At 39.7% G+C, this 288,358-nt stretch overlaps 1 protein-coding gene and 1 long non-coding RNA gene across 2 annotated transcripts; one reads left to right on the top strand and one right to left on the bottom strand.

Annotated features, from left to right (window-relative positions):
• The first annotated feature begins 57,863 nt into the window (after window positions 1–57,863).
• IQCJ (IQ motif containing J) lies at window positions 57,864–221,259 on the top strand. Its single transcript, XM_032483079.1, has 6 exons — window positions 57,864–58,124; window positions 203,491–203,555; window positions 208,479–208,559; window positions 219,604–219,739; window positions 220,092–220,149; window positions 221,192–221,259. Exons 1-6 carry the CDS (start codon window positions 58,116–58,118, stop codon window positions 221,257–221,259), a joined length of 417 nt encoding a protein of 138 aa, XP_032338970.1. The 5' UTR covers window positions 57,864–58,115.
• Window positions 221,260–249,735: 28,476 nt separating this feature from the next.
• On the bottom strand, window positions 249,736–254,764 carry LOC116665596. Its single transcript, XR_004322247.1, has 3 exons — window positions 254,681–254,764; window positions 251,501–251,503; window positions 249,736–249,746 (listed from the first exon to the last, which is right to left on the bottom strand). It is a non-coding gene; the product is annotated as an uncharacterized LOC116665596 (long non-coding RNA).
• Window positions 254,765–288,358: the final 33,594 nt, after the last annotated feature.

Below are 288,358 nucleotides of genomic sequence, written 5' to 3'. Positions count from 1 at the left end.
TTGTGCTGAGCAAATAGGTTCCTGATTCTGGCCCTAGACAGTTCGTGCTTTGGCAGGTGCGTGCCATGAGGACTGTGTCTGGGATCAGGCATCCAGCCTGGAGCCCATCTGATTGGCAAGGGGGAGGTGAATGGTGAGAGGAGCAGGAACAAGTTTTCTCTCTGAAGGACTGAGTGAGTCGACCTATGTGGTAGACAGACTTCTGTTGATGCCATTAGAACATGCCTAGCATTTTCTGGACACTTAGTAGGTGCTAAAGTAACAGTTTGAAGTCCTCAGATGGTACAGCTGAGCAGGACACACCCGTGTAATATGTTCCTCTAGTGATTAATTCAGAGAAAAGGCTGCAAACTTGTTTCTTTTCTCTGTTTACACATTGTGCAATCTGCTTCAGATAGAAAATGATGGCGTTTAAATTCCCATACTGTCTGTCTTTTGTGTTAACTGTCACTTTAGTAGAGCTCTGCTGAAACAGGAAGGATGGTGAGGGTGTCCACTGCCTTGAACCTGGTGGAGAGAATTGAGGGAGGAGGGTTCCCAATATTGACTTCAGCGTGGATTTGTGAAAGTGGCTTGACTTCTCTGTCCTCACTTTTTACCTCTGAGATATGAGATGCTTCCCTGTGGGAGAACACTTCTAATGCTCACCTCACCCATATTTAGTTCTTTTCACCTTTTGAGTGTGAGAGGTTTGCACTTCCCAACCCATTTTGCAGTTTGGTGGGACCATGAGGCCAGTACTGGCCAGTGAGTCGTGGGCAGAAGTCATGTGTGTCATTTCCCAACAAGAGAATTTCAGTGCCAGTGGGAGACCTCCAGCTTTCTCTCATCCATGCTGCTGCAACCAGGAGTGTTCCAGACGGTGGCACCTCCATCAGCCTGGGTACCAGTGAGAAGACAGGGAACAGAGCTCCCTCCTCACCTTCTCCTGTACCACCATCAGTGCCTGCTGGACATACAATGTGAACAAAGAAGAAAGTTTTGTTTCGTCTCTGGGATGTGAAGGCCAGTTGTCACCACAGCATAACTTAATTTATTCTCACTAATCCATGCCCATTGCTTAATTCTTAAACATGAGAATTATTTTATTAGTTTGTATTCTTTTTTTAGTACACAGGCACCTAGTTCTTAGACTTTAGAGAACATCAGAATCATATCCTGCTGGTTCAATTTGTAGACTTCTGGGCCTTATTTCCAGAGATCAGACCTCAGTATCTGGTGAGAGTTCCTAGGAATCTGCTTTTTTTTTTTTTTTAAATAGGATTTTTGTGTGATTCTGATTCAGGAGGCAAGACCACACTTCATGAAGTGCTGTAAATCTGTATTATGCTATAAAGACCCTGTCTATTATTTCTCAAGTTCTCCTAGAGAGACATGTTCAGATATTAGTAAAAGGTTAAAAGCATTTAGGGCAGGAATAAGTATAATGAATATAAAGTTCACCAGCTCTGTTTCAAGGCTGTACGAAGCAGAGATAAAGTGAAGACACAGAAGTGGTGATTAATAGACCTGGCCACTTTCTAAATGAGAATTCTAAAGATTGTAAGTCATTTGGAAATTGAAGTTATGACCTGGAAAACGAGTCACAATTAAGAAATATCAAGTCAGAAATGGATTTGAAGAAGTAAAAGTAGAAAACAGTGGGACAGCTCCCCCACAGTTGATTTGAGAGGGAGCTGGAGAGCAGGAGCTGGGGGCCTTAGAAGACTCCGTGGGAAAGAGCAGGGGGAGGAGGAAGCTGTGTCTGACCCCGCCGTGGGCTCTGGGCCTCACTCAGCATCTTGATGCGGTACTGCCGGTTCCCAAGATGATGGTTTCCTAAGGATCCAGAGACGTGTTTTTTGACTCTTAGGAGGTGGGTTTTATTGAGTTCACAGAAGGAATTTGCTCGTCTAAATTTTGAAATTAAACCCTTTTTGTTAAAATGATGATTTTATTCAACCTCCATCCACCCCAGCCACCTATCATGTCTCAGAGTTGCGTGAGCCTTCTTCGTCATCTCATACATACATGAGTATCATCTCATACTGGAGAGATGACAGACCTGTGAAGTTCACAGCATTGCACCAGTTCCATAATTCTGCTTTTGGCAGCATAAAATCATTTAGGGGCCCTCCCTCTTGCTGTTTATCATGGGCGGTGGGGTGACTACTCACAACTACTCAAAGCAGCAGTGGAGACAGAGCAGGCAGGGTAGGGTGTCCCCAGGCCATGTAGTCCACTTGAACCTGTGGGGTCTACTTGCTTTACAATTATGTGTCTAGAAAAGAACCAACTGCCCATAGCAGGACCATCCATAAGAAATGAGAGGGGCTTTTCAGGAAGTGGGTAGAGGGAAGCCAGGGCAGTACCCATCTAGGACATTAAATCAAGGAGAGAGCCTGGCAAAAATAAAGGTGGTTCTGCTGGGTGATATTCGCAGTGTCTGGAAATCATGGTCGTACACACTGAGCAGCTCATCTTCCCCATCCCTGCTGTCTTCAGGAAAAATCACATGGACTCCACTTGTCCCCACTGTGACTGACAGGCTGCTCACTCTGTCCTTGAGTAATTTCTTTTCCCCTGCAAAGTTGCCTTTCCTGTTCCTTATAAACAAATTTTATTTGTATAATCATCTGAGAAGAGGGAGTCGAAGCAGTGGGTGGCAGAATTTGCTTGAGTTCCACTCTGAGTGTTAGCCTGGGTCCTTCATTCTGCACCCCCACCTCTACCCTGGAGGCATTCAGAGTCTGCCATGCCAAAATACACCACTCCAGCATAGGATTATTTTGAACTGAAGGCAATTAAGAAAAGGCAGTCACAGGTCAAGATCTCTGCCTTCTCCTATCTGCCTGAGAGCAGAACATAAATTCCCCTTGTGAAGGTCTACCCCCCACCCTCATTTCTAATGCCAGGAAGGGGATAAAAACCTTAACACTGGAGATGGATGACATCAAAAGGGTCTGAACAAACAAACTTTATTAAATAGCCCTTATCTTCCATCAGTTTCCACATATATTTCCCTATCGTATTCCCCCATATAATTTGCCACCCATGGAGGCTCAAAGTCCTCTTCTTGTCACTTCTCTGAAAAATTACTGTCCTTTGCTAAGAAGCTATATAAGCCCAAGTTCTTATTTTGTTTATTTGTGTTTTCTCTTTTTTCTTCTTGGTGAGCCTGACCAGGGGTTTGTCTATTTTGTTTACTCTTTCAAAAAACCAGTTCTTGGTTTGATTGATTTTTTTCTATATTTTTTTTAATCTCTATTTTATTTCCTCCCTGATCTTTATCATTTTCTTCCTTCTTCTGACTTTAGGTTTTGTTTGGTCTTATTTTTCTAATTCTTTTAGGTGATAGGTTGTTTACTTGAGATTATTCTTGTTTTTTGAGGAAGGCCTGTGTCGCTATGAACTTCCCTCTTAGGACTGCTTTTGCTGCATCCCATAGATTTTGTATGGTTGTGTTTTCATTGTCATTTGTCTCAAAGTATTTTTTAACTTCTTCCACCCCTTTGAGTTACTCATCACTAAGTGCTCCCACATGTATGCCTGTTAGTAAACTTCTCTCCATTTTTCTCTTGTTAATCTCTCTTTTGTCAGTCTAACATAAAGGGCCCCAACCTGAGAATCTAAGATGGGTAGAGGAAATTTTTTTTTCCTCCATTATAACTCTATATCCTATTTTTCATGCCATAATTATGATGATTTTTAACTCCTGTAATTTAGAAGGAAAATTTTTGTTGAAAGGGAGAGAAAGCCAAATCAAACTAGTTTATTGAAGAAAAATGGTGAATGTGAGTGCACACAGATATTGTGTGTACATGCGTGTCTGTTGTCATATACCTGAATGGTCCAGGGGTATCTGCGGTCAAGATGTCTGGATCTACATACTCAAACGATGTTGCCAGGAATCTGGTTATGCTTTCCTCCGTGCTGCTGTCTTCTGTGTTGTTTTCATTCTCAATTAGATTCTCCTTCAGAGATGGCAAATATTCTCTTGACTTGCTTTCTTCTAGATTAGCAAAGTCAGTGGAAGGAGACTACATATTTCTCTAGAATTTCAGCAGAAGTTCTAGGGCTCATATCTGTTGGCTCTGACTGGCTTGTCCTGAGTCACATCCCATCCTTGAGCCAGTTACTGTGAATATTTAGGGAGACCATGCTAATTGGCCAGGGCTTGGCTACCTTCCCACCCCTGGATATGGCAGGTAGGGTAAATCTCACCTGAACCATATGAAAGAGATGAGGGAGGGAAGTGGTTCCCCCAAAGGAAAAGCAGAATATTCTCACTAGAGAGGGCAGAATGGCTGCTGGAAGCCAAAACTCAAAACTGTCCACAGCAGAAGGTATATTGATGTCCCCTGGCTAACAGTGGAATTTGAAATTTTCAGGTTCTGATAAACAGCCAAGAGAGTGAGAATTGGATTTACTTCTTTCTCATTCACTCTATCAATGAGTCAGTGTATGAAATGATAAAGTCCAGTTTTCAGGAGTAACATTCTTTGTTTGACCTGTTTTAGGAACCATGAGGGAATTTGCATAATAGGATTAATGTTGCTTCTTATTAGTGCCACATAGTCTAAAGCTCTTCAGGATTTCTATTATAGACTTCCATTTCACTCTAAGTGATATCTAAACTTGTCTTTTTTGTCAATGAGAAGTATATTGCCACATGCACAGTTCAACATGTATTTCATTATTTTATATTTGGTGCAAGACTATTGCTTTTTGTAATGAAAGTCACTAGTTGTTGTTCTTAGAGATGTGAAACAAACCTTGATATCGAGGAAACGTCACTGGAAATAAAAAACTCCACACAGTTTTTCTGTGACAGAATTTTCCATTATTGACAGAAATAAAATCCTAAGCATTTAAACATGTAAGCAATTGGAGAAACTGATTAATAAACATTTTTAGGATAAAACATTCAAAAGTGTGCTTATTGTAAACTTATAAATAATTCTACACTCTCAAGGGGGAGAGATGGGGGAGGAGGGAGGGGAGGAGAGAGAGACGAGGATACTAGTTTGGTTAAATCTACACTGCTGTGTTTTCTTCATTACAGATTCTAACTGTCTGGTATTTCTGATACCAGTTTTATGATCTGACTTGACTCCTTTGTGACTCCCTTTTCTAGCTTCATGATACTGAACTGCTCCTGAGTTTTCCTGACTCTGACATGACACCTTGGGCGTACATCCCAAAGTGGGTATTTCAACACAGGATTTAGCCATACTGAAATAAGGATCATGTTTGGTCCATTCAGAGAAGAGGAAAAAAATTCCTTCTCTAGTTGTTTAACTAAATTGAGCTTTTACTCTAAGAGAATGGTAGGCCTGGTATTTCTGTTAGGACATAATCTTATGTGACTAATAGACCAGTGAAAATATTATGGTTTAAGAATTCATCTGATATCAGCATACCATCACAAATCATAGGACCATCCTTCAGTTGGTTAGTCTAGTCAAAACCTCAATTGGATTGAGTGTTTGAATGAATTGGCCCATGTGGTGTTTGCTCTTGTCCTTTTCCCTCCAAGGTTTTATGCTTAAAGTTAGTGGAATTTCCCCAGGAGAAACATTTGATATCTTGATGTCAATGACCTGGTTACTGCAAGATCTGTAAAAGCAGAGCACCACCAAAGAATTCATTTTAAAGCACAACCATCAATGGGTCTCTAATTCCTTATGTGGAAAAGTGATTCGTAATGTAGGGGAACATTTAAAGAACTGTCTAATGTAATGGACTTTAATTGTTATCTGTTGCTTATTTTACCCTCATTTCCCCAAATTTGCTTTGAAAAGAAACCTTTTAAAAGTCATTTTAAAGTTTTTAAAGTTATAAAAGTGGTAAATGTGGAGGACTATGAAGCTGTCAAAAGCAACAGACAAGATTTACACACATTATAGATAGATCTTACTATAGTTCTGAATGAAAAAAAAGTAAAAATGAAATGAAAGAAATATCACAATACCACTTAATTAATTATGTGATTAACAAATACATATCAAATCAGTCATACATATTTTACTACACAGTATCATGGTTTCCTATCAGAAAAGATTTGGAGTAACCAAAAAACATCAGATGAGGGAGGCCTTCTAGGAACAAATGATGTGTGTGTGTGTGTGTGTGTGTGTATATATATATGCTCCTGAGGACTAATTAAAAAAAGTAAGTTTAATAAATACTGTTAAAAGACAAAAACATTCTCATTAATCCACTGTCCTATCAAATAATCATCACTGGCATTTTAAACTATTCATTTACAACCTTTCCTTCTTTTTTTAAAGAGAAAGATCTTGAGCATTTTCCATTTGGTTTTCTGAAGGGCAAAAAGGCATTGACTTATTCATAGCAACTTGAAATTTGTGAGCCTGCAAAGCCAACACAAGCTTCTTTATTCTATTACCTGTTTTCACCCCTTCTTAATTTACCATTCCCCCTACTTCTGTCTACCTGTAGAACATCTGAGCTGAAGTGTACAAGGGCAGTTGGAAATGTGGTCCAGATCTCTTGAGAATGGCCTGAGTTGTGATAATGATGTGGGTGGTGTCAGTTTTTGAAAGCCATTCATTTAGCACATAGTTATTAAGCAGTGAATTTATTAATTGATATAATTAATTAATTCCACAGTTATTTATTGAGAAACAACTATGTGTTAAGCACTGAACTGTAAAGGAGACTAGGGGAGGATTAATATTCCTGTAATTGGTTGTTTTTTTTATATTTACTATGTACTTGCCATGTGCATAGTCCCCTAACTTGCAGGGTTTTTTGTTTTGTTTTGTTTTGTTTTGTTTGCAATTTTTAGAGGTAAAGTATTTGGGAATAAAATGAATATGAAGCAAGTCTTCTTGCCAGGAGAGGAGGCTTTTCTGCTGGAGGAATTTCCTTCTGAGCTCTAAAACACCTCAGCCTGTAGATGGGCTGTAAGAATTCCCTGAAAAAACCTATGTAGAATTTTACCTTTGCTGAAACTATGAAGAAAGGGCTAGGCAAGAAAAAATTAACCTGTATACAAGACTTTGAGAGAATGTTTAAATCTACTTAAGGACATATTAAAGCATCTTTGCCCTTCTTTTTTCTTTTTTACTGTGCTAAAATATTGATAACATAAAAATTAAAATTTTAACCATTGTTAAGCTACAGCTTCAAGGCATTAAGTACATTCACACTGTTGTGCAACCATCACAACCATTTGTCTCCAGAACTTTTTCTTCTTCCCAAACAAACTCCATATTTACTAAACAAAAGCTCCCCATTCCTCCCTCCCCTCAGCCTCTGGCAGCCGTCTTTCTACTTTCTGCCTCCATGAATTTGACTATCCTAGTGCTATAGGCCACAGATTTGTTCCCACCACCCAAATTCACATGTTGAAACCTAATCCCCATTGTGATGGTGTTTGGAGGTAGGGCCTTTGGGAGGTGATTAGATCATGAGAGTGGAGCCCTCGTGAAGGATTGGTGCCCTTATAAGAGACACAGAGAAGACTTGTGAGGACACAGTGAAAAGATGGTTGTTTGTGAACCAGGAAATAGGCTCTTACCAATGCCAAATCCGCCAGTGCCTTGGTCTTCCAGCCGCCACAGCTGTGAGAAATAAATGTGTTATTTATGAGCTACCATGTCTATGGTATTTTGTTATAGCAGCCCAAACTGACTGAGCTACCTCATTATCTTATATAAGTGAAATCACAGTATTTGTCTTTTTGTGAGTGGCTTATTTCTCTTAGTGTAATGTCCTCAATGTTCATTCATGTTGTAGCATGAGTCAGAATTTTCTTCCTTTTTAAGGCTGTATAATATTCTCTTGTGTGTATATACTATATTCTGTTTATTCATCTGCTGATCGACACTTGGTTGCTTTCACCTTTTGGCTACTGTGAATAATTTGGCTGCTGTGAACATGGGTGTACAAATACCTGTTTCAGTGCCTGCTTTCAGTTCTTTGGGGTGTATACCCAGAAGTGGAATTGCTGGATCATATGGTAATCTATGTTTAATTTTTTGAGGAACCACCATACTATTTTTCATAGTGGCTGCACCATTTTACGTTCCTACCAACAAGGCACAAGGGTTCTAATTTTCCACATTCTTGCCAGTACGTTTTTTTCTTAATGATATAACCATCTTAATGGGTTGAGGTGGTGCCTCATTGTGGTTTTAATCTGCACTGCCCTAATGATTAGTGATACGGAGCATCTTTTCATGTCCTTATTGGCCATTTGTATACTTTCTTTGGAGAATTCTTCAAGTCTTTTGTTGATTTTTATTTATTCAAATCTTTTGTTGATTTTTAAATCAGATTGTTTGGTTCTATTGTTGAGCTTATGGAACTTCCTTATTTATTCTAAATATTAATTCATCATCAGATATGTGATTTGAAAATATTTTCTCCCATTCTGTGGGTTGCCTTTTCATTTGGACATCTTTCAAGCATCTTTAATGCAGCTTAGGAATGTATACTTAAATGGAAGTACCTGATATTCATTGAGGCACAGAGGCAGTAGAAAAGGGGCTTTGCTCTGCATCTTCTCATAATCAAGTTGGCAGAGGAGACAAACACCTGATTAGAAAACAGTGTAGTAAGGAACGCCAAAGGCTAGAAGAGCCCAGAGAGAAAAAACTCTGCTGCATTAAGTGTGAAGTGTTTATATCTGTTCATTAAAGCGGTTCCCTCAAAGACCTCCACTGGATTTCTCATCCACCCCAGGGTATTATATATGTACCCATATACGGATGTCTCCCAAGTCCCTAATAGGAGGATGAGAACCTAATTTCTACTTCTAGACTGAACATCTCTTCCTGAATGTCTTGCAAGTTTGTCATCATCTTGTTCTAGACAGTTCATATATTTAGAAAGAAAATGTATGAATTTTATTTTATCAAAAAGTATAATGATTTACCATTTCATCAAATTTTGAGTTTATGTCCTTTAAAAAAAAATCACTGCACTTTCACTTTCAAGGTCATTTTTGTGCCTATAGGATGGTTAGATAATACCGAATAAATAAAAAGAAGTAATTTTCAGGTCACTTTGTCATTGCCATATTTATGAAGTTTGAAAGAATGTAAAACATTATTCATAGATTATATTTAGAATTTCAGCAAGCAGGTTAGTATAAATTTCCTATGAATTCGAGTGATTGCTTTTAATATTCTAGAAAAATTTTGATAGAGTAAGTATTTTACTATTTTAAAAGCTGACAAGAGCTGTTAATCATAAAGAAAACAATATATGTAGCTCTGTGATTCTAAAGTTAGACTTAAATTTTTAATCTTCCCTTAATTTATTTTAGTCATTGAATATTCATTTTGCTCATCTATTTAATAATTGATTTTGGATAGTGTCATTCTTCCAAGGAGACCAAAACAGAGCAGATAAGTCAGACTTTTCCAGTGCATAAATACTCTCCTATGAATATATTAGATGTTCAGAATCTATACAAATGCTTTCTATAAGGCTGCTTATTATTCATAGATAATGATAAAAATGATGATGACTAACAGTTATGTGGTTTTTAAAGTTTACAAAGCACTTTTGCATATATTATATCATTTTTATCCTCATAGAAGCTTTGTGAAATAGGCATTGCTTTTATCATTTCTACTTTATAAGTGAGGGGATCTAGACAGGGAGAGTTTAAGTGACTTGCCCAAGGTCACTGAGTGAGAGCTTGGATCCAGCCATAGCCTGATGAACCACAAATTGTGTATCCTTTCCATCAATTGCCACATCTCCTCTCATATCTCTTGGTACATGAGTTGGCTTTTCTTTAAAGTTTTCAGGAGCCACTACTGACCTGTAAAAATCACTTGTGATAGTTTTCAAAGGTGTCTCACATGAAGAAGTTGACCCATGTCATTCATAGGAGAAATTTGGTTATTATTGTAAAGGGAATGAATTCTCAATCCACCAACTGAATTATTTAATTCTAGTTTATGGTCCCATGTTGACTAGTTTCCTGATAGGAAAAGCTCAATTAATCAGGATACATTTATTCTTTGTTTTCTCAGTCAATTGAAGATTTTCTTTCATCACCATACTTCCCATGAAGGTTGATTATAAATTTTCAGAGATTTTGCAGGGTCGGGGCATCTGGGGAAGGTTGGGGAAGCATTAGATCTATGGGTTTCCTTTGGTGTCTGCTGAACAGGACATTATCCCATCTGGTCCCGAAGCATCATCTCTTCCTGTCAGCATCTGCTGAGATGTCTGAGCTCCCAGCTGCCTCTGGTAATCAGCCTCCTCTGGCATCTGCTGTGGTGTCCTTCTTGTCCTTACAACAAGGCCACTCAGGTCTGCCTGCCTTCAGTGCCATGTCCTCCTGGCTCTTGGCTACCAGGGGCAAAGGTCTTCTGCTCCTTAGGTCTTGCTCAGAAGCTGTGAACCGTGGTGGGCTCTCTGTAGACGTTATTATACAACTGTTCACCAGCCCTGCAAGGCAGGGGAGCTTTTCTACAAGGCTGGCCCCTCGCTGAGCTGCACTTAGAAAGGGGGTCGTGTTACCATTATTTCCTCCTTTCTCTCCACTATGCCTGAGTGTGGGTAGTGTGCAGGGTCCTTCCCAGGAACACTTATTACTGGCCATCTATCTTGCTTCCCCAAGACTCTCTATTCCATCTCCAGTCCAAGGATTTCTTTTTTTCATATATATGATTCTCTTGAATGTTTAATTCAGTTGTCACTTAAGTATTAATTATTTATTACTTATTTACTAAATTACTTAGTGGACAATTTCCTTTTATCTCCATGTCCTCTTCCTTTCTTCTCCTTTCTTCTAGACAACCATCTCAATTTGCTTAATGTGTAAATCTTTGTCTGTCTTCTTAAAAATGCATATTGTTTTGTGTGCATGCACTTATTTTACATGAATTCACATTATTCATGTAATAATAATGAATAATATTATAGCTAATATTATTATAATATTCTTCTTCTTTATCTGTTTTGTGTCCTTATAGCAGGTTGGTGCTACTGGGGGATTGGCACAAGTAGCAGATTGTTTCAGTTTCTGTGTGAACATCCAAAATGTTTTTGCTTACTTGGATGATTTACTCATTTTTAACCAGAGATGGAGGACTTCATATTGGCTGGTCAGTGGCAGAAAAACTCAGCTCTTAGGTGGGTGTCATGTTGACTGTGGGAAAAGCCACGTGGGCTGCCTCAAATCCCATTTCTGGATGTGTGAGGGGAGCCAGGACTGTGTGACCTAGCTTAGGTTGAGATGAGATGCCATCAGTGCAGGATCTGCAGAACCCCTTGCTGCAGGGCCCCTGTAAGTCATTTGCTTGTCAGAGCCACTGCTGCTGTTAGGTAAGGAAGCCCACTTGTCCTGGAGTGACTCAGTCCTGGCTTAAGCAAAAGAAAAATATTCACCAGCCAGAAATCTAAAAAGACACTGTGGATCAAAATTCTTCACCACACTCAAGCTACTTACATACTAAGCCCTGAACTTGAAATCCATGCACTTCTGGCTTGAGTGCATTCTCTTTCTGCTGCTGTGAATGACACTCCAAGGCCAAATGTGAGTGTGCGCTTATTTAAGCACTGTGATGATTAACCGTTTTAGCCTCATTTTCTGGCTGCCAATATACCGTGGGGGTCAACATATGGCTCTTCTGTCTCTGTTAAATTAACCTTCAGCACAAGGATGGCCAGACCAGAGAGCCAGAGAGGACAAATTCCTGTAAAACCGAACATGTACATACAACATCATAAGACTGAAGGTGTGGGGACGGGGAAGGTGATGCTAAGGAGAAGTGGTGAAGAGAGGCAGGTATTGCTTCATCTGAAGTCAGTCTAGCTTCAGTGCTCGAGTGTTGGAATTTCTTTTTTCTTTATTTCTTCTCCTTGCTTCCTGAGTACTCTCATATCACCTGACCCTCTGCATTCCCCACCCCCAATTCTATGTGCAAAAGACTCATACTTATTTCTTCTCTCCTAGGTGATTTTACATTGTTATCTTAGGAAATGGGAATGCAGGGGCTTTAGTCTATGGTGATTTGATTTGCATAAAACTCAATCACTTAGACATTTCTAAGCAATTATGCTCTGGTTAAAAAAAAAAAGTATAGTCTTTATTTGGGAGTGCAATGTGGTTCCTGTAATAAGTTTCTGAATTTCTTGAGAAATTCAATTGTGAGGCCATCTGGTTCAGAGGTTTATGGCCTTGTCTTGAGATAATTGTGTTATCTATACATCAGCAGTGATGACCTCCTTAGCTAACTGAGTCATCCCATAATATCTGAAAATATTTTGATTCAATCTTTATTTTTGATCAAAGGACTAGAGCAATGCCACCCTATCAAAGGAGGTTCACAAAAAAGATCGAATATAGTATTTTTCTGGTTTAATTTCTTAAGCAGAGCTAAGGTGAATTTCTTTTGCATTTGTTGTTCCTTCCCTTCCCCAACTGTAATCCTGCAGAAAATTTTACTAGGATGTAGCATAAATGCAAACTGGTAAGTAGTGAGAATAGATAAAATGATCATTTAAAAAATTACAGATGAGCTTCGTAATGGGGAAAAGGCTAGAAGAATGTAAGGGCAGTTTCAGTTATGCATTCAATGAATTATGACTAAAAGACAGAGAGACAACTGTATATACGTATGTATGCTGAGGAGACAGAATGGCTCAGGGTGGACAGGCCTAGATAAAGGAGAAGTATAGTGGGGAGGTGAATAAGGAAAAAGACATTTAGGAAGTGAGAGTGAAAACCAGGAGAGGTTAATATGAGACACCTGAGCCTAAAACATAAGGGAAAAACACCCTACAATAATTAAAATATAATTAACATTTTAAATCAGTGTTTGTAATTGAAAGCACTGATTTAACACAAAGGAAAGAAAAAGGAACAAGCTTGGGAAGGAAATCAACTGGAAGAGAAGCCAGCACAGTGATAGTCTAGTTATTCGTTTATTTTCTATTGGAAACACTGCTGTGGGCCTGGCTGGTATGAAAACCAGTGACCTAGAGTCTAAAGCCATTGTATCCCATTAGCCATTTTTTCAGTCATCTTGAAGAAAGAAAATTTGAAGGGCAGATGAACACCATCCAGAATAGCCTGGAATTATGAGCTGCCTGGGAAACTGCATGAGAAACCTGACCTACTGAAATGAAAAAGCACGTACCTTATGTTTTTCTCCAAGAATCTCATATTTGGTGTGAGAAATATGACTGGTGTCCGGATAAATTGTTTTGGTAATGTTTCTGAGTTCTGTTCTCCTACACAATTTCAAAGAGTTTTACTTCTCACTCCTCCTCTGCTACCCTTTCCACTTTGAGTTTAAGTTTTGCAAGCATTATCCATAAATATAAAGTTTTTAGCAATTCCTTTTCTAGGATATCATCATAGGGACAGATTTACACACTGCAGGCAAACATGTATGTCCATCCTTGCAGCATTACCTGTAATAGCAAAAGAAAAAAACAAGTAAATGCCCATTGTCCGAGTAGCATCCATATGTAAAAGAAGTAACATTTAGACAACTATTACTGTGGTTTTCCCTTTTTTCTTGCTGAATCCATGAGAGTCTCCAGTTTCTGAGAAGCCTGTCAGCCTGGGAAGGGAGCATAATCAATTTCTGACATGCAAAGTCGGATCATGGAGGAAGGTGACAGCCTGGAAATCCAGGCTGTTGTGTGAAGGGAGGATTTTGCAAATATCACAATTTCCCTCCTTTAACATAGGAAGGAACAGAGATGATATTCTTGACCATGACAGCAAAGCCATAGGGCTTTCTTTTATATATTTAGTGGTAGAAGAAGTCTCTCAAGCAGGGAGAGTAAGAGAAAAGACTGACCCTTTTGTACCCTGGGAGATTTGGGGAAGAAGAAAGAATGGAAGTCAGTGGAATAAAATATATGTGTCCTAGTGTTCCCCCTTCCTGCTTTTTGCAAGTGGAGAGTGGGAAATTCCTTAAGGGAGGATGCTCTGCTTCACCTCCCAGGATAGGATCTAGAGATAGAGAGCTCCTGTGGGACCATGTCCTCATGCACCCGGGGGGAAAGGCCACATTATTTTGATCGCACAGCTTCAAATTCTACATGGTTCCAGGAAACAGGGCAACAAGAACTCGATTAGTAAAAGCTGAGTGTGATGGTATTACTCTTATTTAAAAGCATTGTGCCTTGTGGCCAGTGAAGCTGAGCTTGGGCAGCTGATCACTGAAATGAAATTCCAGAAAGAAACAGCAAACCATCCAATATCGTCAAGGCTCTTTGTCAATAATTAAAGGATTATCAGAGGTGTATCAGGTTCCTCCCATTGTCATCTAGGGAGGAGGTAAGCGATATGCAGTAGTGATACCAACACATCCAGACTCTTAATCTTTCCGCTTAGCCCCCATGTGCCCTTAGCCAGGACTTCTCCCTCCCAACAGTCTGTGCTGACATTGCTTCCCTCCCTGTCAAGGGAATGAAGATAAGTCACCACTTAGAACATTCCAGCTATTTAGAGCACCACCATTCTAAGTAACTAAAAAGTTTACACTTAGAAATAAATGGTGGTTTATCTTCATTTTTTTCTGCCGTGGGATGGCCCTGGCACACAGGCTTGACAGCAGCTGCTCTCCAAATGCCTGTACCCAAGAGTCTCTGAGAACTGGGCTCAGTGCCCAAAAAAGTACAAGCACAAAAAAAGAAAATACACACTGAAGAACATTGGGCAGAAAACAATCCTGGCTTGGAATTAATGAGCCCCAGCAAATCCCTTTTCTAACAGGAGACTTGCATGTCTTTGTGTCTAGAGATTGGTTTTTGTTTTTAAATAAAATTCGGATTTATTTTAAAGAGGGCTTAGAGATATGCATGGTATATCTGAGTTTGCTGGCAAATTCCAACCCCTAATTTCTTCTTTTTCTTATTTTTAATCAAATTCTGGAAATAGAGGAAAAGCACATACCTCCCCTCCCACTCTTAATTAATATATAAGTTTTGAGGTAAATACTTCAGTGAAAAGTAGACTGAGATTCTATTTGTGGATTTCCAATTATCCAGTTCTATGAGCTTCAGCAAACGACTTCACCTCTGTGAGCTTCAGTTGCCTCATGTGAGAAATGGGCTCTGATGGATTTTGATAAACTTGCTCCGAAGTGCCTTTCAACCCCAAGAACCTCTGGATCCATGCACATGCCCCATGTCCCCTTTCTGTGACCTTCCCCAGCCTCTGAGATGTCTTCTTTCCTGTCCAGACATTCAGTCACCTTGGGCTAGAGCCTGTCCTTCCCAACTCCATAGTTTTCTGTTCCCCATTCTCCCTTCCCCTGATCCCCATTGACTGAGGAAGCCAGAAAGCACGTGAGAGTGGCTGATCCTAGTAGCTTGGCATTCATCTGTGTCAATTCAGGTAAATGCAGTTTCCTTCCAGGACCTTTTTGCAGTGGTCGCCAACCAACCCTTTGTCTCTGTAGCTGTCTACTTGATTAATGCCTACCGCCCTCATAGATGGTAAGCCTCATGTGGGCAGACAGCATGTGTCTTTGGCTTGCCCTAAATCCCGAATGCCCAGTGCTGTGTCCAGGACACAGAGATGGCCCAGTACATATTTGTTTGAATGAATGAATGAGTCCTTTCCAGGCCGTACATCTGAAGTCGCATTTAGCAGGCAGCTTCACATAGACCTTGCTGGAATCCTTATTGGTGTATGTGGGTCCATCCTGACTGCAATCTAAAATAGCCACCAGCTTCTCTCCCTCCCCTCTACTCCACCCACCCGCCCTTGGACTTTCTCCATTCTTACATCCTGCCTTATTTTATTTCCCAGCACTTAACACTACCTGAGTTGATTTATTCCCAGCTTTACCATCTGTCTCTTCTGTCAGAGTGGGAACTTCACAAGGGCAGAGACCTTCACCTTATTTAAGGCTGTATCCCCAGCACCTAGGACAGCAGCAACAATAGTAGGCTCTTGATGTTGGCTGAATGAACAAAAAATAACTTACTGTTTGTAGCTTATTCAAATGACATGGACTCTCTCTGGCTTGATATCAATTAAAAACCTCTCCCTTGCACGGTCCTAGGCAGTAGTACCAGGTACAGCTCTTCTCCCTGCTCCTAGGAGCACATCGACTTGTCATATTCTTGTGATTTTCCCCTACAGGGCCCAGAGCAGAAGCCATGTTCTTGAATGGTGGTCCATTCAGAATAGACTGTCTTCTCCTTTACTTGCTTTACTCCTTTTGCTATTATTTTCTGTTATTTTTAATTTTCTAGAACTCTGATAAGGAAGAGAACAAGAGACTTGAACAGAGTGTACTAACTCTTCAATCCAATAGTGTTTCCTTCGCTGGGCAGGCAAGCATGCGTGGTACCCAGGCCTCTCTGGTGAATGAGAAACATCTGCTCTAGCTAAGTCTGGTGTCTTGCAAAACTCTCAAGGCTCCTAGCTGCTTCAAGCACAGTACCCAGGGTACCTTCCCTACCTGCTGTTGCAAGCACAGTACCCAGGGTACCTTCCCTACCTGCTGTTGCTGCTGCCTATTTGGTAGTTGTTTTTCTCATTCTTTTGTGCCTTGGGGTGTGTGTTTTTTGTTGTTGTCTACAGAACCTCTGAGCTTTCTTATTGTAAAAGCCAAAGGGAGGAACTGGATTAACAGCTGTTTTTGTTTTGCTGTATAGAGGAGAAATTAATGTCTTCCTTGTTCAATAAAGAACACTTTCATACTATTAAATAACTTTTGTGCTAAATTATGTTTTAAAATGAATTGTGTGTGTGTGTGTGTGTGTGTGTGTGTGTGTGTGTGTGTATAGGGGGATGGGAATTTGGGGTGGGATGGAGGCAGTGGAACATTTGAAATCATTTCTAAGGAAAAGACTTCCTGGCTTCTAAAGAAATTATAAACACAGTTCTTCATGCTTCTAATAAACTCCCTTGTTTGTGTAGCAGGCACAAATGAACTTGAATTTAGTTCAAAGTGGCTGGGTGATTGACACATCCTGCTCCCTAAAAGCATGATAGAAAGTTCTAAACTGGGAAAACAAGAGAGAATAGACTAGGGAAAAGAAAATGCTTATGTTGTAAAACATTTATCTACGATGAGTTTGATAAAATTAGAAGTCACTCACTAACAGCTTTTCATATTATGTCAGCCTTTAGTACTGGCTTTTTAGAGTTGAAACCAGCTTTAGTTTAGAAAAACATTCCACTTATAAAGTACAGTTAATTTTCATGAATGCTTGACTTTCTTGAAATGGTTGTTCTTAACAAAGTGAATATTGAAAACCATTTCTCACTAATATGATATGGATTTGATGAAAAAGGCATTATTTCTGTGTACAGTACAGTAATACCTTAAAAATATTATTGCTTAACCTATTTCTTCACTTGCTTCGTTTTCAGATCATACCATATAAATTACTCCTGCCAAGGATGTGCTGTTTTATATGACTCTATTGTTAGCCTTCTCCTTCAGATTTCTTCTATAGCTAATTTAGCAAAACTGCATTTAAATCAGTCCCCGATGAGAGGACCTGGAGTTCACATCCTTGCTTTTAATAGACACATTAGTCTTCCTACATGGTAAAATTTCATAAATGGCTTTTCTTGGGAAATGCTATTATATATCACTCAGTGCATTTCTGGTCTTACCTTAGGGAATTTACAGGGGTTATCATTGCTTTGGTTTCATCTAAAACACAAGAAGTTTTGAATTGGATCTTGTATTTGTGTTCAGGACTGAGAAGACTCTTCATATACATTTTAACAAAGCCCTGTAAAGGTTATGTTGGCTAAGCTAATTTGAATAACCAAATATTACTTTAATACTTAGTTATTTGCAGGTTGCTTCCCCCCACCCCCATAAGGAGCGGAAGGGAGGAAATCTCAGAGGCACGGACGAGATGGGATTACTGGCAGGGTTATTTACATGCTGACATTGGGGCATGCAGGCTGTGAGAGGCCGTGAGTGGGGTCTTTTCCTGCCAGGTGAGAAGCTATGGTTGATTTTATAATGTCATATAATTCACATTCATAGTAAAAAAACAGATAATACAAATTAACAAAAATAAGAAAAAAGATTATTCATAATTCTACCATCCAGAGATAACTGCTGTTGAAATGTTGTGCATAATCTTTTATATTTTAAAAAAATTTTTGTTTGTCTCTTTTATTAAACACAAAAATGGGACCCTCTGACTAGGGTGTTCAGTTAAAAATGTATATCCATTATCTGTTGCTTAATAAATAACCCTGGTCTTATGCTGCATAATACAAATAATGTTTACAAAGAGAAGAAGGATGTCGTCACCATCCCAGGTCACCAGCCCCCCAGGTGGCTGGTCTGAAATGAATTGAAAGAGCAAGGTGGGAGCCCCAGAGAGCCTTCAGCAGAGAGAGCAACGTCACGCAAAAGACTGCCTTTGGTTTCAGCAAAAACGAAAACCCTGATTATGCACATTCAGGAGTCACAAAGCAGGACGAGGACATTTACATGAAGACTCATACACAAAATGTTTTGGTTGGAGGGAAGTGGGGGAGGGGGAGTGGGTGTTACAGGACCTATAATTCCCACTCATTTAATTGCCACTTATCAAAACCTGGACAAGGTCTGAAATTTGATCCTACTTGCAAGCTAATAAGTTAGCCTGCTACAGTTTTTATGGATGCTGCTAGAAGACACAGGATGCCTGGGCCAGAGACAAAGGACTTTATTACTCATGGCACAGCGAGAAGCATGAGCTTCATGACACGCTTGGTTTCCCATGTCCCTCAAATCTCATGAAGTGTCACATGGAGGCTCAGGTAGATGTCACCCATAAGGCCTAGGCGCCTCTTTTGCTTTCACACAATGGGTGTCTTGTAAAACTCAGGCCTCATTCCCCTTCTCTGTAAATCTTCACACACATGTTCCCTCCTAATAGAATGTTCCTTATTCTGGTAGAATTTTCTGGCCGTAGTAGAATTTCCTTAAAACTATATTGTTAAAATGTGGTTGCTGCTTTCAAAATAGCCATCAGTTTTGAAGGGCAGTTTACCTAAACACCAGTAAATGCAAACAAAACTGTTCAGGTTCTTTCCCTGTTAAAAAAAGAATGTGCTGGATATTGGAGTCCGGGCCTCCTGCAGAGTTGAGGGGCCTATTTCAGGCCTTGGTTGGGGAGAATCAGTGATTAGGTTACTGTTTAACCAGATACGAGATCAGCAAGTCTCAGAGGAGACCTGGGTATTTTACATTTTAGGCTAACTGCTCCTTTTATGACTTCAGAAGGCATCTGATTTGGAGAATAAACACCTTTGTAATTAGCCTACAGACATGAAAGGTATTTGCTATTTGTACCTTTGCTATCAGGATTTGGCTCTGCCAGCCACAGTTAAGTGTTAACCCTGAAGGTAAAGCCTGTATCTATTCTAATTAGGCTTAATTTCCACCCTGGGCTTTCAATTAATGTAATTAATAAAGCGTATTGTGACTTGGTCTGAGGATATGAATTGCGATGTTTCTTATTTCACAATGTGAATTTGGTTGCTATGCAGGTTTGGGTGGGGCTTGAGAGGTGTGACTTCAGGCTTGACTGGATTCCACTTGCCTGGCTGGTGAGGGATGTTTAAAAATGGCAGTAAGCTGTCCTAACCTTTTCCAACCTTGTTGATTATTCCCATTGGAAGGATTTGCTCAGCCAGGCTGTTGCCTAGCGGGTCATTTTCTTCCTGCCTTTGCTCATGCCTTCTCCTTCTCCATGGAGGTAATTCCTAAGAAAGCCCAGTAAAGTCTTGATCCTTCATCAACCTCTCTCTGTTTTCATGCCATTTCTCAGTATGGCCCCCTCCTCTCAGATTCACAACTAGGGAGTCTGAAGTTTGAAGATAGGGACCTCACCTTGTACCTTGCCCAGCATACTGCCTTATGAATAGGAAGATCTCTACGGCTATCTGGCTACTTGACCAAATTAAATCATGAAATGAAATAATAGTATGTGGGAGCTTGAGGGATTTAGGGGCTAATCTAGGGAAAACATAGGACCACAAGAGGCAATACACAGCACACTTTATTGGGTGGCGGTTGAAAAGGGTTGCATGAGAGGGGAAGTCCTCACAGCACAAGACCATCCAGAGGTTTACAGTGAGGAAGCCACCATCCAGAAGCAAAGGAGGGCAAGTGAATTCCAGGGAAGGAGAAAATGAGAGAGGGGTCTTGTGTGTCTGCACACTGTCCCTCAGTGGTCCAGTGGGAATCTCTGGGTCAGAGAGCTCTGAAGAGCAGCAGTGACTTGGGGTTTCATACTTACAAATTCCTATCTTATCATTGCATAACAGCTGTTGGTGAGTTTTGATGGAGCATGCAAAGCAGACAGGCTCTGATGGCTAAAAATTAGCTAGTTTGGGTTATTTTTTATTGAGCTATAGTTAAATACAATGTTATATTGATTTCAGGTGTACAACATCAATATTTTTATGCATTATTAAATGATCACCACAGAAAGACCAGTTAACCATCCATCACCCAAGTTGTTACAATATTATTAACTATAGTCCCTATGTGTACATTACATCCCCATAACTTACTTATTTTATATCTGGAAGTTTGTACCTCTTAATCCCCTTCACCTATTTTGTCCATTCTGCACTCCCCTTCCCTCTGGCAACCACTAGCTTGTTTTCTGTCTGCATGAGTCTGTTTTTGTTTTTTGTTTTGCTTTTTAGATTCTACATAAAAATGAAATCATAGAGTATTCATTTTCCTTAGTATGACTTATTTCACTTAGCACAATACCCTTTAGGTCTATCCATGTTGCTGCAAATGGCAAGATTGCATTCTTTTTTATGGTTGAGCAATATTCCATTGTGTGTGTGTGTGCACATGTGCGCATGTGTGTGCGTATAACATCTTCTGTATCCATTCATCTATTGATGGACATTTAGGTTGTTTCCATATCTCGACTCTTGTAAATATGCTGCAGTGAACATGGGGTACATATATCTTTTTGAATTAGTGTTTTTGTTTTCTTCAGACAAATACCCAAAGGTGAAATTTCTGCATTTTATGCTAGTTCTATTTTTAGTTTTTTCAGTAACCTCCGTACCGTTTTCCATAGTGTCTGCACCAATTTACATTCTTGCTAACAGTGCATGAGAGTTCCCTTTCCTCTACATCCTCACCAACACTTGTTGTTTCTTGTCTTTTTGATGATAGGCATTCTAACAGTTGTGAGGTGATAGCTCATTGTGGTTTTGATTAGCATTTCCCTGATGATAAATGATGTTGATAATCTTTCATGTGCCTGTTGGACATTTGTATGTCTTCTTTGGAAAAATGCCTATTCAGTTTCTCTGTCCATTTTTAAAATTGGGTTGTTTGTTTTTTTAATATTGAGTTCTTTATGTGTTTTGGATATCAACCCCTTATCACATTTATTATTTGCAAATATCTTACCTCATTCAGTAGGCTGCCTTTTCATTTTGTTGGTTTATTTTGATATGCAAAAGCTTTTTGTTTGATGTATCCCCATTTGTTTATTTTTGCTTTTTTGCTTGCCTGAGGAGACATATCCAAAAAATATTGCGATGGCTTATGTCAGAGTGTACTGCCTATGTTTTCTTCTACAAGTTTTGTGGTTCCAGGTCTTACATTTATGTTTTTAATCCATTTTGAGTTTATTTTTGTATGTGGTATAAGAAAGTGGTCAAGTTTCATTCTTCTGCATGTAGCTGTTCAGTTTTCCAAACATCATTTATTGAAGAGACTGTCTTTTCCCTATTATATAGTATTGACTCCTTTGTTTAAGTTAATATATCATATAAGCATGGATTTATTTCTGGGCTCTCTATTCTGTTCCGTTGATCTACATATCTACTTTCTCTGCCAGTACTATATTGTTTTGATTACTATAAAATTGTAGTATAGTTTCAAGTCTGGAAATATACCTCCAGCTTTATTCTTCTTTCTCAAGGCTGCTTTGACTGTTTAGGGCCTTTTGCCCAAGAAGCCATACAAATTTAGGGTAATTTGTTCTCCTTCTGTGAAAAATGCCATGGATATTGAATCTGTAGGTTGCTTTGGGTAATATCAATATATTAACAATGTTGTTTCTTTCAGTTCATGAACATGGTATAATCTTCCATTCATTTGGGTCATCTTCAGTTTCTTTCCTCAATGTCTTACTGTTTTCAGAGTACAGGTCTTTCACTTCCTTGGTTAAATTTATTCCTAGGTATTTTTATTCTTTTTGATGCAATTTTAAAAGGGATTGTTTTCTTCATTTCTCTTTCTGATAGTTGTAATTAGTGTATAGAGATTCAACATATTTCTGTATATTTTATAGACTGCAACTGTACTGAATTCATTATTTGCTCCAATAGGTTTTCGGTGGAGTCTGTGGGGTTTTCTCTATATAGTATCATGTCATCTGCAAATAACAATTTTACTTCAGTTTGGGTGACTCTTATCTCTTTTTCTTGCCTAATTGTTGTGGCTAGGACTTCCATACTATGTTGAATAAAAATGTGGAGAGTGGGCATCCTTGTCTTATTCCTGATCTTAGAGGAAAAACTTTCAGCTTTTTACTCTTGAATATGATGTTAACTGTGGGTTTGTCATATATGGCCTTTATTACGATGAGGCGTGTTCCCTCTATGTCCACTTTGTTGGGAGTTTTTATGATGACTGGATATTGAATTTTATCAGATGCTTTGTATGCATCTATTAAGATGACCATATGATTTTTATTCTTTGTTTTGTTAATATGAGGCATCGTATTTATTGATTTGCACATATTAAGCCATCCTTGCATCCCTGAAATGAATCACACTTGATCATGGTGTATGATCCTTTTAATGTATTGTTGAATTTGATTTGCTAATATTTTGCTGAGGATTTTTGCATCTATGCTCATCAGGGATATTGGCCTGTAGTTCTTTATTTTTTGTGGTGTCTTTGTATGGTTTTTGTATTAGAGTAATTCTGGCCTCCTGAAATGAGTTTGAAAGTGTTTCTTCCTCTTCAAATTTTTACGAGTAATTTGAGAAGGATAGGTATTAACTCTCCCTTAAATGCTTACTAGAATTCACCTGTAAAGCCACTTCGACCTGGACTTTTGTTTTTTGATGTTTTTTTGATTAATGATTCAATTTCATTACTAGTGATCATTTAGGATTTCTATTTCTTCATGATTTTGCTTTGGAAAATTGTACGTTTCTAGAAGTGTATCCATTTTTCTAGGTTATCTAATTTGTTGTCATATAATTGTTCATAGTATTCTTTTATGATGCTTTGCATTTCTGGGGTATAATTTGTCATTTCTCCTGTTTCATTTCTGATTTTAATTTTTGGGCTTTTTTTCCCTTGATGAGTCTGGGTAAAGGATTGTTGATTTTGTTTATCTTCTCAAAGACTCAACTTTCAGTTTCTACTACAATCAAGATAGCTATCATTTGCATCACTCCCCAAGATTAATTTCCTCTTTGATTTCTTCATTGACCCATTAATTGTTTAGTTCATGTTGTTTAGTCTCCATGTGTTTGTGTGTTTTTTTTTTTTTCAGTTTTCCTTTTGTAATTGATTTCTCATTTTATATGGTTGTGGTTGGAAACGATGCTTAATATTATTTCAGTCTGCTTAAACTTACTGAGGCTTGTTTTGTGGTCTAACGTGAGTAACCCTTGTGGAGAATGTTCTGTGTGCACTTGAAAAGAATGTGTATTCTGCTGCTTTTGAGTGGAACAGTCTATGTATATCTGTTAAGCTCATCTGGTCTAATATGTTACTTAAGGGCAGTTTTTTCTTACTGATTTTCTGTCTGAATGATACATCCATTGATCAAAGTGAAGTACTGAAGTCCCCTACTATTATTATATTGCTGTCTCTTTCTCTATTTATTTCTGTTAGCATTTGCTTTATGTATTTAGGTGCTCCTATAAATGTTCACTAATGTTGTAATCCTCTTGTTGGATTCCCCCTTTATCATTATATAATGTCCTTCTTTGTCTTTTGTTACAATCTTGTTTTAAAGTCTATTTTGTTGATATTAGTATTTCTACCCCAACTTTTCTTTCCATTTGGATTATCTTTTCCCACCCCTTTACTTTTAGACTACATTGTCTTTAAATCTGAGGTGAGTTTTTTGTTGGCAGCATATAAATGGGTCTCTATTCCTATTCAGCTACCCTATGTCTTTTGATTGTAGCATTTAGTCTATTTACATTTAAAGTAATTAATGATAGGTTTATCCTTGCTGTCATTTTGTTAATTGTTTTCTGGTTGTTTTTGTAGTTCTTCTCTGTTTCTGTCTTCTTTTAGTTTCTTCCATTGTGGTTCGATGGATTACTTTAGCGCTATGTATATTTCTTTATTTTTTTACGTATCCACTTTAGGTTTTTGGTTACCATGAAGTTCATCTATATATTGACCTCTATACATAGCTATCTGTTTTAAACTGATGATCACTTAAATTCCATAGGTCAAATTGAGGGGGCTGGTCGGGGTGGGTGGGAGTAGAGTAGGAATGGAGGGATTAGGGAGATTAAAAGCTATTATTTTTTTTTCCTTTTCTGAACAGAGGGCCAATTGTGATAGGTTATAGAAAAAAACAAAATTCCTAGGCTCCTCTTTTGTTACATAACAAATAAATTCTCATAGATTTCTACATGGAAGCAGGGTAAGATCACCAAGGATAATAGTAGGATTAAGAGTGAAAGAGAGCATAGTAGGCTAGACCCCCAAAGAGCACCGACAACTAAGATAAGTAGAGCAGAAGAAGCCATAAAAGGAAACCAGGGAGATGGGAGTACTGGGAGGGGTCGACAAAGGGTCAAGGGCTGCTGAGCAGTCAAGCATTATGAGCTTAGAAATGTCTTCATTCCACTAGTTACCTGGAGGTCATTGGTGATTTTACTGAGTACTGTTCAGAGGAACAATGGGCATCAAACTGATTTGAATCTGTTGAAGATAAAAGCAAGTAAATAAATGGAGACAACCGGTTTGGTCATTTACACTCATTTCTTCTATTTTAAGACCCGTTGTTTCCCCTTCCTCCCTAATATTGAGATATTTTGGGAGATGTCTCACAATGGCTCTCAAGGATGTCTGCCAGAAGCCAGGTGGAGGAATGGGCTGGGACAGACTTGTCAAGGCCTCGGACATGTGTGGACAGGGCTTGGGCAGTACCTGTTCACCCAGTTATCACCTCAGCTGAGCTCTGGGATCTGATAGTACCACACTCTCTTGAATTTTAACTTAAATTCCTATCTTATTTGTGGATTAAAATGTCTTTCTGAAAGATGATACCATGAAATAGCATTGAATTCAAGCATTGTTAGACACCACAAGTTGCTTATGGATACATAGCCAGTGACACTGAAGGCTGTGGAAATGGCCACATCCCCAGTTCTAGGCCACAGATTTTTAAAGCTAGGAGAGTTGGAGGGATGGTTTGTGCTCCTGAACACCTATCTGTTAAACACATCTGGCTACTATCAAAGGAAGCTGTTTAGCACCACATTAAGTATACTTTTTATAATGAAATGGAAGTAGCATGCCTTATTCACATGATGACCCTTATTTTGATCCGAAGTTTTTGCATCTAGAAATCCTAAATTACTTTTAGCCATTTTATAACCATTGTGTTTAACCTCAGAAGGACATGCTAATTTTTGTAAGCTATGCCCAAGATTTGATTTCTTTATCACATCTAAAGTTTCTCATATAATTTTTTCATACAGTAGTCTTTTCCATACAGTGATGAACTTTATTGGCTTATATTTGTTACAGAGTTTTTTTTAAAATTTACTTTTTAAGTACAACTTACATATAGGCAAAGGACACAAATCTTATATTTATAGCTGACAATTTATATATATATGCATATACCTAGGTAGGCCACAACCAAATCAAGATATGGAATATTTCCATCACCCCAGCAGGCCCCCTCCCCAAAGTAACTGCTGTTCTGGTTTTTACCACCACAGATTAATTGTGGAAGAAAAGATAGGAACAAAGAATGAGGGCAACCAACAGAAAAAAGTAACAAATATAGTAGATATTAATCCAGCTACTCAACAATCACTTTGAACATCAGTGGTCTAAATTCAATTAAAAGAGACTGTCAGAGTGGACAAAAAACAAGACCCAACTATATGTTGTCTACAGAACCCCACTTTAAATATAAGATGCACATAGGTTAAAAGTAAATGGGCAGAGAAAAACATACCATGCAAACACTAATCAAAAGAAAGCAAGAGTAGCTATATTAATTTCAGACAGACTTCAGAGCAAGGAAAGTTATCTGGGATAAAGAAGGGTATTACATAATGATAAAGGTGTCCATTCTCCAAGAAGACATAACAATCCTTAATGTGTGTGCACCTAACAATGTCAAACTACAAGAAGCAAAAGCTGATAGAACTGCATGGAAAAAAATACCAAAAAATATTAGGTTTCCATGTTCTTCTTCTTTGACTATCTTCATAGTTTTACTTCTTCAACTTGTTCATTCTGTAGCTCCTAGTTCCTATCTCTCCTTTCCCTGCCCCTATCACCTCTAGATGGGAGGCAAAGGCAGAAGGGGGTGATATTCAGAGAGGTTAGAGTGGTTCTTTCAGCAATGTCATTTGCCTGCCATTCATTCCTTGATGCCTGAAATCAGTGCGGTGAAGTTTCCTTCTTTCGATTGAATGAGCTGTCTCTGGAGGGTAGCAGTGCCATTTTATAAGTGTAAGTCATCCTCTTCAGATTCTCTCTTAAAAAGCAGCCAGGCAACAGGCCTTGATAGGGAAGAGGTGAGGGAAAGTTGGGTGCTTGGCAAGGGTGGGCTGGAAGGAAACTGCTTCAGGAAGGAGAGAAGCCAAGAGTGGAGCTGAACAGTAGCTGCCATGGGTGCCCTTCTCCCAGTCAGGCCTCCTTGGCTCTCATCTCTGGTGGTGCTGCCACAGGCCATCCTCCTCATGATCTTGCCTCTCTGTCTTTCATTAGGCTCCAACCCTCCTCTATTCTTTGATTTTAGTATAGCCCTGCAATCTCTCCAGTACCTTGGGCCCCTGTGTTCAGCTGCTCAGGGTTGTAATGGCTCAACATGACTGGCCATGACCATGAAGACTATGGCTGGTGACTTGTGATCTTTTTATCCACAGCATCTGTTAGAATCATGAGGGTGGGAGATGGTGGCAATGTTTCTGCCACAGTGTGAAGTAATTTGAAAGGACTTTTTTGCTCTTCAGATAAAGGGATTTCCTGTATTTAGAAAGGACAGTACTCTTTCTGACCAAAGTTTTGCCTTTCTGGCTTGCATCACTGGACATTTTGAGGACAGTTCAAGCTGTGATTATGGCTGTGTGGCTGGGTGGAGAGTTCAGGAAAATTCAGAATACATCCTTGCTTACTAATATCCTTCTACCCATTTCTTTTCACATTTTTATTTTGGTAAAACTTTGTTAAAATTAAAACCAAAGGTAATCTGAAGGAAAAAAAGATATACCTCAAAGAGAATAGAACTCTTCATGTGAGAGGGAAGGAAAAGGACTCTTCAGAGTCCCCAGCAACCCCTTTGCTTTGATTGTGTGAACATGAGCACCTCAGGTCTTTCTCCTGATGGTCAAGTCCAATGTATATATTTGTTCTAAAAACTCCTGAGCGTTGCATATGACAATATGAATAGTAGTCATGGTGGTCTTATTCTAGGAAGGCAGAATAGTTAGAGGGTTAAAGGATGAGCGATGGAGTCAGTGTCCCTGGGCTCAAGTGGGTTAGTAGGGAGGGACTCCTCAGAAAGCTAACATCTGAATAATGGAAAGGTGGCAAGCCATGCAGATATGGGAGGAGAGCACCCTAAGTGGAAGGACACAGCAAGTGCAAAGGTTGTGAATAAGTGCATCATACTTGAGAAAGAATGGAGCTGAATTCCAGTCAATGGAGAGAGAAGAGGTGGAGAGCAGGTGGAGACAGCTTGTATCTGACCTTGTAGGCTAGAATAGAGAATTAGATCTTACTCTAAATGCAATGAAAAGTCCCTGGAGCATTTTAAGAAGGGAACAGACATATTTTGATTTGGGTTTTTTAAAGATCACTGCTGTATGGCAAATGGGTTGGGGAAGAATAAAAGTGGAAGCAAGGAGACCAGTTAAAAGCCCATTGTAATAATCTAAGACAGGAGAAGATGGTGCCTTGGACCAGAGTGGTTGTGGTGGAGATGGAGTGAAGTGGGGTAAGTTTGGATATATTTTAGATGTGCAGTCCATAGGGTTGTTCATGGATTGAATGTGGGAGAAGATGGAAAGGGAGGAGTCAATGATAACACTAACAGTTTTGAATTCAGCAACCTCTGGATGGGTGCTAGTTAAGACGGAGAAGTCAGACTTGTTGAGGGGAGAGAGTACTGTAGGTACACTGTATAGAGATCAAGAGTTCTATTTCAGCCATAAATGTGAGATGTCTACTAGACATTAAACATCTATATGGAAATATCACGTAGGCAGTTGGATATGGGATTGGACTTCAGTGAAGATGTAGGGACTGATGCTAGACATTGGGAGTCCATTGGTATGTAGATGGCATTTAAAGCCTCAGGAATGTATGTCATCTTGTAGGGAGTAGATGTAGAGGGAGAAGGAAAGAGGGCTGAGATCTGAGCTCCAGCATTGAGAGGTTAAGCAGAAGAGAAGAAAGCTGAGAGGACTCAGCCAGAGAGATGAATAAAGTACTTAACTGGAACTTGGCAGGTAGTAATGGCAGGTACAATTAAAACCTCTACTACTGCCACTGTTTTTCAAAAAAGCTAAAATATATAAAATCTCTTAATTTTACGTTTCCTTGTAGACATTATTTTTTTGTTATGCAGTGCCAGCATTTTGTGCATATTCTTTAGTTTTCTTATTTGCCCTCACAGTTGAAAACACAGACAGCTGGCTTGAGTCCAGTGAGCCATCAATTGAGCCTGAAGATTCGCTGTTTTCAGTACACCTAGTGATTTCCAAGTTTGTACCAATTGTATTAACTTTATGAGGATTGTACTTCCTATCACTAGTATCAGCACCTTCATTGTTACATTTTCCACTCGTTTATAAACCAATAATGACAAAATGCAATAAAAGATTCATGTAATTGCCCAAATTGCTTTACAAAGATGGTGACTGCCAAAATGGAACTGGCTGCGAGCAGGCAGTGCCATAGTGTGATAGATTTAAATGTTTATTATTCAGCTGAGGTATGAAAATATGCATATGAAGGCAGTTTTGCAAGCGCCTATGTATTATCTACAACTGCATTTTTTCTTCCAGAAGTCGAACACATGAAAGACAAGACCCATTTGTATTTGTCTACCACCAGGTACACCAACTTTTGTTCATATATCTCTCTAGTCGCTTTCTCCACAGAAGCCAAGGATCAAGAAATATGATCCCCATTTGTAACACTGATGCTTGACTCAGTGCTCAAAATATCATTTAGTTGAGTAGTCCTCTTGTTTAATAAGGAGTTAGAGACTGGCTAGCGAAAAACATCACAGATGGTAAGCAACAGACTTGAAGGGAGCCATGCCAGCCACTAATTACTAAGACATATTTGGAGAGCATTGGTACTTGTCTTAACCCCCAAGCAAGAAATTCCAGTTGCTCCAGGCTGCCTTCCATTTCCACAGCTTTGAGGCTTGGTTAGCATTTGGCAAGTGCTTTAGCATTTGGCTTGGATTGCCATATACCAGGCCCATTTTAATTCTGAAGAAAGAATCCGTATTCCACAAAAGATTAAAAAATTTTAATTTTTCTAAGAACTCAATTCTCTCATCCTTGACTTACCTGCCACCCTGCTTATGTGTGTGTGTGTGTGTGTGTGTGTGTGTGTGTGTGTGTGTATGTGTGTGTATGTGTATCCCCAAGCATTGGCTGCTTACTGATGCACTGTTTTCAATTGATGCAGCTTTTTAAAGGAATCTTTACATTAGTCAAAGAAATTCCCAAATTTACATTAGTGACCCATTTGTGAAGGTTGATCATTGGTAAAAATTGATTCCATTTTACAAATTCAGATGAATATTGTAGTACTAACAGATAGATGGGGCGAAGAGATGACATTTAATGCTTCAAGCACTCTTTTAAAAAACTTTAAAAATCTGTATCACATATGTTTAGTATAATGCACAATAGTAAAGTGAACATTGATGAAGATATTCCCTGTTTAAGAACTTTACCATTGCTACTGAAGTTTCTTAATGCTTCCATGTATTTCCCTCTTTCCTCCTATTTTTGTTAGCTATATCATTTTTACGTTTTACAGTATTATACGTCAAAGCATATAATACTCTCCATAATATTTATTTTGCCGTATCCTTATCTTTGAACCTTAGTTCTACAGTTAAATAGATTCAATGCTCAGTCCACTGTTTATGTTGAAGCTTTCCCAATAATTTCTTATTTGTCCGAAGCTCATTTTCCAGTAGAATATTCGGGAAAGGTTCATGGAATCAATATCTCTGAATTCCTGAATATTCGTAATTGATTGTTTGAAGCATTTATTCTAGAAAGACGGATATAAAATCCTTGGTTTATATTTCCTTCTTGGAATATCTTTAAAAATATTGTTTCATTGTTTTCCCCATAAAATGTTGCTGTTGAGAGGTCTGATGTCAGTTTTGTTTTCTGCCCTTCATATGTGACCTGCCTGGTCTTTCTGTTTGGATGCCCAAATAATTTTTTCCTTTTTTTTTTTTTTAAAGTCTAGTAGTTTTACTAGAATATATAGTAACTATTGAGGGATAATTTTCTTGGGTACATGGTGTGCCCTTTTTGTATAAATATTTAAGTCTTTTTAAATTTCAGGCATACTTTACTGAATTATTATTTAGACAAATTTTTTCAGTTTCATTTGCTTTAGTTTTCTTTTGGGGGCCTCAAATTATATGCATGTTTGAACTATTTTATTTGCCTATGTTTTCTTTCTCTTGGATCCTTTTTACTGCTTTCTCTATTTCTGTTTGATTTTCTTTATATTTTTCTTTTTGGTGTTTATTTAGCACCCTGAGTTTTGATGACTTCTATTTCTCTCATGTTCCTTTTGATTAATTTTTTCCAATTCTGTCTGAATACTGATAATTTTTCACATTTTATTCTCTTCTTGTCCAGCCATTTTATTTATGACTACATTTTTTTCTGAAGTGTGCTATTTTTAAAAAACTGTTTTCTTGACTTCTTTTAGCTCACTTTGAAATATTGGATTATAGTTTTCATCTGGTTTGAGTCTGCATTCTTCTGTTTTGTTCTCATTGTCGGGATATTTTACAGTTCATTTTAATCTGTTTTTCTAGCAGTAATTTAGTATGGAAATAGAGGGTCTATTTGTTTCATATTAAAGTGAGATGAGTTTTCTTGGGCTATGAGGAGAGGGTTTCTGATGGGCAGGGATATTGTCCAGAGTACATCTCACAGCTTTATAGCTTAAAGGCTTGCTTTTCTTTGTTACCATAAGATACTTAATATTTGGCTTTTCTCTACTGCTATTTCTCCTCTTTCAGAATATGGTTTGAGATTTTTCTGCCTCTGGCCCTGTTTTTCCTAGAGTTTTAAAGACCTTGGTTTTAAAAGAAGTGCTCTTACCTTTAGATGTAGTATTTTTGCTGTTCAGTACTTCCTGGATTCTGCCTTCTCTAGACTCTTCTTCACTATATATAGTATTTGCAGCTTCTTTCTCCATGACCTTCGGCATCCTGCCTTGTTCACCTTGTTTCTTTACTTCCAGCAGTTTTTTTTTTTTTTTTTTTTGGGTGAGGTCTGTTTTTCTAAAAGAAATTTGCTACATAATACCTTTTGTCTTAAAGTCTTTCTCTCTCTCTCTCTTTTTTTAAACTAATAGTACTGTCTCTACTCCAGCTTCCTCTTAGTTAGTGCTTGTGTGATATATCTTCTTCTGTACTTTTATTTCAACTTTTCTGTAGTCCTCTCTAGGTACATATCTTGTAAACAAGATATGATTTGATTTTTCTTTTTCAGTCAGACCACTTCTGCTTCTAACTATCAAGTTAATTTTATTTTCATTACTTTATTACTTAAACTATTTTAGCCCCTTCCTTAGAGTTGATATGTGGATAGTTTCCACATTGTTGATGCTGTATTTCCCCACCTGCCTCTTCTTAGGCTTTAGTTATTTTCCTTTTACAACTTTTCCCCCTTCACAGGTTCAAACTTTTATACTGTAGTCTATTCTTTTAGTGTTTTTTCCTTGAAATCTTACCATGCATATTTAACAATGCTGCAAAGTCTAATTACTATGTCAAGCCCCCTTCCAAAGTGAAAAAACACACACACACGTGCCTAAGTGCCTAAGAATAGTCACAGTCTGGTCACTCTTTTCCTCACTGATTGACCTGCTAACGTTGCCCATTATATTTTTGCTGCTAAAACTGGACTTTATTTTCATTTGTTTTTCATTACTATCAAATCTGTTTGGAGACATTTACGGTTCTACTTTCTTCACTTACCATTTCTTCTTGCAACCTAGACCTTCCTTCTCAGATCATTTTTGTTCTGCAGCAGTAGATAACATACAATATTTTTGATCAGTTATAGAAATTCTCAAACATTATTTCTTTAGAAATTGTTTCTAATTCGATTTATCCTCTTTCTTTGGGACTTCAATTAAACATAGCTTATCTAATCGTGATCTGTCCATTATGTCAGCTTTATATTTTTGATCATATCCAAGCTGTATTCTGTAATGTCTGTGTCTCAGTTACAATTCTCACCTTTCAGCTGTATCTTATGTACTATACAACTTATCTATTAAGTTTTTAATTTTGAAAGTACTTATTACTCAAAGGTTTTTTTTCTGTTTGTTTTTCAAATTTTCTTGGTCATTTTAGGTCATCTCTTGTTCCTTGTTCATTTTTTAATTCTAAAATTTAAAGCATTTTATACTCAGATGTTTATATTTAACATCTGATAATTCTAACTTCAGAAGTTCTTAGAGGTCTGTTTTTACAATCTGATGACTCTTACTCATGAAGGCTTATTTCATTTTGTATTTGGTGGGTTTTGGTTGAACTTATCCATGTAAATTCTTAGGGCCTAAATGTTAGTTGTTTTTCTGCAGAGAAGATTTCAGTTTGCATCTGCTGAGAGCCAGAAGGTGTTGCCCATCTTGGAATGTTTCAACTTCTTTTAAGAGTCCTTGCTTAAAGTGTGAGTGTCAGGTGCAGCTCCTTAACCTTGCCAAGGGCAGCATTCCAGGTATCTTACCAGCATGGACTCCAGGAGAATCCTCTGATTCTGCTTCTTCATTTGTATTTGCCGACTGGTACCATGCAAGATTCAGCTCATCATTTTTCTTTTATTCCCTCTTGGTTCTTGAAGACTTCTCCTAAGCCTCAAAATGCCTTACAAAATATATTTGTTTAAGTTAATCTATGAGTTTGTTATATTTCTTAGAGTATCTAGTTCTGGTCCATCATACTACTGAAAGTGGATGTCAGTCACTTTCCTCCTAAGAAAATAATTTCTCCTGTGTATAGTACTTGGAAATACGTAAAACGCAGAGGGCAAAGATACGATCTTTTACATTGATAAACAAAGACCTTAATGTTAGGTTTTCGAGAAAACCCCACCAAAAAATGGTTCATAACATTCTTTTATTCTTCTCTTCTAGTATTCCTCCAGGAAGTTAATTTAAGTTATAGTTTTGGTGTAGCTTATTTATTAAGAATTTTTTTACTTCTGGATGTGGTTCTATAAAAATATCTGTTTTCTAAATTCTTTTTGAGAATGAATTTTTAAATTTGTTAAAGCAATAAAACATGACAGAAAATTTGGGAAAAAGTGTAACTCTGTCTCCTTAACCTTGAACTGAGATACTCATGGAGCACAGGTAGAGATGAGGTATGAGTCCTAATGCCGGGATTCCCCCAATCACAGATCAGTCTGCTGTGGGCAGACACGTGAGAGAATTGAGGAAGCCTGGCAGAAGAAACATCCAGAAGGAAGCAGAGAGAAAAAAAATATTTTCCTTGACCCATAGGGACTAAGAATGTCTGTTTAAGAATGTCCCCTCCTGAACCCTGTCCTCAACTTACCAGTCAGGATCTGAATTTTTGACAAAACTCTCTTTGTGATGAGTTGCTCACAATGAAGTTTTAGAACCACTGGCCTAAGGAATTTTTTAGCAAGGAGAAGAAACTTGATGTTGACATCAGACTTCTAAGTGCTTTTGGTTATTGTGATTATCTATGCTCAAGTTAATATGAGGTAGATGTTATGTAGTGTCTCTTCCAGTCTGTGGGTTCAGTCATCCTTAAAAACATTGTTTAATACATTATTGTTTTAAGTTCCATAGGCTCTTCATGTTACTGTCATTCGGATTGTGATATGCTATTCTAATGAGGGGAATAAATCCTAATTTTCTTAGCCACCTCTTCATTGTTGTATATTTAAGTCATTTCCAATTTGGGGCTATTATATATAGTACTGCAGTAAACCTTGGTATGCATAGACTTTTTTTTTCTTTGCACTTAGATACTTAGATTTGGAATTACTGGAAAGAAAGACATTAATGCACTTAAGACTCTTGATGAAGACTGCCAAATTGCTTTCCAAAAGGTTATACCAGTTCAAACTGCTACCAGCAATGTAAGAATATATTTCAGGACATCCCAGCCGGCATTGGGCATTTTCATTTATCTGTTAGGCAATTAGTGTTCTTATTGATTTTTAATTTTCAGCTGTTGGATTTTACAGAGTCTACTGAATGAGTCTTCAGAAAGGGCTGGGCGAGGTGAAGAGTGAAGAGATGTAGGGCAAAGTGTATCCCCATTGTTTGTACATTCATCACAGAATATAACCACCATCTATTTCCTCTTGGTCTACCACAGTGCTAGTCACTTCTCTTCTTTCAGCCTCTCTTTCTTCATTCATGAAATGAAGGAGTGGGGCCAACTGCCCCCAAGATCCCACCTAGGCTTCTGGGTTCTGATTAATCCCTTGTTGTAAACATCACATGTCAAATCTGTGCAGGTTTCTCTGGTTGTCTTGTCAATAGCAGTAGGGATTTGTCTGTCTACCATGCATATTTCTTTTCTTTGGTGGAATGTATTTTAGATTTTGTTCCTGCTTTGCTCCCCCTCCTCCTTTTGAAAATTCTGATTAAAAAAATAACGCAAATATGGTATATGAATATTTAAAATGTGATTTGCATTTAACAAATTACACATGATCACATAATTCCCAATGCGATTTTTGCATCAGTGAAGAAGTTAGAATATGTATTTTATATTAACTGCATAGCATTTAAATACTTTAATACAAACAAACTGCATTTAAATATTAATCTCTCCAAAAAAAACCTTGCCAGGCACATTAAATATTTAAAACTTTTCTGCAAAGTTCTTGAACCCCTTGAACATTTCTACTTTTCTTTGTTATTTTTAAGTCTGGAGAATCTTGGTATTTTCTATACACTTATTGTGAATTTTAAATCTCTACTTGTAAAGTTTTCCCTCCACAAGGACAAGGGTGAGTTAACAGGATAGAGTGTTAAACCCATCATGCTAAATGCAGCAGTGAGGAGAGCTGAGTATGTGGTAAGGAGAAGGAAACTGTTCAATATAAGATGTGATAGAAACATAGATTCTTAGTATTGGACTTGACGTTGGAATTCATCAAGTTGAATCATCTGTCTAATGCAGAATCCAAGTACCACATCTCCAAGTGGTCGGTTAATCACTTCTTGAATACCTTCAGTGTTTTAGTGCTCACTACCTCATAAGCTAGCCCTGTCTGTACTGTAATTGGACAGCATTCATTTTAAGAATTATAATCTTGTTTTCTTGAGTTCTTATTATTATCTTGAGTTCAATTCTACCTCTAAATGAGCCACTGATTTTAGTTTATTCTCCTGGAGCAATTATGTGGGATTAGGTGATCCCCAAAGTGATTTGGTATAAAATAATATTCTACAGGCATGTTTGCTTTTCTTAATAATGATTAAAGCTAAATTCCACAAAAAGGAATGATGTTCCTAATATGCACTGGTGGAACTGAACTCAAGAACAACTTAGATGATTTTTTGGATTTGACACCAACAGCAAAGACAGCAAAAGCAAAAATAAACAAGTGGGACTACATCAAACTACTATGTCAAACTAAAAGCTTCTGCACAGAAAAAAAAAAAAAAAAGCCATCAACATGAGAAGACAACCTACAGAATGGGAGAAAATATTTGCAAATCATATATCTGATAAGGGGTTAACACCCAAAGTATATAAAAACTCATACAACTCAATCGAAAGAAAAAAATATCCAACTTAAAAATGATCAGAAGAACAGAATAGACATTTTTTAAGAAGACATCCAACTGACCAACAGTAAAAGATGCTCAATATCACTAATCATCAGGGAAATGCAAATCAAAACCACAATGAGATAGATATTACCACATACCTATTTGACTATCATCAAATAGACAAGAGATAACAAGTGTTGGCGAGGATGTGGAGAACAAGGAACCCTTGTGTACTTTTGGTGGGAAATGGAAATTGGTGCAACCGCTATGGAAAATTGTATGGCTGTTTCTCAAAAAATTGGAAATAGAACTGCCATGTGATCCAACAGTCCCACTTCTGTGTGTATATCCAAAGGAAATGAAATCATTCTCTCAAAGAGAGAATTCCCACGTATTCCCACGTTCACTGCAGCATTATTTACAATAGCCAAGTTATGGAAATAACTTGTGTCCATCAGCAGATGAATGAAGAAAGAAAAGTATGATTTAAATATCTATATCTAAAATGTAATATTTTCAGCCATAAAAAGGAAAGAAATCCTGCCATTTGAAACAACATGGATGGATATTGAGGGCATTATGCTAAGTGAATAAGAGAGAAAGTTCCAAACTTTATGATGTTACTTACATGTGGAATCTAAAAAACCAAACTTAGACGAACAGAAGAGATTGGTGGTTGCCAGAGGCAGGGGAATGGGCAGTGGTGGAAATGGGTGAAGGTGATGAAAAGATACAAACTTCCAGTTATAAGATAAATAAGTTCTGAGGATGTAATCTACAGCATGGTGACTCTAGTTAACAGTAATGTACATTTGAAAATTGCTAAAAGAGTAGATCTTAAAAGTTCTTATCACAAGAAAAAATTATAGCTGTGTGAAGTGATAGATGTTAACTAAACTTTTTGTGGAAATTATTTTGCAATATCAACATATATCAAATTTTTTGTACACCTTAAACTAATACAATGTTAATGTATCAATTATAGCTCAATAAATTGGGAAAAAAGTGATCAGAAGTCAAAAAAGATACCTTTTAATCAGTGATCACACATACTAATAACCCCCAGTAGATTATTAGCTATCTTTGGGCACAGTACTCTCTCATAAATAATTTATTTGTTAAAAAGGAAAGTTAGGAATTACTACTAATAATAAAACAACAGTAACAGCACAACATCTAGCACGTAATATTTCCTTCTGTGCTGGGCACTCCTCTAAGTGCTTTATGTATATGGCCTCATTTAATCTCTGTAACATCTATGAGATATGTTTATTATGCCCATTTTACATATGAGGAAACTGAGGCACAAAGAAGTTAAATACTTTCCCCAAGGTATAGATGACAGTGCTTGGTTTTAAACCCAACACTTTCATCCAGAGTTTGTGTTCTTATCTATTATGCTGTACTGAGAGTGACCACATGATTTATTATTCAAACCAAGACACTGTTGAAAGTATTCATAACTACTCCCTGACAGCACCCTATACTGCCTCTCAAATGACAGGCTGACAAGAACATATTGAAAGGTCTCAATATCACCCTGAGGGGCAGATTCACGTTTTCTGGGGCCAGAATGCTATGCAATTTCAAGGGCTTTCTTTCAGAAAAAGAATATGAAGCTATGAATACATTAGATATTAAAATGAATTTTTTTTTGAATGAGAAAGAGATCAGATTAATGGAAATTTGGAGGATTCAGGTCCCTTTCTTCTGAGATCTATTTGGGAAGTGTACCAGAAACCCTTGATTGCAGCTTGGCTTCCCTCCCCACCTGGAACATTCTGTAACTTCCAGATTTCACAGGGGCGGTGCAAATCAGGGGCCTCAAAGCTTAAGCTTCATTAGGTTTATGGTAGTAGATCTGCCTCCGCTCACCATTTTCAGGTCACTTGGGAAATAAACTAAGCACCTAGAATGTTTGTGGTGCTTACTACTAGATAAGATAAATAGCATTTTAAAGTAACATGTCCAAAGATACCACAGATAGTTCAAAAGGGCCACTTTATGGTTCTCTGATCCCAGGAAGGCAACATTTAGATGCTCTGGAACTTACGAGAACAGTCTCCCCAGGCAGGTGGTTGGTTTTAGCTACTGGTTATCACCTTTTGTTGTAAGTTCAGCACTGGCCAGTGTGTTATTTTGACACGACCCTCCTTCTCCCTCTCCCTGTTGATCTTTTTGAGCCTCTCTTCCAGGTCAGAAATGACTTCATAAGCTCTAGTTCTCGGCCTTAGAATACTTGTTTCTGTAAAGAAAGCCTTGTGATTCTGCAAGGTGTGATTCATGGCGCTGTATGCATTAGCAACATTAGATGATCACTAATAAAGGCTATGAAAGGCAAATGCTCACTGCAGAATCATTTAATCATGGTTATGTATGGATTTGAATGCTCTCAAAGGTATGAATTAGATTCTTATTAATTTTCTCCTACTGTGTAATGCCATCGCCATTCCCTCCCTCTTCTCCTTTGCGCCAGTCCTCCACACCTGTCCTCTCCCACTGCCGCTTCAGACTCTAAGACAGCCAGCAGCAAGTGCAGGAGTTTGGGTTAGGAAACCATTTTCCATTTTTTTCTTTTCTTTTTTCTTTTTGTTCCTTTTATTGAAAGGGAAGGGATAATGGCTACCCTGTCTTGCGTGATTTTTTTTCTATGATCACCCACACTATTTCCCTACAAAAACAAGTATTAGAAATAGGAATTGAAAAAATTCCTCCTAAATGTCCTAATAAAGGACAGGAAGTCTGAAATCCGAAGCTAGCTACTGCCTGTCAGCCCACATTCATTATATTCTTGTTTGTCTTGTTTAGATTATACATCCCCTGGGCAAGAGGCTGGGTGATTTTATTACAGTACCCATCAGTCTGTCAACACCGTCTAAATTAAAGCAAACACTCTCCTCAAATGGCACTTTTTTGATCACATCTCCCTACCCCCAGACTGTTTAGGACTGAGAGGTTTGAGTTAGCTATGACACCGTTAAAATGGACTGAACCCAAAATTCATTTTCCCATCCTGACATGGGCTGCAGGAGACACACTGAAGCTGTAAAACACAGCTTGGAAATGACTAGGCTAATTTTAGAACCCGTTTACACAGCTGCTCCACTGAAAAGCTGACTTTCATTGTAATTCTTGCTCTGGGAGGACTTGCCTTTTATTTAATTAAAAATGATCGGCAAGGCAGGCTTTTGATATAGCAAGGTCCACAATAAAACTGCAAGGCGAGGGTAGTTGCAGTAGCTCTCTGACATTCTGCTTTATTAGATGTCAGTTTATAATTAAAAGTTTGAGTGGCAGAACTCTGAGTACCCAGCAAAATGGTTTTGAGGATCTTAATTATTTCCAGCCATCTTCCCTAGCAAATATATGAGACTGTGAAATTCGACATGGAGGGAGACATTTGGTATTGCCCAAACATTCCCTTTGAAAAACGCAGAAATAGGAAATGCTCTAGGGTTTAGAACCCGGGAGAGGGAAATTCATATTTTGAAATGCAATTGAAATCATCCCCTGCTAGGTGAAGGAGTTACATGTTTGAAGCAATAGATATTAGAAGCAAAACAAAGGGAATCAAATATCCTAGGGAAAGATATCTTGGTCATGAAGTTAATTAGAAAAATAAAAGTTCTTTTCCCTTCCAGTTATGCTTGTTATTACTTATATTCATTTTATGGGAATGCTTCTTAGAAATATCTAAATTTTATTTAAAATATTTTGAGATTTTTTTCCATTTGTGCAAACTAATAACAATTTACTGAACTTCAGGAATTATCAAATGCTTTTTTTTTTTTTGGACATCTAGGTACCCAGAGCTGAATTAATCACAATCATCAAATGTTTTTCTCATAAGGCCTATTTTTATGTCTGAAACTTCTCATTTCAAAAGTTAAGAAATAGGAAAAAGGAATTTCTGGGGAACCAACCGACTCAATTGTTAATCTTACTAGTAAATAACATAATATAACACTCACATGTACTCTATATCAATAGACTCAAAGCTTTTCACAATTTACTTAAGGTTGCTGCCTTCAATATTACCACATTTTAAAGATCAAGTCAAGTTTAAATAATAAGACTGTCAAAAAGGTTGCAGTTGAATCTACATCAAGGCTATTTTAATGGATCAAAGTTGGGTTCATGGACTTCATTACTCCTTGTTACCTAGTATTGTTCAATATAAAGACTGATTAACTGATAAGGCAGAAGTAATGTAAAGAAGATTACATGTTCCAAATGGCAGTAGGTCTGTTTGATGGTTTGGGGTCTTTGCATCCTTGTTTTCTCGAAGGAAATAGTAAGCAAAGAGAAAATAACCACTTTCTTTTGCTGTCAAATGAACAAGTGTCTGAAATTTCTGCAAACTCAATTGGAAAGCCAAGTTCAGAAAATATTAAGCCATGCTAGTTTCCAGCAATGTCAGACTGGCACATTTTTAGAACTGTCTGGTAATTCAAACGTGAGAGGTAAATTACAGATTTAAATGAAGTACATGTGGTGTTTGGAGATGACTTTTTTAGCATGCAAGCTCTCCACTAATTAGATCCCAAGAGATGAATGAGAGTTTTTGTTGTTCTTCTAGGTTCAGCTTTAAACACAGTGAACCAGCAAAGTTACCCACCCATGGGCATTCAGGCAAAGTATTGTTTAGAATACCCTCCTCTACCAAAAAGAGAGAGAGAGGGAGAGGGAGAAAGAGAGAGAGGGACTATGTCATACAGGAGATAAAATAACTGGTTTGCAAAAATACATTTTAAAAATATTGTGTTTATCACATCATCTTCTTAGAATCATAAAGTTAAAATAATATATTTTCTTTGAAAAAGAAGTTTGTTGTGACCTTTCAAAATACTTTGGCTCGAGAGTGTCCAAGTTGCACCGTGTTTTGGAAAATAAGCCCTTGAGAGTCTGAGGCAGCAGCATTATGAAGGCTGAAGAGACTATTAAATATGTTGTCGGAGAGCCCCACAGCTGACTGTTGGAGAACAATGTCCCTCATCAAGTCCTCATCCAAATTCTCTACTGTACTAGCCAGTTTGGTTAAGTCCCTCTCATCAGGTTAATTAGTAATGTTGGGAGAAATAAAGGGATATTGAAGAAATTATTTATCTCTGCAGTATGTCTATGAAAGACCAGATTGGGCTTTAAAATTCTTGGCACAAAGTGATAATACTCTTGTGCAGTCCCCTACCCTTATTTCTTTATCATTTTTTCCTTATCATTTTTTCCTTAATGCACAGTATGTGTTTTTAATTTGTTTCCTTTAATTCCATAAAAATAATACTCAAACCCTATTGGGATGAGATAAGCCTTTTTCCTTCCTCTTCCAATTTTAATGACTACATGTATTAGTGTATCCTCTAAAATTGGTTAGGCTCTATATTGATGAAAAGCATTGCAGTAGCCTTGATCTGTTAATGAATTCATTCAAGAAGAATTTGGTAAGGTCTGACTACATGCTATGGATTGTTCAGAGTTCTGGAAATAAGAGTGAATAAAGCATAGTTCCTGTCTTTTAAGGAAACAGGCAGGGCAATACCTGCAACTAGATAAAAACAGTGCATTGTAGTAGTGCTGCATTGATGGAAAATATAGGATGCGTTCTATGCTGAAGGGACGATGGTGGTCACTTACCTGTGTTAATGTTCATTTAATCCCCAGAGAAACCCAGTAGACAGGTACTATGATTAGCTACATTTTACAGCAGAGCAAACTGAAGCAAAAGAGGTTCACAATCAGCAAGTAGCTGACTCAGCCAACTTGGCACATGAATTACTTAATTTCTGCCCGGGAGGACAATGCCTCCACTTTGAGCCCCATAATTTACTGTGCACGTTCTTCCTACTTCCCACCCCAACACACACAACAAGCCATCCCCGGTGCGAGGCCCATGGGGTGTGCAGTTCCTGTACTTTCACAGCTTTTCTTGTCTGGCCTAGATTTTGACTAGCCCAACCCCTATTTCTTTTCTCCTGATTTGTACCACAAGAACTGGATTGGCACAGTATAAGTATGGACATCCATCTTCTCATACCTTCCCCACTGGACAAAGATAGACAGTGCCTGCCACAGGTCACAGGTCTGAGCTTTTGAGTAGTGTTGGAATGCATGGTTTTGGAGGAGCTTGAGATCTGAGACAGTGGCTGAAGAGATTTATCTTTCTAACATTCCCAAGGGTGTATAAACTATAAACTGGAAAACAGTATGTTTACGCTGACTTAGGTGTCGCTTTAAATCTAGGATTCTCTTTAGGTCCAGAAACATCCTTATGTAAGAGGAGAAAGGATCCATTCGTTTATTCAGTATACATTAATGTTGCTTTTCCTGGCTTTGGGCAATTTTCTAGAAATGAGGTATGTATATATTCAATAGTAGAACAGTCCCAAGAGTTATCTTAGCAACTGAATGGAATAGATAGTATTTCGGTAAGTGGCCTTGATAGTGGAGGCCCTATCTGATCATTGGCTCATAGAGTGTTAGGACGGAAGGGATTCTAGAAATGATTTAATTCACCCTTTTCAAACTTCATTTGGGTACCTCCTTTTCAAGATTTTAAAAAATATCTGTGTAATTAGCACTTACATATTATTTAATATTTTTCTTTAAATCAACTTCTTGTTTTTATTTAAATAAATTACATTATGCCATAAATGAAATCATTATGCCATAAATAGAAAATATATATATAATTGACTACAATAAGGCTAAAACAATATGTTAATTCTAGCTAACCAGTTTGTCTTTGGAAGGTTCTGAACTTAAGTTTTGCCCTCTCTTTGTTAAAAAAGGAGATTTGCTTGCATTAGGGAGGTGTCTCTAGCACCAAGCTGAGACTTTCTCCTTGACCCTCTTAGAAAACTTAAAAAGAGCATTGAAAAGGAAATAACTGTCTTACTTTGATATTCAATATTATTTAATACTTTTTACCAACTCATCTACTACTTTCACTAATATAGATCCCAAATTTTGGAACACATTATCTTTGTTTAATCTCCTTAGTTTTCAAAGTAGAAAACTTAGGTTCACAAACATCAGTTATTGGGCAGTTCAACCCTGAAACCTGGGTCTCCTAATTGCCATTCTTTTCCCAACACCCTCTCCCTGCACTTAAAACAACACAAAAGTGTGATGCTTTTTAGAGGTAACCTGTCACCTTAGGGCATGGCCCATCTGAACTCTCCTGTGACTAGTTACAGGATTATGCTTTTGGTAATGAGGCGACATTGCTTTCCTGCCTTCTTTGAGTAGATTTAGTATTCCCTTTATATATCTGCTTGCTTATTTGTATATATTTATTTGTACTGAAACACAGTTTATGTGGAATTTAAATTTTGGAGGTTCTCAAAATTAAGAGACTGAATTCAACTCAACGTCAGCAAATCAGCAGTAAACAGTGCGGGTCCCGGCGCCATCCCCCCACCCCCGCTACACTGCCTGTGATGAAGTGATGAACAGCTGGGGTTTTGCTATTACCCTGGGAGCAGTTTATTTCAACCTTGTCAGAGTCTACCTGCTTGCTATTCCTTTTCTCGTCAGAGAACTTGAAGCAAATATTGTATTATGCTCTTTAAAATTAAAGCTAAAGAAGGGCTTAGGACCACACCAAAGCATACACTAGGGGTGGGAGTGGAGGGGCTAAGGCATTATCATTGTCTCTGAGACACACTTGGTCACGTTTTTCTGAAGATATTTTACACTTTACACCTTGCTGTGAAGGAAAAAGAACTACATAGCTGCCCAAAGAAGGCAGATTTAAAATCACAAAATGCTTTTGAGTTTTAGGGTTTTTTTTTTTTTTTTTCCTGAAGATAAACATTATTCTGTTTGGGTCTTCTTGTTATCATTACTTTTATTGTTCTTGTTTTTGATTCACTTGTTTTATTGATGATGCAAACTTAATTTTATTTTTAAAATTTTTATTTGGTTTTGTTTTTTATTGAAGTATAGATGATTTACAATTTTGTTTGTTTTAGGTGTATAGCAAAGTGATTCAGTTATATATATATGTATATGTGTGTGTGTTTGTGTGTGTGTGTGTATACATATATTCTTTTTCAGGTTCTTTTCCACTGAATGTTATAATAAGATTTTGAGTGTAGTTCCCTATGCTGTACAGTAGGTCCTTTTATTTTATATGTAGTAGTTTGTGTCTGTTAATCCCAAACTCCTAATTTATTCCTCCCTTCCCACCTCTTTTCTTTCCCCTTTGATAACCATAAGTTTCTTTTCTATGTCTGTGGATCTATTCCTATTTTTTAAAAAGTTCATTTGTATCAAAAGTTTCCACATATAAGTACTATCATGTGATTGTCTTTCTGTCTGACATACTTCACTTAGTATGATAAACTTAGTTTCATCTAGATTGCTGTAAATGGCATTATTTCATTCTTTTTTATGGCTGAGTAATATTCCATTATCTATATATTCTTTCTTGATTCATCTGTCAACAGACATTTAGGTTGCTTTCATGTCTTGGCTATTGTAAATAGTGCTACTATGAACATTGGGGTGCATGTATCTTTTCAACTTACAGTTTTATCTGGATATATGCCCAGAAGTGGGATTGCTGGATCGTATACATCTAATTTTAGTTTAAGGATCCTCCATATTGTTCTCTATAGTGGCTGCACCAGTTTACATTCCTACCAACAGTGTAGGAGGGTTTCCTTTCCTCCACATCCTCTCCAGCATTTGTTATTTGTAGACTTTGACGATGGCCATTCTGACCTGTGTGAGGTGATGTCATTGTTTTATTTCCATTTCTCTAATAATTTAGTGATGTTGAGCATCTTTTTGTATGCTTGTTGGTCATCTGTAGGTCTTCTGCCCATTTTTTGATTGGGTTGTTTGGTTTTTTGATATTGAGCTGTGTATGCTTGCTGCATGTATACTTTGGAAATAAATCCCTTGTCAGTCACATTATTTACAAATATTTCCTCCCATTCCATAGGTTTTCCTTTCATTTTGTGGATAGTTTTCTTTGCTATACAAAAAAAGCTTTTAAGTTTCATTAGGTCCCATATTTTTATTGTTGTTTTTATTTCCATTACTCTAGCAGATGGATCGAAAAAATATTGCTGTAATTTATGTCAGAGTTTTATATATTTTCCTCTAGGAGGAAAGTTTGAGTAGCCAGTTTTACATTTAGGTCTTTAATCCATTTGAGTTTACTTTTGTAGAATATTCTAATTTCATTCTTTTACATGTATCTGTCCAGTTTTCTCAGCACCACTTACTGAAGAGACTGTCTTTTCTCCATTGTATATTCTTGCCTCCTTTGACCATAAATGTGTAGGTTTATTTCTGGGCTTTCTATTCTATTCCATTGATCTATGTGTCTGTTTTTGTGCCAGTAGGATTTTGATTACTGTAGCTTTGTCTGAAGTGAGGGAGCCTGATTCCTTCAGCTCCATTTTTCTTTCTCAGCAAACTTATTTTTAAAAGCCTACATTTTATTACTTTTTTAAAGTGCATTTGAGATTAATGTCAAATAAATAATAGTTGAAGACTTTTTGAATGTTTGGCCTTTGTATTATGTTGCTTCTATGAAAAATTATCACAAACTTAGTGTTAAAATAACACAAATTTATTGTGTTACATTTCTGTAGGTCAGAAGTCTGACATAGGTCTCACTGGCTAAAATCAAGATGTCAGCTGAACTGCACTGTTTTTGAAGCTATAGGAGAGAATCCATTCTTGCTTTTTACAGCTTCTAGACTTCGCCTGCATCCCTTGGCTCATGGCACCCATCCTCCATATTCAAAGCCAAAAATGGCTGGTTGAGTCTTTCTCACGTTGCATCACAATGTTATCACAATATTATTGACATAATTCTTCTTCCTCTTCCTCCCACTTTTAAGGACCCTTGTGATTATATTGGGTTCACCTGGATAATTCAGGCAACTCTCCCTACATTAAGGTTAAGGTCAATTGACAAGCAAAGTTAATTGCATCTGCACCCTTAATTCCCCTTTGCCATTTAATGTAATAGTGACAGTTTCAATGATGTGGACATCTTTAGGGGGACATTATTCTGCCTATTGTAGTCTTTTCTTCAAAGTTATATCTTTGTGCATTTAAAAACCAAAATACATCTTGAATAAAATATGAATTGATTGTAATGATTATCTATTAATTTATTTTAAAATCAAATATATCTCATTATATAAATTAACATTTTGTGGAGACAGTATATTTGCATTTCAGAGGTTTAAATTCATTATAAAATCTGGGGTTTTTTTCTTACAATTAAAATAGTATTATTAAGAGTCTTTTCTGACTTACCATTCAGTCTTTATCTTTTATATGTTTCTGGTATTTAGATGTGAAGTTTACAGAGATGTTAATCAGCTCTTTGGTAGGTGGATTTTATGAATTTTGATTTTGATATGCTTTTCAATTCACTGATTTTTCCTTGTCTTCCTCTAGTCCATTCTTTCCACATCATCCCTGTATTTCCTTCTACTCAGAGTTTTTCCTACAATTACTAATAAAAATCAACTTCAACACTTCCAGTAGAGGCTTCAGATCCTCACAGGGAGAAGACTATATTCTACCTTGGATTTACTTTTAATTTGTTCTGGCCTAATCTAGAAAGATTTCACAGATTCTGAATTCATTCATTACATCAACAGATATTACAGTTTGGCATCTACTGTGTACAAAAGTGCTTTCAAAGAAATCAGAACGTGTTATGTATGGTTTCTGTTCTCAGAGAGGCAAGATGAAGAAGTTAAACCAGCATAAGAATAATGTATTAATACAGATTGACCAGACAGGAAGTGTCATAAGCAGCACATCATCAGTGATTAATTGGCAAATCAGTGGAACAGGAAATAAGTATAATGAGCTCTGAGAAAGGATAACTCTCTTTGTGTTGTGTGTACCCCATGCCTGTATATTACCTATTACCACTTAATTAACTCCATCAGGCATGCCCCCCAAACCCACGGCAGTGCTCCACATCATCATTAACCTGTCCTTGTAAAAGGAAAAATCTTGGTGCCAGATGCAAGTAAAGATATAAAGTTTATGCTCGGATTTGGAGGAATTATAATTATTTTCAGAAACCTGGGGTTAATAGGGTCATTTGCAGAAGGTCAGCATAAAGTACTCATGGTGAGTGTTCAGTAAATATCTGTTAAAATGAAATGATATGACTCAACTGTTACTATTTTTTTCCAAGTTGATAGACATTTTCCTAAATTTTTGCTATATATTACCTTAATCTCTTTATGACTCTGATTTATTTATTTTTGGGGGATTTTTCAAGTTGTTATATACATTACTCAATTTAAAATCAGTGGTAGATTTAATTTATATAATGTCTTCTTGTTATTAATGTGCGTTAAGTAAAATTCAGACTGATATTTTAAGTAATATTTTCTGCCAAAGGACCATTTTCTTTCATCTCAAATTATGAAGTCTGATCAGATGGGTTCGTTAGACTTTAATTATATAATTTTAGCCTATCCTAAGAAATTTAAAACTATTGAAGACTATTTTTTAAAAAAACTGTCGACTTATAGCAAAATCTTGTGACTGAGTGGAGGGGAAGTGCGTTTATGATAAGGTTTTCTGTCAGTACAGTCTTCCTTCCTCATCACAATGTATCTCTGCCTGATCCTTCACTCCATTATAGGTATCTCCCTTTCTCTAGTAGTCTCCTTTCAGTAAGATTAAGCTACCCAACAATGGAACGTGTTTTGCCTGGAAGCAGATAACTAGAAGTTCTTTTATCTCCTGTCTCATATTGTTATTAGCACCAACTATCACTAACACAGAGACCACTTTTATAAAGAACATTTTTTTACACATGCATGTGTATTTTCATGCATGCATTTGCAAAGGAAGAAAGCAGAGTTAGGAAAAAGGTGACTTAGCTTGGTAGAGCCTGGCTAGCTGCTCACCAAATCCCTTTTCATTATCAGCCGCTTGTGTGTGATCCTGTGTAATTTCTCCCCACCAGACACTGGACGTTGACACCAGAAGTGAGCCTGCAACCTTTGTACTGAAGATGACAAAGACACAATATGGAAGAAGCCTGGGTCCCTGAGTCACTGCTTGGAGGTGAGTCCTCTGCTGCTCTGGAATACTAGGTATTATAATTTATGTAAACAAGACATATATATTTCTCTTGAGTTTGAGTATTTGGTCATTTTGTTACAACAGCTGAAATAACTTAATTGGTACACTTGGGTCTGCTAAAGGTATTTCTCTCAGCCTCAATTTCCTCTTCTTTAAAATGAAGGAATTTGCCACACTGGCCCCCTTGCTCTTCCCCAAAGACACTGAACACTTGGAACTTCTGTGCTTGTTGTTTCCTTTACTTGAAAACTCTTGTCTGAGAAGTTTACGTGGCTTGTACCCTCAAATCTCAGTTCAGCCTAAATGTGACCTTGTCACTTGCCACTCTGAGTATAATCACATTTCCCCATCTCCATTGCTCTTTTCCCCTCTTATCTTACTCTAGTTTCCCTTATAACACAAATACCAAACAATTGATCTACTTATTTATTTATTTGGCACTCAGTAAAACATTTGTTGAATAATTGTATGAATGAAGTGCTCTCCAAGGTGCCAGACAGCTATAAAAGACTATGTTCCCTACATTTGAGAATTTATAATCTAAGGGGAAAACTAAAACAAACTAAAAAAATAAATCTTAAAAACACAAGAGGCATATAAACTTTGTCAACATTATATTGCCAAAAATGTAAGGGAAGATAGGGATTCTAATGATTGTTGAGTACTTATTAAGTATTGCATACTAAAATTTTCAAGACTTTTTTTCATTTGATGACTCTGCAAAGTCAGTATTACTTCACCCATTCCATTTGATAGATGAGGAAACAGGTTAAGAGGGCTGGAATGGAAAGCTTCAGGAGAGTAGGATCAAATCCATCTTATTCACCATTGTATCTCTGGCGTTTAGTAAAGCTTCTGACAGATAGAAAGAAATAAAGTTTTTTTTTTTTTTAACAGAAAATGAGTTAAGTAACTGGTCCATGGTGAGATGATTGGGATTAAAACACATATTTACCTGAATACAAAGTTCATGCTTTTTTTCCACTATGTGAAGATGGCAGATATGTGGCACTCATATCCAGTGCCTGACTCTGGGCTGTTGCTTTTTCTGTTCCTTCTGATGAAAGGCTGTCCCCTTAGTAATCATATGTCTGAGATGTTTCTATTTGTCAGGCATCAGCCCAGCCATCACCTCTGTGGAGAGGCTTCCCCTGACCACTAGGTTGGAAGTAGCCCTCTTCAGTTACTGTCTGTGCATTACCTGTTTGTTGCATAGTACCTACCACCACATAAAATTATCTCACTTACTTGTTTGCTTTTTAATTGTCTCTCTATCCTAGTAGAATGTAGATTCCCTGAACATAGGGACTTTCTCTGTCTCTACTTCATCCCTAGTGCCTGACACATAGTTGACGCTCAATAAATATTTATTGAATAAATAATCAAATCAATGAATCAGTAATTTGATCAATGTTGCCATTCTGTCTTCCTGTGGTCATGGGCAGACGTTACTAATCAATCATGTCACTCTCCCCAACTAAATCCTAACTCTTAATCAGAAAATTTTACACTATAGCCCTCTAGGCACTTGGTACTCAAAGTATGACTCATTGACCGACAACATCAACATCACCTGAGAGCTTGTTAGAAATGCACATTCTCAGGACCCACTCAGACCTCCTGTATCAGAATCTGCATTTTAACAAGATCCCCCATTCTTGTACTCATCAAAGTGTGAGAAACATGACTCTAGGAATATAGATAATACCAATCAGTTAGGCTTGGCAGAAAAGAGAAACCCTCTTTACTGTCTCTGTGTGCTCTTCCATGATGCTTACCCAGAGATTGACCCCTGCTTTGGTATTATTATGTATTATCTGGAGTGATTAGGTCTGAGTGGACTTAATGTGAAAATGTTTCATAGAAAAGATGAGCTTCAAGTATTTAAAAAAATGTGTGTGTGGGGGATTTGGTTTGCTGCAAAGGGGAAGAGAAACATTCTGGGTCAAAGAAAATTGAACAAGTCCATTTGGGATCATCTACCCATGGGAATAGATGAACATCTATGTGTAGAGTTGGAAGGATTCTTGGTCCAGAGCAGTGCTTACCTCCGATGAATGGACATAGAGGAAGGAAAATTAAAGTACCAGTAGAGGGAATGGGTAAAAATAGCATAAAAGGGACACATGGGCAGAACAAGGCTAGAAAGGGCCCAAGCAAAGAGTGATATTAGTAATTAAAAGGAGGTGCATTGGGGGAGAGAGAGGGGGAACCTGCCAGGGAAATTGAATTTGGTAAGAAGAATGTTATGAATGCTCTTAGAGAAAATAATTATACTAGGTAGTGAGGACACAGGTTATCATGTGAGAAGTTAAAAAATTAAAGGCTTTAACCAAAAAGAGGCTGATGGAAAAATGAACCATGGATATAGATCATTTGTTCATCAAATTTACCATTAAAGGAATCACAGGGAGGAGACAGTTTAGCTGGAAGGGTGATGGGCTCAAGAATTACCTCCTGGATCTGGGCACTGGAGTCCCTGCCCTGAGCCCTGTGCCTTAGGGGGCTTGACTTGTGTCCTTCTCTGGTCATGGCCTTCCCTGCAGGTGAAGGAGTGAGGAACCAAGGGGACATGCCCTCCTGGAGTCCTTGGCCCCCTTTATAAAACATAGTCCCATAAACTAAACTTCAGAAGTCCCTACCTAAATGACCCCAAAGTCATTTCTAGGGCCCATGAAAACCTCTTCCTTTGGCCCAGTGTTTGGAAGGCAGGACTACATAACTAGAGTGCACATATCTCAACCCAAGAGGTGTGAAGTGGGGGTGTTTTTGGCCATGGGGTGGGGGTGGTCTGAACAGAACTTGCACTTGTCTTCTGGGCTGTCACACACACGCCTGCGAGGACCCACATACTGCTGGATGGAGGTGGGGATGTGAAGAGAAGGGGGCCAGGCCAAGGGGTGGGGGTGGCAGCTTCCGACTGCATTGTTGCCCTGGGGCTGCTATTGGTCTCAAGTGATGTCATTGTCACTCTGTTCTGTACTCCATGAATCCTTTTATCCCTTTAGGGGAAAAGATGTCTTCATAACTCATGAATTTAATTAATTTTGCTTGAATCTTCAATTAGGGATGTTGAATGATACACAGCTGAATGTCGTATATTTACTGATTCTTCAAGCATTCATTCAGGAGGCACTAATGTGGTATCTTCAATAAGTATTTGTACTCCCAGTGCAGATGTGGGACTCATCAGAGTGCTATAGGGGAAATACAGATTAGACTGAGCCCCTGTTTATAATGCACTTCCATTTTTGGAAAAGACCTTTTATCACGGGAGCCATTTCTAGTGTACTAAAATTAACCACCATGTGATTGTAGCATTTACAGTAACATCATGCTTGTGTCTAGCATCTGTGTTTGTCTCCTTGTTAATTCCTGAACCTTCCCATTTATTTTTCATGTTCACAAAGGTTAATTGACATCGACTACTGTTTATATGAGGAATTCCTCGATGAGTCTTAGTGGTGGTCACTTTGCAAGGTTTCAGTTCAGTTGAGCAGGCACTTTGATAGTCAGTCTACAAGGCTGTCTGGAAGCCTAGCACTTAACTGAAGTGCACTACCTCTGACTGGGGTGGATTGTTAGGCATGGGGAGCAGGGGGCTTGATTTTCTTGCCTCTCTGCTTTCATATAGTTTAATCCTCCATACACTGACTCCCTCTTCAGGTTCTTACAGGCACTGCTTCCCTTTGCCAAGATGTTCTGTGGACAGAACAGTAATGACTTACCAGTGATACTCTGATGCCTTGGGCTGAGGTAGGGCAGTAAGACCACATTATGTTTGTATACTGTTCTTTGATTGGTATACAAATTAGTAGACATGGTGGTGTTTTGCATAAATCAAAACTACCAAGTGGGCAGGGCTGACTTAATCCCCACTACACTGACGGGAGATCTAGGGTAAGGTCGCAGTGCTACGTGGCAGAGCAGCAACTGAGACCCTGGACCTTCTGATTCCTGGTCCAGTGCTTGTCCCCTGCACCAGGTGGCACTTGGACCCATTTCCTTTGGAGTGAGAATCAGCTGTGCTTGCTGTGGAAGACCCCCGTGCTCTGTACATTTTGAGAATCAGTGACTCTCACAGATGTCCCTTCTTGATTCCAAGTTGGTAACTGACTCCTAGCCACTCACTCCCTTTCCCTTCCCTGGGCTTGTGTGGGCGGTGCTTGCGCACGGTTCTCACTTTCTTCCACTGGCTAGGCTTTCAGGGCTTGAAAGGGTTGCCACTTGCTGTTTTCATGTAAAGAATCCAATGCATTTGTCTTATGGCAAAATATATAGTGATAAGTACACAATTGTATTCGTGTGTAGTATATTGTCTTGTGATTTTATACCTTTTATCACCAGCTGGAATCAATGCAAAAAGCGAGGGTGTGGGTAATTTAGCCTGAGTGTTGATGGTTTACTAGAGGCAGGGAAATCATGTCAATTTTTTCTTAGGTGAGTGAGTGTTTAGGGTTGAGATGTCCGTCTAGCATGGCACTGACTGTTACCTTCTTGTAAAATCACCTCCTTATCCTTTGTCATTTGGATCTAGAGAAATAATATCCATAAGGTCAGGAAAATGGGGTTAATACCACCACCCCAGCTTCCTGTTCCACACCCACGGTGCCAGCCGGCGTCTTGGCTGAGGCTTCCTGCAGACCCGTGGTGGTCTGCCCCTCTGCTGTCTGTGCAGAGCACCATCTGGGGTTGCTGGCCCCGTGGCAGCACCACATCTCTGGGGATGGGTAGGCATCAGAAGCTTCCCAGCCTCCGGCCCTTCTGCCTGAGGTGGCCTGCCAGCTCCTCACAGGTGTCCCGCTGATGCATCAGTGTCACAGGATCTAGGGACCCTATATGGGCCCAAAAAGGACACGAGTGCACCCCTGCCTGCACTGGAGGCTCTGCAGGTTCATGGAGGAAGTAGGGTGCCTTTGGAGTTCACTCTCTTTAGCCCCTGACTGGCTTGATGTGTGGGGATTATCAGAGATTTTCCAAGCAGCAAGCAAGAATTTACAAGACAAAACTCATAGATAGAATAATCTTGCTGAACTCACAGCTGTGATACTGGGACCTCATTCTATTTTAAATTCCTTTGCCACTGCGCATGGGTAGTGTGGAATTGCAGTATCCCAAGTGGTCTCTCCCTGGATTAGGTGTATGGTGGACATCTGCTGACCAGCACTTGCAGAAGTTGAATTCTTACCTGACACTGTTTGCAGGGAGTCTTGTAGCCAGAGCCTTTAAATCAAAGGGACTCATCAGGGAGAACAAAAGGTAATCTCCTGCCCTTGAGAGACAGGCCCTAATGTTGTTCCATTAACTGTCTTCCTTAAATATCTGAATGATTTAAGTAACTGGAGTGCATTTGCCTCCCTGAGTCTGTCCTGGTTAGGCAGGATGAGCATTACACACGCACACACATCCACACACATGCACACGTGCACACACATACACTCGGCAGTCTGGTTCCTCCAAGGGTACAGTACATGGCGCTATTTATCATTCATCGAAATATATGAGATCTCTGTTATGAAATGTTCTGTCTCCAAAAACAGATATTGCTTCTCTTTTAGAAAAATATCCTTGGCTGGATCCCTGGAACTTTAATTAAAATCCTGGTTGCTCTTTAAAAAAAACGTTATTGCATTTCAGACAGCTTGGATGTAAAACAGTGAGGCCAGGAACCAGAACATTTTGCTGGTGGGATGGAAGGGACCGTGAGGACATATCAGAGGGCTGCCTGGGCTAGCTGGTCTGATGGGTCTCAGAGGACAGCTCCTCGAGAGAAGCCACCTACTTGAGGACCAGGCCATCAGCCCCGAGTCCCCCATTTGAAGGTAATTATTGGAAGCGGTCACAAATTTTCTTCCATTCCTGCCCTTGACATTCTCTGGGCTGTTATAAACAAAACTAAAAGGGTTACCATTAGCTAATTAGTTAATTCATTCTTATATTGTTATGGACTGAATGTTTTGTGTCTCTTCAAAATTCATACATTGAAGTCCCAACCCTCAATGTGATGGTATTTGGAGGCAGGACCCTTGAGAGTGATTAAGTTTAGATGAGGTCATGAGGATGGACCCCTGTGATGGCATTAGTATCCTTGTAAGAAGAGGAAGAGACAGCAGGATACAGTGGGAAGGTGGCCATCTGCAAGCCTGGAAGAGAGCTCTCACCAGCAACCGAACCTGCAGGCCCCTTGATACCAGACTTCCCAGCCTCTAGAAGTGTGAGAAATAGCTGTTGTCTAAGCCACCCAGGTGTTCTGTGATGGCAGCCTGAGCAGACTAAGACATGTATTTTAGTTAGCACGTTCTTAATTTAAATATTTAACATATATTTTAGTGAGCACTTCTTTCCATCTCCCTCACTAGATTGTGAGCCACATGAGGGCAGGAGCCAGCTCTGTCTTATCCACTGCCGGTTACCTGGCACCTAGCTGGGAATGCAGGAGTGGTAGTTGGTCAAAAAACCACGTGGAATGGATGGATGCGGAGGCCCATGACTCAGATATAGTCCCTGTCCTGTCCTCACAGGGTAGTGGGACATTGAAGGCAAATGGACACTTTCGATTATTATAACCTGAGTTACTATTTCTTGAGTAGCGTATGATGCCCCAGGCACTTTCCATATTTCAGCTTTCAAAATAACTTGATAAGGTAGGTCTTTTTTCTTTTACAAAAGAGGAAGCAGTAGGAGGGAATGGAAATGGCTCCCCCAAGACCCACTTAGAGGGAATCCCATCTTCAAACTCAGGCCCGTTTCTCCAGCATCTCTGCAGGGCTCCCACCTGTGAACATTTGTGCTCTCCCTTCTCTTCGTGCCTCAAGGTCAAGCTTTTCTGATTTTCTTAACTGAGAACTAGAGGAGATAGAAAACATTGATTTTTTTGGTAGAATTGGTACATAAAGAGGTTTGTATTTTAGTTGGTCACATGAGCTTTGTCTTCAGAATACCTGCCACAATTGGTTTCTTCCTGAGTGAACGAAGGTGGCGCTGAGCTGAGGGCAGTAAGTGGGGAAGAGGCTGAGTGAGCCCCCACTTCCCCCGAGCTGTTCTGACTGCCACCGTGGGTGAGCTGGTGGGACATGGAATGAGCCTGTGCTGAAAGTCAAGGAGGGTGGAGAGGCAGGTGGACTGGCCATCTGAGGATGGTGTGACCACATTCTCCTCTCACACCTCTGAGGAGTGGCTCGGGAGACTCTTCCACCACCAGCTCCCTGAGGAGATGTTCCAGAAAGCCTGAAGCCCATCTTCTCAGGCCCTCAAGCTCCTTAGAAGGGGATCAGCTGTGGAGGGAGGGGGCTGGGCTGTGGCAGCCTGTCTTCTGGCTGTGGGACCACTCTGCTGGAAGGTTCCAGGATTTGAACTCACCAGGGGGTTCTCTGGCACTGGAGCTGAGGTGGTTTCCATGCTCTGAGTTCCTCAGTGGTCTCCTGTGGAGAAGTGGAGAAAAAAGAGACCTACCATGCTGAGTCCTTGGCTCCTCAGCTGAACCTTCCCCCTCATGAAATTTGATTTGCTGAGGAAGTACCTTTAAGCAATGAGGTAGTAGAATCTTTTGCATTCTGCTTTGGCTCCCATATCCATTCAGAACCTGCAGACCAGGCTCTGGGGCACACTGATGATGTAGGGGCCCTCCATGCTGGATGGGTAAGCAGAGACACAGAGTGCAGGTTAACTTGAATCTCCATGCAGCGGTGGTTGAGACACCCTCCTCTCAATTACTAGAAGGCTTACAATCACCTTGAATTGCTGTTACTCCTGTGGAGTGGAGGAGGGGACTTAATCAGAATCACCTGGGGAGATTTTCCCCAAACACATTTGCAAACTCTGCTTACCTCCCCCACCAAAAGGGAATCCAAAAGGAAGAGATAGCAGCAGGCATGGGTATTTGTACTTTTTTTAAAATTGAAGTATAGTCAGTTTACAATGTTCTGTCAATTTCTGGTGTACAGCATAGTGTTTCAGTCATACATGTACATACATATGTTTCTTTTCATATTTTTTCATTATAGGTTAGTATAAGATATTGACTATAGTTCGCTGTGCTATACAGAAAAAACTTGTTTTGTTTATCCATTTTATATATAGTAGCTAGTGTCTGCAAATCTGGAACTCCCAATTTATCCCTTCCCATCCCCTCTGCCCTCTGGGAACGATACTTCTGATGTGCCCATCTCTTCCTGAGACCGGTGGTCCTCCCTGACAATGGGAAGCTCCTGGAGGGAAGGCCTTGTCTTAAGTGTCTACAGGTTAGGAGGTGGAGTGTCTGATTCACTGGGTATTTGTTGAATAGATGGATGAAGCAGATGGTAGTGGAGAGATAAGAACGAATCTTCTGGACAGAAAGGCCTGGGCCTTGGAATGTCAGGAGGCCGGAGGCTTCACAGTCAATACGTGTTTATTGAGTATGTTTAAAGGTGAGCCTGGCCATCTTCAGCCATCTTGCCATCGACCCTCTATCAATAAATATAAATACTGTTTTGCCCTTGACCTCAAGAGTTAAAATAATAAATAGCTTAATTGGTCATCATTAATTCCACTTTGAATTTATTATGGGTAAACGTGGCCTTGAGAAGAATCGCTCCCACGCTCAGCCCATGCATTTTATGCCGAGCCTCCCAAAGGTGCGCGGGTAGTAAAACAAATAGAATCGGCCTCCCACCTCCACCCTCCCATCGATAGCGCATTTGCTTTTGAGTCCAGGCAAATGGCCATTTGCAAGGTTGGATGAGTAGTTAAGCCACGCAGGCACAATGTAATATGACAGTATTCTTCATGGTAATATTGTTCTTCTCCTCATTACATTTGAATATAGATTGCCAGGGCTCAATGCGTCCAAACTTGCTCTCTATTTGTGAGCTGAGGAGTTCATCAGACAAGGTGAAGCCCACATGTGCTTCCTGGAAATTATTAGCTCATTTGTAAGCCTAAACAAAATCACAGCTATTGTCTCTAAGAACTTAATTTGCCAAGGCTCTTTTCTTCCTATCCTTAATTATGTATATATTTATAGACTTGAGCCACCTGCCTGCTCAGTGCTCGTGGATAACCGTATCTCTTATGTGCCACTTAATGGCTCAGGGCGCTTCCTTTATACTCTGCTTCAAACTCTACATTTAAATATCTGTACTCAGCTCAGCTTGAGGGTTAAAACATTTTTTTCTCCACTTCCCTAGAAAGCTGCGAACAAGCCTTTTAGCATTTTATCTGGACCAAACAGTAGTGGTTTTACACAAGAAACGAGAACTCTGTAAGTAAATCTATGTATTTATATGACTAAAGTGCATTATAAAAAGAAGCAATAAATCCAGTCTTCTACATAAAAGGAATTAGATTTTCCAGTTTACCCCTGCACTGGGATTAATAAAATGTGCAACAAATAGCTGATGGAATGATCCATTTGAAGTTTGTAAAGGCATCTTGGGAAGCTGGCAGGAGTAGCCTTTTTATTTTTATTTTTTCAGAAAAAAAGGATGCCTGTTAATTTTTTTATTCAGTCTTGTTCCTGAATGACTGTTTTAAAATGAGCTAAGAGACTGTTACCTGCCCATTTCTGCATGACTGAGCAAATTCACCCGCAAATCCAAGTTTCTCTTCATTTCCATCACTATACATCTCCAAATTACAGAGAATTCATTCCTGAGCTGGAGAGGTGCCAGAAGTTTCTCATCTAGCTGTCTGTGGTCTGCCTTTTTCTTTCCCCTCTTTGAGGCTTTCTGATGCCTAGAGTGAGCTCAACTGAAAGGTTTCCAGCCTCACACTCGCCTTGCATTCCCCCACAGTCACACCGAGCTCTGGGATTCTGAGGAAGACCGTGTGCCAGCATCCTATTCACAATCTCCTTTTACCTGCAGGTGTTCCAGAAACTTCAAAATGCGTCTGGTAATGTATTTGCTCCTCTAAACATGCCACTTTGGCATGCATTATTTGCAGCTGCTTATTATTTTTTTAAAAAATATGTCTTCTGAGTAACATGCATGCTAAATTGTCAAAGGGGGCTTGTAGGACAGTGTAAGCTTAATTACTGGTCTAGGTGTGCGTTTGTGTGTCCTTGTTAACATAGGCTTGTTTGCATAAATATGTATTATTTATGTATACATTTGTCTGCACAGGAAGATTTCACTACAGGAATCTCATTGAAAGCACTACTTTTTATGTACATCCAGGTTTTCTAATCAGATCTGTAAACATCTCACACAGCAGCAAGTAGAAGAAAAATACATTTTTTATTCATGCAAACGGCGTGTTTTAGGCACCTCTTTGAAAAACCTTCCTTTCATTCTTAAAAAAGGTGTGTGTGTGTGTAGGGAGTGTTGATTTTTGAAAATTTGGAGAGGAGTTATCTTGCGGCTGCATGAGAATTTCTACCCCATGTTACCTGCCTTCTTGAAACTCAGTAATCACTGAGGGAAAGAGCTGTGGTTCTGCTTCAGAGTAACCCCACGGGGACGTTGAGCCGCAGTGTTCAGCAGGCATTTTAGATATTCTAAATACAAGTGCTTGAATAATAAGTAGATGGGGTAGATTTGCTATCGCCGAGTCCTGCTATGTTTCCTGGTTTGTAGAAATCATGTTCACACCGTACATTTAGGGTGTGCATGCGTTTATCAGACTCTAGTAAAGCAGCATGAGAGTGTGGGCTCATAAATCACATTATTTATTTGCCAGTGTTGGGTGCTAGATTCTAAAATTAAGAAATTATTTAGCAATTAATAATACATTCAGCATCCCTTGTCTCATTGGGTGAGATTTACATCCTGGGGACTTGCTCTCCTAGTTATAGAGACAAATGATTTAAGGTTCAGACTTAATTGCTATTTCAAATCCTTAAGCTAGAAAGATGCCTACAGTACTTTATTTAAAAGACTTATTTTGAAAAATGTGTGTATATATTTCTAACTGTGGCGGTTAGCTAATTATAACTCTAATGTGCTGTATATTTAAGATAAACAACTTCTCTTGAGTATTGCTCACTTGTGTAGTAAGAATTTGCTTTCTAGTCTTCATTTTATAATAATTTTACTTTGCATTCTTTCCTTGCTTTTTGAGAGATCAATTATTACCAACTGTTGTGAAGATAAGAAAATAATGAAGCAACTCAGAGTTCACAAAGAAAATTACATTGAATTAGCAGTTTCCTGAGAAATTAATGAAACAGATTTTTCTCAAGTGGGTTTTCTGAATGTGCAGTAGGTCTTGATATTTGAAAATGGAAACAGCTTAAATGTAAACTTGTTAAGTAGAACAGGTTAGGATAGTGTTAATGCCTCACTATTTAAAATGAGGTAGTAAGTAGGTTAATTATTTTATATTGCTATTAATTACTTTTGCTTCAAGATATTGATTATAAAACAAATTAATTTTGATTTTCTTTGAATTTAGATGATTATAAACTTTGATAAAATAGTTTACTGAATTATAAACAATAAAAATGTGTATTCTTGAAAATCAGTGTGAAACTGTTTTTACTTCTTAGTGTTTGAGATCTAACAGTTTATCACTTACAGAGCTATATACTTATAGAGGATTAGGTGTATTTCCAAAAAAATTACATTAACTTTTATGCTGATTTTTATCAGCCACGTTTAATTGATAATTACTCAAAGCAGTACAGTGAAAATGCATTTCAGTATGTATGAATGGTTCCCTGAAAGGGCATATTATATTGGGAGCCATTAAAAACCTGTGCTGGCTATTAATATTATACTCATGCATTGCTCTGTGTGTAACTGATTTTATTTTAGGTACTATTCATTTCCAATTTTTAAATACACCTAATATTGTGACCTATTTGAGTAGGACTCTTGCCTTTGTGAATAACTTGATGCAGGTTTCAAATTGAATATATATAGGATGACTGAAGATTTAGTAGTACTTTTTTGGTATATTACAGTATGCATTTATGCACACATACAAATATTAAGCTATGTAAAAACATCCAGTGCATTCAACCACACTACAAAACAGTTTCATCTTACTTTTGAAGTTGGTTATTTTGTTTGAAGTCAGTTTCATAGGTGTAAAAAAAAGGTTTTATTTTTCTGAGTTTCTATGGCACTGCGTGGTAACAGGAAAATGCTCAGTGCCATTTTGTAGGGAATATTGTATGTACCAAACAGTGAGAGGAAAGCATGCTGCGTTCGCCATCTGTCTCTAATTATGATTTCTTACTGGCTTTTAGATGTATTATAGATCAGGCCTTTATTTTATAGAATAGATTTATATTACCTGCAATACCTAAAATGATTGTAAAACACTGGCTCCATACAATAGTTACTCCATTGTATGACTCAGGTTGTCTTAAGAAACATTTCGTTTTTTAAGGCTCACATATAGGAAGAGGCTATAAAAATATAATTTATGGACTGACCATGCGTCCACAGCTGAAACATTCATCCTCTAAGTAAGCATTTACTGGGCATCACTTTGCCAAGCCACCTCCTAGCCTCGAGTAAATGGGTGAGTCGGGGAGGGGAGGTCTGTCTAAAGAAAGAGGAGATGCTGTTCCTGCTATTTTGTTATTAACAATTATTTATGAAAGCACAGATACCTTCAACATGGTTTGAGAATTACCTTTTGGGGAGGAAACTACCTTGTTTCAAAATGCTTTCATTCTGAGATTTTCCAGTAGAGATCACAGTTGGGGTGGGTAGGGCAGGCCATCAAGGAGAAGGTGAGTTCTCAACCAAGTTTTGAAGGAGGTTATTAGCAGCAACTGATAAAATGGAGAGAAATAGGCATTTTGGGTGGATGGAAAAGAAATATGGGAAGAAACAAATCATGGTAGGAGACAGAAAGGAGATGATATTATATGAGGAGAAAAGGAACCATGTTAGGAGAAATGGCAAAAGAAATAAAAAAAAATTACAGGGTTGGGTTTGAAACAGTTTTAATTAACCTTCATTAGCCTTATTATATCCTTACTGGAAAATTCTCTGAGTAAGTGAACATTTCTATTTCATTGTATCCATCAACCTCTGTAAAACAGCATTTCAAAGTTTATGCAATAATGTTAATTAATGTTTCTTGAGCATTTACTGTGGGCCAGGCACTATGCTAAATACTTCAAATGCATTATCTCATGTATTCCTCATTTATTCATTAAAATCTTCTTTCTGTTTGTGAAGAAATGGAAGGAGTGAGAAGTTTCATAACTTGTTGAAGGTTAGGGTCAGAAGTGGATGAGCTGGGATTTGAACCCAGACTCTGAAACCCAGCCTTCTAACCACTGCATGATGGGGCCACTTCAGCTTATCACTTCATCTCTAGCTCCAGGTCCAGACTGGTGTGACCAGTTGCTGACTAGATGTGTCATTTAGGTCCCCTGGGAACAGATGCTGAGGCAGAATTACTGAGTAGGTGTTTTACTGGAGGATGAAGACAAAAGGGGTAAGAAGCAGAGTTGTGCAGGGAAAGGCTTCAGAACGCAGTGCAGATCAGACACAGCGTCATCCATCTCAGTGGTGATCTCCAGAGGGAAGATTGCCTATGAGGGGAGCCCCACATTGGACAGAAATGGCCAGGCCGAGTACCCCTAACCTGCTTGGTCACTGACTGGTGGTTCCCAGGAAAGGACAAGAACTATCTTTTGACTCAAAAGTTGGGGCAGATCCTGAATGTTCTGTAACTGGAGAAGAACTTCTTGCAGCTGGACAGCAAGTTCTTTCTAAGAGGTGTACCTCCTTGGCTGCCAAGGTGATATCTCTTCAAAATATACCATGGGAACTCAGGGTAGGCAAGCTGGGTACCCAGGGTAAAGAATTTAAGGAAGTACTCACTCTCATGGTCATGCAAGGGCGAGATGGGCACCTGACAGGGAGTACCTCCTTAATTCTGCACCCTGTGTGCTTTGCCTATCTCACTCTAGTCCCCAGAACCTCAAACTCAGGGCATTTAGAATTTTGCTCATTATCTTCCCCTCCAGAACATGCCCTTCCTTCAGTCTTCTCTCCTGGGGAGATTTAGTAACTACTTAATGGGTCCTTCCATCTCTAGTGTCTTCTACCATCCAATTCAGTCTCTCCACTGCCATAGCATCATCTGAGTTAAAAGCTACTCTAATTTATAATTCCAATGTTGAATACTCTTCATTGGTTCCCTATAGCCTAGAGAATAAATTCCAAGCTTTTTTCTTTGGCATAGAAAGACCTTGTAGGATCCGATTGTGTGGACAGTCTGGACCCAGGGCTGGTGGAATTTCAATACTACAGCTGAGGATTAGTGGAAGTGTTTATATATATAGATATACAGAAAGGTTGTATTTAACTTTGGGGTTGAAGGGTGGATAGGAATTTGTGGAATTGAGAAGCTATTTCACATGGGAGAAGCAGAATGAAGTGATTTGAGGGTGATTAAGGGAATAGGCAATTTGACTGGAATCTTGAAAATATATAAGAGGTTAATGGGAAATATGCCTGGAAAAGTAAATCATAATTGATCAAAGAACTGTAGCTGTGGAGTTGATGGTTTCCCCTGAAGGTTTTTTGGAACAGAGAAGTGACATGATCAAAATGATCTTGTGTGCAGGTGACTGTGGTCATGGTGTAGGGGCTGCATTGGATGGACAGAGGTCAGGAGGCAGGCAGATCAATTAGAAGGGTATTTTGCTATTCCAGGCAAGAGGAAGTGAAATCTTGAACTAGGTGTGTAAAGAGTGAAAAAGATAGGGGAAAATATAAAGTAAGGGTGTACCAGGTTTCAAGATTGATTAAAGAAAGGGGTTGAGGGGAAAAGAGTAATCAAAGGGGACTTAAAAGTTTGAACTGGGTTCCAGGAGGCTGGTGTCTGGGAACCAGAAGTGGATAGGAGGAGGCTTTTGTTAAGGGAGGGCGACAAAGGTGTAAAAATCACCTGCAGGTGGACCATCTCATTTGCTTCCCCAAACGAATGACATACAAATCTTTCATTTTTATCTCATCTCAGACACGGCTTTTTCAACTCCTCAAGTTTTGCCTAAATTTTAATTCACTTTCATAGTCCCTTGAACAAAAGATTAAGGCATAGAAGACAAAATCTATGTTTATAGGCACCAACTCTTCCAGCAGAATTTAGAGTCCTTTCTCTAAATTCAACTGCAAAAATACCTTCTTTGGATCCACGCAATTTCTAGCAGCCAGGTTGAGTGAATTATTATTACTATCAGACTTCATTTTTTAAGATGTCTTGGGTTCATATACACCTGATCCCAGCCAGCGGGACCAGCCCATCTCATTGAAGGTCTTTGTTTATAGGGCAGATAGAAGTGCCAACGTTGTTATCAGGAGACACAGACATGCACTCATGGAGAAAAATCTGAAGCCGCTACCTCCCACTGCCTACCTAACAAAGGGGCAGAAGTAAATAATTTAACATAAACAGAAAAAAAGACAAAATTTCTTTGCAAGTAAAGATTCACATTAATATAGGATTGTGATGTATAATTGAAAACCCAATTTTCAGTGAAAGGGAAATAATGGCAAAGACTTAATGCTAAATAAGCTTTAGGTACAGAAATGATAGAAAAGTTTTTTAGGGATTTGCAGTGTAATATGAGAAGCTCAAAGCGAATATTTAATTGCCTTTAAAACTGAACAACATAATGGTAAAATTTGCATATTCTTCCAGGCTTACTTGTTTTATTGTATAGTGCAGGAAAACCCTTGCTGTAATATTACATTAGCATCCACAGTGTACAAAAAAGTAAACTTTTATGAATTGATCAAATTAACCTCTAAAGGCTACTAAGTGGCTGTACACAGACTGGTACCTAACAAGCTGAGATAGTCAAAAGATAAGTTCTGGTAACATGAGGCTTGTCTCTCCTTCTCTGTTCTTCTTCTTTGTTCCAGATGTAGATATAGGACAGTGTTTTCCTGACTGCATGAAACAAAGAAGCAATAAGACACTGTAGCATGAAAGGTGGGGGGGGGGTGTCTGTCTATGAGGCCTTGGGTGATTCTGTACTACACTTTCAATGTCTAGGACACCGATCTGTACTGGACAGTGTTTAATCTTTGTGACAGTCTAACGAGGTAAGTACTGTTGATTATTACTCATTTTACAGATGAGGAAACTATGGCTAGAGAGGTCCAGTAAGTTGTCCAAAGTCCCAGAGCAGCTAAGTAGCAAAGCAGATCTGATCCCAGGGCTGGAACTCTCATACACTGTGCTGGGCGTGGTGACTGTGAGTGGAGCACTGACTGGTGGGGCCTCCTACCCGGAAGCCTCTTCTCTAAGCTCTCCTCCATCTTGTTACTCTTCTTATCTCCCTTGAGTCCTTCTGTATACAGTAAGGAAATACAGTTGTCAACTCAGGAACTAGTGCCAAACTTTTTTTTTTTCTTTTGATGGACTGGTAGTGAGTTGCTCACTGAGATAAAAATAAATTGCTACCGTATTCTAGTGATGTATGTCCCTGCAGTGTGGGCATCCATCTGCTCATCCTCACCCAACTATGTCACTTTTCTTAAACAGGTTTTGTTTATATTTGGAATTGGGAGACCTAATTCTGCCCTCAGTTTTGGCCCACACTGGATAATTTGAACTCACACTTTATGAGAGAGAGCACATTGCGTATGATTAAAAGGACACGAACATTCTAGCCACACAGAACTCTAGTGAAGGAAGAACTAGCTGTGATGCAGCCCCCAGTAAGCTCTGTTCATTGACGGAGATGACTCCCACTTAGCCTCCTTATACATCTCTTCCTGAAGACCTGGTGTGGTAGAAGAAATACAAGCTTCAGAATCAGACGTGCCTGGGTACAAATCCTCCCTCTGTCACTCGGGCAAGCCGCTTTAATATCTTTGAGGACTAGGGATAATCCTTTATATTCCTGTGAGGATAAAGTGGTGCAGTTATTGTTTCTGGCAAAGAAAAGATGTTTAGTAAAACATGTTCAGCCATCAATAAAAGTAGGTACATAAGTGGTTAAAAGCACCTGACTCAACTCAAACTTCTAGGTGCAAATTTGAGCTCTGTCGCTTATCAGCTCAATGACATTGGGAAATGTACTTAACTTCTCTGTGCCTTAGTTTTCTTGTCTGTAAAATGGGAATGATAAAAGTGCCTTCCTCATAGAATTGGTAGCAAAATGCATGACTTAGTGTAAGTAAAACACTTAGAGCAGTGTCTGGCACACAGTAAGCCCTCCAAGAGCATTAAGCCCTCCCTTAAGCGTTTCAGTGCACTTCAACCTTGTTTCTTCTCAGAGAAACAAGCCTGGCAATTCACAGTACACTTAGAGGCAGGCATTTCCAGTTTCTTGGTATCTAAGACCTAAAGATATTTATTTTAATCTAGTGTCCACTGAATCATTGATACCATGCTCCTCAGTCTAATGATTTCTTGTGGAGTCTGTACCCATTGTTGGTGAAGATCGGGCTCTTGCATGTCAATTATAGGGGGAAGAGTAACTTGGTACAGCCACTTTTAGATGGCAGTTTGTAATGTCATCAGCATTTTAAGCGCACATCTCTTTTGACCTGTCAATTTTACTTCTAAGAATTTTCCTACAGATGTTCTCACATCATGAAGCAGAGACATGGTAGAGTCAGTCATTGGTTGCAGGAGTGTTCGTGAATATTAAAAACCTACAAACAACTAAATATATATCCAGAGAAAAGTGCTTAAATAATTTATGGTATATCCGTGCAGTGGAATACTGCAGAGGAGATTTTAAAGCTGTTAGAGCCATGCAAGCAGATATGAAAAACTGTACAAACATACTTTTAGAAGAAAATAAAAGCATCTTTCAGAGGAAACTCTGTAATATGAATGATACTGTTTGTGTTAAAAAATAGATTGATGTACATATACATCCATTTGCTTATTTAATCATTGAAAAAATTCAAGATATGTATGAGTAATTGTGAGTAGTGTTTACCAATGAGAAGTGGAAACATGCGTTGAGTAGGCATTTTTACCTTCCACTTTTTGTATACTATTTCAATTGTTTAACATGGGCATGTATTGCTTTTACAATTTAAAAAATAGTCAGGAAAAATCTCTTCTTTCTCCTACAGCCAGATATTAGTTTTTTAAAAGATTAGTCCTTCATGCAAGCATAATCCTAAGCCTTGGTATATTTTTGAATTATTGAGCCAAGTATCACCCTAAGTTAAAACAGAACGTGTATCAACTCACTGTCAAAGCTCCAATTTGCTTCCAGGGAGCAGAAACCAAAATTACTAAGGAGATTTCCTAACATCAAGTCACAGGAGAGCCTTAAGTCCTGTGGTAAAAATTCCTGTTATTTAAAAGTTCATGCACTTAGAGAGTAAACATTAAATCAAAGAGCATTAGATGGGAGAAGGGAACACGGAGTCAATAGCTTTTCCTCAGGACTTATTAAATTGAATGCTAAACATGGGGAAACATTACACAAGGGATTTTTTTACATTAAGGTTTTTCTGTATTTCTAAAGCCCCTTACTCAGTCTTTTGCAAAATGCTATATAAAAGTTACATTGCTTTTGGATTTTGAGGGCAGAAGTAATTTGCATGCAGGGGTTAATCAAGATTCTTTGCTCGTGCTTACACATACATTGTCTCCTTTGATGCTCACAAATGAGGTATTTAGGACAAGTATTATAAAGCTCATTTTCTACATAAGGACCTGAGGTTTGGAGAGGTTAAGTGTTAATCGTAAGCCAGTCAGTGTGGAGCTGAACATGCAGGGACCCTTGATTATGTCTTCATTGTCCTTGCTACCACCAGCCAAGGGCACAGCTGCGTAACAGAATCACTCCTATGGCTGTGAAGTTGGTTTGGTATTTTCATGGAGTCTGCTTTTCTGGTTTAGGTAGACCTAGGAATGGCCCATGGAACTTTCTCCCCATGGTGAATTACAAATATGCTCATTTAAAGGGTTTAGAGACATCTAATGAAATCCAGATGGATCCACACTTCCATTTTGACTCTACCCCTTACTAGCTACATACTAGCTGTTGTTCCCTCATCTGTAAAATAGGGATAATGGTAGCATTCATCTTCCAGTGCTGCTAATAAGAGTTTAAATAAAATTATGTATGAGAATGCTTGACAGAGTGCATGGGTCACACATGAAACATAGCAAAGGGTCAATACATATAACTACAATAATAATTATTAATAATATTATAAATAAGTCAGAGTCCAGTTCAGTGCAGCAGGCAGGGCTCTGACAGAGGCCAGAGCTTTTGTCCACTTGGAGGTGACTATAGGAGCTGCATCCCAGAGTTAGAAGGAACCAATCAGTTTTTCCTTCTAAAGGAAACTTCCTTGGAACCATGAAGAACTAACTATATTCAATACCTTGTAGTAACCTATAATGAAAAAGAATATGAATATGAATAAATGTATGTATATGTATGACTGAAACGTGCTGTACACCAGAAATTGACACAACATTGGAAACTAACTATACTACAGTTAAAAAAAAGAGCTAAACATGAGCAGAAAAGTTGCCTAGAACTTCACTGAGCCTCAGTGCTCAAGCAGGCGCTTGCTCTAAAGAGATCACCCCTAGACTGAAACAGAGCCCATTGATTTTCCAGTTTATGATCCGAGTGAGATGAGATAGGTAAAAAGACCCAAATCATCCAGCACTTTTACAAAGGGACACTCACAGCACTAAGAGAGCAACCCTAAGATCTTCTTGCCCTGGGAGTCTGTCTTTATTCTTTTAAATTTCAACTTCTTAAATCAGATTTTAGGAGAAATCCAAAAAGCCAGAGCTCAGAATGCATACAATGAATGGTGAAGGGATCTATTTGCTGTTTAGCTTAAAAGTATACTTTACTAATTCTTCGAGTTTTTACAACTTATATGTCTTTACTATGCAATAAATTTATGCTTACTACAGAAAATATACAGAATTAAAACAAAAGGAAAAAAGTCCTTGGAAAGAAGCATTATTCATATTTCTTTTGGTATATAGTTATTGAGACTTTCATAAACAAATATATTTATTTTTATAAGAACTGTAAAACACTACGCAAATAGTTTATGACCTTCCAGATCCCAGTACATTATGCATATCTTCCCATGTCAATAAGTGTTTTTTCTATACCTTCATTTTCAGTGGTTGCATAGTATTCCTTTGGATGGATTTTTTTCACAATTTAACTAACCTTCTAATGTTGAATGCTTAGGGATTTTTTTCCCTCCTGCAAGCAAAATTTTCTTGAAAAGTTCTTGTAGAAATCTTTAATTCTTTCTTTAAAATAAATTTCTAGAAGTAGAATTTTTATGTCTAAGCACATTTTTAAGGCTTTTGGTATCACATTGTCTTCCAGTTAAATTTTTACTTTTATCCTTACTATTAGTGCAAGAGTGCAGCTAGATCAATGACTATTTAAGTAAATATGACTTCTGTTCATATACTGTAAAAAGTGAATACCTTTACAGTAGCCTGTATTGCTATGTCAAGGATAAAGAGTACTTCTAGTTAATGCCAACTTCTAGTTGTGTTTTTATACTCCAAACACAATATATCCATTAGAGAGTGTGTTAATTGTATTTGGGAGATTGGTAATGATATCAGTAAAATGTGGTTCGCTTTTGAGAGAGTGTAACAGAAAATGCTGAAATAATTTGGCAAACTTACTACAAGCAGTCTTCCACTGGAGCCCATTAATTCCACCCACATGCCCTTTTCAAGGTATAAGAATAAAACAATCAAGGGCGTATAAACCCTTCCACTGTGGTTATCATCACATCAATCTTCTCTAGGGTTGAAAGTAACCCTCCCTGATCTTTTCTGTACCACACTAGGATTCGCAGTGGAAACGGTAAGCTTGGAACCTTTTCAGTAGAAATTACTCGTGATGACACCAGCCTTGCTCTCAGAGTAATTCCTGCTGGAAAGAAAGCGTCTGAATTAACGTTCTAATAAACTGAGTTAGTGTTTCAGCTTGGCAAAGGATTAATTAGGGGAAGAGAAACTAACATTTATTTGGCTTCTTTATTTGACAGGCCCTTTATTATTACATTATTGCAATTAATACTCCCTATAAATGTATGGGGTACGTATTACCGTGGGCATTTTACAATGAAGGAACTGAAATTCAGTCAAATAAAGTTTCTTGCCTAAGGCTGGTGAGCTGCTGAGAGGTGGGATTTTTAACCTGGGTTTCCTGCTTTGGAGCCTGTGCTGTTTATACTGTCCTTCTCACCAGTTACACAGCAGTCCCAACTGTTTCTCTTCTAGAATATTCGTTGTAAGCATGAATATACTTTTAGCCAACTAAACTACAGTTTCTCTCTTAAAAAATCAATGTGTTAGGCAGACTTAGAGACTCAATTCACTTATAAATGCTATGTCAGTTAAGGTGCTTTTGTAGACCAATAGCAGAAGATCTGCACTCTTGCCTAACAAGGTATCCTGTGACAGTGGGGTTCTGGTTGTGTTCAGAGGCTCAGTCATTTCATTCGGGCCCAGGTTCTCTCCATCTTGCTGTTCTGCCGTGTTCTGTGCTAGTTCATATTTGCCTTTTATGGTTGTGTGGTGACCTCAGAAGCTCAGAGCACATCTTCATAGAACGAGAACTAGAGACAGGACAATGGAATGGCTCCCTCTCCCACATCTCTTTTTTTTTTTTTTTTTAAGAGCAAGACAAACCACCCAGAAGATTGTCTCTTGTGCCTCATAGTCCAGAACTGTCTCGTAGGACCTTTACCAAACCAAACATTGACTTGGAACAGGCTTAGGGCAATCAAGATTCACCCCCAGACCTGGGGAGGGAGACCCTGAAACTGGAGCCAGGCTCGGTGGCAGGAAGAAGCAACTCAAAATGCTACCAACATTGCTTTTGAGAGATTTTGATATTTCTTTTCCTAAATAATTGAATTTATACTCTCAGTTCCTTTCAGTGGGAGAAGAGTATAGTATTGCTTCTCTGGAAAGTTTTATTTTTATATAACCATCATCTACAAATGAGCATGTCATTTTTTCAGTGTGGTCCACCAGATCTTTCCCATTTCCATCACTTTTCTCTAATAAAATTATTTTTTTAAAATCCTTTACCCAAGTGTTCAGCTATTCTAATTCTTCTGTACTAGTCCTTCTAGAGCCAACTTCCTCTAACAGAGAAGAGATAGTAAAATTTTAATGGACATTGAAGATGGCTCCGATAGTACCTCTGTACTAGAGCTGGCACAATATTTTGCTTAAAAAAATCAGTGTTCTCTTACTGGGGAGCATTAAACAGAAGAAGCCTACATTTTCTATCATGAGTGAATACTCAGATTATCTCATTTCAGCAAGTTTTAAAAGCAAGTTCTTTCAGTATCATGCTTGTATTAGCACAGTTTAAACAAAAACTGAAGTGGAGGTATGTCCATCAGTTGCCAGAATAATTAGCTCAATAAAATAATTTGTTGACTTACGAGGGAAAATCAGTTAAATAATTTTTAAGTTGAATTGGCTTATTAATTAAATTGAAACAATCAATTCAGTTTGACAATGTTTATCAAGAACCTACAATGAACTAATATAGAATAAGTAATATGTGCCATAGAAAGTCTTACAACCTGGAGGAGAAGAGGAGTACACAACCAATACAGAAAAAAGGGTCTCTAATAAATTACTACATGAGATGTAGCAAAAGCATATGATAACTGTACTTAACAACAATAATAACCAGTGCACTGAACACTTATCATGACCTGGGGTATAATTTTATTATACTTTACAGGTATTAGCTCATTTAATTCTCACAACAATCTTACAAGATAAATTTTTTTGACTAGCCCCATTTTACAAATGAAAAAAAAAACAGAGATAATAGGGAATGATAAAGAGAGTTTCATGGAGATGCAATTAATTTTGTCTAGGGAGGTGAGGAGCACATGTTTAAAGGGAAAAGATATGGAGAAATGGTGACCTTCCAAGTAGGGTTGAAGGAGGCCCAGATAAAAAGGCTTAGCAGTGGGAAAAAATGGTGTCTGCAAAAACATCTCTGAAAGATCTTTGCATGTCTGGTGTGGCTGAAGCATTGTGAGGTGGGAATAAGTGGAGGTGAAGACAAGGAAAACTGGCTGGGTTTTCTGGACCGTGTATGCAAAGATAATGAGCCAGGGCTCTGTCTGTGATTGGTCAACACCATGTAGAGTATTCAAGAAAAATAATGACATGATAAAATGTGGCTTGAAGATGATTCTGGGACAGAATGGAGAGAAACAGATTAAGGTAAGAGGCTGGAGAGAGCTAGAGTGTACAAGATTATTGCAGTGATCCAGGACTGAGATAGTAAGTCCTCGACTAGGGGAGTAGGGGAGGAGACCCACAGGGCTTGGTAACTTCTCAGTGAATAGTGATATCATTGATCAAGATGTGAGAGAAATTGGACAGTCTTAAGCAAAAACATGAACCCTGACCAAAATACATAACTTATACAAAATTTGCCTTATAATGGATCATTGACTTGAATATAAAATGTAAGACTTACCAAAATTACAGGAAAAAAACAGGAGAAAATCTTTGATACCTAGGGCTAGGTGTAGAGTTCTTACACTTGACACTAAAAGCATGATTCTTTAAAAAAAAATTAGATCTTATCAACATCAAAATTTTGTTTTATGGAAGACAAAACATCTTTTCATCAAGACTGAAAAGATCAGCTAAGGACTGGGAGAAAATATTTGCAAGCCACACATCTAAGAAAGAATTTATCTACAATACATAAAGAACTCTTAAAAATTCAAAATTCAACCATAAATAAACCAAACAGTCCAAGTGAAAAATGAGCAAAATACATAAATAGACATTTCATTGAAGGTGATATATAGTTGACAAATAAGCACATGAAAAGATATTTAACATTATTAGTAATGCAAATTAAAATGAGATATCATTACACACCTATCAGAATGGCTAAAATAAAAAGTAAAGTAGTGACAGTATCAAATGCTGATGAAGATGCCAAGAAACTGGATCACTAGTACAGTTCTGGTGAGAATGTAATATGGTACAGCTATCACGGAGTAAATATGGCAGTTCCTTACAAAACTAAACATGTGCTTACCATATAAAGCAACATTTGCATGGTTGGGCATTTCTCCCTGAAAATGAAAGCTATGCTCACACTAAAACCTTTACACAAATGTTCATAGCTTTATTCATAATAGTACAAAACTAGAAATAACCCAAATGTACTTCAGTGTGTGGCTGGTTTACAAACCTGTGGTATGTCACATCATAGAATATTCAGTCGTAAAAAGAGAACTATTGACGTACTTGATGATTTTGAGTCATCTCTGGGGAATTAAGCTGAGTGAAAAAGTCAATATCAAAAGGTTGCATACTGTATGATCTCACGTAGATAGCATTCTTGAAATGACCAAATTATAGAGATGGAGAACAGATTAGTGGTTGACAGGAGTTAGAGAGGGAAGAGGGAAGAAGGTGGTTGTAGCTATAAAAGGGTAGCATGAGGGATCCTTATGACAGACCTGTATGGTATTTTGATAGGGTGGCAGTTACTCAAACATATACCTGAGATAAAATTGCATAGAACTAAATACACACATATTTACACAGTACATTTGAATTTCATGAAATATAATTAAGGAAGATGGATTGCACCAATATCAACTTCCCTGCTGTGAGATTTAGTTATGCAAGATGTTATCATTGGGAGAAAGTAGGTAAAGGTATACAAGATCTCTCTGTATTATTTCTTAAAACTGCATGTAAATCTACAATTACCTAAAAAAATAGTTTTTTAAAAATGAGGAAACTAAGGCCTCCAAGAGTAAGTCATGTTGCCAGGGCCACACAGCTGGTAACCAGAGGAATGAGTCTGTGACTCCAGAGGTTACCCTGCCTCCAGCAGTTGAGAAGAGCCCAGGGTAAAAGCAATCCCACTCCTGGGCATACATCCAGAGGGAACCCTAATTCAAAAAGACACTTGCACCCCAGTGTTCAAAGCAGCACTATTTACAATAGCCAAGACATGGAAACAGCCTAAATGTCCTTCAACAGATGACTGGATAAAGAAGATGTGGTATATTTATACAATGAAATACTACGCAGCCACAAAAATGACAACATAATGCCATTTGCAGCAACATGGATGTCCCTGGAGAATGTCATTCTAAGTGAAGTAAACCAGAAAGAGAAAGAAAAATACCATATGAGTTCGCTCATATGTGGAATCTAAAAAAAAATAAAAAGACAAATGAACTTATATATATAAAACAGAAACAGCCTCACAGACATAGAATACAAACCTGTGGTTGCCAGGAGGGAGGGAGGTGGGAAGGGATAAACTGGAAGTTTGATATTTGAAGATACTGACTGGTGTATATAAAACAGATAAACAAGTTTATACTATATAACACAGGGAAATATATTCATTATCTTGTAGTAGCTCATGGTGAAAAAGAATATGAAAACGAATATATGTATATTTATGTATGACTGAAGTATTGTGCTATGCACTAGAAACTGATACAACATTGTAAACTGACTATAATTCAATTAAAAAAAATAGTGGAAAAAAAAGGCATAAGCAACATGATCATTGCAAGTCTTGCCAGGAAAATAAAAACTCACAAAAGTAACAGAAACAGTAACTCCATTTTTACCCAGTTTCTATACCTTGAGCTTTAATGGGGTTTTATTCTAGTCCTGTTCCTTAGCTTTCAGATGCATGCTTGCAATGTGTAATCAAGGGAAAATGGAGACACTCCACGTGCATGAGGTTGTTGGATGGATGGATTGGTTCTTATAAGTATGTGGTCTGCAGAGCTTATCAGTAGAGCTGGTACTGGGTCTATTTACAGAGTCAGTGTTTAAGGACCAAGGGAGGGAATTAAGACTAGTGATCAGGAGACTTGGCTAGCTCTGAAATGTGGGAAGCATGCAGTGGGTGTGTCATAATGGAAGATCTGGGAGTATGAGAATGGAGTGAAGTGAAGGTCAGCTGTCAGAAAGCCAAGGTGCAAGTGGGTGAAATGAGATTATTCTGGAGCTGAGTCCAGGGCTGAAGAGAGCTTGCAATGACCTTCCATTTCACAAGGTCTGGGACAGCCAGGGCCCCAACCCTCCAAGAGACAGAGCTGAGCCTGACATAGCCCATTTGTCTGATTTAGTCTCCAGCTTCCATCTGTTATTTTTACTAAATAGGCCGATTGGAAGGAATTGATCAAATTGATCAGTTGTCTGGGTTCATGTGGGCATAACATAAAAGCCTCTCTAGCTTTTAGGGGAAAAGAATAAATATGTTTTTTTGTCTTTCTTGAGTATTCTGATTTTCCTAGTTGATTTGTATCATAATTCCTACAAACATAGCTAAAAAATTAAATTCCTAAAGGATAGTGAAAAACATTAATGGAGGAACTTTAAAAATTATATTAATAATTAATATTGACACTTAGAAACCTTAATTTGAATTTTTGCTAGTACATTTCTGAGTACTTCAGCAATGTCCTCTTTATAGTTCATCAATTTATCAGTTTTGTTACTGTAACACTAATTAAAAGGAACACTCCTGGCATAAATGGATGATTGCAGATGTAGGGTAGGGAAAATACAAGGTAAATATATAGTGCCAGAAATCTAGGCAGTTCTTCTTGATCTCAAGTGACATTGCAGAGCTATAGCAATCAAAACAGTATGGTAATGGCATAAAGACAGATACATAGATCAGTGAAACAAAATAGAGAGCCCTAAAATAAACCCATGCGTATAAGTTCAATTAATTTTCAATACAAGTGCTAAGGAAACACAATGGGAAAAGAATAGCCTCTTCAATAATTGGTGTTGGGAAAACAGGATATCCACATGTTATAGAATGAAATTGGACCCCTATCTTACACCATACAGAAAATCAACTCAAAATGGATTAGTCTTGAATGTAGGACCTGAAACCAGAAACTCCTAGAAGAAAACATAATAAGTAAGTTCTTTGACATCAGTCTTGACACCAAATACAAAGGCAACAGCAAAAATAAACAAGTAAGACAACATCAAACTAAATAAATTCTGCACAGCAGGAAACAGTCAACAAAATGAAAAAAAACAAACCTGTAGACAGAGAAGATATTTGCAAACCATATCTCCAATAAGGGGTTTATAATCAAAATATATAAGGAACTCATACAACTCAATAGCAGAAAACCAAATAACCTGTTTTACAAATGGCAAAGGATCTAAATAGACATTTTTTCCAAAGAAGGCATGCAAATGGCCAATAAGTATATGGAAAGGTGCTGTACATCATTAATCACCAGGGAAATGAAAATCAAATCTGCAATGAGATATCACCTCACACCTCTCAAGATGGCTGTTATCAAAAAGGCAAGAGATAATAAATGTTGGCGAGGAGGCAGAGAACAGGGAACCCCTGTGGACTGTTGGTGGGAGTGTAAATTGGTATAGCCACTATGGAAAAGACTACAGAAGTTCTTCAAAAAATTAAAAATGCGACTACCGTATGATCCAGTAAATGCACTTCTGGGTATATATCCAAAGGAAATGAAATGAAGATCTTAAAGAGGTATCTGTATTCCCATGTTTACTGCAGCATTGTCCATAGATGAATGGATAAAGAAGATGGGAGAAGATATTTACATATATACAGACAGACAGACAGACACACACACACACACACAATGGAATATTACTCAACCATGAGGGAGCTGGAAAATCTGCCATTTTTGACAACATGGAAGGACTTTGAGGGCATTATGTGAAGTGAAATAAGTCAGAGAGAGACAAATACTCTATGGTATCACTTATGTGTGGAATCAAAAAAAAAAAAAAGTTGAACTCAGAAACTGATAGCAGAATAGTGGTTTCCAGGGTTTGGCAGGAGAGAGTAATGGGAATAAGTTGGTCCAAGGATACAAATTTGTCAATTATACCACAGCACACCTGGAAGAAAAAAAAGGCAGCTCTTAAAAACTCCAGAAGTCATTAAACACACACATGTACACATACCAACATCCACACACAAGACAGCTTGAAGGGGCACCCTTTGGCAAAATTTGGGACAATTTGAGCATCAAAAAAATAATAACACTAAAGGATTATAACTCATTAAATAAAAAATTTTAAAGCCCATGGATCCCCAGTGATACTAAAAGGAGGAAGGAGAGGTGAGGAAAACTATTCTTCACAGAAGAATGTCAACTAATTAATGCAGAAGAAATGATGGAGTTAAACAATCACTGTTTTGAAATTTCTAATAAATTAGACAAAGATCATCAATTGATGCTAAAATCATTTTGGAAGTAAAGGACATTCTTATAATCTTAAAGTATCACCCCTCAGATGACTCAGATTATTACAAAGGGGAAAATGTGTCTGTGTGGTGGAGTGGCCCAGAGGACACCACCTTACCCAGTGTATCACCCCTGGCGTCAGTCTGCTTCCTCATACGTACGAGGAATGCAACATCACCTACACAGTACTTTTTACAGAAATGTTAATTCAGAATGTAGTCCTAATGAAACAGACCTACAAATTCAGAATCCATTTTGTAAGACAGGTGTCTGCTATCTTTATAAGAGTCAGTGTCGTGAAAAACAGACAAACGAAAGGCAGTGGGACGGTTCTAGCTGGAAAAAACTGAAGAGAACCACAGCGTCCTCATGCCTGGTTGGCTGCTAGATGATCTTCCCTACCACCCACCTTGAGCAAAGACTGTGAAAGACAGATTAGAGACAACAGGACACATGTAAATGTGGACTGTATGAAAGACAGTACTGTTGAGTTAATGTGATTTGTTGCTGTAGTTGCTGTTGGGATACTTCACAGTCACCCGTCCGCACCCGCGGCTCCTGTCTCCTCAGATGCGGGGCCTTCAGTGCTCCATTTCATATAAGGGACTTGAGCATCAGCAGATTTTGGAATCCACTGGGGTCCTGGAACAAGGTCCCCCACAGATATGGAGGGATGACTGTACAGTGGTCATGTAAGGGATACCTTTATTCTTAGATACACAGTGAAGCATTTGGGGGTGAAGTGCCATGATATCTACAACTTGACTTGAAAATAACTACATTTTCTCAGACTTATGATCTGGTACAATCAGCTTAGATTTTTAGTTTAGTGGTTATTAATTTGGGGTTTCTCATTTTTCAAAGTTATAACAGTTTATTTAAAATCCTTCTGTGGTAGTTTGAACTTTGCCTCCCATTTCATAAGCATTTTGGTTTCTTTCACCTTTGTACCTTCTCAGCAATGATGAAGCAACTGCCTGGATTTGTATCAGTCTCCTTCAGAATCCTCTACCTGCATCTCAGTCAGCAGGTGTGGGTTAGCATATAAGCCTGCATGGTCCTTACTGTTATTTTTTGTTTTAGGTTCTTGTGACAATTTTGCAAGAGGCAAAAAATACCTCTGTGAGGTCTTAAGTTCATGGAATTACGTTTTGGGAGATAGGATTTGATCTTGGATGGGTCAAATCATGAATGATATTTTAAAGCCATCTTCCTTATTGTCAACAGTTGGTTGGCATACATTCCTCTTCATTAGAATTGTGCTGGTACTTGTCTAGTATGCACCTGTGCAGTGGGACCAGTTGTTACAATATTGAAATACTTCCACATCACTTGGTAATAACCACTGCTCCACAAGAACTGTCACCTCCACTCTCCCATCATCTTCTCCAGAACTGTCTCCACCACCCCCACCCCCAAAATCCAGCAACCAAAGAATTAATGCTTGGCACAGCAAGGAAACTGGCTGTTGCATATTTTGAATATCTTCTTTTCCCTAGTTATTATGATAGTTCCTAGTTTCATGCCAGTCAGTTACACAATTCTTCCTGTAAAATATTCTTATACCTTAGAACTTTGCAAACTGACTATCAAAACTATTTCAAAATTATGATATCAAGTGAAAACTCGGTCTTTGTAGTTTTCTAGTTAAAATAGTAAAAGTAAATGCGTATAGATAGTGTTTATATTCCTGAATGCTTGAGAGAAAACTTGACTCTTTTTGGAATATAGAGACCATCATTCAAGAGGGAAACTAAGATGGAATCAAACACAATGTGGCTGTGCATACCAGAGACACTCCATGCATGTTGGTAGATCATTCTGTAGGGAATGAGGCAATGAGGCTGTTCCGTGGGCATCAGCTACCATGCCACTGTGTTTCGTTATAATGGCAGCCTTCCCTAGTTACTGACTACTTTTTACTCCATCTTTGTCAACAGAGCTAGCGACCTCCCAGGAAATTGTCCATAGCTTTCCCCCATGATGACTTCTCCTGGACCATGGTCTCAAACCCATTTAATGTCTTCCAGACCTAGACTCTTCTTGTCTTCTAGTTCCACCAGGTATAGCCCCAAGTCTTTCTGGGATCAATACTTCCTTAATGTCAATACCCTTTGTCCCTAGCTCATGTTCAGTTAAACATTTTTTATTCTTAAGTGTAGGAGAGGCTAAACTCATTAAGTTATTTTATAGTCCAAGTGAAAATATTTCTATCCCAGTCTCCATGAGAATATCTTTCTCACTACAGTTTCATTTATGCACTATTCACACATAGCAGCTGCACGTTTTTAGCTTCTTAGATTGCCTTTTAGATTCTGGAACAAGTATCACAGCTGGCTTAAGATCTGCAGAATGGCTGTCTTTTTATGTTTTCCTGCTCTTTTGCTATGATGAGTATCATACTAGCCAGTCAAAAGCATGTTCACCTGAAACAGTTCTTTTTACAAACAAGAAATATGACTGAGTGCTGTACATCAGTTGCCAAGCTAATAAGATAATCCTCTTTTCATTTCAAAGTGTACACTCTAATCTTAAAACAGAAGTCTCCTTTTCTCTTCTCTTTGCTGCAGTCACTGGATAAAGATTCTGTTATCATAATCCTATTAAAATGTATTCACTTTTGCAGTACACCTTGATAATAGTATTTATCCTTCTAAGCACCTAGGGAGAAGAGTGATAAAAGACAAATCTATTCAAAATTTCAGGAAAAAATAGTTGCAAAGAAGAGCAGATATGTTAAAAGCTTAGAAATGAATAGCAGCTAACATCCATAGCAGGAAAGAACAATCATTAATTCATGAGTTACACTTCTGTTTTGCCTCTGATTGGGAAAGATGGTAATTTTCCAATTGAAATGCCCTGTACTGATCACATGTGTCCACACTGGCAAATGTTGGCCAGACTGAATTTCCTGAGCACTGAAGTAGTTACCACTGATCCTCACCTGTGGCATTTCTAATACGTTACCCTTTATTGGCACTAATGGTTCTGAAGTTTCTAACACCATCAAAAAATAAACAAATAATTAGCTTTGACAGGATTTGTGCAAACAGAGCCATAATTAATGAGTTGATTCTGCTGAGAACATTAGCTGTACTCAGTCTTGTAGTCTGTGTAGATACTGTGCTTTCTTCTCCTCATTGTATGGGAGCAGTTAAAAATCCTGGTGACTTCTGACATTTTTGCCTTTAATGAGGGGATCTCTCGCTCTCTCTCTCTTTTAGAAAGAACCAATAGCAGTAAAGTTTGGTCTCTATTCCTGGTGTGATCATCCTGTAAAAGCTACGTGAAAGGATCCAGCTTCATTTATGTAAAAGCTACATGAAATGATTTGCCATTTCCACAGGCTTTCCTCTAAAGTTTTTTGTTTCAAATCAAAGTACATTTCCAAGCATCTCGGTATGTTACCTCTAGCACTAGGCTTTTCATTTATTTTTCACACCAGAGGTGAGGCTGTCATGTATTTGTGGTATGTTTCAGGCATATCTGTAATTCAGATCACTGAGAAAATACCCACTTTTGTTCACAAAGATTCCACCTGAAGTGACATACAAGATAGTATAAACTTAATGTTTAATATTATTAAATGTCTTCTCAGTGTAAAATGTGTACATACTTACATATTTACAGAAGATCTATACAGTGTCCATTTTATATTTTAAAGCCCTGGAGAATTACTTCTTTTGTAGGTAAATTGACTTATGCTTTCCACTCTTAGGCACTGACATGTGATTTGATAGACACTTACAAAGCTTCCTGGAAATGTGTCATATTCCATCCTGGAGGTATTTTGTGAGTAAATTAAACACAAAATGGAGTTGTAATAGCTTATGGCTTGACTTAAGGGTGTTCTAGGATCTATATTCTCTTTGACTAAAGAGCAAATATGTTTTATAGGGCAATTTAGGGCAAAAAGTCCAAACCAAACTCACCATTCTGAAATCAAACACTTATAAAACAAGTTTTGTATTTTCCTTTCCTAAGTTTAAAATTCCTTAATGCTGGTATTTCTTGTAGAAGTCTGTGAGGGATCTCCTGAGAGCTGACGTTTAATCACTCACTTGTCTGCAGTGTTTTACATCTAAGTTGTTGGTTTGCTGGGATGGATGCAGTGCTTGTTTCTCTGTATACCAGACAAGGGCACTTTAAATTCCTAGTAACTGCTGAAACTTAAATATGGAATAGACATGATTTTTCTGAGAAGGACTAATGCTGCATAGTTCTAGTTTCCTATTTTTGAAAAGGAAACCCTGCAATGATTTAATTTAATGCATATTAAAATTGCACACACCTACGTGGATTTCTATTTTTTATTATTGGAGTATAGTTGATTTACAAGAATATATTAGTTTCATGTGTGTGACATAATGATTCAATATTTTTATAGATTATACTCTGTTGAAAGTTATTACAAAATAATGGCTCTATTTCCCTGTGCTGTACAATGTATCCTTGTAGCTTATTTATTTTATACATAGTAGTTAGTACCTCTTAATTCCCTGCCCTTTTCCTCTCCTCCCGCCTCCCCTGTCCCCAATGGTAACCACTAGTTTGTATCTGTGAGTCTGTTTATGTTTTGTTATGCTCATTTGTTTTACGTATGTATGTTTTCATTTTGAGGCCAGGTTAGTGAGGCTGAGAGAGGCTCCATGCCGTCTCCATGCTTCTTGGCCTACAGGCCTCAGCAGGGGACTGGTTGGTAGGGAGTTGACAGTTTAGAAATGAATAAAGCAAATGTAGCCTGTGACCTCAGAGGGAGAGCAAGGCACAGAGGACCACTTGCGCTTCCCGAGGTGTGCGGTAAGTGTTCTCTCCTTGGCCTCCTTGTGATCCAGTCTCTGACCTTCTCCCACTCCATGCCTCCTTTCATTCCTTCCCTTTGTCCCGAGATTCAGAATTCAGAATTGAGTAATTCCCATTGCTCATTTCATTGGACACTGTTATCAATATAGTCCATGCAAGTTCCCCTTCTTGTTCTGTGAAATTATTTTCTTCTTAATCCCTGATCACCGTACTCATTTTGCCTCCTCAGGACATCCACTCAAGTGTGCTTGTATCTCCTGTTTGGTCCCCATGCTTACCACCTTGATAACACCTACTAGTATACATTCTTATGTTTCTCCTTAAGTCTAATTTAATTCAAGAAGCCATTCCTGATCTCCCCTCCAGAATATGCCTAGACTCCTTTGGGAAGTACTCAGTACTTCCTTTATTGAAACCAAGAGGATACTTATATAATGCTCTACTAGCCAGTACAGTCTCAAGGGTCTGGATCATGTCTGCTTTGCTCACTGTGGAATAGTTAACTTCTTGGTAACCAGCCCAATGTCTAGAATGTGGTAGATGCTCTATTAAAATGTTGTACTTGATTGAATGAGCAAGAGCATCAGTGAAATCAAGACATGACCACTGAATCCAAGAAGCTCTTACTGCTCCCAATGACACAGTTAGTAGTAGCATCCCCATTTCATTGGAAGCTGAAGCTCAGAAAGATGGAAGAATTTATTAAAGTTACATGCAGATGAGTCATGGAGATGGGATTCGAACATACATCTTTGACTGTGTTTGGTGGTGTTTTAAGATTCAAAAGCCTGTTGGGACCAGTCAATGGATTTTTCTCATTGATGATTTTGCTATGATCAATAATCTCTTAACTTCTAATACGTAGCCCACATCTTCTGGAGCTGTAGGCTGAAGGGTAAGATAGTAGATTAATTCATCAGGACATCTCTGTGGAGCAGGAGCTGAGAACAGTACCACATTCTGGGCTCTGTCTTAGGAGCTGAGGACAGTAGTGGATGTAACGTGCAAACGTGCAAAATCTCTGTCACGATGGAGCTTACATTTCTCATGGGGGACACAGAGAACAAGTAAACATACCCTTTCAGGTGCTGTTAAAGGGCTTTAGGGTGATCTTGTGGCCATAGTGGATAATTTAGATTAGTTGGTCAGGACATTTGAGTAGGCGAGAATGAGAAAAAGCCAGTCACAGAAAAACCCAGAGCAAGAACATTCCAGGGGAAGGAGGAGGAAGTGTGAAGGCCGGGGCTGGGGAACCAGCCTGGTGGTTTGAGGAAGAAGCAGGAGGAGGCCCCCGACGCGGCAGCTTGGAGAACCGGTGCAGGAGGGGAGGAAGCGAGGTGGATGGTGTCCTAGTCCATTCGGGCTGCTGTAACAGAACACCACAGCCGGGGGGGCTTATGAACAGCAGAAATTTATTGCTCACAGTTTTGGAGGCTGGAAGGCCAAGACCAGGGTGCCCGCAGGGTCAGGCTCTGGCAAGGACCCTTTTCCGTGTTGTGGACTGCCAGCTTCTCCTTGTGCGCTTATAGGACCGAAGGGTGAGAGCTCTTTGGGCCTCTTTTACAAGACAGTAATCCCCTTCATGAGGACAAACCCTCATGACATAATTACCTCCCAAAGGCCTCACTTCCCTATATCATTACCTTGCAGGTTAGAATTTCAACGTATGAATTTTTAGGTGGACACAATTCAAATTATAGCAGATGGATAGGCAGGTGACACATCACATAGGGCCTTATAGGCCACAGTAAGGACATTGTGACTGTGTCAGGAAGTCACTGGAAGGTTTTAAGCCAGGGAGTTACTTGATCTCACTTTTGTTTTAAAAAGACTCTTTGGCTGATTATGGGGGCAAATAGAGAAGAAGGAGACAGATAAGTTAGGAGACCTTTGTTAGGCCCAAGATGGTATCCATGGGAATGGTAAGAAGCAATCAGATCTGAAATGTATTTCAAAGAAGAACAAATAAGATTTGCTAGTTCACTGAACGTGAGTCTGGAGGAAGAGGAGAGGTTGGGGTGGTTGGGGTGGGGGAGGTGAGAGAAAGGAAGGTTGACTTAGGGAATGATGGAGCCATTGACTGAGATGGGAGACCCTGACGAAGGGACAGATTTCAAGACAAAAGCCAGGAACTCTGTCTTGGGCATGCTTGGTTTGTGACATCTGCTGGAAATCCAGGGGCCTTGTCAAGTAGGGATGCAACCCAGGGCCCAGAGGAGAGGTTAGTCCTTGAGATATAAATGTGAGGGCTTTCTGTGTATAGATAGTCCTAAAACCTGACCCCAGGGAGTGAGGGGAGCTTGAGAGGGAGGAGGAGAAGAAGGTGGAGAATTTAGCTCCAGGTCACCCCTGCACTTGGAAGTCAGGATGAAGAGGAATGCCCAGCAAAAGAGACTGAGAGTGGCCAATGAGGTGGGAGGGGAATGAGAGTGAGAGAGAAAGTGAAGAAAGTGTTTGAAAAAGCTAGCAGTCATCTGTTCCCTATGCTGCCAAGAAGTTTCATAAAATGAGGACACTGGTCACTGGATTGGCAAAAACTGGGCTTATCAAAGACTTTCCTGAGATCCACTTCTCATAGTGTAGCTGAAAAGTGAATGTGCATGCTTTTTGTTCATTGTTTGTATTTTTATAAATCAAGTTCTGCTTTATAGGCATAAGAGAATCCTCTTACTTAGAATGACTTTCCAGAAGGGAGTCCTTTTGTGAGGTCAAATATTCTCTTTTATTGCAAATTATCACCCCCTAATTTTTCTAAGAGTTGCAATTCATACAGCAGGCATCTTTCTTTCTTTCTTTTCTTTCTCAAGTAAAACTCTCCTTTGCTTACCTGATGTACCTAACTGCTTGATATGCTTAAAGTCTAAATTTATTTTCTGAAACATTGCCATCTACCAGCTAAGGAACCTTCTGTCCAGTTTGTTTAAGCATGGTGCTCCTAAGTCTGATAGTAATATTAATTAGCTGAGAAGTAATATTAACAAGACTGGTAGCAATATTAATAATAATTTATTAAGCATTTACGATGTATCAGATGTTGTTCTAAGTGCTTTACATTTATTTACTTATTTCATCCTCATAGCAACCTATGAGCTAAGTACTGTTAATACTGCATTTTATGGATGAGGAAACTGAGACACAGAAAGAGGGTAAGCCAGTTGCCAAGGTCAGGCACCTAGTAAGTGGAGGGCTTAAGCACCCAAGGCCTCACCTTTCAAACCATCAAGATAGGTTGTCTTCATTCATTCACTCTTTCACTGGGTGCTGTTGAGGTATTGGGCACTGGTGACAGGGAAAGCAGGCTTCTGCCTCCCGAGAATTTGCTGTCATCCCCAACTCCTGCTTACCATGGCTTTCCAGAATAGATTTGTGAACTGGGAATGTGCATGTTACCTCTGTGGTTTTTCCAAAAAATTTTCTAGAAAACAACTTGATAGGCAAGGAAGGAATGTTAAAATTGGATTGATGGAGATGACATCCATCTCTAATTCAAGTTAGTGAAATGAGAACTTGTGTAATATCAGTGCCTGCCAGGAACCCTGAGCAGCTGCCATTGTGATTGCTGTTTTATTTAGAGCTTGTACATATTGACAAATTGAGATTAAATTTCCTAGCTCCCCTTTTCTGTCAGCAGTGAGGATACGGAAGATCTGGTTAAAATTAATTACTTGATTTGCATGGATTTTGTTAATCACTCATTCCCTACATACATGAATATTTTCTCATCCTGTAGAATAAAATAAAAAATTTTAGATGGCAGTAAGACTAGAAGAGACAAAAGCTTAAATTTATAATAGGGTTTGCTTACTTAAATGTAAAGGCAGTTTTTTTGCCTCTTCAGTGTTAATTTTGGGGGTTGAGAGGAGTGTCTTCTTCCCTACATAAAACAGGTGATGAGGAAAGAAAGCAAAAGAGAGGTTTTTTGGTTTGTTTGTCAGAATGCTTTGTATTCTATTTGGTTACTTACATCAAGTCTTTCAAAAAAAAAAAAAAAAGACTCAGACAATGATTTACATACATGTATTAGGCTATGAAACTCTGCTGCAGTAATTTATTGGTGAATTTCACGCCCCAAGATGGAACTCAGCAGTAAATCCCCGTCATCTTGGCCTACCCTCACATGCCTCACATGCCTGCCACTTAGTCACCGAAGCAACTATCTGAAGTTGCAAAAATATCAAATGATTATGCCATGAACCCCTTGTGTTTTATTGTTTTTTTTATTTTTGTCTTCAGATTTGTAAGAAAGCCCTATAATGAAAAATGCTATGGTTTGGCAGTCTCCACCAGGTGATAGGGGGGAGTTGGGCTGGTGTGGGAAAGGGTTTGGGATCAATCGTATTGGGTGCCTCTCAGGTCCAGGACTGTGATAGACTTTAAACACAGCATCTAATTTAATCCTCCTAGTAACTCTGTGAGGTGGGTATAATAGCTCTTAATTTACCAATGACAAGCACTGAGCTCAACCAGAAGTCTTTAGACATGGGCGTTTCTGCCTGTCTCTGGTCTTACGGCAGCCTTGAGCTGAGTGGAAGCCCAATGGAATGAATCCTGCACCTGGCACTTACTGAGTAGGTTGATGGAAACTCGTTTCCATGCCTGCTGTTTCTGTTATGATTTTTCCCTTTGGTAGGGTAGAAGGGATTAGCTCCCCCACAAAGCCCTTCTCCAACTGTGGTAATTTGAATACGCAAATCCACCCTTTCTGTAGGGCTCACTTGAGGAGAGCAGGACATTTATAAGGAAATGATCACACACTTACACAACTCAATAGAGTTAACTCTTGGTTTACTACGGAGCCTACATTAATGATACTCTCTCTCAACTAAGGAAACTGTACTTCAACTCTCAAAGAGCCAAACTTAAAAAACAGCAAATAAAATTTCTCAAAGGCCAAGAAAGCCCATAGTGCCATAGACAATTTTTAATTGTATTAACAACAACAAAAAAGATACCAGTTGTTCTTGTTACCCATTAAAAGCTCTGTTTCCAGCAAGAGATCATATTCTCTGTTACTCTACTGATTTCTAGAGACGGACTCAAGAGTCTGTGTTTACTATAGCTGGTGTGTGTGTGTGTGTGTGTGTGTGTGTGTGTGTGTGTTGATTTCTAAACATGGAAGTGGGACATGTGGACTAATAAAAGATTTTGTCTAATTCGTGAATTTATTTACATGTGAACATCTTATGAAGACATTCATCACATCCACTTGATTATTTAAAATCAAAAGTAAGCAAAGAAACAAAAATTCCACCTTTTCTGAGAAGAATGAAATCAGAGATTGGTATAACAAAGATCTCTAATACATATAAACATCAATAACATAGTTTGTGTAGGAAACATCAGTCCTATCCTTTGCAACAACATTTGAGAGGGTGTTACTGTATTTCATAGTCACCCATATACATGTTGATAGAAATGTAGGACTTTAGCAGTCAGATGTGTTTTTTCTCTCTGCCTTCTACTTCATGCTTTGGCACTATCAGACTATTGATAGCCTTCCCAACAGAAGATTGGAGGGATGAAAAATACAGGCTGTGATCTTGTTCCTGGCTTGACTTGAGCTTTGCCGCTTATTAGCTGTAGGATCTTGGGCAGGTGAATCTCCCTAAGGCTCAAATTTCTCATCAGTAAAATGCAGCTAAATCTGTTGTGAAGATTAAGTGAAAGAGAAGATCTGAAGTGTGTCTGGTATCATCCTTGTCATCACATTATACCATTTGCATTTGTTTCCTCTGCATCTTCTCCCACTTAATTTTTTTTAATTCTTATTTTTTATTAAAGTGTAGTTGATTTATAATGTTGGTTTCAGGTCTACAGCAAAGTGATTCAGTTGTGTACACACACACACACACACACACACACACAATTTTTTTCAGATTCTTTTCCATTACATCTCATTACAAGAAATCGAATATAATTCCCTGTGCTCTACAGTAGGTCAGTGTCATTTATCTGTTTTCTATATAGTAATGTGTATCTGTTGGTCTTTTTTGTAGTGAACTCCTTTTCATTTTTTGAAAGCCTGTCTGGAATATCACTTCCCCTAGAAAGCCTTTTCTCACCTCCAGCCCAGATACAATGATTTGTTCCTCTTCAGTGCTCCTTCCTCCTCTTGTGCTTGATCCTGCTGTAACATTAGATGCCCTACCTTGATGGTTCTGAGCCAATCTCCTCTCCTTGTCTAGACTGTGACTATTATGAGGAGTTGTCCTTCCTTATTTGCAGTTGTGTCCCCAGCACACTACCTGGCAGACAGTGGGTGCTCCGTGGATGATTACCCAATTGAATTTCTAAAAGATAAAGGTGGTGCTGCATCTGGTGTTAAGACACCCAGGACTGTGAATCTGAGAATTGAGGGTGTTTAACAATAAATATTCTTCTCTTTACCTGCTGCATCAAGCTGAGATCTGTTTACAGACTGAAAAAAACACATCCAGTCTGGAATTGTGGTTAAAGGAATTTTAGTGTGACATTAGTACACAATGGCACTGAAAAGTAAAGGACTTACATAAGAAAATGACTACATCCTTTATGACAATAGAAGAGGCTTACAGCAAACTTTGTGGATGTGGTTTTTCAAGTTATACTTTCAAATGTTTGCCCTGGGCCTCACTGCTCTTGCTGCAGACCTCCAGGCTGCTGACGCTCCTGTCCTGTGGCTTAGCCCTCACTGGGGGCTTATATGTTACTGCCACACAGCTTTGATTTACATTTATGATTTTCATATTCTACCAAGCTCTAGGACAAGCCTTTATGAATACTGGGAGTGTCCTCTAATCACTTACCAGCAGATGGATGGAGTACTTTTCATCGTAGGGGATGTTTAAGTATTAAAATGATGCTCTAACTTGGAATGACATAAAACTATCCAATAAAACTCTTTTGTCTTAATTGAATTATATAGAGTATATTTCTATTTGAGCCAGCTTTGTCTTCTGATTCTATGATTTTAAATGGAAAACAATGAAAAAATAACTAAAAGTGATAAATTGACCAGAATCCCTCAAACTGATCTGGGGCTGTGTTCTGGAGGTTACAATGCATGTTCTATGAGACTCTTTAAAATTATCACCTTTTTTTTTTTTCAACTATAGTCTGAAAATTGATCTAAGCATCTTCTGGGCCATCCTGTAACTGAACACTGGGCTTGTGTTCCTGCTTGTGTTGATGCCAGAATTATCCCAACTTCCTAGTCTGGGCTAAGGAGGAAGACCAGAAACTGGCCAAAAGGCAGCCCCCACACACAGTGGAATGGGTCTGCCCAGCCCAGAGAACCTGCCCATTAGCAGTCAGCACCACATGCACGTTCCCAGCGGTGACTCGGTTTTGGCAAAAGCACATAAATTTGTCACATTAAAGGAAGGCTATTAATTGGATTTTATTGGTCTTGTAGTTTTATTTGCATTTAATTTGAAAAATTTGCTCTGGTTTGATAGTTGCTTAAAAGAACAATAAAAGAGGTTTAGTTTTACATTTATACATATTTAAATAACACTATAATTTTTTAATGTAATGCAGTATTAGGTCTTGAGTTTTGCTTTTTTCTTCTAATTCTTTGAAAGCAAACCATATAATTAGTCCATTTGGAGAAATGCTAGAATGGCTCCTACTTATGATACTGATTGTATTTGGGGGGAGAGTGGGTGAGGGACCTCAGAGTCCCATGTTGTACAGCCTACTGCATACCTTAGTTGCTTACTGAACTCTTAATGACCCGACAAGAGCCCTGGGTTCTTGCTCTCATTCTGCCACCTGCTTGTTGGGCAAATGTGAGCCAGTTGCAGACTCAGTTTCCTTCCCTAACCAACTTGGTGCTTGCATTTAAGGATCTCTTTAGCGCCTTCCATCTCTAAAATTAGAGCCTACAAACCCTGCAGATTTCTGCCATTTGTTTACTCTTTGCATCACATCACCCAACCTGACCCATAAAATTGGATTTTTCTTCATCTTCTTAGACATCACTGACAACACTGCCATGCTGGAGTTCATTCAATCAATTTTCTTGAAACATGAACTCACCTTTCTTATTGGAAGTTGTAAAGTCTTTTTTTTCCCCTTGAAAGAAAAGAAATATAAAAGGAAAGCACTTAACCCAGACCTTTGGGCTTATAGAAATAATATATCCCCTTTGAAAGGACTTTAATATCTCTGACAGAGGCTGCCAGACAGAATGCTGAGGAATGGTAACTGCCCCCTCCCTCCTGCTGATCCTGGGGCCATCAGTTCTCTTAATTGGTGTGAAATCTCTCCAGCACTATGATCTACCTGGGACCTGATCCACAGCCTTGCACATACCTGTGCTGGGACCCTGAGGGAGCTGGAACAACTCAACTATGGGCAGCACAGTCAGGGTGCTTTGGAACAGACCTTGTGCTTAATGAATGGGGGAGCTTGTTTGAACAGTCTTAATATGGTCTCAATATTAGCTTCCTTAGTCTCCGGGGGTAGAACCTGCAGAGCTGGAGGGAAAATAAGAAAAAGAGGAACGCTTTCCTGATGGAGCAGAGTGGGACCACCTCCGAGGTGATCAGCTGGCCCCAACTAGAGGCCTAAGTCAACCCTCAGAAGTTCCTGAAGAAATGGCCCATTTAAGAAAATTCCTGTCTACTGTGTGATTAATTTAGGCTACTGTGTGGCAGATTGGAAAAGGGGAATGTAATCTTTTTTTAAACATTTTCTATTGAGTTATAATCATTTTACAATGTTGTGTCAAATTCCAGTGTAGAGCATGATTTTTCAGTTATACATGAACATACATATATTCATTGTCACATGTTTTTTTTGCTGTGAGCTACCACAAGATCTTGTATATATTTCCCTGTGCTATACAGTATAATCTTGTTTACCTATTCTGCATATGCCTGTCAGTATCTACAAATTTTGAAATCCCAGTCTGTCCCTTCCCACCCCCCGCCCCCTTCCTTTGGCAACCACAAGTTTGTATTCTATGTCTATGAGTCTGTTTGTTTTGTATTTATGTTCTTTTTTTTTTTTTTTTTTTAGATTCCACATATAAGCGATCTCATATGGTATTTTTCTTTCTCTTTCTGGCTTACTTCACTTAGAATGACATTCTCCTGGGACATCCATGTTGCTGCAAATGGCTTTATGTTGTCATTTTTGTGGCTGAATAGTATTCCATTGTATAAATATACCACATCTTCTTTATCCACTCATCTGTTGAAGGACATTTAGGCTGTTTCCATGTCTTTGCTATTGTAAATAGTGCTGCTGTGAACATTGAGGTGAAGGTGTCTTTTTGAAGTAGGGTTCCTTCTGGATATATGCCCAGGAGCAGGATTTCTGGGTCATATGGTAAGTCTATTCCTAGTCTTTTGAGGAATCTCCATACTGTTTTCCACCAGTGGCTACACCAAACTGCCATTCCCACCAGCAGTGTAGGAGGGTTCAAGGGGAATGCAATCTTAATAATAACTTTTTGGTTGATGGGCTGTAGGTGAACTCAGGTTTGATTTGAAGCAAAAAACCATGCCACAAAGAAAAATGTTTATTGTTGTCATTTGGTTTAAAGAGCCCTGTGGCTCCATCTTTATTATGAGATATAGCCTTTAGAACACAAATATTTAGCAGCGCTTCTGTAAATTAAAATCTAGTTCCTCCTTAGGCTTATGATTTGAAGTCCAGTTTCTGAGCGAAGTGAGATAATTAAAAGGAAAACAGAAGTGGAAGGATGACAGATGCGGCCCGTAGCCTTGGTGAATGGAAAAGCCCCAGCTATTTGTCTTCTGCTCAGCGTAGACTGCAGATTTATCATCAGGACAGCAAACATAGTCACGGGGAGGAGAAGAAAGAGAAGTCACATATAAACCTCGTGACAGCATCTGTCACAGAGAAAGCAAATGGATGTTCTTATAGGGACATTCCATTTAACGAGTTGCTTTTTATTGTCATCTGAGTTGCTTTATGTTCATTTAATAAAGCAACACTGAGCTCAAAGATAGCTCTGCCCTTAAAACACTGACAATACGAAGGGGTAGTCTTGGTACTGGATATGATGGCTGAGATAGTAATTACATTATCGGTACCTGTCAGAAGCTGGGGCCACTGAGTGGCGGGGCTGGGTGGGAAAAGCACTTAGGGATGGAAGGCTCGCAACTCTAATTAACTACTGTCGACTCAATGATGTCTGACGGTATAAACTGTACTGACTCGGTGGAGCCTGAAGTAGTGTATGAGACAAATGGTGCTGTAATGGGGGGAAAAGTTGAAAACATTTATTTTTATATATTGAAAAATTAAGAGGTAGCGATAGTTTAAGAATAGATGTAAATATTTGACAGCACAAGCTTGCTAGGAACAGTGGAAAGTCAGATGACACTTGTAGTTAATATTGCTTTCCACGCCATACTTGGCTGCCAGGAGTAATTTTGTTATTATTTTCTTCTCCTTGTCTCCACCCTGAAGAAAAAGAAGAAATTAGTCAGAGGTTTGTGTACTTCAGATTGACACTGGTTAATTTTCGGACCTCATTTTTAAGAGTCGAGGAGTGGCTGACACAGGCCCTGTGTTCCCTGAATGCATTGGGTTTCCGGGTGGTCTTGCCATAGAAACAGGGCGCTATATTTTCTGGGTTCTTTGGTGTGTCAATAATTCTTTTGTATTTCTCACTTATCAGTAACACAGGTTTAATTTCACGCAAGACTTCTTGTTTCTAAGTGGTTTTAAGTACTTTCTTTGGACTAAATTCTCGGCTCCTTTGCACTCTCAGCCTGATGAAAGAGGAGCCAGGTTACTGGGGAGGAAACCATGGCCTCTGCTTGGCCTTTCTGTGCACCTGTAAGCAGAAGCCCAGGACGTCGAAGCTGCTCCTGGTTTCTCAAACTGCCCAGGAAACGATACCGCTTTATCTTGGCTTTGCCATCTCCTCTCTTTTTCTGCCTCCTCCTGCTCTGTTCCTGGAGCTTAGATGAAGGTGAAGAAATTTGGCAGTAGCATCAAGCAAGGACAGGTGGTCAGGTCTCCCAGCCCCCTTCATCCTCAAGGAAGAGCATCAGTGTGTAAGTGGCCAGTTCAAACCAAGAAACAGGAGACTAGGATGTGTCAACTATAAAGGTCTTTAGAGTGTTGTCAACATTGCTTTGCTCCCTGGAGTCTGTAGAGCATAATTGTTTTTAAAAATTGAACAATATGATCCTCTTTCTACTCGAAATCTTACACAAAACATCAATACGAGCCTTCCCCACCTTCCCCTATGTAGCCTCGTTCCTTCCAGGGTCAGGCAGAGAGAGATGGGGTTTGGGGCCCCCACTCTCATTAATCAGAGCAGCAAAGCCATCACCTGTTTTCTGTAGTGGCCTCACATGGAAGTTCTTATGTGAAAGTGAGTTTTGTGGCTTAAAAATGCTTTAAAACTCCTGTCCTCGAACAATGATATCCACATTTTTTTTTTTTTTAGAATTTTGCATCCCATTCAGTAAAAAACATTTTTGAGCATAATTTCAATATAAGCATATTTGTTTATACATACAGAACTTTACTAACATACACACATTTAAAAATGGCCAAAAAGTGGTTAAATTCATTAAAAATGTGGCTAAGTAGAATCTGTAATACTTTTTTCACTGCTCCTCCGTGGATCAGCTATGTACTTGCTACAGTGCTTGCCCTCGTCCACTTTGGAGACCATTCCTGGAGTTACATTTATAGTAGGCTGGCTATTGTGATAGAAACCTCAAACGCTTGGCGACTTAACATAAAAAACAGTTTTTCTTGTGTGTTGCTGTTCTGTTCCAGCGGGTGCAGGGCTCTGCCCCCTGGGTAGGGGACCTGTGCCTCTTCCTTTGTGTGGCTCTATCATTTTCCAGGAGCTCGTCCTCCTTCATGTTCTGCTGGAGGATGGGAAAAAAGCCAGCACAGTGAATGGTGGGGAGGGTTTTATGCAACACACCACTTCCCTGTTTCACTGGCCAGGACTTGGCCACATGGACTCATCTCATGGAGAGGATGCAAAATGTACTCAGCTGTGGAATGAGGAGGAAAACAGGTTTGGTGAACATCTTCAACACTTCTACCACCAGACAGATGCTGCACTGAAAGGGAGATTCTCTTCTGCCCAGTATCCCTGGACTAGAAATCTCACTTTTACGTTTAGTTTGTTGAAGGAGGCATTTAGAGAGGTAGGTCCATGCCTGTTTTTTAAGTAGGGATTATGTTCTGCTGATTGTGACAAAAACTGGAGTGGCTAACTAAAAAGGGGTTTATTTTTTCCACTTCATTAGAAGGACAAGAGGAGGCAGACCAGGGATGGTGGAGCTGCCTGAGGGAGCCATCAGCACCCAGGCTCTTTCCACCCTCCTTTCGGTGTTATCTCTGGGATTTATACTCATTGTCCCCACATGGCTGATCTTTCTCCAGACAGTTTGTTTACTTTTAAAAAAGATGAAAGACGTAAAGCAAGAAACAAAATGCAGGTGTCAGCTGAGCCCCCATTTAGCAAGCCTCCAGAGGCCCCTCCTGGTAGACTTGGCTTGTATCTTCTTGTCTGTAACTGTGTCCCAGGACCAACATGCCCAGCCATTGCCACAGAGGAGTCTGGGAAGACTCCTTTCTACTACTTAGAAAGAAGAGAAAAATTGCTGTCTGCAGCCATTTGAGAATTCAAAAATCTCAGTCTCTTTGTAAGTCCAGCCTGGTGAAAGGAGGCTGGTATGCTACTAGGCTGAGTATATCACAGGCATAACTTATGATTTTCCTGGTTTTTTTTTTTTTTTTGTCTGAGTTCAAGTTGGTTGCTGAGCTCTCTTATAATTGGTGTTATAAATTAAGCCATATTTGCTTGGAGACTGAAAATTTTTACATTGTGTATTTCCTCTTAGTTAACTATTTTATAGACCTTTTGAAACACACTTTTTAGTTAACAGGAGCACAAGCACTTAAAGCTCAGTCTTGTATTGGTTATCAGATGCTCCTGAGGCAATTGACATGTGGCAGACAGCATCAGGGCACACTGGCTCTCCATGTTCTGAGTTGCTTAATATTGAACCCTACAATAGTCCAGTTCTTCGGGAAGCATGTGCTTGGCAATAGCTTATTTTCCACAGATGTCTTCTTGTTGCACATTTAGATCATGTGCAGGACTAATAATGAAATGAAGAAATTTTTGCAACCCTTGACATTGCTACTTGGAGGCACTGTTTGATACGACTTTAGTGGCAGGGGAAAGCATGTCTCTTTTAAAGAACTGAGAATATGCTCCTTAGCAGGCTTTGAGAGATTTATGACCTTCCTCCCATTTTTTTTTCTTTCTTTGCCTTGGCTCCTAGGAAACTCAGAACCAATTTAGTGCTTATATGAATGATGTCTGATTTCAGATTCATGATTAAATTGTTTCTTTTTTTTCCCCTCTAAACAGCTTCTCATATCTTTTTCTTCATTCTTAATGATCTGCTTTTGTATATGGATTTTTATCATAAGCTGCCTTTTGAAATACAGAGTAGAAATGACAAATAAATAACGTGAAAATAAATGAGGAAAATCCAGATTGTTTATTAATGTCCTGTTCTATCAAAGCCATTTCCTTTGGTAGGGAGTAATTTAGGCTATCAGATTTGTCTTAAAGTCTTTCAATTGCAGAATGACACTTTCACTTTAGAAGTAAATAAATAAGCTACATTCTTCAATCTGTTCATCTGTCTGCATTTTAACTAGAGTTTAAATCTTGAGGGGGGTTGGCATGAATGGGTAATTACCACTGAGATGAATGGTGATGATGTTTATTATGATGATGGTTTTTCCTTTATTTGAACTTTTAGAGGGAAGCAGCATTTATCTCAGTCAGTCATCCGATTTGGAAAGGTAAGGGCATGACATTCCCCCCTTCTTTCAAAACAGTAAATTTTAAATGTGACAGGCAGTAAGTGCGTTATACTCAAGGTAATATAGCAGTGGTGCTAATGGTAAATGTAATTGAAAGAAAGTAAGTCCCAGGTGAGAGGAGAGTTCACCCCAGTCCCCTGGAATACGTGTCCCTTTTACAGACCTCCCTGCAGATGTGCAGGGTTCTGGGCACTTGTACGCTGTTGGCTTCTAGGATCTGTGTGGGGTGGTCAAGGGAAGCTGCTTTTCCTGGGGGTGGTGATGGTGAGTGGATTGGAGCTTGAATGAGTGGGCTGAGCTGTCCATAGACTTGCACTGGAGGTCCTTGGTGGCACAGGGTCGTTTGGGGGTGGGAATAGGAGGAGCAGGCTGGCTGGGGCCTAGACACCAGAGTTAAGGGCTGACTCTCCCCACATCTTTGCATTCAACTGCCAAACTCCAGACAGTCTGAGAAGTGTAAATTTTAATCTTCCATCCTCAGGTTCTTTTAAGAAACCTAAAAGGACATTGGTGACAGTGGTGAGTAGCGGGGTCCCCTTGAGGGCAGAGGTTGCCTGTCTTTGAGTTGTGGGGTGAGGAAGATCTTTAAGACACATGGAATTAGAAACTCAGTCTAGACTCTTGCCTTGGGCCATAAGAATGTTAGGAACAAGTCAGCCTAAAATGTTTCCTAGATTCTACTGTACGAAGTCCAAACTCCTGCAGGTGACCTGTTGGGTCCTACACCACCGGGCACTCCAATCTCTTTACACTCTTGCCTCATCCTTTCACTAACCCTGTGTCTCAGATCTGTCTTCTCTCAGTGTTCGACTTTCCCTAAATATCACTGCCTGCCATCTGAGTCCCCAAGACAGAAAGTTAATGTCATGCTTCATCGTTCTGGCTCCCTGCCCTTTCATTTCCAGTTTGCAACTGGGTGCTCTGGAATCCTTCCACTTCTCGTATCTTTGTGATCACCTGTGTGGTGTGATTTGCCATCATATCCATATCCATGTGGATTACTGCGGTAGCTTGACCTCCCCACATCTACTCTGACCCCATCCAATCCCAACTCTATCCTGTGGCCAGGGTGATCTCTTTGAAACTGATATCGAATTGGATTTCTCCTTTCTTGAAAGTCTGCAGTGGCTACTATGGGTAAATACTAAAGGTGTGACCCACAGGCTCCACCTGGTCTGGCCCTGCCTACCTATCCAGCCTCCAATCATCTGCCCTCCTCCTCACTCTCTACCTGCTAGTCATACTTCCCTTCTCACAGCTGCTTCCTTAATCATGTGTCCCCCAGGGCTCCATCCTTGAGCTGCCTGCTCAACTGCCACTTTCTCAGAGAAGTAAGCAGGTTCCCCTGAAACATGCCCTCATAGCACCACGTGACTTTTCATCATTGTGCTCTTCGCTGTTTGGAAGTGTATGTTCATTTGTGTGATTACTTTATTACACAAATGAACATACATATTGCTTTATTCTGTAGGTCAGGGGATGTGTTTGTTTTTGCTCAACATAGTAGCCCCAGGGTCTAACACGGTGTTTGGCACATAGCAAGTGCTAAAAACATCCATGCTTAAATGGATGAATGAATAAGTGAATGAATGACTATCCCAGTTTACTTTTCCATGAGGAAGCTGGTATAAAAAGAATATGACAATAGGAGTTGTTAATATTTACTATTTATTCTGTGCTGGACACCGTTCTAAATGCTTTGCATGTATTAACTTAAGATGTGCAACATATCTACAAAATACTTTCTACTATTATCCCCAATTTTACAGATCAGGAAACTGAGGCACAAAAAAGCAAAATACCCACTTTTTTAGCATGGGCTGCACATAGGGAATTCCTTCCAAAGAGTACATTGTGGAGAAGGGGAGAAAAACTGTACCTGTATAGTGGAGAAACCTGACAGACCCGACCTCAGCCAGGTGGTCAAGGTCAACAGTCATCAACATCAGTAAGTCATACTGGTAGTATGTTCCCTTGGTGTGATGTGATGAAAATGGTGCTTTGCCACTGTGATCTTTCCCCCTAAAACACCAGCCAAATCCCAACTGAGAAACATTCTACTAAATACCTGATTAGTCCTCCTCTAAACTGTCAAGGTCATTAAAAATATGGAAAGTCTGAACAAGTGTAACAGCTAAGAGGAACCTAAGGAGACATGGAGACTAAATGTAGCGTAACGTCTTGGTTGGAATCCTGGAACAGAAACAGGACATTAGGTAGAAGCTAAGGCAGTCTGAATGAGGTATAGGTTTTCACTAATAAGAATGTATCAATATTGGTTTATTAATTGCATAAAATGAACTATACTAGTGTAGATAAGGAAAACTGGGTGCGAGGTATATGGGAACTCTCTGTTCTATATTTGAAATTTTTTGGTAGACCTGAAACTGTTCTAACATCTAAAGTTTATTTAAAAGAAAAGGTAAGGTCACAGAGCTGGCAGTGGACATAGCCAACACTCAGTCCCCTGTTACATGACCCTATTCCCTGCCCTTAACCTCTGCTCTACCATGTGAGGTGTTCCTTCAGGCTACCCTTGGAAGATAGAGCAGCACTCCTAATTCCAGGGTGCAGGTTTGGCCCAGCCAGTCCAAATCTGGACCTGATTCATGGCAATAATGACACACACAGGAGACGATCTGGGGGACCTCCAGGTGTAGCAGAGCCACCGCTGTGCTGTGGGAACAATATTGTAATTAGGCTGGAGTAGGATAGGAGGCAGAGACTAATAAGAAGTGCGGGACTCATTACACTGGGCTGGTCTGATGCCACAACTATGGCAACTTCCCCAACAGCTTATGCTGAGAGAAAAGATGGGCTCATTGCTGATGCCTGCACAGCCCTTTCCTCAGTCTCCCTCTGTTGAAATCCCACCTATAAACTCTGACACCCCTGTCATCCATGAAACTATTCTGATCCTCCAGAAAAAAATTAACCGTGGCAGTGTGAAGTCAGCAGTGGAAAACATGGGTTTTAGAATAGATGGCATCCTGGCTCTGTCAGTCATGGTCATGTGACCTCAGGCCAGTTATTCAACCTCCTAGAGGCTCAGTTTGCTCCTCTAAGGAATAAGATAGAAATTCTTAGCTCTTAGGGTTGTTGTGAAGAATGAAAGTGAAAGGTGAATATGAAAGCACCTAGTTCAGTGCATTGCACATAATAGATACTAAGTAAGAATTAGTTCTTCTTCCCAGTGTCCTCTTTATGGGGTCATAGCACATTTCTGATGTCATTATTAAGCACTGGTTTTAGTCTCCCCTATTAGTTACAAGCATGACTGTGTCCCTACAAGGCTACAAACTCCTTGAAGGGGAGAAACATTTTTGATTCATCTTTATATTTCCAGTGCCTGAAACAGAGCAGGGTAGGTTCTGAACAAATGATCCATTTACATGAACTGAGTTGGCTTGAATTAAACAGAAGGCTGACTGTTTTTTAAGGGATGCTTACTTGTAAGGAATCTGATAGGATTGGATAAGCCCACCTGATGACTCCTGGGAGCTACCTGAGGCTTCCTTTCAACCTAGGTGAGAGTGTCTTGACCAACATGCATTTACTTCCATTGGTTGAGAAAGGACTTTGATCATCAACTGTTAAAAAAATGCTTCTAAACTAACACCATAAATCAACTACGCTTCGGTAAAAAAATAAAATAAAATAAATGCTTCTAAGCTAACAGAGATCAGCTCCCCACTACCTTAATGTATGTATTTCTGCCTGGGCTGAAACTGCTTGGAAGGCAAAAAGCTAGGTCAAGACAAATACAGGTGATTAACAAAGGTGAGTTGGCCAGTGGTTGACGACCCCTGGCTGGAAGTCCTGGGCAGATTTGCTTGGCCACTGACCACCCTGGGCACTGGTGCTGTGTTTTTGGCCCCTGTGTGACACAGATTAGAGGGCACAAGAGGTGAGGCAAATTGGCATGATGTTGACATGCCTCTGTTAAATTGGTAACAGGGAACTTCATGCAGTTAACAAACATGTTTTGAGTGCCTGTTGCTGGCCAGCATCATCATAGACAAGTGGATGTGATATTATCCAAGCCACGGTTCATCTGGAGCCAGTTACTGCTGTCTTCATTTATCCAGTGAGTGGACAGCATTTCTGTCCTACAGAGGGAATTGTGGGCTCTGAAGAGGATACAGGCTTTAGGATTCTGGCTCCACTGACCAGCTGTGGGACCTTGGACCAGGAAGCTAGTCTCTCTGTGTCCCAGTTTATGACTGTATATTGTATCGATTCTTGCAGTGAGCACTCCTAGCACAGTGCCTGGTATAAGAAAAGCTCTCAGGAAACTGTAGTTGTTTTAAATCTTGGTAGTACTTATTCTTTTAGCCATAAAGCAATCTGTTTGTGTTTCAGGACTGAACTTCCCAGTTGTATATTATTCTCAGGGTGAACATCAATTTCACATGATCTGTTTTTATTAAGGGTTTAGAAATGGAAAGACTGATTGTTCTTGAATACAGAAGGAGTAGTACATTTAGTTGTGTTAGTCAAGAAGAGGGTGGCAATTAGAGAATTTTATCAAACCTATTATCAGTAATTACAAAATATAGCTTGAACAATTATTATCAAAACTTGAAAGGAAAGTCGTATTATAGGTAACATGCTTATTAACTCAGTGGGAATGACACTTAATTAAAAACCAGTGGGGGGCTGCCTTTGGGTTTTCTGTAGAACGTGTACCAAAGATTTTGCTGCAATGCAGAAGTGTAATAAATGCTTCTCATTTAATCTGGGAGTTCTGTAACTCCACAGTGCTTATTTGTGTGATAAACGGTTACCATTGATCTCTCGTAAGTTATTACTGCTGTCTGTTTAAAAAGAGACTTCGGTTACTTTTATTATAGTGTATTTGAAAGGCTGTAGAGGGAAATATTGGAAATCATTGCTTCCTGGTTACCATCTTCATAAACCTGTAGGGCAACACTCAGAAAAAATTTTAATTTCATTTTGGCTGAATAAACCATAGTCTTAATGAGATGTTTCTGTTTTATTTTCAGGCAAAGGTATGTGTTAAAATTCATGGGACAAAAAACTGAGATTACCAAAGAATACAATCAAAAGAGAAATGTTGGAGCCAATGAATCTGTAATACATTCTAGGACTGAAAATTAGTAATAACTGAGATTAGAATTGGTTTTGGCTATGTCTGTATATGAGGCAGAGGCATGGATAGAAATCCAGACGTAATTTCAGCTGCTTCTGTGATTTCACCTGGTGTCGGCAAGAATATTCTTATCCGTCTGATAACAGAATGGAAGTCAGAAATACGTGTTTTTCCTCGCTTGTTATTTAGGAATACACAAGCAGAGTTCATAAATACTCTTCTAGAGATGCCTGTGGAATTTCCCTTCTCAAGTGTGAGTTTTATCCGCACACCCTGCAGTCTTTGCAGTGCTGGCACATTGATCCTTTGTTTCTAGACTTAATCCGTCTTTGTTAAGTCTTGCCTGGAAGTTCTCATCTTCCAGTCCACAAACATTCTGGTCTATCCTGCCTGCCAGTGTGGCCAGACCTCTTTCCCCAAAGCTCCACTCTGACCTTATCACTTTCCCCTAGTCCCCAAACACAAAAAAGACACTGTTCTTCCCACAAGGCCTTCAGAACAGACTTCCTCTTCATGATACAGCCCATCTCACCTTTTTCTGCCTATCTGGCCCAAGCTCCTCACCGACTCCTCCATGTTCTATCTACACGGGGTTTCCTTTGTTTCCTGAACACACGTGTCCTTTCCTTTTCTGCCTCTGTGCCTTTAGTCCTCCTGCTCCTTCAGCCTGGAATATCTTCTTTCTTAACCCCATCTCCATTTGCTTATGCTCTAGCTATTTGTAAAATCAACTCACATGTTCAACAGCCCTTTTCTTTTTCACTATAATTAGAAAAATCACTAGAACAACATTGCTGATAATTTGGAAAATAGAGAAGAAAAATTTACAACAAAGTCTATCATATAACTATTAATATTTCCATTTAAAATTTTGAGAGAGTTGTAGATTCTCATGCAGTACTAAGAAATAATGCACAGAGATCTCATATGCCCCTCACACACTTCCCCCCAGTGGTAACATCTTACGTAACTATAGTTCAGTATTACAACCAGGAAACTGACTCTGCTACAATCCACTGACCCTGTTAGGATTTTACCAGTTTCACATGCTCTCATTTGAATGTGTGTATCTGTGTGCACGTGTGTGCACTCACATGTGTGTTTAGTTCTATGTACTGTTATCACATGTATAGATCGGCGTGACCACCGCCAGAGTCAAGACATGGAACAGTTCCACCATCAGGATCCCTGGTGTTGCCCTTCCACAGCCACAGCCACCTCCGTCCCATGCCCCTCCCTAGCCTCTGGGAGCCACTAATCTGCTCAGCAGCTCTGAAATGATTTTGTCATTTCAAGAACGTTGTATAATGGAGTCATACGGTAAACAGAAACCTTTAATGGGAATTTTTCAGTTGTTTGCTGGGAAGTTTTGTGATGTAAGCATCCCCTTGGTCTTCCTCGTGACATCTTCCAGACAGTCTGTGTTGCTCACGGTTCCCTTTACAACTGAGGCCCTGCGTAAACTGTGTGTGAGAGAATGCAAATTCCTGGGAATTAGCAAAAGTTCTAGGGAGAGCTTTGACTTTCAGAGACCACAGATTTGGTGGCTCTTTGAGTCCATGATACCTGGGTCTCTGAGAGGCAAGAGGGGTACAGATGGCACTGTATCGAGTGTATCCTGGCAACGCCGCTTGCTAGCTATGTAAGCTCAGCTTCCTCACCCGTAAAATGGGGATGATAGCAATGTCAGCCTCCTAGCGTTGAGGAGAGGATGAAATATATATGTTGTGTACCTTCTCTGGCACAGAGTTTGAAATAAAGTAGCTCCTCAGGTGTAGACTTGATCAACAGTGATTGCAATCCCTTGCTCCTAAAGGGCTAGAGAATAGGAAATAGTTTTGCCTCACACCTTTAAGTCATATAGTCTACAGCTTTACTGGGTGATCTTTTTTAGAAGGCGCACCATTCAAATAGCAGCACTCAGTTGGCCAGATGTTTATTCTTATCTTGTTTATATATTTTTAGGGAAAAATAAAATTTAGGCTAATGATGAATGACATAGGCATATTTAAAGATTATCATAATAAATACCTATTAGTGCCTTTCTCATTTTAATGTTCACAAATTATTGATCAGCACTTGATCTCTTCTATTTTGCTGGTTTATGTGTCAGGTGGCCCCCACCCTCTATTGCTTGTTTTCTCCTTTTTGATCAAAGCCATTCATTATCGCCTACCTTTTAGAAGAAAAGTGTTAATTGCTTCTTTGATCCTTAGCTCCTTCATCTGTAAAACAGAACTCAAATCTGACTTTCTTACTGCTCAGGCTTATTCTAGGGAACAAATACAGTCAGGTATGTGAAAGAATTGGTAAATAGCAAAGGGCTTGCCAACGTGAAGTATCATGAGAGTCCTATAGAGGAGTGAGCACGTACTTGGTGCCAGACAGTCCTGGGCTCACATCCCAGCTCAGCTACCTTGTGCTGGAAGTATGACCTGGAACAAGTGACTTAGCTACTGAGAGCCTCAGTTTTCTGACCTGTCGAACAAGAATGCCATTACATATAACATGTCTGTCTTAGGGTTGTGTCCTGGCTATTTTCCAAGCCTCCTTCCTTCCTGCCCCAGTCCCTTCTCTGCTTTTCTTTGTGCCCTGGGTGTCTGATCTTGATGAATGCATCACCCAGGCTACCTTGTCAGTTGGCCACCAGTTGAATTGGCCAGTAGGAGGCACTGGCAGATCAGTTGGTGATAGGAAAGAGAGGCTGGGCATTTCTTTGCTCTCTCCTGTTTCAGTGCCTCGTCTCTGGCAAGGAGTGTGTCCCTCCTGTATCTCAGCTGCCTGGACCGCCCCTCCCTGACAGTTCCAGTTCTCACTGGGCTCCAGGAATGCTGCCTTTTCCTAGGGGGTGCTGACTGCCACCTACTGTTGCTAGTCTCTGGGTGCCTTGCTGCCCCTCATTGGCTCCCTTAATCCTGTCTGCACCTCTGTACCCTTCACTGAGGTCTGTTCCTTTGAACCAGCTGTGCTGATTATTATTCCTGCTGAGATCCCAGCTGGTACAGGTGGGAAGGGATTACATTTAAACATAAATGAATGTTATTTAGCCTTGGATCTGGCACACAAACAGGGGTTCCCAGGGTCTCATTTGTCTACATTGTTTTGCCTCATTTTTGTGCAGAGAGTAACCTCCTTATATTCCTCATGGCTTACATCCAATCCACTCTTTTACACTAAACCCACAAAAAATGGAGCGAGCCCGATCCCCTACGCAGAGATTACACTGTCACTAATTCTCCTCTGCCAGCCCTTCCAGCCAACCTATAGATCTTCACCCTCACTCCAGTTTATAAATTATGTATTTCTTGTACCAAATGCTCAAGACTGTGTTAGCCAAGCGCCTTCCTGGAGTTTTTACAGACTGCTTTTTGGTTGAGAACATTCTGTTGTTATTGCTTTAAGATTCCGCCTCAGAACCGGAAGCTACCGTGGGGTCATTTTCTTCAGCTTCCCTCCTGTATACAGTCTCCAAAACAGTCATGGCAGATGGGCACCCAGGCCATTCAAGCTCTAGGTAACTAAGGAATATGATTTGAGAAAAAAAATAAATAAAAAGAAACCCAATCCTTTCTCCCATGATATCCAGGCATGGTTTAAGATGCTGCCATTTGAAGACTTCCCTGGTGAGATTTGTCTTCTTCACCTAAATACTTGACTGAACACCATTACTTTTACAAGTCTTTTTTCGGTGACCACAAATGATTTTTTAAAATTATATAATTTTCAGGAGGAGAAGGATTGGTGAATAATGAAGTTGTGTGGCCAGAGACAACATGTTTGTCAGTATTCATAGTGTAATTCAAGTCTGTTTCCTGCCTTTGGAGTCTTAGACCCCTGGGGCTTTAGAGATGGAAGGAGCCTTACTGACCACCAGTCTGTCCCTCCTACTTACAGATAAGGCAGTGGAGGTTCAAAGTCAGGAAATGACTTGCTCATTTGGAAAGATGTCATTTCTATTTTTTAGGGATAGTAAATTCAAAAGCATAATCTAAGTGCTGCCATTGGCCTTGGGATCCTGAGTAGAAAAACATTCCCATTTACTGACTCTTTTGGAAAGAAAAACAGAAGCTTGAGTATATTGATCCACATGGTCCTTAGTTTAAAATTAAGAAGGAAATTCTGATGTGTGTGTATGTGCATGTGCTTGCTGGTTTTTTTTTTTTTTTTTTCAGTAACAAGCTCTAAGAACTATAATCATTGGTTTCAGTTTCCCTACATTTATATGTATGCGTTCTTTTATTCTTTTCTTTTCCTTTAATAGCATTATCTTTGACCTATTCATGGCATTTGTTTGAATGAAAAATTATAAATTTAATTTAAAAAAGATGTACACAAGAAAGGCAGGCTTTTTTTTATTCATCAGGTATTTCTGGCACAAGGTCCATGACACACGAGGTTCTCGGGAAAACAGAACAGATTGAGACCTGAATAATAAATCATGTGCTCCAGAATTCTTAAAGAACCCTTCAAAAATGAAATTAATAAATATTTAAACATCTCCTAAAAATAACATTATGTCAACTTCATTAAGTGTTCAATTTAGTATGTATGAAAATTTCATTATATTGGAAAACATTTGAAGGTGAAATGTTCTTTCACAGTTGCCTAAGTCTGCATGGTAATTGCCAAGAAATCATTGACATTCTAAATTAAATGAGTTTTTGAGCCAGATAATTTCAAGGTAAAATTGCAAATTAAAAAATTTCATGTTCATTTTCATTTTCCTGCAGAGAAAATTATACTTACTATGTGACATGGGTACGATATGATATTATTTATGTGATGTGGTTGGAGGCCTCCTAGACTATCAAAATACGTGGGGTCTTTGAGGGGTTTAAAGCCTGTTCAGGGGATAACAGAGGAAGTGGGAGAACTATAGTATAGTTTGCTAGGACGAGATTCTCTGGCAGTGACCCTAATGTTACAAGAGTTACAAGAGTAACATTAATGGAGTGGAAGTGGGGGGCTGTGGTCACTGTTGCTATGAACAGAGTGTATTAGTTATCTACTGCTTTGTAACAGATTACTACACATTTAGCAGCTAAAAACAACACATTTATTATCTTACAACTTTTGTGAGTCGAGAATCAAGGTGTCAGTTAAATGGTTCCCCTGCTGAAGGTCCCACAGGCTGCAATCAAAGGGTCATCCAGGCTGTGTTCTCATCTGGAGCCTCAACTGGGGAAATACCTACTTCTGAGCTCATTCAAATTGTTGGCAGAATTCATTTTTTTTGGTATTGTAGGACAAGACAGAGGGTCCTGCCTCCTTTCTAGCTGTCAGCTGGAGGCTGCCCTTGGCTCTTGGAGGCAACCCACCATTCCTAGAAGCTGCCTGCAGTTCTTTGCCATGCTGGCTTTCCCAGTGCTTACTTTATCAAATCAGCAAGGAGATTCTCTAGAGTAAGTCTGAAGGCAAGAAGGAGTCATATATCATAATGTAATTATGAGGATGACATTCCATTACCTTTGCCACATTCTGTAAATTAGAAGCAAGTCATAAGTTCCTTATATATTCACGGGGAGATGACTACACAAAACTGTGAAAACCGGGAGTTGATGGTGCCACCTTAGAGTCTATTCAGCACACAGAGAATGCTAGGACTCTATTCATTTGAATGAACTGATCCAGCTTTTCTGATTAGGCGTTTAGAACAGTTCTGTTTTTGAAGAGAGTCACAGAACAAACCTAGAAGTGACCAGAACCACACTTCTATATCCTCCTTTCAGTGGCCTTTTCTAACCTTCCTGGGACCCTCTGCAGATGGCTTGCTAGCTCTCAAATGGTTAGCATTTCTACCAAAAGTTACGTACCCAAACTTGCCTTTCTCCTCTCTCAGCAACAGTCCATGCAGACGACTAGCTCCTTTCCCACCATCAAAAAATTACCCACACCTTGTTTAACTTCCTCAAGTCTCTATCAGCAGTTGGGAAAATGTTCTTATACTGTTAAATGTTGCCTTATAAGACAACACAAACCCAGAAATTCAGAGTTGATCATTTTATTTTTGTCCAATTTAGATTGCATTTCCATGCTAATAGGGGCCACACTGTGTCAGCTCAGAGTTAAAGGAATTATGGGGATTTTTGTCATCAAGGCAAATTCACTTGGAAAGATGTTTGGGTGGATTATGCCAAATGCAGGCCACAAAATTACACTTCCTGGACAGTTGGCTTGTGTTCATGGGGACAGGAACTCTGGCCAACCCCCCCTTCAAAAAAACCCAAAAGACAAAAAACAAAAAAAGATTATTTTCTGGGAATTATCTGACCTGATTGGATGTGCTTGGTTTTATGCCTTTGGCACCTGTTTTGAATGCAGCCGTCTTTCAGCTGATACTTTCTCCTAGATTTTCGTGCTTACCCTTTGGGTTTGACGTTTCTTACAAAATTTCCTTGGTAGCAGCCTCTGGCCTCTCATAACTCTACTTTCCTTTCTGGAAAAAGTTTTTCTGTGTTACCCGTGCTCCTGGCATCTGGTTTCAGCCCAACCCCATCCCCTTTATTCACTTGAGATTGTAGTGACTTTACCTCAATCTGCAGCCCCATGGAGGAAATACTAGACTGTGTGGTCAAGATAGCATTGCCAGCTACTAAAACAATATTTCAGGAGCTGAATAGGGTAGGAATTTACTTCTTACTGATATAACTGGATAATACAGGTGTTCCTGGTCAGACAGCTCTCCCAGAGATGCAGTGATGCTAGGACCTAGGCTCCTTCCATGTCGTAGCTCTGCCTTCTTAAGCAGATAGCTCCCTTGATCACTGTGCTTATCTGCATCAAGCCATTGAAAGGGAAAGCTTATGAAAGATTGTGCATAAAAGGTTTTTATGGGCTAAGCAATGTCCATCGTGCCTCACTTTCACTGGCCACACCCAAATGCAGAGGAGTCTGGGAAATGTGATCCGTGTGGCTAGGGAGAAGGGAAAAACTTAGCTCGCAGTCTCTGCCATGTGGAATCTTTTGGCAACCATGAAGCTATACCCACATGTGTACTGGGAAAACTTAGTGGGCAGCACTTTTGAAAAAAGGACAATAACCAGTGGGTTTTTTAAATTGAATATTGCATTGAAACGTAGAAAACTTAGTATGTTTCAGATACTACTCTAAGTGCCTTTCAAATAATAACTCATTTAATCCTTATACAACCCTATGGAGCAGTCCTGTTATTATCCTCATTTACGGACGAGAAAACTAAGGCTCAGAGTAGTTAAGTACGTTGCTCAAGGTAGTAGCACCAGAAAATGGCAAGAGTGAGGATTTCCTGGCTTCACAGCCTGTGTTTCACCGGTATGCTACACAGACTGTCCAACTTCATCCCCACTGTGATTCTTTCATCAGAATAGATTTTTTTCATTGATAAGGAGATGGGGTATCTTCCTTAGCACGGCCCTCTGAGGAAAGACAGGATTATTCCCATTTTATTGGTTGTGCAGTGCAGTTCACAGAAATTGATGAGTCTCCCCAAACCACACAACCAGAGCAGCAAATTGCTATCCCTGTGGGAGGAATTCCGCTTTGTATTGAATTCGACAGTTCTCACAGCCACATCTGGCTTTTATTGGTGGAGCTTTGAACGTGCTCCTTTTAGAGAGCATTTTGGTGCTACTTTTATAGCAAAAATGTGAATATCTGAGGCAGAAGACTTAGTTAATCCAAGAAGGGCAGGGCAGGACTATGAATTAACTTCAGTTGTTGTTCCCTTCAAGCCGTCAGGAGGTCTTCGGCGTGGTGTGAATTAGCAGCGCAAGTACCAAGAATCTTTCCCCGTCAGGTAATGCCAGCAACCACTCATATCAAGGAATGCAGTAAGTGTTAGAAAATCCTTCACATGACTCAGGTTGACTTACTGTTGAAAAATAATACATAGAGCTATTGATGTGACCTTCAAACTTCTTTGTGAGTGAAGGTTACAAAGAGTATGAAAGAATATTCTACAGCAGTGATCTGACCTTTACACTTCATGTAGCAGTCAATGAACAATACCTAAAGATCTGTCTTTTAAACTTTTGCCTTGAGTTTTCAGGATTTTGTCAGATTTATCATAGGACAATGATGCCTTTAAAAATATAATACAAACAAAAAAATTTTGGACAGTATCTCTGCTTTAACGTTTTAATTATACTTGTAAAATAATTCTGTAATTTTAGCTGTTCTTAATTTTTGACTTATTGACTATCTTAGTCCATTCAGGCTGCTGTAACAAAATACCATAGACTAGGTGGCTTATGAACAACAAACATTGATTTCTCTGGAGGCTGGAAAGTCTAAGATCAAGGCATTGGCAGATTCAGTGTCCGGTGAGAGCTCTCTTTCTGGTTCATAGAAGGCTGTCTTCTTGCTATGTCCTCACACGGTGGAAGAGGAGAGAGCTCTTTGGGTCTCTTGTGAAGGCACTAATCCCATTTGTGAGGGGTCCACCTTCAGGACCTCGTCGTCGCTTGAAAAGGCCTCACCTCCTAATACCATCACGTTGAGGGGTAGAATTCAACACACGAGTTTTGGGAGGATGCAAACATTCTGACAACTGATCCTTTTATTTGAATTCCAAGACCATGTACCTGTTCTCTCTGAGTTAAGTTATGAGTTTATTAGTGCCTGTTTTATAAATGACAAGATTCTAACAGGTAAAAAATGATTCTGTCTTAAGAAGTCTATTTTTCATCTTTAATGCACTCAGTATAAAAAATATAATAAATCTCTTTTTAAAAAGGGGAAAGGTTTTTAAAAAACCTTTTAAGATTTTTAAAAGGAAATTGTAAACACAAAACAAATGGGTCTAGAATTTTTATTGTTCCAACAAAACCCTTTATATTTCTGCATATCTCTCATCTATACAAAAACTAGTATCTTAAGAATACTTTGAATTTGGAGGTGAATTTCATAAACATCATTCGATTTAATGTATTCACCACAGCTATGGGAAGTGAATATAATCATAATCCTGAGTAAGGATAAGATTAAGAGACAGAGGCACCAAGATGCTCAGGGACTCGAGTGTGTTTCACCGCACGCATGGGGCAGCTTGAGGCCCCGTTTTTTCACAGGGATGCAGGGTCTGGGCTTTCCTGCCTCTTCTTCCTGCTGGCAGAGAGTTAATGTGACTGTTTTTACTAAAACATGGTCACTTAGGGTCAGTATAGGAGGGAAGAGCCTTCTGCACGTTCCCAGGAATCTGCCAGGCATTCCAGCCTCCTCAAAAAGAACGGCAACCTCATGGTAACTCTTTGTGGGCAGTGCTACTATCCTTCTTTCTATAGGTGAACCCCCTGAAACTTACAAAGATTACATGACTTACCCAAGGGTTCATGGTTAATAACAGTAAAATCAGAATTCAAGCCTCCATTCATTTAGACCAAAACTCTCTGCTTTCCCTATATGTGTTCCAAAATAAAACTTCTGTTTTAAATACTGTGTGTGTGCTTAGACCTACCTATAACAGCAAATCTTAGATAACTAGGATCTGGTACCTGCCTCAGGCTTACCCATTACCTGAATGAGGAGAAATTGGTCATTAGCATGGGCCTTGTGTCGAGGTTGTATGTGAGCATTGTTGGATCAGGTGGGTGTGTTCATGTCCACTTTATATTCCTTCACATCTACATCTGAGCTTTCCTGGTGGGTGTGTTCCATTGCTTTTGGATGAGACTATTCCTTTTCCTATTTAGAAATAATACCTTTTTTTGTATATATATATTGTTATTGAAGTATAGTCAATTTACAATGCTGTGTGAATTTCTGGTGTACAGCATAAAGCTTCAGTCATACATGAACATATATATATATATTCGTTTTCATATTCCTTTTCACCACAAGTTACTACAAGACACCATTCCCTGTGCTATACAGTATGAACCCAGTGCTTATCCACTTTATATTTATTAGTATATGCAAATCTCAAACTCCCAATTTATCCCTTCTCACCTCCTTCCCCGCTGGTAACCATAAGTTTGTTTTTTTATGTCTGTGAGTCTTTCTGTTTTAAAAATAAGTTCATTTATCTACTTTTTTTAGATTCCACATGTAAGTGATATCCTATGATATTTTTCTTAATCTTTCTGGCTTACTTCACTTAGAATGTCAATCTCCAGGTCCATCTATGTTGCTGCAAATGGCATTATTCCATAATTTTTTATAGCTGAGTAATACTCCATTGTATAAATATACTATGGCTTCTTTATCCAGTCATCTGTTGATGGACATTTAGGTTGTTTTCATGTCTTAGCTATTGTAAATAGTGCTGCTGTGAACACTGGGGTGCATGTATCTTTTTGAGTTAAGATTCCCTCTGGACATATGCCCAGGAGTGGGATTGCTGGATCATATGGTAAGTCTGTTTTTAGTCTTTTGAGGAATCTCCATACTGTATTCTTTAAGAGCTGCACCAAACTACATTCCCACCAGCAGTGTAGGAGGGTTCCCTTTTTCCCACAGCCTCTCCAGCATTTATCATTTGTGGACTTCTGAATGATGGCCATTCTGACTGGTTTGAGGTGATACTTCACTGTAGTTATGATTTGCATTTCTCTGATAATTAGCGATATTGAGCATTTTATCATGTGCCTATTAACCATTTGTATGTCTCCATTGGGGAGTTGCTTGCTTAGGTCTTCTGCCCATTTTTGGATTGGGTTGTTTGTTTGTTATTAAGTTGTATGAGCTATTTGTATATTATGGAAATTAAGCCCTTGTTAGTCTCATCTTTTGCAAATATTTTCTCCCATTCCATAGGTTGTTGTTTTGTTTTGCTTATGGTTTCCTTAGCTGTGCAAAAGCTTGTAAGTATAATTAGGTCCCATTTGTTTATTTTTGCTCTTATTCCTATTGCCTGGGTAGACTGCCCTAGGAGAACATTGCTGAGATCTGTGTCAGATATGGAATTGATACTCTTGACCTGATACTCCATAGTTGATTTTGTGTATATATTTATTTGTAGTGTGTGTTAAGAAAAGTAATTGCAGGGTTTCTTTATAAAATAGTGATTGATTTTTATATGAGAAGCAGTTATTTGCTTCCAACAATGAGATCCTGAAAACAAGACCTAGGACTTATTTGTCACTTGGCCTAGAATTGAACAATTATCTTTTCTTTGAGATCTTGAAACAATGCCTTTATTTACTTAAGAAGCCAAACTAACATTTAAGTAAATCTATACATTTGCATTTATATCTTTATAAAATGGATTTCCCTGAGTAAGGGAAGAATATGAAATCAAGGAGCATTTTTTTTTCTTCTTTGTGTTCTGCTTAGTAAGAATGTTGGGTTTTTATTTACATTTATGCTTACTTTTATTTGTACTGACATATTGATGGAAAAGTGAATTCTGTTAGTTCTGTTAACATTTTGGTCCTGAAGTAACATAATTAAAAAAATAAATGAATTAACTATTTTTGTCTTAATTTCCTTCTTTATAGAACTATATTTGAAAACATCACAAAAATGTATTTTGTATGATGGCATATTGTTGGCCCTTTTACTGTGTGATGTATGCCTTGAATGTATCCCAACTTCTCACTCTGGTGTCATGGACTGTTTCTTTTTCCCTGGTGTTACTAATTATATCTTCCCTATCAAGCTGCTAAATGATCCCATTTCATGAGGTCTGGCTCACTGCTGTTCCCCCCAGGCTGAAGTCTACTTGCCAAAGTCCTGCTTGGATGGCTGACCCTACTCAGCAGCTGAGGGATAACAGGTTGCCAAATGTTGGGGCAATTGCTACCAAGACCAGCAGGAGAAATGCCCTGTGAGCTTGCTAAGGAACCCAGGAACCCAGTAGCAGTGGGTGGGGATACCTGTTGCGGGTCAGCTCAGCAGAAAGGTCCTCTTTACACATACATCCCCTTGAAGCTACTGCCAACGAGGCAGGTCTTAAACAACACTTGCTGAAACTCAGTCTCACTTGGCTCTGCATGCATTGTTTTCCTATAGCTGTGTCACAGACTGTGTGGATTAGATTTGGAGGCAGCATTATGCCCATTTTACTAATGAACACATCATATCATTATCATATCATATTGTATATTATATCGTATCATATCAGACATGTTGCCTAAGTTCCACATCCAGTGGTGGACAGGGCCAGGATCAAAACTCAGGTCTTCTGACTGAGCCCCCTAAAGTCATTGTTAGAGAATGGTAGGATATAAATTAAACATTTTTAGTAGACTTTATTTTTAGAGCAGTTTTAGATTCACAGCAAAATTGAATGGAAGTATAGCTTCCCCTGCCCCTGTTCACACACGCGGCCTCGCTCAGTGTGCATGGCCCACCGGAGTGGTGCACTTGCTGCAGCCAGTGAGCCTGCATTGACACATCATCACCTGGAGTGACAGTTTACATTAGAGCTCATTCATGGTGTTGGGCATTCTGTGGGTTCTGACAAATGTATAATGAGAAGAATCCTCCATTTGTGGTACCACACAGAATAGTTGTGAATTTTTTAAAGAGTAATGAAAAAGGTCTTCTGATTCTAAGTCTAGCGACTCTTCCATGGACCGCAGCTGCGCCAGCAACATCAGGAACCAGCAAAGGCAGGCCCAGAGATGGAAAGCTGTGGCTGGGCTGCAATAGAGAGGCCGCGTGCAGAGGTCTGTGGGTCGCTCACTGGGTTGCTACAAACCTCTAGCATCTTCCAGATTTTGAATAACACTGTATGTAAGATATGATCACACTTTAAAAATTCTGTCCCATGTCTATAGTGCTAAATCATTAGGTGGTTTCCATAGAGACACCTCAGAGCAAAGTATGGGATGTGAAAGAAAGTGTTCAACACCGGCAGGGTTATATAGGGGTTCTCAGTGCAGGCTGTGGAATGAAAGGGCTTGAGTTTCTCTCTTGCTTCTGCCACACACTAACTGGGAAACATTAGACATATTGTTCTGCTGTCCTGTGCCTCACTTTTTTCATCTGTAAAATGAGAGTGGTGGTGCCCACCTGTGCCAGTTTCCTACAGCTGCCACAACAAAGTACCACAAACTGGGAGGCTTAAAACAATAGGAATTTATTCTCTCATGCTTCTGGAGGTTAGAAATCTGAAATCAAGGCATCAGCATGGCTATGTTCCCTCCGAAACCTGTCGGGGAAAATCCTTCCTTCCTTCTTCCTGGCTTCCAGTGGTTTGCTGGAACTCGTTACCATCTCATGGCTTGCCACTGTACCACTTCAAACTTTGCCTTTGTCATCACTTGGCATTCTCCCCTCATGTATTTCTGTCTCTTTTCTTCTCCTCCTCTTATAAAAAAATCATATTGGATTAGGGCCCATCCTAATTAATTATAACCTCATTTCAACTTGATTACACTTCAAAAACCCTATTTCCAAATAAAGTCTAAGTCATAGGTTCTAGGAGTTAGGACTTCAACATTTTGAGGGGGTACATAATTCAACCCATAATACTCCCTCATAGATCTGATGTGATGAAATAATGTGCATGAAACTGTACGTATTTTCCATCATCATCATCAAATCCATCCATTCAATCAGCAAATACATATTGAGGGCCCAAGAAGTGCCAGATATGGTACCAGAGGTGGAAGATAAAATTACAAATAAAACAGAGTCCCTGACCTCATCTTAGAGTCTACTTAGAAATGTAGACATCAAGTGACTATTTTACTACATGTGAAGAAGAGACACCAGGTGCCTTGGGGAAGAATAATAGAGAAATGTCAAAGAATAACACAACCTTGTAGAGGATGGCAAGGCATAAACCTGCTATCACCCCCATAAGTGACAAAAGTAGATCATGAACCTTAATGGATAAGAGCAAAACAGCTTATTAATCATGGCACATTAAACAGCATAAATTTCAGTAGAATTGCATTGTTCCCAAGTCCCAGGTGGTGATGGTGGGCCCAGATGAATGCTAAGCACCCAGTAGATTTGTGTCACAGCTGAGAAACCCATGGTCAAAGGCCCAGCACTTTTTACAGCAAGCAGTAAGCAAGCCTGCTGTTTGTCTAGAGGGACGTGCTACCTCATCTGTCTAAGATAGCCAGCTGCATAAACAATCCTGAGAAATGGTCTGGGTGAAAGCATGGTCAAGCGCTTTGCAGACTTGGTCCATTCAGGATGATACATAGGAGTGCCAGAGGTCCAGAGAGGACTGCTTTCCAACAGGGACAAGATCTCACCTGGGGATTCTAGGAAGGCTTCTGTAAGGAAATTATATTTAAGAATGGGATTGGAAAAAAAAGATCAGGGTGTTAATCAGGCAAAGGAGAATGTGGGTGAGAAGACCCTGTGCAGAGAGGAGAGCCTGAGCAGTCAGGTTGTGATATTTGGAAGTCCAGGGAGGCTGAGGGGCATCAAATGAGGAGCTGGGGACGGACAGTGAGATTGGAGAGCTGGGCAGGGCAGATCCCACAGAACCTGGTAGGACATATTAAGGATTTTGATCTGCATACAAGACTGATGGGAAACCATCAGAGAGCTCTAAGTGGTAGAAAATGGAACTGTTTATTAGAATAATAAAACTCCTCTTTAAAATGTTGACAATCAAGAAGAATTTTCTATCTGTAATTAGGACTATAAATAATGAAGTAGCTTACATCATTTGCATTAGAGCCCATATTTACTTTGAGAAATTTCTGATTAGCCAAGAGAGTAGAACAAATATTGTTAAAATATAGTAAATATTTTCAGGTAATTAAAATTGAAAATTGATATTTGAATAAATTCTCTTTACAAGTTAGAGATAAGATTTTGATAAATAAATTACCAGCCAAAGTCGTATTTTTCTTCCAGATCAGCTATATGCAAAGCACAGTGATAGACCCTGCTAGAATTATTTAGATATCTCATACACTCAGATTTTAATTATATGTTAAGTCATGAATTTGTCTACTTTTATGAAATAAATTATTTATGATGACATATTAGAACATGTTCCATTGCCCTTTTATTACTTTGAATGTGTGCAGTTTAATCAGGTCCAGTTGTACCTTTTTGTTGTTGCTAAAGGAAATAAAAATGAAGGATTAAGGTCCTCCTTTAGTCTGTCTATCCTGTCTGTTCATTTGGTTGGAGTAACTCGAGGCATGGAGTAATTGACTATATTGCATTTTGCAGAGTCCTCACCAGTCATGTCTCTGCAGTCTAACTATGTTATTATTCTGTTTCCTCCATTGAACAGCTGGTTGTCACAGTTCCTTGAAATGGAGGGTAATTATTTGACTCAATTTTGTTTTTCAGTTTTCAGTCTTAGTCAAAAACCAGCGACTGCCAGTTGAACTGATCATGGTTCAGTCCATTTCCTGAGGGTTCCCAGGGATCATTCAGAGGTGAAAACTGCTTGTTATTGGTACCCCCAAGAGAACATGGGATCTAGTGTTCTTCACAGCAGGTACCCACGGCCCCAATAACTATCAGTGAGAAGGCTGTGTTGTTTAGATATTGATGATGGTAAATGCTTGAAGAGCTGGTTGTCACCTAGAGGCCATGTACTAGGGACACAGAACTTTTATTTTAGGACTTTATTGCCAAGTGATGGCTCAAAATTTGTAGTATTGGCTTTGTCACATCCCAGTGAGCCTTTTTATACTCTTAATGATTTGATCCTTATAAGTGATTTTTTAAGCTACAGACATACAGTCTGAGAGGATCCAATTATTGGATATCTCAATAATTGGATCCTCTCAGACTGTATGTCTGTATATATATATATATATATATATATATATATATATATATACACACACACCTTCAATATCTATTTCTATAACTGATACATATTAGTTTTTGGTAGTTTAAGGGGCCATGTGTTTGTCATCATTGTGCCCAAAATGATTTCTGTGAAAATACAAGATTCAGTCATAGTTGAACAAACTGCTTTGGCTCTGCTATTGCTTATATTAACCAGCAGACTTGTACAGTCATACCCATACATCAGCTCTTGGGAAAGAAAACCTGTGTTTTGGAACAAAACACTGAAGTCACCATCCTGGTGTCACATCGCCCATGGTAAGATGTGAAGAAGTCACTCATGGCATTTGGTATGCAATGCTTATAAAGCCGAGTCATGTGGCCCAGAGCAGGCTGCATTTAAAAATAAGGGCCGAAATGAAGTCTTTATTGGTATTTCTCCCATTTAAAGAAATCCAAGGACTTGTCCACACAGATTCCTAAGGTTCTTTCTATTCTTCAGTAGTCTGAATCTTCTGATGGCTTCTGACCTCCCCCTGCTCCCTGCCATCCCAGAAGAACCTCCTTTCTCATCTGTGCTGACTTTTGTCTTCATCACTCAATTCCCCTTGCTTTCACTGCGCTTTCCTGCATGCTACCTCATATCGTATTGTACACCCTCCACAGACAATTGTCATTGTTCTCAGAGAAGCAGGGTGAAGGTTAGGAGGGGAAGCTAACCTATGCATAGATGCCTAAGTGGTCTTCACAAGTTGAGGGAAGAGAAGGCTGTGAAACTCCACATGTAAATGATTACCTTCAAAATAAGTAGGAACAGGTGTTTGCTTCAAAATTCTAATCAGTCAATTCTTAATGTGTTCTATAGGAATATTGGAGCCAGGAGGTATAACAGACATCCGGGACGAAATAGATGCTGTCATAGGTGAAGTGAACCACACCAGCTTGTACATTTATTTATTCGCAGATCCAGGACCAGAACCCAAGCCTCTTGACCCTTCACTATTACTGTGATTATGCAAAATAGTTATTTGAAGAGTTTTCAGTTATGTGCAAGCACACATTAGACGTGAGGTTTTGTGTATGCAAGTGCAGGATAGCTAGCAAAACTTTGGCACGATTTGGGAATCAAAGATCTCTGATACTGACCATAGGCAGAACAATGTTGTGTTGGACAAATCCTTCAATGCACATTATCTCATGTGTCTTCACAATAACCCTGTCAGGTAAGCTGACAGATAGTATGAGCCTTATTTCACCAGTGAAATATTGAGGATCAGAGATGCTACATGACCTGTTCCTGGTCACACTGCTGGGTGGGTCACTGAGCCACAACTCACTCCAAGCTCTTTTGACCTCTGGTCTGTTTTCAGCCTTTCTGCTATATTCTATCTGTGGACACACACAATTCCTGTTGTCTCTCGTACCATTGTGTGTAATGGGTCTAACTCTGCAGGATCTTGCTATCTTCTTTGGGTAGAAAAGACAATCTTACTACCTATAGGAGAAAATAAATCAGTGGCTCTTATCATTAAAAGAAATTTCTTTATTTTAAGATAATTGGATATGAAGAAATGAATAGCTTCATTTCACATAAGGAAAATGTTTGTACTCTTTTAACTTGCTTAAATTATTTCTACCTTTTCTTCCAGCACTGCTCACAGATAGTTAAAAGTCTCTGCAGTAGGAAATCTGAGTGATCATATTCTTCTTCTTTCCTTTTTCTTTTTTTCCTTTTTGCAGCTGTCTCACTCTGAGCTTGAAGCGATGAGATCACCCTCTGGCACCTTTCATTGGTGTTACTCAGGTCAGCAGAAAGTTCTGCCTCCTCTGTGTGTCAGGAGCTTCAGTCTTTTGCTCTCTTTGAAATCTGACCTCTGAACAAGGCTGTAACATCCAGGATATAGTAGCTGAATGGATTTATTTCATATTGTTGCTATGGTGATTCCCTACCAGTATAGACAGAAAATGAAGAAGGGAAAATAGTGTGTTGAAGAGAACAGTGGAGAAGCTGGTCGGACTGCAGAGAAGCCTTGCAGGGCTGTGGCAGCATGGGTGGCCAGCCCGTCTATTCATGGGTAGAGTCATGTCTCTTTAGTTGACTGTTACTTCATCCAGAGTGATCACCTACAGCCCATTTGCTTTTGAGAAGGAGCAGTGAAGTGTTTTTGTTACCTGGGTAAAAAAATGTATCCATCAGCAGCCTTAAAATTTCCCCCTCAGTTTTTTCCCTCTTTTTTTGAGACAGGAAGCATTTTGATTCTTGAAATAACTCTCAAGGTTATGCTTTATTAAGTATGTTTTTTGCAATCATAAGGGAAAGACTTTCATCTGGAGAAAAAGTAGGTGAATCAGTCCATTTTTACTGTGTTTATTCATTCATGTCTCCAACTTTCTATCCATTCTTTCATTCAACAAATATTTATTGATCCTCTATACCAGGTTCCAGATATATATGAATAAATTCAATAAATGTTAATAAATGTAGCAGGTATTTATTGGGCTTTAACTACATGCAAGACAATGTCAATATACAGGTTGAAGTAGAATGCACAGCTGAGCAGTTTGCCCTCAAAGTGATTATATCCTGGGACAGGGTGGAGATTTTAGACCCACAACCACCATAATGCAGAGTATATAGTCAACAGAGCGGTTGAGTAGCTGCCTCAAGGAAGGCTACATGAAGGAGATACTTGGGAGAAAATTAAGGGCAAGTAGGATCTTGATAGGTGTGTGGTGGTGGGAAGGGTAGAAGAATAACTGGAGGGAAATGCGTACAATTGTGATGGGAAAGGGTCAGTTACGTTGGCTTCCTCTAGCCTTGGATATTGATGATGTTTGTAGAAACACTCTTCACTATCCACTTACATTACTGGCCTTTGGAAGGTATGATCTCAACTTGAAATGTGGGAAGACTGGGGCAAAACGAAAACAAAGGTGCAAAATAAAAAAAGAACTAGGTACTAGCTCTAGCTTGAAGATATGGCAAATTGATGCCCTTGGTTTGGGTGGAGGTGCGGTTGAGAAGGCTTTGGAAGTAAACATTTGGAGCAGCTCACAGAGTGTGGAAAAAAGGAGGAGGCAGTGTCAGTGCAATAAAGTCGAATACCAAGCAGGGTACAGCCAGTCCTTTCACACCCCTAGGCACTGTTTTCCCGCCTTCCTTCCCTCTTGGGGCTCTTGCGACTTTAGATGGCAGCCTTAGGAATAAATTAAGAGAGGTGAGTTCTACTCCTTCACTTCGTAAGACAGTCTTCCCGTAACCCTGCCCTCACAGTACTGATGCCATAGACAGCGAGGGGCAAAAATCCAGAGTACATTCAGGTTCCAAGCCTGGTTCTGACACTTACTCTGTATTTAACCTCAGACAATTCTGTGAACTTCTCAAGACTTCAGGTTTCTCATTTATTAGGATAATATAATGTCTTAGCCAAAACATTACACAGAAGCACGACGTTAGAATCAGAAAGGACTGTAATGGTTTAAAATATATTTTCAGGTACATAAATAAAAGCCTCAGACATAAAGGAAGTATGTTAATTCTCGCTTCATTAATTCAAAAGCTGTGTAATTCTGAGCACTTTGTGATTTCATCATATTTCTCACCCAGGATTAAACAGTCAAGGGCTGTCAGGTGGGCTTAGCGTCTCAGGACTTCATTACTATTAAAAATACACTTTGAAGAATTGTTATAAATAATTAAAATCAGTGTCAGCCATTAAACAAACAAAGGCTGCATCCCTGTTTTTCACATTTATGAATTCAGTAACATTCCTCACTCAACGCCAGGATTTAGCCTTGAGAAAATTCGATTCATTTTTCACGTTTGTATAATTTCCCTTTAATATGTCAATGTAGAATTTATGCTAATTTTTACTGGAGTCAAACATTCATAGCAAAATGAGGTTTTACTTGCACTCCTTTAATTTAAGGATGGGGGAGCGGACAGAAGTGCTTGTTTCAGTGAAAGGGGTGTGATTTATTTATTTGCTCCAGGAATTCGGACTGAATTTAAAATATTCATTAAGGCATAAAGACTATCATTTCCAGCAGGTTGTAAAGCATGTGATCTGCTGAACCCAAGGGCTTTACTTTTTAATCACTGCCTTTGTCCCTCCCCTTCCTCATGGTATGCCGAGCCAGAACAATAGGTTATGTTCCCACATAACAGAAAGTACAAGATCTCCAAGAACAAGTGTCAGTTTCATTAACGTTATCTGCCCTCTCTCAGAACTTAACACTCTTGTTAGGGGACTGAGCTTGACTTTGTGACCTTAGACAAATCTCAGCCAAAACTTCCCCAGCTTTTCTTCCATTTTGGTGAAGGTTAAATTAGGGGTGGGGAATTAAGGAGGGAAGTAGCATAATAATTATTGCTAGGAAATAATCACCATGATTGGATTTTTTTGTCAACTGTCTCAGTTTATTCCAAGATAAGCAATATATGAATTCTGCATGGTGTTTTGTCTACTTAGTTTTTACATCTGCATCTCTCTCTGAAACTTACTAAAAAAGAAATGACGTAAAGTTTCTAAGGATGCTGACAATAGTGAGAGAACTGTAGAAATGCAAAATTCGTTTGTACCAGTGGTTTTCAAAATGTGGCCTCCGAACCAGCAGCACCCATAGAACTTGGAAACTTGCTCAAAATGCAAATTCTTGGGCCCCAGTCCAGACCTACTGAATCAGAATCTTTGTACCTATCCAGCCTCCCAGGTGATTCAGATACGCACAAGGTACAGCTTGAGAGCCACAGATTTACAGCATTCGACGCATTCTGATACGTTCACTTGAACTAAAATTGAATGGCATGTGACTATAGGAAAGTGAGATTACCTGGCTATATCATTATATTTATTTTATTCTTTACTTCCTATTCTTGTTTCCCATGATTCTGTGACTCTTATAACTAATCTTTAAGAAAAAATTCATTAAATTTTAATTTGAATGGTGGACACTTATTCAAGGATAAAAGAAGATGGTAGTCAAAAGTGATTAGAAACAATTATGTAACAATTATGTGGCATAGACTCTATCTGTGTCTTAGCAGGAATATAACTAACCTTAAAAATGAATGTTTTCTCTTTATTTTTGGCTGCTAGGGATCTCACAGCCAAATCTCAAGATCTAATGGTCTCCTTCCTAGTTCTCTTTTAATTTTCCACCTTTATTTTCCCTTTGCCCCAATTTCCCCACACAATGATGTTATCATTTTTAATATTTTGAAAGGTCAGATATTAAATAAACAGACTTGTTCGTTGGCATGAGTTGTATATGAATATCCCTGATACCATTTCCTTGTGTTAGTTCTCAATTTATTTACTTTATGTACAAAGTGAAAACTTCATTTGGGATGTACTTGAGAGAACCTGTAAAACATATGCTTAAATATCTAGGCTCATTTTTATCTGATAACTCCCACGTACTCATCTTTCTAGTACAAAGTGATCCATTAACTTAAATACATTGAAACTGAGAAGTCCTATTTACCTCTTATAGGCACTGTCTTTCCCTAATGGCAGTGAAATTTTTCATCAAAGATTCCCTTGCCTTCAAAGTCATTCTTTTTGACATTGCAAAATCACCTCTACCTAATGGCTTTATTAACCCGTTGAGAACCAAATTGATGTAAAAGAGGGATTTTTCTTGCAAGCGCTTTTATTTAAGATGGAGAATATCATAAAATTTTCAGCTTTCAGGGAAATTCGGACGCACCGCGCCCGCTCCTTCAGGTGGTCTGACACGTTCTGACAGCAGCGCCGTCGTTAACAAAGTCAGGGTGGAGTCTGATGTTGGCCATGTAATCTGGGGCACCAAAGCCCTGTTTTATTTAACTTAGGGATGACACCTCTAACAGTTCTTAATTGTGTCAGATCTGTGCAGCAAACACAAATATTTAGGGGAGGATTCATCCTCCTGTATGTTTTGTAATGAAGCTTGTGAGCCCACTAAATAATTAAAATAAACAAATGAAGACTAATTTGCTTTTAATTTTTACCCAATCCACATTAGTTAATAATTTACAAGGTAAAAATGAATAGAAGATCAAAATGACTTCTCTTCCAGCTCCCACACTGGCAGGATCGCAGAGATTCTGCCTTATTGACTGTTCATTTGTAGTAGAAATAACCCCAGAGAAAACAGTGTTCAATGTGAACCAGGCTTTAATAAAAGGAGCAGCAGACTCCGGAGGTTTTTTCTATTTCCATATAATCCCAGGATCATTTGTCTGGAGCTGTTTTTGAATTATTCATACCAACGGTAGCTCTTTCAAATATTGCATGTGAACGGCTTCTATCGTACAGTTTCATAGGCAGTGTCTTTTTTTGCTGGCGTTTTAAAAATAGAATTTTTTTCCTATTCCAGATTGCACTCGGGTGCTTCCGGGTGGGGTTGTACTAGTAAAACATTAAACATTAAGAGGCTGTATGGGGCCGATTCTAAGACTTCTCTAGGTAAAAGAGGAGAGAACTATGAGAGGAAAGTAATATTCTTGAGAAAGTGTCCTTTGTTTGGACTTAACTTTTGAACATCTCAGCGTAGTCTCCAGTGTGAGCATTGTTCAGGAGACTAGCGTTAACATTCATTGCAGTCTTAACTCAGGTCAGTTGGATTGAAGGGATTTACTCTGCTGATCCTATTGTTCTTATGCCCCATTTGGCATCAAGCTTTGAGTCTGTTTGCAGCCTTCAAAAGAAAAACAAGGCTCTTTATGGAGGCCTCCCAGGGCAAGGAGACACAGCTACCCTGTACTCCTCCTAGGTCATCTCTGCCCACCTCTCCCCTCCCTTTATAGGTCAGCCATTCCCGGGTCCTTGAAGTTCTCCATCCACCAGGAAGATTCTTGGCCTCTTTTTTTTCACACTCATCACATTTGCTTAGGATGCCAGCCTACCCCACCCCTGACACCCCATTCTCCCTGTGGTAACCTCCTTCCTGCTCCTTTAGACTTAGGTTAGAGCTCATCTCCTCTTCCCCAGAACTGGTTGATGATTGCCTGGGGTGGAGAGGTTCCCCATGAGCAAACCCTAAGCCAGGGATTTGAGTGCAAGTAGCCTTTTGGGAAGTGATTCCAAGAAGGACTGGTAGGCAAGTGGGAGAGAGAGGGAAGTGAAGGAAGCCAGTGCGAGGTGTGTTATCAGCAGTTTCCCATGGGCCTGCTGGGGAACTCGGAGCCACATGGGGAGAAGCAGGTTGAAGTACATCCTCCAGTTCCCATCCATCACTGGCTGAGGGCCACTCATGGAGGCACTGAACCCCTGCCAGTTCTGGCCTGTGCAGGTCATGGGAAGAAGACTGGTAGGGGATTGCAGGTGTGTTCAGTAGGACACATAGCATATCCTGGAGCGTGAGAGCCAAGGAGCTATATGTGGGCACCAGAGCATATGTTGCATTGCCCCTGCCTTACACACACACACACACACACACACACACACACTCACAGTGCTGTGCTTCTGTGCATTGAGAGTAAGAAACTGCTTCTTGCCTCTGCATCCTCTGTATCCTGCACAATGCCCAGGACACAGTAACTCTGCAGTGAACACGTGTGGAAGCAGTGAGTGTGGAACAACGGGGTGATTCTATCAGGCAGATGCACCTGCAGTTTTGATTTCTGACCTGCCTCATGGGCACACTCTGTCCATTCTCAAAGCACCTTCCCCTCTTTCCTCTGTCCCCGGTTCTCATGGTTCGGAGAGAGTCACGTCCAGTGTCCCAGAGACTACCCTGGTGCTTTCTTATTTCTACTTTTAGAGGAATGCTGCAGCCAGTCCCACCCGCACTCTCCAGTGTGCCGGCTCTGTCAGGCCGAGTGAGGTGGGAAAGTGCTGGGGGAGCTCTGTGGTGGGGTGGACATGGAATTGGTGCCAGGGTTTTAGTCCCTGTGCTGCTTTCTACCTTCCACTTCAAACACACTGGAATTGGATGGCAGATACCCCCAGAGCCCTGCTCTTTGTAAGGAACACAACCTGTCTTCCACCAAAGCAATGGGCAGGGACCCCTTTACTGGAAACAGTGATCTTAGCCTGGTGGTGTGGGGAGCCCACTCACATCCTCTGTGCCCTCCCTAAATGCCGCCTGCCCTGTGCTTTGGGCCACAGGTCCTAGATCCAGCCTACTGGGCCTGTGCCTTCTAATTGGGTCTGACTGGCTGGGCTCTGTCCTTAGAATTGCTGCAGCCACCCAGTCGTTTTCTCTCAGAGCTCATCCCCCCAGGGCGGCCAGCCTGTCTTTGTTTCCCCACCTTCCACCTGCTGTGCTGGCTGCTCTTTTATCTGATTCCTGTATCCCCAGTCTGTCCTCTGTGGAGCTGCCTCTCCTGGGGCCACAGCCCTGAGCAAACTCCCATCAAGTCACTTAACAAAAACCCCAAAAAACAGAGGGACTCCTTCCAAATCTCAGATTCAAATTCTGTGACCTGAGGCTGTCTCCCGCCACCCCTCCCAGCCACGGATGCACCATTTCTAAGTTTGCAATCTGAGCTCACCTTGGTGAACTCTGAAGGGTTCAAAGTCCTCTGGTGCATAAGGGGGTTGGGAAGGCAAAAATGATTCCTGCCTCCAGGACCCACTGTCTGTTTAGGGAGATGGCCACCAACTGGCCCTGCTGGCAGAAGAGGATGTGAAGACCTATTCCTAGACATTGTGCAGTCACGATGTCTGTGAAATCAGGGCAAAGTGGCTGTAGGGGGGATTTTGTTGTGCTGGGAAGTAAGTGCTGAGCTGAAAAAGGCTGCTAATTCTGGCTCCCTGAGGCCCTGGTCTCCCTTTTCTGAAGAGCCCAACCTCCACAGTCGGGTTCTCTTGGCATCCTGCTGGGTTGTAAGGGAGGCTGTAGGGGACTCTTCAGGTCCCTCTAAAACCAGTTACCATGTGTCTGGACTAGGGGAGACCACGGGTAATTAAAGGCAGACTGAAAACCTGGGGTTAAATACTAGCTCAGCCATTCATTGTGTGATTTTTCCTCTTCAGACCTTGATTTCCTCACCTGTAACATGGGACGAAAGACTGCTTTTCAGTGTCACGTGAGAACTAATTCTACATACAGTTATTGCGTACTTACTGCGGTCCAGGTTGCTGTGTTAAGCTTGAGGGGAGGAGTGCACAGAAAAATTAGACACAATCTTTGTCCGCATCCCCAGTTTACATTCTACTAAGGAAGGTAGAAATGGGGACAAATAATGACACCATAGTCTGATAAATGCACCAGTGGATAAAGTGAATTAATAATTTGCTTGGAAGTTTCTGTAAGATTTATTTTTCTCCTCCTAAGTAGAAAAGGGTCTACTGCAAAGAGGTGAGATGAGGCAGTACGCCACAGGACACCGACCTCTGGAGAGTTGTCAGCGTTGTTCTGTGCAAAGGCAAGTGTAATCCATACCTTACAGCTGAAGGAATTATGTTGTATCCTATAATAGGAAGTCAGATTAATAACCTTGAGTCATTATGAAAAGGTTATATTCATGTTTAAGTGTCAGAGAAGTATAGAGTATATTTTAGAACATGTTCTGTCTCCAAACATTCAAAATAATTTTTTAATTTTTAATTTTTTAGAGAATATTTGGCACATCCCCCTTCCTCCACCCCCTAGTTTGGGAATGTGGACTTCTTTTTTAGTTCTGTATCCCTAGGGCTGGCACAGTTCTGGGCACAAGACAGGTGCTTAGGAAATATTAGATGGATCAGTGAATGAAGCAAAAAAGTGAATAAAGGCTTCAAGGTAGATAATTTAAAAGCTGAGTTTGGGTAATCTACTAGACAGTGAGGTAGAAAGAATACCAACCACGGAATGCATGGGTCTGGGAGCTAGTTGGCTCTGCCAGTTTTTAGTTACATAAATATTGCAGGCAATGAGCCACATGGTTTAGTCAGATGTAAAATAGGATGTCTGTTGCTTTATCACAGGACTGTTGTGTATGTTAGATACAATAATATTTTGATGGAGTTATGAAAAGTATATAGAATTAGATAAAACTTTCAGGGAGAAACAAAATCAAAATCTTACCATGTATCCTAAATGCATCCTGTACCAAAATCTTACGGTGCCCTTTTAATAGTAGATTAAGAAAATTTTCTGTGGATGATCTCTTAACCAGCTTTCCTTTTAACAACTCCCCAATAACTGAAACTCTCCACTCCCTCTATAAAATATTCTGATAGATGCACACAGCACAGTGAATGTTCAGAATTACTATACCTATGACTGTCTGCTACAACCAATTGAGTTGTTTGCTTTCAAGAGTGCTGATTACTGTATCTGTTTATTCCAGTTTATTCTTTTATTCAGCATGTATTTCTAGATCATCTGCTCTGTGCTAGATATTGTTTTAAGTATTAGAGATATGGCAGGGACCAATGCTCATTGTATTCTAGTTGTATTTATTTTTGTAATTATGTAATTTAGTTAACTATTTCATCAACTAATGAAAAATAAGTGTGAAAGGAGAATGCTGGCTTTTATGAAAATGAGCAGTTATAGTGGACATCTGTCCTTTATGACCACACAAGATCTTTAAAATTTCTGTGTCTAAAGTTTCCATTTCTCTTGCCACCTGGGATCTACCAGTCAGATGCTCCTGTAAATAAAGGACATGAGACTGGATATGGGGCATCTGTTTTGCATTGTGTATGGTTCTAGGATTGGCTGTGGTGTCAGTTGCTCAGATCAGTTCTGTGATGTAATTCCAGAAAGTTTAGTTTGAGCCTACTTTTACATCTCCTCCCTCCCCAAATTCTGTATGTCTCCAAATATTTCTTAATAAATTCCTTTTCTTAATGAATCAGCCATAATGAATCCTGTTGCTTGCAACCAAGAACCCCAAGCATTACAAACCCTCTCTCCATTTCCACACTTCTTCCTCCAGGTCAATGAGACCGAGATCTCGGTAAGAAATGAAGGAGAAATTCCCTGTAAGGAGTACGAGAGGGCAGTTTCTGTAGTGGTCCTAGCTAGCTAGTGTTGCTGGCTGGTCTTCAATGAAGAACAGCAACCAATCTGTCATTTCTTCCTGCCAGACACTTAGGTAACATAGATCCCACCTGTACAACCCCAGGAACTTTACAGAAGACTACATGTACTGCCTCTGAGATCGTAACCCTGTTTTCATGTAGTCTTTCATGGTATTACAGAAAAAAAGATTTGGATACAGGACATTTTTAAACAAGATAGTTTTTATCTCAACTTTTGATATGAAAAAATAAATACTGAATTAGGCCTAATTTTAAAATGTCAATTTTAATTTGCCCTTTTTAAGGATCATTGGAGAGACTGAATGACATAAGCCTTTAAAAATATACAAATCATTTGAAATTCTAGAAAACAGCTGATATTTTAGGCAAAATAAAATAATCACTAACTTCTAGCCTTATAGAGTCATCTATTACTCATTTAACCAAACTATCAATAGACAGGCACCAGACTGGCACTCAGTGAACATTTATTTACTAAGTAATTGTAGTTCATCTCTGAGATGGTGAAATTTGGCTTTTTTGGCTAGTGTTAAAATTACCCAACCTATTTTGAAAATTGAACTGTAGCCATAATATACCTGAAAGGAATGCTGGAGACACTGAACACGTGCTGTCTCACTTCTAAGTATATACACACGTTTAGCACTCTTGATGCATTTCAACAGCCTTGGATTTTATCTAATTCCCTATCTGTTTTCATCAAGTATTTCTTAAGCCCTGCTATGCGCTAGATCTTGGAGATGAGAGAAATCTAAGCCAAAGCCGGATTCTATTCTGGAGGAGCTTCTAATTTTATTGGGAAGATTGAATAGGTTTATAAGAGATGAATAAAATGGCCAGTTCAAGTGAGTGCTGCGGAGGTGTGAAGACTTCCTGAAGGAAGTGGGCATTGATAGAGGCCCTGGGCTGGGCTTACAAGGCAGTGAAGAGTTCTAACACTAAAATAAAAGTGTGAAAACCATTGCCACAGTCAATGAAAAGACATTTAGAAAGTATAAGCCCATTCAGAGAGACTAGCAGCACACAAAGACTCACCTCCCCACCCTGCTACCAGAAGGAGGCCAGCCAATGGCTGTTCTCCATTCTCTTTAAGTCTTTACAACCTACACTTGACTATTTTTACCAGTGGACTTGGCATTTCAAAGCAGCTGATAATCTAGCAGTCAGCTATATTTGGTTTTGTACTGTGAGGCCTGATCATTTCAGTGGCAGATTAACTTTTCTGATTGTGTTTTACTTAGTCTAATGTTAAACTTAATTTGCATTCCTTGAGCATGCAATGGTTGGACCTTTGGAGAGAAGGGGAGGAGACTGAGGATAAGAAATGAAGGGGCAAGGATTGTTGTCCAGGGAAGCTGGCTCAGGATGTGGAATTTATCACACAGCATTTGCTCTGTGGACAATCCCCTCACAGGTCATTACAATCAACTGTGGTAGGGTCAACCGACCAGGGTCGTTTTACAAATTGTGGTAGTCTTCTCAAAATAAATGTGTTTGTTAAGTGACTCCCTTGAAAATTCAAGAATATAAGGTTTATATCTCTTGCCTCTGTCCTGCCTGTGCTTATTTCTGGTGATTGTCTTTTTCTTCTTCAGTGAAAACAAACATTAAATAATGTCTGCTCGGAGGAAGCCTCAGGCGATGTTGTCTTGTGAGTGAACATTTATCTTTATACAGTGTGAGCAATGAACTCATTCGAGCCTATTAGCAGGTGTGAGGTCAAACCATGGGGACATTCATTTAAAGGTTCTTTGAATAGGTGTTATATTCATATGGTTTTAGCTTGAGTATATGTCTCTCAGTATAGATAGAAGCACGTATAAATGTAAAAGGGAAGAATTCCCCTCTCACCGTGGTCTGCCGCCACGTGAGTCCCATGGCCCCACATACAGATAACCGCTGTTCTTAGGTTCCTGTGTGTCCTTCTGATTCTGAACAGGTACTCACAGGAAGTCTTTTTGTTCAGGGTTGTGAAACTTCTTAGTGGTGTCAGCAGCCCTCCTTCCCTGGTGCTTGTCTAGAAGGGAGGGGTCAGGAAGTCTTGACACCCTAATGTGACCTGAGGTTTGGAAAGATGCTGGCCTCAAAATCAGTGCAGAACAAGTTATATCTGTTTACAGAGGTTCTTGCCGTAGGATCCACAGGTCACAGAATTCAGGGACCTGTGAATGTGGATGAGAAAAATCACATTTTTTTTTGACTAACCTCTGTCTGAAATGAAACATTTTCTTTAATGATGAATATAGGCAGAGCTACAGTAGAATTGGCAGGACCTGTGACTTTGTCACTGAATAAGTCACAGATACGACCATATCACATTATAACCATTGTAAATATTCCCAAATGTCATTGATACTTATTATTATGTTGAAATAGTGAATTTATTGATCCTCTGCTCGTGTTCTAAAATGTGTAGCCAGGGTTTATCTTAATTAGGTGTGATGAGACATACAGATGTGGAAGTATTCATAAAGGAAGAAGTTTATACCCAGATCTCTAGAAATAGAAGGCATACCACACCATGCAGGGCCATGTGGAGACAGTCCTGGATCGATTAGGTGGCAGAAGCAAGAGAGGGAAGAGTGGGGCTCAGAGCCTTCATTGGGATTTTCAAGGGAAGGAATAAATGAGATGGGGTAGGTATGCTGAGTAAGTCTGGTATTTGATAGTTTGAGTAATTTCAGCAGGCTCTGGGCTATGCAGGTGGTTCCTAGTTAACCTGTACCTGGCCCTGGGGTGATTTTGGATAAGGGGAATATTGGCTCGGTATGTGAGAATTTGTTAAAGCAGATGGTTGGGGTGTGAGCTCTGGATTGGTTGGTTTGTGTATCAGAGATGTGCCTACAGGGGAATAATTTGCTATCTCTAGGAATTAGCTAGCCCTGGGAGGGGCAGGCCCTCCAGGGTCAAGGCTCCAAATGCCACAGCATCAAAAATACAGAAAGTGAATATACTCGGTACAGCTAGCTATTTATTTAATGTGTTAATAAGAAAGCACAGGTACTACATAATCACAGTTACGCTTAAAAACATTTTAATTACTATATTTCAGTAATCAGATTCCTATGTAACCCTATGTACTTTATTTTCTATATATATGAACACTGTTCTGAGAAGGAGACCATGGTCTTCAGTGGACTACCTACCATGAGATCCATGGCTCAGAGATATTAAGCTCTGAAGAGTGATTCAGTTTCTTGCCTTACTAACTGTCCTTCATTTTCCACCTTTCTTTCTTGTGGACCTAAGTTTAGCCAAATTTAGGACCAGAACAAATTATTGCGAGAGATGCTGGCCCAGCCCACCACCACCACCCACACCTTCACCTGTTCTTGCCCCGACCTTCCCACATTGCTCCTTACACTGAATGGAGGAGGTGTTCATGATGGCTGTGCGCATGCCTGACACCATTCTCTACGTTTTTAACGTGTCATCTCAATTGACTCTTATGACAATTCTATGAAGTAGGTGTGGTTACCACCCTCATTTTCCCTTGGAGAGGAAACCAAGGTATGGAGTGCTTATAACTTGCCCCAGATACCACACCATGGTGGAGTCACGTTGAGGTTGGGTGGTGTGGCTCCAGGCCCCACGCCCTGAACACTGCCGCCATACACTGTGCTTGCGGTATGAGCATGATTGGGATCTGCGCTCCGAGTATGTGTACCAGGAAGAGGGCATTTTCTCTAACCAAGACTTCATAGTGATTAACTGTCTGAACTTACGAAAGGTTGAAAGGCAATCTGAGTGCATTTCTGGGAGTACTTAATTCTTGGGCCCAGAAGGTTCTAGGTCTATGATAATTATTCAAGTGATTTAGGAAAAAAATCTGGAAATGAATTCAACATGTGATTAAACTATGTTTGTCAATAAATTAATTGGCAAGTTAAATTCACCCAAGAGGTAACCTCTTTGAAACTTACTTTATGTGAGGGGCCATAAAATCCCAAAGTGACTGAGTCGTAGCAAAAGCTTGTTTCTGGTTTCTCTGCCAGAGCCATGATCACCACTAGCTTTTTTTTTTTTTTTTTTTTTTTTCCCCTACCATAAGAAAGGAACCTAGGTCTCAGGTTAGACTTTTTGCTTCCCTACTGACCTGCCTTTTATAGTCCTGGGTATATATAGATCAGGTGTTCATAAAGTAAGGCGTGGCGGTATCTTCCTTGCTACTGAAGTTCAGGTATATTGCTTCCTATTATTGTTTTTAAAAGTATAAGGGAAAAATAAAGTAACACTGTCTCAGTCAAGCTTTGCCTTATTGTGTAAGCCTACTGCAATTAGCCTTAGGCTCAGCTACATGAAACTGAAACCCAGAATAATAGTGCATTAAATACAAGAGAGTCTTATTATCCTCTAGTCATTCCTGAGAGGTTTTGGAAGGTGTACCTCATGGTCTAATGTGGCTGTCGGAGCTCCAGCAATAACATCTTTATTCCAGGAAGTTGGATGGAAAAAGAGAAGAGAGCAAAAAGTGTCTTGCAGTAGTGTTTTAAAGGAAGTGTATTGCCACACAATAACTTGTGCTTACATCTGATTGGGCAAAATTAGGCACAAGGTCACATCGAGACAAGGGAGACTGAGAAATGTACCAAACTAAAAATTGGAGGTTTTATAGTTATGGAAGAAGGAGAAAATGGACGTAGGCATGCAGTTAGAAGCCTTTGTCATATATACTATTTGGAAAACTTCAGTATGATTTAAGCATCACTAGGGCAGCATACCATTAAGCTCAATTGCCTTATGAGATAAATAAATCTCCTGGACGTTATATGTGCAAGCCCAAATACACAGTGTGACAATAGCACATATCACAAGGTATTAAAGTGGTGGCCCTCCCAGATGACACACCATGCTAACAGACTCTTCTGAATACAAATTCTCAGCTCAGAGACTGCCTCCAAGGGTGATAACTTCAGGTACTGCGTGACAGTGGGAAGTTTGGAGGATGTAAGTTTTTTGGGGTTAACCTTCAGATTATATCACATCAGATTATATGCAACTGCATATTCTGTCTGAATCTAAAGCTGTTTCTGTATGTTCAGTTACAACAGAAACTATACTGAAACAAGCCTTATTTTGGTAAGCCTGGGCTATTGTTAAATTTTATTAAGGTACATTTTGTAAAATACATTTTTTAAAAAGGAAATGCATATATGTCTTTGGAAGTCTTTGGAATCTTGAAAATGTATTGTGCATTCATTTGAGTTACTGGCTCATTTTCCCACTTTTCTGATTTGCAAAGAAATAATTTTATTGATGTTTTTTTCCAGCAGGTGGAAATCATAACAGCATCATGCATGCAGGATGCAGTTGCTAAGCAACCATTTTCAGTGTTAAAAAAAGTCCAAACAAACCTTTCTTTTAAATGTCTGCAGCATGTGAAAAATTAGATAACTCTCAATCCAACTTTAAATGAACTCATACAACTTACAAAGATTACATCATCCCTCTTTGTTCCTACTCTTGTAACTTTCATCCACAATGCCACAGTCTTCAAAGATGCAGTTTTAGATCTGGGTCAAGCTAACTGTGGAACATAGCAAATACAGTTGGAATTCCTGCTCCACTTTCAATTGTGGCTTTGCCACTCTGACATCCATCGACATGAGGATTCTCATAATTTGTTTTTGATGTCCTTTGAGTTAAAATTATGTTAGCACAGGTCTTGGGTGCTTTGGAAAAGTGGGTTATTTGTGGGCACTGGATTGTAACTAAACTTTACCACTAGCTCCCTTACTTCCCAAAATAAGTCAAGTGATCTGGTATAAGAGAATTATTTCAGGGATTTGGAAATACTGCCCTTCCCCACACCAAGTACAAAGACATCATTGGGGACATTTATATATATTTATCTGACCTGCTTCTATGTGAAGGCTGGAGGATGATTTCATAGGGTTGCAGGTGTATTTTGTGTGCAAAGGGAGAGTTGAATGGCCCCATCTAACCAGTCTAGTTGATTTCAAGACCCACAGAGGATCAGAATTCTTCCTGGAGGAAAGATAGAAGAATATTTTGGTATCTGAGTTGTGCTCCCCTGGCATGCCTTCCTAGAGGTCACTGGGAGTGACCCCTGGCAGGCTGGGACAGATCTGAGTGCAAAGGGACATGTGTCTAATACATGTGGACATGCTAGGGGTGATGGAAACTTACCCCCAGCCATGCCATATAATTAAATTCCATAGGAGGCGACCTGGGCATTTTCTAGTCTGGCTGGTGGTCTCGCTGCCTTTGATCAAATGATGATGTAGATACTGGCAGTAAAATCCTGGGAAGTGACAGAGTTTGTCTTTGACCCCTGTTTATTTCCTCTGCCGTGTCCCCTTCTCGAATGTCCTTAACTGACATAGTTACCTAAAATCCTAGCACAGGTATCTCTTACCATCAAAACATATGAATCCACTGGATTCAGCTTGTAAGGGATTCTCATATTTCCATAGCTCTTTATAAAAGGAGTTTTCACATTCTTCATCTCGTTTGCTTCCCACAGCAACCAGGTCGACAAGAGAAGGCCAAATCCTTTATTTACATTTCCAATAATGAAAACCACCAACTTGGAGCTGAAATTGGAACCCAGAACTTCCTACTTTCAGCTTAGGGCTCTTGCCACAAAATTGTAATTTATAATTTCTCTGATTTGCTTCTCTTTTTCAGTGGGCTCTGCTAAGTGCTTGATTAATTGATACATTAAAATAAACTGAGTTAAAGTTCCCATTGGGTCTTCTTAGCTTAAAGTGTCCTTTATAGGGAACATTTGAATCTCAATTGTGGAATATAATTCCATACTTTAAAAAAACAAATAAGGTGAGGATTTCAGGTGTCATGAATTGTTTAGAAGATGAAAGATGGTATTTCCAGGCAGAATTTTTGAATTAACCAATTCATAAGTCAATACTAATTGAGTTTCTACCATTCTTGGCGTTACAACAGGAAACCAAACAGACGTGATTCCCTACTCTCATGGGTCTTACAGCTCAGGCAGCTCACTTGTATCCACGGAATCGGTGTATTTTGTCTGTAGCTAAAACTACTTCTGATGTGAAAGCATGGACAGGAAGGGTGAGGAAGATGAGTAGATACTGGCAGTAAAATCCTTGGGTGGAGGCAGAGAACTGGCCTTTTATTTTTTCATTCTGGGACTATGCATGGCTTCAGAAAGGAGGATGATTGCAGATGGTTGCAGGGAATAGCTGGAGGGTGTCCATGCTGGCTCTGAGACCAACAACCAACCCTGATTTTTTTTTTTTTTAATGATCATCTACATTCAAACTTTTATTTAATATTTTTTCCAGGGGTGGTAATTAGGTTTATTTATTTATATTTAATGGAAGTACTGGGGATTGAGCCCAGGACCTCGTGCATGCTAAGCACACACCCTATCACTGAGCTATTCCCTACCCCTGACCAATCCTGCATCGAGGCCCATGGGTAGAAGTGATCTGCTATTTTGGATCTTTGATTTACCTCTTACCTTCCAGTGTGCACTGTGAGTTTGAGTGGAGAGGCCCCAGACAAAAGGAATAGAGTGGGAGTGAACTTGAGGACATTTCTTGAAGGAAGTCTTTCTAAAAACAGGAATCTGTGGAGCGCAACGACTCCTTTCGCACAATCCTTCCACAATATACGTACTGTGTAAAAGTACTAGTGATAAGTGGTTTTAAAACCTTTTTTTCAATTGTACTCGTCATGTAAATTTTTATATTAAAAACTCAGGGAAATATGACTGTTGTTGCCCCTTTCCCACAACCACTGCTGTGAAGTGATCTTAGAAATGGTTTCATTGGGCGTAGCTGCTTACACATCAGTTTTTCAAAATCACTGTATTTTGAGAGGGGATGTAAGTAACTGACTTTTTCATTACGTTTAAGTGTATTCGTTATTTCATCCATGAGATTAATAATAGTTACTCAGCCTGTCTGCTTCTCATTCTTGCATCAAACAGCTTATTTCTAACACTGAGACGGGTACTGGTGTAGCGAATAGTTTGATTCATCTTCATGGAATACTCCACATTTATTCCCATTGGTTACTACTCTTTACACAAAATATTTTGCAGTCATGTGTTAAAACAAACAAACAAACAAACAAACAAACAAACAAACAAACTAAAACCAAACCAAAGAAACAAACAAAGCAAAACCAAAGCAAAAGACACCCCCAAAATGTAGTTTGAGCCAGTGGATTGGAACAGCTGAAGTTACTCTTGCATGGGAACTGGTCTCACTGCGCAGCAGACTCTCCCAACAATCCTGATAATAATGATGGTGATTATGGTGTAATATTTGCCATTTATTTTGGCACATACTCCTACCACATGTCTCAAGGGCACGGTGGCACTGTACCAATCTTTTTTCATGCACTGTATTGAGTCCTCATATAAAGGAGATACTTTGGGTGTTCCTTTCTTATAGTTGAGGAAACCAAGGCTCAGGTGGCTAAAGAACATGTCAAAGAATGTATAAATCTTGAAGGTGAGCCAGTTTGAAGTTTATGCAGTTTTCACTGTAAAACTGAGTTTGAGCTAGTACCTCCCTATAGGAGTCTTGGCCTAATGTTCTTTCACGCTCCCAGATCCTTGCTCTTTCCTTTCCTGTTTTGACTTGACTGATGGTCTGAATCAGAGGTTGCTCCAGCTTTGGGGAGATGCTGTGGCCATCAGGGGAAGCTTGGCCAGGTTGTGAACCTCAGCTCCTCAGACATCCTTTGCCTGGTGGCAGCCTGGCCCCAAGGCCTCAGCTGTAGATTCCTCACCAGTGTTCTCTCAAAGCTCAACTTCAGAAAAAGAGCAGTGAAAGTGAAGTCATCTGTCATTTTAGTATCATCTAATATTAGCTTTCCCTTCCCAGTTAATTAAGGTGCAATGTTTCCCTTAGTCATTCTCCTTGGCATGATTGTATTTAAATAACTTTTCTGGTCTCTCCTTATGCTTGTGGAAAGTTTTGCCTCCTTCTTTATAAGTTAGTCAGTCATTAGTAATGCACTGATTCTTTAAAACTTTTTTCTACAGATCAAAACATCCAAACTTTATCTATGTTTAAAGTCATTATTCTTGGAAATCAGTAGGTGAACAAATATAGATCATGATTAGTCTTACTAGTAATTAAAGAAACATGATAAAACCAGCAATGAGCTGCCATTTAGCACTCCCCCACCTTGAAGTCAACCAACATCTCCATCTCTGTAAATCTGTATCTGTCTGTCCATATCCATGTATCTATGTACTTTCCACTTTGTTTACATACATGACCGTGTTTGTGTGTGTGTATATATGTATCTCCAAGAGAAAGTGATTGGTTTAATATATCATCCCCATAGTGGAACAGTTATTAGAAATGATAGCTGTGAAAGTTGGCATCATGGAAAAGTATGTGATTTAAATCCAAATAAAAAATGTATAAATGCTATGATTCCAACCATGAATATATATAATATATATTATAGGCTGAAGATATATATATATATATATATATATATATATATACACTTACATACATATATATATAATGGCTGTATAAGTAATATATGAATATGTAATAATATATGTATGTATATTACATATATATATATATATATATATATATATATATATATATATATATATATATATAAGACTATCGAGGCATTTGTGCACTGGAGATACTGGACACTGCTCTTATTCAAACAGATTGTTAGACAGGTGGTTCTCAAACTTTAGTATCTGTCAGTTTCATCTAGGGGGCTTGTTAAACACAGATTCCTGGACCCCATCCTGAGGATTCCGGGGTGGAGCCTGAGGATTTGTATGTCTAACAAGCTTCCAGGTGATGTTGATACAGGTCAGTCAGCATTGCTTGAGGTAGGTGGTTCTCAGCTGAGGCTACGTATCACTTGAGGGGACCTTTTCAAAAATAAAGATGCCTTTGTTCCACTCCGGACAAATCAGAACTTCTGGGACTGTGTCCCAGGGCTCACAGCAGGTTTTAGAAGCTCCATAGATGATTCTTATGTGCAGCTAAAGTTGAGGGCTGTTGCTTTTAGACCACTGGTTCTCAGTCTTGGGAGTATAATAGAGTCACCTAGAGGCCTTGTTAAACCACAGATTGTTTGGCCCCACCCCCAGAGTTTCTGATTCAGTTAGTTTCTGACCAGAGAACTTTCATTTCTAACAAGTTCCCAGGTAATGCTGATGCTGCTTGTCCAGGGACCATCCATGGAGAGACACTGCTTTAAAGAATAGACTCTCATGATGGGTGCTGGCAGACTGAACTGTAACACTTTCACTGATTGTCACTGCAAATTGCAACATTTTTGTAAAATATTGAAGCAATATATATTAAGAATTATAAACACCTTCATGCCTTTTGAATGGGTAATTCCACTTTGGGGAATCTATCCTAAGAAGATAGACTAGATACGGAAAACGGCCATAAGTTCACAAAACTGATTTTTATAATTGTCAAATATTATCTAGCTAAAAATGTCCAAGAGAAGATGATTGGTTTAATAAGTCATGATACATCCCCATAATACAATAGTCATTAAAAATGATAGCTGTGAAAGTTGGCAACATGGAAAAGTGTTATGATTTAAATCCTCATAAAAATGTATAAATGCTGTGATTACAACCATGAAAAAGTACACATAGGAAGAAAATACCAGAAGGAAATAAACCAAAACAATATATGTCATGTCAGGATGATGGTTTTTTTTTTTCTTTCATTTCCAAATTTTCTATGACTGTTTATCAGTTTTATAACTATAATTATAACTACACCACATGTAATATACATACATATTGCATCAGATTACTCATTACCACTTCTCTTTATGATAATGTGGTTTCATCTCGGTTTGAAATAAAATTTCTAAGAATTCTGCATTTGCCTGCAGATCCTAATTGCAACTTTTCCTGACTGACAGCGCTTGCTCTCTCTCCTACAGCTCCTGTTCAGATATTTTCTGAGTGATGCTAATTACCTCAGAGGTGACACAGAAAGAGCTTAAGGATTCCTATTAGGCGGAGAGCAGCCAGAGAAAGAGGCAGGGGGCATGCTGATGTTTCCTTCTCACGATGAATGATAAAGCATTCAAGTGAAACTCATCTCTATTCACTATGCCTGCAATATCTAAAGGCTTTATAAGAAACTCCAATTATACTCTTTGGTTCTGTGCTGGTTCATCAGAGATGTTCAGGGTTATTTTCCTAAGTCACCATGTAAGCTGATATACAACAGATCAAATCCTATGACTGGGAGTATTATTTCAGGAGATTTCTCACTATAATTAAAATAGATCTAAGACTCAGATAGCCAGGGGCAGTCTTGCTTTGCAGACATTATTAAGACTAGATTACCTGCCATAAACACCACTGCCATCCTTAGGGTCAGACTGTGGGCAGCCCTTAGGTTGGCACACAGAACTTAAATAGGCAAAACTGAGTATATTCTACATTTGGTCTTTTAAGTGTTTCTTAATGCTAACTTCTATTTTTCTTTTAGTTGTACTAGCCATTTTTAGTTTTTTCTCTAAGCTCTTAACATTAACACAATGTTCAGAAATGAGATGTTGGGACTCAAGATGATATCTTTAACCAAAGTGTTTTTTGGAAGGTATATTTTCTATTATTATTGTGTTGTTTATAGTAGAAATATATTTAGATCTGTAAACACATTTAACCAATTATTTGTTCACTTTGGTTCCTTTTACTCTATTACCTTCCAGGATAATTTATCTTCTTGCCAAAGCACATCTCTTCTTTCAGGGATCTGTGGGTAATAATTCTCTCTTATGCACATGAAAATAGCATCATTTCCACCCTCTCTAATTAATCAGGATAAAGAATTCTAGATTTCTCCACCAAACTCTGGAGATAGTCTCCATTGTCTTTTGCACCTCTTTTTGCTGTTGAGTTTGCCGTCAAATGATTGTCATTCCTTCTGGATAATCTTTCTTTTCCTTTCACGCCTTTTTTCTGCTGATGGTCTAACGTTTTACTACAGCACGCATTGACGTGAATTCAGTTTTATTTGTTCTGCTTGTGGTTCATCTTTTCAATCGAATGCCTCATATTTTCCTCCCGTTCTACTTATCACTTACCTTCTCCTGAAAGTTCCATTAGACGTATCTTGCAACTCTTCACTAAATCCTCCATAATCTTAATTTTTTCATAATCTTCATCCCTTTGTATTTCTTTGCTGTATTATCTGAAATTTCCTCAAAGTTCTAATTCATTAATTCTTTCATTGCATTTTTCTCTTTTTAAATCTGCTTGTCTACTAAGTTTTTAAAGTTTCAATTAACATATTTTTCATTTATAAAATTTTTAATTGCTCCTTTTTAAAAATCCTCCAGTTCTAGCTTTATATTCTCTTGTTTTTATTTCATAGGCTCCTGTTCATATTTTATGGTTGCTATATTCTCCTTGACCTCTAAAGATTTTCAAAGGAAAATAATTTTCTGATTGTTCAAATATTTCTCTTTTCCTGAGTGTAAAGTCTCATTTGGTTATAGTTTTTACCTATGTTTTGTGGATAAAGATAGCTGTAAAACATTCTTTACGAAAGAAATATTTCCAATGTACACGTAAGCACAGAAGTTAGAACAAACCACTGGTTGTGGGACACAGTATGGGCCAGTGACATGTGGTTAGTAAAAGAATTTACCAGAGATGAAGGAGGAGACAAGTAAAGGAGTTTATTAGGGGTACGCTGTCATAGACAACAGCGGGCCACACAGACGAGAGGTGTCTGTGTGAGCACCGAGGGCCAGTTGTTGGTGTGTTTCATAAGGTTGGGTCACAAGGTGCCTGATTGGCTTATGCACAAGTCCCTGATGGGTGATAGGTGAGGTAAGAGGTTTAGAGTCCATGAAGGGCGGTGAGGTTTATGACTCTGATAAAGAGGGCTGAAACAAGCCAGCCTGAGCTGTGAGATTAGGCATTACCTAGGGCTATTAGTTTGTTATGGAAAACACACCCAGTAAAGAATGTACTTTTATCTGTTGAGGGACCACAGGCAGACATCAGAGAGCCCAGGAATGGGGGTTGTTGGATTTTGATGGACATCAGTTGGCCCCACAACAACTATATTTCCACCCCAGAAAAAAAAAAAAAACAAAAGCTGAAACTGTATCATAAATATTTCAGATCATTTTAGAGTAATAATCATTATAGATACTTAAAATTTGTGTTTCCTGTATGCTTAAAATACATGCTTTATTTATCTTTAATTTTTTTCTCTTGCCTTATAAAGGCTGACTTCTGCCCTAAAGTTGTGGGTCATATTGATGCAGGAAAATGGATGTGGGGCGTGAGGAGGACGTTGGGCCCCTGGGACATGCCTCACCAAGTGTAGGTCCTTGGCTTCACACAGGAAAGAATTCAAGTGTGAGCCACAGTTGAGTAAAGGTAGATTTCTTTAGAGAGATACATACTGCATAGAGTATAAGGCAAGAGAAAGGTGAGGAAAGAGGTGTGGGAATTGGGTGCTCAAGTTAAAGTAAAAGTAGGTACACACTCCATAGACAGAGTGTGGGCCTTCTCCGAAGAGGAGGGAGTGAGAAAGGGGCGGCTAGGCGTGGTGTTGCCTGTTTTTATGAGCTCAGTAACTTCATACGCCTGCATGTGGGACCATTCCAACTACCCTGGGGAAGGGGCTGGGATTCCCAGGAATTGGGCCACTGCCCATTCTTTGGGCTTTTGCGGTTAGCCTTGGGGCTGTCATGGCGCCTATGGGCATGTTATTTATCACGCTGTTACAACGAGCATGTAATGAAGCTCAAGGTCCACTAGAAGTCACACCTCCTGCCAACTTAATCCTCAAGGCCAACTGGGAGTTGAATCTTCCACCATTTTGGTGTTAAATTGCTGTCATTCCTTGAGTGGCTGTGCCCTGCCCCCTTCTGTCCGGTCTCATTATTACCTATCCATACTTATCCATATTTATGCGCATATGTTATTCATGATAATATTTAATATTGTTTGATATTCTTCAAAAGTTATAAAAATAGTATGTTCTATTTTTCAGTGTCCCTTTTTTTTTAATCTTAGCTATGTTTTTTAAATCTGTGTTGATGCATATAGGGCCCACATTTTTATATATATCTCACCATGTACATTATTTGGAAATCTCTCAAGAGAATATACTCAAAGTAGAATGGCTGGATCCTGAGCTGAGCTCATTATCAACTTTGCTAGATAGTGCCAAGTTGCTGTCCAAGTTGTTGCACCAATTCATACTCCCTTCCACCAGCAGTGTATGAAAATTTCCATTTCTTCACATTGTCAATTGATAATTTTATTGCTGGTTTTACTTTTTACATCAACTTTATTGAGGTATAATTTGTAGACAATAAAATTTACTAATTTTAATGTACAATTCAGTGAGTTTTAACAAATTGTATACAGTCCACTGTTATTAAGATCGAGAACACTTCCATCACTTGAAAATTCCTTCCTGTCCTTTTATGATCAATTGCCTTTCCCACCCCAGCCCCTAACAGCCACTAGTCTGCTTTCAATTATTTTATTTTTTCTAGAATTTTGCTTAGCATAATGTGTTTGAGATTTATGCAGTTTGTTGCATGTTATCAGTGTTGTATAGTCCAAGTTCCTGTGTCTGTACAGTGAGGCCAAACAACCAAAACATCAGAGTTTTGAGCCAGGAAAGATTTATTGCAGAGCCAAGCAAGGAGAGCGGGTGGCTTGTGCTCAGAAGACCTGAACTCCCCCGTGGTTTTCAGGGAAAAGTTTTTAAAGGCAAAATTTCGGGTGAGGGCTGTAGTGTGTATGACTTTCTTCTGATTGGCTGGTGGTAATAGGGCAGGGCTCTGTGAATCTTGTACTCAGCCTGAAGTTACCATCCTCCACCCAGGTGGGGCCTTAGTTCCTGTAGAAGAGCTCAAAAATATATTGTTAACGTATATCCCTTGAGGAGGAGCTAGGAATCTGCTTTATCACTGCACTATTATTTCTTGACTGTGCCTCCTTAGTTTCTGCATACCTTCACTTCTGTAATTAGTAACTATTTGAATCTGCCCTTTGGAACTCAAGGAAGGTCTAGGAGGATGAAGCCTTTTTCCTACAAACAAGAAATGGGGGCATGGAAAGGCTTTGGTATCCAGGTAAGCCACACAGGATCCTGCTTGATTTCATCAATAGTCTGTTTCTTTGTATTGCTGAGTAATATTCCATGTAGATATTCTACATATTGATGGCACATTGATGGAAATTTGGGTTGGTTCCAGGTTGAGGCTATTATGAATAGAGCTACTATTTACCTACAAATCATTTACCTACAAGTCTTTGTGTGGACTGGGTTAATACCTAGGATTAGAATTGCTGAGTTGTGTGGTAAGTACATGTTTAACTGTGTAAGAAACTGCCAAAATGTTCTTCCAGAGTAGCTGTACCATATCATTCCTACATCAGCATGTAAGAGTTCCAGTTGCTCTACATCTTCATCAACAGTTGAAATTGTGTTTTCATAAATTTAGTTATTTGGTGGGGGTGCATTTTGCTAATGACTAATGCTGTTGAGCATCTTTTCATGGACTTGTTTACACTGGTGTGTAAGCGTTGGGTGAAATTTCTGTTCAAACTTTTTTGCCCATTTTAACCAAGTTGCTTCATTCCTTAATATTCAGTTGTAGGAATTCTTTATATGTTGTGAATAAAAGTCTTCAGTAAGATATATATTTTGCAAATATTTTCTCCTAGTCTTTGAAACACCTTTTTATTTCTTTACACGTCTTCTAAATAGCTGAAGCTGTCTTCAATTTTTAACTTTTCTGTTTTAAATTTTTTATTATTTTTATTTTTACTATTTTGATTTTTATTGTCTATGTAAGTTTTTTTCTTTAAAAATTGATATGTCTATTTTAGAAGAATATTGATATAGAATGAATGAGTTTAAAAATATCTAATATTTAATTAGTAAATATCTAACTTATCTTATTACACTTAATAATGGTGTGCATTTATTTGAAAGTAACACTAGGTTTTGAAATTCCCCACAGATCTTGGAGATATACCTAAAATTTAACTCTCTTTAGCAATAGTCCTATATTCTAGAGTACTGTTGCCTAATAAAAATGTAATGCAGGCCACATATATAATTACATGTGAAACTTTAAATTCCCTAATAATATATTAAAAATTAAAATAGGCAAAATTAATTTTAGTAATATATTTTAACCCCAAAATATCCAAAAATGCTATCATTTCAACACATAAACAATATAAAATTAATGAGATATTTTACATTTTTTCTTTCATACACTGCTTTAGTTTAAAATTTTAAAATGTGGCACTAGCCACTTTTAAAGTGCTTTGCAGCCACACGTGGCTACGAGTGTACCATATTGGCCAGTGCAGTTTTAGAGGAAGGGCAACATTTATTTCAACTGAGTAATCTCCTATGGTGTACATAGCACTGTATGAAATGTTGATAATAAAATAGATGAGATTTAACTGTGTAGCCAGGAGAATATCAAAAAGCAATTTCAGCTTTGAAGATTTCCTGGAAACACCATTGTGTAGTTCATTAAAGCTCTATTTGTTCATTACATCCTGGAAAGTGGATATAGGTCACAAAATTGTGTTAGTGACAGGAACACTTTTACCATTAAACAGAAAACAGTGGGGAAGCTTTTGGTCAGAAACTGCACACCCAAGTTTCTTCCTCCAGGCAGAGGAATGAGTAGTTTAGCAATGTTATTTTTCAGTGACCCGTATCAATGGGGCTCCTTCTGAAGGGCCTTCAATGGTTTAATTATCACAAAATTCCTACACTATATAAGAGTCTGGGTGTGTCCTCTTCCTTCCTCCCCCTGTTCAACGGTTCACATGTGATGAATTACTGCATCACTGCATGCCCTTAGAACACCTGATGGAAAACAACAACGGACAATACCAAGCGCTGGCAAGGATGTGGAGCAGCTGGGACTCTCCTGCACTGCTGGGGAACAGAAGCTGGAGCAGTCACTCTGGAAAACAGTGTGGCAGCTTCTTATAAAATTAAATACATATTTACTACATGACCCAGCAGTGCCACTCCTAGGTGCTTATGAAACTGGACGAAAGTTCAGGCTCACACAAACCAGGGATTGTCAGGAACTAGAGGTGGGGGGAGGCCATGGTTATGAAGAAGCACAGGGGACAGGTGATAGAAGTCTTCTTTACTTTGATAGCATCCGTGGTTACACAGCTGGAGGCATTTGCCAAACTCATAGAGCCATGCACAAAAAGGAAGGACTTTTATTATACATGTTACAAAGAGAAGAGTGTATTATGTAACTGTTAAATGCTGGGACCAAAAGAGGTGCAGAGGTAAGAGAACATAAAGATGATACAATACTAGTTCATACAAGTAGTAGAATTTGACCTAGAAACCAATATTACTTCAATTCAATTCAGCGTCATCAATGCATATTGAGTGCCTAGCCTGGGTTGAGCACAGTACTTAGAGGAAGAGATGGTGAGTGACACAGCTGCGGACTGCAAGAAGCAGTGTTCTTTTTTTGTGAGATATATGCAGGTGTATAATGAACATTCTTACAATTTGTGCTCCTCCTAAGTGAAGGAAGTTCAGCTCTAATCATGTTTGGTGCTTTAGAGCAAATCCAAGGAAGCTATTCAGAAGGGACACCAGGCAGTAGTAGCTTTTGAAGCATTTCTTTGTTTCTCTCTCCTCTCGTAGTGGGGTTGTCAGTACCCTCAGAGTGAACTCACTGAGAGGTGGCTGATGTGAAGTAAGCGAGTGTCTTGCAACTCTCAGTAGCAGTTGGAAAAGGACCCATCAGGGAGCAAGGGCATGCTAGGGTATATCACACGTCTCTGGGACTGACAGTTCCATCCAAGCCTCGACTTGATTGACAGCCACTTAATCTTGGGTGAAGGACTTGTTACCTGGTAATGAAACGACTCACTCTGAGAACTGAAGCCATTGCAATCCTGCAATCAGCCGGAAAAGTCATTCTTCATGGGAAGGCAGCAGGAGTCCTGGCACAAGTGGATATTCAGAGACCGACAAAAGTGTTATTACCTCAATGTGCAATACCCTCTAAGTGGCTTAGGTTATACACACATGTGCTGTATACCAGTTCTCTTTTTCTTCATCATCCCCTCACGTGGGACCCCTGTGTTGTACTCTGTCTCCCGTTTTCACTGTATTCTGCTCCAGTGGGAGGGAGCAGGCCTGTAAGACATTCAGGTAGAAAATAACCCCTACGTATGCATAGCACTTCATAGCTACAGAACCCCTTAATCCTCAAAACAGCTCTGTGCAGTAGTGAAGGGCAGTATTAGTATCTCCGTTGTAGAAGGAAACAAGAGCCCAGAGGAGCTGTAAGTTATGCAGGTTGCCTGACCAGAGAGGTGTGGAATCAGGTCTCAAGTTTGGGTTTTCTGATCCCTAGCCCAGCATACTTTTCCCTCTGTCATGATGCCTCATCACTAATTGTGCTGGGTTTTGGTTTAAGAGGCAGTAATATAGTTTTGTTTTGTTAAGTAGTATTCTTGAGGACAGTGCCCACGATCATCTGTAATGCAGTGTCCATGAATACAAGTTACACAACGCTGATGTGAAGTCGGGGAATTGTGTTGCTTTCCTTCTTCGATCCAGATACTGTATAGCAATTGCTTTTGTGTTGCTTGATTTGTTAGTATCAGCTCAAATGGATGGCAGCTGCCTGGATTCTGCACTTGAGAGGCCGTTCTGTAGCATTGGTTCTGAACTGTTTTTACATGGTCAGAGGTTCCCACAGAGGTGTCTGTTCCAGCCGCAGTGATCCTGGAAGTTTTACCTCCTCCATGAGTCTTCCTCCTTTCAAAGGGCTTTCAAGGAATCTAATAAACTGGTAACTGGTGGACTTGTAGCAATACCGATCTTACGGCTGTAAGTGAGATTTCCCATGATGCAGTTATTTGAGGGAAGATGGAAAAACCCTCACATGAATTTTCACTGGAATCTATGCCTGTTATTAAAATTATCATATTTTCCCATTTGAGTAAAAATATGTACTATAGGGGTGTGTTGGAGGGGGGCGGGTTGTGAGATATTTGGCCAGTATCAGCTGCTAAATGAGTTATAGTATTAATTAAACAGTACTTAATTGTATACTTCTATGAAGAGAGACTGTGATAATGGCTATAAAATAGCTACCACTTATTAAGTATTTAATAAAGATCCATCTTTAACACAGTATTTCCTTTACTCCCACAACAACCTTATGAGAAGGTTTTGAATGAGGGACTGAGACTTAGAGATAAAATAACATGTTCGACTAATGAGTGAAAGGGCCAGGATCCCAATCCAGATCTATCTCAGCTATGACTTTATGGGCAAGACAGAGCCTTTTTATTCAAGTAGATTAAGGTAAACAGGGAATCCTGATTAAGACTAAGCACGTGGAGAAATAGCAACTCTTGGCAGATATGATGGGAGCTGTAGATGTGCTTTGAGATTTGAGAAGAAGCAAAACTCTAACTGGTTGAAGGGACTAAAGGCAGAAGAGGCTTCTTGGAGGATGTGGCATCTGCAGTAAGTTTGGAAGGAAAGGTAGGACTCTTGTGGCAGACAGAGATGTTTATCTGTAGTCTGTAACAATGCTTAAATAGAAACACTGATTCTGCATTATCAGCAGAGAACAGCACATGCAAATTCTGGCTCTTGGAGTTTTATTTGAAATCCTTTCTTGACCCATGGGTCAAAACTCAGAGCGCTTCCTCTCTCCCAGTATATCTCTCTCTCTCTCTCTGTCTCTCTCTCACACAACACACTCACAATCCTAGTGATTGTGTGAACACATACACACATAGTATAATTAGTATAATATTTTAAATTATCTTCCTCAGAATATCCTTGTTCTCAAAAGAAGTACTTGAAATCAAAAGCAAAGTGACATGATGTCTGCCACTTAAAATGATTCTTCACTGCACCTGAAAAACTCTGTCTGCAGACCTTCCTGTGGTTGGTTCCTTCATGTAGTTTGAGTTTTGGCTTATGTCACCTCTTCAGAGAAAACTTCCTCATTACTCATTCTAAGTAGCCCCTGGATCATTTTCTTTACACTGATACCTTAGCCTAGCTCTTCTCAATGTTCAGGATTTGTAATCAGCTAACAGAAGCTACAGTCAAGAGCAGGTCAATAGCCCCACACGCTGTAGATACTATTTAAGGAGGCAACCACTGCTTTGGAGCAGCAGAAAATGTGCTCACCCTCTCGGCTCAGCAAATTCAGGTGGAAGGAAAGGTGACTGTTACTGTTCTATCTTACTTCCTTTTTTTCCACCAGCCTGAATTGCTAGCTATTTTTGAAAAGTTGCTTCCTGTCTAGCAAGATGCAGTTAATGGCAGAGCAGCAGATTTCTCACTCATCAATCTGAACTAGCAGGTCTAAACCAGCACAGCACTTTTGAACGTCTTGTTGGAGAAAGAAAATGAAATGTCAGGTTGGCCATCTTTGAAGGGCTTTTTGGAATCACATGGCTAGTTTTCTGAAGAGTGAAAAACAAGCCTCAGGGTGACAGTATCCCACTGTTCAGGCAAGGAGTTGTGAGGAGTCCACTGAGCTCCCCTTTGGAGTGTTGGTGTTAGGCATCCAGTCTTGTGACTGCCCCAGGGTTTCTGTTTTGAAGACACTGGATTAGACATGCTATTATAGCAGAATATTTCTTTCAGTCTAGAAAACTTAAGTCTCCAGTTAAATAAAGGCAATTTTCAGCAATTTTTTTTCTAGCAGACATTCATTGTGCTCTCATTAGACATTCGCTGGTGTGCTAAGCCCTGGGGATACAAGTGAACAAGAGAGAGGTGTTCCCTGCCGCCATGGCTGTTGAAGTCCAACTTTTTATACCTGACTGAAAACTCGGTATCAGACTCAAGTAAAGCCTGACCTTTTGACCTGTACTTAGTCTTGCCTAGAACTGGAAGGTAACTTGATTGTGACAGATTTTTTGGAAAGAAAACAGAAAATCAATCAAACCAAAAGCTGTTTTTTTAAAAAAGTAGTAAAATTGACAAACTTCTGGCCAAACTAACAAAGAAGAAAAAAGAGAGGGCACAAATAAGCAAAATAAGAAAGGAAAATGGAGAAATTACAACAAATAACATGGAAATACAGAATATCATACGAAGATATTATGAAAAATTATGAGGGCCTATGTATGGTCTGACACTACCTCACTTTTTTTGCTCCTCTGTTTTCAAACTTAGAAACAAGCACCATGAAATTGTGAGTGTGTGTGCCCCTTTAAGTGAACGTAGCTCTTCCACAAGGCCTGCTGACTTCAGCAAGGATGGAACCTCTCTCCGGGGGTACCCTTCCCCGCTCAGACAGGTGGCCACCACGGGTAGCACTGTGACCCGTGTATGTCCATGAGCTTGGTTACAATTTTTCATGCTGCAATTGGCAGAAACCCAAATGCAGTGTCCTCATGAACTAGTCATAGCCTAGGAAGCTCAAATAATGGCGCCAGGACCTGCTTCTCAGCTTTGCTTCCTTTGGATGTGACTGTCTCTTAGCATCCCTCAATCTCATTCTCTTCACGGTAGTGAAATAACTGCTGCATGGAAGCCTCAGATTCTCACAGCCTGGTCCAGAGGAAGAGTAAAAAGGCTTTCTCTCCTAAGGCCCCGGCAAGCAGCTCCTGGAATCCTACTGCTCTGATTGGTTACCTGCCCATTTTTGAACCAATCACTGTGGCTGGGTGGGTGGGATGTTCTAATTGGCTTAAACCAGGAGAGCTCTTCACTGGACCTGGAAGGGGGACAGTCCCATCCGAGCTGGCCACTGAGGTTAAGGGAGAGGTGATTTAAAGGAAATCTGGGCACTGTTAGGAAAAGGAGGGGTTGTAGATGCCTCTGCCATTGTCATTAGTGTTTTCAGCCTTCCTTTCTTTTCTTTTTTGAAATGGGCTTAATCTTTTAGAACGGTTTTAGATTTACAGAAAAGTTGGTAAGAGTATAGGGTGTTTCCATATACGCCACACCCAGTTTCCCCTATTTTTAATACCTTACAGTCTATGGTGCATTTGTTATAATTAATAAACTAATACTGATAAATTATTAAGTAAGGCCCATATTTTACTCAGATTCTCTTATTTTTACTTATTATCCTTCATCTGTTCCTGGATCCCATTCAGGATACTATATTACAATTAGTTTTCATTCCTTCTCGGGCTCCTCTTGATTATGGCAATTTCTCAGACCTTCCTTGGTATCCCCTTCCTTCACCCTGTGATTTAAAATCAAGTGTCACCTTTATTAAATCAGTGTATCCAGCTCATAGTAGAAATTGAAGAAATTACTTGTTGGATAGTTGAATTAATAAAAGCTGACTTTTTATAATAAAGTTCATTTAATAGTTTCAGGAATTGTCCCTGTAAGAGGATTTATATTTTAAACTGGAATTTGATTTAAGCCAGAGGGGATGATACTCTAAGCATGAAATTACAGGTTTAGTTGGGGAAGGTGGTGGTAATGGGATTGGGGGAGAAGGAATTTAGCCATGGGGGACTTCTTGGCACTTCTGAATTCATATTGTAGGGGCAGGCTTATGTCAAGTCCCATGTCACGAGTAGAACTTTTATATAATAGAGGGTAGGATGCAGAAGATAGCAACTGTGGTGGGATGTTTGGGAGGGAAAATTACTAGTCAAAGATATAACTACTACAGCTAATGTGCTTCTTTCTGTCAAAGGAAATTTGGAAAGGGAAGCTGGGGCTATAGTGGATAAGAGGTGATTTTTATTTTATTGTTTATTTTGTATCTTTCATACCCTCTAGAAGATGGGGAAAAGGAATCTACATACAGTCCTATGGGGATGTTCCTATTCTCAGGAGTTCTTCAATTCAGTGCCTTCACCATCCCATGGAATGTCAAAGCCCCTGGCATGTATGTAGTCAGTGGATGGGAGTGGGAAAAATATAACTCCTCTTAACCTTACCCAGGCTCGAAAGGGACACCTATCGCATAGTGAGAACAGGTCCTGTGGCCCTACCTGGCTGGCAGCTGCTTCCCAGAACAACTTTATACTCAGGACAGGAGTGTGGATTTTGGTATACAGTTAGCTCTCCCTGACTCTGTAAGTTAAGAGGATGAAGAGGAAGGGGAGAAGGCTGAGGTCTGATCATGAGCATCTTGGTTCTAGATTGAGAATCTAGATTTTGTCCAAAGACATAATGATCAGGGGGAGGGAGCAGCAGTGGTTACCTCCCCGCCTTCCCCAGTGAGGCACCACCTGAAATTCACTGCTCAGTTTCTCTTGTTCCCCAGGCTGGGAGTCTGACACTTCCCAAGGCCCAGGGAGCAACTGGTCATCTTGTTTTCCCTGTCATCACCAAAATGAAGTGGGCGATGGGATTTATAGCTAATATAAGGTTTTTGAGTTGGTTTATTAGAGTGAGTTCATGCAGAAGCTTAGCCACATAGCCCTCCAAGCTGAAAAATAATAACACTGTAGCCTTATCTCTGCTTTTATCTGAGGCACTACAAAGCACTTTGCAAAGCCTGACAGCATCCCCCTGAGGTGACTAATATTATAGCTATTTTAACAGGGAGATTTTATCTCCGTTACAAGTTAGTATAAAGCCTTTCTGAAAACACCCTGGCCAAGGTTATAAAGTCTATTCGGGAAACAGAGGCTGTCGGGCACAAGCTCTGTTTTCTGTTCTCCCCGTCAGGGGCTGTATGGAGGTCTATGTTTTATCATTATGATGACTTTCTTGTCAGTATCTCTGGTACATTTCTCCCTACAGGAGACCAGCAGGGCCATCGAAGCCCTTTCATATATTTTAGCAGAAAATAATTTCTCTTATGAAGCTGACATTTCCTCCCCAGAGGAATGACACTGTCCTGTTAAAATCCAGAGGGCGAGAAGAAAATCCTCCAACTTAGCTAAGTTCACACGTGAACTTATGCTGAAAGCACTGGGGGAGTTTGTTTTACAAAGCATCTTGGTAGGTGACCTTGTTTGGAAAAATCAGAATTTTGGCTCCTTTAAGCATGCTTTCTCCCTGACATGTCTCTCCTTTTGCTTTTATTAATTAGTAATTACATGCTTTGGAGGCAAATTTCCTTTAGAATCCATGCTTTGCCACTCTCATCAAGGGCAAATTTAGGGTTGAGGGAAGTTTGTCTTTTATCCATTAAGTGCAAAACCTTTATTCTCGTGCTGTAGATTTATTCCCTAAGACTCTGACATAGATACGTGCGTCAGGACACTCCTGGGAGGGTTCCCTCATCAGTCACCTGTATGAGGGAGCGAAGGAGGTAGGGTTGGGCAGAGGGAGGAGTTGAACTGTGAGGGAGTTGTAATAAAGGCCTCAGCTGGGAACTCGGGGACTAGAGTGGCCTATCAGAGTTGTCTGGAGTTGAGGTGAGAGCACCTGGCTTTTGTATCCCTGCATTATCAGCTATCGAATATGTACCGCCTGTGGGAGGTGGTGTAACTTTGAGCAAGGAGGCCTTCTTCAGCCAAGAGCAGTTCCTGGGAGGGTTCTGCTGTGTGCCACCAGTGGCCGACACGCCTGGCATCCGGGGGCTTGGGTGTCTTGCTCCTGAAGGACCACCTGGGCCATGCACCACAGCATCTGCAACAGTTCACCGCTTTCATGCTCAGATCCACTGTCTTCAAATACTAAGTTCCCCATTTGGGAACAGGCCATCAGGAATTCTGGTTAGCCTCATTCCAGGGGAGACTTACAGTAGAAGGTTAGAAGATGAACCTCAGCCGCTTCACAGCAGCTGGTCTCAGGGCCATGCTGATATGCGTCAGTTCTCTCCTCTACTATCCACCCTTCACCCTCAGTCAGCACTTCTGCAAGTCAAAGTGGCTTATTTTGTGAGGCAAACCAGAATGTCATCCCTGCAGGATCTGATTCCGTGGTTACCATGCCCTTCTTGGTCTGTGACCTCTACTTTTAACCTTCAAAATTGGGTATGAGAGTACCAAGGGACACCCAAGTAGACACTGGTCAGAGGGAAGCACTCCCTCTCTGTTGGCCAGGACCTGTGGACCTGATGAGCGTAGAGTTGTGAAGATGAGACATCATTTCCCCAAGTAAGTCACCGGGAGTAATGATAGTGTGGCCACTCCTACTTAACCCCCCTTGGTGCCAGATCCACGTGTTCTGTTGGTGGCAGACAGTACTTGAGAGCTGCCGTCTCCAAACTGAAACCTCAGTAAGCCTTCCAAAGGTCAGCGAGTCCAGCAGCTTATGGCTTGTGCAGTAAATGGCAGGAGCACTGGATCCCACACTTACACGCTCACTGCTATACTTCCTTTGCTCGAAAGTGGTTTCCTTGGTTCGGTGTGGTACTGTGTGTGATTCTATATTGGTGGACCAACCATTCTATAAGCCCTTAAACAGTAGGGCAGGCTGAGACCCTGTGGGCAGAGAAAGCAAATCTACAGCTAGAATATGTGTCATTTCCAATCAAGATAATCACTGCCACTTTTAAATAGAAGGGGTTCAATGTAATCAGCTTACCCCTAAGTAGATGTTTGGTCTTCTCAAGGGATGGTGCCATATGGAGGACCATCGGGCTTTTTTACTGGCAGGCGGGACATTTGTCAGCAGTGAAAGCTAGGTAAGACTTGGTGCAAGGAACCCCATGCTGTTGGGCCCATGTGTACCCTCCATCCCTGCCTCCATGGCTATCTGTTCATATGGCCATTGGCCAGAACTGGTAGGGTCCAGTGACAGAGGCTGACTGTCATCAAGTGCTTGAGTCATTCAGTCTACTTGATAGGCAAGTGGTATCAGTGTCCAGAGTCCTCAAAATGCCTCAATATTTCTCTTTCTTCATTGTATGGATACCTGAATAAATGCTCATAGATCCCTTTTGGGAAGGACTCAGGAAATATTACCATATACAGTTATTCAATTATTCTTATTAATTAATGATTACTTTCCCAGAATTTATCAAACATATGATATATTGCATCTGCCAGTACATTCTCTTCCTCTGGTATCTCTTCCAAGTTCACCACTGGTTGAAAATTTTAACAGTTGCACTTGCTAAAACTATTCATTCTTCCCCTACTAGTAGTGATAGAATCATCACTGCAGTGGGCAGATGACCTCTCTCCAAAATCCCATCTTGTAATCTCCTTGGTTGGGTCACTCTTGCACCAACTGTCTTAGCTCATATGCCCTGGAAAACAACCGTGAGATGGAGGTTCTTGTGCAGAAAATTTTTCTGGGTATGCTTTCAGGAACAGTGTCCCTGAAGGAACCACAGCAGCAGAATTGGGGAGAAAGGAAAAGTGAAACAGTGAAAAAGCTGGAACATGAGCTTCAGCTGATCCCACCAAGAACTCTGGAGTGCTGATTTCCCATCAGAGATGTCCTAAATTGATGCAAAGGAACCAGGACTTTCCACCTCTACCTCTGTGGTCATTGGATGTGGATGGCCCCCAGGGGAGGGTGTGTGCGTTTCCTGAAAGCAGTTTCTTTTGGCCAAGGGCAACGCCCAGCTGTGAGCCATCAATAGCCAACTCTCTGGGCGTCAGGGAAATGAGTGCCATTGTCCTAAAAGTGCATCCAGGGAATATACTGCAACATCCATCACACCTGGTATAGACCAGCTCAAGTCTTCTCATCAGGCCTGACACACAAAAACTGTCACAATCCCTCCCCCTCAACAATGCAAGTGAGCACCAGTCTCGTAACTCAGTGGTGTATCAGATCATCTCTCGAAAGGAAAAGAAACAACCTTTATTTTTGCTGATGGGTCCTAAGCATCAGAAAGACTAGATACCAGCTACTATCTCAGTAAACCACCCTATTGCTTGTAAAGTACAGAGTATATAGTAAAGTGCCTAGTAGAGGATAAACACTCAATAATGGCAATAAGGATAATAATAGCAAATTGTTATTAAGTGCCACTCTGTGCCAGGCACTTTTCTAAGTTCTTTTCACGTATTAATGCATTTACCCCACAAATAACCCTCTAGGATAGACAGTGATGTTATCCTAAAGCATAGAAAGGTAAGTAACTTTCTCAGATTCACACAGTTAACTGGCAGAGCTGTGATTTGAACCCAGGCCTAATTTCAGAGCCCATGCGCAAAATCAGTACGTTATTTTACTCTAATTGCTAGTAAATGGTAGCTATTATTTTTATTATATCTTCTAACAAGCCCTTGACATACAGTAATGTTGTAAGAAAGGACTTTATTGGAATTTACATTTAGAGCTACATTTTGATGGATGGAGCCCATTTTAAAATGAGAAATTCTTTCCTTGGGAATGTGGTTCCCAAAACTGTCTTCATATTAGGATCACCTGGGTGACTTTTAAATCTCTTAACACTCAGGCCACGTGCCAAAACAGTTCAACCAGCATCTCTGGGGAGTCAGACCAGACATTAGTATTTTTGGAAGCTGTCCAGGTGATTATAATATGCAGCCACATTTGAGAACTGCTGCCCTAGGGCCCCATCTGCCTCTCTGCCCCCCCAGCAGAGCTCTACACTTGGCTTTCTTCCCTCTCCAGTGTCTTCCCAAGGGAACACATTCATTGTCCATGCCTGAGATGGCTCATGTCTCATTCTGAGATCCCAAACTCACTCCTGCACTACACTTATGAAGCAGGCACAATGATTAATTCCCGTTTTTCAGAGGAAATTAAGGCTCTGAGAAGTTAAGCAGCTTACTTACTCAGTGTCACATAGCTAGGATCCAAACCCAGCCATTCTGGTTCTAGAGTCGGTGTGATTGGCTATTATCTTATGCCACTACTTACTGGACGTCACCATCCATTGCTTGATTCTTATGCTCCAGACTAAACCTTTTAACTTCCCCCACCTCCAACCTTCTCCCATGCCCCAGCCTCTGAAAAAGAAAACAAATATTGCCCATTCTCCTGCATTTGTTGTCTTCATGAAAGGTACCCCCAAATCAGACTCAACTTTGATGCCTCCTTTTCCTTTGGCACTCATGTACAAGTGGCCTATGAGAATGTTAGGCAGAAATGAGAAGGTGAGAATTAGAGCCTGACAAGTGGGGAGCATGGGATGTGGAAAGTTCAGTCAGATCCAAGGAGTCGGTGAAGGGTAGGTAAGTATTACAGTCCAATCAACTGTTAGCTCCTGTTGATTCTGCCTCCTCAAAATCTCCTGCATCTGGCATTTCTCCATTGCTGCTACCATTGCCCTAGTTCAAACCACCATTCCCTCTCTTCTAAATGAATGCCCTGGTTATCTAACTGTTCTTTCCCACCTTCAGTCTACCTTAGACCCAGGTAAAGTGGGCTGAAACACAGCTCTGATCATGGCATCTGAGCCCACCTGGGATCAGCTAGTGAGAAGTACATTCTCAAATGTGAGAATGATTTTCGTAGGCTATTAGAAAACTTTGAAAATCATGTGACTTGCTTGATCCAACAAATTTTCTCGTTAAGGGATAGGAACTATGCAAGTGACAATCTTGGTTGTACCTTACAGACCATAGGATCCAGAGCATGGGGCACAAGCTCAGTTGCCTACGTGGGCCAGGCAGGGAATGCTGGTAAGTACGGAGCTGAGGGAGGCAGGGAGCTGAGGCAAACCCGCATTGTTTCGCCTGTGCAAAAAGCACAGCTACTGTCAACTGAGCACGTCATTACCTGGTGGTACCCCGGGCCTGGTGTGGCCAGTACTTCCCGTTTTTCTCCAGAAGCCAGAACGTGCAATATAATATCGTATCTTTTAAATGCTGGAAACCAAATAAAAAATTTTGACTAGCATAGTACTTACAGACAAATCATGCCCCTGGGCTGGTGTGTCCTGTGGCCCCCAGCTTGTAACCAGTGGTCCAGGGAAGGCTGCTTTCTCCTTTGTGTACTCTGACTCTCTGGTTGAATTGTAAACACCCTAAGGCCTTGAATTGTAAAAGTAGGTCCTGTAAATCCTAATGAAAAGTGCTCTCCAGCAGTCTCCAAAATGAGCTTTATCCTATTAAACGAAGAATGTGTGGCAGAAATGGAGACATTTCCTCAATGGTTATAGGGTAACTAGATGGACTGTGAAATTTTAATCAAGTAGAAAAACATGTATACTTCACTGCACCAGCGTTTCCTCACAGAGGCAAGTTTCTATGATTCTAAACAACTGGAATGGGGAAAGGAGAAAATCATGGAATCTAACATTACTGAGCATCTAGTATATACAAAGCATGCTGCTGGGTATAATAAATACAGTATTAACTCTTCTGATAGCCTAGCGATGTAGCTGGGTGAGCACTCACTTCCCCTGGGCATGTTCTCCATGAGAGTAATAGGTTGACCTGATGATGTTAAAGGAATGATGAAAAGCTGTTAGCTTTACCGTTGAGATGTTGGTGGTTAGACTATGAGACATATGGAAAAGGTAATCTTGAGTAAAGTTTTCTTTTTCTCTTGAAAAAAAAAAAAGAGAGAGTTCAAAGACATGAAGTAACTAATCAAAGATGAAATAGCTAGTGAAGAGAGAAATCCAGGAGTTAAATACAACTCTAATGCGAAAATCTGTGTCCTTTCCACTGCACTCCACTCCACCGTTTTTCTACTTTTAACGAAAGGACTTTGAAAGTTGGGTGATACTACAGTGATCTGAATAATATTAAAAATGGAAAATTATGGAATCTCAGAGGCATAGCTCCCAGGAATTTTTGACTACCTTCTAAAACAGAGTAGAGCAAATGGATCAGTCACCCCGGAATGCTCGCTTTGGTGAGATTAAACCAACCACAGTGTATACTTTCTAGAAACAGATGTAGACTACACTCTCTGGCCTCCCTTGCAGGTTGGCCAATGATTTTGACCTGTGGAACCTGAGCTGAAGAAAAGTGTACCACTTCTGGGCTCAAAAACTTAAAGATGTGTCAGTGGTCCTCACTTGTTCTTTTCCCCTTCAAGTGAGCTAGTTGTAAATGGTGGCAACTAGGACCTGGGAACTGAAGGCAGAGCACAAAGAACCCCGGGCCCTGAATTACCTCGTGAATTACCTCACCAACCAGGAACACTCACATTGGCCTGTATAAGAAATAAACTTCAGTTGAGCAGGCGACCCTTTGAGATCAATTTGTTACAACAACTGATACTACCCTAACGTAGAAATTGGTACCATGAAGTGAGTATTGCCATAAGGAGACCTAAAATATATGGTTCTAAATTTGCAATTAGGGAGTAAGGAAATAGATATTACAGGCTGGAAAGGTGGAAACTCGGTGGCAGGATATTTGGTAATGGATTTTCTTGCTACATTAGACAAGATATTCAAGCAAAAATTGGCTGGTTTGAGACTAAAAAAGGAAGATGATATAGAGAATCCAGAAATTTAGAGCTTCACTGGGCTTGAAAAGCCAACTGCTTCTGAATTTAAACAATAAAAGGTAGGCTGAAAAAAGCATTGAGAAATAAAAGCTCACACAATTTTTGCTTTTGTTAATCAAAGGGAATCCCAACTTGTGAGTTTCCCTTCTTCTGGATGTCTGCCTCCATTTCCTGGCACAGGATTAGATCCTTTAATAAATTTTCATTTAGAATAGTCCAAGAAATGTGGAATTCCCACCGTTATTTCTGGATTTAGATGTCCAAAGTACTTCCCATTGTTACGACAGATTTAACTCTTGTGTATTGAAACAGTGTGGTAGGTAGAATAATGGCCCTCAAGGTTTCCACATCCTAATCTCTGGAACCTGTGACTAGGTCACCTTACATGGCAAAAGGGACCTTGCACGTAAGATTAAGTTAAGGACCTTGAGATCAGGAGATTATCTAGGTGGGCCTTAACTATAACAACAAAAATGCTTAAAAGAGGCATAGAAGTTGTAATGACCAAAGCAGAGAGTCAGAGTCAGAGAAAGATTTGAAAAGATGCCACACTGTTGGCTTTGATGTTGGAGGAAGGGGCCATGAACCAAGGAATGGAGGCAGCCTCTACAAGCTGGAAAAGGCAAGGAAACCGATTCTCTCCTTGTGCTTCCAGGAGGAGCATAGCTCTGCAGCACCTCGACTTTAGCCTAGGGAGACCCATTTCACACTTGTGATCTCCAGAGCTGCAAAATAGTACCTTTGTGCTGGTGTAAGCCGCTGTATTTGTGACAGTTTGTTACAGCAGCAACAGGAGCAGACAGTTTAGTTGAAGATCGTGGATGTGGCAAGAAGAGAGCTCTCCTCTGTCTTGGTTAAACGGGCTCTGAGGGCATAACTCTGACCAGTCAGTGTGAGCTGAGGGAGGGACCAGGGCCCTCAGGAGGGAGCTAGTGCTTCAGACAGTCATGGCAGAGCAGCCCTGGACCCGTGATGCTGGGTCACTGTGGTCCACAGTTAGAGCATGAATCTCTCTCAGGCAGAGACTGAGAACCTCAGAGTAGTCCAATCACAGCTGAGAGGGAAAGACACCAGAACCCAGGAGGGCAGCACAGAGTAGTGGCTAAGAACACACGTCCTTCAGATTTTCCGGGTTCAAGCTGCTTCCCAGTGACTTTGAGGATACTAAGCCTCTCCATGTCTCAGTTTTCATCTGAAAAAGGAGAATAACTGTAATATCTGCATAAAACTGTTGTGAAGTAAATCGCTCACATGTAAACTATTATATAATAACTTATTAACTATGACTATTATTATCAACTGTAAACTATTGTGTAAGCATTAGAACACTGCCTGGCACATAGTAAGTGCTCAGTGGATGTAAGCCGGTACTATTTCTTGCTCCCTAGAGGGTGAATGAATAGCACTGAGACTCATAGGTGGTTATTGGCATAGCCAGGGCCAGTATCCAGATATCTTGTCTCCTGGTTCATGAATTTTTCTACCAGTAGACAGGGTGACCTCCTGAAATACCTGGGAGAGGAGAAGCAGTTAACCGCCTAGTGGTATGCTGGGGCTATGGCGTCAGGGAGGAAGTGGGGTGACCTGGGTTAACCTGCTCCCTTGGTTTCCTCATGAGTTAGTCAGGGTTCTTCGGTTGCAACCACGGAAGCTGCTTGGGCTGACTTAAGTGAAAGGGAGCTGATGGGCAGGATTGGTAATGGTGGGGCTTTCAGAACTGATGGGAAGAGGGAACCTCAGCTGTGGTCCTTCAGCAGGAAGGGCCGGGGTGGGGTTGTGATCCCTAAGTGAATCTGATGCTTTTGTCCTGTTCCCTTGCTGAAGATTCAGAGTCCTGGAAGAGAACACCGGATTAATTGCACTCTATCCACATGCCCTTTCCTTGGCTCTGCTGGGCAGAGAGGAAAAGGATCTGGCTTCTGGCCTTCCCATCACATCAAGGCTGTGTTCAAGACTCCACCACATTTTTTTTTACTGACTTTTCAGAAGCCTTACAGATAGATGAAGGAAGAAAGGGGGAGCCTGTCTAGGCTGAATTGAGTGAAATGGCAATGTGCCTGTGAGGGAGGTGGTTAAAGAAGGACGGGGGAGGAGTTCTGTGCTCTGATGAGGATCTGCCTTGGTTTAATGACAGTTGTAGAATCTGAGTGCAGAAAGAAAGATACGTGTAAGAAAGAGGTGAAGAAGGCAATGAATTAAAAGCTAAGAAAAGTGTATCAGTGATCACAGGGAGGCCTTGAAACTGACCTATGGGGTATGAAATGAGAGAAATAGGGAACATATGTTTTTGCCAGAAGAAAAGGCAGTAATATAGAAACTGAAGAATAATAAGCTGACTTACACTCAATACTTGTACACTTGGGCTTATTGTATATATATACATATAGAAGTTAATATTAATTATAACCTGATTTAATAATTTTACATCCAATAGATGTAAAAATCACTCCAGGATTCCTTTGAAAAGTGAAGATTTGGATTTTCTGTAATAGTATGATTTAGAAAAATCCAGCCAAAGGTATTTTGTGTACAGTTAAACATTCTGGTGGGTAAAAATAAGATTTGGAAAAAAGTTATTAAAGTATGATTCTATGATATACTTAATGCTGGTGCACTTATGTAAGAATGCCCAGGTGATTCTTTATGGAGGTCAGTGTGTGCATGTGTGTGAAAAAACATTGCTTCAAATTGTATTCAAAACAAGTTGAACAGAGGACCAAATCTGCTGAGAGTTGAAAGTATAAAATGCCAGTATTAAGAACAAAACTACTGACAGTCATTTTTAATCTAATTTTTTCACTCTTCTCCATGAGTGAGTGAGTCATTTATGGGCTAGGTTGGAAAGCAGAACCACTATGATCCCTACCCTCATGGGGCTCACAGTTCGACTCACTTGGCAAGTCTATTTTCCAGTGCATAGAATGTGAGAGCATGAAATACACCACACCAGAAGCTGGGAGACGGGTTCTTCCCCAGTCCTGTGTAATTAGTGTGTGACCTTGGGCAAGTCAGTTCACTTCCAAGATCCCACTGACTTATAGGTTACTCAAAAATGTGTGTAAACATGTAAGTTCATGTTCACATTTTCCAAAGGAGAATGTCCATAGCTTCACTAGCCTCTTGAAGATCCATTTGCAACTTGAAAGACTGTTTAAAGTTCTAGTGGTTAAAAGTTATTCTCATCTATAGACTCTGGTTTTCCTTTTGGAATGTTCCAAAACAAGAATACTTGCCAGTCTGAGAGCTAGAAGGGTAGGTGAAATGATTTGATGGGTCAACATCATTTTCTGAACATGAAAACTAAGGGCCAGATGGTTTATGAAAGCAGAAGTGAGTCAAAATATGAAGACGTGATTTAACAGCAGTTGCTGTTTCCTTAGGGAGTTTCCGTCCTCTTGTCTCTGTTTCCCAGGTGCCTCTTGGGGATCCCCTCACAACCTCAGTGACAGGGTCCAACGTGCTTCTCTCTTGAAGCAGATAAGGATAAAATGGTGGCCACCCCTTAATGGTTCCTCTGGATGCTCCTGGCCCCCAACTACCAAAGCAGAGGGAGGATCTGTGATGGCGAACCAAGCAAATTGTAAATGCCCAATCACCACGCTTGTTCTGGGGCCGTGTGAGCAGCAGTGGAGCATAATTGTGCAGATTGCTGTGTGTGCCGTTTGGAAGAGGGGGAAGCCGCCTCAGTCAGCTTTCTTTTTAGCTCGATGATTACAGCTGAGCCCACAGACAAGTAACACAGATTCTTTTTGATAAGGTACAATGGGTTTTTAGTTGACTCTTAAATTTCTAACTGCTTTTTGACCCATATGTGATAGCTCTTCGAGAATCTAGCATTCTAGGAGGTGTGTCATTAACTCAGTCCCTTTCTGCTGGTTGTTTATTCTTACTCAGAAATTAAATAACTTCTGATAGTGTATGAAGGCTTTTCCTCCTTTGTTCAAGATGCAAACTTCCAACATCACCGAGCAAGTTAAAGAGGAGATTCTTCTCCCGTTTTATCTGGTTGTCTAATATAGGATTGTGTACTGAAGGGACTCAGGGCACTGGTTTGAGCAGGTCAATGACAGTGATGGAGGATGTGGTCTGGGTAGTGACTCTGCCCACTATAGTGACAAGGCACCTGCAGTTCTGTGAAGTAAGTCCACTTGTCAATTTCACAGTGGTGATGAGAGCTGGACATTCTGGGTCTTGGGTTTTCTGGTTTAGTATGTGCTCCTTTTGTCACAGCATGGCCCCAAATATCACTCAACCCTACTCATTTGCCCAGCAGTCTACCCCACCACGACCCCCTCCCTCCTAAGAGGTCTGACTCACAGCTCTGCGTCTGAAGTCTGCAGAGGACATAGCTGGATTGGCTCCTCTCTGCCCCTCCATGACTGCGGCCTCAGCGGGGGTGGCTCAAAGGACGGTAGCTGGCGAGCGTGGATCCCTGGGGCCCTCTCAGTTCTGGCTCTTCCTTGTGTCTCTAGATCACATTTGCTGTGGCTGGAAGTTCAAGAAGGCTTCTTCACTCTCAGGGCTGGCACCTTGCTCAGATGGCTGGAACAGTTGAGGCTGGCCGGCCATCTTTCCTGGTGGCTAGCTTGAGCTTCTTATGGGGTGGCTGGCTTCCCACCGAGCTAGAGCTCCAAGAGACAGGAAGTGGAAGCCGTGTGTCCCATCCAGAAAATGGCTCAGTGTCATTTCTGCCATACTGGCTAAAGGGCTCATAGAGCCTGCCCAGATTCAAGGGGACGGAACAACCCATGTTTCAGTGGGAAGAATGTCAGAAAATATGTGGCCATCTTCAGTCTGCTGTCATGATACATGAGCCTCTGTGTGCATAACAGGCTGGGTCCTCAGGGATTTGAGGGGACAGGATCTGTGTGTGTGTGTGTGGAGAGGAAGGGATTCCTGTTGGGCAGACTCCAGAGAGGGGCGACCAGTATGGGTGTGTGCTGGAGGTTGGAGAATCTCATGGAACAGGGAGGTTTCTGAATGGGCCTGAATAAATGCTGTGCCTCTGCGTTTGCGACATTACTGATTGCACCTGTCACCTCTGGTGTCATTGGGTGGTAAACTGATGCTCTGAAGGGTGCCAGGCCAGGCAGGTCCTTCTGTGGATCTCAGACTGAGAATTGCCAAGTGGCATGTCTTCCTTAGCTTCCACTCTGGGCTGACTACCCTGGCCTCACACGTTTGTTTCCAGGTTGGCAGGTAGCAAACACTTCTGCACAATGTGGAGGAGTTTGGCCAACTGTAAACTTAGAGGAAATAGTCTTCAAGTCTGCCCTCACTTCTGACACCAACTACAAGTTCAGGGGGCTCCCCAAACCACTCCCAATTTTGCTAGAAGGACTCACAGAACTCACTGAAAGCTGTTATATTCATGGGTTATGGTTTATCACAAGGAAAACATACGATTAAAATCAGCCAAGGGAAGGAGTACATAGGGCAGAGACAGGGAAGTGCCAAAGGCACAGCTTCCACTGTTTGTCCCTGGTGGAGTCATGCCATGTTACTTTCCTGGCACCAGTGCATGACAGTACGCACAGAGTACTGCCAACCAGGAAAGCGCATCCAGGTCGCGGTGCTGAGAGTTTTCATTCAGGCTCCATTACATTGGCATGATTGACTAATTTCCCATGGGGTTGATCTCAGTTTCCAGGTCAACTAATACTGTGTGGCTCAAATCCTCCCACCCTAAATCACATCGATGGTCTTTTCAGAGTGGCCCGCCCCTGCTCTTATTCATATTGTTAATAATTTGGCTAGCTCAAGGACCACAGCTGAGCAAAGATTATCTCACAGGAACTGTAGACAACGGCCAAACCTCTTTTTTCAGTAAAGTTAAATTCTTTACTATACAATCTCATATAGAGAAGGCAGACAGAGGCGTGGATGGGTTTCCCTCATGTGAATACTCTGAGTGGCATCCAAGAATTAGGATGACAGTGCTTCTTTGCAGTATATGAATTCTGGCAACTTTAATGTTTCTACTTCCAAATTGTAAAATGTTTCAGGTTTTCTTTTTTTCTCCCCCCCAGTGTTCTCTATAGCCCTGCCCCCACCCCAAACCCTAGGCACCACCTTTCTTTTGTTAGAAGCATTAAGAAAATAAATGGGTGGGCAATGCCTCAGCTTCTCTCTGTTTCAAGTTTTCCTTGTTTCCTTTATCTTCTCTGTTCCCTCCTTCCCAACTGGAGGTGGGAGTGTTAGCCTCGGCCTGTCCCTCCACGCTGGAAATTCCACCCCTGACCCACTCGTCCGGATTCTTGATCCTCAGTCATTCCCGTTTTCAGTTCCAGTTTCTCATGCTCACACCCACCACCTCCCCTTCTAGCCACCATTTTCTGTGTTTTGGTAACCTTCCAGTTTTAAACTAAGACATTTCTTTTTTTCTAAATCTTTCCACTGATAGCATCACAATGACTGCAGTGGGCGTTTACGTAGTGCTGTGTGGTTTACCAAGCACTACTGCATACCATGATAGGTCCCTCGTTTCTGTGTACCTAGTAGTTGTTTCCCTTTCTTTAGGTAACAACAGCCCAGTTTTGTAAAACAATATTTCCGTATTTGGGTCTTGCTGGGACTGGCAGTGAGGATGCCTACTCTGTTCTTGCCAACGGGTTATTGTGTGACCCTGGCCAGTCAGTTAGGTGCTCCCTCCCTGAAACAGGAATCTTAGCTGAGTAATACAAGATTGAAAGTGAATAGCGTGCATTCATCCCTGTGAATGATGGAACATGTAGACCATTGGATTCTGCTACCTGCATCCCCTAACTCTGCCTTGGTCCATGCCCTTTCCCAAAACCTAATTCTTCAAGCTTTTCTCTTAATTCTATGAGCTACTCTGTATCTTTTTGATAAAGTCTTCCTTTCCCCCAAAATTAGCCTGTCAGTTTCTGCTGCTAGCAACCAAAGAACCCCAATGGAATCTTGTATTTGAGCTTCCATTAATCTTGTAAAGTTACATGGAAGAGGAAAACTAACATTTACCGAGTAAGTTTTCTAGTTTTAGCTACTTTAAGTAATTTAAATTCACAAAGGTTATGCACCTTGTCAGTGGTCCCATGTGGCTTTATCACTTGCAAATTTCTTGACATCTGTATTTGCTGACTCCACTTTTAATTCTTGAACTCTAGTAAGTTGATTTCTCTATCTTGCTCTCTTCTAAGATCCCAAGACGTTAATCAGTGGTCACCATCATAATAAGACTTCTACTAAACTCTAGGATTGCCCTACAAAGCCCCTCAGCCCAGCAGCCTTTGTTCCACATGCAATACTAGAAGGACATTTATACATACAGTCTATTTACATGCCCTATTTTATAACTCCTTTTTGTTTTCGTGTAATAGACCTAAAGATTTAATTTCATAATATTCTGTGATTTTTCTGCAGGTTTCAGAACCTTACTTTAAAACCCAAGGGTTACCACATTCAATTGTGTGTAGTCATGAAAAACTGTAGATTCAGGTATCATTGTTTTATTTTCCATCAAAATTTTCTTCTTATTAATAAAATATGGGAGTTAAAAGGGATGGCATTTCAAAATGAAGAGCTATGGGGAAATTCAAGATACCATTGAGATGATCAAAGAGAAAAATAAATGTCCAGTATATTATTTTGGAAAAAAAATAAGTAGAGAGATGACTTGAAAATCACTTGACAGTGGCATTGATGACTTTCAGAGCTACTGCCACTCTGGTGTCATTGGGGGTAAGCAGGCTGAAAGGAGTCCTAGTCTCACTCACAGAAGTTGTAAATAAGATTTCTGATCATTCATCACAAGATGATAAGAAGGGAAGTTTACCATTTGGGGAGTATAGCAAACAAGGCTTAGAAGTTGTTTTCGAAAAGATCTATCTTTTTGGGAAAATTTGTGGTGGTTATTAGAAACCGAGCTCCATCTGGGCGATGTTGGGAGGGGTAATAACTAACTTCATTCTGAACCTTTCGGGCACTTGGAAATTGCCCTGATTTCTCCAGGATGCATCCCCATCTGAACAAGCTGAAAAACAAATGCAGCCAGGTCTTCTGACTTCATTTGTACCCGTGCTAAGAAAGCAAACACAGTTGTTCGGAGGCAATTAGGGCTGTGGTGCAGAGCACCATTATTTTAAAACTTACCCTTTAGCACAGTTGTGACAAGATAATGAATGTGCATTTGCTAGTGTGGGAGTGGAGCAACTGAGAAGGGAGGAAAAATGAGTTCATTGAGTTTTCATGCACCATCAGGTCCAGAGACCTTTCAGTGTGAAAGGGGCCTTTGTTAGTGCTTCTGGGGAACTCCTCACAGACGAAAGACTATCAGACTATTCCTCCAGGACAAGCCATGACCAGAACAACTGTGCTGTGCCCGCCTCACCCTGCCCAGCTAGTGCCACTGATGCATTGTGGCTTCCAAGCTGCTCTACCCACTTCCTTCCATCGTGAGATGGACCAGGTCGGCACTCAGCTGCCCCAGCTCATGAGCCTTCGGGACCACATACTGTCCTGTCCATTCTCTGTCCTCCACCTACAGTATTCTCTGCAGTACTCTTGGCTCCCACTGCTCTGCTCTGTGGGGAGGCCAGGCAGAAACCTAAGCCTCTTTTTCTCTGTCTCTTGGGTTTCTGATATTTTTCAGCCTCCTTCCAAGACACTTGTCCCCAAGGGCAGAATTCTTGGCCAGTGGACTGGAATCTGTTCAATTGCTAACAATCCTCACTTTGCCAGGAGGAATTCTCTTTTCTCTGACTTCTTATTTGTGGAAGGTTCTTGGATTAATCAACACTGTCACTGTCCATGGTGGGTGATGTAATGGCCCCCAAAAGATACGTCTGTGTCCTAACCCTGGAAACCTGTGAATGTGACTTTATTTGGAAAAATAAGGTCTTTGGTTCTTTTTTGGAAAAAGAATCATTACAGATGTAATTAAGGATCTGGGTCTCTTGAGATGAGACCATTCTGGATTAGGGAGGGCCCTAAATCCAACGACAGAAGTCCTTATAAGACAGACACGAGGAGGAACAGAGAGAGAAGGCCATGTGAAGATGGGAAGATTGGTTGGAGTCATTATCAAACCAGACCTGGATTTGCTTGTCTGCGCAATAAAACCAACCCACTGACATCCCGGTTGTGGTGAAGGAAAGTGCAGTGTTTACTATAAGGCAATAGCAGTTAGTGCTCAGAAAGCCCCAACTCCTCGATGGGTTTTTGCAAAGCATTTTAAAGGCCAGGTGAGGGAGGAGAGTCCTGGGGCATTTGATCAGCTTGTGCACAGTTCTCTGATTGGCCGATGGTCAGGTAACAGGGCAGTGTCACAGGGATTAATATTGTCCATTTCTTAGGCACCAGTGGGTCTGGGTGCTACTGCTCGTGGTTACCCAGTAGTTAATTTCTTCCATGTGGTGGGGGTTTTAGCATCGGTAAACTCAGGAAATGTGCATCAGAAACTATTATCTGGGTACTTCAGCTTCAGAGAGGGGTTAAACCAGAGGATGTGGGGCAGGGGTCTGCCCCGGGAAGGCCCCATAGGTCGTGGTTACAGAGTTACAAGCCAAGGAATGTCTAGAGCCATCAGAAGTTGGAAGAGGCAAAGAAGGATTCTTCCCTAGAGCCTTGAGAGAGAGTGTGACTCCGCTGACACCTTGCTTTTGGCCTTCTGGTCTCCAGAACTGTGAAAGAATAAATTTCTGTTGTTTTAAGCCATCAAATTTATGGTAATTCATTATGGCAACCCTAGGAAACTAATAAGCTGTTTTTGCTTTAGCCAGGGATGGGCTTAGATGAAAATGCTCAATACTAACCTGGATTTGTACTGTAAAAGCTGGGTTTGAGGGTGATTCTTGACAGTGACCATAAAATAGATGACACAAGTGAATTCTCACTCTGAGAAGGAGAGGATTAATCTACTTCTCCCTTGGGGAGTTTATATATTAGTTGTCAGCACAAGGCTTAAACATTTTTTTAAAATGTTATGTTATTACATCATGAGTCATCTTACCTGTAAAGACAGACACGCGACAAAACAAACTGACAAGCTAAGGAAGAGTGAGTCCAGAGCTCAGAGGGAGGGGTGGTTGAGTGGGCTGGCAGGCTGCCATGGCCTTGGGGAAGCTGTGTCTGACCAAGAGTGGGCCAGGGAGCGCTGTCTGCCCAGTGCAGACAAGAAGGGATGGATAGTCTGTAGGAAATTTTTAAAAATAATAAAAACAACTGAAAGTCAATCTGCTTTTTATTATCATCATGGGCCAACAATTAGAAATAATGTCGGTGACAAAGCGCTCTTCCCCGTAAATCTTCCATTGGTATTTTTTCCCCACTGATACGTTTTAAACAATTGCTGCAATACTGATGAATTTGACACTATATATATATATATATATATATGTACACACATATATATGTATATATATATGTTTCAAATGAGCACATTTTTATTACCCTTTTTTTGCCTTTTAAAAAATTATTGAAGTGTGGTTGATTTACAATGTTAGTTTCAGTTGTACAGCAAAGCAATTCAGTTATATACATATATTTATTTTTCAGATTCTTTTCCGTTATATGTTATTACAAGGAATTGAATATAGTTCCCTGTGCTATGTAGTAGGTCCTTGTTATTTATCTATTTTTTTTAACATTTTTTATTGATTTATAATCATTTTACAATTTTGTGTCAAATTCCAGTGTTCAGCACAATTTTTCAGTTATTCATGGACATATATACACTCATTGTCACATTTTTTTCTCTGTGAGTTATCATAACATTTTGTGTATATTTCCCTGTGCTATACAGTGTAGTCTATTCTACAATTTTGAAATCCCAGTCTATCCCTTCCCACCCTCCACCCCCCTGGTAACCACAAGTCTGTATTCTCTGTCTGTGAGTCTATTTCTGTCCTTTATTTACGCTTTGTTTTTGTCTGTTTGTTTGTTTTTGTTTTTGTTTTTTAGATTCCACATATGAGCGATCTCATATGGTATTTTTCTTTCTCTTTCTGGCTTACTTCACTTAGAATGACATTCTCCAGGAGCATCCATGTTGCTGCAAATGGCATTATGTTGTCGGTTTTTATGGCTGAGTAGTATTCCATTGTATAAATATACCACTTCTGCTTTATCCAGTCACCTGTTGATGGACATTTAGGCTGTTTCCACGTTTTGGCTATTGTAAATAGTGCTGCTATGAACATTGGGGTGCAGGTGTCATCCTGAAGTAGATTTCCTTCTGGATACAAGCCCAGGAGCAGGATTCCTGGGTCATATGGTAAGTCTATTCCTAGTCTTTTGAGGAATCTCCACACTGTTTTCCATAGTGGCTGCACCAAACTGCATTCCCACCAGCAGTGTAGGAGGGTTCCCCTTTCTCCACAGCCTCTCCAGCATTTGTCATTTGTGGATTTTTGAATGACGGCCATTCTGACTGGTGTGAGGTGATACCTCATTGTAGTTTTGATTTGCATTTCTCTGATAATTAGTGATATTGAGCATTTTTTCATGTGCTTTTTGATCATTTGTATGTCTTCCTTGGAGGATTGCTTGTTTAGGTCTTCTGCCCATTTTTGGATTGGGTTGTTTATTTTTTTCTTATTGAGTCAGTATGAGCTGCTTATATATTCTGGAGATCAAGCCTTTGTCGGTTTCACTTGCAAAAATTTTCTCCCATTCCGTAGGTTTTCTTCTTGTTTTATTTCTGGTTTCCCTTGCTGTGCAGAAGCTTGTAAGTTTCATTAGGTCCCATTTGTTTATTCTTGCTTTTATTTCTTCTAGGAGAAAATTTTTGAAATGTATGTCAGATAATGTTTTGCCTATGTTTTCCTCTAGGAGGTTTATTGTATCTTGTCTTATGTTTAAGTCTTTAATCCATTTTGAGTTGATTTTTGTATATGGTGTAAGGGAGTGTTCTAGCTTCATTGTTTTACATGCTGCTGTCCAGTTTTCCCAACACCATTTGCTGAAGAGACTGTCTTTATTCCAATGTATATTCTTGCCTCCTTTGTCAAAGATGAGTTGACCAAAAGTTTGTGGGTTCATTTCTGGGCTCTCTATTCTGTTCCATTGGTCTATATGTCTGTTTTGGTACCAATACCATGCTGTCTTGATGACTGTAGCTCTATAGTATTGTCTGAAGTCTGGGAGAGTTATTCCTCCAGCCTCTTTCTTTCTCTTCAGTAATGCTTTGGCAATTCTAGGTCTTTGATGGTTCCATATGAATTTTATTATGATTTGTTCTAGTTCTGTGAAATATGTCCTGGGTAATTGGATAGGGATTGCATTAAATCTGTAGATTGCCTTGGGCAGTGTGACCATTTTAACAATATTGATTCTTCCAATCCAAGAGCATGGAATATCTTTCCATTTTTTAAAGTCTTCTTTAATTTCCTTCATCAATGGTTTATAATTTTCTGTGTATAATTCTTTCACCTCCTTGGTTAGATTTATTCCCAGATATTTTATTACTTTGGGTGCTATTTTAAAGGGGATTGTTTCTTTACTTTCTTCTTCTGTTGATTTATCGTTAGTGTAAAGAAATGCAACTGATTTTTGAACGTTAATTTTGTAACCTGCTACCTTGCTGAATTCTTCAATCAGCTCTAGTAGCTTTTGTGTGGACCTTTTAGGGTTTTCTATATATAGTAACATGTCATCAGCATATAATGACACTTTTACCTCTTCTTTTCCAATTTGGATCCCTTTTATTTCTTTCTCTTGCCTGACTGCTGTGGCTAGGACTTCCAGGACTATGTTGAATAGGAGTGGTGATAGTGGGCATCCTTGTCTTGTCCCAGATTTTAGTGGGAAGCTTTTGAGTTTTTCACCATTGAGTACTATGCTGGCTGTAGGTTTGTCATATATAGCTTTTATTATGTTGAGATATGTTCCCTCTATACCCACTTTGGCGAGAGTTTTTATCATAAATGGGTGTTGAATTTTATCAAATGCTTTTTCTGCATCGATTGAGATGATCATGTGGTTTTTGTCCTTTCTCTTGTTGATGTGATGTATTACACTGATTGATTTGCATATGTTGAACCAGCCTTGTGTCCCTGGGATGAACCCCACTTGGTCATGATGTATAATCTTTTTTATGTGTTGTTGGATTCTATTTGCTAAAATTTTGGTGAGGATTTTGGCGTCTATGTTCATCAGTGATATTGGCCTATAATTCTCTTTTTTTGTAGTGTCTTTGCCTGGTTTTGGTATCAGGGTGATGGTGGCTTCATAGAATGAGTTTGGGAGTAATCCCTCCTTTTCAATTGTCTGGAAGAGTTTGAGAAGGACTGGTATGAGTTCTTCTTTGTATGTTTGGTAGAATTCCCTGGTGAAGCTGTCCGGTCCTGGACTTTTATTTGTAGTGAGGTTTTTAATTGCTATTTCTATTTCCTTTCTAGTGATCGGATTGTTCAAGTGTTCAGATTCTTCTTGATTCAGTTTTGGTGGACAGTATGTTTCCAGAAACTTGTCCGTCTCCTCTAGGTTATCCAGTTTGGTTCCATATAGTTTTTCATAATATTCTCGTATGATATTCTGTATTTCTATTTTGTTTGTTGTAATTTCTCCATTTTCCTTTCTTATTTTGCTAATTTGTGCTCTCTCTTTTTTCTTCTTTGTGAGTTTGGCCAGAGGTTTGTCGATTTTATTTACTTTTTCAAAAAACCAGCTTTTGGTTTGGTTGATTTTTTCTATGGTCTTGTTAATCTCTATTGTATTTAATTCCTCTCTGATCTTTATTATTTCCTTCCTTCTGCTGCTTTTTGGGGCTTTTTGTTCTTCTTTTTCTAATTCATTCAGGTGGTGGGTTAAATTGTTTATTTGAGATTGTTCTTCTTTTTTGAGGAAGGCCTGTATTGCTATAAACTTCCCTCTTAGCACTGCCTTTGCTGTGTCCCATAGGTTTTGAGTGGTTGTGCTTTCATTATCATTTGTCTCAAGGTATTTTTTAATTTCAGCTTTGATTTCCTCATTGATCCATTGTTTTTTCAATAACATATTGTTTAATCTCCATGCTTTCCTTTTTTTCTCCTTTGTTTCTCTGTTGTTGATTTCCAGTTTCATGGCATTGTGGTCGGTAAAGATGCTTGAGATAATTTCTATCTTCTTAAAATTGTTGAGGTTTCTTTTGTGCCCAAGTGAATGACTGATCCTGGAAAATGTTCCATGTGCACTTGAAAAGAATGTATATCCTATTTTTTGGGGGTGTAATGCTCTGAAAATATCCACCAAATCTAGTTTTTCTATTGTAGTATTTAATTTCTCTGTTGCCTTGTTTATTTTCTGTCTGGAAGATCTGTCTAGTGATGTTAATGCAGTGTTAAAATCTCCAACTATGATTGTATTCCCATCAATATCCCCCTTTATCTCTGTTAGTAATTCTTGTATGTACTTAGGTGCTCCTATATTGGGTGCATATATATTAACGAGTGTAATATCCTCATCATGTATCACTCCTTTAATCATTATAAAATGTCCTTCTTTATCTTTCTTTATGGCCTTTGTTTTAAAGTCTATTTTGTCTGAAATCAGTACTGCAACACCTGCTTTTTTGGCTTTTCCATTTGCATGGAATATCCTTTTCCATCCTTTCACTCTCAATCTATATGTGTCCTTCTCCCTAAAGTGGGTTTCTTGTATGCAGCATATTGAAGGTTCTTGCTTTATTATCCAGTCTGCCACTCTGTGTCTTTTGACTGGAGCATTTAGTCCATTAACATTTACAGTAATTAATGATAGATGTGTGTTTATTGCCATTTTGAACTTATCTTTGCAGTTGAATTGGTATATCCTCTTTGTTCCTTTCTTCTTCCTTTTGTGGTTTGGTAATTTTCCTTTGTATTATCATGGATTTTATTTAATTTTTGTGACTCCTTTGTAAATTTTTGGCTTGTGGTTACCCTTTTTTGTAAATCTATCAACCCATTACTATAACTGTTTTTATTAAACTGATAGTAACATGATCTCAAACCCATCCTACTGTTAAAAAAATTTTAAAAAAAGAAAGAAAAAATATTCTATATTTCCCTGCCTCCCTCTCCCACTCTCAGTGATTTGTATGTCTTCTTTTATAATTTCATGTTTACTTTATTTGTAATTCATGAGTTATCACCTTTCCAGTTGTGTGTTTCTCATTTCTGTAGCATCCTGCTGCTTTTCTATTTAGAATAGCCCTTTCAATATTTCTTTTAGCATGGGTTTAGTGTTGCTAAACTCCTGCAGCTATTTTTGGCTGTGAAACTCTTTATTTCTCCTTCTATCCTCAAGGATAGCCTTGCTGGATAAAGGATCCTAGACTGCATTTTTTTTTCATTCAGGGCTTTGAATATATCTTGCCACTCCCTTCTGGCCTGTAGTGTTTGTGTAGAGAAATCAGCTGAGAGCCTTATGGGGGTTCCCTTGTAACTTACTCTTTGCTTTTCTCTTGCTGCCTTTAGAATCATTTCTTTATCCTTGACTCTGGCCATCTTGATTATGATATGTCTTGGTGTGGGTCTATTTGGGTTCTTCCTGTTTGGGACCCTCTGAGCTTCCTGTACTTGGATATCTGATTCCTTCTTTAAGTTTGGGAAGTTTTCAGTCATGATTTCTTCAAAAACCTTTTCAATCCCCTTTGATCTTTCTTCTCCTTCTGGGACCCCTATTATGCGAAGATTGGGACGCTTTATATTATCCCATAGGTCCCTTATGCTATTTTCATTATTTTTTATTTGCTTCTCTTGTAGTTCTTCTGAATGGGTGCTTTCTATTGCCCTGTCTTCTAGATCACTAATTCGTTCCTCTGCATTATCTAGTCGGCTTTGCACAGCTATTAGATCATTCCTCATCTCTGTCAATGAGTTTACCCATTCTACTTGGCTCTTCTTTATAGCTTCAATTTCATATTTGACATATTTTATATCTCTAAACACTATCTCTTTTAATTCCTTCAGCAATTCGATCACTCCTTTTTTGAAATCTTGATCTAGTAGGCTATCGATGTCTATTTCGTTGATCTTTCTTTCAGGGGATTTCTCTTGTTCTTTTAATTGGGAAAGGTTTTTCTGCTTCTTCATCTTGCTCATACCTCTTTGGCACTGTGGTTTATGGAGTATCAGTTGTTTATTTTGGTCCTTAAGGATTTTATCTATCTGATGCCTATTTAGGAATAGAACTTAGGAAAAAAAGAAAAAAAAATAAGAGAGAAAATTTTAAAAGAAGGGAGAAAGAGGGTTTGAAAACAGTGTATAATGAATAATAGAAGAGTGAGTTGAAGCAGAGTATTAATCGGGTTGAGACATCCTTTTAAAACCTTTACAAAAAAAGGGGGGGGGGAGATGAATAGATGTATTTGAAACCTGTGTCTAATCAATAGCAGGACATCAAAACCCAAGAGAAATAGAAATGAATTAAGAAGTAAAGATTAAGAGAGTAATAGAAAATAGAACAGGTAAAAACAGATTAAAAAAAAAGGGGGGGGGGTCGGTTTGTCGGTGTTCTCCTGGAGTCTGTGTGCTTTTAATGTGAAGTCTTTCTGTCTTCGTCCTGTTTTGGAAGCTCAGCTTGCTGTTTTCAGAGGCCCTCCGTTGGCGCCCTCTTCTGTGCTGCTCCCAGCACCTGTCGGCAAGCAGATCGCGCCTCCTCCTAACACGGGGTCAGGTGCAGCTCTCTGCTGTGGGCAGGCGGGTCGCTGCCCCTCCGGATGCCGCAGTCAGATGTTGCAGACTGGCCGGGTAGGAGGGCGGGTCGTGCCCCTTCCCAGCACCTCGGTCAGGGGCTGTGTTCCTGCCCGAAAGGCGGGGGGGGGCGCTCTCCCTCTACCTGCGCCGCCTGTAGTTCCGCTCTCTGATGCGGCTGCGTGCTCCGCCCTGGTCGGCGCTCCGCAGGTGGGCTTGGGGAAGACCTGTCCCTGCTCTGAGCCAAAACCCAGCTCCTTGTTTGTCTTTGTGGAGCAAGTTCTCTGAGGGACCAGGATGGAAGGATCCTATCTGCCCCGGGCTGCAGGCCAGTCTCAGTCTGGCCTTTGAGGCTGCTAAGCCCTTCGGTGCGGATGCAGGTTTCGCCCCCGCCCCCGCCTGAGTGCTCATCGCGGAGGATATGGCGGCTGTGCCTGAGCCCCGCCTCTCTTCCCCCGAAAACTTTCCGCGGGTTTTCAGAGATGGGGGTGTGCACCCTTCCCCGGAGAGCACATCAACCTTGCTGTTTTATGGAGGGCCCAGGTTGTTCTGCCCTGTGCACCCACAGCCACCGCGCGCAGCCCCTTGCGTTCCCCCGAGGCTGCCTCCGTGCAGCCGCTTCCGTCCTCCGCCCAGCTTGGGCAGCCTGGCCCTGCCCCCGCTGCCGGCCCGCGTCTCAGGCTGGTTGTCGGGGGGACACTCTGTGCCCGTTTAACTTAGTTCTGTCAGTCAAGGGCTGCTCTGTACAGATCCGAGCCTCAGGAGGCTCCCCCTCCGTCCCTGCTGGCCTCTCAGTTGGAGAGGGGAGACCCAGCGAGCGAGCGCCAGTCCTCCTTTGCCGCTCCCTCCCCGCGGGACCCATCATGCGTCCCACGTTGCTTTGCCTTTTGTTCTTTCTTTTTTCCTTTTCTCCTACCAGATTTTTGGCGTCTTTATCTTTTGAAGAGGGCGATGTTCTGTCGGAGTTCCACAGGTGCTCTGGTTGGCTGAGTGGGTCTGTAGATGTGGGTCTTGGTGTATTTGTGGGAGAGGGTGACCTGCGAGCGTCCTTCTACTCCGCCATGTTCGAGGGAGCAGAGTATTTATCTATTTTATATATAGTAGTGTATATCTGATAATCCCAAACTACTGATTTATCCCTCCCTCACTTCTTTAATAAACACTGAAGTTAATTCAGGTTATGCAGTTGAACCCTGAAAGGCAAAGTCAACTACATGTACTTGTTAGTCAGTGTATAAGCTCGGGAATTGTTTGAAGTAACTTTGGGACAGTTCATATCTTCAACACCTGGGGCTGCATATTTCTGTCTGTAAGCAGTAAATTCATAAGAAGCATTGACAGTAGGTGGATTTTAAAGACCGAGAAACAACTAGAGTTACTTTAATTCTGTCACTCTATGTAAACACTTTGAAATTCTATTTGCAACTGAGTTTTAAAACAGTGAAATTGAGTGAAAATTGCAGGGTGTACTATTTTTATGTGGTAAGTACAAGTTGTATTTCATACATGAATTAATTCACTGAATTTAAATATCTTTAAAATTGAGATGACTTACTTTTAAATCATGAATTGTTTCAAAAGTAAAGGACAGTGCAAGGAAATACAATTATCACTGATTAGCAAGATTTTTTTCCCTGAAAATAAATTTTATTGTATTGGGTGAAGTATTAAAAAATGACCCACCATGGGTGTCAAATATATGAGTTATGTCATTATGTGGATGAGGAAGAGCAGATGTAGAGTTTGAGGAATGAAGGGTTTTAAGTTCACTCCTCCAAATTGAAATCCTTCGCTTACAATTACCCTCATCGATTTGAACATTACTTTATCAAACATTTTAAAGCAAAGAAATTTATGTAGATAATTAGGATGAGCAGATGTCCTGGACACCTCCAGTTTAAGCCTGTTGCCCAACATCATGGTTAATGGAGCTCCCTTCCACTCTCCAGTGTGTGCCATGGGTCATCCTTTAGATGAGGTGCAAGGTGTGCCCACACAGAACAGAGTTTAAAATCTGAAATACTGTTTGTAGTCCTAAATAAATGGACATGAAGGATCCTCTATTAAGAAGAATGGCAATTGACAACTTTACTGTCAATGGTGAGTTATAAATATTGAATCACCAGTGAATAGTGAAAGGAGATTATGAGTCTGTTTAAATGGCAATGTTAAGTGAAGTAAGCTAGAAAGAGAAAGAAAAATACCATGTGATATCACTCATATGTAGAATCTAAAAAAAGAAAAAAGAAGACATGAATGAACTTATCTACAAAACAGAAACAGACTCACAGACGTAGTAAACAGTCTATGGTTACTGGAGAGGAAAGGGGGTGTGAAAGGATAAATTGAGAGTTCGAGATTTGCAAATATTAACTGGTATTTATAAAATAGATAACAAGTTTCTTCTGTATAGCACAGGGAACTATATTCAATGTCTTGTAGTAACCTATAATGAAAAAGAATATGAATATATGTATGTATGTTTGTGACTGAAACATTATCCTGTACACCAGAAATTGAAACATCGTAAACTGACTATATGGTCAAAAAAAAAACCAAAACAGTAAATTTCAACTTTCTTCACTGGTTGAGCTTGCAGATGAGGAATTTAGAAGGAAGGCACTGAGGTGGGCATCACACTTCTGTTTGTTTGCTTAAACGTTTTGGAAGGGATGCCGGAGTGGTGACACACAGACTAGACAGAAGAGAGGTTTTAGAGTGAGATCTGGAAATTTTTGGAGCTGGGATCAAGTCAGGCAGAATGAAAAGGAAGACAATGGTAAGTGCTGAAGGAGGTAGAGATGTTCTTGTGGTGGACCCTGCGGTTAAAGACAGCTGGGGTTCAGTAAAAGAGTGTCTGACTATAGAAAGAATAAGTTAAATAAAAAGCATAATCTGAATTAGATACCAGATAAGACTGGGATGATGTAAGCCATGAGAGAATTTTTCCCCCGGGTAGTTGTGAGTGAAAGCCAGCATAATCATGCATGTTCCTCCATGTTTCATTGTCTTAATGCATGCCCTTTTTTAAAATTAGGGACAACCTTTCCTGTCTCATCCATTGAACAAATGCTGAGCTGTCTTTTAAAAGGCAGTGCAGTAGAGAGGTTTTAAGCACTAACTCAATCAGCACTGTCACTTTCTATCTGTGTGATCCTAGGCAAGTCAACGTCTGTGCCTCTGTCTCATCTGTAAAATGTGAGTCATGATAGTGCCTACCCTGTGGAGTTCTTGTGAAGCTGAAACGACTTACCTGTTGAGTACTTGGAATGGAACCTGGCTCCTGGAAGCACTACATAAGTGTTCGCTATTATCATTTAAAACTCAGCTCATGAAATCAGTTCCTCTTAAAAGTACTTCCTGACTCCACTTCCAGGCTGTCATGGGGAATCCTGCCGTAAGACCCTGTGCACAGCCTGTCCTATGCTGTAAGTATTTATTTCACTTTCCAACTCAGTTTAAACTCCTTCCACTAAAGATTAGGTCTAATACATGTCTACATCCCACTGCCTAGCAGAATTCTGTATGATAGTACTTACTCAATAAATATTTATTGAATAGATCAAGGAATGAATATTGGCAATTCACCTCTCCAAGTCTCAGTCTTTGAAAGGGATTTCTTAGGGAGTTAGACATTTCTTAGAGATTTCTTAGGGAGTCTTAGTTTCTTAGGGAGAAACTAAGCCAACTTTAGTGGCAGGGGGCCCTGGAAAGAATTTACTCCTCAATGACTGAAGTCTGGCATCTGCCCTCAACACACCATTAGACCAGAGGAGTAAACCTTGCTGCTGCCACAAACAGCCTCCCATCTGCGAAAACCAGGAGACGGTTTTCAATGCTAATCTTCTTGATCATCTTTTGCCTCTTATTGGAAACTCCTAACTTGGCTTCTGTGACTCCATTTCCTCCTCCCGTTTCATTGGCTAGGGATTTTTGTTCTACTCTGTAGGTTTCTCCTCTTTAACTCGTTCTTTAAATGTTCATGTTCCTCAGAGCCATCCTTGTTCCTTTTTAATTGTCACGTGACACACTTTCCCCATCCTTCCTGTTACTACCCGCTGATTCCCAAAGTCTGTCACTATCCTTGACCGTTCCTTGAGTTGCAGAACTGCCTTCTGGACATACCCACCTAGACCTTAGACTCAGCATGACCAAAACACAAAACCGGACCTGTCATCACCTTTATCCCCATCCCCATCCCCAACCTGTTCTTTCGCTCACTCTCTCTCTTTGTCCATTCTCATTAATGACACCTGTTAATGAGTCAAAAACTTGACAATTACTATAGACAGTTCTCCCTCATTCTTTGATTAGATCTGGGAGTAGCACTAGCTGTTTGGCCTCCTGGAGATCTCTTAGCTGCATCCCATCTTCTCCAGGTCCTCACTGCCACTGACCTAGTTCAACTCTCAACATATCTTGCTTGAACTATTCCAGGATTTTCCTATTAGGGTCCTCACAGGATTCACTGGTACTGCACTATTTTTAAGTTTAGTTTTTTGGCTTGATGTTTCTAATTAAATGAGTATTTCAAATTCAGGCCTGTCACCTATCTATTACAGGCTTTGGGTCCCCATCTGTCAGTGGTCTCAATTTCTCCATGTGGCCAGAGGCAGAAGGCTGGCAGTGATTTCCCTTCACTCATTCTCCCAGCCCTAGAAGAGAGACCCTTTCCACCTTAGCAGCAGGTACAAGGCATTCACAAACACAGAAACCCACCCGTGAGGGAGGCACTAACCCAGTTTCTCTGTGCGCAGCATGATTTCAACTCTGGCGCATAGCTATTGCTGTTGTTTCCTTCTTTGTTTCTGGCAGCTGGAGCTTTTCCTTTCTTAGTTTTGAGCTTGACTATGAATCTACTATTTTCTTAAAAAGAAGTTTATCCAGCAAGTCCCTGTGTATGGAGCCAGAGTGGATATTTCTACCACATCTTCGCCTGTCACACTGAAGGGAAGTCAGCTGTTAAAAGATCATTTCAAAAGGATATAAAGTAACTCTTAGACCAATCTACAAGTGAACACATGTTAAAGATTTTATGTAACTCATTAATGAGAAAATCAGCAAAGATGTTTCACCAACTCGAAGAAGCTGAAAACCACACATTACAGATCAGGAATATTGAAAACTGAATGTGCACATGAAGGTAAAACCAACTTCTTCCGTAGTGCAGAGAGAAGTCAGTTAAACCTCTGCTGGACAGGACTGAGCCTGCAGTCTGTGGACAGGGGTCGTCTGGCACTGTTATCAGTTATCTACAATTTGCAGAGTTGTAAACCAGCTCAAAGGCAATGAACAGCTAGACAAGATGACCCAGAGGGTGTGTGGATTTAGATAAGGTTCAGTTTTCCACTGAAGCACAATTTTTCCCTACACGAGGCTGTAATTATTTGTTTTGTGTTTGTTTCAAGTTTCTCTCAGAAATAGGGGTTGGGTTTAAATTAGCGTTACACATCCAGGGCCTAGAATAATTTACAGTTACTTGGAAATGACTCACTAACTACAGATGGAATGAATAAATGTTGTGTTCCATATAGATTTTCTCCCCTGCCTTAAAGAGGGAGAAATTTTGAGAGACAGAATATTTATGTATGTGTGCATGTATTTATTTATGTGTGTCATATACATGTGACTCAGAAAAGGAACTGAGAAGCTTCTGTCCTCCACTCTACTCTTTCCATAAGTCCAGGCCTTCGTGGGCACGTTCATTGCATGGGGTCCTGCGTCATCAGTGCATCACCTTGTTATAGGTGAACATCGAAGTTGTCCATCAGCTGGGTCTAATTTCCTAAGACATCTCTGCCAAAGCATTTTCCTTTTGATAAGTAATGCCAGTTCTCCTCCTAGAATACATGTAACGAAAATTCTTAATTACATTCTTTTCAGATGCTTCTGCATCTGAACTGCTTAATGGCTGCCACCCTTTAGGTCCGGCCTTATCAGGGGGATCTCAGGGGCCTTGCCAGCAGCACCGTCAGTCAGGTAATTTGCATGAATAGTGCTTTAATAAACATCCAGCCCCCTTATCACTGTTCCCTGCTAGGACCCTCATTAGTCAGTAACCTAATTCAAGCTTGAAAGATTTCCTTCATGATGCCCTTTGTTTCCTTCCTATTGCCTAATTTTCTGTTCAGCAGGACATTTTTTCTGCAGCTTGTGACTTGTTTCTTGACAGACAAACATGAATTTTCTTTTCCTTCAAAATAAATGAGCACGTAAAGGCACACAGCCCATGTCCCATGAATGATGTGTTCAGTTAGGCAATACAATAAAGTGTCAGAGGGGCATTATCAAAACAGCCCCTAAAGTTGCCTTTAAAAACAAAATACAGTGACTTGTGAAAATAAAAGTCAGTAACTAGACTGTGCATATACGTGAAGGTAAATAGATAATCGAAACCACAAAATCAATTTAGTCTTTCAAATAATAGTTCCCATTTTACCAATTTAACAATGTGATTATCTCTCCCTTTTTTCCCAGCAAATTTGGGTTGAAATAATAATCGAAATTGGGATAGATCACTGAACAGAAATCTCTAGGAGTAATTCAAAACTCTTTAAACTCTTACAGAGAGTGTGCATGATCAGGCCACTCAGAAGGCTGTCCTCTTGCTCTCTGTATGTTCCCTGCTCGACCAGTGCCTACTTCACCCACACCCTGCTCACATGGCTGACCTTCCTACATGCTTGTCCCCCGGCCCCAGCTCAGTGGTCAGAACGTCTCCACCTCGATAGCTTATCCCAGGGGCGGTGAGATTTCCCTGGTAACTGATGAACCAACCTGACACCAATTCCCCCTGTAACTGGTAGCCTCCTCCCTGCCCCTGGGAGTGGAGATGGCTGCCTTGCCCTGCCTGCCATCTACCACACCAGGTGAGATGTGGCTCCCGGACCTTGCTTCTGACATGTAAAATCCTGCATCCAGTAAACCACTGATGTCTCTGTTGCTGACTCTGGGCTCTTTCTATGGTCTTCAGGCTGGGCAAGCACAGGGCTTGCAGGTCTGCGGGGTGCAGCCCAACATAGTGCTAAGCCAATAATTTTCATCCCCGGCTGCATATTACCATCACTTAGGAATGTTTCAAAACATGCCGATGAACTGGTCCCATCCATAGGTGTTCTGTTTTAATGGGTTTTAAATGAGGCCTGCGAATAGGTAATTTTCAGAAGCTCCCTAGGTAATTCTAATGTGCAACCAGGGTTGAAAATCTCTAGAAATTTTGCTCAGTAGAACTTTTATAAATAACATTAAATTGTGCTTTTCTTATTGTGAGATGACCGAGTTGTCATCTAGATTTCAAGGTGGTCCTTCAAGACATTTTTCTTTAGAAAAATAAAATGATATCTTTTGTGTTTGCTGAGCAGTTACGACATGCTTGGCTGGATTTAATCATGGTCGCCTAAAAGTTTGTAAGATGTATAATTTCTGTCATGTAAGAATCAGCAGCATGGATTCCTACTCAATCTCTATTACTTAGGAACAATGATCTTCAATTTGCATATTGTATTAAAAGCAAGATTCAACTTGCAGGGTTCCAGTGAATCATGAGTTACTTCTAAGCCAGGATACTCTCCTGTACACGTCCAGTCCATCCTGCAGCAAACATCCTTTGACTTAATTCCCACTGCGCAGAACACTCTTGTCTTTTTCTCTTTTTTGCCTGCTCCACATCACAGCTTTCTCCCCTCAATTCCTCCGTTTACCTGGCCAACTCCTTTTTGCTTTCCGGGTCTCAGCTGAGGGATTACCTTCCTTAAATAGCCTGAACGTGACTGCCTTTCCACCCCAGGTTCTGCACCCCACTGTGTGCTCCCAGAGCCTGTCCCTTGAAGCATTCACCCTGTGTCCCACTGGCCTCTTTTCTGACATGGATCCCCTGCTAGAAAACTCCTTGCTGACAAAGGCTGTGTTCTCTTCACTATCGCCACTTTGGTAGCAGTTGCTGTTCTTAATATTTTGTATAATCTATCCCGGTAAGTCTCTGAAACAATCCTATCAGGTAGTTATTGTTATTATTCCCATTTTAAACATGATGAAATGAAGCAAAAAAAGGTTAACTCGAATATTCAAATTCACACAGCTACTAAGAGGTGTTGTGGGGACTTGAACCCAGGCAGTCTGGCTCTGGAGTCTGAGTTCTTAATGAATATGCTGAGCAAACAAGTATAGCAGAATGAGTACAGAGTCATAGGGGCCTAGGGTTGGGTCAGTATGGCTCCCACTTCGGTGCGCTCTAAGTGATGATGCTGAATTATTGAGACAGTAGTCATCACATTTTCCCCAAAGAGAAGTGTGTGTGTGTGTGTGTGTGTGTGTGTGAGAGAGAGAGAGAGAGAGAAGGTGAGAGGGAAAGATTCATATTATCAGAAGTTTAAACACACAACAAAGGTGCAAGATTATGATAAGTCAATCAATGTCATGTTTGGGATGGGCCCAGGAGTCAAGTCAGACAGGTAAAAATGCAATATGATGTCATAGGATTGTGTAGTGTTTTTGAACCATCTTCTCTTTATCTTTTGCATAAAAAGAGGGGGCAAGCAGTAGTGTCCTATCTACCTGTGGCTTAACTGGACCATTTGAAACACCCTAGGTGACCTCATATGGAGAAAAGGATTTGAGAGTTCAGAAGTCTCAGAATTGTTTATCTTGTCAGTGGGGTAAATGAAAAGCAGGCAGAATTCTCTGTTTCAAACCCTATTTGGGGGCTGTATGGATTGAACCTTTTTATTAGTTTACTATTGCTGCTGTAATAAATAATTATAAATGTAGTGGCTTAAAACAACACAAGTTTATTATCTTATAGACCTGATGGTCAGAAGTCTGAAATAAGTGGGTCTCACTGGGCTAAAATCAACTGTATGGAAGTTTGCATTCCTTCTGGAGACTCCAGAGGAGAATATGTTCCCACCTTCTAGAGACCGCCTGCATTCCTTGGCTTCTGGCCATGTCCTCCATCTTCAATGCCAGCAACATAGCATCATCAAATCTCTCTCTCTTACTCTGACTCTCCACCTCCCTCTTGTAAGGACCTGTGGGATTACATTAGCCCAGCTGGATAACCTAAAATAATCTCCCTATCTCAAGATCCTTACCTTAATCAAATCTGTAATGTCCCTTTTGCCATGTAAAGGAACACATTCACAGGTTCCAGGGACATCTTTTGGGGTGGGAGCATTATTCTGTCTGTTAAAACCATTAATAATCTCTAAGAAAAACGTATGTAGCCGAAGGATGTTGTTGTATCTGGTTGAGGGATAGTGTAGAAAATAAAACCAAAGGCTCAGATTTTTTTTTTTCAAACATAGAATTCAAAAAGAAACTGCTTTTTATAAGAATTGTGTTGCAGGAAGGATGGATGTAGGTCTTCCTCAGTCAGAAGCTTGGGACTACTCCATCTCAATTCCATACACATCGAAATTACTTGCCTTCTCTCCATGAGAATAGCCTAGGATGCCCCCTCCCTCCCTGCTCTGAGCAGTGACGTGTGGTCAGAAGGGAGCACAACCTCTTGACATTCAGGAGAGACAAGACCATTTGATGCTCAGCAGAGGAGGTGAAGGGAAATTTTGCTGTCATCAATTAGCAAACTTCAAAAAGTTTATTTGAAAAAAAGAGACAATTCCAAATCTTTCAAGAGGATCACAGTGTCTTTCCAATAAAACATTAAAGAACTCTCCTTTGGTAGAGATTTTAACATTTTTCTTCTAACTGTGTTGGCTTGTATCCCTGTTGTAATGATGTGGAGGAACTGGTTTCATTAGGAGATACATGTAAGGTGGCTCATATGTCTGTATTTGAGAAGTGACTTCTGGCTGGAGCTAAAAAGGCTTCTCCATAACTCCCACTTCATGTCCAAGTCTGCAATATTCTCCTGTTGTCAGTCCCACTGGATGAGGCCGTGGGTGAGTGAAGCAGAAAGCCTCGTTAAATGGGATGCTTTTCTCTGCACTCAGCAGTGTCTCTGGAGACGTTTGACAGGTTTCTCTTTGCCCTTTGTGTTTTTGAAACTTTTCTCTAGTGAGGCATGAACAAAATCTAATGGACAAGCAGTGAGTCTACAGAGGGTCTGTTTCCATTCATTCTGTATCTCAGATTTTCATGACACGTGCTCCCCGATGTTTTCTTTTTCACTCTCACATTGTCAGATTTTAAAAGGCAGCCTCTGCAGCAGGTTAAAAATGGGAGTAAGGTTATGGGATCAAAGCCCATGCACGGTTCTCTGTACTCTCTGTATTGGACTGAATTTTGCACCTCCTCCCGGCCAAAAAAAAAAAAAAAATTCCTTATTGAAGCCCTGGACCCTAATATGACTATATTTGGAGATAAGACTTTTAAAGAGGTGATTACGGTTAAATGAGGTCATAAGGTGGGGGCCCTAATCCAGTAGGACTGGTGTCCTTATAAAGAGTGGAAGAGACACCAGGGAAGTGTGCTCACAGAGAAGAGGACATGTGAGAACACAGCAAGAGGAGAAGCCTCAGGAGAAACCAACCTGCCAGGACCTTGATCTTGAACTTCCAGCCTCCAGAATTGTGGGAAAGTAAGTTTTTGTCGGTTACATCCCCCAGTCTGTGGTATTTGGCTATGGCAGCCCTAGCAAACAAATACACTCTCCTCTTTCCTGTCATGGGGGCTAGAGACACTTCAGATGGCGACTGCTCCACTGGCCTGGGCCCCCACTTCAGCACAGCAAGGACACAGCAGCCCAGCAATGGATCCACTGTGAACATGGAACGTAGGCGAAAATGTTACCTTTGCAGTCGCAGAACACTGAGACTTGGGGGCTGTGTATCCTGGCTGCCGACGATGGTGGTTGTTGTTACTTTCACCTTCAATATTGGAAAATGAAGCTGATGGTTCAGGTGACTTGCCCAAGTTCTTCTGTCTCCTGAGCTAAGTTTCTGTTGCTGGACAAGGCTCCTACAACAGCTGTCATTTACATGTTTAGCTTGTAAGAGAAGGGAAAAAGTCTTTCCCCTCTACTCATCTTAGGTTCTCAGGCTTGGGCTCTGTGTGTTAGACTGACAAAAAGACAGATTAACGAGAGAAGAACAGACAGACATTGATTAATGCATGCACTGAACGCACAATGGGAGCAATCAGTGATGAGAAACTCAAACGGGTGGTTAGAACTTGGGCTTCATACATAGCATCTGAACAAAACAACAATACATTTTTAGAGAAGTGATAAGACGAAGGAAAAGAACTCTGAGTTTCTAGGGCAGCAAACTGAAAGCAGTAAACAGAACTAATGGACAGGACATGTTATATAGATTTTTCTGGTGGTCTCTGGGCTGACAAGGGTCTAGAATTATCTCTGGGAATTAAATTCTGTCCTTCCTGGTAGAGAGGAGAGGAGAGGTAGCGTTACAAATTGATGTCTTGCTTTTAGGCGAATAGGGGAAGGTCAGAGCTTTTCTTGTATCTGCTTCATTTCGACTGCTTTCAGCTCAAAAATCAAAATGCCAAAGTGGCATATTTTTGGGTAGCATATTCTGCTACCCTTTAGGATCTCAGAATTTGGAAACCTAATGATTCAAAGGAAAAAAAAATCTGTTATGGGGAGAATAACAGCTAGCATTTGAAAGGTAATTTGAAATAAGACAACAGAGAGCAGGTAAATTAGAAATTCTGTTAGAAACAGCAACAACAACACCTGGTTTTTATTTTTGTTTTTTTCAAGTTTCAAACAGAAGGTAATATTATTTATGATCCTGGAGCTAAAATAGGCCTGAATTCAAATGCCAACTCTTCTGTGTGACCCCAGACAAGTGCTTAACCTCTCAGAGTATTAGTTTCTTCCTCTTTAAAATTATGATGATTAAAATAGTCTCATCAGCTTGTAGGGGAGAGTTTAATTGTATCATAAATGCAAGGTTCCTGAGGTGGGGGAGATGTCCCATAGTTCCCAGACCCCTTTCCCCAACACCACAGGTGCTTAACGAGAGACCTTCAAGGGTTAAGTAATGCTTTTCTGAAAAGTTGTTTTTAAAATGGTCTCTGCAGCAGCCCTAGAATTCTGAAGGAGAGGGCCTGAAGGTGATCGTCCCTGCAGGGAATGAAGCCATTATAAATTATGACAGTTTCCTCTAAGTAGAGGCAAAACACCAGGGCTTTAAAAGACCCATAATGTCCTGTTCTACATCTCAAAGACTTCATGGAGACATGGATGTAGAATGCCTGGCAGCTTTCTGCTTGGTCCAAATGCTTCCAAGTGTTAAAAGCCCTTGCTGTCTCAATCTCTTAAGCCAGACCAAAGTAGCACATAAAAGAAGTTTTAACTCTATCCACTCTTCCAATCTGGGGGGGCATATGCTGGAGCCAGCCTCTCTGCCAGGGAGGTGACAGAACCCAAGAAAGCAGTAAAAATAAAAGAAAGAATTTTAAAATTGAACACCAAACAAGACACACAAGTGAATAAGCACACAGATAGTGCCTTGGGAGAAAAAGCAAAAAAAAAAAAAAAAAAAAAAAAGCTTAAAATCAAAAAGAAATGAAGGAAAAGAGAAAAAGGTTTGAGAGAATATGATGAACACTGAAGACATGCAAGGAAGATCCAACATACTCAATCCCTAAAGAAGAAACTCAAAGCTAGGCAGCCAAATAATAAAATTACAATTCACCAGGAAAACTCTCCTGAAATAAAGAAATTTTTATTTGGAAGTGCTTTGAAACTACGCTTTGAAGGAGGACCCTGTGTAACAAATACCAAGTAACAAATACCCAGACATATTCTAGCAAACTTTTTCAACTAAAAGGAAAAAGAAAAACAGCCATTGGATATCTAGGCAAGAAGAACATGAGACTTATAAGGGAAAAAAGATCATCATCAGATTTTTTACTAGTCCAAAGAAAATAGGGTAACATATTTAAGATACTCAAGGAAGGAAATGTGTTCCAAAGATTTTATATACTTGGAAGCAAAACTTCCAAGTATAAAGAGCACTGTAGGGGAGGAAGGAGTCCCCTCTGCCCTCCAAGGCTTGATAACTGGGGCTATGAAATAAGCTGACAATAAGCAGATTAACAGGAGACAACTAATACAATAAATAAAAATCTATTAAATTTTAATCTTACATGCACAGGGGCAGCACAGGGGAAAAAAAGTGAGTCCTCATAAAGACAGTGAGTTTTGAGAGTTTATACACCCTCTTAATAAGGGAAGGGGAGGGGAGCTTTAGGCGACTTAGGAGGGCAGATGATTTTTAGGGAAGATGAATGGGCTCTTAGAAGAATAAGTGCAAGATAGGATAATGCGTGACAAAGTTTGGGTGTGCTGTGGACATCAAGTCTTCTCTCCAATAATGAGAGTCAATCTTCTCAGGTTGTTGAAGCTCCCAGAGAAGGGATTTATAATAGTTCGGTTCCTTTTGGAGAATCTGTCTTCAAGCAGACAAGGGGACTTCAGAGAAAGCCTCTCCCTACATTTGCTGTTTTTCAAGTGCTTTCAATTCAAAATAATCAGTATAACATAGCAGCATGTTTTGAGGTGGCATGTTCAGCTGATGGGCTGAACTCCTTCAATACGGACTCCTACAGAACTAGGGAACTTTGTTTCTACGAGGAATTTACTAGAGAAAAAGCTTCAGACAACCAAAATGACTAGAGAGACATGAGCTGACGGAATGGTGGGATGTGTTAAATACAAACTTACTGAAAAATTAAGATTGAAATAAGGATCAGAAAGAGAGACAATCGGAAAGAGCCATATGCAACAATGTAGACACAATAAAAAATTAAAAGAAGGGAGGGATAGAAAATTTAAAAATGTAAAAATCTTTATTGTTTTTAGTGATCCTAGTGGGTGGTAGCAGTCTTAGCGATGTTACAAGTGTCAGTTCTATGTGTATAGTGTAATTATGGAATGAGTAATTACGCAGTATTCTAATTCTATTACCTCCTATGTCCTTGAGAACCAGGACTTCTGTGTGGGAAATGGAAATAGAGACATTTATGAAAGAGGTTAAGTTAAAACTCTGCAGTCCTGAAATTGAATTGGAAATCTCAGTGTGAGCCCATGAGGTATTTTATTTTATATCCTAGCTCTGTCTGCTGAAAAGTCCTTGAAATAATGACCAGTGCAGTGATAATGAGCATTCCTACTGCCCAGATTATGATATTAAAATACCATTTCCCACTAAAAGCAATCAGGGCTTCTTGAATAAATAGCTGATTCCTGGTCTGTGGCAGGAAATGTATAAGCCTGGATTATTTTGTCAGAGCAAGTAGCCAGGAAGCTATCAGAGGACTATCAGGACTCAGGAGTCAATTGGAAGGAGTTCCCACTGCTCCAAAATGGAACAATTTGAGTTTTAATAATAAGAAAAAACAATAATAATTAAAATACCTAATATTTAATAATAAGGAAAAAACCCCATCAAACTTGTTTACGTTCATGAATTCCTACCTTGCCACATTGCAGGATGACAGAGAACCACTTCATCTTGAAAACTAAAAGAAAATAATCAGGATTTATCCTGCTTCTTCTATATCAATTTACCAGTGGGTAAGCAAATAGTAAATAAAGAAAGGTCTCTTTATAGAATTATTTTATATAATAACTACAATAAAATCATGTAATTAGCACACAATCATTTTGCAACCCACCACTCTCACTTAACAGATGTAGGCTAAGCTGTGAGCTTCAGTGGTTGCTATCATCAGAGATGTAGAGACCATCAGACCGTTATGAGCCTCCTGATGAAGGAACACTCCACTATCTAAATCTTTGCCAAAGGGATCGAACTAAAACCTGATCAAGCCTCTAGGTACAGCTGCATGCATGAACTTCACCATGAACATATAAATCAGTAAAATCCAGACTAGCAAACTCTGTAGTTCAACTTGCCTGGGTTTTTCAACAAACATATTTTTAGGAACAGAAAGAGATGGAGCAGGAATCTGTAAATGAAAAGAAATTCAAGTACACATCACATTTTTTTTAAATGGGAAAAACAAAATGTTGGCAACAGTGCAGAGAAACAGGCTAACTCATGTACCACAGTGCAACTGTAGAACACAGTCACTCTGGACAGTAGTTCAACAATCTTTTCTAAAATTAAAAATGCACTAACCATATGACCCAGAAATCGCATTCTTTGGCATTTATCCCAGAGAAATAAAAAGTTGTGTTTACACAAACATCTATACATGAATGTTCATAGCAGCTTTATTCATAATAGCCAGAAATTGGAAACAGCCTAAATGTTCTTCAATGGGTGACTGGTTACAAACTGTAATACATCTGTACCATGGCATACTACTCAACAATAAAAAGTCTGTGTATTAATACATACAACAGTGTAAATAGACCTCAAGGAAATTATGTTGTGTGATAAAGTCTCTCCAAAGGTTACATGATTTATAGATCCACTCTGGAATATTCTTGGAATAAATTATGGAAATATAAAACAGATTAATAGTTGCCAGGGGTAAGATTTGAGAGGGGCGGAGATGGTTGTGGCTATAAGGGGGTTAGTATAAGGGAAACTTGTGGTGATCTAAGAGTTCTCTGTCTTGATTGTGGTGGTGGTTACCCAAAGCTACATACATGATAAAAATTGCATAGCACTATAAACACATACACACACAAATGAGTGAGTATATAATTGATGAAATTCGAATAAGCTCTGTAAATTGTATCAATATTAATTTCTTGGTGCTTATAGTACAACTGCTATACAGGATGTTAACATTGGAGGAAAAGAGTGAATGGTGCTTGGAACCACCCTGTACATTTTTTTGCAACTTCCTGTGAATCTATAATTATCCCTCAAAAATTTTTTTAAATGGGCAAGGTTAGACAATAGTAGTTAAGAATGCACAACTGGGTAAGAAAACTAGCAAAATGTAAGAAAGTGGTTACTATATAAGTTGTGGTAAAGGTAGTTCTGGAGGGACTGCGGGAGGGAGTTGTAATCAAGATGGGTGTGTGAAGGGGCTTTGACACGTTTGGTGAAGTTGTATGTCTTGACTAAGGAGATGGTGTTAGGAATTTGCATCATAGTAATTCACCAAACTATATTTTTTGTGAAAGTGTTTGTGTGTGTGGTGTACATGTACACGTATGTGTATATTCTCTGGATGTGCTTTTGTTTGTGGAGCAGAGGAAAAGGTGAACAGGGACCATTTAAGCACACACAGTAGATTACTTTCACCTAATACCAGACAGCTGCTGAAATTGGAAGGCTTAATGAGCTGGTGTAACGCTCTTAGGTTTATGTCTTTGCATCAACAGGGAAAAACCTCCAAATGATCCAGGTTTAAGTAATGGGATGCATTCTGAATTGTTAAAATTAGACTATTTTGGTAGCAATGAACATAGACAATTCCATGCTTCATCTTGAGAATGCATGTTTTTAAAGATAGCAGGAAATCCATAGTTTGGGCTGTGGTGAATTATAATCTAATGAATTTGCAATGATCATAAATTATTAAGCCACCACAAAATTGTAGCTAATTGGATTCCAAGGCCTGTTAAAGCTTATAACCATTTCCACTGATATTTTCAAGACCTTCTTACAGAGTGAGCATCTTGACTATTCTGTGTGTAGGATGGGTGAGGAAGGAATGTCAGGACTCTTTTCCCTAAAGGGAGTGTCCCAGAATGCATTTGGTCTCTCTCACCTTGCATCTGGGGAAATGCTGCAATATATTATAATGGCCTTTAAATGTGACGTGTGGTGTGAGGTGATACCTCATTGTAGTTTTGATTTGCATTTCTCTGATAATTAGTGATATTGAGCATTTTTTCATGTGCTTTTTGATCATTTGTATGTCTTCCTTGGAGAATTGCTTGTTTAGGTCTTATGCCTATTTTTGGATTGTGTTGTTTGTTTTTTTCTTATTATATTATATGAGCTGCTTATGTAGTCTGGAGATCAAGCCTTTGTCGGTTTTGTCGTTTGCAAAAATTTTCTCCCATTCCGTAGGTTGTCGTTTTGTTTTATTTATGGTTTCCTTTGCTGTGCAGAAGCTTGTAAGTTTAATTAGGTACCATTTGTTTATTCTTGCTTTTATTTCTATTGCTTGGGTAGTCTGCCCGAAGAGTACATTTTTGAGATGTAAGTGAGATAATGTTTGCCTATGTTTTCTTCTAGGAGGTTTATTGTATCTTGCCTTATGTTTAGGTCTTTAATCCATTTTGAGTTGATTTTTGTACATGGTGTAAGGGAGTGTTCTAGCTTCATTGATTTACATGCTGCTGTCCAGTTTTCCCAACACCATTTGCTGAAGAGACTGTCGTTATTCCATTGTATATTCTTGCCTCCTTTGTCGAAGATGAGTTGACCAAAAGTTTGTGGGTTCATTTCTGGGCTCTCTATTCTGTTCCATTGGTCCATATGTGTGTTTTTTGTACCAATACCATGCTGTCTTGATGACTGTAGCTCTTTAGTATTGTCTGAAGTCTGGGAGAGTTATTCCTCCAGCCTCTTTGTTTTTCTTCAGTAATGCTTTGGCAATTCTAGGTCTTTTGTGGTTCCATATGAATTTTATTATGATTTGTTCTAGTTCTGTGAAATATGTCCTGGGTAATTTGGTAGGGCTGTGGAGAAAAGGGAACCCTCCTACACTGCTGGTGGGAATGCAGTTTGGTGCAGCCACTGTGGAAAACAGTATGGAGATTCCTCAAAAGACTAGGACTAGACTTACCATATGACCCAGGAATCCTGCTCCTGGGCATATATCCAGAAGGAATCCTACTTCAAAAATACACCTGCACCCCAATGTTCATAGCAGCACTATTTACAATAGCCAAGACATGGAAAGAGCCTAAATGTCCATCAACAGATGACTGGATAAAGAAGATGTGGTATATTTATACAATGGAATACTATTCAGCCATCAAATGGCAACGTAATGCCATTTGCAGCAACATGGATGTCCCAGGAGAATGTCATTCTAAGTGAAGTAAGCCAGAAAGAGAAAGAAAAATACCATATGAGATTGCTCATATGTGGAATCTAAAAAAAAAAAAAAAGAACATAAATACAAAACAGAAACAAACTCATAGACATAGAATACAAACTTGTGGTTGCCAGGAGGGTGGAGGGTGGGCAGGAACAGATGGGATTTCAAAATTGTTGAATAGATAAACAAGATTACACTGTATAGCACAGGGAAATATATACAAGATCTTATGGTAGCTCACAGCAAAAAAAAAATGTGGCAATGAATATATGTATGTTCATGTATAACTGAAAAATTGTGCTCTACACTAGAATTTGACATAACATTGTAAAATGACTGTAACTCAATAAAAAAATGTTAAAAAAAATAAATAAATGTGATGTGTGGGTTCCTTGGCTGTCTCCCCATCTTAGTACTTCAAAGCTGCTTGACCGCAGAGAATGACCAGGTCCAGAATGGACTCTAAACAAGTGCTAGCTGAATGGAACCTATTGTGTGCAACAGGTTTTTCTCAAAGATTCTGGCTGGGAGCATTCCTCAAAGAAGATTCTACCAGATTTCCACATGGTAAAGGAGAAACATTTACCCAAAGAGTATGGTATAAATGTTTTATCAAAGAGGGAATGCATTTGCAAAAGAGCTTCCCAACACAGGTGAGAATATGGAAGCTACAGAGCAGGTGTGTATGAAGTCTAAGAACACAGTCATTGGAGAGTTCAGGGTGGAGTCCTCAATTTGCAGATTTTACAGGTACTGAGAGTGATGATTTCATATTGAATGGGGAGGGCTAAGTGATGATCAGTAAGGCAATTTAGTGGAGAAGAGAGATGTGTGGTCTCGTCACCAGGTTGGGGATGGGCGTGGAGTGAGCTGTGCAGGGGAGGTGACAACATTTGTAAGTTTAATAACCTGGAATAGCAGAGACGCCAGTCCATATTTTGTTCCAATAATTTCTTACTCTGTCTCCTCTTTTCTTCCTCGTCTTTCACCTTTAGAAAACCACCCCTTTTTCCCCTGTTTATTTCCTCTTGGTTTTAAGGTAACAGTGTCATTATATCTTGAGTGTCTAAAAGATGTAACAGTAGTTCTAATAACAGGGAACTCAACTGAAGTTTAATTTCCTCTTTGGGACTTTAGTGTTCCTTCTGAACATTCTGCTGTAGCTCTTTGAAGGAGAAATATCAATTCTGACATATCTTGGTTTAGAATAAATTACTTACCAAGTTGTTCACACGCTTGTTATGAAGCAATTTGGGCAATCACTAAATTCATGAAATGTAATGGTATGAATCTAATAATGGGGAATTTCTTATACGACCAGAATAAAGTCATCTCATTGGGAATTTATTCTGGTTTTGAAAAGTGATGCTCTGTTTAGTTGCCCTTCTGTAATATTTGTCCTTCCATATGGTTTTCTCTATTCAAGAAAATTAACGGTTGTCTTAGAATGGATAGTCTATGGAAGGAAGCTTTATTCTTCTGCATGATCTGCCTTTGGTGTTGCTAGCCATATGTGGTACTCAGCTGTTAGTAGTTATAATATGGAAGGAGTAAATAGGCATTCTTATTTGTAATGGTGTCATGGCTCATCACATGGCAAAGCAGATGTGGACACACCATCTTCTGTTGCCTTGTCTGTCTGCCTGCTTTGTCTCCATCTCCCTCAATAAAGGTCATCCTTATGGAGCAAGCCCCTAATCCATACCTTGGAACTTTGCATTTCAACTTCGGTGCCATTCCCACCGCCCTCTCCACTCTCTGCAGGCAGGCATGCCATTCAAGCTGGCCAGAAGGAGCCCGTGCCCCACCAGGAGCACATGGAGCCATTCACCTCCTTTCCTTGGGCCTCTTGGGACATCAGCTTTCAGGCTCTCTTGTCACACACACAAGAGTCAGGCTTATTTCACTGATCTGCCTTCAGTCCTGAATGTCAAAATGTTTGAACCAGTTTTTGAGTAAAAACAGTCTTAGACAACTCCTTGGCTACTTAACACTCATCTTTCCTCCTCTGGTTGTTTTGGCCCTTTCAAGGGGCAGGAGGACAGGTCTGTGTCTGCTTGTCTTCTTCCCTGGCCCCCTTGTGTCCTCATCCCTAGCACAGTGCCTGACACAGATGATTATATTTTTACTAAGTCGTGAGTGACACCATGAATAAATGCAAAAGGGAGGCATGCTGACTTGCAGCACCTCTTCTTCATGTTCTTTCTCAAGTTCTGTTTTCAGTTTCATGCTTTCTGTGTTGTGGCCTCCATTTAATTACCATATGATCCAGCAATCCCATTCCTGGGAATATATCTGGAGAAAATTCTAATTTGAAAAGATACATGCACCCCAGTGTTCATAGCGGCACTATTTACAATAGCCAAGACATGGAAGCAACCTAAATGTCCATCGACAGATGACTGGATAAAGATGTGTGTGTGTGTGTGTGTGTGTGTGTGTGTATGTGTGTGTGTCTATATCTATATATGTATATAGAATACTACTCAGCCGTAAGAAAGAATGAAATAATGCCATTTTCAGCACCATGGATGGACCTAGAAGTTATCATACTAAGTGAAGTAAGCCAGACAGAGAAAGACAAATATCATATGATATCACTTATACGTGGAATCTTTCATCTTTTAATGAATATTTATTGAATATTCCTCTTAACACCGAAGTTATTGCTGTGTCCAGAATTATGCTGGATGCTAGATTTATCATACTTGATGTACTCGTGAAGTCATAATCCAAGCCCAGAAAGTTCAGCGTCCACTGGGTCTGGTGGGCAGTCAGGTATAGAAGTAAGTTTTCCCTTCCCTAAGTATATTATGCCTTTTTCATTTGATCTCATATGGACAGATATACATGGGTTCCCCTTCCCCCTTCCACAACCAAGGAGTGCCTAAGAGAACTAGAAATAAAGTCCCACGGTGTCAAAAAGAACAATGTTACCCTTACAAGTACAGAATTTTTGGAATTGCATCCAGCATTGCTAGAAATCATACTGTTGCACACCTGCCAGCAGTCTTAATTTTAAAAACACATGATACTCACTTTCCTTCCTGACTAGGGTAGTATGTATCAAATTCTCACCCAGAAGTATTGAAAGCAGAAAATGCTTAGCATGGATATTATTGTTAGGGGATGTGGGAAGAAATAGCCATATAGAAACCTAACCTTTATATTAGGCCTTCTGTTTTCAGTTTAAAATTAACACAAACTTTGGACTTTGTTCTAAAATCATGCATTTGTTATCCATGAAGTAAAAATGAACCCCTGGAAAATGCGCCCTAATCTTAAGCTCTGTGTGCCCCTGGCCTGTTGCCTGCACACCCCAGTTTGCTAAGTTCATAAGTAGGATTTGCAAGTTTGAAAGATACTTTAAAAGTTCAATGAAAAAAATAAATTCTACCCTTAAACGCTTAGGTGATATTAAGAAAAATAAAATACGGGCAATATAAGGGCGATGCTGAGCATAACACATTCACACAAGATTTCAGAGAAGCAACATTTACTTTGAGAGGGGGAAACTTCCAGGAAGTTTTCAAGAGAAGGCAACATTCCAGGCAGTAAGAATCTTCCTTCATATGTAAAGTGAAAATATAGCTCAGGATCTACTTTTTAGTTTCTCTGTCTCTTCCTCCCACATCTAGTCTGAGAACAGCTCACCTCACAACTTCTGATAATCTCATCCTTTTGAATTCTTTTATTTGCTGCAAGTTAGGAAACAATAAGATTAAATTTGCTAAAGAATTGTTTTCTAAAGAAAACCCTAAATGAAGACTTTACAGGTGAAATGGGTGGGTTCAGGGACTGTGGGAGGGGTGTTTGGAACTCAGAGGACCTTACATCCAGCTGTGTTCCATGTAGTGCAGTGTTTTCTGAGGGACCACTCTCCAGATAATTGAGATGATGCTGTATTATTTGAGGATAACATATGCACTATAATGCATTATTACTATTTTGTTTCTGTTTTTAAAAATATCTTCATCGTTTTATTTCAACTAATGCATGGACTGACTCATTCCCAGTTTTGGAATGCCCGATCTTCAGTTGGGGTTTTAATGACATGTTGATGCTCCAGGAGGATTAAGTGGAGTGGAGCGTGGGGTAGTCAGGGAAGGGGGTTGGAGGAACAGATGGGGCCGGTCACACAGAATCTCAGTGAAATCTTGGCAGGCCCCGGGGTAAGGGCTCTATCTGCTAGGAGAGGAGAGGTGAGAAGTGTTTCAAGCAGGTGATGGACTTAAGGACGAGGTTAGCATTTGGGGTTGCTTATTCCAGCAGGTGATAAGTCCTTAACAAAGGGCAGTGGAAACAGAAAGGGTATGCTGTGGAGATGATTAGGAAGTCGAATTGGCAGAGCTGGGTGACTAATGGGAAACGGGTTTAGAGTGAGCCAGGAGAAGGTGTCGAGGTGCACACCTATGTTTTGGAGGGGCTGGAGAGAGAACACTAATAAACATTTAAGAATAATGAAAATAACAAACATACTGAGCACCTACTATGTACCCAGTGCAAGACTGAATGATTTACATGAGTTTTTAATCATCAAGTCTCATAGTAGCGCTTGGAATTTGGTACAATTAGTGTCTGCATGTTAAGGGTGATGAAACTGAGGCTCAGAGGGTTCACCCAGCCCAAGATCACGCAGCTAGAATGGAGCAGAGGTGGGCACCACAGGAATGACAAGACAAGAGAGACATAATTGTAGTCTATAGTAAAACAGGCACTTAAGGAATGTCTTTATGGGTGGCTGGCAATTTATTGTATGTAAAACACTTTAAAATATGTTATTTTCGTGGATCCTCACAAAACACTGTGTAGTAGACATTGTCATCGTTTCAGAAATGATGAAAGCGAGATGCCAGGGAGTCAGTCGGTTATCTAAGGTCACACAGTGGGTAGATGGTACATCTGGTTCAGATAAGAAGTCTGAGTACTTTGCAGAGAACATTCCGACTTCTTTTTTACAGGCACCATCCGTGCTATATCGCGGCTGCTCACGCTGTTGCAGGCTCCACGTCATTCATGAGGAAAGAGTGAAGAGGATGAAGTTTAGATTCTGGAATCAGATTGCTTTGATTGGCATGCCATTTCTCCTTTAAGACCTTGGTCAAATTACTTAATCTCTTGGAGTCTGTTTTCTTATTCAGATCATGGGAATAACGATTGCATCTTTTGCTATTTTTATGGGACTGCAGCCATAATTTTTAAAAGAGAATTTACGCAAAGTGCCTGGCACCTAGTAAAATTCAATAAACGTTAGTAGTAATAACAGTAGTTCAAAGAAATGACACACAATTAGCTGTGGAAGGAAATATTAAAATACACAAAATTGCATTTGCGGTGAACTTTTTAAAGAATTTCAGAAGTTTTAGAAAGAGCAATACTGGGGTTAGGAGATCAACAGTATTTTTAACCCTAATAATTATTTTTGTTCACACTGGCAGTAGGGTTTATGAACAGGAACGTTAAATGACTGGAAATGCACTTAAAGAAAAGCAGTTAGGCAACCCAATGCAACCCAGTCCTGGTGATGTCAGTATGCTCCTGAACACGGCTGGTAGTGGAGGGAGCAGAAAAGGTGAGATGGGCAGGCCTGACGTGCTGCAGAGCATGATAGGAGAGCTCTTCCCAGCATGCATTTGAGTTCCTTCATCACAGTCACTTGGTGAATGCATAAGAAATGCAAACTCGTTTTCCAATTGGACTAAACAAAAAATCTAATCTGAACAGCATTTGCTACACTGCGTTGAAGGGCATTCTAGAATCAGGTATAACTGATTTGGGAGTTATGTGTTCTGATTGCTTGCACTTTGTTTTTGTGTCCTTTGGCACAGGACACCTGGAGTTGGTGTATGGGCTTACCCTTCCACCTTTGCTATTCGGTTTGCATTCTGACACGTGTTTATTTGCTGGCTTGTATGTATACGTGTATTTGAGTTTTCTGCTTGAAATGTGGTATCTAGAATTTTTTTTCAAAAAGCAGAAATATACAAGATGCAAAAATATCTACACCCTAGTAGTTGAACCTAGTATTTCAGTCTCAGTTGAGTTTTCATGGTTGTCCTAGTGTTAAGCTGAAATAACTTTTTTTTTCATGAAAGTATAGTTGATTTACAAGCTGAAATAACAATAGAGTGACCAATTTAAAATTATTACTAATAGCGTTTTACTTTCTTATTTCCTAGATTTAGTAGAAGTGGTTAAGACTTTTTGTAATGAGTTCATTCTGTAACAGTAACCTTAGAATGCCTGTGATTTAAAACTAGCAAAAGTTCTTGAGAACATTATGCACACTTAGGGAAAGGAGAAGGGGTACACTTAAGCCTAACGGATATTTTTCAACATAACATTGGGCAGGCTTCCCCTGTCTGACAGTTCTGGGTCCACTGGGGCTTTCTAGTACAGCCGGATGGAGTTGTAGGTGCTTATTCAAATTAGGGCATGGGATGGACTTGGGTGATCAGGTTGTAAGTGTACCCTTCCAAGTTGGTACCCTCCCCCGCCATCTACTTCCAGGAGACTCTTAGCAACTGAAATCATCTCAGATCCAAGGTGACCAATGACTTAAATGGTCATAATTGGATTTTCATGTAGAATGTTTCTCTTTGGCATGTGTTCAAATGAGCTCAGGTGTTTGGCACCCTCAGATTTGGCGGTCAAAGGCATTTATGTCCTCATGCCTACAAACATAGCCTGGTTGGTCAAACAAGAATAAAGAATGAGCTATTACAGCAGTTCCCATGATCATATTGTATGTGTATAAGTTTGTAATTTTCACTGTGTATGAGGCAATAAATAATCATGCTACTGAGACCTTACATAGTGAGGCCAGTATCACCTCACTCAGTGATTGTCACCATAAAACCACAGCACCTCTGCATCTCATCGGACATTCAGAATGTTCTTAAAGGGCTAGAAATAGGCAAATCAAATCTCTTTTGAACTCTACTACCTCATATATGCCTCATGTGCCCATAACTTACCTGAATGAAGCCTTTAAATGAGCTGTTGATGTCCTATTAGCCATTTTTTTTTCCTCCCAAAGAAATTCATGTTCAGCTGCAAGGTAACTGCCCTGCCTGAAATTTACAGGTCTGTCAGCCATAAAAAACATTAATGCATAATACATAAACAAAATGTATACTCTTTTTGCAAAAAACGGCAAAAAAAAAAAAAAAAAGAGGGAGAGAGACAAAGGAGTTTAGTCTTTGCTTTCCAAAGGGAGAAAACATGAATGTTGCATTTTTATTTTTGATGCCTTTTTGCCTTTAAATATATGAGATGACTATTAATGCCCATATTCATAGCAGGGGTAGGAGGGAAATGCAGTAAATTGTAAAGCACATTTACATTATAACAAGGCCCAGGGAAGCACTGTAATTCACACAGTTATTTCAACAGAGGTTTGGACTCCCTCCAATTTAATTTTCTGAAGTTGGGCTGTGCAGCTGGGTCATTCCTGGTCTAATCTGGGAAATGTATCTCTTAAGGCTGTGGATCAGAATGCCAGTCTCCCAGCTGTCACCAAGGAACATCATTTACAGCCACTGAGGTCCGAGGGCAGAGCATCAGAATCACTTTATGTGGACCCAGCAGCCTAGCTAGCTTCATAAATTCTGTTGCAAAGAGCAATAATCAATATTTCATGTTTAATGATGCAGGGCTAAAATTAGTATAGATTTTATGTCTTCTACTTTTCCAAATTATGCAAACATTAGTAACCCCTTTTTTAGTGCCCTTGTTACACTTCCATTAAAAAAAGGGTGATGGGGTGGTGATAGGAGGAGATTGAGGAAGCCTGGTGATGTTTAACTGAATGATTGAATAGTCAAAAGGGTCAAAGTAATTTTGGCTTTTACCTTTTGTTAAATACTTACCCTTAGGTTAATACGAAATTATTCCCAGCTCAAAAATGACGTGTGTAAGTGGTACAGGCTTTGTCACCTATAGCTACACAATGAAGCAAATTGCAGATTGTGTTCACGTGTTTTAAGTTACCTTAAGTGCTCCGGGATATGCTGAGAATAAAATGGCCAGTACATAAGTTGGAAAAGTTAAAAGTTTGCCATTTAGCCGCAAGTGCACTTTAGAGAAAAAGCAATTTTGAGTGGATTTCTGATTTTAATCTTGTCCAAAGAACATACCCTGCTTGTTTAGACAGTAGAAGTAGCAGGAACAGGGAAAAAAAAAAAAAAAAAAACCAAGAAGAGTGTTTTGTTAGTGGTCAGGTTACGCGGCCGGCTAAGTGGCCGCAGAGCAGAGCTCGTCTAGCCTCTTAGCTGTACTCTCCTGTTTGTGACAGGAGAAGAACCTGCAGGATTAAAGTGGGAGGGGGAAGCCAGACACAAAAGAACAAGATCCAGAATCCACCATCCAGCGTAAGGGTTCACACCTAAGTGACTTCGGAACAGTTCTAATGACAGTGGGAAGCATGGGCTTATTTTGGCAAGCAGTCAATTATTCCCGCTAATAGTACAGCCTACAGTTCACAGGCACTCACAGCACAGATTTCATTTGGAAAAATGAGATTAAGGAATAGGGAATGCTCTCTGTCTGGGTTATACTTGAGTAATTCACTTGTACTTGCAGAGGGGCTTAGCCAGATGTCAAAAAAGTTAAATCAAGCATGGTAGAAATTGTCCCCTTACCTGGTGAGTCAAACTGAGCCAGAAAATTGAGGTTAGGCCCTTGAGTTGGGACAACTTCTCTGATAGGGAACAGCCATCAGAAAAACATGTTCTTCTGTTAATTAATGTAATTAGTTAATACTATTAATTGAATTTGTTGGATTATAGAAAATGAATTGCAAGGATAGGGCAAACAAAAGCAAACTTACGATCTTTGAGACTTATGAGCCAGAGTTCAGGGAGAAGACAGAGGACTCACTGAAGAGGGTGAAGGATGTGCCTGTGGATATGGGCAGGGTGTAGGGAGGACCACGGGGGATGGTGGAGCATCTGGGGCTAGCAAAAACTGGAAGCGAAAGAGGAGGGAAGGGAACAGTGGGAAAGAAATGTCTGGGAGGGGTGAGAAAAGGGAGCAGTTACGGGAATGTGGCAACAATGGCCAAGTGGCAGAGGCCGTCCCACGGAAGCTGTGGCCTTCAGTGACGCCAACCTGTGCTCTAGAAAGAGAGGGGAACAGAATAAATCCTCCAGCTGCTCTCTTCTGTTCCCCTCTGATCTCGTGCCAGTGCCTTCCACTGCTCAAACCCTATCCAGAGCCACAAAACTAAGAGGTTTGCTTGATAAAGTCTAATTTTGAGTCCCCTGGAGCACAGAGGAGAGTGGAGATGAGCAAAGAGTATAAATGGGAAGTCAAGGGGGACCAAGTGTCAGTTATGCAAGATGAGTAAATTCTGGAGATGTAATGTGCAACAGTGTACTTATTTAACAGTACTGCAGTGGGAACCCGAAATGCGCTAAGAGGGTAGATCTTAGGTGTTCTCACCATACTCACACACAGAAAAAAGAAAAGAAAATGGTAGTCTTGTTACTAATTTGTCCATTTCTTTTTCTGTTTTTTGTTACATCTGGGATACCGTCTAACTCACCTGATGTAATATGCATTTTAAAAATGCCGTAACTATTACACACCTTGTTTATAGACAGATGAAATAAGTTTATTCCAACCAAAAAAAAAATATGTGAGATGATGGATGTATTAATTAGCTTGATTGTGGCAGTATTTAACAAGGTGTACAAATGTCAAATATACACCTTAATTATGTACAATTTATAATTGTCAATTACACCTCAATAAAGCTGGAAAAATATAATGTTAAATAAAAAAGAAAGCTACAGAATGAGTAAAAAAAAAGAGAGAGTGAGTGTATCTGGAGAGACAGAGAAAAGTCACCAGAGGACATATAGTTTCTTGGGATTTGGGGGCTATTGAGCTGCTAAGATTTCTTTTCCTCTCAGTCAGATCAATGCATTCAATTCATTTATTCTACAGATATTTATTAGGTACCAACTAAATGTTTCATTGGGGGAATAAGGCACCTCAAGGTGAGTGAGTCACCATCTCTGACCTCAAGGAGCTCAGTGGTGGGCCTGGGTGGGTAAGGGGCATTGCTAAAACAGGGATCACTAGGAAGCAGGATGAGGTACCAGGCCCTCATGCTAAGTTAGGAAAGGCTCCATGGAAGAGGGAAATGTGGGGGGCCTCTGAAGGAAGAATGAGAGTGGGCCGGTAGCAGAGTTGGGGACACAGCTGTCCTCGAATGTCCAGTAAGAGAGCATGGGAGTTCAGGATTGGGTGAAGTTTCATCTGGAGAGACAATCAGGCTGTGGCTGAGGTCCTGGAATCCATCTGAAAGCACCAGGCAGCTGCGTTGGTTTCTAGCAGGGAAATGGCACATTTAGATATGAAACCAGAAACAATGAAGAGTAAGGGAAGAAACCAATGATGAGAAAGACCAATTTGTATATGTTTTTAATGGCAAATTAAAACTTTCTCAAAGAGTGAAACTCTGGGCGAAGATCCATTGAGCAAGCCAAATTCCTATCCATTTCCCAGAAAACAGGATGCAGTTTGGAACTTCCAGGCCAGTTGAATTGAAGTGCTTTTGTATAGTTAGCTTAAGTAACCAAATGATGAAATCAATCCTCCAAATTGTCAGCAGAGCAGCTGTTCAGAAAGCTCTTGTTAGTCATTGACCTTATGTTTAATATGATTTCCTAGAATGTAGACAGTTAGATTGAATAAAGTACTGCATCAAAGCCCTCCTGCCCCCTCCCCACAGCTCCCTGCAAATGAAGGAACCAAGGCAAATAGAGTAGCTGGCACGGAGTGCAAAAGCCCGCGCTTTCTTGCCCCCCAGATGCCCAGGGAAAAAGAGGAGAAGAAAACACATCACGCGCATGTGTAAGAGAAGACGGCTCAGTCTCTCTCCTAATCGTAATGCAGGGGGAGAGAAAGAGCAAGTTCACGACCTAAAAATCCACTTCTTGTTTTCAAGAATATCTAAGGATTCTTATCCACCCTATTTCCTTTCTGTGTAAAAGTAGCTTTAAACCTGACCTTTTATATGACCTGAATTTATTGCTTATGTCACTGGAGGGAGGATGGGATGTGCTGATGTACAGTGTGGTATGAAGTTGAACAAATGGGGAATGGGGATTGACCTAGGGATGGCCTAGGAGACGTGGATGTCTGGTGGGTTAGAAGCATGCTGAGACCAGTCCTGATGGTCTTTTAGGGGCGAATGAGTGATTAGTGCTAATTGGGGCTTCCTCATGACATTTCAGCAGTTTCTGATGTGAGACCAGTGGGGTGACCTCAAGGAATGGTGGTCTCCCCAGGACCAGACTTCTGTGGATCTTCCTTAAATCCTGCTGTGACTAACAAGACTGGGGACAGGCAGTCTCACCAGGAACCTGGGCCAACTTCTTTCATGTCTCTGAAGCTGAGGCAATGGGATTACGGGGACTGTGGAAGCCCGACATTCAGAGCAGGAGTGTGTGCACGTTTGTGTGTATGTATGTGTCTGAGCACTGGGGCTCGGGGATGAGGTTACCAAAAGAGTTACCAAGAGACAAGAGAGGATGTTTGCTAAATGGCCAAACCCATCTCATGTCCCTTAGCGTCCGTCACGCAGCAACCGGCAAACAAAATGCTGTTAACAGAGTAAATTTGGAAGAGTGTGGATAGATCCACATAAACACATCCTTACTCTGGAAGAATAACAGGAAACATTATCTTTAGTGATGGGAAAAAAAAATCACACAATTCGAGTGGCAGTATTGTATTTTAATTTGATCAAGAATCAAATTGTATGTTTAAGCACTTATCCATTGCAGAGCCCAGAACTCTTAATGGTGATTATCTCAATTTTGTTAACAGTTGTCCTGAAATATTATAACCCATAAGTACATGCAATCAATTTGTAAGACACTTCTTTTCTTTTTCACAGGAAGAACTGAAAAGATTGCAGAATCCTTTAAAACAAGTTAATGATGGAAAATATTTACTTGAAAAGTAAGTAAAAATACTAACAGAAATTAAGGTTGATGCTGAAAAGCTTACATTAAAAAAAAACTACTTGACAAAGACAGAAATAAAGAAGTAAATTTATTTTATGATATCATTTTGGCCAGGAATGTGGCTCATTTGAGATGGATGTATGGCTAGTTGAGCTACAATACACAAGCTGTACTGATTAACAGAGTAATATGATGCCAGAAGATGTCCCTGATGGTATGTCGGAGGGCTTGCAACTAACCCTGCCCTGTCTTTGGCTTTAAATCAGTGAGGTGTATAGAAGGAAGTCAAAAAATTTGCAGAAAGCACAAGGGTAACACCAAGACTAATGGAATGAACATTTGAAACAGCACTGCAGAATGGAACGAAACTGAGCTGGAATTAAAAGCAAGAAAAATAGAGATGAAATTGAACAAAGGTAAAAGTAAAGTCTTCCATGTAGGTTTTTAAGAAAATTGTACAATTAGAGCATGTGAAAGATGTATTCTGATTTCAGATCGTGGATAAATGCTTACAGGTTTTATCTGATATTAACACGAGACCATAGTTTTATGTGGCTTTTAAAAATATTACCACAATATTACTCTGACTAATAGGCATACGTTGTCAAGATAGAAATAGAAAAAATGAACTACCATGAATTGAGTATGTACAAAGCACTCTAGCAGTTACTGAACGCTTACAGATGTTTCCCCATCGAATTCTGATCATGGCCTTTTGACGTAGGCATTATTGTTTCCATTGAACCGATGAGGAAAGAGGCTCAGAGAGCTTTCAGCACTTGTCTCACTACACTCAGCTGAGAGTGGGGAGGATGAGAATGAAGCTCAGGTTCACTGCCACCAGAGCTCCTGCTCACAACCACTCAGTCCCACTGGCAAGTCCCTGTGAGTGTCACCATGCTTGGGTCTGGGCGCCCCATTAAAACGCACTTTGACCTCCCCAGGAGCACCAGAGGAGGTCATTTAAAATTGTGAGAGTTCTGGAATCATGCGAAACTATGCTTCAAAGAGCTGAGGATGTGTAGCTTGGGGAAAAGCAATCTCAGAGGAAACATAACAGCTGTTCTTAAACATCTGAAGGAATTTTCCTGTAAAGAGGGGCTAAATTGCTCTTCTTGCTCTAGCAAGCAGAACAGGAATCAATGAGCAGGATTTATGGAGAAACAGCTTTGTGACTCAGAGAAAAAAATATGGTAAATTTTGTAAAGATTCAGCCTGCCCACCAGAGTGGACTTCTTTGTTAAGGAGTGAGCTGATACCAGAAGTACCCAAGGGGAGTGCACATGACCAGCCATCTGAGATGCTGCGGAAAGCATTCCTGAAAATGGAAGACCCTGGATTTGATTCCTCTTTCTGCTTTTTCCTGGCTTTCTGAGTCTAGAAAAATTACTTAACCACCTTGAGCCTATTTTCCCACCCTGGCTTGACAGTCTTCTTGAGCGCATGAAACGAGGCTCGCATGATAGCGTGGTGCCTTCGATGGAGCTCCTTCCCTACCCGCCTGGGGGGCTGTTTGAACCAGGCAGACTCTCAAGTTCATCCCATGTCTGTGATTCTAAGAGTTTGCCATGTTAGCACTTGAAGAACAGGTTCATTTGATCAAATGAAGTTTCTGGCTTACCTGTGGCTTTCATTTACCCTTGTTAATTTACCCTTGTTTAATTTACCTGGTTCTCATTAATATGAATAAATAAGAATAAAATAGTTTGATATTCCTCCTCCCTCTCGCTACCACCATCGCTAGTTATATGTAAACAATAATACCTGAAGGCTTTTGGCTGAAACTGGAAAGAAGGTTTTGTGTTCTATGGTGATTAGTGTGATAATGACATTAGATCAGTGGTTCATCATCTTGACTGCACTTACAATCACCAGGGAGTTTAATAAAAATGCGCTGGCCTAAGCTCCCCCAACCCCAGACAACTCAAGTATGAATCCCTGGGGGTGAGGTCCTAGAATCAGTATTTCTTAAAAGCTTCCTTCATGTGATTCTAATGAGGATCTGGGGTTGAGAACCAGTGGTCTACATGCATTTTAGATTTTTTTTTTTTTTGGTTGTTCAGTAACCTCATTTAGCTTAATTGTCTGAAGACACACTTTCTCTGCGGTATTCGGCTCAGCTCATTTATTTATTAAATCTGGCTATGCTGTTTTTTTATTATTGATTTTAATATAGGAAGTGAACTGTAGAAGTTTTTTTTTTTTCCCTTGCTAATTGACCACAATTCTATATTAAGTCCCTCACTAACACCAACATGTATCTTTCCCAGCTCTGTGCTGACAGGAAGATATGTGAAGATTAATGGTCTATGTGTAGACTTCTGCCTCCTCCCCCTTCCTCTGTTCTTTCCCTCTGATTATCTAGAAGCCTGAGAAAGCTACAAAGCTTCTGGAAATGGCCAGTCTGCTTTGTGTGCTTATTTTTCCCAGTCCTGATTGAGGAATTCCAGGGATGGAATTTAAAGTCTTCCCTCAAAACACACAGGACTTTCATGCTTTGTCCTAGCAGTGGCTGCCAGTTGGGACAACCCTACCCACTTGCCTGGAGTTCTGAAGGTCTTCCTGGTCTGCTTCAGGACAGGCCTGTGTCCTTCAAAGCTGTCAAATTTGATTGAAAAATTGGTGTGCTTTGAGTGAGCAGATTAGGCATTTCATTACAGCTGTAGCTGACTTAGGTGCTGATGTAAATCATCTCAGCTACTTGAAATGACCGTAAGTTAAGTGATAGTGGTGTCATAACAGTTGATCGGTTATTCCCCCTTGGAACATTACAGTTATTCTGAATGCTCAACAGGGCTTTGTGGTAGACAGTCAGTGGGAAGGGCGGGGAGGCTGCGACTCCGTTCTATTTGAGACCATATACTGGGCCACTCTGGTGCATTTGTGTTCTCTCTCTCTGTGAAGCTTGGCATGTGCCCATACAGAGAAGAGTAATTAGTCAGGCCATTAATTAGGAGGCTGCTTATGACTCTGTTGTTTTTGGTAATCATCATTAACTTCAGTAAGACCTTAGGCTGACTGCTATGCTTGGTAAATGCTGAGTCAGGCTGGGTACCCGACACACATTCTTCTGACATCGTCACTTTATTACCCACAGGCAATTATGGATAGAGTGAACGAAAGCTACCCAATTGAAACCTACAGATATTCGTAGTATATAGTTTGTTGAGAATTTATACATTGTAATCCCAAATTAATAAATTTGTTAATATTATTAAAAAATTTCTCTTTGTGATGACTTGAGCCCTGTCTTTGGTTGCTATATATCAGCAGGGCCCACAACACCTCACTTGTATCTCTGTTGCCCAATTTGCTAATTTGTTATTAAGGAGTATAACTTACAGCACTTAAAGTATCCTTTTTCTAAGGCTGTTGTTCCTACAAGACTACAGAACTATAAAAATGAGACTTTCCATGCCTACCGACACTGGATTAGGTCTCTCTGTGTTTCCCCTTTAATAACATCCATCACATTTAAAATTACTTGTTCAATATCCATCTTCTTGGACCGTAAGAACAGGAACCACGTTTAGTGTTTTCACCATTGTATCCCCATGTTTTACATTATTCCTAGCCCATAGGAGACATTTACTATATCTATAAATGAGGGAATGAGGTTAAATTAATAATGGACCCTGAACACCAACAGCACAGACCAGATGAGACGGTTTTTTCCCTTGCCTCTCAGCATCCCATCTGGGCAACCACAAAGCTATCTTGGGCTGATGGCACCACCTAGTGGCCATGTGCACATACATATGATCTATCATGTTTTCCTCATCACTTGGTTATTCCTTTCTCAGGAGGAGAGAATACAGTCATTATCCTAATGATGCCTTTGGCATGTTTTTTTTCTTATCTTTTCCTTTTCTTTACCATCACTGTAATACTGGTCCTCATTACCTGGCCAATTTGAATACCCACCTAAATAATTTCCTTCATTCTTCTTGCTCACTCCCACCACAAACCATTCTTAGACATCCCATTCATCACATTTTCCTGTTTCAAATGCTTTATTTCCCTGCAGCAGTGTTTTTCAAACTGTAGATCACAATCCATTGATAGTTTCTTAAATCGATTTGATGGGTCACCACTAGCACTTAAAAAAACTGAACTATAATTGAAAATATCAGAGTTGGTGGACATTTAGGTTGCTCCCATATCTTGGCTATTGTAAATAATGCTATTATGAACATTGGGGTGCATGTATCTTTTTGAATCAGTGTTTTTGTTTTCTTTGGATTCTACTCCTTTGTTTTAATATCTTCCTCATATGTATTACCTTTTACGTCTCAACTTGTCTAATTCCTGTCCATTCTTCAAAACCCAGCACAACTGCCATCCGCTCTGTGAAGCCTTCCTTGACCACTGTAGTATCCAGTGACTGTCTTACATAAACTCATAGGAGCAGTGACCATATATTCATCATCATCTGTCTTTCTCCAGGGCAGATTCAGGCTTTGTTCATAGCGGGAGCTCTGAAAAAGTTTACAGAATGAAAGGAGGAAAGGTTCACTAGTGGTAGCACTGTAGGGAATGAATTAAGTTCTTTCTACTACTCGCTAGTTGGACGATACCAGGAGATTTGTAACACTGTACTTACTTTCCCCCGAAACGGCCTAACGGTCCGCTTTCCTCTTTGCTTAAAGTAAATGACTTACATGCCTTAGATGAATGTTGAGCTGAGTGGCAGAAATCAAGAACAGTGATGTTAAAAAACAAAACAACATTTTCTTTCTATGTACAGTTATTTATCCACCACCCATCAATAGGAACTTTTAGGACCCTATTAATAAATTAAAGTGAATAAAATTGAATATATATTTGCCTTTTCAATTAAATCTAAATTGGCAGTATTATTGATGTAGATGTCAACTTTATGGGTTCAGCTATATTGAGGCATTATTTCTGTTTGTAGTCACCCGCTGGCCACGGATGTGGAGAATAATATTGAAAAATATCATCTCAATCTACAGCCCTTGGAATCAAAGGTGAAAATGTAAGTTATTTCAAAGTTTACTTTAAAGCACTTGTTTTAAAGTTCTTGCTTTCTTAATCTCTGAACTATTCTAGAATGTAGGGATACAAGAATTACACATTCATTTGTTTCACATTTATATGTTATACATTGTTTCCTCCCTGTTCTAAGCGGCAGCAAAGCCATTTGCTTCATCATTTCTTGGTTTTTCCCTTTTCGAGTAACGTTCTTCAGCTTCTACTAGCATTTCCACTGTCTCTCTTCTTAGTAACTTGTTAGTTCCACCTTGGAACAACTGGGTTATTTCTTTTACACACACTCGCACGCACACACACACATCTTTTCAACCCTGTTCCTTCTTCCTGCTTCCAGTCCAGCTCTTACCCAGTTGTTTTGGGAAAATATCTCTTCCCTTTCTTCCTCACTTCTTATCCTTTTCTTTCTTATTCTCTCTTAATAGGGCCAAATGAGAGTCCTTTTCCTCCACTACCAATGACTATTGCACAAAAATACTGCTAAATACACCTCAATATTAATAAAAGTGAAACTAGTAAGACCCAAGGTGAAACAGGTGATGTGGTATTCTAGAACAAAATAACGACCTTCTAAAACCATTACCAAGTAGGGAAGGGGCCTAACGTAATCACTGTAGATGTACTCTTAAACTGTGCTTGTTCTCTGTGATCCTTTCCCATTCATATTTCCTTCAGGGGTGCATGTAAGTATTGCCAGTGAGGGTGTGTATAATCTCTTCCTCCCGCTCTCTTAAACACACACACACACACACAGAGCTTAACACTCTGAGAAGCACGTATCTGGAGAATTTAAACGTGACAGCTTGGCCAGGGTCACTGATCATGTGCAAAAAGCCCAAAGAGGAATCTTTTAGAAAAGAAGTCCCCTTGAAGAAAGGCACCTGGAGGTGTACGACAAGCCGTTGCTGGATTTAGGAATTGCAACAGACATGACACAGATACACAGTATCCTGGTGGATAAAAGCAAACATTAATACACACCCCTGTAAGTCTACGTTAACCTTGGTTATCAGTAAAAAGCTTGTCTCTGAGCGAGCACATAGTGCTACCTCTCAAGGTGAAATTCAAACGTGGCTTCTGAACCAGTTGGGTCCCCTGCTAGGTTACTCTGCGTCGTACTTAGTTAAATGAATAATGAATCAGGCCCGCAAATCACTTTATATAAGCAGTGTGTCAGCCTTACTACACAAGATGTTGGTTTCCAAACATAGGTTGCCTTATCCTAGGAATTTTCTCATTAAGATAACATCCTCTTAACTGAAAAAGCGCTGGAAAGGAAAGTTGGTTGTGTGAAAAATTGGAGTGTTTAATTTGAATGCTGAAACGAAGTTAAGAACCCTCCCTGGTCTTTTTTAGTCTTCATCATCTCCAAGCTGTAGGGGCAGAGCGACAGGTGCCAGGAGGAGGAGCAAGCAAAGGAAAACTCTCTGTGCCCGAGAGCCCAGCCAGCTCAGAGATTTTATGTGTAGCTGGTTTGATGGGGGAGTCTCAGCCCAGTGAGGTGCAAACAGAATGGTTTTCTCTCTCCTAATAACTCTGAACCCCATTTCCACTCACCAGAGGGGGATGAGGGAGAGAAAACTTAATCTTGTCCAATAATGGAATTTGAGTCCCATTGGAGAATTTAGTCCAGTTCAGTGACTCTTGTCTAATCTGGTTATTAAATTCTTAAATCTCATGACAGGCCGAACATCTCCTCTCCACCCATTAGACCTTTCCTACAGCTGTGCAGCTAGCTCCCCGCCTTCCCCCTCATCTCCTCTTTCCACCCTCCCCAGCTCCCCTCCCTTCCCTCTCCCTTCCTCCCCTGCTGTCACTCACCTCTCCCACCCTCTGAGTGCTGAACACCGAAGCTGCCCCAGGTTTCCTGTTGATGGTGAGCTCTTGCACCGCCAGGCAGTTCTTTCCTTAAAAACAGACCTAAGGATTGGGACTCTGTGGGAAGGGTCACTGGGTCTCCCCTGAGCCCCCACCAGTGGTGTGGGCTGCACCCCTCAATGTATCCATTGCTTTGCTGGGGCTGTCTCCCCTAGGCCGACCTTGGCATCCTCAACAGGGAGGATCTCAGCATACCCCCATCCCTGCTTCCCAGGGAACCTTCCTTAGGCCTGCGGAGCACTGGGTATGAAAGATGGGCCTTGTCCCACATTCTGGAGTCACTGTCAAACTTCACAGGCTTTCTCGTAGAGTCTTTTGTCTTCTATTAGTGGGAACCAGCTGAACACGTACCTTTACCAGGTAGAAGGCGGGGTAGGGAGAAGTGAGAGTTATGACACCACAACATCTGCTTTCCTGGAAACTCTCCAATCGCCACCCTGATGTGGGGAGAGCAGCAGGTTCCAATGAAGGTTTTCTGGACAGTCCAGCTCCTGCAAGCCCCAAGGGGGGTGCACCTTGGCAGGTCAGTCTCTGAATGTCAAAGATGAGGTAAGATGAGAACTCTTCTCAGGTGTGGGCGCCTCCACTGTGACCCTGCTGCTAGTGCGAACCTGGTCGGGGTCAGATGGGGCAGGAAAGGGTCTCGGTTGTTCCCTCACACTCAGGACAACATAAACAGGAAATATTTTGATAAGAAAGCCTAAACCTGTATGTGGCCATGCAAGGAATCAGTGGAAAGAAGCAGAGGTCTACAGGGAAAGAACATGTGTGTTGAAGGGTGGAATCGAGAGGACATGTCGGGAAGGGTGCATTCCCTGGCTCACGAAAGCCACCGTTAAGAGGTTATTTTGAGTTTTAGACTTGGAGGATCAAAGAACTGCATCAAAGGGGTGAAAACAATCAAGATTGCACAGCTATTAATAAAAAGTCACTTTGGGGAGGTGAAAGGCAAGTTTCCTGAAGATCAAACAAAAGCAAGCCTCTTCTGTCAGAAAATTTGGTGCAAGCAAAAGTAATAGTGAAAGCACCACAACGGAGGCTGTCGTCGCGACCCTTAGACTGAAGATGGGAGTGTGCTTAAGGGCCGAGGCTGGGAGTGCGCACACACATCAAAGGGGTGCAGGCTTTAGCACCGAGGCCGGACTGCAAAGGAAGGAAACAGACCCTCCAAATCCCACCAAACCTCTGCCCTTCATGCTGGGGTCACCCCTTGCCTGTTGCCGCGAGATCTAAAGCGCATCTTTCGAATACAAACCGTCATTTAAAAGTTGCTCATTGACTCTGTGCAATCCCTCTCTTTATGTTTTAACAGTATGTATATTTTGTGATGGAACAACGTAGCGATCTTTTGGATATGAATCATCTTTTAAAAGTCTGCTCATTAAATATGTTCAATTCCTCTCCTTATTTTTTATTAACATATTTTACTTAGTGATCAAATAACATTTAGATTCTATAAGGGAGAGACAGAGACAGACAGACACACTATTGAGAAGGAAGACAATTCCCAAGAGAATTGCAAAGCTCGTTTTCAATGAAGCCTTGTTAAATTGCATTTGTTTGAGAGTAATACCTGTCAACTGTAGTCAAAAGTTTAATTAAAAAGATATGAGAGAAGTGGGATTGAGAGCACAGACTTTGGAGTTAGAGCACCCTAGGTTCAAATCCCAGCTCTGCTCCTTACCAGCTGTGTGACCTTGCAAGCACTGCTTACCTCTCTGGGCCTCAGTTACACTTCTCTATAAAATGAGAACACTAATCATGTCTTAAAGGATTGTAGTGAGCTTTCAGTGAGAAAATCCAAGGAACACATTTAGTCTAGTGTGTCTTTTCCATGCAATTGTACCTTTTCCAAATATATTTTGTGTCAAATTGGGCTACTAAAATATTGTCTGTAAAGATCCTTAGGAATCCAGTGTATCATATCAATGTATATGATTTCCATGATTTCCTTAAGTAATTATAATAATTTATCTCAGACCTCTATTTGTCAAGTTTGGGGCTAAGTGACTTAAATACTTTATCTTGACTCTGCAAGAGTTACAAAGAAGTTATTGTTATTCCCATTTTGTGCATAAGCAAAATGTAGGCCGGTAAGTTTAGTATTTTGCCCAAGGCCACAGCTAATGAGAAGTAAAACTGAACAAGAATCCATATCACTCTAAACACATTTAGTTTTGGGGAAGTCCTGGTTTAAGATAGGGATGTAGGAAGACCCTGTACCGTTTTCTCCCACGGATGCATTGAATCTACAGCTACAATTCCATATATTAAAAAAAACCCAAAACACTGGTGGAGTGACCCCTTCACATTGGGCAAACAAGAGGGAAACCACATCAAAGTGCATCGGAAAAGCTGAGACACAGTCTCTCCATAAGCCCCACCCCCGGGGTGACAGCCCACCATCCCGAGGGAACTCCAAACCCAGAGCTTTCCTCTGAGAAGCAAAAGGTTTATACCCCACATTGAGCACACCAACTTTCAAGGCTGGTACCCGAGAGACGAGCCCCCAGACCCCTGGCTTTGAAGACCAGCGGGGCTCAAGGAGATCCTAGAGGCTGTGGCGAACTGAAGATCATCCTTTAAAGGGCCCACACGCAGACTCACCCACTCCAGGGCCCAGTGCAGAAGCAACCCTTTAAAGAGTGCCCAGACTTTATGTGAAAGAAACTCATTTGCTGATTTTGAAGCGTTGGTCTGAGGGGCAGGGGCCTGCTGGCATACCCTCCAGGCCTGGGGCTGGTGGGCGCCATCGTCCCACTCTCTGTCTGGCTCCGGCTGGTGGGTGCTGTCTCCGCGCTCTCCCTCTGCTGTGCTTCACAGCACCTGTGTCTCCTGCAGGGGAGGCTCTGCACACATCTGGTGCCGCAGTTCTTATCTCTGCTGCCCTGGCCTTTGCAGCTGCCACCCAGGGGATGTCTCTTGATTGCCTGGCTCTGGAGTCCAGGGGAGTGTCATTCCTGGGTCCCATGGGACTATAGCCTCCAGACCACTGCACAGATAGCAGACTGAAGCACACCCCCTGGTATTCCTGAGAAAGAAGCCTATTTCCTTGTCCGGGAGCTTTGGCCTGAGGGTCAAGCTTCTGATTTGGCAAAGCAGGGAACAGAGGCCGGTGCGTGCAGTCTTGGAGCTTTTCCTCTGCTTCACTCCAGATTGCTGGTATCTTCCAGAAAGGAGCATGTACCCTTGCATGATGCCCTGATTTTTGCGGCTGCTGCCAGGAGACACTTCTACGCTGCCTGGCTCTGGGTGGCCTGGCTCAGGGCTTACACTCGTGGGTCCTATAGGACTGTAACTAATGGAGAAAGAGGTGGTGTTGTTGTTTTGGAGAAACAGTTCTTAAACAGCTACCATTCCCAGGGCACAGCAAGAAGCAACACACCAGGAGCTCAGAAGCTCAGTCTTTCTGTGAAAGGGTCAGGCTTCTAATTAAATGCTTCTAAGGGCCAACTGTAAACCTTTCCTGAGACCTTGGAAGGTGGGCACTGTCTTCAAGCTCTCCCTCTGCCGCACTGCAGAGCATCAGCATCTCTTGGAGAGGACCTTTTATACGTGTCCGGTGCGCTGGTTATTGTGGCTCCCCCCCAGCAGACCCCCCTCAATCTCCTCCTGGCTGTGGAGGCCAGCAGGGCTTATGCTTGTAGTCCCACAAGACAGTATCTATTGTGTTTTTTAAAAGCTGCTGCCTGAGTGTCTGGCTTCCATTCAGCCTAAATCTAGGTGCTGCTGAAGATCCCCCCCTTTGTGGCACTGACTGGTCTTCGCACACCCTTACCTACTGGGAGTTATTAAAAGTAGAATAGGTTACTTGGATACTCAGAGATTTGAGGGACAACCAAGAGCTGGGGCAAGGTTGAATGATAAGTTTCGCCTCCTACCCAAGGCCAACCCTTCAAGCTGAGGAGGGATGGCTGCTTCATCTAATACATAGAAACCAACACAGAGAATCAAGCAAAATGAAGGGACAGAGGAATATGCTCCCAATGAAAGAACAGGATAAAACCTTCATGAAATGGAGATAAACAAATTATCTGACAAAAAGTTCAAAATAAGAGGTCATAAATATGCTCACTGAGTTCAGAAGAATGGGTGAACACAGTGAGAACTTCAACAAAGAGATGGAAAATATAAGAAGGCACCAAGGAGAAGTCACAGAGCTGAAGAATACAGTAAACATACTTGTGTCTAACCACACCTCCTTGTGAGGTAAAACCTGTTCTTCTTCGAGCATTTATTGAGCTATTTCTGGGACATAATCTAAGGAGAATATATTGTTGGTCACCTACTTACCATATTCCTAGAATGGTAGAGAGATGATGGGCACACATGGTCATTGCCTTCCAGGGCTTCACAGTCTAGTGGAGGAAGAGGACTCATTGGAAAAGAGGTGTCTGGACCGGGCTAATCAGATACTCTTCTTTTTGAGTGGTTATTACCTCCCAGAGCTACTGATCTCTTTCATAGACTCAGTTGCCTCTGTGAGCCTCATTTCTGAAGTGCCTTCTCAGTCTTCCTAAAGAAAAGAGCCAAGACCCCAGTGGCCCAAATTCCCATCTGTGAAGGAGTCAGGGGGTTGCTGACAGTTAGGGTGGTCATAGATGTTGGTGAAGAAACTGGTAGAAAGATCCAGAAGAGCATGACTCTAAGATGCTTAAGACGTACCAACAGTCAGAGTAGGGAGCTGAGGTCAGGAGTTACAAACTGAGCAGAAACTTCAGTCTGGGATGGCGGGCTAGAGATACAGGGCAACTGCTATGGAAAACCCGTCTGTTGCCTGCAGTGGCCCTTTCCTGGCATTTGGGAAGGTCTGTATGAAGATCCAGGGTTGCAGCCGACACCAAATCATACAAACATGACAAATCTGTTAGGGTACCTTTTAGTTGCTTGTAGAAAATGTAACTAACAGAGGCTTAAACAAATAGGGGTTCTACTTATCACTCAAGCCAAACCCACCATCTTGCTCCCTTCTCCATCTCTCCCATTTGCCAAACCATGAGGAAGGAGTGCAGTGTAATAGGGGAGACAGGGAATCTGGTCCAAGGGTTGGGTAGGTCAGTTCCCATATTGTTCCACCAAACTTGGCCAGGACTCTTTATTGCAAGTAACAGAAATTCAACTCAAACTAACTTACATATAAAAAGAGATGATATTAGATCACCCAACAGAAACCCCCAGGGGCTAATGTGCTTCAGACAAGGTCATAAGGCATCTCTGTCTCTTGTCTTCTGTAAGCTCTGCTCTCTGCATTATTGCTTCTTTCTCTCCCAGCATTGTGGCAAAGTGACCACGAACAGTCCAGGCTTACAACCTACCAATTGGAGGTCTCCAGGTGCAGGAGGGGGCTGCTTTCTCAGTAGCTTCTCATTGGCCTGGCTTGAGCCAAGTGTGCATCCATGAACCAATCACTGCCTGCTGGTTGGTCAGCCCCAGCACACGGACTGCTGTCTACAGTGGAGGGGTAGGATCTGCTCCATCCAAAGCTCCTGGGTTGAGGGTTGGTGGGTCCCCAAGGGAAAATGGGCACTGGAACCAAAAGAAGGAGTAATTAATGTTGGCCAGGCAAAGCCTACCACTGTGACAATACCAGTGCCTTCCCTCAGACCACTTGTGGGCAGGACTGAGTGGGAGAAGACAGACAGAAGGAGCTACATGTAATTAGCTATTGTTTCCCAACATACTCAGACTTGTGTCTTCTTTGATGGCATCCTCTTTTTCCCATCCTCAAATTCAGCTTACTTGGGAAATAATGTATTTTGAAATTTAAAAAATTATTTAGTAACATTTAAGAATTAGGAACTTTCACACAAACAATCCAGATGTCTGACTACTCTTGAAAAGCTGAAAGGTCTGGCACCCATCAGTTGTGCCAGGATGGGGTTCCCCCTCACAGGGGCAGGTACTGCCCAGTCTTCCCCCACCCGGGCCCCAGGCGACATCGGGATTCTTCTCCTGTCTCCACAGCCTCATCCTGCCTGGTACCCTCACTTTCATGCCTTTGCCCAAAGGTCTTCCCTCTTCCTCCCTAGCAATCTAAACCCCATCCATCCTTGAAAGCTAATTAAAGTACCATGGACTCCCTCAAGCCTCCTCTAAGCATCCCAGCCCTCAGAGAGCTCTCCCTTCTGCTCCTCTGTGTAAGGACGTCTGCTGACAGCCAGAACTGCACAGGCTGAGTCCCCAAGTAGCTGCGAATGCAGGAGGGAGCCACCTGCACCATAAAACTGACAAGGGCTTCTAGAAAGGGCAGAGGCAGGCGAGTATGCCATCCCTGAGATGAGAGAAGATAAATTGGAATTGACCTGGCAAAGAAATCAAGAAAAGTATTTTATATCATTTCTTTTGAAATAAACCTCAATACCGTATTTATAATTCAAAATATAGGAACACACACAATGTGCCTTCTTACTGCAACCAGCTTTTAAAGAATTATATTGATGCCATTGCTCGGTTTCAGAAGTGAAAATGTCAAGGTTGTTGGTGTTTAGGGTTTACCCTGCGTCCGTGAAGGTGCCTTGTGAGTAGGAATTGCAGTAAAGCTGGGGTGAAAAGATGACACGTGATTCCCTTTGATTGAGGGATGAGGTGCTTCTACATTTTAATTCTGTCATACAGTAAATAGTATGTGGAGATGGTATTCTGAGAGCTAATATTAGAATCATTTAATCTGTGAACGTCACATCAGTGTAGTTAAAGGGGAGTAAGTATATGATATAAACACTTTTCTACGATTCAGAGAGTCATAAATAATAGCACAGCTCCACTGTTTAAGGAAAACAGTGTAGCAATTTAGAGTAATAGCCTAATATGACGTGACTGTCCTCTCATTTTTAACCCTTAAATTAAAAAAAAAGAATAAAATACAATGTAATATACTTTCAACTAAGTAAAACTGTTTTCATATGTGTAGGCAAGGATAGTGAGATAACTATTCAAAAATTAAAATGACTTTAGGGAAGTGAATGGCTTATAGATGGCTTTAATACACATTTTAAAGGTATTTAATATTTTCACATTTTCTTGTCAGTTAACAAAAGTAGAGGATATCCATTCACTTGGAAGAAAAGGATATTGTCTTCTTAATCTCTGACTTAAGGAAACTGACATGTCACTGTAAAGATCCCATAGAACTAGAAGGGGAAGGTGATGCTTTAAAGGCTTTGCAAGCTTTCACTTGCTCATCCTTTTGTTTTTTAAAGGTGTCATGCTGCCCCCTGGTGTTCAACAAGCTAAAATGTAACATCTCAAATGGGGGCTACTGCTTTTCATGTTTTCTGAATAATCAAGGAGATTCAAAAAGGTGGCGTTGGGGGGAGAAATACCTCGTCCTATAATCTTGTGCATATTCCATATGTTGTCAGTATTTTCTGTTTTTAAAATCACATTTAAAACGTCACATGTTTCTAAGCCCTTGATGGGCAGGTTTGCAGGCTTTAGGTGCCCTCAAGTTGCCGGGACTTGTCAGCAGGGCTCTGGGAGATGCCCGGTACTTCAGGCACTTCAGATGACATGGAAATCAGCCTCCAAAAGTTTGATACTTTCTTAATAAAATGGATCCCAGAGGAAACAACAGGATTACCAAACTCAGGCCCATAATCTTACAGGACCTTCTCTGAGGTTCTGTTTAAAATCTTTAAATCCAAGGAAAATAAATAAATATGGATGCGTTTTGAGTAGACATTGCATAAGAAAACAGTGACCACATATGACCCAAAGCAAGGTCAGGTCCTGCTTTAATGGGGCCTGCAGTGTGCATATAATTTGGAGAGCCCTTAAAGAAAAACCTAAAAAATACATCCTTTTGCAATTTTATACAAGCCACCAGAGGAGCTCCTCGAAGAGTCTGGAAGCTCTTGGCCTCTAAGTAAGGGCCCCAGAAGCTTCAGTGTCATAGATTCAGGGAAATTGGCCTCTGACATCACCAAGGTATTATTTCACTGCAGCTTCTGGACTTTTCCTTGAGCATTATAACTCACAGCGCCTTGATGAATTAGGAAATATATACAAATTCAAGAATGTGATAGCATTTATGTATTCTTTATATCCTCTGACCGCTGAGAATTGATGGTCTTTGAACCATTCTAGCCAAATGAAAATAAATCAGTTCATTTACACAGAAACATCTTTAGTGACTTTGGTTGTATGTGGAAGAATTATAGAGATTAGAGGCTTCCAGGAGTCGAGGAGAGAGTGATGGAATCAGTGCAGTCATTTAAAACTATTTTCAAAGGCTGAATCCTGACAATCAGGTTTTCATTTCCAGCTAACCCCCAGGAGAAAAGGGAGTGTGTTCCCTGATCACATGTGAAAATCTAGATGTTAATCTCAAAGATTAGAAGCTAGTCCAAATGGAAAAAAAAGTCACTTGGCTTTCACAAAGAAGGGGTTTCTGTATCCAAATCAGAACATGGCTTTTTTGGAGGGTACTAATCACAGGAAATAAAAAGCTTCCTTGGGTGAAGTCTCAAGCAGCCACCTCATCGTGGGTTACTTTAAAGTTCTGAATAGCACGTAACACTTCCAAGTATTTTGTCTTCTCCATCCACTTCTTTGTTTATTTATCATACATTACCCCAGTTTCCTTCCACAGGGTGTAAAATTTGTGACCACAGGGCTCTTGCCTGTCTTGTCCCCAGAGCAGGACCCCTGCACTTGACCATGTAGACTGCGCTATCAGACATCATGGGACGCCCTTGAAGTCTGTGTGAATGGCTCCCATAGAGCTGCAGTGCCAAGGGCTGACCTTGGCACAGGATGGTCCCCCAACAGTGATGTATTGAGTGAATGAATAAGTTGTACATCAGCCTGTTTATTATTCTCAATTGAAAAAAGGATGAGAAATGGAAAGATTTTGTGTCTCATGAATCAAAGTACGTACATTCCTGGGTGCAAACTAGTTTCACTTTGATGACTCTTTCTGACTAAGTTGACTCTTGTAGACTGATTTAGCTTGGGCAAGTCTATGAAAGTCACATTAATGAAATAGAAAGTCCAAGGTCTTCCGATTTCCCGTGTCACATTCTATGTGTTACAGTTTCCCTGTCCCCAAATCCAGCTTCCCAGACTCCTTGTGCTTTTCTGAGTCTATGAGCAGGGAATGACAGTGGATGCACTGTTCCCTGTTTTTTGTTTTGTTTTGTTTTTTTTGGCAGCATCCAGCGAGCATGGCGCGAGTACCTGCAGCGACAGGAGCCCCTGGAGAAGAGGAGCCCGTCCCCGCCCTCCGTGACCTCAGACAAGCTGAGCAGCTCCGTCAGCATGAACACCTTCTCAGACAGCAGCACACCCGTGAGTGCCCGTTTCCTTTTCATGACCTTGGGATGTGAGCAGGTGGTTTGTGATGGATCTGCAGGTGCTTGTTTGCTATATGTAAACCCATGGTGAGGGTTTTGTCCTCTCAAAACCAAGACACAATTCAAAAACACAAAGTGAACTTTATCAAATCTGAGGGAATTGATTGTGTTTGAAATCAACCTAAACTACTCATTTGTGTGTTGGCATTCTTCTATTACTGAGAATATCTTTCTGCCTTTCTTTATAGAGTATGCTTCTTTTAGTCTGTGTCGTTGGTAGCATTTTGAGGTGCAAATAGGATAGAAGATTAGCTTGGTTACAAGGATTTTAAAGAGAACTTTCATAGGAAGAATTGAAAGGGGTTACAAATTCAGGGGTTGCATCTCAGATGCCTACAAGACCAGGTAAGTAATCTATGTGACTGATGCTAGCTAAGTTGTGACTGGCTCACTGAATGAAGGTGTCATCTAAAGAGGCAGCCCACCTTGCCTCCTGGAAGTATGTTGCCAGGTGGTAAAGCAGAAAAAATGTTGCCAAAGGTCATTTTCTTTCTTCAGATAATGCCAGAAATCCAGATTTTTAAATGTTGGCAACCAGTAAGAAAAATTTAAATGTAAATAGACCATGCCCATGGACCGCAGTTGTCCTGGGGGCCACCAGTTTAAGAACTCGAGTATAAGGCTGAATGATGAAAGAACCTGTTGAAAGCCTTTATTTGAAAAACAACACGCAGCAACTGTGATGGGAAATAAATGATGAGGCAATTGTACTGCAGAGTTGTGTGGATTTAGCCCCTGGGATCACTTACCATAGTCACTGCAGTACTGAAAGAAGTTAGGAAATGAAGTAACTACACAGGTATATTATTTCCAAAAAAATCTTCCTTGAATACTTTGTAATCATGTTTGTTCAGTGGTGAAAAGGCTTCCCAACAGCCGAAATAACATATTCATGTTGGGATCAAGCAAAGGTTGTTTTGAAATGTTTTCAGATGATAGCGTTGCCTAGTCTTTAGGAAATGGCTTCATCTAGCTACGGATTCTAAGGAGAGGGCAGTAAGTTAAGTTTATGGCTGTGCAAATAATTGTGGCAGAAGATCTATTTTTAGCTGACAGCAGAAATTGAATACTTTAGTGAATCTGCACTTGTCAAAGACAGTTTTGTGGGGGAATGAATTGTCTTAAGGGGCCTCACTGTCACTAGAGGACGCTCATGAACCAGTTTGGAAAATGTCTGCGTTTGTTTAGTCAAGTGTATTTAACTCATGACTTGTGAGTGGAAAAGAATGTGAAAATGGAGTGTTTGGGTTGCCTTCGCTGTGAATGCCAATACAAGGTGCGAATTAAATGGCTTTGAAGACTCGATTTGAATGATGGAAACTGAATATCAAATCACTCTGCCAGTGAGTGAAAGATTTGGGTTTCCTGCTTTTGTGTCTTCTCACAGTTCCCATTGTGGACCATGTCAACCGTCCTGGGATGTCTAATGGCTTCAGTGTTGCTTTGGGTGGTTAACCTTTTGGCTTATTGGAATTCAGGATGAATCTATCTTTGCTTTATATTTATGCTGCCACACCACTTGGATTCTGACACCTCAAGTGTTTCTGTGTAAATGCACATAGTTCCCCCTTGTGGGTCCTCATGTTTATATATAGTTTTGCTCAGCTTTGCTAATAGTTTTACCTTATTTAATTAAGCTGAGCCTCCAGGTCCCCCAATGTTTCTTGGGTAAGGAGATTTCCTCCCTCAAGTGTCCCTGGCAATTTGGTTTCCCATAAGGTGTGTCTGTCCAACTGAATTGGGGGTGGTACCTGTTCCACCACCGCATCGTCGTGTCTTGTCTCTGTGCTTGTGGGACAAAGGCGACTCTATTCCGTGTGTGAAAGTTTGGCTCACTCTTGATTGTCTACACACAGTGAGAATCAAAACAGACTTTCCAAAATCATTATTGGAATTAGCTTCAGAAAGAAAGCAGACCCTGCTCAGAATTCTAATAAGGTTATTGATTATAAGGACAACTTTGATATTGATGATGTCAGTGGGTGTGACACTAAATGTACAGAATAAAATATGAAAATATAAGATGTTGGGGCATTCCCAAGTCTTTTGTTTGTCAGGCAGGTAAAATACCCAGGCCATCATTGTTTAAAACTTTATGCCTAACTGTTTGGAGTTGGTATAACTAGCTAAGGTAGTTTAATCTCCCATGATTATCTGTTCGCTGAGACTTCTTTGATGAAGATCCATTCTTACATCTTTTGTTGGTCGCAGCCCCATGAAAGGAAACTGACTCTACTCCACCTTGACGAGCCTGCCAGATGCACTGGGTTCATGTATATTCTCAAGGAACCCCAGATAGAAGACTTGCTTTTACCCCTCTCTGAAGTAGACCTCAAGTTTGTGGAGGGGATAAGGAAGACCCCTGATCTCCCTTGGCTAAGCCTGTCACAAAGAGATGAGCTTTCTCTAATAATCAGTGAGTGCATTTGGAACTTCAGGGTTAAAAGCTTTCAGTCCATGTCAAATGTTCTCAATATGGTGTCTCCCTAGGGGGTTCTCTGGGCCTCTGGCTCCCACTAGATCCCCTCCAGCTTGCTGAACCTCAGCCCTCTTTCTCTGGGCTTCATCTATCACTGTTGCTGCCTAGACCATGGTCTGTCTTCTCTCATCTGATCAGCTGCCTGTCTCATCCCAAGTACTAACCCTCTACTAACCTCTAATGCAGCCGCAGTTGGAGGCCAGTCTGCCCTTGCCTAACCCATGGGCCTTGCCAGCTGCTTCACGAACCCTGTGCGCATAATAACTGCAATTACTGCCTATGCTAGCTGTCTGCCCCAGGCACGCGACTGCACGGGAAGCCAGCAACCTGATGGGAGGAGGTGGGGGAGGAGCCCTGTGCTGAGCTGAGAATGATGCTTCTGCGTGCTCCTGCTCTCTTTAGGCTAAGCATGGTGGTTAATAAAGTCCTTAGAATATTTCTCTAAAATAAATAGCAACAGCAGTGTTTCAGTGTGAGCTCTTAAATTCATCGTCTTAATAGGAGCTGAGCACTTGTTACGTGGCGGGGACTTCGCTAATGCTTTCCGTGGATTATTTCATTTAATCCTCTCTGTGACCATATGAAAGAGGTACTGTTATTATCTCCATTTTACAGATGATGAAAATGAAACTTAAAGAGAGAACTGACTTGCCCTGGGTTACTCACTGGGCTGGAGCCTGCAGGCTTCACTATTCTGCTGTATCGTAACACTTGAAAGTAAGCCTGCATTTAGATGTGGTCAAGCTGTGAAAGAGATAATCAGTGCATTAGTGCCTTTCTAAGACTATTTTACAATTTAGTAGGTACAAACAGTGAATGAAAGAATACTCATTTGATTTTATAAACTGCCTCATTCAATGCTCTTTGATTAAAACCTCAAACCTCAGCTGCTCAGTACCAAATAAAAGAGCAACAGGAGGGAAGATGATATTAAGTTATGTTAGCAATTTGCATATTAAGTGCCCTTATACCGCAGTGTATCATGTGGTAACAGAAAAATTTGTTTTGGAAATAGCAATTTTGAATAGCAACTGTTATTAGGAAATGGTGCTTGTTGGTATCAAATTGAGATATAACCAATTGAGAATAACTCTTTTTAAAAAACCATAAGAATATTAGTTATTGCACAGAGGGAAACACTGGAAAATGCTTTGTTTATTTTTTATTAATCAATTTCATGTGACCAAATACTTACTCTTTTAGTTCCCAGCTTCAAGAAATCTGTAACTTGTCTAATAGCATATCATGGAAAGAAATTACAGACCAGGACATTGTAAACTACTAGGTTAATACCTTTTTTACAAATAATTAGCATATCCATGCAGATAAATCCAGAAAAATCTTTGGATTGTTTGGGAACATTCTCAGCCCGGTTTGGTTTGAATTGATTCTGTCTGCCTGGGCCTGCCTTCCTGGCCACACCCACTTTCTCCCATTGGTTCCCACACTATTGTGATCTGGCCTGTAGGGGGCAGCGTGGCTCATGGAATGAGGCCCTGGCTTGGTGAGAGGACCTGACGTAAAATAGCAGCTCTGCCACTGTTTTTGTGAGTCCAAGTTATAAATCACTTGAGAGGCCCTTCTTCATCTGCAAACTGGAAACAACACCCACCTCAGAGATGGATTGTTATTGCGGTGAAGACTGAATGGCACTCCATATGTAAAACAGCACAGAGCCTGGACCCTGAAGGCTCTCAATAAATCGTCAGTTCTGAATCTGCTCTTGAAAATACTCCATGCGTTTAAAACACTGTGGGCGACTTGTGAAGAGCAGAGGTGAAATTTTTACCTAGGTTCCCACTGGGGTGAGGGGTGCAGGCACAGAGCCTGTTTCCAATTCACCAAATGAATCCATGAGAATCAGATTGTGTCCTAGAATACCTGTATTCATATATACATGTATTCATAGTATATATGTGCACATACACATGTTCTGAGATTGGAGCTGTACAAGAGTAATAAATTAAACATTTATTTTAGTGTTTGTCTTTCCTTTTAAAGCTAATTTTCAAGGTCCAAAGTTTAAGCCAGGTGCAAATACTTTTGCCTCTAAATGAGTAGCCCTCTTCTAAGAGCCCACACCCACATACAGAGTGAAAGAAAGCCTAGATTGTCCTCTCACTTCTACCTGAGAAAGAATAAATGGGAGGTTCTGCAGCGTGTCGGGGAGAACAGGGATCCGTGGCCTCACCTCTCAGGCGAGTGAGTGCAGAAAGCACCGTTCCAGCAGCTGCACAACCCCGGCCACAAGTCCTTTCTTCACTCCTGGTCAGGAGGAATTACAGTCCTTGTAATTCTTGAGCAGTTTTTGTAATTCTTAAAAATCTTGAGCAGATTCCCAAGCAGTGATCTGGGCCCCTGAAGACCCTGTTACCTCAGTTGTCCTGGAGCAAAGCCGTAGAGTCTCATATTTCTAGGCTGGCTTGAGTGGTCCTGGCTTTTAGCAAGAGTATCTGGGTAGTCAGCACCCAGCAGCACCCAGACCTTCCCAAGTACTGTGCCTGCCTGCCAAACACGGCAGGTGCACCGGTATTCAAAATGCTTAATCATCCTCAAGTTTTATTGCCCTTTTTTGAGATTTAATACCTCCAATATATCAGGAAAAATCTAGTGACTAAAGAGAGAAAGTCTTCCTGTAAAGTTGCACTTGTGTTGGGAGGAAATTCAGGCTCTGAAAAAGGATTTTCTGGGACCCCTTCCAATACTCTCTTGAGAGCTGCAAAATTATAGAGAATGTAAGCTTTGTGCTACTTAATAATTTAATAACCTAGATTTTCCAGGTCAGGGACAAGTTACAGTATTATGCCCAGCTGTTACAAATTTAGGTCCCGTGAGTTCTAATGTTTCAGCACCCAGGCTCTATCTAACATCTAGCCTTTCAGACCTCGAAATAGCACTTTTTTTTTTTAATCATTCTATTTGTCTCAGATTTTGGTTCAGAGAATACCAATAGTCATATGTCAAAAGAGAAAGCTTCTTGGTGTTTGCATAGAAGTAAATACATTTCTCTTTTCTTCTAACCACGGTCTTAGAGAACAAATGTTTTCTGTTACAAAGTTTTAGAAATTGTATAATATATTACCGTATATTATATAGCCATATAATTATAACCAGTTTAAATGAATAAAATGGAATTGTATAAAAATATCTGTATACCACAAACATTTTCCTTTTTACATCTTTGAACATTGATTGATCATAAAGATTCCTCTTCCCAAATCATCCTTTTAACATAATGATTTGAGGACATTTTTCTTGATAGGTTTAAAAAATGAGCATGTTGTTTCAGTTTGGGAATTAAAAAATTTTTTTTAAGGACTGCTAACATCGAACATTTCCTGGGTTCAGAATGATATGCAACATTGACAGTTCCTTGTTTGATAACTGACTCATTCATCCACAGCAATATACTAAATCCTCCTAAGCAGTCGCAGTCATTGACCTATGAGCACAGATGCAAAGATCTAGATATGAAGCACCTCACTCTGCACAAGGAGAGCAGAGAAAGAATTTGTTCTCTTTGCAGTTTACCTTGAGTCCAGTCTCAGCATTTGTCCTCACGGAGGTCCTGTCCTTATTCTGCAGCTTGGGTGAGATACAGCGCTGAATCCCTAGTTTAGACCCAGAGTGCACCCTCTCCTACAAAATCCAGTTTCACCATAGCTAATCAGCATTTCACTCTTTGGATGAGTATGAAAGATGCTTTAGGATCTGAGAAGAAATTGGATGTGGCGGAACTGGCGTGAGGTCTACTATTGTATTCCTTTTGTTTCTGGAAATTTCATTGGCCTCAGCCTGTTTAGGACGTTCTTTTTGTAAACAACACATCTTTGGAGGGAAGGGGAGTTATTCACACCCATGGATTAGATCTACATCATTCTTTCACTCATTCAACAAATATCTGAGCGTCTACTTGGTGCTGGGCCTTTGGAGATAAAATGATCACCCCAATACATGTAACCTCTGTCCTTACAGAATTTTCATAATTCCCTGGTCATGGTTGGCAATTCTTGTAACAGATGTACTGGCAACTTAGAGGGGATACTCAATAACATTTCACTGATTAATCATATAAAAGGTTTAGGTGTTATTACTAACAAAAATCTGGCTGCTGAGACATCTCCTAGAGCAAAATTTCCCAAAACGTGGACCCTAGAGTACTAGTCTCATAGGGTATTGATGCTAATTAGGGGAAGAGTGAAATAAACCGGTCTGTTTACTATAGAACTTCTTAGAGCCTTACTAAGATAACGCACATTTTGAATTTGCCGGAGTCGGGGGTCACTGTTTTCTTGTTTCCCAGACTTCTTTGACCATGAGACTCATTAAGAATCACATCTTATTGGACTCCTTACTAATGCATAGAACACTTTGGGAAGTGCTAGCTATTTTAGCGTTAGTTGTTGAAGAAAGGTCCCAAGAGCTGGAGTCTCTAAGTGGCTCAGTAATAAAATTAATATGATTTGAACATTGCATTTTGAAAACTTCCAATGAAATTTTTACACATGACATCTCCTTTTTATAGGTCTCTATTTACAGCTGTATTAAGCAAATTTTACTAAGTTAGTTCACATATAAAACTTGTTATATTAACTGGCTGATGGAGTTTACATATAAAACTTGTTACATTAACTGGCTAGTAGGGTTGTCTAGTCAACAACGTAACAGTGTTGCAAGATGGTGTTTTAGGGAGTCAATAAATAACTCCTTTTCTGTTCTTGATTTGGAAACTTATTTTGAAAGGCAGAAGATTTAGGCAGAGGGATATCAAAATCTCAGCCTTATTTCCTGTCAAAGCTGTATTTGAGGGTGTAAATTGGACTTGTGGCCATTGGGCTTTCTACTAGTGAACTTTGGATTTAGGGACTTACCAATCATGAGAAGCACCGAATACTGCTGGCCTTGCCCAATGGATCTTGCAGAGAGGTGGATCCCATTAAAACTGGAGGGAGAATGAGCCTGGGATGCCTAGTTCCTTTTCCTAATTCCTCACTTAGGGTAACTCCTTCCACCTTCATGGACTGGATTAAAGGGTGGAAATCAGAGACTGGGAGTATTTCAGAAAGTGCTTCCTAATGGAAATCTGAAGAGTTGGGAAGAAGGGAGTCCTCAACATTGGACATTTCATGTAGCAACAGTTTTTGGGCTTTCATTATAGCTATCATAAATATTTTAAACTTATTTTGATTTTTATATGATTATATACTTTGTAATATATTAATTATTGCAGTTTTTTCTAAATAAGCATCACTTGGGCAGCTTTTTAAAAAAAAATACAGATTTTAGAACCACAGTAGATCTTTTAAATCAGAATATCTGGGAAGAGGCCTGGGATTCTGTATTTTTAAAAAATATCTCAAGTAATCCTCATTATGGCTAAAGTATAGAAAACACCGAGTTAAGGAAATTGTAAAAAAAAAAATCAATTTTATTTAAGAAACTTACATGATCCTCCAGGTGATAAATATTTTTTCTGATTTTTCACTTCTATGTATTAGCGTTGTAATGATGTGCCTTGAGAAGGTGGCTAAGCAAAATTTTCCTGGTCTGATATCAAATGTCTACTATTGTTTTAATAGAATTTTCCCAGTGGCACTGGTTGTGTAGAAAATGCTGTTTTCTCATTTTAAGATTTATTGTTCTTTTCTTTCTCAAAAATATAAATACTGTACTCATCAAGGAAGGTTTCTGTTGTTGGATCCATTGAGGTATTTATTAAAAGAGGATATATTCAATAGGCACTGATTAGATTAGCTTCAACTTATTCTTCACTTTGACTGTGAGGATTTTTAGTTGGTGTGAAAAGAGATTAGATGATTTAAAAGTTAGCTGACGAGACTGTCAGCTATGACTGAAAATCCTAAATTATGATATATGACTGCATAGTTGAGAAAAGGCAAAATACATTGTACAGAATGGAAATGGCTATTTATTATTATACATTCTTTAAAATAATATCTGTGTATACTATTTATTACCAGTTACATATAGAAATTAGTTATAGTTAAAACTTTGTTTCTTTATTCAGAGCTGAAAAACATCTAGAAATAATGAGTAAAAGAAGTTTCCTACCAGTATTTGAAAACATACTCAAAATCTTTCAGAGATAGTGTTAGTAAAATTTTTTTGTCTATAAAACATTCTTCAGTTCTATTAAATAAAATGTCTCCAGTTGACAGTTGCCTTTATTTGTATTTTGTAAACTTCATGGATTGATGTTAAACAATAATGTTTTTAACTTGCTAAAAATTCTGAGAGACATTTTAGACGTAGATTCCATGTCTCTGTCATTCCTCTAGTTCCCCTCACAGCCCATCTTCACTATAATTACTACGAGTTAATGACAACTATTCATTTCCTAAAGCAGCACCAGAAGCTGATCTTAAAGAGAAATTCTGCTTCTCATGTGAGGATTACATTGATTTCCTCTTCATTGCACTGTATTGATAGGGTTAAGTATATTGATAGAAGACCACACTATTTATTGCAAGTAGATTTTCAAGGAAATCCCTTTGCCAAACACTTCACTAGAAGGACTTCATCTACATACAGCAGCAACTGTGACCTGCTTTAGAGATGACATCACTGGGTGTCATGTGGCTCTTTATACGTTTCAGCCTCAGAAAGAGATAATCTGTGAAAGCCACAAGAGCCTGATTTCTGCTGTGATAATCTTCAGTAGACAGGGGCTGGGGCTAAAGCGAGGCATACCTGTTTACACAGTGTGTGCGGTGCCTTGTGGAATTCTGAGCTATATTTCTTTTTATTATTTTTTTTTATCAAAAAATAGATGCAATGATAGAATGAGGTGAATTGGCTTCTTCCGACTAATGGGAGCTTGCTTTTTGCATTAAGATCAAGAACTTTTCTGGAATCCTCTGTTCTCTGAGTAGCCTTGTATTCTGTGTCTTTTTTTGAATTTGAATAAACCGACAAAAAATCAGCAAACTTCATCTTCCAAAGAGCTCTCTCTCTTTTTTGTCAATACTTGAAGATTTCTGCTCCAAAATCTTCTTTGAGCTGCGTGAGCTTCGTAGTTGATAACTGAAGGGCAAAGAATCTCCTTTGTAGTATGTGTTACAGAAATTCTTCAGATAACTTCACTTGCTAACAGAGACAACTCTATGGATTTCTTGCAAAACCAGTTCAAATAAACAACTCTTTCCTCTCAAATGGGCAAAAGTAACTCTTCAGCACCATGGAGAGGTCTGGGCAGCGAGCAACGGCATGGGACTGTGACCAGGGCAAGCAACCTGACAGTGTAAGTTTTCCAAATGCCTGTCATCTATTTTAGGTCTATCATATTTTTACATACGGGAGAGGAAACTCCAAACTCTAACCGAGGCAGTTTAAATTTAAGCTATAAAAAATATGGTCTTCATTTCAAATAAAGGATTAGTCATTTAAAAATACTAGAAAGTGTTAATATGTTGATTTGAAAAATTATTTTCTCATTGCATCGGTTGGTATGTGAATGTTTGGTGCTTTGAATGTTGATCATCTAAGTTTTTGTTTTAATTTGCCACAGAATAATTGCATTGCTTTTAGACAAAATGCTTTGGATAGCATTTTTATATACTCATTTAAATAGTTCCAAATGTACAGTTTGTTGCCTTTTGTGAAAACAGGGCTCTCTTTGGAAAGTAGTTTCTGATTTGTGCACATTGAAAGGACAGTTTTAAACTTTTTAACTGCAAATTATTCTTCACTTACAAATGAGCAAATGTCTCGGTATTCTAATGTTGATACACATAGGGGATATTTGATGACTTATGATATTTTAAATTTACTGGTATAAAATATATACAATAAAAGCCTATAGCAAGTTGAAAGGGCAGATCCTTTTATAAAATGATTTGATATGGGCCACTGAAGAGATACTTTGAGGCATCATCGGAAATACTTAGTTTCTAAGTAGTCCAATCTTAACTGTTCAAACCAGAAATTTTAAAAATGGTTTATTTAAAAAAAAATCTTAACACCTCCTTAAAATCGTCAAAGGTGTAATGTAGTTCTATGATATTATATCACACAGCCAGTGGAGAAATGATACTTTGAATTGCTATGAAGAATGACCTCCACAGATATTTTGATTAACTATTCAAATTTGTCCAAGAGAACAGTGTCATAAAAAAAATAATTTAACAAATAATTATCTTTTCTCAAGCCAGTTAAGGAACATTTATTTATGTTGAACCATTTATTTTAAAGTCTAATAAAACTATCTTTTTATATTATTCTAATACAGAATTTATTTCCCTCAGTAGTTCTCCTCATATGTAGAAACCACTGTAAATGCAGTTTACTTAGCTAATCTTCTAATTCAAATATAACTAATTCTTTCCGTTATATATAATTTCAAGTGAATTTGATGTTGCTTCTTAACTCTTTAGTTTTGGGATATTTGATTTTTGGATAAATGGCACTTAGGTTTTGACAGTATATTTTGTGCAAAATTTTGGAGGCTGTGACTAAATTTTATATTAAGGAGATCTTATTATATATTTTTGTCAGCCTTGCTTGATAGATCTACTGATGAGTTCTTTAATTGATGTCAATATTTAAAAGAACTCTGTTTTTGAAAAGAATTAAAGGTAGATTTATGATTCTTTTAATTTAATTTCCACAAATTTGGTAATTATGCTTTGATTTTTAGAGATGAATAAGTAGGGCCTTTGACACACTGTTGAGCACATTTCTGTGATTTTAAAACTATGATTGTTCCTTTATAATAAACTGTATCCATTTTTTGCTGGTGGTGGACTTTGGACAAATCACTCTGGTTGATTAGATTGTAACATCCTAATTTAGAGGATTTGAGGTTCATGTCGTAAGATGCATTTGCTTTATATTCTGAAATGGGAGGAAATCTACCTGATTCAGAAATGTATTTTCTAGCAATCTTTGTCTCTATCTTTAAGGAATGTGATTTACTTATGATATTTTCTGAAGTGTGACATTTTATATTTCTTGCTCTTTTGCACACATTTCAGTGATGTATTTATAACAACAGCTATCTAACATATACATTTTCTTGTTGAGATATGGTTGTCTATGTATTTCTTTAACCAAAAATTGTTGCTATATGACAGACCACAAATGTGTTTTGGCTTCTGCCTTGATAGCCTTTCAATCATTGTTGAAATAGCGTAACTCATCTGAACAACAGAAAAATGTCCAGAACTATTTAGACTGTGAGCTAATTCACATTTCTTTCTTTTTCTTTCTTTCTGCTGCTTCTTCGTCTTTTTTTAATATAACATTCTGGTGGTAGCAGATGTGTGTGAACAATCTTAAATTTAGTTGAGTGACATTTTGCTTTTCTTGCCAATGTAAAAATATGCTCGTGTTATCTCTTTTCTGTGGTCCACCCACCCTTGCAAAGGCTTTGTAACCTTTGGTTACGAAGGATTTAAGGGTGTATTTACTTAAGGAAAACCACCCTAGTTAGGATGCTTTGCAGGGTGGCTGAACATAGAGGGAGCTGACTGACAGGTGTGGTTCTTACTGCTGATTTCAACCTTTTTTGTCACCAAGAGAGAGAAGCTGGTTTTGTGAAATAGTTCTTATGTCCAGGGTACTCACAGACCCACTCTGTTGCATGTCTCCATCACGGCTTTCGACCAGAAGCAGCTCTTTAGCTACAGTCCCAACAGGGACCAGTTTCAGTAGGGGAGAGCTGAAAGTGGAATGTGTTACAGGGAGTTCCCAAACGGTAGCTTCTTAGAGGAAAATGGGTGTTCCTGGGGTTATTTCAGTCAAGCAGGACCCCGACTGGCTCCCAGTGGACTCCAGGCTTGTTTCAGTATGTTTCTAGCATTATGTGTAGGGCTCAGATGACATCAGGTGCCCAAGGGCGGATCTCCAGCTTCCTAGAGCATCATCTTGGGCTGATGCTTCTGCATAGAGATTTCCATCACACGATTTTTGTCCTCATTATTTTGCTTTATTGTTAGTGTTCCTTTCCTCCCCTTGTACTCACAAGGGATGTTCCTACTTTATAGTACATGGTGGGCCTAAGTAGATATGACCTGACCAATTTGAGATTTATATTAAATGTTACTAGAGACTGTGGAGTAATCTGAACTGTTTCAGAAAACTAAACAGAGCTTAGAGACTTTCCAAGGAAAGCTGAAAGATCAGAAATATCCTCCAAATAGAAGTAAATCCGTACCATGCTTTTCTCATTTTAACATAATCTTTCAAATTCCAGTCCCTGTATATGAATCTGGCTCCTTCCTGTAAGCAAACTCAAGCCAGAGCTTGTAAAACACATCCAGGCAGCCAGTCATTGGGATGGATTCAGACCATTTCCATCTTGCCTGATTTATCCTGTGCTCCTAATTCTCATCTTACTTATGTCTTTTTCACCATCTAATCTGCACTTAGGCACTTGACACAGTACATTACACAGCACCTGAGTCCATTAATAAGACCCACCTTGATGGAAAACCCAGTTTGAATTCAACATTCGGTTGTTATCCCCGAAGCACACTTCTCCAGGATGCTGTTTTGGTGCTTGATGCATTGTGCACCACAATGGCAGGAAAGAAACATCTCTGCACCTGGAGTTTCATCTTGGGTGCACTGGAACTGATGGAACTGTACTGGGCAGATCATGGTATTGGCACAGAAATCATGTCCTTTGACTATCCGTGATTAAGTATCTTCATATTTTTAGAACTGGTTAAAGATAGACTCGGCCTAATGATTTGAGGATAGTTAGATAAGAATGTCAAGTATCAATGCCTTAAAGCAAGTCATACACATTTACCCATATTTAACTTTTGTTGGGACTATGAAGAATATAAATACAGGCATTGTATATGGACTTCAGCACAACTATGAAGATATTTTCTGATATCTCTGTGGAGAAGATAAAAAATTGTGGGTGGAATAATAATACAAATTGGTGATTTTCTTGACTGGTTAAATAACCTTACCAAAATTGTGTTAACTAATGAATCAGAGCTAGCCTGGTGGGAAGTGTCTAGTGGTGTGTGATAAGCAGGTTTCTGTTATAAGCATTATTTTAATCAGTGATCTTAAATATAATATTTTTCCTACCTCTTACTTCATAGTTGAGGACATTTCATGCAGGAGAGGGGAAACAATTTGCCTAAGGTCAGCTAGCTGGTCAGCTGCAAAAGTGGAGCTGGAAGCCATATTTTTCTAACTCCCAAGCAAGGAAATTTCTATTGGAATATGTAGTATCCAACCCAACACTTAGCAATTAATGAAAGTTTTATGGAGAAATTTGTTTAAAATTTAAAATAAGACCAACTTTTTAAATTTTGGAGCTGTCATTCAGTGACATAGGCTTTCTTGTAAATCAGTAAGCTTCTCGTCACCAGAAGTATGCATGCACAGACTGGATGGGCCAAATCAGAGATGCTGTAAAGGGAATTCTGTGTTGTGGGAGGGTGAGTGTGAGTGTGTGTATGTGTGGTGATTGGACTAGATGACCTCCAAAGTCCCTTTCAACTTGAACATCAAGAGGAGACTGTGCAGTATTGTCCCATTATAAAGAGGAAACAATAATGATTTCTTTGTTCAGCAAACATTAGGTTCATGTGCAAGGTACTGTGCAATTCTAAGAACTGATTACCCAAGTCGGACTGAGCCACCAGGAAACCACCCATTTGAGAAGGCATGAGAAGGGGGGATATTGGGAAATGAATTAAAATTAAAAGGATGGGGACAAAAAGACCCAGGAGGGAGAGTAAGATGCATCACTTGAATCTATTTGAGAAGGAAAAAACTAGGTTAAAGGGGTAAAAACAGAACCAGAATTATACCTTATCTCTTCATTATCTCTAGCATGGAGATACTTCAATGCATGAAGAAGGAACAAAAATTTAGGGTTTATTGATCTCTAATAAATGCCACGATTCTGTTCAGGATTGCCAAATCTGTAAGAGCCTTTTTGGCCTTCATCCTTTCAACCTGTGTAGCTGTAGCTGCATAATCGACCCTTAGAGATTCTATCCTGGTTGTTATCTGTCCTCTACCTATTGGGAGGAATTCCAAAGCTGCAGACCATCAGTTCAGGGGATCAACATCAAGTCAGCCTTGCTGCTGGCCCTGCTCTGAATTTGAATCTGTCCTTCAGTAACTGGGTTTATACTACACATTGTATATTTAGGCTCTCTTGTTATAAGTAGATCCCCATTAGTATAACAGCTCAAACACAACAGAAGTTTATTTCTTGATTAGGTTTCAGTACTGGATAGTTGAGCAGGTCAGTGGGGTGGCCCTTCTTCACACAGTCTTTCAGAGAACTCAGGATGGTGTAGGCTCTGCCATCTTCAATGTGTGGGGTCCAAAGCCACACTAGAGTCAAAACTTAAAGCAAGCCAGAGAGGGAAAAGGAAATGGAGCAGCACACATAGAACGAAGCATTTAATGGGCCAGGCCTAAAGAGACACACGTCACTCAACTCGTATTATTTTTATTAAACTCAGTCACATGACGTACCTAACTTCAAGGGAGACTGGGAAATACAGTCCTATAGGATACATAAAAATAAGACAAGAAAATGGATTTTAGATAACTTAGCATTGCCTGCCATACCTGGGAGGAATTCTTCCTCTGAACCTATAGTTCCTGCTGCTGCAAAGTTAACATACACCTCCAGATCTGCTTAATGTTAATTTCTCCACAGCCTTGGCCATCGCCTATTTCGGTCTTCCAGGTTGCAAACTACAGAATCTGACCCTAGTTAATTTCAGCTAAAAATGAATTTATTAGAAAGATATCAGCTATCTCCTTGAATTAACAGGAAGATTAGAGAATCAGGCTCAGGAAACAAAGGCACTAAGGGAAATTGCGCACCTGAGGGACAACATTTTTGGAGTGCTGCTGGCCTCACAGGCCACTGGATGCAGTGGTCATAAGGAGCTCTAAAATGTGCCTTGCTTCTCTGACACACTTCCTCCAGATTCAGAGTCCTTAACGGGGCCATCCTATTGACTGGTTTAGATCATGAGTTCAAAGCCAGATTGCTAGGATGCGGAGAAGGGAAGTTTCTTGTGTAGCAGTGGGTAGAGCCCTGTTCGTTGCTGTAATTCCCATAATAGGTGGCTCAGTTGCACTAAAAAAAAAAAACAAAAAACGACGAAAAATCTACTGTGCTTGCTGTTGTAAGATGCCCCTAGTGCCACGTTAGATCTACTGATGACCCACGCCAGTTCTCACTGATTCCAGCTGGCCACGTGCCTAGGCTGTGCCTTATTGCTGTGCCTAGACTAGACCTCGTTGTCCCTCCTGGGATGTGTTTTGATTGCTTTTACCAGTTTACTACCCAAGCCCACTTAGCATCCTGTGTGAAACTTGCTTTTGCCCTTTTGGAGCTAGCTTTTCAGGTCCTCTCCTACAGCGCTTGGCATTGTTTTGAGAACTAAATTCAGATCTGTGACCTATGTGCTAAGTCTGCATGGCTGTCGCCCAGACATTTGACCCATCTCCTGTGGGGTTTTCTCATCTGTAAAATGAATAAGTCGGCTCAATTCCCATTAGTCTCAAAGGGACGCCTAGAGGCTTAACAAGATGGTGCTTCAAGATATTTGGAACACAGGGTGGCATTATCACATTATTATTTTCACAAGCTGTTCACCTGAAGGGAGAAAATAAAGAGTGGAAATTTAATGCCAGAGAGATTTTTGGCACTTTGTCATTTCGACATTAGCTTTGAGGGCTTTTGGAATTTTGCTTTAAATTTTCAGTACCAAGCAGCTAAAAGCTCTGTTTTTCCGGACTCGTGATATTCCTGTCCCCGGGGATGGCATTACGCATTTGTGAGGGATGAGCTGTGCCAGACCCATTTTCCAGTGTGCCCCCAACAGACACAAAAAAGCAATAAACACTCTGTACATTGCTGCTCATACCCCCATTTCACACTTGGAACAGCACCTCTGACCTGTGCTGGCAGAGAAGGGATGGGAGAGGCGTGATCCACGCATGCGTGTGTGATGGACGCTCCCTGTCTGACACGCGGGTCGTTTGTGTCTGGGCAGCTTCTATTTGAGTGGTCAGATGGATCCTATTGGAGGTCCCAGAACCTTTTTAAGACTTTTCAAAATCACCCACATCACAGTTGTCTTTGAAAGAGGGCTATTGGTTATGCAAATGTCACATTTGCCAACTAAACTGAAAAGTGGGCTACTTAGAAGTACAGAGAAGTACATACTTTTAGAACTTCATTTTTATGATTTTGGAAGGAAGAGAAAGGCAAGGAAACTTTTCGGGATCCGGGGACACATTTGTTCATGTGACTGAAGTTTAAGCTTCCTGATCATGATTACATGGAGAGGTTTTACATGGTTTCCTTTATTTGGCTCAGAATCATTTCCGAATATATGGTGAAAAAGAATATGAAAATGAATATATGTATGTTCCTATGTGACTGAAGTATTGTGCTGTACACCAGAAATTGACACAGCATTGTAAACTGATTATACTTCAATAAAAATATATATTTAAAAAAACAAATACATGGGCTTCCACATATGGGTCTGAAATACATATTTATGTATATTTTAAAAGTAATTATATGCCATCCATATATTAGAATAAAAGGTGTTAATTGAAATTGTTCAGTGCCAAGAGCTAAAAAGTACAGTTTTTGAACCTGTTTACTCTTAGTAAATATGTCTTGCATCTTCGTAAGACCAACAGACCTGGGCTTATTCAGTGACAGAAGGAAGCTACTTGCATTTTAAGACAATGTACAGTGACCACTAGTTCATCTAAAACTGTTAGGAAATGAGGTTCTGCATAAATGAAATGTACCAATAATGGCAAGTTACTATTTTTTTAAATCAATATATTTTGAATGATGTTTTTAAGATACAATATAAAATTGGCTGTTCATTTTATAGCAATATTTATTTGCTTCTATAATATGTATCTATGCTCATTTTAGAAAATATAGAGAAAGTTTAAAAAATATTTCTCACCTTTACTCCAATATTCAGAGACCACCAATTTTAATATTTTGGTGAATTTCCTTAGAATTATATACATATATGATTATATGATATATGATATATATATGATATATATATATATATTTATCTCTTAAGAAATATTTCCAGTATTTTGAACTTTGCTTTTTAAGCTCAGTGTTTTAATTTGTCATTAGAATTCCCCAAAGTCTAATAGTTTAATGTGAATATTTGCATAATATTAAATCATATAGATGTATGAGCTGTAATTCATTGAATCATACCATTTATAGTATCAATAGTATCAACATTGGGGCGTTTATATATTTTTACATTTCTATTTCCTTCCAGGAGATTATCATAAGTAGAACAAAAATTTGTATAAAGTTTTGTTTAAGTGTCTTGATACATATCACATTTCTGGGACTGTTCTGCCAATAGTATTAATTTGATAGATTGAAAAATAGCATGTGTTTTAAATCAAATTTATTTTTTTAAGTGATTTTATGGATTTTATTTTTTAATGTCTCTAAAGTTAAATGTGGACATTATATAAATATTTTTGCCGTCAACTAAATGTCTAGATAATTGCAGTTGTCAGATAAAATTTAATTCTGCAAAAATTTGTCTTTCAAATGCATATTCTTCCCTTCTGTATCCCAGATAGCTCACTGAGTCTCAGTCCACAAAGATTTGATACATGATTCTTCACCATTTAGGATGACTGGGACCTTCTGTTTCCCACAGTATTTTTATCTTTATTTTTATTGAAGTTTAGTTAATTTACAATATTGCATGAGGTTCAGGTGTACAGCATAGTGATTCAGTTTTTTCTTTTTGCAGAGCATATTCCATTGTAGATTATTACAAGATACTGGATATAATTCCCTGTGGTATACTGTAAATCCTTGTTGCTTGTCTATTTTATGTATCATAGTTTGTTTCTGTTAACCCCATACTCCTAACTTGCCCCCCCATTTCTCCCCTTCAGTAACTGTAAGTTTGTTTTCTACATTTGTGAGTCTGTTTTTTTTTGTATAGAGGTTCATTTGTATTATATTTTTTAGATTCCAAATATAAGTGATATCGTATAGTATTTGTCTTTCTCTGTCTTATTTGTCTTATGCTGTCTGACCAGCAGTCCCACTTCTGGGTATATTTCTAGAAAAAACAGAAACTCTAATTCAAAAAGATATATTCACCCCAATGTTCATAGCAGCACTATTTACAATAGTCAAAACATGGAAACAACCCAAGTCCCATCAACAAATGATTGGCTTAAGAAGATGTGGTACGTATTTGCAATGGAATATTGCTCAGCCATAAAAAAGAATGAGATACTGCCATTTGCAGCAACATGGATGGACCTAGAGAATACTATACTTAGTGAAATAAGTCAGGCAAATTTCTTTTTTAACCATTGTGATTTGACATTTTCACATGTTTTGTGGCTATGTTTTTGCCTACTGTTTTATTGATGTTTCATTATTTTTCTTAATTACTTCTATAAAATGAAATCTTTTTAGTGTCTCTTTCTATTTATATCATTTCCAGCTTTTTTATGATTTCATTGTAAGTTCACTTGGAATTTTGGCATGTGCTAGGAAGAGACACAGTAGTCTTATTTTATTCCCAGTAGTTAAGCCACTGCCTGAGCACCATTTACTGATCAGTTCTTTGTTCTCCACTGGTTTGTGACATGATCTTTATCACATGTTAAAATCTATCTATTAGAATCTCTTTCTGCACTATTTTCCTGGTTACATCTACCAATTCTAGGACCTGATTCAGACTGTCTTAAATATTACATTTTGATTATAGATTTTAATGTTTGGTAGAGAAATTCTTTACTTCATTTCTTTTTATGTTCTTTGTTAGGCATACTCATTCCATATAAACTTTAACATTGTGTAAACTTCCAAAAGAAATCTTTGGTGACTTTAATTGGAATTTTATCAGAGTATACACTGATATCACAAGAGTTGATATGTTTACAGATTTCTTTTTCCTCTCTAGGAGCATAGCATGGATATGGATATGGAAATAAATATCAGGAAAAGTTAGAAATTTCATTATATACATTTCCTGCTTTTCTTATTATGATTATTCTTATTGCAAATCAGTTCCTTCCTTCTTTCCTCCATGTCTAAATGGATGTCACTAGAATACAGAAAGCAGTGACTTTTTTCATGTTGATTTCTATTTGTTCACATTATTGAAATCTCTTATTATTACTTAGAATTTTTTAGCTGATTCTTTTGGAGTTTCCAAGCATTGGTAAATAAAAATTTTAGTTCAGATATTTATTTATTTTTTACCACCTCCTCCTGCTATTCTTACACAAAAAGTAGTATTATATACATTATATATATATACTTTTCTGCCCCTTTCTTTTGTTTTGTTAGCATTATACCCCAGAGATACTTCACATAAGTAAGTTAAAACCTTCTGCATTCTTTTTTTTTTTTTTTTTTTACAGATGTTATAGTATTTCATACTGTGTTATCCATGTTTTTCAGTTGTCTTCAGTGGGAGGAGTATTCCAGATGACTTAGTCCCCATTGCCAAAGTCAGCTGTCTTCTTTCTGGGTCTTTAGGAAAAGCATTTGTTTGGGAAGCACAGCTCCATACTCGTATTCGGTGGTAGGAAGCAGCTGTTCAGTGTGGCTTCACTGGATGGTGGCAGGATCTCTTCTTACCCCACTGATTCGAACACACTAACTGAGACAGTCAGGAACATTTGAGCATAGGTAGGTATTAGATGATACCAAAGTATAATTATTACTTTTCTTATGTGCAATGATGACATTATAGTTAGAGCATAATTATTTTAGAAAAACCTCCATGTTATTTTAGAGACCCATATTGAAATTCTAGGGGTGAAATGAGCTGATTTCTGGGATTCTCCTTAAAATAACTGAGGTGGGAGGAGAAGGAAAGGAAGAAAGGTAAAGGAAGAGAGGAGGGAGGGAGAGAGAGAGATGAAGTATAGGAAATCTGGATATTTGATCTTTGTTAAATCTAAGGATGAATAATAGGGGTTTCTTGCTATATTCTTTACTTTTTTATGTTCATATTTTTCGTAAAATAGGCAATAATAGTACATTTGTAACCTGATAAATTAAACAGAGTCTTGGTTAGTTGGCTAGTCAACCAAGACAAATAACTTAGCCCTTATTATAAGTAATATGTCTCCTTTGTGTTTGCCAGTCATTCAGTACAAAGACATTAGGACTTTAGTGCTTTTAAAGGGGCATCAAATAACTATCAAGAGAGGGAGGAATTTGTTTGACAAAATCTAAGAGAAGGTGGAAACCCAGAGGGTAGAGCTCAGCATTGGCTGTAGTACATTTGTTGTAGGAATGTTACGAGGACTGATGGGTTACTGTTTGTCAAGTGTTTTTAGCAAAGCCTGGCACATGTATAAGTGCTAGCTGAATAACTAAGACAATCTTTCAATATGTTCTTGGTTAACTCTAAAGCATTATACATATTTTCTGTTTTCTTTTTTCAATATATTTTTATTTGCTTAGTGGTATATTACACAGTGTGCAGGGATTTCTGGGTATTGGCCTCCTATTTCAGTTTGGCTTTGTTTTAGGTTAATCATGGGATGTAGACAAGGTCTCTGTTCCAAGAGCACCAGCCTTTCTTGGGCTGTGCAACTTTCTCATCCTTCCTGTAGCTTCCCTTTCTGGAGTTGATTGCCAATAAAGGGCATTCGCTCAATAACCATCTCATCTGACGGTACTCTCAGTACTATATGATGATGTTTGTAATCAGTAGCCCTTTGTATGAATTGGTAACAATAGCTGTTAAGCAGTCTTTCATAAGGGCTACATGATAGCCAACAATTAAAATAACTTTTCTTATTTAGTTGATTGCTTTGATATTTTGTAGATATGGCCTGTGTTGAATGGCTGCACTTTGCAGATAAACTAAAACAAATCCTAGCATTACCTTTGAAGTTCCTTCCTTGTTTGACCATTTTCTATGACCTCTTTAATAGAAAGAATGACCTCAGATCCACTGCCCAGCCATGCTCCCCATGTGTAGATGGGTACTAGGTCAGAAGGGAAAACAGCTATTCTGAAAAAAAGGCTGGTGAGATCATGCAGGAGCATCCTGAGGCCTTTGTGAACTTATCTGTGCAACCAAATCTGTTCCTTCGTTCACCTTGTTGGATGCCAGTGTTTGTGTGGAAGCCAGAAGGTGGTATAGAGGTGGGAAGGTGTTGCTGAAGTCACAGTTTTGTTTCTTGCTCTGGCCTTTGCCTATTCCAATTTGTGATATGAAACTACGCTGCAGTTCTGACAGGCCATTGTTGACAATGCCAAGTAGAATCTGTCTGGAAGAATTATAAATGAGGCAAAGAGCAGGTGGTTAATGCAAAAAAAACTCAAACAAATAGGTGGCATGTGTCTTTTCTCCCTCCAGACCTCCTTTTCTCTGTTGTCTGGGATATCAAATTAGCTGCTGAGCTTTCTTGAAAGCCTATTATTCTCAGGATGTCATTTGGACAATTTGACTCAGTAGTTATTGGATGGAAAATAATTCTTTTTCTCTGTCTCCTTCTCTCTCTCTCTCAGAGGGAGAGAGGTAAAAGGGAAACAGAGAGAAATGTCTTTCAGATAATTATTTTCTTTAGAGGAAAATTAAAGTAACACAGGGGACTTCCAAGAACCAAATGGCACAAAGATTAGAGTTAGATACATGCTAAGAAATCAAGGTCAGAAACTACGGGGCAAGATGTTCTTGGTTTCGCCCTAATGCCAAAGAGAGTACCCTGTAGATGGCCTGTCTGTGGGGCTGTGTGATCATCCATCTTGAATGGGCCACCTGGTGCTGGACAGCGTGGACGAGTACCGGAACACTCTAGGACTCGGTTCCCACGTCTGCAGGATGAGGAGGTTGCTCATTAGGATCTTTGGGAAGTACTGCTCTGATGGCTTCATGTACTAGGGCAAGCAGCACGCTTCCCAAACCCACAGACACACAATAAACGTGGATTACTTTTATCTGACCAGCAGCAGAATGTCTGTGCATTTCCATCTCTGCATCAGCAGTACCTGGCAAACGTTGGTATCATCAGTTTGACTTGGAGTGTTCAGTGAGCTCTCACGAGCTGGCACTGCTAATGACATGCTTTTAAAACATCCCCCTTTGTATGGTGAGACCACCTTGGAAGTTGTAACTTGAGAATGCATAGGTATTTATTTATAGCCTACCTTTTGGCTGAGGTTTGAGATGATATTTTTCTTCAACAAAACTCTCAAGTGGCACACCGTGATCTATCATTTTATTTGGTTATTGTCTGCATATGCTACAGGAAGTTGAAAACTTATTCAAGTCCTGCCAAAATGTATTTACAGTATTTTTTCTGCTGCTGAGACTACCACCTTCAAAACATTTTGAAGTCTTCAGAGAGAATCAGGATTGGACTTTTCACAGAAAAAAAAAAATGAGAGAGAGAGAATGAGAGATAGAATGAGAGAGACCAAGTTTTTGTCTTTACCCAGAGAAGCCTAAAGTAGATTTTAGAATCTTAAACTAATGGAATCTAGGGTGGCAACAAATCTGTTTAGCAACTTGAATTGTCCAGTCTCCAAAGGTATTTCATGCCCCTGTCCTGCAGGGGCATAAGAATTAGGCTTCTCTTATTAAGCATCGTAGAATGGATCAGAACCAAACCATTCCTGGAGGGAAAAAGGTAGTCTTCTCCTCCTTAATTACCTTATCAGAAAGTCCTTTGCCAGGCAACCTGAATTCAGGCTTTGGGGCTGGAAATGGCATATGTCCTCAGCTAGTTTCTTTCTATTACCTTCAATGATGCAAGGTAGAAGTCACGCCCCACATAGAAGAAGTGTCCCATAGGGAAGTTTACAGCTGCCTCCAGCCTGTTCCCATTCAGTTTCATTCCGGATTTCAGAATAGCACATTCAATACCTGCCCCACTTCATGTTTTTCCTTTGGTTCCTTCTGCCTCCAGCAGAGATCCTCTCCCATCCCTGCTGACATATTCACCTGGAGAGCCCTTCCTCTCCTCAGGCAAGGTCCACTTCAGGTCCCCACCTCTCAGCCTCTGAGAAGTAGCACGTAAGCCCCTTCCCTACCCCCCCCCCCCCGCCCTTATGGCATTTGCTTTGCACACATCTATTGCTGTGTTGCCACTGCCTTGTGTCAGCTATACAGCCAGCCCTCTGTATCTGTGGTTCTGCATCCATGGATTCAACCAACCGTGGATTGAAAATATTAGGAAAAAAGATTGTAGAAAGTTCCAAAAAGCATAGGCAACTATTTAATAGCATTTCATTGTATTAGGTATATACATAATTTAGAGATGATTTAAAGTACACTGGAGGGTATACATAGATTATTTGCAGATCCTATGCCATTTTATATAAGGAACTTGAACATCCCCAGATTTTGGTATCCACAGGGGTCCTGTAACCAGTCGCCCATGGATACTGAGGGATGACCATCTGTGCTTATGTTTTTCTTTCTAGAGGCAGATGTAGTTGCTTTTGACCTTTGTATTTCTCTTAAGATATTTATACAGAAAGATATCCTATAACTTTTTGCAATTGAATTCACTAGTATTTAGTCCTTCTTAATATTTAATGCATATTGTCCCTGTGCATGTCAATGACGGGAAGAAAAAACCAGTGAGTAAAATGAGGTTTAAATGTGAAGAGGGTAGAAACTTTAGGTATCATCAGTGTTTGCTTTTTATACCAGGTTGCACCATTATGTTTCATTGTCTCAAACCTCAATTTCCAATAATCAATAATTTCTTTCCTGAGATAGGAGCCAGAAGAGCAATGACTCTACTTGGTGCTCTAGGACAGAGATTTCCTTTCTCATTTTTAAGGGAGGTTAAGCCATCTGTTCAGCCCTGCACAGTCAGTAAGGGCTGGAACCAGAATCTGAACTCAGGGAAGTCAGGTGCCAAAGGCCTGGCTCTCCCATCACACTTTACTCATTTCCTAAACAACGACCTTAAAATATTTTTTAATAAACAACGACCTTAAAATGTTTTTTTTTAAAAAGAAAGAAACAAAGAAAAGAAACTGTGCAGACAGCCACTGCCAAAGAGAACCTACTTTTCTTTTATAATTTTGCTGCTGTATTCCAGAGATTGCAAATTCACTGTAAGTTCAAAAAGGGTGGGACTTGTTGTTTCCAATCAACTTATTGTCACTCTAGGGCCTCTCACCTTGTCAGAAATACCCTCCTGACCACCTTTTGCAAATTAGCAACCCCCTCCCCATCACCAAACTCTATCTGGTACAGAGCTTTCCTCAGCATTCATTCCCATCTGACCCACTGTGATACATTTGTTTCCTTGTTGAGTGCCTGTCTTCTCACTGGAGTGTAAGCTGCATGAGGGCAGGGACCCTCTCCTGGTTTGTTCACTGATGTTCCCCAGCATCCAGATGAGTCCTGGGCACATGCACATGGCAGGCTCCCAGTACGTATTTCTTGAATAGATCAACAAACACAGAAGAGGTAATTCTACAGCTTGCTTAACTGATTCAGAATCGGTGCTACTGACAGTTTCTCAATGACTGGGGAAATTTTTTTTCCAATTTGCTTTCTTATAGTCCAGAAGTTTCTTGCGTCTGTTCCCCCTACTACTTCCCATAACTCCTTCTCTCTTGTTTTGGCCACAGGTAATTTTGATCACAAGTCACCCATAGAGACCTAGAGACATGAATACTTGTTGCAAATCATATGTGTCACCCATGGGCTCCCCAGTGCCTTAACGGTACTACTGCATACAATTCATCACACAATTTAGAGAGTCAAGAAAAATTTTCTCCTCATTGTATAACTTTATACTCTAATAGCTTATGCTGGGAACATTTATTAGGGGCCCTTTAAGTTAGATGCAGATAGAATAATAAAGAAATGGGCGCTCTCTCCCTGCTTGCAAAGCCCCAGTCCTGTTCTTGTGGACGCGGTCTGCACCCAAAGCCACTGAAACACTTGACACTCAAAACCAAGGGTGCGGAAGCCTCCATGGAGAGCAACATAGATGTGTTTATAAAGGACCCATGACATTGAAAGACCAGTGTCAGAAATCGTGAAGGAGACTCAAAGCATAAGGAAACAAAATCTAAAAAATAAACATCAGTCTTATTAAAATAAACCTAGTTGGCCCATGCCACAGAATTACTAGAATTAAGCTATATGGGCATTTTGTTAAAGTTAATTTTGAAGACCTTTTTGAGTTTACCCCCAGGCCATCTACTCCAGTCCTCACTGCGTCTCAGTGAATGTCACTGCCAGCATCTACCAGATGCTTCAGCCAGAAACCCCAGGCTCTCTGCTTCTCTCCATTACACTCAATTACCAAATCTTACTGTGTTTTTTCATTTTTAAAACTCTACCTGGCCAGTACTCTAGGAAAAAACCTAGACTACTGCAGTAACCTCTAATTTGGTCTTCTCCCATTGTTGCAGGTTGTGTTGTGTCTTCTTCAAAACATGTTGAAGTCCTAACACCCCTCTACCTGTGAATGTGACCTGATTTGGAAATAGGGTCTTTGCTGATGGTCAAGTTAAAATGAGGTCATTAGAGTGGGCCCAAATCCAGTATGACTGGTGTCCTTACCTAATGGGGAACTTTGGATTCAGAGACAAACACACACACAGGCCACACAGAGATGAAGGCAGAGATCAGGGCGATGAACCTACAGGCCAAGGGACCCCTGTGGGTTGCCTGCAACGCACCAGAAGCTGGGAGACGGGCATGAAGCAGATTCTTCCTCACGGCCCTCAGGAGCAGCCAACCCTGCTGACACCTTGCTCTCAGACTTCCAGCCTCCAGAGCTGTGAAACCACACGTTTCTGCTGTTTAAGCCCCCTACGCTGTGGTTCTCTGTCATGGCCACCTTACAAAACAAAACCAGCCCTCTTCTGTTATTATCTCAGACTCTGCTTAAACTAAGAAAACATACAAGTAATGCATTCTCTTTATAAAAATTGGAACAGTTAATACCTAGCATGTATTGAAAGCGTTTTTAAAAATGTACCAGACGCTAACTGATTTACATGTGACTATTCCATTTAGTCCTTATATCAGCCCAATAATCATCTTCACTTTACAGATGAGGAAACTGAGGCACAGCAGGCTGAGTGACTTGCCTGTGCTCACATGGCTGTTATGTGAGTTGGACCCAAAACCATGTATGTGGCTGCAGAGCCTGAGTGCCCGACACAAGGCATAGCCCCTTCGTTACACCTGCGAGCGTCGTGCCCTTTCCAAGCCCTTGGAAGTAACTGCTGTCAGATTTAGTGTGTATACATTACCTGCATGTCTGTGCACATGTGTGTGTATGTATGGGTCTCTAGAATCACACATATTTTCCTATAACTTGCTTTATTTTCATTTAGTTTATCTTAAATATTTACCCATTTTAATGATATATATACACACATACACACCCTTGTGCTTGGTAGTCCACTGTACAAAGTGTGTGTTTTAAACAATATGTTGTTTTATATCATGAATGTTTAAGTTTGTGTGCTAAGATGGGGGCAGCAGCTTTCCATGTCCCTGGAAGGCCTTCCCAAGAGTGGTGGGAGCAGGAAGACACACATTAATGTCTGTGACGTGGGAGTTTGGGGGATGGAAGGTCAAGAGAGGGCGCGAGGTGGCTCCAGCTTGGGTGGCTGCTGGTTCCTCCAACGCTAGTTTCTGTTGAGGAGAGACTTTCAGAAGAATGTGGGCCTGGAAATTTCAGTATTTGGGATTGGTTGATTGAGTCAGTAAACTTCTCTGAGCTTTTATTGTTTTTTTATTATTTTTATTTAGAAAAGCAGAGATAGTAGTTCCTCTCCTTCCTTGTCATAGGATTTCTTTGAGGAAAAAAATTAAATGACATTATAAAAACGGTTTACGGACACAATTGTTACTATGGTTATTATTATCTTTGCCTTGTTTCCAGGTGCTAGATATCAGAAATGTTGTTTTGTGGAGCCTTTGGAATACAAACCACTATATATGGGATGCTTTTTATTGGTTTCATGGGATTGTTGTAAGGAGGAAATCTGAATGTCTTCTCTTCTCTCCCGCAGCTCTTTTTTTTCCATACGTTCAGTGCATGAGTATCCTTATCACCTGTTTGTTGAAAATGCTACTATCTATCTTCTCAGGATACGAATTCTAGCAGATTTATAATGAATCAAACTTTTCGAGCTTTCTAACAGAGAGAGCATTAAATCATTATTTAATTTTAAAACACATGGTTTAGTGAATTCTTCATTGATTTTACAAACAAGATTACTTGGCTGCCTGCAGGGTGTGTGTGTGTGTGTGTGTGGACTTTGCTCTCAAAACCATCAAATTAATTTGCACAGGAAGACACACCCCTTACATTTCAGCGACTCAGATCCCCTTTTATCTGATAGTATGAGCTTCAGCTAGGACTGTTTTTCCCTTTCACCCACATGAACGTGAATTGGGAGCCTGAACAGGTGCTGCTTCTGCCTTGAGTAAGGAATTTAGCAAATTAAGAGAAGGATACAGATGGCTCTTTGAATACAACAAAAGATGAAGGCAAGAGAATAAAACCTGAAGAAACACCCATCAAGCCATGGCCTGGCGTAGGCATTTACTGCACCAAGAAGAGAGGTTCCCGAGACTGCTTACCGGAGCTTAACAAAAGAGAGATGTGTGTTTCTCGTTTTCCTGGCTCTGCAACTCATATCCTTAACCCCTTTGTCAGTGTTCCTGTTGCCACTGCATTATTTTCCACATAACATGGTGTGACCTGTCCCAAGTGATCCCTCTCTGGAGGGTATCATCTCAGAGATGTGGGCTGAGGGGTCCTTGCACAGATCCGCGATTGTCTGCAGGTCACTTCTGACTCACCACACATGCTTCTGATGCCAACCAATGACCTGAGGGTGATTCCTTCTCTGGTGTGACCATGGCTCCTGTTTAAGGGAGTGAGCTTCTATACAGTGGACCACAAAGAAGGTTTAAGCACCTTCAGGTGTGCATGTGATTATTGCAAACCCCTGGGGGAAGGCTGGAGAGCCATCAGTTCCCTGATCTCGCTGCCTCATTCCCTGTAGCTTACAGTGAAGGGGGATCTCAGGGAGGTGGGGTCAGAAGCAGGAACTTAAGAAGATGATGACTCTGAGGTTGTTTTCTCTTCCCTGAGCACCTCCTGCCTCCTTTCTCTGCAGCCCTCTCACTTCCTCTCAATATCCTCCCTCCCTCCTAAGAATCTGCCTTTTAAACTAACACCATAATAGAGTCTAAGGGAAATACTCCAAGGAGGCCACACAAACACAATGAAGCTGGTTCCTTAGCGTGGTGTCCGTGTACTTGTTGGCCTTCCCCAGCCTCCCCCCACTGGCTTCTTCATCTTCCGCTTCTGCTTTTCTCCTGCATCCCTTCACCTAGCCCTCAATTCCCTACAGTGAGCATTTGGCCAAAACTGAACTCTCACAACATTTTTCCAAACACACAGCTTTTGCACTGCCCACCTGGCCTGTCCTCCCCTCCAGGCCTTACCGAGTGGTCCTCATCCTCAGAGAGCCAGTGAGGAGCCATCTGACTGGATGTGGCCCCCATCGCTCCCTCCCTGCCCCCTCTGCTGTCTTCCTCCTCAGGTCCTAAAGCCTCACCTCTCCCTCTGCTGGGTCACCTCTCCTTTTGCTTTATACATCTCTTATTGTCCTTGTCACCTGACGTAAAACCCATCTCACTTCGCCTTTGAAGTTTGTCCTGCTCTCCTGAGATGTGCTCTTTCTTAAATATCCATTGCATGTCTTCTCAACCTGTCTTATGTCCCCTGTAACATTTTATCTTAAAAGTAATAATAATAAACACAAATACAGCACTTGCTATGTGTCAGGCCCTACTCTAAGCACTTTATGTAAATTAATTCACTTAAGCCTCACATCAACCTTTGAAAATAGGTGCTGCTCGTACCCCTCATTTCACGGATGAAGAAACGCAACCCAGAGATGCTAAGTGATCTATGAAGTCATACCTCTGCTCAGTGGCTAAGCCATCTTTCAAACCTGGTCAGTCTGGTTCAGAGACCATGTTCCAAACCATTATTCTGTGTAACTGTTCATACGCCTTATGGTTTGTACTTATCTGTGTACTTATCTTATGACTTTGTTCTTCCATCTTTGCATCCTTGCGTCACCTAGCACGTGGTAGGTACCCTGCAAACACTTGCAAAATGGAATTATATGGGGATGACGTTTTCTAGGAGGTCCTTGAATTCTAAATTTTGGGAACCCTTAGGAAGAGCTTTCAATATACGCGGGAATGGAATTTCTGGTGGTAAAGGGTGAAGCATAAATCCCTCTTGGCAGTTAGCATTTTCTCATGATTTTTCTTCTTCTGCATACCTTTCCAGGCAGTTTTCATTTTCATTTGTTTTACAATTCTTAAGCTATGTTCACACTTATATTTTAAACGATGGAAAGAAAAAGATCACTTGCAAATGCCGACTGGGAAGAGTGTTTATTTTAAACAGTGCTGTTCCGCTGCACCAGCTGCTGTTGCTATGCTTGCATGTTGGCTGCTGGGGGGGTGGTGGTGAGGAGAATGAAGCTTGGGGTGTCAAGATGGGAAGTTGCTTCTACCCCGCATTCTATTGGCTGGGATTTTCTGGAATGAGGAATCCTCAACCCTAAGCAATTAGAGAAGTAGTGTGCTTAAACTTGCAGAAATAATTTAACCTACAGAGAGAATTCACCACCATCTAGTTATATTCCAAGGGCAGAAGGAAATCTGGCTGTTAACACAGATTCCAATTTTGAACAAAAGTTTTTAAAAGTTTACATCTCACCAAAGGATGATATAAACCACTCTAGAAGGCTAATGTCAGTGTTTTAAAATGGTAAAAAGGAAAAGCTACCTTTAGTATGGGATATGTTATCTGGGTTAAAAAGGGTTTGTTTAAATATGCCAGCGGCCATATCAACACAGGAAAAGAGAATTCACTGTTTTAGACTGAATGCAGATTTGTAGATTTATGTTTATGCAGGAAATGTCTGTGTGTATCATGATTTTGCCTGTATTTTACATATGGACTCGTTCAATAAGAATTCCTTAAATACCTACTACATGTGAGCCATTCTCTTACACATGAAGGCAGGGTGACCAACCGTCTCAGTTTGCCTGGGATTTTCCGTTCTAGCACTGAAAATCTCATGACCTGGGAAACCCCTAAGTCCTGGGCAAACAGAGACAGTGCTTCTCACACGAAGGGAAAACGAGTAAGAGTAAAATATCCTTCAGCATTTTTCACTGTGGCTAGGAAGACAAGTTGAAACTCAATCAATCAAGGAACACAAGTAATAAACCACTTGTGTTCATTGAGCGCTTGTGAAGTGAGTTCTATTACTGTCCCCATTTTAAAGATGAGTGAACTGAGACACAGCAAGGGTAAGCAGCCTACTCGGTGGAGGAGCAAGAATTTAAACCTGGGAAGTCTGGCTTTAGAGCACATACCACATAGCAATAAGTACTGTACCGGAAAGTTCTCTGGGAGGAAAGATCGGTAGAGGCAGGAGCATCTCAGGAGCTGGATGACTACACCTGGGCTCAGGGGAACAGGGTTAAGAGAGTTAGGAAGAAGGGATGTCAGTTTCCTTAAAAAGGCAGGCAATGGTGTAGAGTAACGAACAGGCAGGGTCTTGTTTCTCCAGACAGGAGGGAGTTAGCCTGGGGAAGGGGGTGGAGCCCTCTGTCTGATATTATAGACAATTGAATGCAAAGACAGAAAGAGGGGATGACAGAAAGCAAGTAGTTTTCCCTGGAGAGATTTAGCCCCTCTGGTCAAAGGCAAGGTCACCGACTGGGCAGAGGAGGTGGGACTGAGCCTGGAAGAAGGGAGCCGTTTCAGGAAGCCCACAGATGTCCAACAAGAGGATTCCTAAGCAGCAGGAAGGAGCTGAAATTGAACATTAATAATTTTAAATTTTAACATAGCCATATTGTAAAAAAAATTCTAGAAAATAGAAAAAGGAAATCTCCATAAAAACCACTGCAAGTTTAAGTCTTCTTCTTGTTTGTTTTTAACACATTTGGAATCATGACATACCTGTATAATCTGAATCCTATATTTGATTTTTACTTATTGCATTTCCCATGCTATTGTGTAGTCTTAATAACCATCAGTTTAACAACCAGATAATATTCTATCATAGGTATATTCCACAATTCTCTTAACGATTATACTTTGTTGATACTCAAGTTTCCAGTGTTTTCCTTTCATAAATGAATCTTGAACAACATCCTCATTCTTCCATTTTTTCCCGCAGTCTCACTAGTTCTCATGTGGGTTTTATATATTGTCTTTCTTTGGCCGCCATGTGGCTGTGAAACATCAAGATTCATTTCTCACACAAACGTACGCGTGCTGACATATCCAAGTGCGTGTTAACTCCTTTAAAGAAGCAAAAAGTATTTTCTTGGAGAAATATTTACTCATTTCATTGGCATCTCTAATGAATTAGAACTTTGGGACTTGTTTTCTTCTTTGTCATTCCTTCAGATACAGCCTGAGTCACCCAGAAAAATTAGGCTTGTATCTTCTCTATAACCTCAAATCTTATTCGTCAGCCATATCATGCTCTGCTTTAGAGGACTTGACTCTGATCAGCACTGGGCTGGACCCAAACTGTTGTTACTACCCAGAGGAGTACACCTAAGAAATCCTTGCCTCTGCCTTGCAGCTTCTGACAACAGCCCAGCCCGGCTTGACTCTCTCCTACCCCTATCCCTCCCTGGTTGTTGTACCTTGACTCATACCATTCCTTCAAGACTTTAAAACAGTTCTTTTCTTACTGAAGTATAGTTGATTTACAATGTCATGTTAGTTTCTGGTGTACAGTATAGTTATTCAGTTATACATATACATAGATATATATTCCTTTTCATATTCTTTTCATTATAGGTTATTATAAGTTATTGAGTATAATTCCCTGTGCTATACAGTAGGACCTTGTTGTTTATTCTGTACATAGTAGTTTGTATCTGCTAATCCCAAACTCCCAATTTATCCCTCCCCCTGCCTTTCCCCTTTTGTAACCATAAGTTTGTTTTCTATGTATGTGAATCTCTTTCTGTTTTGTAAATAATTTCATTTGTGTCTTTTTTAGATTCCACATGTAAGTGACATATTATATTTGTCTTTCTTTTTATGGTTTATTTTACTTAGTATGATAATCTCTAGGTCAATCCATGTTGCTGTAAATGGCATTATCTCATTCTTTTTTATGGCTGAGTAGTATTCCATTGTATATACACACCACAACTTCTTTACCCAGTCCTCTGTCCATAGTGGACATTTAAGTTGCTTCCATGTCTTGGCTATTGTAAATAGTGCTTCTATGATCATTGGAGTGCATGTATCTTTTTGAATTGGAGTTTTCTCTGGATATATGCCCAGGAGTGGGATTGCTGGATCATAGGGTAACTCTATTTTTAGTTTTTAAAGGAATATCCATACTGTTTTCCATAGTGGCTGCACCAATTTATATTCCCACTAATAGTGTAAGAGGGTTCCCTTTTCTCCACACCCACTCCAGCATTTATTATTTGTGGACTTTTGAATGATGGCTATTCTGACTGGAGTGAGGTGATACCTCATTGTAGTTTTCATTTGCATTTCTCTAATAATTAGCAATGTTGAGCATTTTTCTATGTGCCTGATGGCCATCTGTATAAGACTCTCCCATCTTAAGAGTAAAAGGAATACAAACTTGTATTTAGTGCCTATTATGTGTTGGTTACTTATCTCATTTAATCCTCATAACAATTTTTTGAGTTAACTGTTATTATCCTCATTTTTCAGATAAGAAAACCAAGACTCACAGAGGTTAAGTTAACTAATGTTTTAAGTTAGTAAACTGGCTTGATCCAATGGCAGAACCATGGATGCTACCTTCATTAGCCCATTCCAAGTTCTCCTCTTTTTCCCCTCACAACCATATTTATTAACTAAATAACAAATTGCTTACTTAAATTTTACTTCCACGTGATTTACTAGTGAGTCATCTGTGTATGAGTTATTTAAAATGTAGCTACACACTGAATATACAGTCTGTAGCTTCTTAACCAACCTAAAGCATTCTTTACTAGTCAGCAATACAGAAAGAAACCCCGCTGACCACTTATTTCTTTAACTACTCACTTAACTTGTGGGTATAGTTCACCATCTGTAACAACCTTCTCCAGGGAAAGGGTAATACGTACGTGAATGGTAATAGTGGTGTGCTGGTGAATGTGTATTAACAGCTGTCTGAATAAAAGTCTTGATTACTAATCAAGTTTGTGCCAGTTTCTGTGGTGTAAATAGTCCCACCATGAAGAGTGTTTACTAATGCCTGTGTCTAAGGACTGTCTTTCAAAATTCCTAAAAAATTAGCAATCACAAGGTCATCTGAGCTAGTTTCAGGACGTCACTGAATTAGCTAACAGTTACTGAGCGCTCACTAGGTGGTGTGCACCACTCCACATGCTCAGAGGTACTATATCAGATAATCCCACAGTACCTTATTTCCATTCCACACATGTGGAAATTGGAAGAGTAAGGAAATTGCCCAAGGATGTGTCCTAAGTGTGGGAGCTAGGATTGTCCTGGATACCTAAAAATGAAAAATATGTAAAACTCTACTATTTTAGCCTTCTTTATTTCTAATAACTTAGAAGAATCTGAATTTTGTCATCATATAACTTATGAAGAAAATGTATTTTTAAAATAAATATGTAATTTTCTACCATAGTAGGATTAAGTACCAGGAAGGCAGGATTCTGATCTTCCAGTGTGTTTGTATACCTACTGTTTAGTTCAGTGCCCAGCATGTAGCGAAAACTCATGCGGGATGTTGAAAGAATGGAATGTAATAATTCTTATCCCTTCATTAACAGTTGTCTAAAACCTCTGTAAGTTATGTACATGCATTTAAAATAATTAACTATTTTATGTTTATATCTCTTGATAAAGTAATATCATTCCTGGAAATTTATCCTTAGGAACTAATTCGAAAGGAGGAAGAAAAAAAGCTTTAGAAACGAAAAGTCCGTTGTAGTTCTAGCTACATAGCAGAGAAATATGACATACATAAATGTCCAATAATAGGAAAAAGCTAAATTACAGTACATTTCTTCAAATGAATTTTGTGCAGCCAATAAAAAAGATAAGAAGAAGTTAATTTAGCAAGGCAGAAAAGTAAAGCAGAATACATTTGACTTGATCCCATAACACAGGGGCCATGTTACAGAGTGGCCAGCAGTACAGACTTCAGATTTGGGGCCCACCAGAACTCAATTCCAGGATCTTTCAACTTGCCACACCACCTAGTGCAAGCTGTTTAACCTTCCTAAGTCTCAGTCTCCCCTATGCAGTGGGGACATTGCTCTCAGGGTCATTGCGGAGATTAAGTGAGTAACTATGGACAGTGCCCAGGACAGCACCTGGCTCCCTGATCTATGCAGATGGACAGGGACTGGCAGAGAATATGGACCAGGGAAAATAACTGATGCTTTTGGGTAGGGAGATTGTGGATTAATTATTTTTAGTTCAAAAATTTTTATTATATGACATATACGCAACATGTAACAGCTAATTAAAAAATAAAGTCACTTTTAAAATATCCTACAAATTAGGTTTACCTCTAATTTAGACAATCTTCCTTCAAAACAAGTGAGGTCACTCAGTTATTAGGCCATGACTCCTCTCAGGGATCCCACGAGCAGAACAGATGCTTCTACATTTCCTGCTACACATGAACTGTTGAGACTCGCCACCATTCACTGTTTCACCCAATTTCTGCCAGACACGTGGAATAGACTCATTTACATGCTAGCAGGATGCACATAGAGCTGTGCTTATCTGATAATGATGATGATGTTGGCCTGGTCCTTTGGATTCCTGCTCACGTATGGGTGGAAGGTATCTTGTAACCTTTCAGGGTATCAGTTCACACACTCTTGTTTCTCTTCTTCTTTCTTGTTCATCTTCCTCTTATCAAACTAAAATTGGTAAAGATGAATTTAAGGTGTCTGCATTATCCCTTGACCTGCAAACAGCTCAAAATGTTTCCACACCAAAACTTTCATTCTCATAAATCTTATTTAGGTGAACACATTGCTGGATCCACAGTGCAATACTTGGATCAAAGTTATACTCAAAGCAAGATTGTTGGGTACATAATACATCTGAAGTCATTATGATAGAGTTCCATGTAGCAAGAATCAATACTAATTATCTTGGTGTAAATTATTTTCATTCTTCAGGGCCTCAAGACTCAGAGAAATTTTTAGAGAAAATAGCCTTCTGAGTCTTCAGCTCAAGCAGAAGGAAAATCCAGAGTTCAGAGTAAGCTCAAGGCTTGCCACCACCTGCTCAAATGTGAGAGCAGCGCCTTGGGCCCACCCAAGTCTGCTTAGATTCCTCTTATTAGTGGGAGCATTTAATTAAACCAAGACAGTCTTTCTCCCTGACCAGGGCAACTACTGATGAGAATAAAATTGATGGGAGATGAACAGTTAACAGCAGGAGATACATGGGAACAAGAAATAAAAGAGCCATAGTCAAACTGAAGAATATTGCTGTAGTATATTATATTTGACATTTACTGCTGTGTCTAATAACGCATCCCTCACTTCTCTCCAGCAGCCATGTGACTGACTTCATTATTTTAAATTTTGGAAGCTTTTGTTTTTGAAAAATGACAAAAATCTCAGTTCTCCATTCCTCATTAGGGTGCATATTTAATTGTGTTCTTCTGTTCATTATATTTGAGTGTTGCCATTCAACCAGAGGAGCACTGGCAAAAATCATGTAAATGGCTATGCCTGGCTTTTCCAAGGTATTTAAAATTCTATCGTGGTTTCCATAAGCCACAGACAGTGGGTTATTTTTCATGGACAGACAGTGCATTCTTCTCTTGGGGTTTTTATGGACAGACTGTATAAAATGATAACACAATGAATGGAGGACCAGCTCTACTATATCAAAGGCTTAAATCAGCTATTTCAGACAGAAACTCAATGCGGGAGAGCACGCTTCAAATAGGTTTGCAGGTACAGCTAGAACACAAAATTTCAGCATCTTTTGTGATTAATTCTCAAGAAAGGTTAATGACATTTTTTACAATTCATTAGCGCTAAGGTGAGGGAGATTTCAGTAATGTAGGTTCAGGTGTTGACCTGCATAAAATCCTTAAGATTTGCATGCCAGAATTAAAATAGAGATGTGATTCATCTTCACAATAGCAGGGGTTTGGATTACTGTGGAAGGTATAGCAAAGGTGAATCTGCTACCTGCCTGTTCATAGTCCCTTCTCTGTCACATGATAGTTTTGATGAATTTTATAATACCATATTCACTAAACTCATTTCCACACTCTCCTTTCCTGAAAAGGACATTTCTTCATTGTAATTGTTTAAAAAGACGCTATTTTGAGGTTAATTTATAATCAACCCTAACTTAATCATAGTCTTCAGAGCTTCCACTCTGTTGTGTCTTTTTTAAACCTGTTGTGAAAATGGTTGAAACTAAAGTGATTTCTTAAAACTATCTCTAAGGAGTGTGAAGAAATGTCTATTTGCAGTTAATGATCCAGAAAATCAAGAATTACCCCCAGTTTGCCAATAAAGAGTATTTTTTATCAGTTTGAAATTCTTTTTAATGGAAAAAATTCACATGGAATTAATTTTTATGCATAGCCTTTAATACAAACCTAAATTCCTGACAACCCAGGTATGACATGTGATCAGATCTCTTTTCTAGTTGTGTTTCCTTGGGAACCCTAAGTTTGTACATAAATTCTCTTTATCCAAAACTGTTATGGCCACACTTTTATAATGATTAGTATTTAATAACCAGATTCACTATTCAATAAATTATAATCAGGTTATGTAACACATATGAAAATAATTTTTTTAAAAATTGAAAGAATTTCAGCATCATAGTCTACAGGCTTCCCATTTCATCTTTTTCTAATCAAAGTGACTGATAAACCTGTAAAGGAATTATATTGTACAATACACTGGAGAGAAGGTACCATATTTTTGGCTATCCAAAAAACAATAGGGAGAAAATGCATCTTCACTTACTCATGAAGTACAATACTCTTCATGATAAATCTATTTTATTCACTCTTTTATTTATGTCTCCTTTGCTTTCAAGAGGGGGGTAAGGTGGTGTATCATTAGGATGACCATATAATTTATCATCCAAAATTTTGAGATTAATATTAATCGTAATACTGGGACAACAGGCATAAACTAGCACTATCTCAGGAAAGCTGAAACACTTACCAAAAAGCTGAAAAAATAATAAAACCATAGCTTAGGCAACATAAGACAAAAAGAAAAAGAAGGGATAAGAAGGAAGAGGTAAGTAAAAACCATTCCAGAATGTCTGCTTTACTTTGATCTGTCTGGACACAACATGTATCACTCATCAGGTTAAGAGTCGGGAATCTCCGATATCACTGTTTGCTAAATAATTAGAAATACTGTCTTAGTCAGGGTAGGGTAATTGTTGTAATAAAGAAATCCAAAATCTCAATGACATGAGACAGTAATTTTTTATTTCTCAGTCACATCACAGTTCAGTGTAGATTGGTGAGACAAGAACCTAGGCAGACAGAGGTTCTTTTCTCATTGAACTTGGGGCAAACAATGTAGCCTTGTATATAAACATCCAGTAAAAAGACAAGGGTTGAATGAGACTGTGGAGAATCTCATGGAACTCTTGTCATGTTCCAGTTCTGAAAGTGACATGCATCACTTTCTCCCACGTTCAATGGCCAATCCTCAACTGCATGACCCCACCTAACTTCAAGGGAGACTGAGGAATATGGTCTGGCTGTCCACCAGGAGGAAGTGGAAATGGAGTTTGGTGAACACAACAATTCCCATCACTCTCCACCATTTTGGTTACCAAGTGTTTTCACTCTTCCTCCTATATATGGAGTAGTGAAATCTCATATAGTTCCTGCATGGTGCTCAAACTCTAGAATCTCTTTACCAGCTTCCGATGTGGCTTCTTATGATCTGCTGACCTATGATTCAGAAAGGCAAATTATCAACTCCCCACCCTCCTTTTCCATACATTCAATAAACCATGGTGGAGCAGGGATAAACACCATAGTTGACATTTTCTGTAGGGAAAACAGATAATCAGTAGTCAGCTAGAAAGCATTTTTCTTACCTTTGCTTTTGCAGAACCTTGCATTTTTCTTTAGCTTCTATCACAAATGTCATCTTCTTTCCTTTTTGCTGTTACTCCTCTTGAGAAATCACCGGTGTTTGTATAGTACTAAGAACACATTAAATCTGTTTGCTCTTTTGTAACTCAGATTAGCAATTTTGCAGCTACTTAGAAAGACACTCTACAATCCTCATTATTTAAAGCATATAATGGAGTTAACAAGAAAAAGAGCTTCTTTATCAGTGATTGTAAGGATTATGGAAGAAGATTTATGAGCTCTAAAAGAGTTGAGAAAATTACTTCTGAACCAAAATATATAGGAAAGGAGGAAATAGTATAAGAGCAAAGTTATTTAGTTTCCTGACATTCAAATTATTGTTAACTGGCTTATCTCTTCCTATGTCTCCCTAACCGTTGGTACTTTCCACTTGTTTGTTTTTATATTTAGTGCCTAGCAACCATAATGATATCACTTGATTTCGTTGGCGCAATACCACCACTGTAGAGAACTGGGAAAATGTGTGAAAGTCTGATAATATTTACTGAAGATTTAAAATCCTGAAATGAAAATAGGAGAATAGCAAGTAAGCAGTTTTATTTCTTAATTCTTAATCTCAAAATAATTTTAGACTTACAGAGGCGTTGCAACCAGTGTATAGAGTTCCAGTATAGCCCTTATGCAGTTTCTCCTAACATTAACATCTAACACAACCATGGTACAGTTTTCAGAAGTAAGAAATTAATTTGGTGTAATTCTATTAAGCAAACCACAGGCTTTAGTTGGCTCTCATCATTTTCCCACTCATGTTCTTTCTCTGTACCAGGATTTGATCCAGGAACACATGTTGTCGTCATGTCTCCTTAGTCTCCTCCAACCTGTGTCTGTTACTCATTATTTCTTTATCCTACATCACCTTAACTCTTTTGGAGAATATTTTCAGGTATTTTGCAGAATGACTCGAACTTTGGTTTGTATGAGTTTTTCTCCAGGTTAGACTAGGGTTGTGGAATTTGGGCAGGAATACCCCAGGGGTAAAGTGCCTGTCTTGCTGTGTGGTATAGGGAGCCTCATGACATCCACCTGACTTCTCACTAGTGATATTGTGGTCGATCACTTGGGTAGGTGGTGCCTGTCAGGTTTTTTTCATTGTAAAGATACTTTGTCTTTGATAAACATTTTGGGGGAGACACTTTGTGTTGTGTCTGCATCTCATCTCTCACTGCAGGCACCTGCCTTCCCCCAGGTTCTGGACAGTTAGTTGCCCTGAAACCTCAGCACTCTGATTGTTAAGAGACAATTTGTGAACTTTCTGTTTGTTCAGCATTTTTCTCATCAGGTTGAGAGCTTCTCTGTTTTCACCTCTCAATGGAAACCAGAAATCCAATATTTGAGGTTTAAATAAATGGTCTTCATATTAACGGTCACTGTAAGTTGTCATGGTGATCAATATTCCACCATCCATTCTTTTCCAGAAGATCAGCCTTAGTCAAATTTTATCATCCCACTTCTCCTGCCAGTGATTGGTTCTGGGGTAGGATGTGACTCACTCTTGTCCAATGAGATAGGAGGGAAAGTGTGCTACAGTCCTCCTAAGGGTAAGTTCTTTCTCTTAATAGAAGGAAATAAGGAAAAGTAACCTTCTTCTACCTTGGGCATAGCTATTTCTTGATATATTGCCTGAAACTATGACCACCATCTTGTTTCCAGTATGAAAATGAAGCCAATACAGAGGACAGCAGAACAAAAATGTGGAAAGAGCCTGGATCTTTATTGGCATTCCTCAGCTGCTGTGCCAGTCAATCATGGAATCAAGTCTATCTGTGATTTTTCTACCTATGTATTACTGGTTTATTGTTTAAGCTCAATTTGAGCCTTGGTATTTCAGTTACTTCGATCCAATGACTTTTAACTCTTATCACCACTTTAAGTGAAGTATGATTTTTGTGCAAATTTATGCTACAATCTTTTTACCCATGGACATTCAGGTTGTTTCCAGTTTTTAGCTTGTAGGAACAGTATAGCTATAGATACTCCAGTTTCACATCTTCTAGTGAATATGTCCACACTTCTTTTATGTGTATACCTAAGAATGAAATTGCTCAGTTATAAACTCTGTGCATGCTCAGCTTTAATAAAATACTATTAAATACTTTTCTAAAGGGGTTATATCAATTTACCTTCTCAACAGAATTGTGTGAGAGTTACAGTTGCTCCATGTCCTTGTCAACTCTTGGTTTTATCAGTCTTTTAGGCATTCTGATGCATTTGTACTTGTAGTAGTATCACATTGTGATTAATGATATTTATATACATATTAATATTTATATTCATATCCATTCTATATCAATTTCTATGTATTTTGTCATTTGAGAATCATAGTCTGAGTGTAAATTGTTGGAAGACCGCCAAAAGACAATTCATATTCATACAAACTATAGGTCCTTATACTGTACTTGAAAGTCAGGTGGTGAAAAGGGAGAGATTAAGCTTAAGTGTATGTTGTCCAAAGATTAAGCTCTAGTCCATTTCTAAGGGTAGATTTGTTTGTAAAGTAAAATAACAAGGTAGAACAAGAGGCAGAAGCTGCTTCAGCTGATAATGTGAGAGATGAAACATACCAGTGGGAGAGACATAATAAAAAGCACAATGGAAAGAAGTCTTCATCAGATGACTACTCTCTTTGGGCTCATCTGTAAAGTGAAGAAGAGTTAGATGATTTCCATTTTCTTCTTCCTCCCATCTGTAGCATTCTATGGTTAGTGATTTTCTCCTCAAGAATTTTCTTTATATCCTTTTAATACAAATATTGATTGTCATCCACACAAAACCCTGAGACCAAGTGTGGTATCAGGAGGGTGCCCTGAGGTTCAAAGCATTGCCCCTGATCATTGGAGAACAGGTGTTTTGATGAAAGTATCTCTTTGGTTCACATCTAAATGTGGGCTGTGGTGATATGGACACTTCACTGGAGAAAAAGCTTCATTTTCTCTCATATTTGTGAACAGTAGTACTAACCTGAAATAAATAGATGCCCAGATATTGCTCCAGCAAAGATGGAGATCTTTATTCAGGATCAGCAGAGAATTGCAGTTTGGGGTCTGTGACCATCAAGCCACATGCAAGTTCCCCCATGGCAAGGGAAGGAGAAATCATTTTATAGAGGGGAAAGAAAGTTGGCAGGTCTACAGTAAACAGAAAGTCCATGGCTTTTCATTGGCTGAGTCCTCGCCAGGAAGGAACAGTCTTTCTTATTCCTGTTGGGCTCTGCTGTAGTTACAGGGCATGAACGCTCTCCCTTCTGGTCTCCTGACTCTATTTAATTGAGATTTCTGTGTATTAATTTTTTTTACAGTAATAAAGGTCAATATTTCAAAAGTTGGAGCATGAAAAGCCCTAGATGTTGGTTCTGAGAGGAGAGAGCTAGCTGTAAAACAGACAGATAGCTATTCAGGCCTCAAAACGCCTTAACAAAAACACATCTACATGTTGGTAACCTGAATACCTGTTATAAATGTCTAGCAAGTCTATGTCTTTATTTGGGGTGCATTATTTAGGGTATGTTTTTAAAATCGTGAATTATGGTTAAGAACTGGGCCAGATCGTTTGTCCAGTGAATATGTTAACGTTCTATTAAAATGTCAGTGGGGGCAACTTTCTCTTGTGCAGTGATGTTAATATTTAAAATCTGTTTGTATAAGCAGTTATCTTCTCTGACATTAATGCCTCATTTTCCATTTGCTTTGAAATCTGTTGCTCTTTTTTTGAAAACATTCATCCACGTGTTGTTTTCTAGTTTTTAAGTGTAATTAATGATAAAAGCATTTCCTCCTCTTTTATAATCATGGTTTACTCTTCATCTGAATCTATCAGGCAGTACTTACTGTTGGCCAATTAAGTGTTACAGCATGTGACAGGTTTGCTCTGTTGATGCTCTAATAGCATGTCCCTGTGGCACAGATAATGAGACATGGGTTTGCTTGGCAACCTGGTTCCAGTGGTTTCCCTCTGACTATCAATCTAATGCAAGCTTAGAGCCTCTTGGCATTTTGAACTTAAGGGCCATTTATTTTGGACATATGGTGGTGAGTCCTCGGTTTTCTTTAAAAGTAGTGTGCTCTTGGCTGGACATTTTTATTTATGAAGTGCATTTTTGTTTATAGGACACTTTCTTAATTTCTGTAATTTTCAAAAATGTGCAGAGGGCAGCATGGAATGACTGTGCACCATGCAGTATCATGGCTGTGCTTCCAGCACCAGCTCCCTTATTTACCAACCAGGTGGCTTTTGAAAATTCATTTAATCTCTCTCTCTCTCTCTCTGCCATCTGAAAAAATAAAGACAATGGCATCTACCAGGGAGGGTTTTTGCAAATTTAGATATAAGAAATTTAAAGTATCTGGCAATAAAATGATTATTTGGTGTTATTTTAATTACAAGAAGCACCCCTCTTCCTCACGCATGTGTTGTGTCTTTAGAGACAAACCGTCCATCTTTCTGCAGTAACCTCTCTTCATTTCAACTGGATAAATGACTGGCAATCTGAGAAATAAAGACCAATGATAATTTAGAGATGCCTGATATGTTTTGCTTCTTTTATGAAGCAGACTCTGCTAAGATAAATACTTAAATATAAAGATATTATGCCAATGATTTATTCTTTCAGGGAAGACTTGACATAGAAAAAAAGTAGATTTTTATTTTTAAAAACTAACTCTTTTTTATTGGCTTTTAATTTCCTTTCTAGGAAGCCATACTAGTTTTGAGAAGATAAAGTCATTGTCCACTCAGATAAAGTAAAATGAACATCTTTAAGGTTTCTAGACAATGGCATGCATCCTAAATATTGTTGTTGAATAATAAAGGTTTGAAATTTCTTTTAACCATCCTCTTATAGTGATGTAGTTTTGACCTTGTACTTGCTAATTCTTCTGACACCTGGGACATACGTTACTTAGTGAGCTACTCTTTCTAAGTAGTGCTTTAATCAGGGAATACATAAATGTCTTTTGCTCTAAATCCATTTTATCTGCATGAAAAGTGTTATTCTACACTATGTCTTTGCAGATAGTTCCTATCAGTTTGCCCAGGCAGAAGACACCAGAATTGTGCCACATTTGGGGCAGAATTAGAGGACTAGATTTAAGTGGTTAATAAAAAATCTTAAGTCTAACTTCCTAACCCTGAGTGTGAGACACTAGGGCTCCTGAATTGCCTAATTTGCATTGAACACCTTGTATGTGGCAAACACCATTTAGGTGCTTCAGAAATAACAGTCAACGAAACAGACAAAATCTGCAGAGTCTGTATCCTGATGTGAGGGACATCACTTTATACTTGTAGTGAGACTAACATAAAGTCAAAATTATTGGGTACCAGCAAGCACTAGCATCTTAACATGGCCACTCTGTCTCTGACATCTCGCAATTTACTGGAAGCCTTGGGATCCCAAGTCCCTTTTGCTGCCTCTGTCTTATAACCCAGCTCTGTTGTCAGAGTCCAAGGGAGCAGTGCCCCTAGTTGCCCCCTGCCCCTAACTAGCACCTAGAGTGCTGAATGTCTGAATGTGTCTGACAGCCACAAGGTCACACCAGGAGGTGAGACTGAGCCTGTGTCCAAGTGTCCAAGTGAAAAGTACATTCAGCAGAAGGTCAGGCCAGGTCCCAGCTGAGCTCATTCCTCCGTTGTGGCCCCGCTAGATAATTCTGTCCTGAACAGCATTTGTCCTCTTTGCCAAGTCTAAGAATTATCGGGGATTCTTGTTAAACGTGCTGCATCGGGGCAGGAATCTGTACTTTTAACAACATCCTCCCCAGTACTCCCCCTGCCCTGGTAATTGTGATGCGGAGCATCTAACTGACCTTTGAGAAACGTTTTGGGCTCTGATCCTCCCTAAGGTGGGAAAAAAAGGGCTGGGAGAGGGACAAAGTTCCCTTGTAATAATATGGCTATTAGTGAACAGACTCGAGGCTATAGAACTGTTTTGAATGCAAAATTCAGGAATACCAGGAACCTCTCCGTCTGTAACACAGTGATCACCAGAGTTCGTTTATCTTCTTTGTCACTGACTGCTTCAGCTCTAACTGCTTTGTTCATAGGGCAACATTCCTGATAGTGAAGGACGGGAAAGCTCTTTTCTATATAATTATCTTGGGTCCCCACACAAGGGATTAGCATTAAAGTTACTTTTGTAAAACATTGCTATTATTTTTTAAGGCTGTATTTTATATATTGAATCAAGTGTCTTTATGGGAAAATGGCCACTCTTCTGTTACTCCAAGTGTTGCAAAAATTAGATTTAAAAAAATCTATTTATTCATTTGAACAGATAATTCATAAACATAATACAAAATTCAAAAGAAGGATATACATGTATAGCAATTTTACACTCCATCTTTATTTCTTCACTTCATCTCCCTGGAACAACCATCCTTAGCAGTTTCTTGTATTTAAGCATATATGGCTGTATATTGCATTTTTTTTCATTTATTTTGTTTTCTTCCTTAACAATGTGATTGGTGATACCTGGTGATTGATCCGTGTATATACACATATCTACTTCTCTCTCATTAATGGTTACACAGTGTTCCAGCTACAGATGAACCATAATTTGTCTTACTACTTTCTTATTGATGGACATTTGAGTTGTCTTTAGTTTTTTGCTATTTAAAGCAATGCCAGGATGAATATCTTTTTGCATACATCTTTGGACATTGTGGAAATAGACGAAGATCAACTAAATGAGAAAAGCAAACGCTATCTACCCAGGCTTGCAAGGGTAGATAGCGTCACTTACTTTGTGGCAGAGACTCTCACTTACTTTGTGGCAGAGACTCAAAGGCAAGTGGAAGAGTAGGAAAGCTTTATAGTGGAGAACAACGAAGCCTTCAGGTATGACCTGATTGGAGGCTGTTGGCACGAGGAAGCTGGAGGTGGGCTAACTAGAAGTGGGGCAGTCTACGTAATTGGTCAGGGGAACAAATTTGGCTTTTTCTGATTGGTCCAGAGTTGGATGTGGGGACAAAAATTAGGGGAGCTGTCAGTTATTAATCAAGTCCTGGACATTTCGAGCTGATTGTTACAGAAGTTATTGTTTAGCTTCCTGAATTGTTACTAAAGATAACTGGCTTCCTGAAAGTCTGACTTATAGCAGGTTGGCTACCTGGGCAGGTTGCTGCAGGCTGTGGGTCAGAGTTCTAACTTTATATATGGCCCAACCATTGTCCATTTGTCTAATCTCTTAATACATATGAGAATATATATAAGATGAATTCCTAAAGGTGGGATTTCTGAATCAAAGATATATGCTATTTAATTTATATATATTTTGTCAGATTACTTCCCAAAACTTTTGATGAATTTATAGTCCTCACACCTTTGTGGGGATATAACAGGTATATTACCAACTTTTTCATCTCTGCCCAGTCTGACAAGTTGCTATCTCAGTGTAGTTTAATGTGTACATGTGATTGAGTTTTTTTTTTTTTTCATCTGTTAACTCATGTTTTTTCCTCTCTCTGGATTGTCTATTTATAAGGCATATTTTAAAGTGCTCCCAGGTCAGGGAAGGTACTGATAAGAGAGTAAGTCTTTAGTATTTAGAATTATCACCTTGAAAATTCAAACTAGAAACGGGATGGAGCAAGGGATCTGCTCTTAGCAAATTTCAAGTATGCTGCACGGTATTGTTAACTCATCACCATGCTGTCCATTAGATTCCATGAACGTATTAATCTTATCATTAAAGGCTTGTATCCTTTGACTAACATCACTCCCTTCCCTCACCCCCAGCCCCTGGCAACCACCAATCTGCTCTCTATATCTATGAATTTTACTTTTTTGATTTCACGTATAAATGAGATCATACAGTATTAGGTTTTTTCTGTCTGACCTTTCTCACTTAGCATAATGCCCTCAAGATTCGTCCATGTTGTCACAAATGGCAAGATTTCCTTCTTTTTTATGGTTGAAAAATACTCCACTGTGTATATTGAATATGTATAATTTGTATATGATGATATATGTATGTATGTATATATATATTTTTTGATATACCACACTTTTTTTTATCCATTCATCCATCAACATTTAGCACTTAGGTTGTTTCCAAGGACATGGGCTTTGAAGTTGGGCAGCGGAGGCTGTATTCCCAGCTCAGCCACTCATGACCCTAAGGGATGGAGTAGGCTTTCTCATGCTCATTGGTTCAATAGAACCATTATTATGTGTTCAGAAGTTCTTGGGGGGGGGGGTTCTAGCACAGTGCCTGGAAAGTTGTAAGTGCCCAGTGACTGCTGGCTCAGGTTCTCCTCTTGGGTGGAGGACTAGAGGACTTTCCAGTCACCTGGAAATCTAGGCAATACTTTGACTTTTAGCAAAGATTTCAAGTCAAGCCCTCATGAACACGAGTCATAGACCCTAAAGCTTTCTAAGTTGGCAGGATTTCTTTAATTAAACAGTCCTAGTAATACCCTGGGAAGGAGCGGGGGATGGGAGCCATGGCAAATGTGTGTGCTGTAATTTTGTTGCAAATGCAAATTAGTTTTCCTGTCATTTGCTAGCAAGCCCACTGTTTATAATAACTGTTCATAATGAATCAGGCTGATATTTTGTTCATACATTTTCCCTTGAGGCTTTAATAACTCTGCTCCTATGTTTTATGGTTACATGTTGTGGAATGAGACTCTGGTGGAAATACAATCCTATTTTATAGCCTCCATAGAAATGAGAGGCAGAAAAAAACAGCAAAGGAAGCAAATTAGTGGTCAGAAAGAGAGGAGCGCTCCTCCAGCCAGGCCTGGAAAGTAACTGAGGAAGATGAAGGATGGTCCTGAAAGTCTCCATCAATGAAGTGGTTGAGCAGAATTAAAAATATACCAAAGGTTATATTGGTTGGGCTTGGTTAAGTGAAAACCTTAGGTGACCTGAACTGAATAAATACTTACTGATACTTACTATGTCCCAGATCTTGTATAAGGTCTAAAGCTGCATCATTCAATATGATAGCCACTAAAAAGAACATGAAAACATGACTGGGACGTTGTGCTGTACACCAGAAATTGACACGTTGTAACTGACTGTACTTCAATTAAAAATTGAATAAATAAATAAAAATGAAAAAGAGAAAAGAAAAAAATATATGATAGCCATTAGTCACATATGCCTATTTGAATTTAAATTACTTAAAATTAAATAAAATTTAAAAATTCAGTTCCTCAGTTTTGCTAACCACATCTCAAGTTCTCAAACCACAAAACACATGGCTAGTGGCTACTGTATTGGGCAGCACAGAAGAACATTTCATTCATTACAGAAAGTTCTGTTGGGCAATGGTGCTCTGGAGATACATGGACAGGTAAGACATGTCTCCTGCCCTTGAAAAATGTATAATCTTGGAAGGCAGATGAACATGTCAAGAAGTAAGTTGATATCTGGACTGTGTTAGAAGTATGTCATGTACTGTTGTGGGGATTGGGGTAGGATGAGGAGGCTTAAAAGAGAATGGTGGTCAAATATAGGAGGATGAAGGAAGGGCAGCTGTTCATAGAAGGTGGAGAGAAGACCTTAGTCTTAAAGGTGAGTGGGTTTTCTCCAGGTGGGCAAGGGTGGAGGAGAGCATTATGAACAGAAGAAGTAGAAACACAAGTGGAGGCGGGTGAAGCAGTGCGGACCACTTAGGAAGATGCCCCCGGTCCAGTACGGCTGGAGTATGTATCTAGCACGATGCGGCCAGAACTAAGCCCAGGGAGGTGGGCGGGCCAGACTGGGAGGGTTTGGGCATCATACCAAAGGGGCCAGGGTTTTGTCTTCTGGATAATGAGGAGGCAGTGAGGGGTTTTAAACAAGAGAGCGAATTATATGATCAGATTTATGTGAATTAGAATGAAAAAAGTTTGGGGTTTGTTGCCAAAGGGTCAGTGTCATTTTGAACACTGCATTTCACTGTGTATTTGGTCAAGCTGTTTAACTTTCGTGAGTCTCAGTTTCCTCATGTGTAAAACAAGACTTAATTGCACCTCACACGGATGATATGAGGCTGAAGTAATGTCATGTAGGTAAAACAGCACAGTTCTTGGTACCTAGAAAGTGTCTAACAAATCTTAGATTCTTTTCTTTTGGCCTTCTCATTGCAAAAGAAACAAAGTAAGTGAGGACCATCTGTGCCTTCAGAAAACCATTAATGTCTTAATTAACTAGTTAATTGATGTCCCTTAATGCTGAGTAGGAATGTGTGGATGAAGAGGACAAGGACACAAGTACCATGGACACAGACAGACAGACACAAGTCTTGCCTGCCCAAGGAGACATTCTAAGCTACACGGGGGTACTAGCCTCATGTTACCTATGTGTGTGGGGGGGCGTTTGTTGGGGATTAGTTTTCAGTGAGGAAATGCACATGTTTAAAGGAGAGAATTGATTGAACCAAGGAGAAAGTAATGTTGACACAGGGAAAGAAAATAAAAGTGGTCCCTAGTGGAGTCATAAGGTAGGAAAAATGAAATCTGCAGCAAAACACCCACTGACCTTCCTCCTCTCCTAGAGGCTGTCCTGGGGAATCCTTGGCCAGGAGGTCACAGAAGGAAGGGCATGGCGGGTTCAGTATGAGGATGGCAAGTCTGGGATGTGGAGCACTTGCTGCTGAGTTAGTTGAATTTCCTATTTATTTAAATAAACACCTTCTATACTCTGATTTTACACCAAATCCTCGTTTTCATTTTTTCTTTCCCACATTTCTGTTTTCTCTTAACAGTTGAAAATGGCATTTAGATAGTGGATTAGAACTCTCGTTCTGATTGTATAACTATAGCAGCGTTTCCCCGTGTTTCCTCAACTTTCACGTGCCAGTGGAAGAAAAAGCGAGAGCATAAGCACCCTTAGTATTAGCAAAACAAAACAAAAATCCCAAAACCGTTGGCTAGAGTTCTTATCCAGTCAGGAGTGAATGCAATGGTTATGTCCTATTGATTAAAAACTCTGAATAGATTTGTTTATCTCTTTTTAAAAATTTAAAATTTTTTTTAAATTTTAATAAAACATTGGAAAATTAATCGTCACTATGTTCAGTTTGTTGCATAAAATCTTTCAAAATAGCTGGTCCCTGGAGGGAAGTTAAAAGGGACATTAGGAGGTAAACAGCCTGGGAGTCACTGGCCTGTAGCAGGACTGTTGTGGTATGTAGAAGGGTAAAACTGGCCACAGTATTTTTTCTTTAAAATTGTGGAAAGATGCTCACAATTTTATACATTTTCTTCAGATTTTTGGAATAGACTGTTATTAGAGTATGCAGAGCTCAAGAATGCCTTTTTCTGTTTCTGTGTGTTGTTTAAATATGTGGTTGGAGCGATGGCATCCCCTACAATTATGCGCTAGTCTGGAAATCATTTGTCATGACACATGTAGTAAGAACGGCAGGTAACTCCAAGGACCACAAACATGTGAGACCTGCTGTCGTCCTAGGATTCCAGAGCTAAATTTTCTTCGAGTCAAATCAGTAGTTTGTTTGTTTCTTCTTTTGGTGCAGTTGAGATATTTTAATAAATATTCGACTTAGAACATTCCACTTAAAATTTTTAATCTTTGTAGATTTATAGTATTGCAATTCCTGTGTCAAAATGACAGATACTGATACGTATTTTAAGGTAATCTAATATGAGTATTTTTCAGTGCACCGTATCAATCAATGCCCTGACAGGCCATAAAATGCTACAGCTCATAAAGAACCAGTAAATACTCAATTTTCAAGGTACAGCAGGAGAACTGTAAATTAAGCTGGTTACATAACTATAAAATAATTAGTCCTGTACTTCCAGACAAGTTTGAGAACTTCTCTGCCAAGATGACTATTTGAAAAGAAACTGGTGCTGATAGTCTATCTGGTTCCACGCTGTGCTTTTTTTACTTTATATCCCAATATCTCTCCTCTTATTCCTTTCTCAAAATGAGTTTATTTCCTCTTCTAGCTTCAAAAATCTCATATGTGCTGATAGCTTCTAAGTTTATATCTCCTACCCAGACATCTTGTTCACTACACAGATCCGTATGCTCCAAAGCCCCTCAGGAGTCGCTTGGGTGGGATCTCCCCTTATATACAGACCCAGAGACAAGGGTTTGAGTGTGAGTAGTTAATTTGGGAGGGTTTCCCCAAACGCTCCAGCAGGGGAGTGAGGAAGTGATACAGGAATCAAGGGTTTGTCAGGAAGCAGAATACCACTTATGTACAACTGGGGTTCAGTCCCGATGGGGAACTCTGGGAGACAGCATAGAAGACACCTTTGATTTATCCTCCCCCAGAGAGATGAAGGGGCTGGAGTGTGTGTCCTTCAGCTCCTCTGTCACTGCCTGAAGGCTGCTCCAGGAAGTAACTCCCCATCGCATTGGCTTGGGTGCCCATGTGCACGGGGGTGAGGAAGTTTGCAGGTGGAAAGGGGGCATGGGCAGTGCAGCACAGTGTCTGGGACTGCCCTCTCCACGGAATGTCACATGGATTCATCAGGCTCCGCGGTTCCAAACCTGGCTCCCCAAACTTGTTTTTTTTCTTCACACCCTGAGGAATGTGCTACAATTTACTGCTTGATTCAGGCAGGAACCGAACCCCCTCCAGGCTTCTCAGGGACCAAAGCTTATTAATTTTACCTTCTCCATAGATCCTGACTCTGTCCACCTTTTTCTCTCATCATTGGCACTATGTTACTTTATTCCCTCATTATTTTCCCCATACTTGCCTACATTGGCCTCCTGACTGTCTCTCTGCTGCTCTCGCCCATCTACCAGCCTTCTTCCTTCCAGAGGGAGAGTTCCAAAACCTAGATCTGACTGTGTCCCTTCTCCGCATCCCTGGATGGAGTGTAAACTCCCTGGCACTGCACGCAAGGCCCTTCAGGGTGTCGCCACTCTCATCCCATGTCACTGCCTCACCTCACCACGCACCCAGGCCACGCAGAGCTGCAGCAGCCCTGATGCGCAGCATGGCCCTGTGGGGCTGGCTCATCGTGAGGCATCCCCTCCTGAGGGTGCTGTATCGTGACTCGTCACCTAGCAGGTCTGCACCTGCTCGCATCTCTTACCACTCCAGTGTTACCGACTACTTACTTGTTCGTCTCAACTCCACTCTAAGTGCCCTGAGCGCAGGGGCTCTTGGTTAGTCTCAGTCTCTGGCACCTAGGACAGTACTTGTGGGAACTCAATGTGGGTGTTCAAGAAATATTTCCTGAATTAATTCATTTGCCGAAATTATTTTCTTTACTCCTCAAAGGAGTCCTATAAGATTGTATTATTATCTTGACAGATAAAAGTGTTGAGGTCAAGTAGGTTAGACACCGTGCTCAAGATCACAGAGCTAATAAATGATCAAATCAGGATTCGAACTCAAATCTGCCTCCAAAGTCTATACTCTTTCCATTAAATAATGTTCATTTTTACCATCATAAAGCACTCCACATTTTCTTCACCTTTTATGAATTTAAAGAAAATAATGTAAGTTTAAATTTTTTTCTAGAAATGAATGTGCTCACGGTTAGCTTCTTCTAGAAATAAAATATTCAGCCACCAGCCATAGAAGACCTGTGAGGCTCAGTGCAGAGCTTGCTGAGAATAGCCTGCGACTTTGTTGTGGAACTTCAATGTATGGGGGTTGGACCATGGAAATGAATATCCACGGGTAGGTTGTGGTGCCTCTGAGCTTGTGGAATTTAAATAAGCATCAGTCAGTTTGACAGTCAGGAGGATATATGTGAGGGCCTGGAGGGTGGTGGGCAGGGTGAGGAGATTTGGAAATATAAGCAGTAAATTTTCATACATCACTGATTGTGGAAATGAAATGATTATCCATCAATTACAAAGCAGTTAAATGGCTATGTTTCTGGGTTTTGACTGCACTATTTATGTATCCAAGTCTCCTGCAAGAGCTGCTTATGCGCCACAGTCCATGCTTGACAGTCAGCGTCAGTTTCAATTGGAAATACAGAGTGGTCTCTGGATTTAGAAATAAGTAAGCAACAAAAAAGAAGGGATGGTACTGAAAGAATGCCACTTTTGAAATAAAGCAGGTACCTCAGAAATTATAAGGAAATAATTTCCAAAGATAAAATTAGGTCAGCCTTACAGGAGTATTTTTTTATGTTGTGAAACTTAAAATACAAACTTATTTATGAAAGTTACTAAATTATCCATAAATCCAGAGTTGCAAAAATATGCTTTCTTTACATTCATTTAAGCTCTGGGTCAAAATATAAAACTTTGGATCCCTGATGCAAAATATAAGACTTGGAAAATTCAAGCACTTTATGAGAATTTAGGAGTGGAAATAAATGAGGAAATAAATGTAAGACAATTAATATAGTACATGGAATATGGTAAACAATCAATAAATATTTGCTGCAATTATCATTAATTTAACATAGTGGCCTCATTTCAATCCAAAAAATATATTGTGTCATGGGATACTTCTAAATACTGTCTGTGTTATGAAATCACTATCATCTCCATCTGATGACAACTAGAGTGCTTTCTTACTGTTAGTAATTAAACATATAGTGCAATTGTGCAGATGAGCATTCAGATTTGCTTACATTGGGCCCAGCTTAAGTAGTTAAATTGAAAAATATCAAAGAACTCAACAAAAATTTACATATCCTTTGCTCTTATCTTCATTATCATTTGTGATGAAGCAGAAGCCTCCTTGCTTCCTCTCTAGAAACTTGCTTTCAACAAATATTTGTTGAGTTCCCTCTTTGTGCCATTTTCTAGGTGCTGAGGATACAGCAGTGAACAAAACAGACACAAATACTCACCCTCACAATGCTAACATTTTTAGAGCAGGTCAGGCAATAGAAAATAAATAGTTGAAATAGGAAATATTTTAAATATTTTAAATGCAAAGTAATATAAGAAATAAAGCAGGGAAAGAGTTTAAAGTCTTAAATAGAGAGGATAGGGAAAGCTTCAATGAGAAGATGATGTTTGGGTATAAACATGAGTGAGGTGAGGGCAAACCCTGCAGATATCTCTGCAACCATGTTAAGGCAGAGGAAAGTAGGGCATGGACTTTGAGGTGGGAACATACAAGGAATGGTCAAAGAGCACCAAGGAGCCTGGGTGACTGAAGGAGAGGGTGAGCAAGAAGATGATACAAGATGAGATCAGAGAGGTAATGGTGGACCATATTGTGTGGGACATTGTAAACCGCTATAAATGTTTTTTGCCTTTACACAAGGTGGGAAACCATTGGAAGGTTTTGAGCAGAGAAGTGATGTGATGGGACTTTATATTTTGTGCAGAGTATAGACTTGGTGACAAGAGTGGAAGCAGAAAGACCAGTTCAGAACAGGCTGGGGATGATGGTGGCTTGGACCAGGGTGGCACCCAATAGCAACATGAATGCAGCCAAGCTGAAGGAGTACCTTTTCTTCTAGACATCCTAATAATGTATTGGATGCTATTGATATTTTAAGGCAAAGAAAACTCATTTTTAACATGCTGGCATATTACTAATGTTTGGATTTTGTTAAATACAGACGGCTGTGCTTGAAGAATTGATACAATGCACATTGCATTTCCAGGCAAAAGAAGCTGCAGCTACACTAATCATAGAATCTTGAATCCACATACTCTAGAAAATGCTGCATTTACACAGCTGAAGTGTTGTGCCTCAGTAGAGGACCCACTCTATCCCCAGTATTGAGGACATTTCTCCTAACATTTTGTAGCTGATTATGGAGATATTGGCAGGTTCCATGGCCATTCGCAAGCAGCCAGATGAAACAATCAAATGAAGCTCACTCAAGGCTTTCGTGTCTTCTGTGCATGCCTATTCACATCAATGAATTATTATATTCTGAGCCCGTTTCAAGAACTATAAAGGTGTCTGACATATTCAAAATGAAAACAGTCTTTGCCAAATAAAATGTGATTAGAAAAAAAATCTTAGTGTTCTTTATTCAGAAGGCAGCACTGTGATGTTAGAACGTACATCTTTTTTTTTTTTTTGGTTTTTTGTTTTGTTTTGTTTTGGTTTTTTTTGGCTATTTTGGCAAAAAAGAGAGAAACTCCTTGTTTCCACATCAGCCAGTACTGGTGTTAGTCTCTGACAACAGGCTTGAATGAAATCTTGTCCAAGGTCACAAGCATCACTTCCTTCTTCACAGCTGATTTTTTAATAGTTTCATCATGAAGTGGGAAGAGAATATGAAGTTTTTCTCCATGCATAGAGAAATTTTCTCTGGCTTTCTACTAAACATCTTGAAACATGAAACTGCATTTCAGGCATCAGTTTTATTTATCTGAGATAAGAACAAAGTCTCCTTTGATAACAGTTTGATAAAGAGACCTGAATTCATGTATTGATTTACTTAATGGATGTTTTAGGCCCATAGTATTCAAATTGGGGATCCACAAAGATTTCCCAAGGAGTATGAGGACTGGATGTATTTTAATGAACAAAAATTTCCAGAATTTAAACTGTCTATTAAAATTTCTTTAGAACTAAGCTGCATGAGAACATACTTCAGGTTATTTCTCCTTTCCCACTTTCTCTTTTATAATTGTGATTCTTCCATTTAAAAAAAGGAAAGTATATCTCATTTACCCAAAATCTAATATGCTGCATTGCCCAGGGTGTTAAAAATGTCCAAGACATAAAACATTAACACTGATTTTGAGAAAGGGAATGATTCTAATGACTCGGTAATAAATTGTTTTGCAAGTCAGATAGTTTCCAATTCTTCATTTCTAATGAAATTGAAGAAAGATCTAATCCAGTTGTCAGCTGATAGATCGTTAAATATAATGTTTGATGAAAGGCACTGTGATTTTAAGAATATAACTTAGAAGGAGTTTAGACACTTTGAGAAACAGTTTCTAGAACTGAATTTTTAGCCATTCTCATATATCTATTCATATAAATCTCAGGCTTACATCTATAAAAATGATAAATAGAAGTAGAATTGATACAAAACCCTCTCTCACTCTACTGGGAAGTAATACTTATTCAAAGGTAGATGAACTAATGTAAAAGGGATTCATCTCATTAAATGATGCAATTTCAAAAAAAAACTTAACTTTGATAATTATCTATCAAAATTTATAATATATTTATGTTATTTTAATAAATTATGTACTAATAATTTTAATAATAATTAAAACTAGAATAAATTTTAAGTGCTTAAAACCTTTAAGCCATAGAAATCCATTCACATTTTATGTGGAGAAAAAAGATTAAGTAATCAGTAAAAGGACTTTTAAGCATAAAATTTACATTAAATTTAGATAAAGTTCTTCAGGTGAAATAAACTGTCAGATTTCTCATCTTCTCACTCATGTGTCTTTTTCCTATAGATCTTTCATAATTTTTATCATAATTATTTTCACCTCTGACCCTAAAAATTCCAATCTCTGGACCACCTGTCGATCTCTTTCTGTTGATTGTTTCTTCTCTTGACCATTAGTCACATGTTCTTGCTTTTTTGTGCATAGTATAATTTTTCTTAGGAAGAACATTTTGTGTAAGAGATCAATATAGACTGAAGAAAATAACATTTATCTCCAAAAAGGGGAATGCCCATTTTCTCTCAGGCCCCTAGAGTGGGAATTCAGTCAATCTGAACTATATTTGAACAGACTTGGGACTTTTTGCACCTGTAGTTTGATTTGGTTCTCCACCACTGGCTTCAAATATTTTGAGGGCATGATCCTGACTTTCCTTTCAACAAGGTCTGATGTCAGAGAGTTGGAAAGATTCCAGAAACCTTCCTGTGCTTTGGAGTTCAACTGCCAAATTTTGGAACTATGGGTGATATCTTCTTGCTTATGACCCAGTTGGTATGGTTTTGAGCCACTGTGGAGTTTTCTCCACTATCTAGTCCTGCCTCTGTTTTCTGCACATATGGAGATTGAACCTTCAGCCTGATTGACTCTTCTTTTGCTTTTGGAGTGCTGCTGCCCTATGCTGTGAAAACTAGGAATGCCCTGGAAGAGCTTCTCTTACCAGCTATTAATCTTTGGCAGCTGAAAGTTTGGAGTGCCTCTGATAATTTCTCTCAGTTCTCCTCCTATGTCCCCCTTCATTCCCTGCCTTTGAAAGGGGTTTGCATTTGGGAACATCTCTATGGACCTCAAAGAGAAATGTTTCTCAGCTTTCTTTCTCTGGGCCCTTTGCTTTGGGCATATTACCCTCCGTACCCAGTAGAGATCTGTGAGTAAAAGTTGGTAGGTAGGTGCATATTAACAGAGTTGATTGGAATTCCCAGGTATATAATCCATCATGTCACCCTACATGTGGCAGCTCAATGTTTGTTTAATGTTTGACTGGCTTTTGTTCTTATATGTCTTACTGGGAGGAGACATAGATCACTTCTCTCTCAGGAAGGGCTTGTCATTTTCTGAAATTTAGTTATTTAGGTATCTTAATAGCCTATCTAGCTTTTTTGTAGCTTATTTTATTATTTTTATTTATTTAGGATTTTTACTTGTTAAGATAGGGGCAATGATCTGTTATGACTTTCTGTATCCAAACCAGAAGTCCTGTTCAAGTATATATTAAAACTGATGACTGTGGATATCACTCAGTATTTAGATCCTGTTAGTTCCATTCAAAGGGATGCTTCAACTTGATTTTAAAAGATTAATTTATACAATATGCCAAGAATCATATCCTTCAGAACTTCGTAAGCTTATGATGAAAATTTTTAGATGTCAACTTTAAAGATGTAAGATAATACATAGTTTTTTTTAAAATATTCTTTTAGGAGTAGTACATAATGATAAAGATGGTCTTTTTATTCTTTCTTGATCATGGGAGTTGGGTTGACTGGCCCAGCTTTGCTTTAGGCTGTAGGTTCTCCAGGCTTGGCTCCAATCCTCTTCTTGCAGGAATGAGGTTAAAGTCTGGCCAACCTCTCTCTAAGAGGGAACTGAAAACATTTGGAACAACCTAGAATTCTTTTGAAGAATAGATCCTAAAAGCTACCACTTATTAATTTTGTAATTTTCATCTCAAAGATAAAGAATTTTTAAACATCCCTGATTGAGATAAAGCTACATTTCCATTTCCAACCTAAATGTAGTACATTTTAGAATTCAGAATTTCTCCTGGAAAATTTTTTTAAAAATTGTTACAACAAATTTTTCTTTACTAAGTCAGCAATTTAAAATAGTATGGTCCAAAATAAATTAATACTAATTAACCTTTAGTATAGGCAACATCTTTTGCTTTTTTAGTATATCACATATAAGTTAACTATTCAATTTTCCTTCTTTTAATCCTAAGTTTTCAGTATATAACATTCACTTTGGCACTGGACCCAAACAGATTTAAAAGATTATAAAATTGCTTTTTATTGCTCAAATTAAAAAAAAAAAAGGTAATCTCTTTTGCACAGGTTGCTGACGTTGCCGCTTGATAACTAAGAGCAATTTAGCAAGATTAGTTGGATGTAAATTTTGGCTTCACTGCTTATTTTTTTGGCACACTTCTTATGGTGTCAGTGATTAGATAATCCACAGTGCAAAAGGTCATTTTTTTTTAGTCTTTATCAATTCAAGACTTGTAATTATTTGGACAGAAAATAAAATGAAGTTTGTTTAGTATCAGTCCTTTGCAGTGTAAGTTAACTATGTAATCATAATTACCAGGGAACTAAAACTAAATGAAATAGTTTTAAATCCTCAAATATTTCAGAGGTAGTTGGACAAACAATTAAAATGCTGACTGTAAGTTGGTCTCATATTTTCACTAAAGAAAGTTCCCTGAAAGCTGAAGGACCCTAGTTTTCCTGATTACTTTATATATCTATCCAAACTATATGTAAAAACAGCCCACAGCTTCACACTGTTTGCAGTAAGTCAGGATACTCTTCCTCCACAATTAAAAATAGTTTATTGTAGGTCATAAAGCTCTGAATATGGTAAATCTTTTCTTTCATTTCTTTTTTTTAATTGAGGTATAATCAATCCATAATATTGTGTTAATTTCTGATGTACAGCATAGTGATTCACTTATACATATATATATATATATTCCTTTTCATATTCTTTTCATTATACGCCATTACAAGGTATTGAATATACTTCACTGTGCTGCTATACAGTAGGACCTTGTTGTTTATCTGTTTTATATATAGTAGTGTGTATCTACAAATCCCGAACTCCCAGTTTATCCCTCCCCACCCCTTTTTCCACCCTGGTAACCGTAAGTTTGTTTTCTGTGTCTAAAATGTAAGGCCAATTTGCAGATACATGGATGGACTTGGAGATTGTTATACTATGCAAAGCAAGCCAGAAAGAGAAAGAAAAATACTATGTGATATTGCTTATATGTGGAATCTAAAAAAAAAAAAAAAAAAGACACAAATGAACTTATTTACAAAACAGAGGCAGACTCTCTGAAAATGGTAAATCTTAAATTATCTTATGACTTTCATTTGATAACTAATAATAGCAACTAGCATTTAGTGAACAGTTATTCTATGCCAAGCCCTTTACAAGAATGATCTCATGTGACTCTCATAACACCGTATTAAATAGGCATTATTATTATCTCCATTCTGGAAATGAGGAAGCTAAGCTTAGTAGACTCAGATAGCTTTTCTGAGACATAACCAGTAAGTGGCATAGCAAGGATTTGAACCCAGATCTATCTGATTCCAGTATATCTGCCAATACTACTTCCCTAGTATATTTTATGTGTTGAATTGTCATATACCAAGTATCAAATGTTGCTCTTGACATACTTATATTTTGTTTTAGTTAGTTGTTTCTGCAATAATGCCATATAACAAAATACTCTAAAACTCAATGTATCCAATAATTAGCATTCTTTTTCTTGATCCCAAGAGGGTGGGACAGCCAGGAGGACCCTGTTTCAATCTGTTGGTCAGCTGGGCTTGGCTTCAGGCTTAGAACTCGGTCCACATCTACTCTGTGGGTCACCATGTCCTTCCTGACCAGCAGCTCCCTAAGGTGTGTTGTCTCACGGCAAATCACAGGAGTGTGAGAGTACAATGTAAACCACACAAGCATGCTGCAAACTTCTTGTATCAAGTCTGCTCACAGTCCGTTGGCCAAAGGAAACCACAGGGCCAGGTTCCAAGTCAGTGGATCAGAAAAATATGCTACATCCCATGGGAATATGTATTTCTTCCCTGAGAAAGAGAATATTTCTAACGCAAATTCAGTCTATCACATATTGCTTGTGCAGTGCTAGATGTAGGCTGCTTTCCTTTGTTATTACCAACATTGTTCCTGCTACATCCATGCAGTGATGGTGTGTGTATATCCCAGATGCTACATAGAATAGAAACAGAGGCATGTTTTAAGTTGGCAAGTGGTTTCAGTTTTTATAAATAAAGCTTAAATGTTTATATTGATTCTTTAATTTGTTAAATAAAAGATCTAATGCTATCAGGAAAAAATAACACTAAAAAGGCTTAAAAGCAGTTTAAAATAAGGTGGGTTATTTAAAAACACACACACAATAAATAAAAATTAAATTGCATCTTGGTTTCTAATGCCATTGTCCAATAAAAGGAAAAAGTATGAAAAAGTAGGGGGAAATAGTAACTTTTCAGTGGAAAAGCCTGACAAACAACACTACTTCAGCCAGGTGGTCAGGTTTAATGTCAAGAGTGATATCATGCTGATGTGATGAAATGGCACTTTATGTCTGTGTCCTTCCTCCCAAAACACAAAACTCAGATAAACATTAGAAAAATCCCAATCGAGAGACATTTGAGAAAATATCTGACCAGTACTTCTCAAAACTGTCAAGGTCATCAAAAGTAAAGAATGTCTGAGAAACTGTCACAGTCAGGAGTCTAAGGACATGATGACTAAGTGTAATGTGGTATCATGGATAGGATCCTGGGACAGGAAAAAGTACATTAGGTTAAAACTAAGAAAATCTGAATAAAATATAGACTTTAGCTAATAATAACATATCCATATTGGTTTATTAATTGTGGCAAATATACCATAACTAATATAAGATGTTTTTAGGAGGGAAAACTGGGTGTGGGTTATATGGGAACTGTGTACTATCTCTGCAATTTTTCTATAAATATAAAACTGTTCTAAAATGAGCAAGTTTATCTGTTAAAAATTAAATTGCAATGATATAAAACAAAGAAAAATAATAAAAACAAATTAAAAGACAAAACCAAATACTGGAAAAAATATTTTAAAGAAGGACAATTACAATGATACTTAATAATTGTGGCAGTTGGGAAAACCAATCAGAGCTAAAAACTGACTCTTGCTAAATATGTGTCAGTGTGATCATTAATATTTGACCTTTAAACATTTAGAGCTGAATCCCCTAAAGGAATTGCCTTGGGACTGCCTAAGACAAAGCAAGGAGGGTTCAAATGCCAGTCTTATGGTATGGAAGTCCAGTTGGCTTGACAGCATTCTCTCTCTCTGTCTCTTTCTCTTTCTCACACACACACGCACACGCACACGCACACGCACACACACAGTGTGCGAGGTACTATCCACACTGTGGTTTCTGGTTCTCTCTTCTGGCTGTTTCCGGACCCCCATCTGTCACCCTTACCCTCTGCACTTCTGGTTACGCAAAAGAAATCTGCTGTTATTACTTCGTGCTTCTCAGAGAAGGAGTGTGGACAGGAAAGGGTTAAAAGGGAGTGTCTGGGTAGTGAGGCGGGGTTTCAGAACATCCCAGGGTCTCTAGCAGAAGGCTGGCTAAGAATATTTAGGAACTTTTCCAAAACTATTGCTGGTAGGCAATGAAGGCAAAACTCTCTATTAGTCACATCAAAAAGTGAAGAGTAAATACCCTTTCAATTTTTAAAAAAACAATAAAACATTCAAGCAAAGATTTGGTTGGATTTTGATAAAGCTGAAATGGCTTCCAGAAGCAATCCTCTCTTTCTCTCTCTCTTCTGTATTTTTCTGTTTCTCTTGAGAGAAACCATGACATCCCATTTCTGGTTCACATGTTTTAGAAAAAAAATCGAAGCATATTGTCAGTCATGTAATTGATATACAGTGCTTCTTGACATGTCTATTTTTAATTAAAACACATTTTAATTAAAAAAGGAGAGAGCAATTTTAAGAAGAGAAGCTCTCTGCCAGATGGTGATTCCTAATTTACCTCGAATGTGTTGGGAGCCACATGATTCATTTTTGATTAGCCTGTGTTTGTGCATTGTAGAGAATAGTAATTTTGTTATGAAAAATATCCACCCACAGCACTCCTTCTAAGTGAGGTAAGTGGGTGTGTGTGGTCAGGGTCATTGGAACTGGTGTGTCCTACAGCTCTTCACCCAGGAATTCTGATGCCACGAGTAAGACTTTTGTGTAAAACTTTCACTCATGCTCTTGTGCTTTTCTTAATAAATAAAATCCCTGCGGTATCAGATTCAGGCTCGCAAATGCAGGGTCACATTTGAGTGCCAAGGCTCAGAGCCAAGAAATACTGCTGGACAGGGGTCCACTTGCAGTGGTGGTCGGGAATTCCAGTGAAGCCAGATGGGAGGAATAACACTGTTCTTCCTTTGCTTTTTTCTGTGATTTCACACCTCACTGGCTTCATCACCAAACCTGAATTCCGTACAAGCTCTGTGCTCCACAAATACATACACCTCACATGTTCCCCATCTCTAGGCCATAGTACATGTGTACAGTACATACTGTAGAATGGCCCTGCGTGTAGAATACCGTGTACTGGACCACAGGTCTACATACTGTAGTAAGAGAAAACACGGTGACCAGAGGGTAGCAGTTGTTCTAAGCAATTTGTCCCTGGTTAGAGGGGGAGAGTGAAACTGACACTGAAGCACTCTAAGTCACAGTTGGAGCGTGTAGTTAAGCCAAACCTAAATTATCAAAGTTTAAGCATCATAAAGGAGACCAGTAGTCATATTCCCTTGGGGTGTGACTTGGATGAGCCATTTAACCTCTCTGAGTCTATTTTCCCAACTGTGAAAAAGAAATAGTAATACTTGCGTGCTACAGTAAGTGCCAGGAATAAATGGAGTAATGACAATTAAAGCATTTTGTAATGATTTAAGAGTAAAATATACTTTATTAAAGGTGAATTCAACAACACTATTTTTCTTGGATTTGTCTGCATAAGAGTTTAGTGGTAGTGTTGTTGCTTGTTGTTTGTTTTTTAATAGTCTCTCTGAGACCAAGAAGGAATAAAGCAAACGAGAAAATGCTCTGGGTATTTTTGTGCCTTAAATGAACCAATATAGTTATTTTTAATTAAGCTTTGGGGTTTATAATTTTAATCATTCATGAAAAACTCAGAGTTTCCTTTTTCTTGCCCAGATTCAATCCCTGAGCCGTGATTGTTTAAAATAGTTCTAAAAATGAGAATACAACTTGAAGGCATTGTCAGACACAACCATAGCTTTCAAAACAAGATGCCATTTATTTCAAAATCCTGGGATGAAATAGATCCCAATTTGAAAAGAAGAAATAGTTCAATGGACTCAGATTAAGCTTCCTAGTGTCTTTAAAAAATGTTTTAGTGTTTAAGCACTGAGTTTCTGACCACAATTGTAAGAAACAACAGGATCGGGATGTCGTATTGATTCTTACAAGTTACTATAACGTAGTGCGATATAATGGATCGATAAATTATAGAAACTTAAATTTCAGACTTGACAATCTTCAATAAGACTTTAATCCTCTTGTAATTCAAACTCACTTGTGACCTGTGCCTCAAATTTTCCACTGAGTTCTGGATACAGCAAAGATAGCACATACCCTACATCATAGAATTTGTCAGCGATGATAGTGAGAAAGTTGAGCAAGAAAGTGAAGTATCTCTGAGTGCACCTCTTAGAAGTCAGATATTTGACAGATATCACATATATCTTGAGGTTAGTTAACATTAATCTTGCCAAAACACAGTTTTACTTCTAAATATTAAATTGTATTTACACAAAGGCTGTAAAGACATGGCTCATTACTTTTACCAAAATGCAGTTGATTTGACACTGCTCTAATTTATCTATCTAACTCCTACTTTTTGTATTAGTTTACTGTGCATTGGCATGATTTCTAAAGTGTTCAGATCTTTTAAATTTGCATTTCAAAGTAGCTATAAAATATGTATTCCATTGCAAAACATTAGCATGAAGCGATTCAGTATTATATATTCTGTCGGAAATGCCAGGAAGGATTCCACAACTATTGAATTTCCATCTGGCAGCATCTTCCTACACTGAATATTTGCATAAATATTTCAGCAATAAAGTAAAATTACGAAACATAAACTCTTTAGGTTATATTCCAAATTGATAACCTCTTCAAAATTTAATAGGCAAAAGAACCATGCAATTGCAAAGAAATTACTATAGTGCTTTCCACCTATTTTGAACTGTCTTGGGGAAATAGTTCCTTCCTCAGTACGCATTTCACTCATATCTTACCTTTTCTGTCCATAAGGAATGAGTGTTGAGTGGTTGAAAAAAAATGAATTCGTACCCAATATAAGTATGAATGTTTAAGTAGTCTAGCTGCCTTCTCCAGAACATTATTCAGTCTGAATGAAAGAGTTACGTGCTGAATTAATGACAGGTGACTGTAGTGGAATTGGGATATTCTCGAGCAAGAACCTTCTATTTTATTTAAATGAATGCCATCTTTTTTAGTGCAAAGATAACATTCATCCTCAGAGCTACATTTTCCAAGGCTGGTGATGATTGGTGTGCTAACCAAATTTCCAGAAGCTCCTTTATTTTTCACCAGTGATAACAGAGAGCACCTATATTTTCACCTATATTGTGCAAGGGGTGTTCACATTTTCAAGTGTAAATGAGGCTAGAAACAGGAGAGATGCTTTATATGCTACTTTATGCAATAATCTAACTCTGCAGGATTATCATACACTGGGTGGTGGCTAAGAGTCCCTCACGGGAGTCAGATAGAACTGGAGGTCAATCTGGCTCTGCCTTTTATTGATACTGTGACCTTGGGCAGATTGCTTAAAATCCTTTTAGTTCTTTTGCTCATCTTGGAAAGAGTGGTAACAGTAATGCCAATCACGGGGGATTGTTTTCTGAGTTAAGGAAAATAATATATGTCAAGTCTTCACTCCAGTGCCTGGCGTGGGTAAAAGCTGAGAAAATGTGAGCTATTACTATGAAGACGGTTCTTGTTTTATTGTCGTAGTTACTACCCACCTGTCCAGACTTTACTAAATGGCCTCTATCATAGACATGTGATGTATATGCACATACGCATTATACGCATATGGCATCTGTACACATATACACATCTATGTGTGATTTAATAGAGGGAATAACAGCCTGGGGGTCAGGGCACCTGGGCTCTAGTCTCAGCTCTGTCACCTACTGGGGTCTTTGGGTCAGTAGTTCACACCTCTGAAGCCCATTTTCCTTATACTTAAACAGAGGGTTAGGCTTAAAGATGACAGCCCAGAAAAGGCTCAGTTCTAACTTTCTAGAAGACTGATTCTTCCAAAACTAAGCAGTAGTGTTGGCAGCCAAAGCATCTCCGCCACCTTTTCTCTTTGACTCTGTGAGCACTGGTCCTTTTCCTGTAGGCATTTAAGTGATTCCATGAAATAGTGCTTGGCCCTCAAAGTAAGGAGATTTTCAGATTGTCAAGAAAAAAAAAAAATGGTAAGAATGCTGGGTGAGGCTGCCTCCACATGCTGCACTGATTTTACTAAGATGTTTTTGTTTTTTAATGTAAATCAGCACAACAGTAAAATCTATAGATAGAACGTCAGTCAGCCAGTTTGCCTTCATAGTTTTGCTTTTGTATGTCAGATTTTGGCATCATGTAGACACCAAGAAAGAACTAATTTCTTGGAGGATGCTTTAAGACACCCAAGTTTATGTACTGACAAAGCTGTGTAACTTAAACTTCCTTTGCCAGCACACACCTGGCTGTAATACTGTTCACTGAGAACGGCCCACTGTTGTCTAAAGCTCACGTGTCCTCCAAAAAGGACCCTCTGTGTGTCAGAATGAGAGAGATGGGGCTGGTGGGCTGAGCCCTGTGATATTTACTCGCTTACTTACTTGTTGCTTTGTTATTTTAGGTTGCTTGGTCATAGAGTAAACTTGAGAACCGTAATGTTGCAGGGACATAAATATGACATTGTCACCCCCTCCCCCACTAAGTATCTGCACATTTTTTAAAAGTAATCTTGCCATTTTGTCAACCAGGGAGGTCGGAACACGATTATCAAATGATACTGCTAGCCATCATTTAATGACCACCCACTGTGTGCCCTCACTGCGCTTCACATGCCTTTTGACCCAGCAGTCCTACTCCTAGGTGTGCACTTAGCAGAAGTGCATAACATGTGCGGCAAAAGACATTTATGGAAATGTTTGTAGCAGCACTTTTTGTAATAGCTTCAAACCGTAAATGAGCCAAATGCTTGTTGGCAGCAAGGTGAATAGACTGTAGTGTGGCCACGCTGTGTGTAAAGCTCATAGAGGACGTGCTTTCTGTGTCCTAATTACTCAGTAATCTTCAAAATTCTGCAAGTATTATTACTCTGTTTTACAGCAAAGCAAGGAAGTCTGAAGGCTAAACTGACCTGTCTGAGAGTGCTCGCCTAGTAGGTACTATACTGCATCCAGATAAAGCTCTTCTGGATTCCAGAGTCCAGCCTCTCGATCACACCTCACTGCCACTTAATAGCTGCTATTTACAGATGCTTTACGTATATCAGTGCGTTTCATCTCATCCCGTTTTAACCTCACAGCAACTCTGCAAGGTTAGGAAACTGAAAGAGAGAAACAAGAAAGTGGGAAAGTTGAGGTTAAAACCTAGCTCCTTTTGACTTCAAAACTCACGTTTGTTCTGTCAGGATACAATATCTCACGTGGTATAAGCTGTATTCTTTTTTTCTATAAATGAATTTATGCGATTTTTGTGGAAAGTTTTTTTGTGTGAAATCGGAGATTGTATAGTAAAAAGGGTTTGACTGTATTGTAATTATTTATCCCAAAGTGTAAAATTGGGACTATTAAACTTGATAGTCTGCTTTGATTTTTCTCACTTTTAACTAAAAATAGTGATGGGGAAAAAGTAATTGGGGAAGATGGATGTTTCCTTACAGTGAACTTGATATTTTACATGTTTACTTTCAAAGAGTAATAGTAAGATGGCCTGATGTTTTTATCTGAAATTTGTCAGGAAGAAATTGATGAATATGTTCAAGGTTATTTTCATTTTTTAAGAAACAAAATCCATAAATTGACTAAGAAAAAGTACCTAATATAAAGATACGAAAATTTTGAAATATACCTGTACAGTATTGCAAAATTAGGTCTCTAAGTAAGTAAAGCATTGTGCCAGCTCTTTAGGGACCCAATAAGGACTCTCAGAAAACTATTGGAGGAATTGAGGTATCAGCTTTGCTGTGAACAGTTCCTGAGCCCTTCCTGCTCTTCCAGCTCTGTAGGGCTGAGGAGGTACAGACTGGTGGTAATCTTGCCTCCCATTTGTGTATGACTACCCAGGCAACACTGCAGTTTCCCAGTGAGTCAGCTGTGCAGATGAATATGCCCATTTTACAGACGAGGAAGCCAGTGTTTGAAGGTGAATGATTTACCCGAATTCTTGTGGCTGGTGTGTGACAGAGCCAGGAATCAAACCCAGATCTTCTGAATCCCAGTCTTTCCCCAGCACATACCATTTATTCTTGCAATAATCCAACACATAACTGCTGATGCTTTGGGGTTTTCAGGGAGGGGGGCGGAAATGATCGACATCCTGTGTCTGTGATGGCATAAGTACCACAGAGTAACTGTAGGACTTAGATCATTTTTAATACTACTGCTGTAGCAACTGATGCATGCCGTGGTGCACATTAGTGAGTAGGAGGTGAAAGTGAAAGATAACTTTTTGCATCAGTTGTGTTGTAATATCTCCTATTGGTTTAGACCCAGTTTACAGTACACTGAATGCACAGAAAAATGGGTAGAGAAATCATAGACCACAGGATCTGGGAGGAACTTTAGAGTTTGTCAGACCCCTACTATAAAAGAGGGAAGCTGAACCCTTAGACCTGAAGGGAGGAGCTACAGATTACACAACTTTTCCAGGGCAGAGTGAGGCAAACTCATCCATTGTCTCCAACAGTGTGGGAGATGCAGACTATGACCAGTACACTGGATAAGTTTGTGAGCTACTGAGATGAGAATTTTTTTTTAAATTTACTGATATATTTATTTGTTTTTTACTCTCACTGTTGAAAAGACATGGACAAATAAAAGATATTTTCCCAGTAGCTGGCCAAGCCTTGCCTCATCTGAGTCCAAACGGCCTCCTTGCTTCTTCGTTAAGGGACTTTGGGTCTGACGCAGACATGACAGTTATCACATCCCTACCCTGTTTTGGAGCCATACCACAGGAGCCGCAGGTTCTTATCATGTCTCATCTTGCTCTGTTTCCCACCTTGCTCACAAGGCTACCTTCAGTTCCTTAAATATACCCAGTGCTCTCTTACCCCAGGCCCTTTGCACATGTGATTTCCTCTGCCTATAACACTTTTCTGCCTTCTGTCTACACAGCTAGCTTCTTCTTTCAATTGAAGTCTTAAGTTAAATGTAGGGTTGCCAGATAAAATATAGGTTTCCCAGCCAAACTCAAATCTCAGATAGATAACAACTATTTCTTTTGTATAAATATCTCCCAAATATTGCCTGGCACATACTTATACTAAAAAATTACCCATTGCTTACTGAAATTCAGATTTAATGGGGCACCTGTATTAAAAATTTTTTTGACATAAGTGTAGATCACATGTGGTTGTAAGAAATAATACAGAGAGATCCCGTATACTCTTCATCTAGTTTTCCCAGGGGTAGCATCGTGTATACCTGTAGTGTAATAGCACAACTAGGAAGCTGACAAGGATACAACCACTGATTTTACTCAGACTTCACCAGTTTTACAAACAGTGTGTGTGTGTGTGT

Source organism: Camelus ferus, chromosome 1, assembly GCF_009834535.1.
Source record: "Camelus ferus isolate YT-003-E chromosome 1, BCGSAC_Cfer_1.0, whole genome shotgun sequence".
NCBI classification, from domain to species: domain Eukaryota; kingdom Metazoa; phylum Chordata; class Mammalia; order Artiodactyla; family Camelidae; genus Camelus; species Camelus ferus.
Note: the sequence above shows the minus strand (reverse complement) of the source record. Positions and strands in the feature narration are given on the sequence as shown.

Bases quoted from the DNA above. Each gene is read 5' to 3' on its own strand.
- IQCJ (XM_032483079.1), top strand. The intron at 208,560-219,603 runs GTAAGTTATTTC...TTTTTTTGGCAG, and splicing joins TTGGAATCAAAGGTGAAAAT to CATCCAGCGAGCATGGCGCG. The intron at 220,150-221,191 runs GTAAGTAATCTA...GTCTTCTCACAG, and splicing joins TCAGATGCCTACAAGACCAG to TTCCCATTGTGGACCATGTC.